The sequence below is a fragment of the Globicephala melas genome, chromosome 2, assembly GCF_963455315.2.
Source record: "Globicephala melas chromosome 2, mGloMel1.2, whole genome shotgun sequence".
In the NCBI taxonomy this organism is placed as follows: domain Eukaryota; kingdom Metazoa; phylum Chordata; class Mammalia; order Artiodactyla; family Delphinidae; genus Globicephala; species Globicephala melas.
This window is the reverse complement of record NC_083315.2, coordinates 175,365,767-175,586,475: the sequence shown is the minus strand read 5'-3', so window position 1 is coordinate 175,586,475 and position 220,709 is coordinate 175,365,767. Positions and strand designations below refer to the sequence as shown.

At 44.5% G+C, this 220,709-nt stretch overlaps 4 protein-coding genes and 1 non-coding gene across 16 annotated transcripts; 1 reads left to right on the top strand and 4 right to left on the bottom strand.

Annotated features, from left to right (window-relative positions):
* Positions 1–4,106: 4,106 nt before the first annotated feature.
* On the bottom strand, positions 4,107–5,094 carry LOC138842575 (proline-rich protein HaeIII subfamily 1-like). Its single transcript, XM_070045045.1, has 2 exons — positions 4,751–5,094; positions 4,107–4,584 (listed from the first exon to the last, which is right to left on the bottom strand). Exons 1-2 carry the CDS (start codon positions 5,092–5,094, stop codon positions 4,107–4,109), a joined length of 822 nt encoding a protein of 273 aa, XP_069901146.1.
* CKB (creatine kinase B) lies at positions 4,638–8,128 on the top strand. Its single transcript, XM_030883265.2, has 8 exons — positions 4,638–4,780; positions 5,081–5,285; positions 5,490–5,644; positions 5,718–5,850; positions 6,194–6,365; positions 7,108–7,231; positions 7,457–7,646; positions 7,738–8,128. The coding sequence occupies exons 2-8, from the start codon at positions 5,093–5,095 to the stop codon at positions 7,914–7,916; spliced, it is 1,146 nt and encodes a 381-aa protein (XP_030739125.1). The 5' UTR covers positions 4,638–4,780; positions 5,081–5,092; the 3' UTR covers positions 7,917–8,128.
* Positions 8,129–26,401: 18,273 nt separating this feature from the next.
* MARK3 (microtubule affinity regulating kinase 3) lies at positions 26,402–134,505 on the bottom strand. Of its 10 annotated transcripts, none has more exons than XM_060295322.2 (19): positions 133,850–134,505; positions 113,402–113,593; positions 95,031–95,084; positions 67,720–67,768; positions 65,707–65,772; positions 60,947–61,017; positions 56,808–56,864; positions 54,021–54,257; positions 53,742–53,861; positions 53,411–53,510; positions 52,981–53,093; positions 52,266–52,419; positions 46,347–46,564; positions 43,287–43,390; positions 36,914–37,075; positions 35,954–36,211; positions 31,845–31,871; positions 30,519–30,563; positions 26,402–27,357 (listed from the first exon to the last, which is right to left on the bottom strand). In XM_060295322.2, the coding sequence occupies exons 1-19, from the start codon at positions 133,898–133,900 to the stop codon at positions 27,012–27,014; spliced, it is 2,424 nt and encodes an 807-aa protein (XP_060151305.1). In that variant the 5' UTR covers positions 133,901–134,505; the 3' UTR covers positions 26,402–27,011. The 10 variants fall into 10 exon arrangements, with proteins under 10 accessions (XP_060151305.1, XP_060151306.1, XP_030739144.1 ...); XM_060295323.2 differs by having other exon boundaries at positions 52,266–52,371; XM_030883284.3 differs by lacking the exon at positions 31,845–31,871.
* Positions 134,506–163,055: 28,550 nt separating this feature from the next.
* Positions 163,056–171,546, bottom strand: EIF5 (eukaryotic translation initiation factor 5). Of its 3 annotated transcripts, XM_030883285.3 has the most exons (12): positions 171,345–171,546; positions 170,999–171,210; positions 169,639–169,918; positions 169,447–169,528; positions 168,982–169,154; positions 168,609–168,720; positions 167,427–167,575; positions 167,013–167,171; positions 166,500–166,661; positions 166,009–166,173; positions 165,571–165,705; positions 163,056–165,162 (listed from the first exon to the last, which is right to left on the bottom strand). In XM_030883285.3, exons 3-12 carry the CDS (start codon positions 169,708–169,710, stop codon positions 165,073–165,075), a joined length of 1,299 nt encoding a protein of 432 aa, XP_030739145.1. In that variant the 5' UTR covers positions 169,711–169,918; positions 170,999–171,210; positions 171,345–171,546; the 3' UTR covers positions 163,056–165,072. The 3 variants fall into 3 exon arrangements, with proteins under 3 accessions (XP_030739145.1, XP_060151303.1, XP_060151304.1); XM_060295320.2 differs by lacking the exons at positions 170,999–171,210; positions 171,345–171,546 and adding an exon at positions 170,506–170,655; XM_060295321.2 differs by lacking the exons at positions 170,999–171,210; positions 171,345–171,546 and adding an exon at positions 170,067–170,443.
* Positions 167,949–168,072, bottom strand: LOC115867398 (small nucleolar RNA SNORA28). Its single transcript, XR_004045108.1, has one exon. It is a non-coding gene; the product is annotated as a small nucleolar RNA SNORA28 (small nucleolar RNA).
* Positions 171,547–220,709: the final 49,163 nt, after the last annotated feature.

Sequence of the window (220,709 nt, the reverse complement as noted above, 5' to 3'; positions counted from 1 at the left end):
CCCAGAAGGCTTTGGCTAGGGTCAACCAGAGGAGCAGGAGATGGTGGCCTGGAAGGGTCTGCAGAAGTGGCCTTAGCCCAGGCCTTGCCTCTTCTTGGCCTGCCTCCTCTTCAGGGGCACAGTCTCCGGAGTGCAGGAGCTGCTTCAAGGAGGGAGGGGGTCCTGTGTCCCTTCCTGGAACCCAAGGTGCAATGAGCACTGGGTGAACTGTGCTCCCTTTGGGGTCGGTCAGTGAGGACAGGGCCAGTGGCCTGAGCAGGGGACAGGGGGAGGGGCAGCTGGAGGACGGGGGCAGAAAAGGGAAGCAGCAGCTCTGCTCTGTCTCGGCAGAGCTGATTCAGAACCGGTTCCTCTGGCGAGTGTGTGCGGGGGAGGGGGACAGGGGACATGGACTATTTTCCTCCAGCACACAGGTCCCTGTGGGCCAGGGCTTATCCTGTTAGCCTGGGGGACTGGAGAGGGATAGAGACCCCAGCCCACCCAGCCACCCTGAGGCCTGAGCCCTAACCCAGGGTCAGCTAGCAATGACTCTAGGCCACACTTACCAGGCCCAGGCTGCTCCATCCTGGGCAAATGGGAGTAGCCAGGCCCTTCAGAGCCAGTCCCTTCCCAGAGCCCTGCCAACCTGTGAGGCACTCTGAACTCTCCCTCCTCTGGGGCCAGGACTGGCGAGGGTGTCTGTGGACCACAGTGCCCATGATGGAGACCCAGGTGCCTAGCTTCAGCCCCTCCATGCCCCTGCCCTGACTGGGCCTGGGTCTTGGAGCCCCAGAGGATGAAGGTGAGGGGCCTTTGGTGGCCTCCCATTCTCTGTGGGTTCTTGTCCCTGTGGGGCCAGTGCTCTGGCCACCAGCTGCCTGTGTGGCTGTATCACTGTCCCCTTGCCTCTTGCTCTGGACACCGAGACAACCCAGCTCCATCCACGGCTCACCAACCTTTGTTCCAGGTGACTTTGCACCAGCCTGAATCACCCCCTAATTGCTCTCCTGGGAGATCTCAACTTTCCACTTATCATGGGGGTTCCTTTTCCCCAGGCTTGCAGCTGCTCAGCGGCTGAGTGCCTACTAAGAGCCTAAATTAGGACTCCCAACTTCCCACTCGCCTCTCTGTGACTGGCTGGCCAGCTCCTCCATTGCCCCCTCCTCCAAGCAGCCTTCCCAGGGCTGTCCATCTGAGCCTGCCCCACCAGCCTAAGTCCTCAAGCACCAACTGATTAGCCAGGTCAGGTGGGTACTTTGCCCAGGGCAGAGTTTATATATTATATATTGGGGACCCCCCTAAAAAGAACTGATACTGTATGAGCCCAGCTAAGTGTCATCACATTGAGTCTTCCCCACAATCCTGTGAGAGAGGGACCACCACCTTACAGATGGGGAAACTGAGCCTCAGGGAGGTCAAGTAACTTGCGTAAGATCACACAGCCAACGTGGCCAAAGTGGGATTGGGATTTAAAGCCAGTAAACTTGGCTTCAGAGAACTAGTGGCAGATTTGAAGAAAGCTGGAAACTGGCAGGAAGTAGGCCCTGGAGGAAAGGGAGACCCTGAGGATGCCCACAGGGGGAGGCTGCTCTGCTCTCATCTCAGGCAGGGATCAGGTGACCCAAGGTCTCCTCTTCCCTGACCAGCTCAGTCTCCTGCGCCAGCATGCTCTGTGACCACAAGGCAGCCCCCGCTCCTTTTCTGATCCTAACTAACTTCCCCTTTGGGTTTTGCGGAGCTCAGGGACAGGGCACCAGGAGGAAGCAATGCCCACCCTGGCTGCACCCTGAGCACAGACTCTGAGGATGGCCTCGCGTCCCCTGCTTGGATCCTGGCCCTGCCCTCCTACCTGGCTCACCTCCACCTGCCCAGCTCTGTGCCTGCCCTGCTGAGCAGGGTCATGTTCTGGGGATGAAAGGCCAGGGACTCCTTTGAGGCTCCCCACCCCCTCCAGGGCCAGGTGGTTAATGTATAACCAGGTGCGATTTCCAAGAAACCTGGACCATAAATGGGTCTGGTGATGTCACCCAGCTTCTTGCCCGGACGCGGCCAGACCGGCTCCTGTGGGCCCTAAGGAGAGTGGAGGGTCCACAGACGAGGCCAAGTGTAGCTGGGGGCAGTGTTCTTCCTGCTGAGGTGGAGGCCCCCTTCCTGCTCCCCTGCTTGAGACCACCCAGGCTCCCAAGCGGCTCCTGCCTGGTGGGGAGCCTTACCCTGACTTTTGGGTCTAAAGGCCTCAAAGGCCTCTCCCCACTTCCCCCATCACAGCTGCTGACCATGTGCACCATCAGACTGAGTCCAGCCCAGGCTTGGCCAGCCGGGGGTCCTCAGGGTGGGCCCCAGTTCAGGTTAGCACAGGGCCCATCACTCCAGGACCGCTGAGGGACTGCCAGACCTCCAACCCGGTCCCCCATCACGCACCTTCTGATCTTCCCTTTGCTCATCTGCAAAGATGAGGACAAAACACTCATCTCCAAAGGCTGAGGATTGCTGGAGCCCCAGGCAGGAGCATCCCTAGGGCCTGACCCTGAGCAAGACCCCAAGCCTTTGGACTTCACCTCTCCAGTGTGGACCTTGCTTGTGGAGAGAAAGGGGAGCAGGGGTCCTTTCCTGCCCCCATTCTCCCAAGTTGGTCAGGCCCTTGGTGGCCTGAGGGTAGGGTAGGGGGGCCTTCTGGGAAGCTGCAGAGGCTACAAAGAGGAAGCCCTGAGTACCACCCCTCCACCCGCTGGGGTCTGAAAGCCAAATAGGCCTCCAGGAGCAGCAGCTCTGTTTCTAGAAACAGAAACGTGAGCCCATCAGGCCTTTGGGGTGGAGACTTGGGAAAGGCAGCTGCAGATATTTCTAAAATTAGGGGAAGGGGCTGCAGGGGGCACAGAACGCAGGAATTTCAGGCTTAAGGGACACCTGCTGTCTGGCCAGTCCAGACCCATTTGCCTTTTTGCCTTGGCTTGTTTCATGGGTCTAAAAAATGCTGACTGCGAGCAGGTCAAAACACGCCAAGGTGAGCAAGAGAAGAGGCAGGAGTCTCTCTGCAGTAACGTCGGGGGACAGAGCACAGAGGCAGAGGCAAAGGGACCTGCTCGCCCTTTGCTCCAGTGCCCATTCCTCAGAGGCACCAGATACGCTGGAATGCCCGCTCTGCCCCAGCCTCTGCAGGACCCATCTCCTCCCATCTCTGGATGATATTTTGTTCACTTAGCTGCTTGCTCACAGCCAGTCTTCCCGCAGCAGCAGCAGTGTTCACCTTGCTGCCCACAGAGCACACTGTGCAGTCCTGGAGGGATTTTGTTAAATATACACATAGATAAGGCTCTTCCCCCTTCCTTGCTTCATTCACAAAGCAAAGTATGATGGACATCAACCACACAAGCTCCAATTCACGCTTTTTAATAGCTGTATAATATTCCACACTGGGGAGATGCCTTCCCTACCCCCGGCCAGTCCCCAAGTGATGGGCATCGAGTTATATCCGGGTTTGTTTGTGTTTGTTTCTCCTACTACACATCTCTTGGTCTATCTGCAAAGAGAAATGAGACTGGACTCCTAGAAGAGAGTCCATTCTCTCTTATAGAGAGAATGAGACTCTATAGGCTTGACTCCTAGAAGTGTGATTGCTGGGTCATGGAGGATGAACATTTTAAATTTTAATAGATACTGCCAAATTACTTTCCTAAAAAGATGTAGCAATTCACAGTTGCAGGCAGCGTGTGCATGCCTGTCTCCCCACATTCCAACCCACAGCCAACACTGGCTGGTATCAATCTTCTTTTTTTGCCAGTCTGGTTGTGCTGGGGCTAGTGGAAGGCATAGTCGTTATTTTAACTTACGTGATTCTGATTTTTAGTGTCTTTTTTTTTCTTTTTTTTTTAAATCTCACATGTGCTTACTGTTTGTTAGCATTTCCTCCAGTCTTTGCCAAAAGTCTCTGAGGACTGCCTTTGGGGGTGGGGTGGGGAGGTGAACCTGTCCCCTGCAGAGAGGGCACAGGCCTGGGGTCTGGGGACTCTGAGACTGTGCACTCCCCAGCAGAGCCAGAGTATTTCCGCATCAACCAGGAGGGGCTGGGCCCGGGGGTCTCTGGCTCAGACGCCCAAAAGCCCGGAGACTTGCCCAAGGTCAAGGCATCAAGGGTGCCGCCGGGCTGGGCCGCAGCCAGGCTGCGCCTCCGGAGCGCCTTCGCTCTGCACCAAGACCGCCCGGGAGATGCCTGCGGGCACCTTGGAGAAGGTCGGCGGCTCGGGGCCAGCTCGGACGGGGCAGGAGAAGGAGGGGCGGCGGGGGTTTGGCAGTACCTGCTGTGGAAGCCCTGGACGCCCTCGCCTGGCCCCTCGCCGCGACCACCGCGGGGACTGGCAAGACGAGGGAGGGCAGGAGCCATGGTGCAGACAAGCCCGAGCGTCCTCAAGTGCCTGGTGGCCCTCCTGCCTCGGTTTCCCGCTAGGAGGCAGGCGGGGGGGTGGGGGTGGGGATCCAGAATGTCCAAGGGCCTGAGGTTCCGGCTTCGGGATCCTGGGCGGGCGTGGGGTAGGGTAGGCGGGCTGCGCGGGGTTCCGGCGAGGGGATAGTCGGGGTGGGCTGCCTGGGGCGGGGGGCTCTGGGGGGCTGCGGGCGGCGGACAAAGCGACGTCACAATCCCGTAGCGCGGCCCAATGGAATGAATGGGCTATAAATAGCGGCCAATGGGAGGCCCGCGTCGCGCCCCTTAAGAGCCGCGGGAGCGCGGAGCGGCCGCTGTTCGCCTGCGCCGCGCCCTGAGCTGCCGACCGACCGAGAACCCCCGCCCCCGCCCGGCTGCTCAGTGAGTGGGCCCGAGGGCGGGGGTGTGGGGGTGGGTCGTGGGGCACCGGGGCAGGGGCGCTGCGCATGGAGGGGGCTCGGGGGCCGCGGCGTCGCGCGCTCCCGGCACGCAGGGGCCCGCCGCCTGGAGCGGGCGCCAGGCCGGGGGTCCTGGGCGATGTGGTAGCCCCCTGCGCGCAGTGCCGACCCCGCTGACCTTGGCCGCGCCCCGGGCGACCGGTGCCCGGGTCCCTGGGTGGTTAGCTGGTCCCCAGGAGGCCCGGAGCCTCGGGTGCCCGCTGACCCCCGCGTCTCCCCGCAGCCCGCCGCCGCCATGCCCTTCTCCAACAGCCACAACACGCTGAAGCTGCGCTTCCCGGCCGAGGACGAGTACCCCGACCTCAGTGGCCACAACAATCACATGGCCAAGGTACTGACCCCCGAGCTGTACGCCGAGCTGCGCGCTAAGAGCACGCCGAGCGGCTTCACGCTGGACGACGTCATCCAGACTGGCGTGGACAACCCAGGTACGCGCACACCAGTCCCGGGGTCAGGGTGCCAGCGCCGTATCCGCGGGACAACCCGCGGCTAGGGCCCAGAGCCCCCCCCATGCCAGTCCCCCTCGGGCCAAAGTCCGGGCGCCCTCTTCCCGCGCACAGCCGCGGGGTCCTCGGCGGCTCGCTGAGGCCTGGCAGTGACGTCACTGTCCCCACTCCGCGGCCCCCCTACAGGCCACCCCTATATTATGACCGTGGGCTGCGTGGCTGGCGACGAGGAGTCGTACGACGTGTTCAAGGAGCTCTTTGACCCCATCATTGAGGATCGGCACGGCGGCTATAAGCCCACAGACGAGCACAAGACCGACCTCAACCCCGACAACCTGCAGGTGCCGGGCGGCCCGGGGCGGCGGGTCGGCCTGGGGAGGGGTCTCCCGGAGCTCACCTCTGCTTGGCCCCCAGGGCGGCGACGACCTGGACCCCAACTACGTGCTGAGCTCGCGGGTGCGCACGGGCCGCAGCATCCGCGGCTTCTGCCTCCCCCCGCACTGCAGCCGCGGGGAGCGCCGCGCCATCGAGAAGCTTGCCATCGAAGGTAAGGGTCGGGCGGCCAGGCCCCGGTCCCGGTCCCGGTCCCGGCCCCTGCCGGCTTGTTTACTAGTCACCCGAGCCGCCGCCGACGCCGCGCTCTTATCTGCGCTCTGGCTCCGGTTTCCCGGAGGGACCGAGGCCCAGCCCCGCGCTTACAGCGTCCTGGGGCCCGGCGAGGGTCGGCTTGGGCCGGGTCACCGGCTCGGCCCGCCGTCCAGACCGGGAGGACTGGACTCCAGCCAAGCCGAGCGGGCATGGGGAGGTGGGGCGGATCCGTGTCGCTAGGGGTGGTGGCGGTGTGGGACAGGAGCCCACCCGTTTGTCCTCCTGAGCGCGCCCCTCCGCAGCCTTGTCGAGCCTGGACGGTGACCTGGCGGGGAGGTACTATGCGCTCAAAAGCATGACCGAAGCGGAACAGCAGCAGCTCATCGACGACCACTTCCTTTTCGATAAGCCTGTGTCGCCCCTGCTGCTGGCCTCAGGCATGGCCCGCGACTGGCCGGATGCCCGCGGCATCTGGTGCGTACTCCCCAACCCCCCTCCCGCGGGTCCCCACTCCCCCACTTCGTCCTCTCCCTGGCGAGGCCGAGGAGGAAGAGGGAGGGGCCGCGCTCCTGGGATGGGTTTGGTGCCACCCAGGCCTCCTTGCAGGTGACCTCACCTCGAAAGTAAGTGAAGGACCCCAGCTAGTAGAGGCCTCAGCCTCTCAGGATCTTAGAGGTGGGGGGAGCAGTCGTGTTGGCTTTCCTCCTCCACCCCCCTCTGGGGAGCTGGAGCTTCTTGTTTTCTCTCCTTTCCCACCCGCTTCCCCGCGGGGAGTCAGTCAGGTGCTGGGTGACGCAGACGCTTCCTCGAGTGGGCGGTGGGGGAGGAGGGCTTACAAGCTCCTGTTCACACTGTGCGTGTATCCTGGGGCTTCCGCGCCCAGCTACAGCGCATCCCCCTGTAGGGGGGCTGTGCTGGCTGCCTCTGCCCCTTATCCCCTTGGTGGGGACCACACAGTACCTGATGGGCAAGCTGGGGAAGCAGCTCAGGCCTCTCTTTCTGTCCCCTCTCTGAGCTGTCCTGGCCTCCCTCCGTGCCCCCAGGCTGTTGACGGGGCTGGAGTCCGGGCAGCGGCCCCCACTCCTGGGTACAGCTGGGATGAGCACCCCAGGGACCTGGGAAGTGCCTCTGCTCTGGGGACCCCCTAGAGTTTTTTTTCTGGATGTGCCCTGAGACCACAGTCCAGGGAGGAGGCTTGACTGTGCCCCTCCCCCAGGCACAATGACAATAAGACCTTCCTGGTGTGGATCAATGAGGAGGACCACCTGCGGGTCATCTCCATGCAGAAGGGAGGCAAGATGAAGGAGGTGTTCACCCGCTTCTGCAATGGCCTCACCCAGGTCAGGCCTGGCCCCCGCCACCTGGGCTGGCACAGTGGGGGCTGGGTGCCAGGGAGGGGGCAGGGCCAGGCCCCCCGGTTCAGGCAGAGATGTAGGTGCCCCATTAACCTCCTGGGGAGTCCAGGTCTCAGTTGCCTCAGGGTCCTGCCGGGGGGCTCCCGGGTCTCAGCTGGTCCCCTGGGGCATGTCTCAGCCAGGCCTCCCCTCTCACACCTCCACCTCCAGATTGAAACGCTCTTCAAGTCTAAGAACTACGAATTCATGTGGAACCCTCACCTGGGCTACATCCTCACCTGCCCGTCTAACCTGGGCACAGGGCTGCGGGCAGGGGTGCACATCAAGTTGCCCCACCTGGGCAAGCACGAGAAGTTCCCGGAGGTGCTCAAGCGGCTGCGGCTTCAGAAGCGAGGCACAGGTGAGTGGGGTGGGGCGCCTGCAGGCACCCCTCTCTGCCGGAGCAGCCCACCCTCCCCCACCCAGGCCTGCTGACCTAGCTGTCTCCCCAGGCGGTGTGGACACGGCTGCCGTGGGCGGGATCTTCGACGTCTCCAACGCAGACCGCTTGGGCTTCTCGGAGGTGGAGCTGGTGCAGATGGTGGTGGACGGCGTGAAGCTGCTCATTGAGATGGAGCAGCGGCTGGAGCAGGGCAAGGCCATCGATGACCTTGTGCCTGCCCAGAAGTGAAGCCCTGGCCTGCATCTGCCGCCATCTCCAGCCCTGCTGCTTCCTAACTTATTGTCCGGGCAGTGCCCACCATGCACCCCTGAGGCTCGCCATTTAGCGGCTGAGCCCTTAGCCTTGCTGTAGAGACTTCTGTCGCCCTTGGTAGAGTTAACTTCTGTGATGGCTGAGATGTTGCTGATGCTGAAATAAACTAGGGTTTTGGCCTGCCCCAAGTCTGAGTTGTGCCTCCCCTTTCCAGGGGCAGCCCAGGGCTCAGCAGCCAGGCTCTGAGGCCTGAGTCTTGGGTCTGCCCTTTGTGCTTCACTGTAAGCTGGGACAGTAAGTAATCAGGAGGCAGGCACCCTGCTGTACCCACCTAGTCCTGTTCCCTGAGCCTCTCCGACATCCTGTCTACTTGGCTTCCCTGCAGGCCTGGGGTGGGCTGGTGGGGGAGGGACAAGAAGGGGGAGGAGCTCCAGGGTGGCAGAGCCCCAGCCTGAGCATCCAAAGGATTTTGGGCCCTGGGGCGTGGAGCCTGGCACTTTGCTGAGCCCCATCCTGTAGCCTGGGGGAGCTGTGGACGCTGGGGGGAGGGCAGGAGCCCAGAAACTTGATACCTTTTCCCCCCAAACCCTCTTCCTCTTCTTGCAGGCAGCTGCTCCCTCGCCCACCCCAACACCTACTCCAGCTCCTAAATAATGTCTCTCCTCCCCTTCCTTCCCTCCCAGCCTCCCATTAGGCTGAACTGTCCCCTCGCCCACTCCTAGCCTAGCCCTCCAGCCCCTTCCAGGAAGCCCCAGGGCCCCGTCAGTCCCCCTCCTCCCTGCAGCCTCCTCTCCAGAACCCTCAGGTGCCCCAGTCCCTGGGCCCCCCATGGCAGGCCCCCAACCAGAGGGTCCCCAAGCAGGAGGGAGGTTGGGGCTGTTTGGGACATGGCTTTCTGGTCTGTTTTCCAGCCACCTCCTGGCTGCTGCTGTCCCCATCTGGTCTCACTCGGGGGTCCCCACCATGGGTGGGCACCCTAGGTGGGACGGGTGAGCCAGCCGGGGTCCTGGGCCAGTCTTCCTTCGCCAGCTCCTCAGCTCTGCGGACAGTCTGTGCTGCCCCCTGCTGGCCAGGGCCGCCTCTGTCCTTCCTTTCCGCAACCCCATCGGGGTCTGCGATGCCCAGCTCCCCATGCATCAGCCACACAGTCCTCCTGAGGTTATCCTGCACCTGGGAGAAGCCAGGCATGGCCTCCACGCCCTGGACTGGGCAGTCTTGCCCACTAAGGATTGGGGGCGCTCACGTCCCAGGGGCAGCTTGTCAACCCGGACCCCGAGGCCCGGGACAAGCAGGTTGGTGGGGCGGCAGTGGAGGAGGAGGTGCGCCCTGGCATCTGCCTCGGTGGCCAGGCTTGGTCTGAGGGGCCCATCCAGGCAGTGTCCAGGCTGGGGAGGGCTCTCAGGAGCCTTTGCCAGGGAAGGGGGCATGGGCCCAGAGGTTGGGTGAGTGAACACCTGGATAGGCTGGGCATAAGAGGGGGCAGGCCCCCAGGTGCAGAAGACTGGCAGAGAAGGGGTCTCTGCACCCACTCTTGGGGTCCCTGACTGGCCTGGGGGCCAGAGGCCAGTTCTGGGCTGGCCCTGTTGCCATGAAGTTCCAGGTCAGGGGCACACACCAGGCAGGGGGCCCCTTTTCTCAGCTTCCTCCTCCAGCCACTGTCCCCCTCCCGCCAGTGTGGGCTGGGCCAGGCCATACAGTGCTTCGTAGAGTCTGGAGACGCAGGGTAAAAAGGGCTGTGACGGGCACAGGAGGTGTGCCCCTCCTGTGAAGGCGTCGCCCTGCAGAGAGGGGAGGCTGAGGGCAGCTCAGGAGAGAGCGGGAACAGTGGGAGGCCTCCCCCAGCTGGTCCAGGGGCTGCCCAGTCCGGCTGTGTCGCTACCATCCGAGGGGTCAGCAGGGTTCCTGGCCTGTCTGCCTGCGCCCACCCCGGGGCCCTTGCCCGTGCTCCCTCCAGCTGAAGGACCTCCTGCTTGCTCAGGCCCCCTCACCACCGCCTGGACTGAGCCCGGGGGCGCAGGCTCAGGAATGACTGTCCCGAAGCCACCCTCCCGTGTGCACGGGTACCTGAGGTCCCTGGTCAGGCAGGCATGTCACTTCCTGATAAAGAGAACAGTCCAGCACTTCCCTTTCACCACCTGCGCAGGCCTCTCAGGGCTTGGCGCAGGGAAGCCAACTCCCTCTGAGAGGCCTAAGCCTCGCCCTCTTGCCCTCGCCTGCAGCTGGGGTGGGGCACACACAGCACCTGGGCTCTCGGAAACCTGGTCGATCGAGCAGGGCGGGCACAGCTCCCTGGGACCCTGGGGGGAAGCGTCTTCCACAGGCTCAGAGCTACGCCATCTCAAACCCACTGCTGCTTCCCTAGGCCGCTCGTTTTCCTCTCCACCGTTTTCCCTTTGCCTCACTTTTACTTCTCACTTTCTCATTTATTTTACCTGGCTGTCCTGAATGCACGCTTGTAAGCTGTAAGCTGCATTAATTCTTTTTTAGGACAAGACAGAGCTGACTATACACTCAGCAAGGGCACCTCTGCTCAGCAGTCCATGGACCCTTCAGCCACAATCCCTACAACCTCTCCCCCTTTCCTCTGGATTCAAGAGACCTCTAAACAGGGTGGTTTTAATTTTCCTGAAACCACGGTCAAACACGGAAGGTCTAAGAAATGCCCCACCACATGACGATACACACTATTTGCTCCGATCAGCACCAGTGAGAGCATCACACCTGTGTCGCAGCCAGGGCCCAGCCGGCTGGCGGGAGGATGGGGGGCGGTCCCTGGGTACTGCCGGGCGCTCAGCACTATCACCAGCCTCCAACCTCTAGATGCCAGCAGTATCACCCACCCCGACTGCCACAATGGAAAGAAAATGTCTCTAGGCATTGCCAAATGTCCCCGGGAGGGGGGGGGGCAAATTGGCCCTCAGCTGCTTCGAGAACCATTGCCCTACAGAGATAACGAAGAGATGCAGTCACTTAGAACAGGGAACAGCTGGTCAGGCCTCCAACAATAAAGGGTTGTTAAAAAACCAGGCCACCTCCCTCCCTCGACGTGGCGCCGCGCGGGCCTCGACAGCAACGTGGAGAGCTCAGTGAGACGGTGACATGATTAGAAAAAGCAGAAGTGTAAAAGCAGGTTATAAAACAGCTTGTACTCTTGGGATCCCACACAGAACACGTATGGAAAAATCCTGAACAACAGTAGTCAGCTGTGGGTGGTGGGGTAACAGGTGATTTCCTTCTTTATACTTTATTTTCCAAATTTTCTACAGCGAACACATATTACTTATATAAATAGCTGAAACAAATTCTTTTTTTGAGTGGTTTAAAAAAAAACACTCTAATGTGTCCCAGTTGGTGGGAGACCACTGAGGGCTGCAGGGCTTCACCGCCACCACCCCCATTTGCTCTGGGTGAGCCTCTCCCCAGCCCTGGGGTGGAAACTGAACTGGCTCAGGCGTCAGCACCAGTGAACCCACCCAGTTCCAAGTCCTGGGCTCTTTTCACTGCTCTGACTTCTCAGAACATCTTAGACCTCCAGTGTGCAGGACCTGCTGCTCTTATCGGTAGCTGAACTGGTGGCAGTTGCCTGGAAGGTCCTTCATCCCGCATTTCTACTTGGAGCTGCGTGGTGCCTCTACACCAAAGCCCCATAAAGCACCCTTGGGGGCACGCATGTACTCACTTCACAGGTAACAAAGAAAACGATCTTTTCATTGGCAAGAAGTCATCTTGCTGCCTGTGAGGTTTCCAATGAACAGGGGACAGAATTTCAGCTTGGAGAAGCAAGGCTTTTCGACCCTGCTGAGGGTTGAGGCTTTTCACGTGTTAACTGGATGACAAAAATCCCAGTTCCCAAGTCTGGCTAGAGGCTTTCTGCAGGGATCCATTCCCAGCATCTGGACTCTCTCTACCTTTCTCCCCAAATCTGTGAAGATGTTCTGCTTGGTTTCAGAAGTTCTAACTTTCACACCTTTCCCAGAGTTGGGGTCTTGTCAAAATCTAAGGCTCAACCTAAATAATTAAGCTTAACACCCAGAAAAGTTAGGAGTACTCCTTCCAGCCCCTCCTGCTGCCGATAAATCTCTGTGCACTCTCCCCTTCTGCCTTCGTAGCAAAACCCTGGCTTTGAGCCTGGCGTGCAACTGCCCAGCTAGAGGAGCACATTTCCAAGACGCTCTTGCAGCATCCATGGCTGCAGGGAAAATGCTTCAGAGGCCCACCTCAGACAAGGGGCACCCAAGCCCGGCGGGTGGAACACCCTCGAGTGTTTAACCTGGTGCACACGTGTGACAGCCAGTATCACTCCTGACCTGGCAATGGGGACTGGGGCGGGGTCCTGCCTGGCTACACACTCATCCCACTGCAATGTCAGGCCTGGCTTGGTGCCTGCTGGTCCAGGAATTTAGTTGGAACTGAGACCAATGCTCTAGAAACAGCCTGGCTTTGGGCCCCTCCCAGCCAGCATGCACTCAGTCAGGATGGGACACACGTGACCAGAGACTGACGGCAGTGGCACCAACACCCCCAGACTTGTTCCCATCTGCCATCTCGGTCCAACCCGGGGCTCCCTTCTGCACGTCTGCACTCTGCCTGCTATGCACCTTGCTAGTCCCACTCAGTATTCTCCTTATTTCAACCCCTTCGTCGACTGATACCAAGTTGGGCATCATGCTCCCTCTTAAGGGTCACATCTCTTGGGGAGCCCAGACACCCCTGAGCGGAAGTGTGGGAGAGCACTTCTCTTGTGGGGTTCACAGGCGGACTTTGCCAATCCCTGAGCAGAGGTAGTGGGCGAGCACGTTTCTCAGCGGGCTTACAAATCTCTCTTAGGAAGTGTCGTGGCCGCACACCTTCCCTCCTATCCTGGATTCCTCTTATATCCTCCTCTCCTGACTTCTTGGACTGTCTATTGGTCCTTGAGCCTCCTTCGAGGCCCCTGGCTCTATTTGTTTCTCTTTCTTTTGTTTCAGTGATAAAGTTAATCTGTTTAGTTGGCTCAGGGCCTAGGTCTTCTCCCTCCATCTCTGAAGGATTGAGGCCCTGGGACTCTTGTTCCTTTCCTTGACTAATCCAAGGGGCATCCTCAGGCTAACCAACCTGGCAAATTTCAGGTTGGCTGGTGGCTCTCAGGGACCCCACTGTTGACACTGGGAGAATGCCAGGACAAATGACTACCATCTGGCCAGGATCAATCAGACCCCCGTCATGTCAAGACATCCCAATAAGAAATGGGGGCAACTACAAGCATCCCGAAGGACTCTCTGCTAGGATGCACATTAGCTAATTGGGGAAAACTTAGGACGGTTTAAGAAAAAAAGAAATTAATTTTCTTTTGCAATACTGCATGGCCCCAGTACGAACTAGGGGACCAAGAGATCTGGCAAAAAAAATTGGGTCATTAAATTATAATCCATCTTGCAACTGGACTTATTTTGCAAAAGGAAAGGGGCTTCCCTGGTGGCGCAGTGGTTAAGAATCTGCCTGCTAGTGCAGAGAACACAGGGAAGATTCCACATGCTGCGGAGCAACTAAGCCCGTGCGCCACAACTACTGAGCCTGTGCTCTAGAGCCTGCAAGCCGCAAGTACTGAAGCCCGTGCGCCTAGAGCCCGAGCTCCGCAACAAGACAAGCCACTGCAATGAGAAGCCCGCGCACTGCAACGAAGAGTAGCCCCCGCTCACCACAACTAGAGAAAAGCCCGCACGCAGCAACGAAGACCCAACACAGCCAAAAATAATAAATAAAATAAAAATTTATTAAAAAAAAAAAAAAGAAAGGTAACTGGAGGGGAAGTCCCATCCATCCAAATGTCCATGACCCTATTCCATAATCCAGGCCTAAAGAACTGCCGTGTGTGCCTGGCTCACACCCCTTTCCAAGTGCCTTCTTCCCCCACAGGAGCCCGATGTTTTAGATGACCCCTTATGAGTCCATTTCCCTGGGGTCCACAACCAGGAACTCCTACCTCCCCCAATTCTGAGGGGCCACAGTCCTCCAGGCCATTTACCCCTACTGCCCCGTCTGGGGAGCTGGAGACCCCAGACCCCCATAAATCAGCTCATGGATTTGGCGTTTGGAATATTTAACAATACAGATAGGGTTGAGATAAAAAGGATTCAAGGATAACAGCAAAAAGCACAGTTACTGGCAGAGGCCCTAACCCCTGCACCATCTCAGGGTTTCCCACCCTTGCAAAGACCCATGGTGAGGACAAGATCCAGGAAGCCTAGATCAGAGCCACTGTCTCACTGAGAAAGGATCTGTTTTAAGTGTGGATAACAGGGCCACTGGAAGAACGAATGCTCCCTGTATGGGAAAAGTCCACCAGGACCCTGCACAATAGATCAAGAGGGCCACTGGAAGCGGACTGCCCCCAGTCCTGAAGGGGACTCGGGGCTCTCAAACCAATGATGGCTGAGAGGACCAAAGACTGACAGGGCCGGGGACCCAGGACCCTTCCCAACTCCCCAGTGACACATGGTCACTTCCCTGGAGGAGCTTTGGGTAACCCTTGACGTGGCAGGTAGGAAAGGTATTTTCTTATTAGATATGGAGACTGCCTACTCTGTGCTGATTTCCCTGGACCCCTGTCCTCCTAATCCTCTAAGGTAACGGGGATTGATGGAAAGCCCCTAACCAAGTGCTGCCCATGCCTGAGTGCCCCATTCCCTTGTTGGGAAATGGACTTGCTCACTAAATTCCAGGCATCCACCAAGAAAAACAATTACTCTTGGCCAGGGGAGCATGCTTCAGTCCCAAGTGAGAGGAGGTCTCCATTCCACCCCATCTAAGTTTTAAAACTATGGGCTGTTAAACTGGTTCACAGTGCTAGAACTAAAGGGTGCTTTCTTTTGCATTCCCCCGCTCCCAGACTCCCAATATCACTTTTCCTTTGAGTGGGCAAATCCGGACACTGTAATGCCATGAATGCCTCCACTGTGTGTGTTTATAAAATTCAAGCCGAGGGTGCGTACAGAATAGGAATGGAATGAGTGAAAAAATTGGGCTAAAAATCGTCCAGCTATCTGTAACAATGGGATCACGTGAGGTTACAGGAAAGCCTCCTCAAAGGCCGGACTGAGGGCCATAATTTAAAAATTTCTTAAACCCAGGGAGGATCCCCCAAATTGTGTGTAAATAGATTACCAAAATGTGAGGCCACTGGTCTGACTAAACTAATCATACCTGATAGGAATTTGGGGGGAGGGCTTCTCCCCTAAGCTAAATAAGGAAAAGTAAAACATTCCAACATAGGTGAATGGGTGTATCAGTCCTTCAGTATCACTGAGGTAGCCACCCAATTCTTTAAAAGAGCAAACAAAAAAGTGTCCTTGTCTTACAAATCAAGTCTTTACAGGAACAGAGGTGTGGCTCCAAAAATGATCCAAAGCCCATCAATCCTTTAACCACTCCCCAAACCTTCCCTATTTATCTTAAGAGTTTTGTAAGTATTAAACAAAGGGGAAACCTAGGAGGAACTTGCCTATGCCTGTGAGATGCAAATGTCCTACCAGCAACTCTTGTCTCTGCCATCTTTTTTTTTTAAGGAGTTTTTTTTTTTTTTTTTGCGGTACGCGGGCCTCCCACTGTTGTGGCCTCTCCCGTTGCGGAGTACAGGCTCGGGACACGCAGGCTCAGCGGTCATGGCTCACGGGCCCAGCCGCTCCGCGGCATGTGGGATCTTCCCGGACCGGGGCACGAACCCGTGTCCCCTGCATTGGCAGGCGGACTCTCAACCACTGCGCCACCAGGGAAACCCCAAGGAGTTTTTGATGTAGACCATTTTTAAAGTCTTTATTGAATTTGTTACGATATCGCTTCTGTTTCTTATGTTTTCATGTTTTGGCCGCAAGGCATATGGGATCCTAGCTCCCCGACCAGGGATCGAACCCACACCCGCTGCGTTGGAAGGCAAAGTCATAACCACTGGACCACCAGGGAAGTCCCTCTGCCATCTTTTTAAAATGCAAATTTTGAAAAGGGGCATAAATAATTTGGAACTTGCCAAGGACAAATAAAAATCTTAAACACCTTCCATAAATATTAGTAGAAAGGGTTTAGCCATCTAGATAAGTGAGCTTGATTTGTTCCATCTGCCAGAAACCCAATTTTAATCCAACCTCTTCTGTAGACTGATGGATTTTACATTGCTGTACCTGACTCATGGCTGAAATTTTGGAATGGGAACTACGAGTTTGTGTGTTCATTTGTATCTATATGTGTGTTGTAGATGTATGGTATTGCCAAAAATTAATTCATAAAAGAGCTCTATTGAATTGACTTAAAGAATATTAAGCATATATATAAATGCTCAGAAATAGAAAATAATCTGGCCAGAATGAATTTCAGGTTCATGTCATCTGGAAAATATTTAGTACTCAACTGATATCTGGTATTGAAGGTGGCTTAAGCTTGTTGGTTTAATATAGACATGTCTTTGGTGTCATCAATGTTAAGTATAATACTTCTGTTGAACCTAGGTTTACTAGACCTTCCATCTATTGCAAATTTGTCAGCAAGAAAAATAACTCAATGTGGAAAAAACAAAATTTAAGTTATGTGTTTTCAGTAAAAGGTGTGAGGAATGAAAAGAATACTGAAAAGTTATGCACGATCAGGGTTTTCTAAGATTGGATTGAATTTAGTTGGGTAAATGGATGTTGTTGGGAGTAAGCTAAGGTAAGACTTGGATTTGGTTTTTCTTTCTGTTAAGAGAACAAAGTTTTCTTGGAATGTTGTTTTTGGTAACAGATTGTCTTTCAGTGATCTGTATTTGTTTTTGAGATCTCTTGTAACTTTGGTTAAGAAATTAGTATTGTCTCACAGAGACCGATGATCTTGCTTGATCAAGTGTTTTAATTAAAACTTTTTGACAAACTTCCCAAGTTCCAATTTTAGTCGAAGCTCTTCTGACCTTCAGCTAGCTTTGGGCGGCTTTAGAGGGCTCCTGAGGCATCGCGGAGAGAAATATTTAACTAGGATTCGTTATTTTATTTTCAAAAAAATATTGATTGATTTGGCTGCGTCGGGTCTTAGTTGAGGTACGTGGGATCTTTCGTTGTAGCGCAGGCTTCTTTCTAGTTGTGTTGGGTGGGTTCCAGGGTGCACAGGCTCAGTAGGTGCGATGCGCAGGCTTAGTTGCCCCGCGGCATGTGGGATCTTAGTTCCCGACCAGGGATCGAGCCCACGTCCCTTGCGTTGGAAGGCAGATTCTTAACCGCTGGATTACCAGGGAAGTCCCAAACTAGTATTATTTAGTATGCTAAATTACATAGAAAGCATTATCGCACGAGCCATAAAGCTACTTAAAAATATACTGTATGGATGAATGTTATTAATATAGACATTCTAAAAATTGTATAAAGTTTCTAAAATTTGGGTATGTCCTGGTATAAGGCTATAGAGTTCTAGTTGTTACCTTAAAATGTTATGTCACAACAATAACCAAGCTTCTTTATCAATTACACTGTAATCAGATGTTTAACTATGCCTTTTAAGTCTTTTGTTGTTGCTGTTGTTAATATTTATTTATTTATTTGGTTGAGCCGGGTCTTTGTTGTGTCAGGTGGGCTCCTTAGTTGCGGCATGTGTGTGGGATGTAGTTCCCTGACCAGGGATCGAACGTGGGCCCCCTGCACTGGGAGCACGGAGTCTTAACCACTGTGTCACCAGGGAAGTCCCTCCTTTTAAGTCTTTTGTCGTTTATAGACAGTTATTGTACTCTGATGCTGTTACAGAAGTGCTTCATCTTCAAAAAGATTCACAGAAAGGCTGGGGAAGCAGTTACAACAGTTCCACATCAAGATGATGGCTATGCGAGGATTCCAGCCCATACCAACTCAAAGCAAGAAGCTTCCCCCTGTCCCCCCACCCCTGGGACCCCCTAGATCAGGCATCTAGAGATTTTTACTCCCTGACAGGCAGGGTCAATGACCCTACTCAGCCCTGAAGCAGCTACAGAAGGCAAACCATTGCCCCTCTGCTTCCCATAAGATTATGGGAGTAAAATCTCTGAGGGGGGAATGAGACAGGAAGGGGGCCAGACACAACCTTTAAAAGAATGACACAGCCCAAGGACACGACGTAAACCGATTAGAACCAAATTGCTCCAAGATGGCGGAAGAGTCAATTTCCACTAGACCCTGAGCTTCAGTATACACTCACTGAAACACATCAGGAAGGTAAATGACACACCTACAGGTGCCATGACAGTTCCATAGAGGTAAAAAAGTGGGCAGTGGCCCAATTCCTGGAAATCCCCATCCCCTCCTAAAATAGCTGGAATACTCCTCCCACTCGTTGACCTGTGAAATTACCCACCACTATAAAAACAGATGGCCCGGTACCCTGGTGCCTCTTTCACCTTTCGAGATGGCCCACACTCTATCTATGGAGTACTTATCTCCCTGAATAAACCTCTCCTCTCTTTTAAACAAACAAGCACAGCCAGGAAGGACCTCAGCCCTCACCCGTCCTTCTCCTTCTCCTTGTCCCCTTCGTGCAATGGTTTCACTGTGAATCTCCAGGGAACACTGGCTGTGGGGTCAGGCTTTGGGTTTTTCCCCATTCATCCCACCTCACCCAAACTGGGCTGCTCCTGTTTCTGGTACGTGTGGTCTGTGTTAATATCGATACATGCCCAGGTTACTACAGAAGTACACCATTTAGCAAATAAACAAAACTATCAAATTTTCACTGGAGTGAAAAGTCTAGTTTTGTCAATACTTTTGACCCACCAACTGCCCAACACATCAAGTAGCGTTACAATTTCAAAAAAAAATAAAGGTGCTCCGTATTCATCCATACTTGAAATCGTCGACTCTGCTTGACAGGGGCCACCTGGGCTGTGCACCGGCAGTCACGGTACCAGTGCCTGTCTTGGAGAGGCGATGCTGTGAGCAGAGGTCGGGGCCAGAGGTCCCGCCTCCTCCTCCTTCCTCGAGACCAGAAAGGAGGATCCAGATGCTGATGGCTTTCTTCTATTCCCCAGCATCAAAGACATAGGATAACATGCCTTTGCTTTTCCAGCCCCGTTCCAGTGTTTTGGTTCAATTCATTAATGCTGTGATACTGGGAAACTCAACCCAGCAAAACGTGCCCTACACACCGAGCGAGGTCAAGACAAGAGGATGTCCTGCACAGCCTTTCAGGGTAACAGGAACTCCCACCCTCTACCCACAGGCTAAGTCGGTATGTGACAAGCCATGAGACAAGCCCATGCCAAGCCTCCAGAGCTCAAAGAAGGAGTGGAGAGGACCAGAGACACAAAGAGAAGACAGGTAGGCTGAGGGTGAGAACACTGAAGACTGGGGGCAGCAGGTGACAGCTGAGCTGGGTGCTGAAGGACAAGCAGAGACTGGCCTGGGGACCCGAGCCAAGGGGGGACCAGCAGAGCAGCCCCCAGGCTGCACAGTGCATTCAGGGAATGGGGTGCGTCTGGGGCTGGAGGAGCAGCCCATAGCTCTGGTGTTGGGACATGGCTCTCAGGGGCACCCTCTACCAAAGGACTCCTGCTGCCACGCTAAGGAACACGACCGCATATGCTCCTACCTCCCAGCTTATCTCCATGCAGAACACGCCGGCTTTGAGAAAGTATTCACACCTCCCCACGCCTGCTGGCAGCTCCCTCCTGAGAGAGGAAGGGCAAGTCAGTGCAGACCTCGCTCTGGAAAGAGCTGGTGAGCCAGGTGCCCCACACTAGGATGCTTCCTCTCTGGTCCCCGGGACCTGGCTTCCCAGGGCAGCAGGGTCTCATTTGGTCTGGCAGAACTCTCCCCCGAAGCCTGCCACGTCACTGCCTAAGGAAGTGTTGGCCCTAAGTCCCCTTAACAGAACAGAGGTGCATTGTCTGAGACGTGCTTTATTGGGATGGCGACAAGAAAGCCTGTCCAGGAGCACGCCAGGCCCACCGCTGCCCTTACACGTCCCGAGCTGGAGATGGGATGGGCCCTGCGTGCCTGCCTTTGTACACGCTACGCCCTCCTCTTCCACTGAGCAGACTTGGGGGGCTTCAGGCCATACCTGTCATCTCTACGTGCCTCCTCCACCCAGACTGGGCTTCCTGCTCGGCCCCGAGCCCTGGTGTTCCTTCATGCAGCGCTGGCCATACCAGGTTTCAAGGCTGTGTCTGTGTACCTCTTCCTGTGAGAACGTGCTTCTAGAGGACACAGGTTTTGCCTTATTTTTTGGATCCCCAGAGCTCAGCACAGGGCCCTCCAGAGTAGCTGTCCCACCTTAAACCCCCCCCAAGTATGAATGTCAATGAAGGAATATATGAACATAAAAACAATGATAGAAAGTCTTCACATCTTGTCCTGAAACATCTGAAAAGAACTGGGGCAGTTTAACTTAGAGAAGCAAAATTCAGGGAGGGAATACAATTTTTATCTTCAAATACTTGAGCCTTGACTAGTTAAAGGCTAGTCAAGGAGAGTAGGAGAGACTCCCAGAGTGGTGCAGGAAGCTGCTGTGCATCCGGAAAATGCAGAACCAGCCCGAACTCCTCGCAGCCCTCTGGCACTGGAGGCGCCCAGCAGAAACCAGAGAAGTTCCTGATGAGCAACTGCAGACTTCCCTTCTGCGTGAGGGACGATTCTGGCTTAAAATAACACTCAGAGATGGCTTAAGTGGGTGGGATGTAGAGGGAGCAGGAACGTACAAATGGCACAGGGGAAGAGACGCGGTATGATCGGTCGTCTCTTTTCTTGGTGACACCCCCAGGAAGGCCTCTACTTATCACCATAACTAGAAACCACAAGAATGAATATCCAGGGAGCTGGGAGAGGATGTGAGAACCTCAGAATGTGCAACCACTCAGTCCCATCACACAAACCACCACAAAAAAACAAATCAGCAAGGCGACCAAACCAACGCCGATGGCATCAGAAGTGCCCGACACAGCCCCCAGTCTCCCCTGCCCCCACCCCGAGAGATCCAGGTCGTCTTGGCAAGCGTGGTCTGGCCTCCACCCCAAGGTGACCCTGCTCTGTGGGAGGCTCCTGCTCATGACAAAGCAGTCAGAGCGGGGGCCACTGTTAACACACAAGCGAATCTGACGGACCACCTGACTGAACACAGCTCACATGCACTGCCGACCCTCAGGTCGCTACTCTTTCAGCAGTCTGAAATCCAAACGCTACACTGACCGAGCGATTCTCTGTCGCGTGGGACAGAGTACGGCGCTAAGCCAAGCACTTCAACTTGCAGTTTCACATCTGATGGCAAATGTCAGGCGATGCGGGGCCTCCTCCTCTACGTCCCCGGGAACTTGTACGGTCTGAGCCCCACTTGAGCTGAATGACACCATGTGGGCATCTGTTATCCAGGCAGCTGGGTGAAGAGAATATTGCACCAGTCACCTGGACTGTGGGCTCCATTCTCATCCCACCTCTGGGTCTCGTCTGTAAAACAGGAGAGGCTCGGAGAGCTGCTGGACACCAAGTAGGATGGGCCTTGTACAGACCAAACATGGCTTCCCACAGCTGCTGCCCGTTTCAGCCTGGGCCGTGGGGGAGAGGCAGCTACAGGGGAGACTCACGAACAGCCGTCTCGCGCTTTCCAGATCTCTCCTGCGTGCGCTCCATCATCACCCTGATCGTCATGGCTCAATGAATACTTACTTTGTGCTGTGTTACCAGGCACTCCTCTAGGTACTTGGGTTACATGAAAAAAAAAGGGCTTACATTCTAATAAGGGCAGGAGATGAGAGACAGAATAAATCTGTAAATGACGCTGAGGGTCAGGGCGGCCGGAGCAGCAGGCCTGGAGAGGCCAGGGCAGGCCTCGGTGGAGGCGGCGCCGTCGGCTTCCTGTCTGCACGCTCACACCGGGCCTGCTGCTTCTCCCTGTCCTCTGGGGACACTGGCAAAGGCTTGGGGCCAGGAAGGTGGTGGCACAGGCCTGTCAACTTTCCTAACAGCGGGTTCTGAGCCCAGAACTCTACGCTTTAGACACGGGGGGAATGTCCTTACGAAGTCTATGCTGGCAGGGCAGTGTCCCCTCCTGAGAGCCAGAGTGTGCTGCTCAAGGACTTCTGCGCCTTGGGCAAGCCGGGAAGAAAGAGAAGAGGACTGGCTGGTGTTCTTCTTTAAAAAGACCTGTGCCTGTGTGCGCTGCTGTCTTCCAGACACCTGCCAGGCGCCCTGCTCTGTACTGGCCGTCTGGTGGACCCTGCCAACAACCCAGAGTGAGATACTCTTACGACATGCTGACTTTCTGAGGAGGAAACCTGAGGTTCAGAAGCTGGAATCTGGACACCAGGCTGCCCAGGTCAAGGGCGTACATCTCTAGGCCACGCTGCCCAGTTCACTTTTAAACAGGGCTCTGAGTCTGTCTGGAGGGAATCCCGAGGTCCTGCTTCGGAATCCGCCCTGCCCCGGCCTTCCTGGCCGCGCAGACCCTGCTGCAGCAATTAGCAGGGACAGGCTCAGCGCCCCCGCTGTGGCCAGGGGCTCCCCTACTGGCAGAGGACTTTCTTATTTTGAGTTCACAAAGGCCTCCTCGCAATGCCCACCCTGCTATCTGTTCTGGGCCCTAAAGCCACCCCTGAGAGTCTGGCCCAAACACAAAGGAAGGTCTCAGACTCTCCCACCACAACCCATTTTCCACACACATCACATCTCCTCCTCACCAGGTGAGCTCCCTTCCCTGGGGACATAAGTCTGGCCCAGATGTCCTGCTTGTGTTTTTTTTTTTTCCTGCCGTTGCCACACAGCTTGTGAGATCTTGGTTCCCCAACCAGGGATTGACCGGGTCCTCGGCAGTGAGAGTGTGGAGTCCTAACTAACCACTGGACCGCCAGGGAAGTCCCACTTTCTGACTTCTGAGGGTTGTGATGCTGCTCTGTCACATATCCCCCAATCTCACCAGTGGCTGGGCAGCCACACTGGGATGCCACCGCACCACGCAGCGAGCACTGCTTGTGAGGAAGCGTCACCTCTGGCTGGGTTCTGGTCTCTCCACGTGGCAAACCAAGACCAACTCACGAAGCTGCTGGATTCTGGCCTCCTCGATGACTGGCAAGGACACCCGGGGTCTGCGCTCGGGAACAGTCACACCTGGACTCACCTGTGCACTGTCAGGACACCTGCAAGGCATGTCACCCTCTTTACATCGCTCCCTTCAAAAGCAACCATTTCCCTCCCCATTCAAAAGTGGCTGCTGAGCTGTCTAAAGGATCCCACGGCAAATTAGTAATAAAAAACAAAAAACAGCCCCAACAACAAAAACCAAAAAATGCAAAGTTTGGACCCTCTGATCCAAGCCCTCCCTCATTTCTGCTGCCGCTCTTGCCTGGGCCAGACCAGAAGACACAGCACTTCACAGACACGCCTCCCACGTCCCTGTGACTCCCTGGTGCTGCTCACGGAAGCCGCAATTGCTCCGTGGATCCCACGGTCACCAGGCTTCACTCACTGAGCAAGAACTGCTGGGAGAGGGTATTCTAAGGACAGTTTCCATGGCAACGGTAACTCGTTCATACCGCACACGGAGGGAGATTTTTCTTTTAAACATCATCGTTCTCTAGACTTTTGGAGAAACATATGCTGTGGAAGTGATCACAGTTGTGCTTCTGAAAGTTAGTCATGTTTCTTAACAGTTTTCTGCACGGGTCTTCACTTTTAGAAACGGAAGGACAGCCTGAGAACAAGGCACGTCATTAAGAAACGTTGTCTTGGTTCCTTTGATCTGCCTGATCTAGATGAAAGTCGACCTAACTGGAAGATAAGCCTTATATTCAAGAGTAAGACAACACTCTGATTGTCAGGTAAATAAAACCAGTAGTACTGCCTCGCCAGGTACCTTACCTCACTTCTGAGGGATTCCAGGGAAGTAAATGAGGAAAAAAGTGTGGCTTTGTCTCAAGTAATCAAAGCACTCTAGAATATTCCCTTTCAAAATTCACCATACGGGACTTCCCTGGTGGTCCAGTGGTTAAGAATCTGCCTTCCAATGCAGGGAACGTGGGTTCGATCCCTGGTTGAGGAACTAAGATCCCACATGCCATGGGGCAACTAAGCCCACGTGCCACAACTACTGAGCCCGTGAGCTCTGAAGCCCGCGGGCCACACTAGAGAGCCCGCGCTCTGGAGCATGTGTGCAGCTAGAGAGCCCGTGTGCCACAACTACTGAGCCTGTGTGGTTTGAAGCCCGCGTGCCGCAAGTGGAGAGAAGCCCACGTGCTGCAAAGAGCCTGTGTGCTGCAACAAAAGATCCCGCGTGCTGCAGCTAAGACCCAACGCAGCCAAATAAAGAAAGTAAAAAAAAATTCACTGTATGAAGAATAAAAATGCCATATCCTGAGGACGTAGTATCTCAAGGAAGGATGTGGGCCCCTCAGTAATGGATGAGATCTCAAGTTTTAACCTCAGTAAAGGTAACACTACCTATGCTGCCACTAAACTCAAACCTTCATCAAGAGTCTTTTACGTACAACCAGTTCAGATGACTTCTGCAGATGAATACCGGTACTACAAACACACACAATTTCTCATTGGATCAGTAACTATTAAGATGCAGATATGGCTTATGACAAATAAGCAATCAAAAATAATATGAACATTTGTGTCTGTATAAAGAGTGGCCATTTCATTAGGGCACGTGGTAAACTAATTTCTCCTAAAGGAGTTTAACTTCTAGTATTCCATTTGTCCTTGAAAACCATTTAAAACATGTCCAAGGCAACAGGATCAGAAGAAACTCGGCTGCAGCCACACCTTTGCTTGGCAGAGCTCCGCTTCACCCCCGCAGCTCCTGCAGGGCCATCTTGCACAGGAAGCCCTGCACACTGTGCTCTCGGAAAAGTGCATGCTGAAAGGGGATGGGTCTGGAGGAGAAAGGAGAATGCCTCAAGTGAAAAAATGAGGGGACTTGTTTTTTTTCCCCGTAATCACAAAGGTTTGAAAGTACCAGTAAGGTGAAAATGACCGGCTCTATTGTTAGGTCAAAGGGCACTGACCCCTCCATCCTTCCCTGACCCTGGCTGGGGACCACAGGCCTGGCGCTCCTCCCACCACAAGGCTCTCCCGCCAGGCCCACCTCTTCTCCCCGGCCTCCCCAGGCACTGTCTCTGGGGCTCAGCACTGGTCCTCTCCTCTGCTCTGATGAGCTTCTCTCACTTGCCGAGGGTTCCTGGGGTCTCTCTCCCCAGTCTCCACCTATGTGTAAAGGTACCTCAAACTCGATGTGTCCAAACCTGTTCTCCCACCCCCAAACTTTCCCACAACCTGTCCTGTTTCGTGGGCAGCAACCCTCTCCTTTCTGCTGCTCCGGCCGAAAACCAGGACAGTCATCCTTGGCTTCTTCTCACTCACCCATTTCTAATCCAGGAGTAAACGCAGTTGACTCTTATTTCAAAACATACCCAGAATCCAACCAGTCTCACCAGGGCAGCATCACCTCTTACCTAATTAGGGCCGACAGCCTCCAAATGGTGTTTCTGGCTTCTCCTCACGCCCTGGGATGAATTTGCAACACAGCTGCCAGAACACGGGTTTGAAAGCCTGAGGCCACTCTTCTTCTTCTGTTTGAACCCCCCAGCTGCTCCCATCTCAGAGTAAAAACACATCTGCATCACCTCTGTGGCCCAGTTGGCACCCTGACCAAATGCCCTCCACTCTGCTCCAGCTCGCTGCTGCGCTCCGGCCTCGGCCAGATACTCTTCTGGGAGACGTGCGCGGATGCCTCCCTCGCAGCCAGGCCGCTGCTCAAGCACCCCATCCCCACCCGAGCCCCAGGACCTCTGGAATGCCTGACCCTGCCCTGTGACGTTTTTCATGCCATTTACCACTTTGTTCCATACTAGATACTGTACTATTGTTTACTGACTGCTCTCCTATTAGGACATATGCTTTAAGAGGCTAAGGATGTATCCCAAATACCCAAAACAGTGCTCTGCCCGTGGCAGACAGTAAGTATTTGTGACTGAGTGACCAGACTTTCATCCTTGGACCACCACCGACAAACCCAGAACCCAAACAGCACACCAATTAATGTGATAATATCCCCGTGAGATTAAAGCATCAAACTGACTGATGAGTTTATTACCCTCTTTATGTAACCATGTAGGTGTTGGGAAACGGCTGTGAGTCTAATTCATGTACTGAATCACAAAGAACAAGAGAGGAAAATTACATACTTCATGGAGAACAAACCCAGAACTGCCAAGGCCTGGCGTTTCTCCACACGGGGGCGCGCAGGGGCTCCCGAGGCTGAGGCTGACGGCCACTCCCGACTCCCATCCTGCTCAGGTCACCAGGGAGGCCATCTTCTCCCTTCATTGCCTTTGGGGAAAAAAGATGCTAGAAATCACAAAATGTTGGGATCCACGCTAAGGAAAAAGTGGCCCGGCCTTCGCACACTTTCCATTTGCTTTTGTTCAACTTGGTGGTGGAGGCAAAAACACATACTTTTAAGTCACTGCCTTAATCTGAATCTTAAATACAGTATTAGGAGACAATGCAAGATTTTACTCAGAAAAAGTGAATTTTTAATTATCTTGTGAATCTACTTAGAAAAACACACACAAGCAATGTTCACAACTATAAATTTAAACCTTTTGCACTAAAAAAAAAACACGAAACAACAAACACAAAACCACAGGCATGAACTGTAAACCTGCATTAATTACCAACTAGTCTTAAAGTTAATTCTTAGTAGTAATTCAGTATTTTCCTCCTTGGCAATTTTAATGTTTTAGCACCAAATAATCTCCCACAGAGGTACTCGTAACAACTCTGGTTGCCAGTGTAAGGAGATGCTTCCGTAGCACTACTTCACACACACACCGTCCACTCTCACACCCGCACAGACAGGAGGCACGTGGAGATGGATGTCACACGCTGACTTTCAGGGCAATGGAAATAAGACAGAGGGCACACGTGTCACACGTCTTTAATGTAGTGCATTCGTAGAAAAAAGGCCAGCTTTCGCTCCCAGGCGTGCTCTCGTCCTTATATTTTAATATCATGATTTAGAAGATGCAGACGTTATTGCCTAAATATTATTCTATACATTTCCATCAGTGTTCAGGAAAACACTTTAAGATGCTACTTAATTTACACCATAATTACTGGGTTACAGCTTTAGCTCATTGGCAATTTTGGAAGCGATATTTTTGAAAGCTATGGACGTCCCTGATATCCGCTTAAACCGGACCCCGTTCAGAGACAGTCTTGGCAGCTTGCACACTTCCATCTCCCACTGCACGAGGCTCTCCGCGTGCCCGTCGCCGTGGACACAGAAGAGTAAGAAGCGCTCTCTCTGCTCGTAGTCACAGTTATTGGCGTCCAGCACTTTGCGGATTTCCCGCATCATGTCATTGGGATCCATGGAACTAGTGGTTTTCATGCTCCAGGTAAAGCGCAGGGAACGAGGTTTTGCTTCTTTGTTTTCCTCCTTTTGCTCAGCAGATACGTTGCGACTGAAAGGCACAGTGCAGGTTTATTCTTAATTGCACAGGAAAACTCACCTTTTCTACTCTACCCAGCTCATGACCAACGTCTTCAATACAGCATAATAAATGCCTTCCACGTTTTTCCCGCATAGGCTCATGGCTGGTAGACTGTTCCTTTGCTAAGAAGTACTCACCTATTTCTCCACAACCCCCTTCCCATCCCAATCATAAGCCACAATGTAAAAAATCTACCTGGCCGAAAAATCTCCACCAGTCATCCGGTGAAAATTAAGAAAGTAATTTGTTAAACAGAACCCTTGGGAGGAGGCAAAGTGGAGAGCGAACTGAGCACGTCTCCAGAGCCCAGCCCCTGTCATCCAGGCTGGCTGCCGGCGGCAAGGTGCCGGCAGGGCCCTTCACAGGCCAGCTCAGGGAGGCGGCGGCAGCAGCCCAGCCACCAGGTCTGCTCGGCCTGGCTGCTTCTCCTACCACAATTTTAAAAGATTCAATTCATCATAACCTCCACTGTAACTGTTACTCAGGATAACCAGTGACTCAACACAGTTGAAAATCGCTCTCCTGGCAAACGGCCCCAGATGCTAGGTACAGCTAGGTAAGAGAGTGGGCCATTCTCTCAGTCCCCTACCACCACCTTAGCATTCTTCCTTTTACTGTGCTAATTTAAACTTCCAACTTCACAGTTAAAAAGAATTCTTAGATGACACTACCTTACTACTGAAATAGGAAAATGAAACGTTGAGGCTTACTTGCTGCTGAGCACTGAAATGACCAATTTGAATGTAAACTGTACAGATTCACAAGGTGCAGGCTGTGGTCCCAGGCACGGCTCTCTCAGGAACTCCAAGAGGCACCTACCATCTCACTGCTCTGCGGTATTTAATCATTACTGCCACAAGCCGTTACTGACATTCTCAATTAGGAGGGTGAATACCTAACACGCTTGTGCATTAAAAACTCACAGTGTATGTATGTTCAATACACTCAGTCCTATGGCAAATTCACCAGAGCTGAGAGTGGACCGTAGGGTTTACTGTGTATGTAACTCTCCCTGTCAGCCACCTGCTAACAGAATATTCAGTTTGGTTCACACCTACCAAAACTGTTTGAAAGCTTCCTAAGTATAAAATGCTGCTAAATACTAAATAGGTTACAAAAAAAAGCAAAAGCTCTCTAAGCTGGGGTCAGGGGGGGGAAAACTAAAACACAAGGAAACAGCAATAGCACAGGTAAGGCACGGGCTGTCAGCTAGAGTCCCAGAGAGGTGGAGCCCGCCTGACAGGGAGGACCGCAAGAGAGGGGAGGAGTGGAGCAGAGGGAAAGGCGGGGTAGACGACGCGGGGCGGGGCGGGCAATGGCATCTGAGAAGAGCTACGAAGACACCATGGGATTTCAACATGACGGAGGCGGGAGAAAGTCTGTGTCTAGGGCAGAGGAAATCTCTTAAGTGAAGGCAAGGAGGTATGGAAAGCACAGAATGTGTTGAGGGCAAATTCGAAGGTACCCACGGACTGGAGCTGAGGGCACAGTCTCACCCCCCCCAGACGGCCGCTGGCATTTACTGAGCCCTTGATCCTCAGCACACCAGGAGGTGGGTTCTGTTAGTCCCTCCCAACTATGGCTGGGGAGACAAACTCAGGGCAGCTAGACTTGCTCAAGGGCAGGCGGGGGGATGCTGCCTGACTCTCACCCTGAACTTCTGCCTCAACTGAGGGATTTGTGCGTGGGGGAAACTGGGGCTGCTGAGGCCACACAGGGCCTCGTATGGACATGGTCGGCCAGGCGATGGGGCCACTGCAGGTTTTCATTCAGGGTAGTCACGATCAGAGCTGTGTTTTAGAAAGACCAGGAAGAGAGGAAATGGGCTAACAAGGACCTGAAACAGCATGGTGGCGACTGGCATAAAAAAGGGCACAAGTGGAAGAAATCTAGAGTCCTGAACCCATCTGGTGACTCCCCCTGCCGCCAGATCCATGCAATGACAGGTACAGAAAATTTAAACGCAAAACACTCAACTACATAATCATTCTTTTGTTTTTGGCCGCACTGCACGGCTTGTGGGATCTTAGTTCCCCGATCAGGGGCTGAACCTGGGACCTAGTGAAAGCACAGAGTCCTAACCACTTAATTCCCTACATAATCATTCTTAAAGAAAAAAAAAAAAGACATCTAATTTGAAATATGAAAATTCTCCTAGGGAATTTCCTAGAGGTCCAGTGCTTAGGACTTGGAGCTTTCACTGCCAGGGCCAGGGTACAATCCCTGGTCTGGGAACTAAGATCCCACAAGCCACATGGCGCAGCCAAAAAAGAAAAAAAAAAATTCTCCTAAATATTCTGCTTTCACTCCTTGAGACTCGAACTATGCCAGGAGTTCTCACCAGGTCGACAATGCTCCAGACTCCCAGACCTCACCTCAGGTCAGGAGAGCTCAGGCAGGAGGAATGTGTCTTTTTTTTAAATTACAAAAGGAAATTTATTTCAAAAGCATAAGGGAACACTTACATTTGAACAAGGGGATATACAGGTGTCTCGCAAAAGAAAACTAACCCATGGCATGAAGTTTTTCGTTCAAATTTTTGAAGCAGAAATAACCTAAGTTGTGCACTGCTGCCTTAGGAAAGGGCAGGGGAACAATGAGGCGGGAAAGGAAGGCACACAGTCAACTTAATATCAAACGTTAGGAAGTAAAGTCACTTCTGCTCAGCTTTGAGTTTACAAACATTAAAAAGAAAAAGAGGAAAAATCACACTTAATGTTCAAATTTATATAACTGTAGTTCCAAAACAGCATCTATACTTGAAATGGCTTTAGGCCACTGGCTGATCTGCCGCTGAGGTCCAGGCTACCTGGTCACAGTTTTCAAATGGCAATTCCACGTTCCTATGCCTAGGAATGCGTATTTTAACACCCAAACACCAGTGAGAACCCAGGTGGGGCTGGGACCCGAGGCTCCCACCAGCAGGTGGCTGCAGCACTCCAGCGCCCTCACGTGGCTGCCAGGTGCCGGCGGCAGCAGCAATGCTTCCTGACCACATACTGCTGGTGGCACTAAGCAATTCCACTTGGAGCAGGGACAGATGCAGAACGTTCAGAAAAGGGGTGTTGCCTCTGCCGCAGAAATGAGGTAAATACCTATAAAATATTTTAAGTAAAAATCGTTTCCCTCACCTTGAGCCCTCATATCTCCCGTTCCTCTCATATTCAGTTGGAAGCCTCAATGAATAGAATGCAGAAGCACAGAGAAGTGGGAAAGAGAAAAGATATCTTACAACCAGTACACGACCAACCCAAATATAAACACAGACATTATAAAATGAACAAATCCAAAGCACTTTTTGGTCACCAGCTGAGCTTATTAAAACTCCTACTCTTGTAGGTGTGACTCTGCCAGAGGCCACCGCCATGAGTTCATGAAGGCCGTGCAGGAGGCTGGCTACACACCTGCTTCACATACACACAGGTATTCCTGCCCAGCTCTGGAATCTGCGCACACTCACGGCCTTCAACTGGAGGTATTCTTTTTAATCACTACCCAAAGTATAGTGGGTTTCCAATTAAATAATCATGGAGTGGAGTTTCCCACAGAAAGAAAGCACTCTTCCCACGGTTTCTGATAAAGAGCTCACGTGAACAAAGACTCTCCACGACCCACTGGTGGCCTCCACGTAAAACCCATAACCTGGCCCGCTGGTGAGCTGAGAGCAGCAGGCACGATGTGGCTGCAGTGGCAGCTTTTCCCTCAAGGGTGTGTGCATCCCGAGACAGTGAGCGACGCTTCTGGTCTTTTGAGTGTCATCATCAAAAAACTATCTACCTAGGAAGAATAACATTTACTACAGTGCTTTAAGTAAAAATGAGACATACTTTCTTCAGAGGTTGGTGGAAAGTGCCTTTTAGATACAATACTATTCACTCTTCAACTCTTGGAAAATATTAAAATATTTCTGCTATACAGTTGCCCACGTCTTAATTTCTGAAAAACCCCAACAAATGAGGTTGTAGGTGTGAATTTTACATTTATTTCCAGTATCAGGATATTAGCTGATTTATCTGTCATTTTAAAGCCTTTTGCTAATGCAATCCTTCATGAAATAAAAAACGACAGCTAACACAATTACCACTTACCGTTTGCATGCTTGAGGCTAATCATGAATTGCACATTGTTACTGAACATCTCATTCTTCAAACAGAAGCATGCTAAGTGTTATTAGTATGAAGACAGAATTATTTGGATGCTAAATAATTCTACCAAAGGAAGAAAATGCACAGAGCATGCGTAGGCCTCTTGTTACATGGGTGCCACAGTCCCTTTAAAAATGCCTGACAGAGTTAATCTCTTTCTTTCCAGCTTCCTTTCAAAGAAGTATTTAGTTCTCAGCAGAAAGTTTAGTGTTTAAGGAAAAAAAACAAGGCTAGAAAGCCAAACCTGATGTTAATTGCAGGAGCCATTTCAGGGTGAGGATTGAAAAAAAAATGTGTATATATAAATCCTACCTTTTGATAAACCTGAATGACATGTTTCTAAAAGAAATTAAGCCAAAAAAAAAAAAATTAACAAAAATGAGTTGCACAAGTTAAATAGTCAATTACAGATAGAACAAAAAACAGCAAGTAAAACAGGGCTCCTCTCCTGTCCAATGAACAATGAAACAGCGACATTTGATGAAAAAGTAAAATTATCACAAATAATTGAGTATGTGATCTTTTAAACAGAAATATAAAAAATCTGTACTTGTAAGAAAAAATTTAGCAGTAAATATTGACATTAACTATAATTAAATGTTTTAAGGTTCTTCAGATGGGTATACCTTAAGATAATAAAATTCAGCATTTTGTGTTAAAGTCATTTGCAATGTACTAGAAATAAAATAACATTCCTCAACTTTCTTCAGAATATCTTATGAACAAAAAATCACCTTATACAGAAACATTAAAAATTTCATTATAAAAATATTTATCCATGAAGAGAATCATTACTTACTTCAGGAAGATGATTTAGACATTAACAGAATGTCTGTTACAGTGGTTTCGTATAAATCACTTTTTAAGAAAAAAAGTCATTGGAGGTTAGGTTTTTTTCCCTTCCAGTTTTGATATAACTGACATACAGCACTGTAATAAGTTATTGGGAGTTTAAAATGAAGTAGACTTTTTAGAGCTTTAGATATCAAAGTGAATGAAAATTAAATGACCAGACAACAGTGGGGGGTTCATTTTTATGTTTTATGTAATAAACGGAAAGAGCTGTATTTAAAAGAAGTAACTCTGCTCATTAAAAAAAAATTTAAGGAGATGCTTGGGTTGTGCTGAACAGAATTTGACAAAAGAAATTTCAAACTGGCTCAGGCTTGTATGATCACGCAATAAGCATTCCTGGGTGAGTGTGAGCTGGGCTTGTCAAGCTATTTCTAAATCTCAGTTCTGAGACAGAGCACAGGAGGCACTCAAATGTATTTGAGGACTGACTGAATTAATAACTTCCTTCGTTGTTTTTTTCCTAATTTGGGATGACTTTTGCATTGCTTCAGATACCTACCAATTTTAAAAGTATCTAACTACTGGAGATAATCGCCCACCACTCCATAATCAGATCAAAAGTAGTATACAGCAGGATTACACACAGTAAGGAAAGATCATGCATGTGAAAACTGATTAAAAGGCCTTTAAAACGTATTTTCATTTCCGAATTTTCTACCTGAGAAAAGTCAAGGGGACTGCTCAGGTACCATAGGACTGATTTTCTTAACTTTTCCTCCCTTAAATCCCTTGAGGTATAAAGAGGAGGAAGCTGCAGGATTAAGGCTCTCACACTCCGCCCGGGACCACGTGGATGGCTCCCAGGAGCACAGAGGCACCTGCGCTTGTGCCCGGGCTGTCCTGCCTGCAGAGTATGGGTGACTCTGAGTGCCCTGAGCCCACAGCTCTCTAAAGCTCTCACAACATCCAGGGCACAGCCAGGAGCAGAGGGCGAGTTTTCTGATGCCAGTCCCACCACGTCACAGCAGGTCTCCTTGCGGCATCTACGTGCCAACACCTGAGCCTTTCCTGCACTAGAACTTTAACCCTCACAATTATTGTTAGGAGAGGGTAAGAAGCTGATGCTGCGGCAGCAAGGACTCTGTTTTTAAGAATGAACTGACTACAACTGAAGTACAGCACCAAGGGAGGCCACAGGTCTCAGTCTGCAAACTAACAGAAGACTTTCTGTAAAAATTTTGGGGTGGAAATTATAAAATCAGATGAGCCCCTCTAGAATATTTTTAACAAGAAGCCTCAGCCTTCAATTTCAATTCAAATACATGAAATAAACTTAATTCTAAAATGTGGGAAAAGGACTCACGTCTGTAACCGTGCTTTACCGTTTTCTGCCAGGGACACTACACAGTGGGTTCACGGCTCTTCTGGAGCCACGGATCTGACTCAGCACTCTTCTGCTGTAGGATCTTGAACATGTGCCTTAATCTCTCTGAACCTTGCCTCCAGTTTCTTCTATGAAACTGGGACAATGTCTATTCCATGGGGGTAGATTATGGAGATTAAATGAGTATGTGAGAGAGAATGCATGTGTGTGCATACACACATACTTATTTATGTATATAAAATGAGTATTCCTGGGCTTCCCTGGTGGTGCAGTGGTTGAGAGTCCGCCTGCCAATGCAGGGGACACGGGTTCGTGCCCCGGTCCGGGAAGATCCCACATGCCGCGGAGCGGCTAGGCCCGTGGGCTATGGCCGCTGAGCCGGCGTGTCCAGAGCCTGTGCTCCGCGGTGGGAGAGGCCACAGCAGTAAGAGGCCCGCGTACCACAAAAAAAAAAAAAAAGAGTATTCCTATATCTATAAATCTACAGACATCTCTTTAGCTTAGCACACAGGAAGCATTCAGTATACTGTGGCTGATGTTATTTTTGTCAATGATAGTATTAAGATGACCCCCAAAAACCCACGAAGGAGGCAAACAAATAAATTCAAGGATTTTAATGATGTGCAAGGCTTTATTTAAAGAGCCCATTACTGACCAATGTGTAAGGACACAAAGCTGACTGTCCTGTGACTGGAGCTTAGACAGACCTGACTGCCACACATCCCTTCTGTTCTCGGGGACCAGAGGGCAAAGGATCAGTTGACATTAAGCAGCCTAGGCTCCGAGGAAGGAGCTAAGGCACAGGGAGGCTGGGGACAGCACCTGGGATGACCCTGAAAGGAAGCAACGCATTATTTTGGGGGTCATCAGACTCTTCTTGGGTTGAACTCATTGTCTCTCTTGCTGGCCACAAATGGGTGCCCCAAATCTGGCAAGGCCCTTCAGACCATTCTGCTCTTCTGCCCAGCCTGGAATGGGATGTCTCAGCAAAGGGGCTCAGAGAATAATAGGGTAGACCAGAAACTCTGGACTCCTCTGACCTCTAGTCAATGCTAGTGGATATCAGAAGTCCTCCCTAATCTGGTATTTGACATCCTGACAATGAACAGATCATCTGGGGAAAGACAGTTTAATGTGACTTGTCTAAGTTTTAGATGACTGATTTAAAATAAAATTACTGGGGGAGACTGAAAAGTGGTATTTAGCTTACAGGTTAAATCAAGAAGACGGCACATAACAGATCAGTAGGCTAACGGGCCACAGAGAGTCAGAGAAGAGAGGAGGAGGGCATGTATCATTTTAGACTCTGGGAAGAGCCCACTGTTGTTCTGTGAAGAAGACACAAGTGATGAACCAGAGGGTCTGTAACAGGCAAAACCTGCAGGACACCTCGGACAGACTAATCCACAGAGAGGCTTAAGTTCAAAGAATTTCCTCTGGGTGTCCTGGAACTGCAAGGGCTCTCAGGTTTCCTGGGTGTGGTCCTGGCTAAAGGTGCCTTTGCTTATAATGCAGAGTGGTATCTTTTCTTTTTCCTCTTATAGTAGCCAATGTTTCTAGGCTTTGCAACCTCTAGACGAAGATTCTGGAAATAAAGTTAAAAGTACCTCAAGGGACCTTTAGAGATTTCCCAAGGCCCCAACTGACAGTCTACTGGACATACAAAAGATTTTATACATGACCAGATACTAGCTTCTTCCTAAGAATAAGGCAAGGATTTTATCTCCAAAACTATTCAATATAGAATGTTACCTTGTTCTCATTACAACTCAGGCCAACAGAGAGAACAATTTCAAGATTGAAGCTCTAAGAAACTTAGTGCTCCTCAACGACACTGGAATGCAACGAGAGAAGAGGAAATGTCTCTCTCCTCCGTGTCTAGGGACGCTTACACCATACACGTCTTCCTCGGTGGCTACTAATGGGGCGCCAGCCCCCGAACTACACTGGATCTGGGCTTTCGCTAAACTGAAGTGCACATGCCATGTAGAGAGATGTGAGAGTAAAAGGAAAAGTAATTAAACAACAACCACCTCCCAAGTGCTAGATAACTTTTAGTGTTGTGAAAGGACTCTGAGCTCTATAATTCCTCTTCTGAAAGGTTTTGAAAGTACAGCATTAGAAAAATGTGCGCTAAAGACAAACTGAAAAGCATCTGGGCAGCGGCTTCACACGAGGGAGACGGCACTTCTCCCTTTGCCCTTGTGTTTGCTCCAACCAACAGCACCACCTAGGCACTTACCTCCTCGTGAGTTTGGAAGTTAATTTACTAAAAAGATTAGTGGAGCCTCGGCTTCGAGTCTGCGACAATGGTGTGGCTTCATGGGACAGGCTGGGTGAAGCAGGCGGGCCGTTATACGTGGCAGTGCGCCGCTCCCGGGGCTGGCCGTGGAAAGTGCTACGACTGGCAGTGCCTCTTGGGAAGCGGGTTCGATCTGGGGTGGTGGCGCTGCTAATACTGTGTGTTGAAGCAACTGGAGCTCTCTGGTCAGGAATAGTGCTTTGAGATCAGAAAATGACAGATTCTTAGATCTCTGTTCACAAAACCCTGGCTTTGTAGCAAACATGGCACACAAACATTTACGATCACAATATACCTTTGATATAGAGTGGAGAAAACCAGTTATATAAATCCAGATCCAAGGGGTATTTTATAGGACTTAGGAGCAAAAGGTAAGTTAAATGGCAAAGGGTACCAAAGGAATAGTACATAATCAAACAAAACCTCATGGAGTTTAAGGGAACAGTACACACATATTTTCAAGGACAAGATTAATGCAGGGAAATTCTAGAACAAAGAACAGCTAACTCAAGCTTTTTTTCCTTTGCTTCCCTCTCAAATTGCTTACATGCAGAGAAACTTGCCAATACAAAAGAAAGAAAGGCTATGCAGGTGAAACTGAAGAATAGGCAACTAAAAAGTTTTGGAAGCACAAAAATGGCATAAGTACTGTAAAATTCCACATGCTGAAAGCAACTTGGAAAGAAGGGGGAATTTCTTACACCCTTTGTAGTATGCAAAGGCATGAAGACACAAAGATGACCAGGGACACCATGAGACAGGATGTGCTTAACTAAAACCACACACAGGAAGGACACTTTGTAGACAACTGGGACAAAATCTTGGACTATAAAATCCACAGCACAAAATTAAGAAGCAGTGGGTACACATTAGTTTCACAAGGAATGTGCATTTTCTTACATAGCCTTGAAGTTATCTCCTTCACTGTCTATTGGAGGTAACATCATCTTGGGGCGCCCAGAGCCTGACATGGACATCGACTTGTGATGTCGCAGCCGACAGGTGGAAGATGTCTTACAAACAGAGGCAGGGCTAGCTGCGTAAGCGAACATTTCCATCAGGCTGGGAGGGGGTTTGGGTTCAGGCAGAGGCAGAAACAACAGTATGATGGACTAGTGACAAAAAGAGCAACTCTTGTTCAAAGCATATAACCTTCCTCCCCAAACCATCTCGTCTTTGTCAAGGAACAAAAATCTCTTAAACCTGTTTTGGGGATTCTGGAGCAACTGCTCATCTGTATCTGCTTTTTTTAAAACAGCAATTTAAAAAGTTTATTAGCTTTAAAGAAAAGAAAATAACATCATACATGTTTGAATATTTACGTGAGAGGGACGATCTCTTCCGAGCTATGTATAAAATTAAGCCTACCCTAAAAGAGATGCCTCCATTCATATCAAAGTGAATCTATAACATGAGCCCACTATGCTCTTGACCTGTTCCCAAAGCACACTGTCATATTTTAAAGGGACTAGTAACATCACAGGTACAGCAGTAACTAGTTCTATTTATCGAAGTATCCTATGTTGTTTAGATATCCTATGTTGTTTGTATTTATCAAAGTATCCTATGTTGGGCTTCCCTAGTGGCGCTAGTGGTTAGGAATCCGCCTGCCAATGCAGAGGACACGGGTTCGAGCCCTGGTCCAGGAAGATCCCACATGCCGCGGAGCAACTAAGCCCGTGCGTCACAACTACTGAGCCTGTGCTCTAGAGCCCGCAAGCCACAACTACTGAGCCCCCGCGCCACAAACTACTGAAGCTCAAGCGCCTAGAGCCCGTGCTCTGCAACAAGAGAAGGCACCACAGTGAGAAGCCCGCGCACTGCACAAAGAGTAGCCCCTGCTCGCTGCAACTAGAGAAAGCCCGTGCGCAGCAATGAAGACCCAATGCAGCCAAAAATAAAATAAATTTATTTTAAAAAAGTATCCTGTTAAAACCTTCCTACTCAAAGGACTTTCACTTCTTTATAAACAACACTCTGAATTCCTAAGGGGTCAACAGAGCCCCATTTTTCAAGGTGGGAAAACTAATAAGAGCGAATTAACTGTTTATAGACAGAAAAAGAGTAACGAGTGGCTGCATGTCTGCAGTTCCACCTGGCACAGACAGCTATGGGACACAACTACCTAAGGGAGTTTCCCCATCCTTAATTCCAGCTCAGTCATCATGTCCTTGGAATTTCAAAGGGGCAGTTTCTTTCCTTTAAAAGATAATCAGGGATTTAGAATTTTGACCATACTCTTTCAGTGACTTTCTACAGAAATCCTTTCAAAGCCTGAAACCTAGAAACATCAGGTTCTTTCCCTCATGCCCCACATCCAGAGCAACTGGGACATCTTGTTGGTGTCAACTTCCTAACAGCACTTCAATGAGCCCGGGCCTCCCCACCTCTACTCTGAGGGTCTTCGTGCAGCGCTTCACCTCTCCCACAGGCCCAATCCTAAGTCATCTGTCTTTACTGGTCTCCAATTTCACACTTTCCAATCTGTCCACCATACAGCTGTGAACTTTCTAAAGCGCAAGCCTGACCTTGTCACTCATCTGCTTTTAACCATGCAAAAGCACACTGCGTCTTCAGGATAAAGTCCAAACTCCGCTGGCATCCAAGTAGCATCCTCAGGTGCCCACAGCTCGGCCCCTGCCACCTCTCCAGGCTTGACCTTTCACTGTTACCTCCCGGGACTAGACTTTCGGGCCCACCTGATGATGTGCAGTCGCTTGGTCGTGCATCAAAGAACTTTTGCAGGAGCTATTCTCCGTGTCTGGAGAGCTGGCATCTTTCTATTTTCATCAAAATCCAACCCAGAGGTCATCCCCTCCGCGAAGTCTCCACCGGTGCCCTCTCCCATCAGGAGTGACTCATTCCGCTCTATGTATTCAGTGCGGGCACCTGCTGCCGCACACCACACTGTACCGCAGTGACTCCTGTCTGCTCATGCGCCCTGGAAGCACGGCCTGCAATCTCATCGTGTCCCCGGGGTCTCCTAACTGAAAAGGTACATTAATGAAATGAGCCACTGGAATTCTAACAGTCCCAATATGAAGGAGACAGGTCTTTGTAATAAACTGCTCAAGAAGATCTGCTTGTCCCTGCGTTTGTTTGACAATCCTGCCCTCCCACTTGGGAGAGTGGCTTATAAAGATTAAACAGAGATTCACTTTTGTGTTTTTCACAGTCCTTTCCTTTGGCAAAAACACCTGAATTCTGTTTTGGTAGAAATAGGTTTTTGGTCTCTCGATGTCGTTGACTCCACCCCAGACTTTCCCAGCTACCCTGGCCAGTGACAGATTAAGAGATGGGCACATGGCCAGAGCCAGACCAACAGGGCCCCAGAAGACAGCCCCAGGGCTTCTGCTTGAGCAGAGCTGAGTGTGGGAAGATGTCAGGGCGGATGCTGCTGAGCCCATCAAGGAACTCCTGCAGAAGAAGCAGAACTATGAGATGAACCCTCACTCTATCCCTGGATTTTTTTAGTTATAGGAATTCATAGATGCCCTTTTTAATTTAAACTTGTTTGGACTGGGTTTCTGTCACCTGCAACACAGAGAGTCCTAAGTGATTCAACTATCTGAAGAAATGCTTTGTTGTTTCCAATATGCACGTACAGACATACATACACATAGATACATATAATTTTACTTTAATAAGTTACAGATAAATACAACTGTCTTTTGTGCTCTATTACCTGTTCCGAGCAGGTCAAGAGTCGTCAAACACACTTTATGCCCCTGCCCAGCTGCTGATGTTCTCTTGCCCAAACTAGGAGCTAAGATCAATAGATGCATTAAAAAAAAAAAAGCAAGGGAAGAAGAGGAGGCAGGGGTTATTTGGCATCTTCCCTGGAGAATATAAATGGTCCCAAAGACTCTGGATAAGGAAATGGCTTTCCTTATCCAGAGCAGGGAGATGCTCAGTCTATCCCCTGTGAGGCCATTGCTCCCTGGCTGGACACTGAAGGCAAGACTGTGTGGACAGACACTTTACAACAAAAAACTGACCCCTCCTTAGAGTCAGAGACCTTCTTAAAAAGGAAGTGTAAATTGATATATTAAAAACTATTAAATTTTTACAAAATCTTAAAGGCAATTAAATGAATTATTTCTTTAGAAATTTAATCATGTCACATTACGAGTTCCACAAAGCAAGCAACAAAACAGATGTGTTTTTTTTGACTTCTAAAGTAGGCCTAGCACCTCAATTTAGGAAACAGTAAACTCAATAAATGTTTGCCGAATGTCAAGTCTGTACAAACTCACAAAAATTCTATTTACAACATACAATCCCAACATCACAATGGGCTGCATCAAACTGGACAAAATTTCTCCCCCAGAAAAGTGGCACAAATGATGGTTATAGTTCATAGACCACCCCACAAGAATCTACATAAACAAAACAGTAACTGCGTTATATTTTTAGTAGTTCTGGGTACAAGGAAAAATCATTTTTTAAACCTTAACTTACAGAAATAGTATGATTTCTTAAAATTCAAATTGTGTGAAGTTCCTGTTAATCTTCTGGTTTTATATCTATGCCTGATAATTTTTTAAAATTCTAATCTACTTACTGTTATTAAAGGAAAGGTATTTTCAATTTGTTTGATATGACATCTATCCTATATCAGAACATTCTGATATGAAATTGGTTGCTGACTCAAAGCATACTCAGTGATTGGGCAAAAGCAAAATTAAAAATATAACCCAAAGATACCTGTGTTAAATGTGATAAAACCTTCTTTGCTCATTTAGTTTTCATTAGCCACAATCATTCTCTTGTTGGAATTCTGTAAAAACACTCTCATGTATAAGAAAAAAGTCCAACATATTGAAGGCTAAAATGGGAATTAATGTCCTTCTTTCAGAAGTTAACATAGATCCAGGCATCCTGTACCTTACTAGTATTGTAGTCAAGGAATAAGATATATACGGGAGAGGAAAAAGCAACAATCTGCCAAAGAAGTCATCTGCACACAGAGAAGGCTCAGTGCATAATTTATGACTCAAGCATCTATTTTAAGGGTGAGAAAGTTGTCACATTTAATGCCTTCCTTAACTGGAAGTAAAAAATATGACCACCAGTTTGGCACTCAAACCTCCAATATTTTCCCACAATTTTTCAATTCATTTGTAAGACAGAAAAAGAAAATCCAGATATTATGAAAATCATGGGCCCCGCTTGTGTGGTTGGAGGCACTGTCTGACTGAAGATAAAGACAACACTTTCAGCAAAGCATTTAAAGAGCTGATGCTAACAGATGCCATAAGGCCCAGGCTGGTATAAGGAGGAGGCAGCCCCACTGAGGAAGGCGTCTGCAGGTAGAACACAGACAGGTAATGACTCCAAAGAAATCAGAGTATTCCTAAAACTATTTCCAAAGAGTGAACTGAATAACTGTAGGGAAGGAGAATTAGAGGAGTAGATGCACACACAGAAACACAAATCAAGGGAGCAGACCTAGATCTTGGTCTTAATAGCCTTTTAAATAAAAGTCTGACTCTGTACCTCAGACAATTGTATATTCTAAAGTTCAAAAGGAATGTGATAGAATAATTCAACAATTTAGAAGAATCTGTAAAAAGAAAGGTCATGAAACAACATTTTTCTAGTTCTATAGACTAATATCCATAACATATTAGAAACTTTTGGGAACTCCCTGGCAGTCCAGTGGTTCGGACTCAGCACTTTCACTGTGGGGAACCCAGGTTCAATCCCTGGTCAGGGAACTAAGATTCCATGAGGCCAAAAAAAAAAAAAAGAAGAAAGAAATTTCTAAGTCTTCTACTGATATCTCCTATTCAATCCCTTCAAACTAGAAGAAATTTGATAGATTTGACAAAGTAACTGTAAGAAAAGAAAATTTACCAAAGAATAGACCACTATTAAAAAATAAATATACCAATCACTAATTTATAAGCTATCTAGCCCAGTTGCTCTACTCAAATTATTAATAGTTCTTAATCATAGGAAAAAGACAATGTTAAAACAAGCACACACATAGGAATCAGAATATCAGGATGTAAATATTTCTAAAAATTCACTGAAAAATGAATGTAATCTCACATAGTAAGCTTTTACCTTCATGTCAATTCAAACATAAGTGGTCTGTGGAAGAGGGGAATGATAAAATAGTCTGGTTTTAAGGGTGAAAGAGGTTAGGTTAGGCTTAGGTTGTTACAGAAGTTACTGATCAAACATTTCATTTGACTGATGAGATCTAAAGGAAACAGAAATCTTATAATGCAATTTCAGAAAGTAAATGTCAGAAAAAGAGGAAAAACAATTTTGATGCTACACATGAGAATGTGATATGACCAAGCAATGTTCAGAGAGGCCAGGGGACAATGATAGATGATGTGAATTTATTTTATGGATTTCTACTCCAGAACTTTATCTGCTCACTTTGACCTCACCTCACCATTTTGAATTTAGTTTTATACTACTTTTCCAAGAAGAAAGAAGGAAAATCATGCCCATTTGGGAAATTTGTTCTATATACAATATATTTCACTACTCTACCAATCCAACTCCCCCCACCCACTTTTCCCTCTGCCCAAACTTAGCTCTACTCCATGGTTTCTGGATGTACTTAATCCCACTTTTCTGACTCTATTTCTTATTTTGAAACCCCAAGAAAATTGTTTGCATGATCTAACTCCTTACTGATATATTACTTTGTTAGTATTTTAAATCATGCTTATCCAATGTATGACTGCCTCTCTACCAGATTAAAATCATTCAGAAGATTGCACTCTCCATTTCTCTGGGATACTCAGTGTGTCTCTTTTAAGGTGAAGACTGTGTTACTACTTGTCCGCCATGCTCCTCTGACACACTGCTGACCTATGACTGAAGGCTCACCCGCCCCATCAGGTGCTCCACATCTTCCTGAGGTGTGGCTCCCCGTCTCAGGTCCTCATCCTTCCCCCTTCCAGCCCTGGTTCACGTTATTCATGTGCACAAAATAATCTCCATCTCCCTGTTCATAATTCTACAATTAAACCATAGCTTACCATCTACTTCCTCTGGGAAAGCTCCCTGCTTTAACTCAACCCTTCCAATCATCATACGCAGCTGGCCAGGAGGATAAGCTCTGGACAATGAGAGGAATTTGGAATTCTAGGATCTCACTAAAACTCTGCGTTCAAATTTAACTTACCATTAGCGAATACTTACCACTAGTATTTGAATTTTGATTATAAAAACTGAGAAGCAAATATCATTCTTCCATTTCTCTTGGGAAAAACAAATTTTCTTGCAAACAGGTAAAATTTCATACCTGTTTTCTTTGCCATTATGAATTACTGAATGTCTATCAGCTGTAGTTCTTTCACTGCAAACATAAGTATTCCGCCGCGTCATTCCACCAGATGCTGTATTACTCTATTAAAAAAAAGGGCATTTTGGTCTTAAACTATTTAGTAAGTATAGTACAATAGGAAAAAAACCCCACCTAATTTAAATAAATGTGAATACTCTTTAAATAAACCTACACTAAAATATCAACAGTACTGGCCACTAGATCAGAGAAGAGGATGAAGGCAGCAGCCTCCACCCTCCTTCCTAGCCTCCAATGTTTCTGCAATAATGAAAGATGGCTATGGTAAAGTGACTCTGAAAAGCTGGCTATAATAATCTACAGAGTAATAACTCATGGATTATTTAAAACAAAGCAGACAGAGAGATCCACTATTTTTAAAAGGTAATACTTTCAAAGTAAAAAATTAAAAAGCAAGGATTATAAATATAAGGTAAATATACAAATAAAATAAAAAATAAAAAAATAAAAAGATAAAAATTAGGGTTAAAACTGTAAAACTATTAGAAAAAAATGGGTATATCTACATGACCTTGGATTTGACGAGAGATTCAGATAAGACACACACACAAAAATATGAGTAACAAAAAGAAAAAAATAAACTGGACTTTATCAAAATTAGAAACTTTTGTGCATCAAAGAACACTATCAAAGATGTGAAAAGAGAACCTACAGAATAGGAGAAAATATTTGCAAATCCTATATTTGGTAAAGGTTTAATATCCAGAATATATAACGAACCCTTACAACTCAACCACAAGATGACAAACAACCCAATTTAAAAATGGGCAAAGGACTTGAATAGACATTTTTCCAAAGAAGGCATACAAATGGCCAATAAACACATGAAAAGATGCTGAACATCACTGGTCATTTAGGAAACGCAAATCAAAACCACAATGAGGTACCACTTCACACACACCAGGATAGCTATAATTAAAAAAAACAGAAAATAACAAGTATTGGCAAGGATGTGGAGAAACAGAGACTCAAATACGGCAGGTGCGGTACACAAACTTGTACACAAATGCTTACAGCAACATTATTTATAATAACCAAAAGACAGGAACAATCTAAATGTCCATGAACGAATAAGAAGGTAAACAAACTGTGGCATATAAAAAGGAATGAGTTCACCCAACAACTTGGATGAACCATGAAAATATTACGGTGAGTGAAAGAAGGCAGACACAAGAGGCTTGTATAAGTCCATTTATATGAAATCTCCAGAATAGGCAAACCTACTGGGAGAGAAAGCAGATTACTGGATGCCAGGGGCTGGGGAAGAGAGGATTGGAGAGAGTGATTACTTAATGAGCACAGGGCGTTCGGAAGTGTTTCAGAACTAGAGAGAGGTAGAGGCTGCACAACACTGTGAATGTACTACATGCCACTGAATAGTATGCTTCAAATGGCTAATTATATGTCATGTGAATTTCACATCAATTTGTAAAAAGCTAATACTTTCAAAATTAAAAAGCAAGGAATAAAAGTCACAGGTAGAAACTTTTATCAGATAACAATTTTAAAACAAAGATAAAAGCAGCCACCTTTAATACAACATGAGCAGATCATGTATAGGGAAGCAGAAGACAAGTGGGAGAAAATTATAACAACATACTTCTTTCCTTTATAAATAATCATATATGAGTGGCTAATAATGCTTGCGATATACTTTCAAAAGGGGGGTGGTGCAGATGAATAGAGTGAAGGAATGGAAGTTATGAAGGCAGGGAACAAAGTCTTTTTCTTCTTCTGGTAACTGTCAACAAAAATTGGAGGCTGCATTTAAATTGCAGGGCTATGGAATGACGATCCAATTTTACTGCATTAGGAAGCCAAATAAAAAACCTTTCCACACAGCGTTTACTCTGATAAAGCACAATGTCAAAGGATGGAACACACAAAACCTTCTGGGTTCCTTTCTAAGCCTCTCCCCAAGAAATGGCCAAAGGGAGCAGCACAGATTCCGTGTGGGATCCTCAGTTTGGGGTTTCTTTAGGGTAGAGGAAAGGCTTTGTCACCGCTAACTTGTAGGGAAAAATGTGGTTACAGAATATCCTTAAAATTGTTCATTCTCTGAAAATTCTTTTTAAAAGTACTTCTTGAGTCTTCCGGTTATAAAGTAAGCAAGCCCTGGGGGTGCAACGTGCAGCATGGTGGCCCTAGTGAACAACACTGTCGTGCACGTTGGGAGTTCACATCGCAAGAAAAGGATTCCGTCACTGTGTATGGTGACGGGTGTTAATTAGACTTAGAGATCATTTCACAATAAATACGAACATCAAATCATGAAAAAAATTACTTTTGGAGTGCTAAGAATAATAATCACTATGTTAGGTCAGAGAGAACACATTTCAATTCACAAAGAAGTTGTTGAAACTGAATAGATTCAATTTAACAAATACTACCTACTTCCTAGGGAGATTTTGTTCAGGGCAGGGACTAAGAGACGGATTCGGTTTAGCAGTATAACTTCAGACAATTACCTAACTTTTCTTCAATTACTTCACCTTAACATTTAGCTAAGACATGAAAAAGCACTCAGCATGGTCCCTGGCACATGGTAAGGACTCAGTCAACACTCTGTATCAATAGAGCCCTTTGAGATGCAGGGCAAACACCAAATCCCTGGCAGTCAGAGCTCACAGTGCCCTGTACAGACTCCATCAGGTTGCTGTTTGCCATCACCTGTCTGCACTGTCCCCATTTGGTTTTATTCATTTCCTCTGTTAGATTATGACGTCTTTCCATATCTCAGCACCTGATACAGTCTGAAGTTTAGCAGATGTTTATGGAGTAACTGAAAACAGCCCTTGACATAAAGGATCTGATCACTCATCCAGTGGGATACGGCTCAACAAGAAATACGTGCAACAGAGCAGGTGATCCTTACAGGCTGACACTGTGCCTGGTGGCCCCGCGGGTAGGGCTTTGTAGGCAGATGAACACACAGGAGCACAATGTCTTATCATTTCAATCCTACAACCCTAGCCTGCCCTACAGTCCAACAATACTTACACCAGGGACGGTGGAGCTCTTCTTGCGTTCAGGAATATCTGCCTTGTTGGGATTACTTGCACTCCCAAGCATGGGACTGGCTGGGGCAACTCCCTTTCCTCCAGCAGCACTGCCGCCTGGTTTCCGGGAGGGAACTCCATCTTCTCTGAGGTCGCCGTCTGCAGTGCTGGTCTGACTCCTTTTTGGATACGCCACAACTGAAGGAATAGCTGGTCCAGCTAAAATACAGAGTTCACTTTTAAAAAGTCAGAATATAGTTTTATGTTTTATCCTGTGAAAATGAACACTTTATAAGATGACCCAAGATTTCTATTCATCTAAGAGAATATAAGACAGTAAAAATCTTCTAAGATGCTTCCCATTCATGTATAATGTCTTCCCTATGCAATGAATTCAATTTTATTTTATTTTTTTTAAATTACCTAACCACTTTAAAAATATATATATATTTATTTTTGGCTGTGTTGACTCTTCATTGCTGCACGTGGGCTTTCTCTAGTTGTGGCGAGCAGGGGCTGCTCTTCGTTGCGGTGTGTGGGCTTCTCATTGCGGTGGCTTGTCTTGTTGTGCAGCACGGCCTCTAGGTGCACGGACTTCAGTAGTTGTGGCTCACGAGCTCTGGAGCGCAGGCTCAGTACTTGTGCCGCATGGGCTTAGTTGCTCTGTGGCATGTGGGATCTTCCCAAACCCGTGTCCCCTGCATTGGCAGGCAGATTCTTTTTTGTTGTTTTTTATTCCTTTTTGCAGGCAGATTCTTAACTACTGTACCACCAGGGAAGTCCTGAATTCAATATTAAAATTTCACTTATTAGTCCCTAACATTCTACGTTTTTTTTTTTTTTTTTTGCGGTACGCGGGCCTCTCACCGTTGTGGCCTCTCCCGCCGCAGAGCACAGGCTCCGGACGCGCAGGCTCAGCGGCCATGGCTCACGCGCCCAGCCGCTTCGCGGCATGTGGGATCTTCCCGGACCAGGGCACGAACCCGAGTCCCTTGCATCGGCAGGCGGACTCTCAACCACTGCGCCACCAGGGAAGCCCCATTCTACGTTTTTAAAGTTGTTTTTTTTTTTTTTTAACTAATAAGCTTATATAGTTGTCTTTCTGAAACATGTTTACGGGGTGTTGCTGGACAGATAAATAATCAAACTAACTTGATGCATACACATCATGCAGAATGAACTGGTTCACCTGGTATCTATACATCTGAGTGAATTTCATCCTTTTTGTATAAGAGATGCCGTCACCTTTTGGAAAAGAACAGTACAGATTTACAGGCTCTTTCTTTTGAAGTTTTATCTTGCATCTTTTTTAAAGCACTCATAATCTTCTAGGTAAACAGGAATTTGAGTAGACAAGGAGAGGCAGTATGAGCAAAAGAAAGCATGTTTCTCATGGAAGTGACAGGGAGGACATGGGTGGATGTTCCCGGTCAGACCCCCTCCCAGGGGGAGGATGCCTAGGGACACCCAGGTGGGCAATTAACTGATGTCCTGCAGTAAATCACCTAGAGACTCTGATGACACAGGAGATTCAGAGTTCAAAGAATTATGGAAATGAACGAGATAACTAGTATATTCATTATATATGACGTCCAGTGGTAATCTTAAGGAACAGCACCAAATGCTAATCATTTATGGTAGAAAAGCCTTTATATTTTAGGTCTATTAAAAAATGGATGGGAGGGGGAAGAGGGAAGGGGAGGGAGGGACTGGGAGCTTGGGGTTAGTAGATGCAAACTATTACATATAGAATGGATAAACAACCAGGTCTCATTGTATAGTACAGGGAATTATATTCAATATCCTGAGATAAACCATAATGGAAAAGAATATGAAGACGAATGTATATATGTGTATAACTGAGTCACTCTATTGTATAGTAGAAATTAAGACAACACTGTAAATCAACTATACTTCAACAGAAAAATAAATTATTAAAAAAAAATGGATGGGGTGGGGTACAGAAAAGCTACTTCTAGGACAAAAATCCAAATGGTAAATCTAGGGAATTCCCTGGTGGTCCAGTGGTTAGGACCCTGTGCCTTCACTGCTGAGGGCCCAGGTTCGATCCCTGGTTGGGGAGCTAAGATCCCACAAGCTGCGTGGTGTGGTAAATAAATAAATAATGGTAATTCTATTTGGAACTGAATTAAAAGTAAACAAAGATTTGATTTATGGGAGAACAATCAAGTTCTCAGTTTGGCAATTTTAACATATAAAACAAAGAATCAACCAAGTACAGGGTGATACTACCCTTAATACTTCTTTCCTCTCAATATCATGATACATCTAATGACATTCTGAATCTTTAGGGTTACTACCAATTTGTTCTGAAACATTTATTATTGCTACTTAGAAAATTAAAAGATTTTTTTTCATTTTAGGATCTGAGACTGTGCATGGAACAGCTACTGATGCAAGCCGCTGGCCTCACTCATTCAGACTGCTCCTGTCTTACTTGCACTGTGTGTTATGTGCGTGTGCATTCAGCTCTCCACATTTTAATCACACGTGCAGATTCACGCGATCACCACCAGTCAAGACGAAGAACAGTTCTATCTCAAGGACCTTGTGGGCGACCCTAACACAGCCACAGCCACCTATCTTCCACCTCAAGTCCCTTCCCTAAATCCTGGCAACCGCCAATCTGTTCTCATCTGTGTAATTCCGTCATTTCAAGAATGTTATGTGAATGGAGTCAATGTAACCTTTTGAGATTGTCTCCCCCCACTCAGCATAATTCCCTTGAGATCCATCCAAATTGTTGTATTTATCAATAATTTGTTCCTTTTTTTTTTTTTTTTTTTTTGCGGTACGCAGGCCTCTCACGGCTGTGGCCTCTCCCGTTGCGGAGCACAGGCTCCCGGACGCGCAGGCTCAGCGGCCATGGCTCATGGGCCCAGCCACTCCGCGGCATGTGGGATCTTCCCGGACCGGGGCACGAACCCGCGTCCCCTGCATCGGCAGGCGGACTCTCAACCACTGCGCCACCAGGGAAGCCCAATTTATTCCTTTTTATTGCTGAGTAGTGCTCCGTAGTGTGGATATATCATGCAAAAATGTGATTTTTCTTCTTTTTTTACTTTTGGGCCACACCGCACAGCTTGCAGGATCTTAGTTCCCTGACCAGGGAGTGAACCCGGGCCACGACAGTGAAAGTGCCTAGAGTCCTAATTAACCACTGGACCGCCGGGGAATTCCCCAAAATATGATTTTTTAAAAAATAATTTTTATTTAATTAATTAATTTATATATTTTGTATTTTATTTTAGGCTGCGTTGGGTCTTAGTTGTGGCTCGTGGGATCTTCGTTACAGCATGCAGGATCTTTTGTTGCGGCGTGCGGGCTCCAGAGCACGTTGGCACGCAGGCACAAGCGCACTCTTGTTGAGGCACGTGGGCTCAGTTGTTGTAGCATGCGGGCTTAGCTGCCCTGCAGCATGTGGGATCTTAGTTCCCAGACCAGGGATCAAACCCGAGTCCCCTGCACTGGAAGGCAGATTCTTTACTGCTGGACCACCAGGGAAGTCCCAGTTTCTTTTTTTTATATTTACACCTTTATTCCAATTGGAATCCAACCTTGTAGAAGATGTGAGAAATGGATGCAAATTTATTTTTTTTCCTGATCACTACCAACCTCCCCAATACCAGTGACTGGTTAACAGAACAGTGATCCTTCACTTTCTTTTCTTTTTCTTTTCTTAAATAAAAGAACCCCTTGAAAATCTGATGAAGATCACCCTTCCTAGAAAAAAATGTACATACATACAGGGGGGTTCATACATGGGACCGAAATTAAGAAACACAAATAAAAATTAAGTTACGATTTTACAGAAGCAGGCAGATATAAATCATTGGCATCCAGAGGGAGGGAACAAGAGGAGAGAGGAGATGGGGTGGGAGGGCAAGCTAAGAGTTGGTCTGTCTACAGGCTTGCCTGCCTTCACTTGGTACCAAGTGGATGTGCTTTACTAGATTTCATTATTTGGAACCTATCTCATTTTCAGCACTTAAATGAACAGTGCCAGAGGCATAATCAAATCTTTTTTTTTTGCTGACCACTATCTTCATCCCCAAAGAATGTGGAATTGGGTCAGTGATTTTCTATATACAGAATATCTGGAAATGTTCTTTTGTGAACTTCTTTTTAATATCAGAGGCTCCAAGAAAGAAGGATGATTATTATTATAAAAGCACTACTATAAGAGGTAATGGGCGGGTTAGTGGACACAGCCATAGGACCAGGGGCCAGGAATCCTGGGTCTGTCTCAGGCGTTCCCACTTCTATTTAACCTCAGAAGACCTGGTGAGCTCTCTTGCCCTATTTCCTTATTGCTAATATGGGGGTTTGGTGACCTCTTTTTAGCTCTAAAATTTTCTGAGCTGGGGAAAGGGACATGAGAAAACTCCACCACCAGGTTTCTTCCAGGATCTAGGAACAATTTCCTTTAAACTGGTTGATTTAGAGCAACACGTAGGCATTTTGCTAATTGCTCTGCAGTACACAGAAAACCCCTCCTTGTAAGCAACTAGTATGAACACGAGAGACAGAGACCCAGATCAACACTTGGTTTACAAATGCCACCTGCACAAATCCTGGCATCAGACAGGTTCTGAGCTCTCAGTTACACCCTAGAAAATAGCAGACATACAGACAGTTTACTGACAGGGTCAGTACAATGTGCTGCTTTGGCCCAAACCACATAGAGAGGCAGCAGCAGCAGGGAGAGAAATGGAAACCAAAGTGTCATCACTTTTGGTACAAAACCAAAGCTACAGACACCTGGAATACTCTGTGCAATTCTAAGTGCCACATCTCAAGGTGAAAGAACGGAGGTGGACAAAGTCCAGAGAAGGGAAATGAACTGAACAAAGCGATGAATGGGTGTTCCATGTGAGGATGTATTTTTAAAAGTTAAGACCAGGCCAACATAAATTCGGTTCCTGCATGCTGGAATTAGAGGAAATAATAATATGTGAATAAACACACACCTACTAGAGTCTCTGGATTCCAACAAATGGGGCTGGCTTGAAGGTAGAATAACTGTCAAGTTTGGTAAGCATATCCTTTAGAGTCTTAAGTCTCATGAAATATTCACTTCTATGGTGAAAACTTTTAAGAGTGAGGGTGGTTAGACACAGCAACAGCTAGAGTGTGGCTGAGAAAGACACATGTCAAAAATTTAAACCAATTAAGGCAAAACTGGGATACTATACATTTTCCAGGGCTGTGCTGTCCCATGTGGTAGCCACTGGCTGCACAGGGCTTTATAAATTTAACTGAGACAAAACTGAAAATCGTTTCCACAGTTCAAGTGCTCAACAGTCACATGTGGCTCAGGCTTCTACCCAGCCAGGCCTTACCCAATAAAAGCCTACTGAGGGACTTCCCCGGTGGCACAGTGGTTAAGAATCCGCCTGCCAATGCAGGGGACATGGTTTCCATCCCTGGTCCGGAAAGATCCCACATGCTGCGGAGCAACTAAACCCGTGTGCCATAACTACTGAGCCTGTGCCCTACAGCCTGCGAGCCACAACTACAGAAGCTCGTGCTCCTAGAGCCCGTGCTCCGCAACAAAGAGAAGCCACCGCAATGAGAAGCCCGTGCACCGCAATGAAGAGCAGCCCCCACTCAATGCAACTAGACAAAGCCCGCGTGCAACAACGAAGACCCAACGCAGCCATAAATAAATAAATTAAAAAAAAAAAAAAAAAAAAAGCTTACTGAGTGTACCAAGGAGATCAGAGCCTTGAGATAAATACGCCAGAACCTGCAGGACTGCTTTGAAAGACATGTCAAGAAGGGAAAGCAAGCAAATCCAACCCCAGTAGTCCATATGCAAAAGGATGCTTCCCAGTGTTAGGAGGCCTCTTGGTTAACGGGAGACTGAGAGAACACACTGGAATGGTCCAAAACTTACCGTGGTCACTGTACCGCCTCTGCTTCTGGCTTGAAGAAACACTTCTCTGGACTTTGTGGTGAGGAGACTGGCCAGTACTGTTGTTGAGGTCACTGCTTGGCCTAACCTTAGCAAGTGAAAGATTGCTGCTAGAACTGGAATCACTAGCATCCAGCTAAGAGAAAATGAGAAAAACAGAGCAAACCACAACACGAGCCCAAATGGTTTATTATGAAACTAAACTTACAATACACAAACCTCTCATAAGTAGTTCACTGAGAGAGAAGAATCAGTGTACAAAAATGACAACCCTACCGCAATGGGAGAGGCCACAACAGTGAGAGGCCCGCGTACCGCAAAAAAAAAGAAAAAAGACAACCCTAAACTCAGGCAAAAGTATTTTTCTGACTGCTGGAAAAACTCACACAAGGATAAATATTTATGTTCTTCTTTCCAGGCTTTTTCAAAAAACTTAAAACGGTCTATTTATTTCATCTGATACTTTACATTATTTAAAAACTACTAATGACTATAGGTTAACCTAACGGAAGCCAAATTATTAAAGGTTATCTTAAAGTTAAAACAGCATCTCATAATAGTCATAGGACTTAGATTAGTTATTTGAAGGTAAATTTAAAAATATTATCAAATGTTATACACACTAAAAAAAACTAAGTTTACATGAGCTAATAATTCACAAAAAGGATATTGTAGGTTTTTATCTGATTATTCTTACCTCTGAAGATTTTCTCCCCAACAACAAGTATGTAGCTGTGATTTCATCATATTTCATCTTACTAAGAGATTCTTGAATTTCGTCTTGTGAATATCCCATTCCCACCATAATATCTAAAAGAAGGGTATAATATAGTTTATGTGTTTCGTTTGGTTAAGAAATCATTATGTTACAGGGTAAAATAATTTCCTTTATTTGACCCAAAAGATCACACATTTTCTAACATAAACGGGCAGTTGGCTTATTTCTGAGTTACTGAGTGCTATTACAGGAAATTGCAGATAAGTTCCTAAATATGACAAAACATATAAGCTGATTCATGTAACTTATACTTAACTTCCCATTATCCCCATTTTAGGCATACACATATGAATCAAAACAGAAATATGCTACTTGTACACACACCAACATGCAGGCACAGAATAATTACCTATTCTTTTCTGGTCTGAGATGTCCAGTTCTGGTTCAACAAATGGTTTTAGTTCATCTTCCTCATGCCCTGCATTGATCCACCTGTCCTTCATGATTTGCTGAAAGGTGAACTGTTCATTAGCAGCATAAAATGAAACGTTCTGATAATCACAATACTTAGGAAAGTTTATTTTCAACATTTCATCGATTATGGCTCAAAGGGTAACTTTTAAAAAATGTCTCAATGTTACCCCAGGATAGTATTCAATACGTCATACAAACCAAGCAAAGTTCTAAAAATACTTTAAAGACGCTCCAAAGTTGTTCCTTATTTCCACTTATGAGATTACCTCTAGAGTGCCTCGTTTTATTGGATTTAGCACCAGGAAACGTTTGAGAAGGTTTTCACAGTCTGTGGACATGTAGAAAGGGATTCTGTATTTCCCTCTTAATACTCTCTCTCTCAGTTCCTTTGGGGAGGCAGAGAGGAAAGAAAACTAGTGAGTCAACTTTTAGGTTAAAAAAGAACTCAAAGAACCCCACTGCAACAACATTAACACATTAACTCTTATCATTTTATAAAGTCCTTTTAGCTTTCTGAAGAACGTGGATGCAACCACTTCTTATACCTTTAGGTTCTGTCCATCAAAGGGGAGTGACCCGCTGACTAGAGTGTAAAGAATGACGCCGAGGCTCCACACGTCCACTTCCGGCCCGTCGTATTTCTTGCCCTGGAAGAGCTCTGGGGCTGCATACGGAGGACTGCCACAAAACGTATCCAGTTTACTGCCAACAGTAAATTCATTGCTAAAACCAAAGTCAGCTATTTTAATGTTCATATCAGCATCTAACAATAGATTTTCAGCCTAGAGGGAAAACACCAAGACAAAAATGAAATTTAACCAAAATATAATCAGAACTGTGATAGAATCAGGCATTTCACAAAAGCTTTTTGTAATGATGTAAAGTTAATATATCCTAATGAATAAGAAAACATTCTTTCTAGAGAAAAAAAATAGGAGCTAAATCAGAATTCCTCATTTTTCAGCATTAATAACCAGTAACAGATATGAGGTGTAGTCATCCCTCAGTCTTCTTAGGGGACTGGTTCTAGGACCCCCTGTGGATACCATAATCCATCATCATACAAAACAGTATAGTACAGCCAGCCCTCCTTAGCCACAGATGCAGAACCCGGGGATATGGAGGCCCGACTGTAAAGACTGATTCTAGCACTAATTATGCAGCAAATGTCCACGATCAATAAAATCTTTAAAGAGCTTTTTAAGAATAAGGGGCTTTTAAAAAATAGATACTTGCTTTAGGTGGAGAGCCACATTTCATAAACACTGCTAAGTAAGCTGCATAACGGCTATCATTGAGGAGGGAGCATCCAAAACTTCATTCAAGATAGAGATCACAGTCTTTTCCACTTGTTTCAACAAACATTTACCACGTGGCTATTACACACCAGGTGTTATATTAGTGTCTGGATATATAGACAGACAGGGTCCTGCCCTCAAAAAGCTGACAATTTAGAAAAATAAGCAGCTACACTCTTGGCCCTAACTGCTGTGACAGAGAAGTGGGGAGTCATGGGCCCAGCACTGAAAGGTATGGTACGGCTTCCTAGAGGGGGTGAAACTAAAACCACTGCCTGGAAGATTAGTTGACAGTAGTGGGTGTGTTAACCGGAGGCATTTCAAGCAGAATAAACAGTGTGAAAACCCTGCTGAGACAGAACACGTTTTCCTCAAGAAACTGAAAGGCAGTGTGTGGTAGAGAGATGCAGAGAGACACAGCTGGGGATGTGGCCATGTCTGAATTACAAAGGGCCAGCCAAGTGACTTGTAGTCAAGAAGTTTGGGTTTGTAACCTAAGGGCAACAGGAAGCCACTGAAAAAGTCATTCAAGCGGGAAACGACAATCCGTGGGCCTCTCACTGTTGTGGCCTCTCCCGTCGCGGAGCACAGGCTCCGGACGCGCAGGCTCAGCGGCCATGGCTCACGGGCCCAGCCGCTCCGCGGCATGTGGCATCTTCCTGGACCGGGGCACGAACCCGCGTCCCCTACATCGGCAGGCGGACTCTCAACCACTGAGCCACCAGGGAAGCCCAGGAAATGACAATCTTATTTGTGTTTTTAAAGGACCATTCTGGTTACAATGTAGGAAACAGACATGGAAGAAAGAGGCAAAATTGGAAGCAGGGAAGACCAGGCAAGAGGCTAGTGTAGTAATCAGGTACGAGATATGCTGGTGGTCTGGACTAGGAGAGTGTGAGTGGGGACAGAAAAGAGTGAGCTCAAGTGATACTCAGGAAACAGCAGCAAAAAGACCTGGGGTCTGAGTGGACGGCAGAGTAAAGGAGAGAGAGGCACCTGAAGGACAGTCACCACAATGAGAAATAAAAATTCAAGTTTAGGAAGGAAGAGTTTAGGTGTTGAACTTGCTGAACCCGAGCTACCTGAGGGATGCTGACGTGAAGGTGTCCTTTTGTCAGCTGGACACTAAATCCTAGCAGAGAGCTCTGGCTGCAGGAATGGATCTGGGGGTCATCAACATATAGGTGGCCACTGCAGCTACTGGAGTGGATGTGAATGCAGCAAGGGTGGGTGAACAGAGAACAAGCAAACTGATAACAGTTATGTGAGGGGAGAGAATAAGTAAATATCAAGTTAAGAGAGAATCTAAACAATGTTTAGAGAAATACAGCTGTGAAGGTGAAGAGGAAAAAAAGGGTGTACCAGGAAGGGGGATCGGGGTGGGGAGGTTTTTTGGTAAAAGAGGGTATAAACTTGAGCATGTTTTTATACATGCTGCTAGTGACACGCCAGCAGAGAGAGAGAGGGCAGATGAAGAAGGGAGAGATGGGAGGAAACAGAGTGAAGCACCCCCTGGAGGGACACAGGACCCAGAACACAGAGGGAGGGACAGCAGAGGCACCCCGCTGTCCTGTAACAAGAGGGAAATCCTGAAAGGTTAAGGGTGGATGCAGGTGCAGCTGGGAAAGGAGTCTCCGCCTGGTGTTTCTATTTTCTCTGTGAAATAGGAAACCTTACCCTATGCCAGGAGTGTGGGCAGAGGTGGAGAACCGTGAAGTAGGTCTCATTTAAATAACGCTGCTGTTAACAGGAGAGAATGCTGACTAGAAAAACAGAAAAGGATGCCAGGCAGCACTGAGGACACTGTCCAGGTGAGAGCGTGCATTTCTGGAGGCCCCCATCTGTTTGGTGGTAGGATGATTTTTCTCCAGAGACCAACTATGAGCTGCCTTAACTGAAATGTAAAATATATCTTAGGATTTTTTTTTTTAATTTAATAACACAGTCTAATCTATGCCTCCTTTGTGTCATGAGCACTGGGAGAACTGAGCACACACAAGGAAAGTGTACAACAGTAAGGGCATTATGACTCACCTTGAGGTCTCTGTGGACGATCCGCTTTTGGTGGCAGTACTGGACTGCAGACACTATCTGGACAGGAGAGATGCAAGGTTATTAGTCATCGCTGGTGCAGACTACTCAGTGAGCACTCACTTCAATGTCTGTGTGGATCTCTAAATATAATTTTCTCATGCTGTGGACTTTTCAATTTGGAGAGATTGAGAGTGAGTGCAAGAAGAGCTAAGTGAGGCTGTTCTTCTGTTCTTTCTAATTTTAACTAGAAAGTCTCTTCTTGAGCCCTGCCCCGAATCAGAAGGCTCTGGTGCAACTTCTGCATGCCCACGTTGTCAACTCAAAACCAAGCCGGCAGTTACGGACTATCCGCGCTGGGTGTTTATCCAGGTTGGTTCTCCCCAGCCAGTCCCTACAACACTCTCTTCCTTTTGGCTAATGCAGGTTCAAGAACAGCAAAAATGACTTCACTTCTCTGAGGACCAGTTTCCTCTTCCTTAAAATGGAAGGATGAATGTTGTAGTGTATGTGAACTACAAACTATGGAAACTATTATGTGCTTTATCAGTAAGAATCCCTCCTACTCTCAGCAAATGATATGCTTTCATTTAGTCAACTTTTGATTACTCCTGGGATTAGCGCTGTTATTATTATTTTTTTGGCTGCGCTGTGCAGCTTGTGGGATCTTAGTTCCCCAAGCAGGGACTGAATCTGGGCCCTCGGCAGTGAAAGTGCAGAGTCCCAAACACTGGACTGCCAGGGAATTCCCTGATTGGCACTGTTAAGTAACTGCTCTACTGAAATTTCACACTTACTAGCAATTTTTAAGTCTCCTTGTCTAATTATAAAACTTTTATATCCTTATTATAAAAACTTTAGGAAATACAGAAAAGTACATACAAGAATATGCTTTTATAACCAGCAAATAGAGATGACATCTGTTATTCTGGTGTATTCGCCTCTAGTCTCTACTTTGGTATTACATATGTGTATTTAAATATATATGATTACACATCTACAAAACTGGTGTTATAATGAAAATACTGCTTGTTTCTCCAAATCATCATCAACTTTGTTGTAAGCAACATGCATGTAACTGCACTGGACACAAAAACTCAGAGAGGGCTGTTCTATTGGTTGCCATTTTGGTTCAGAATAAGCAGCAAGGATAAGCTGGGCTGGGGTTAGGGTGGGAATGATGCCAAAATCAAGGCTTCACTAAGCAGCTTCATACTTTATGAAGTGCATATGCAGAAGACCAGCCCACTCATAATCAACTAAAGGTACACAGATGCCAATGCCAAAATATCAGTTTTAAGAGCATCTGTTAACAATTACGCCGTTCTATATTGTCAGCATGAAAATTGGGGAAGTGAAATAGCGATAGATTTGTTTCCCTCAAAGTAACAGGTTTATTGCCTAGGAAGGACATAGGTAAATTTTATCTTACTTCTGCCTGATCAAATTTTCCCTGTTCCCCCCAACCCAGCCCCCATACTGAGATTTCTCTCATAGGTTATTTTCAAATTCTGCTTCCGAACCAGATTTGACAATGTCCTACCCTTTCTCAAAGAGCATTTCTCTTCTTTTACCTCCAAACAGCTCAAAGCTAACCTGATGCCACAATAACCTGAAAGTACTCAACTTTCAATTATTGCTTTTTTGCTTTCTGCTTTTAAGGTAAAAGCAGTTATTTCCAAAGAAGGCTGACAACCCAGATGTTTCCCAGGTGAAATAATGCACGCCTAATTCACTTCCAGCAACACATGAAATAACAGAGGCAGCAAGACCAGCAACCCACCCAGAAAGAGCTGAGGAAAGAAGACGGAGCCAGGAATCTCTTCTCTCTCTTTGAAAAGAATGAGAGCTCAGCCAGCATAAATTAAAACAGCATAAACAGTAACAAGGATGAGAGTGGGGAAGGAAATTGGAAGAGGGAAAGCCATCTGCTGATGAATATGGAAAGGAGGGCCTATTTTTGACAGAAAACAGATCAAGCATAGTGTACTCTTGTGTGTGGCATACCTTTCTCTTTGTAATAAATAGGAAAACTTTTTATTTCATCAAATAACGACATAAACTTTCGGAAGGCATGGCAATTAGAAACAGAGAAAAGTGGAAGCACCAATATGCCTGATCCTTCCAGGTTTAGTAAGTAGACTTAAGGAAATACTATGGCAGGAGAAAAGATTACATTAATTGTAAGCACTGTAAATCAAGCCAGCAATTGTACAAGTACATAAACTCTCTTTCCTGGACCAACTAACAGGTCCCTCAAATAATGCTTCAGAATTTCTGCAGGAAATTAAGAAGATGTGTGATAAATGTCCAAGTATCCCTCACAAGTCAGACCCCCACCTGGGGGATGGGCGGAGATGGAAGAAGAGAGGACAGGTCTAAGCACTGAACTGCTTCCCTGGAGAAAGTCCAGGCTCAAACCTGCTGCTGCCGGCTGGCAAGGGCCTTTTCCTCACAGTCAATAAATCATATTTGCATAAACATTTGCAAGTCAGATAGCTTCATCCGAGTGGGAAGGAATTTCAGTTTTATGAAGCAAAAAAATCTTGACTTTTAGGTGGCCAATTTATAAAAATTAAGAGTACAGTTATGGAAAGGGCCAAACAGACTTGTTTTGTAATAAAGAGAAATTTGAGCTTCCTTCCGTAGACCACAGGATAAAATGATATCAGAACTGGAAAGGATTTCAGAATTAATCAAGTATAATTTCCTCTTTTTATAGCTAGAAAAACTGAGGATCAGAGAATTTAAATGATGGCCAAAGTCAATTTCAACTTTGATATTTAACAGGCTTTAATTCAAAGTACCACTGGTACTTTTAAATCAAATTAAATTTAAGCAACAGCAAAAGTTAAGAAATTTATTTGTAAGTCCTTAACTGTAAACACTAGACTAAGCAAATCAAAAGAGGCAACTGTTAAGAGAAATCTTGAAAATTGGTTAAACTTGCCTTTCTAAATACTGTGAAACCCTTAAAGACTCCTATCTGTACTTCTACCTTAACAACCTTAAATGTTAATAAAACAAACATTTAAAGGTTCTGAGAGAAATGAGGCTATACTGCCATTTAAATACAGAACTTAAAACTATGGGAGGACAGCGTTAATTTAGAAGAAATAAAGTACCTGCTCCTTCCTTTATCTAAATAAGGGGTGGGTAAATTATGGTCTGTAGGCTCAATCTGGCCCACCACTTGTTTTTGCAAATAAAGTATCATTGGGACACAATCATATGAGTGTATTTATTCACATATTGTCTAAGCTGCTTCTGTGCTACTACAGCAGAGTTAAATAGCTGCAACAGACTGTATGGCCTACAAAGCCTAAAATATTTACTATCTGGCACTTTACAGAAAGAGTTTGCTGATTCCTAATCTAAGTAAGACCACATCATAATGATTAAGAATTTTAGACCTGTCTCTGACTCAGTGGTAGGTTTCCTACTTGCCAGTCATCAAATTTTGGGCAAATTATTTAGTCTTCCTGTGCCTCAGTTTCCTTATCTTTAGCAAATGGGCATAATACTCTTTACTCACAAGGCTGCTCCAAGATTTACATTAATGTAGGTAAAACACTTATCCCAATATTTAGCAGGTAATGATCAATCAATAAATAGTAATTGTTATTAGAGAGTTAAGTCACCTTTACGCTTAAAACCTATTTATTAAAATGAGTGTCTCTTTAAGGCCATGTGGTAAAGCAAGCAAAAAGGTAAGCCATTAATTCACAGGTTAAGTTCTGTTTGGTTTTGGCTTATATAAGACAAAACTAATAATGAATTGTGCCACTTCTTGCTAAAACTTGGGGATGGTTTTCTTTAATGCAATCTCAAGTGTTTGCAAGGCTCTTGTTTTTTAAGGCTCAACTGTCAAAAAACTAAGGCTAAGAGTGGGACTAAAAAAACCCACAAGAGTGGGACTAAAATTTCAATTACAAAGCTAGAACTAGAACCCATGGTTGCCTCTAGCACAGTGCCTTAGGCATGAAAGCACTTAATAAATTTTTGTTGTGTTGAACTGAATGGCCAAACCCTGATCCATTCTATGGGCCTTATGACATTTATAGAGACAAACACTTGTTTGCTTTAGGGTTTAAGCAAGAAAACATATTAAATCAATAAATTAAAGGTGCAGCAATCCATACCTGTCTAAATTTAGCTCTTGCTTCTTTTTCCTTCATTCTTCCATGTGCAACCAAATAGTCAAAGACTTCACCTATAATTGAGAGAAATAAAAAAGTAAGCAGAAGTCCTACTTCTGAGCATTAACTTTCCCATAAACTGAAAATGTTTCACTTTTAGCGATGCTCTAATTTTAATTTTTTAAATTTTATTTATTTATTTTGCGGTACGCAGGCCTCTCACTGTTGTGGCCTCTCCTGCTGGAGAGGCCAGAGCACAGGCTCCGGACGCGCAGGCTCAGCAACCACAGCTCACGGGCCCAGCCGCTCCACGGCATGTGGGATCTTCCCAGACCGGGGCATGAACCCGTGTCCCCTGCATCGGCAGGCGGACTCTCAACCACTGAGCCACCAGGGAAGCCCGCTCTAATTTTAATTTTTAAAATATAGGTATGAAGATAAACAGAAATATGTGGAATCTGAACTAACTTAGCCTTAACGATAGGCAAAGTTTATAGATAAAATCTTTTAAGCTAAAGATAAGCCTTAACATTAAATTCTCATGTTTAAATTATAAAACTTTTATTTTAAAGGTTATGTTTCCAGTATGCTTTAATAAAAACTTGGCAATGAAAAGTGAAAGTTAAAATGGTTAAGTGATTTGTGTTAAAAGATGTCTTCACTATAGGACCATGACAAAAAAGCATTTCCTGAATATACTCATTCATTCAACAAATAATTATTGAGTGTCTACTAACTGCTGAGAACCGTTCTAGGCTCTGGGGAAACATAGCAGTGAACAAAGCAAAGTCCTTTTCCTCATGGAGTTTACACTCTAGGAGGGGGTAGACAGATAATAAACAAATGAATATACAGTATAGAAGATGATAAAAAGTACTGTGGAGAAAAGTCAGGGGAAAGAAACAGGAAGTGTGTTTGTGTGTGTAAGCATTGTGCTGACTACTGTGAGGGAGTGGACACTAGTTATCTGGGAGAAAGATTCTAGACAGAGACAAGAGCAAGGAGGCCACGAGGCTGGAGAAGCGTGAACAAGGGAAAAGGGAGGTAGTGAACGAGCACAGAGATGATAGGAGAAGCGAGAACAAGAAGAGTCCTGTGGGTGCTGTTCTAAGTGAGAGGAGAAGCAGAGGAGCATATGAAATGACTGGCTTCTGGCTGCTAGAGGGAGAAGAGGGTTAGGGCTGAGGAAGGGACCGGGAAACCGAGTGGGACGAGCGCAATATTCAGGACAAGAGAGAGGGTGGCCGGGCCTAGAGTGGGAAATGGCAGTGGTGCTGACAAGTGCGGAGATTCAGGACACAGTGCAAAGGAAAAGCCAATAGAACTCACTGGTGGACGTCTAGGTGGTAGTTTACACAGTATTAATTCCTCAGGGAAGAGAAGTGACATTTCAAGGAACCTATCAGTACTGCCAACTGCTTATCAATTTGGAGTAAAGAAACACCTCTGAAATCAACAAAGAGTACTAATTTAGCAAACTGGATATAAAATGTGTTTGGGAAAAAAATCACATTTACTTCATACAAATAAAGAATATTTCCATCAGCTTAGTGACAACAGTTAACTAAAATATTTTGATACTTAAAAAACGCTTAGTTTCAGGACTTAAATATTGTTGAGGAAAAGGTTATTCTGAACTGTACATTAATATCTCTGACTTAAACTTTTAGCCCTAACTTTGAATAAATTTTAAAATAATAAATGGGTATAAATATTTTCAAGTTATCACTGACTGCCTAATGATCTTTTAAAAGGAATTACCTATTGTTAATTTACACTACACAATTCATTTAACTGTGATGAATTATAAAATTAAATGTCAGCTCAGTAAAATGTCAGTATTTTCTATGAGAATGACCTTTCTATTTGCAGAATAATATACTATATCAAAACAAGTGGTTAAAAAGTGAAAACAAAGATGCGTGCATAACATATGGAACAGTTTTGACTTTTTAGAAAAACGTAATGGATTAAACCCAGTAGTTGTAGAGTCACACAGATAAAGTCAAAGTCTGTCAATATAATTTGAAGATATTTTAAAATTCAAATGCAATATAAACCTGTTAAGAGATTTTGGAACCATACACTCACAGTCACTAAGTTATAAACCAGAAATACAACCCAGATCTCTTATTTTTCCCCTTATTAAAAATGCATTTAACACTCAGATTAAGCAGCTGAATTGAAAACCTCTCAAGGCTATTATTTATTAGGAGAAAAAATTGCAAACAGTGGCTCTCCCTGCCCAGGTCACGGCCCATGTGGTTGATGAAAGGACACTGGACAGGACAGTTCAGAAAGCCGTTGGTTTTAGTTCAGGTCCTGCCACTATAACCAGTGATGAAACCACTGGCATAGAAAAACCATTCAGAGCTTTAGCTTCATCTGTAAAAATTAGGCAATTGCCCTGGATGACTTCTAAGATTCCTTCCAATTCTAAAATTCCATGATTGTACCAAATTGAAAAATACGAGGCTGGAGAGGAGTAGGTAACCATTTTTTAAAAAATTTTATTTATTTATTTAGGCTGCGTAGGGTCTTAGTTGCGGCATGCGGGCTTCTTGGTTGTGGCATGCAGACTCTTAGTTGTGGCATGTGAACTCTCAGCTGCGGCATGCATGTGGGATCTAGTTCCCCGACCAGGGATGGAACCTGGGCCCCCTGCATTGGGAGCACGGAGTCTTACCCACTGGACCACCAGGGAAGTCCCTAGGTAGCCAATTTAATGAAACGTTTGTTGTTCAAAATGGCAAACGTATCAACAATAAAACAGCTGCCCTGGAGATGGTGCTTTGTTGAGCTGATTAAAACAAATGGCCCAAGCCAATAAACCACCACCACCACCAATCAGTGCTGTTATAATGCTGAGCGACGGCACCGAGCCCTCAAAGGAGGGCTGTGCTCCCATGCCCAGTAAGAAGCTCAGAGACATGTAACTTATGAGGTCACACTGCCAATGACAGGCACTGGCTGGATCGACTCCATGTCTGTCTTTTCTGGAGTCCATCCTCATCCTGGATGGACACTTCTCAGATTCTCAGATGTTTCTGACTTCTCCTACACAGAGCAATCTCTAGGACCTGGTACCTAAAAGAGATGGGAACGGAAAGCCGTGACTGACTGACCAATCAGTAGAGGCTATATGGTGTCGGAAGGCTGGGCTCCAGGCCTGGCAACATGACCACAGTGAGATTTCCCAGCCTCCAATTCCTCAAGGGTAAAAGCCCATCGCTCACTGCTTGGCCACATCACCGAGGCATTGTGAAAGTCAAAGGAGACCAGGTAAGAGAAAAAAGCACTTGTACACTGCAGTGGCTACACAGATGAAAAGATTATGAACCGTAAGATGAGTAGATAGCATTCAAACTCCGTATAGACTTATGGTTCTACAATTAACCTTCAGCTCTTCCTACTGCTCAACTGCGAAAATCCCAACTAAATTCTCAAACCACACATTTAAAAGATGAAGCACACAACTAATTATGAATTAGAAGTATGAAAAAGTGGTGCCAGGGGTGTGCCTGCTCTGCCCACAACAGGTTTACAATCTTTTATTTAATGGTTAACTCACCACAGTGAGGCTGAGATTCAACTTTCTGTCTCCAGGTTCTGCATCCTGGATCAAAGTGCTAACAAAACAAAACTCTACTATAATCAAAACAATTTAATCTATACTGTAGAGTTAAATAGAGTATGTCTCCAGTAGTTTATAATTTCATTAATTCAGTTCAATTCTTATTTGCTGAGTATCTGCTATGTGCCAGGCACTATGCTAGAGACAGGGAACATACAAAGACAAACAAGAAAGCTTCTGCCTTTCACAAACAATGAAAACTCACACACAGTCCAAAAACTACAAGCATAGCCCAACAATAACCCTAAAATAAAAATCTTTGTAAAAGATAACAGCGATATACATTCATTTCATAAAACTGTCTACATGTATACAACCTTATAGGCAAATAATTACCAGTCCTTAATCTTTATTTTAGGGAAGTCTAACCATAAACACGGTGAACACCATTTCTGGCCTTGGGAAATGACGGACACCAATGACAAAAATCTGATAAAGACATCCATCCAACATGCAGTACACATTTATTTCAAATAGGCTAATGCACTGACAGTTTTGAAAATTCAAGTACTGGAACAAACAAAATGTGCTATATACACACAATGGAATATTATTCAACCTTGATAAGGAAAGAAATTCTGACACAGGCTACTAAATGGATGAACCTTAAGGACATTACGCTAAGTGAAACAGGAAGTCACAAAAGGACAAATATTGTATGATCCCACTCATATGAGGTCCCTAGAGTAGTCAAATTCATACAGAAAGAAAGCAGAATGGTGGTTGCCAGGGGCTGGGTGGAGGGAGGATGGGGAGTTACTGTTTAATAGAGACAGAGTTTCATTTTGGGAAAATGAAAAAGTTCTGAAGATGGATGATAATGGTTAACAATGTGAATGTACTTAATGCCACAGAACTATACACTTGAAATGGTTAAAACAGTAAATTTTATGTTATACCATAATAAAAAAAATCCAAGTATTTGCTTATTATCAATCAATGATGCTAATAATGAAACACTTAATAGCAACCAACAGAACTGCTAGGAATCAGCCTTCCTGATTCTCATTCTAGTGTATTATGATTCTGAATGTTAAGTGAAACTTTAACGATTATCCGTGTGGGCTGTGTGGTTGTGTATTCTTCTAAAAGGGAAGAAAGAAAGAAAAACAATTTATAAATTTCTTACCTCCACTGGCATACTCCATGATTAGGTAGAGTGTTTTGTCAGTTTCAATGACTTCGAATAACTTCACTAGGGGAGGGGAGAAGATACAGGAGAAAAAGAAACAAATGTCCATATGCACAGTACTATGTACATATAAACTATAACTACAAAAAGTAACTTTTTCCTGTTAAAGATTTTAATAGCTGGCCCTCTAAAAAAATTCTTTTAGGAAAATTTATAATATATTACAACAGCAGAAAAGATTTTATAAAAACATGGAATTCCATAAAAATAAACATAGTTTCTGGGTGCTCAAACGGTGTAACTTCAGGATGCACTCAGCAGTCTAGTGAAGTGTATCTGCTCTCATTTCATCCTCCTGTATTACGTCTATATCTGTTCTATTCCTAAAAGTGCAAGTCCATTCACTTGTCATTATGGCTTTAAGGATACATATAATTCCACTTGAGACTTCTATTGCTTGGGAAACATCACAATTCTCAGAGAACAAGGTCCTTTTGTTTCTTTTCTTTTTCTTAAAGATGTATTTTATTTTATTTATTTATTTATTTATTTTGGCTGTGCCATGCAGGATCTTAGCTCCCCGACCAGGGATCCAACCTGAGCCCCTGGCAGTGAGAGTGTGGAGTCCTAACCACTGGACTGCCAGGGAATGTCTAAGGAGGTTCCTTTGTTTCTATTCTAAAGCCAGAGATGGCAAAGTAGAAGGGATTATACTATAAATAATTGAAAAGAACTTTTTAAAAAGAATTATTTTCAATGGGTCAGTGTGACTACTATAGCAGTCTCTTGTTACAGATACAAATAATATTTCTATTGCTGCTAATCCATAAGACCATAACAAATCAATCAGAAATACAAAACTTTTAAATGAAACGGAAGTTGCTCTCTCAAGCTATCAAGTCACTGTCTCCTGTGTCTACTTTGGTAATACATACTTTACAATTAGATTTAGCAACAAAGGGAGCAGGGAGGGAGAATGCTAATCTCTTATACTGTGGGTTATTTTCTGATGCTTTAACACAGAGTATTAGATCAAATAAAGTACCTTACACAGTATTGGATGTGTTTGTTGAACTGGTGAATAAAAGTATCAGATCATTTTTAAGATGATATATGTTCAGGCTGTTAAGAAAAATTATTTAAAGAAATTTAAGGCATATATGCTGGTAAACCATCAACATATAAATAACAGCTTTCTAAAATTCCAATGCAAGGGGAATTCCCTGGCAGTCCAGTGGTTAGGACTCCTAGCTTCCACTGCAGGGGGCTGGGGTTCGATCCCTGGTCAGGGAACTAAGATCCTACAAACCACGTGGCCCGGCCAAAAAAAAATAAAATAAATAAAATAAAATAAAATAAAATTCCAATGCAAATACTGGCTCTTTTGCGTAAACTATTTTAATCCAATGGGAATTTAAATTTTTTAGAAATTTACATTTTCAAAGATGTCATTTAGTAGTAAGTATAGAGAACTCTAATCAGGGTACAACGTAAGTAATTAAAAAACAAAACAAAAAGGTTTAAGTTAGCTAGTTCTTGGCAGTATTTTTTTGGCGGGAAGTTGGAATTTGAAATCCAGAGTTGGCTAGCTAGTTCCCTATTGCTTTAAAAATATGATTCAATATACCAGTATTTTCTTAGGAACACAGCTAGAGCAGAAAGTTTTACACCTTTGAAAATCGTAACTCTAACTTACTATAATTCCCTCTTCTCTATCTATAAATTAAGTACAATTATGACATTTTCTAATATATTAAAAATTAGAAAATTATAATCTGATTACATATGTTTCTACTGAATTAAAGCTTTACATTAATCTTTTAACCTATCTTAGTAATTTCAAAAAGTTAACAAAAATGATCAATATATATATACATATATATTCTAAAAGTGTACCTGGGCTGGGAGAAGGGAAGAAATCTCCTGTCACTCCTGGAATTATGTTTAGCTTTATGACATACTTTCAAGAATGCATTTAGACCCAAAAGTATTTAAGAAAGCAGAAAGTACCTATGTTTGGATGATTTAAAATCTTCATTATTCTTACTTCTCTGAAGAGCTAAAAAACAAACACACACACAATTCCCCCAATACAGGTTATTAAACATTATATATATTTAATGAAGATATATTTATATTCCATGGTTGCAATATAAATTTTCTCTTAGGTAATTGATTCACTGATAATGTTTAGTAGTCCACATCTAAGAAATGGAAATCCAGGGTAATTATGAAGTAGTTTTGTTACCTAATACTAAATACTTTAATTTTACCTTACGAAAAAAGCAGAGGTCCCAGAAGAGGATGATATTTTGCTATTGTGAATTATACTCTGAATTATATTTTGCTACCTTGAACACAGAAATCAGATTTAAACAGGAATAGTTTGTGATTAGACTTAGTGTGATTCAGTAACTACCTAGGGGTTCTAATTCTGCAAATCAAAACTTGTATAGTCACAATGAACTGCATCATGATAATTCCAAGTAATTCTATAAGAAGATTTTGAATAAAACCACTTCAAGCTGACTACCCATCACACAGAATAAGGGGAAATAGTAAATTGTTGCACAAACACCTGCTGTGAGTTCAGAGGCAGGTCACAGCATTAGGGCCTGGGCTAATATGAGATTTCAGAAAATAACAGAATTTTACAGGTCATCTTATACAACCCTCCTGCAAACAAATGAAAACCAGAAAAAGAGAGGAAAAGATCTTCCAAGGTCCTACTATCTTTCCATGGGGAATATGGCCAGAACTAGTCTCCCAGCACCCAGTATACTATACAGCCTACAGGAGGCAAGGCTGGAACGTGGTTTGGGAAACGAGCAGCCGCTGGCTATAGAAAAAGGAAGTTGGGGCTCTCCCTGCGTTTGTCCTTGTCCACCAGGTCTGATCTAGAACTGAATCAGCAGCTAACAGCTGAAAGGCATGGTATCTGACCTATAGACAGCTCAGAGCTTAAAAACATGTAATCAAGATGAAGAGCCTTCCTGTCTAGAATACTGGATCATCCCTAAAGGCAGGAGCACTTTTATCTCCAACATAAATACTTCCTATTGCTGTTGTGGTCATTCCCACATTTTCTGTTCTGAGATGAGAAGACAGCCTCCCTGACAACCATTCAGGCTTGAGTTCTTTCTTAATTTCCCTCTGTCAAGCTAACACAGGAATCTCGTTTTTCCAATCCATCATAGTTGGACTTGTAGCTATAATTTGAACCTCCCAGTTATTTCTACAAATGCTAAATTAGAAGAGCTCCAAGTTGGATATCATACTAACACAGCTTAGGACACTGCACTTAGAATGAAACCCTGACCACGGCCATGGCAGCCTCTGCCTACCCTCCAACCTCAGCTCCAGCCACCGTGATTTCTCTCAGATATTAGAACATACTAAGCTCTTTCCTTCCTTAGAGTCTTTTTTCCTTTTCATCCTTCAAGACTCAGGCAGATTCTCTAAAAACCTCATCTAAGTAGGTCTCCTTTGTTTTACATCATAGCAATTTTTACTTCCTTCCTAGACTGTCTTTCAAGTTGTGATAATACATTTCTGTTTACCAGTTCACTGTTGTGTTTGTCCTCATCCACAGTGAGCACGTCTGTTTCCCTTCACTACTGCATCCTTGAAACCAAGCCTGGCCCACAACAGGAACTCATTTGTTTGACAAATGCCTGCAGGAAAGTACTAACTACCAAGAAGTGTGGTCTGAGCCAGGCTCCTTAGCATTCTAATGACCACACTGCTTTGAAATCCTGAGCAGCAGAATGCCTATTACAGGGTTGTCGTAGTTCTGCTGGCGAGAGAGGTCAAATGAAAGCGATTGTTTTTTTAAATCCCTACTAGCAGTGCAGCACTAAAACATCAGAGCTAAAGTGATTAGAACCAAAGAGCATGAAAAAAAAATGTAATACTATAGGGATTCAAGGGAGGGAGAGTTCACTTATGCCTGGGGTAGTGGGCACCATGGAGGTAACTGGATTTATGCAGTTGAAAATGGGCTATGTGTGCTCCATATATGTGAGCAAAGACAGGGAGGTGCAACCAAGTAAGACTATTTAAAGAGACCAACCCATCACAGATCACTTCCTTGCATGTTGTGAGCACACTGAGCACCTCAATGGACAGGCCCAGATGGCAAGGAAATGAGGACTCATACCCACAGCTGGTGAGGAACTGCAGGCCCTAGACAAGAGCCAGGGGAGAGGGCCTTTTCGAAGTGGATACACCAGCCCCAATCAAATCTTTGGATGCTGCATCTGTGGCTCTCACCCAAAATCTCTTGAGAGCACCTGAGCCAAAACCATCCAATGAAGTCACTCCCAAACACATGACTCACAGAAACTGTGAGATGACACATGGTTCTAAGTTGCTAAGTTTTGGAGTAATCTTTAGAGAGTAGTAGTACACTACCGGTAAACACACTAAAGTTTGAAACCCCCTGAGTTACATACAGCAGAGGTCACACCAAGGGCTGCGTTGTGAAAACAGAGGAAAGGTGAGTGGCACCAGATAGAAGGATGAATAGTACAAGCTTACGCTGTAGAAAGAATAGCCAAAGGTTCCCTAGCAGGGTAGTGTCAGGGTATTACCAAAATAACTTTACATATCTGCCTCTATCAGAATTATACATCAGGTAGAAATGAGTTCATAAACTCTATACCAAGTTAATCAAAGGTGGTGGGGAGAGGAAGCTAATAGTGATCAAGTGTCACCTCTGTCTGAAGCTCAGCACCAGATGCTTCACGTCTATGATCCTCTCTGACTTAATTTTCACAACTCTGTCAGGTGACTACGGTCATCTCCAATGTACAGGAGAGGAGGACTAAGAAAGTTAAGAAACTCGATCAGGTTCTCTCAGCTAACACGTGCCGGAGTCCAGAGTCTGAGGTGTCTGACTCCAGAATCCACACTCATCTCACGAGTCCAAGCAGCCACCTTTGAAATGTACAAGTAAAACAACCGACAGATTACAAGCTGGCAATACAGAGAACCCAGAGCAACAGGTGGGTACTGGCACAGAATTGTTTTAAAAGTTGACAATTTGCATATATGGTTAAAATGCCAGAGATTTCATTTATTTGTATCAACTGTGAACCTGATGGCTGAAGATAAATTTGGATATAAATAATGTATTGAAAAGAAAACATGAACTTTAAGCAAAGTCCCTACTAGGATTGTACAACATATTTTTAAGTTTTGCTACTATAAAAGGACATTTAAATAAGACGTTCACCTATTTCTACTATCTTATTTCTCTACATTCCCTTTCAACCTTATGCAGATGCTAGTTGTAAAAAATAAAATAACACAGAAATGTGTAAAGTGAAAGAGTTCTCTCCTCATCGACTAATCTCCACCCTCTACACATCTTCCCATTTTTATGTCCTTTAGGAACTGGTAGACAGGAGAACAAACATCTCTAAAGGCAAAGACGTGGACCCTGGTGACGAGAACACTAAACACACTAAGCCCACAGTACTACAGAGTAAAGAAATGTCCCCAAAGCCTGTACTGAGGATGTACAGGAATTATCCTTGGGAAAAAACAATTTTACCAATTGATATAAAAATAAAATGAGCATATAAGAGACAGCATAGGGTAGGGTGAGATGTTATCATAGTCATCAAACTGTGATCTAAATCATCATGACCAAAGTGTTCAGACTTGCTTCTCCAGATATATAGGTATGAGACAGAACGAACAGGCCAAAGGTTGAGAGCCTGTGCTTTTCATGGCAGCTGAGTGACATGCTGGATGACAACTCATGTATTGTAAATAATGGACAGGAATATAATCGCCAACCTCTTCTTTACTAGGAAAGAGGTGAACTGTAAATCAAGATTGTGAGTAATTATTAGCTGCCTTGGATGAAGAGAAGGAGATACAGGTAAGAAGCATTCAGGGGGTAAGGGAGAGGGAGGCAGAGTTGAAGCTGACACCCAAGTTCGTGAATCTGGGTGCCACTCTGAGACAGAAGACTCAAGCTGCAGCGAGGAGGGTGAGCCTGGCTTTGGACATGCCACGTGAGGGGCAGTTAAGTGAGGATACTGAAAGCATAGCATGGTACTTGGTGTTTGGGTCTGAAGCTCAGGAAAGAAATCTGGGCTAGAGATAAATTCTGTAGAATTATTAGCATAGGGATAGTATCCTTGGAAGGAAATGACACCGCCTAACTGTAAAATGAAAAAAACAGAATCATCAAGAAGCAAGCATTTCAGAGAAGAGAGCTGAGGCCCACAGTGGAGACTCGAAAGAGGCAGCCAGAGTGACAGAATGAAATCCAGACACTAGACTCTAATGCCTACCACAGACAAACCTCTGTTTGTAACCAGCTTCCCAGACCCTGGAATGTGTCTGGGGCACTTCATGAAGGGAAGAGAGAAGGATGATGTACCTGCTGTTTCCTCATTATGGCCCTTTGTCTCACTTACCACACTGATCACAGCACCTCTGCTGAACAAAAGAACAAATCAAAGACCCTCTCAGACAAAACTGAGGGAGAGAGCCTGGCAAAAGCCCAGAGTTTGTGGAGAAGGAACTGTCAAAATGCTCTGATGTGAAAAAGAAAGAAAAAAAATGTCTTTGCTTCTCTATAAACAGAATACCTCTAGAAGGACAAATAGAAACTGATGCCACTGGTGGTCCCAGGGCAGGGACCTGGATGGATGGACGTCAAGGGGTAAAGACTTTGCCTTCTATACTTTTATCTGTCCTTTGAACTCTGAATCACAACTGTAGTATCTATCTCCTCTCCTCCAAGTAATTTGAATTTTAAGAAGAAGATGGAGAATGAACAAAGAAAAGTGTTTTTTGACAAAAGGGGAATTCCCGAAAAAGAAAACTGCTGTATTCTGAGGACTGTTAACAAGAAGAGAGTTTACTATTCCTTTTCATAGTCTGGGCCAAGGCTGCTGATGGGTGAAAGGCAGACAAGGCTTCCAGGGAATATCTTTAAAGTCCAGCAAATATGACAGCCAGCAGAGTAAGGCAAAACTTAAGGAGCTTAAAGAGAGTTTAGTTACTCTCAGAACCACCCTAACATTAAAATAAACAACAGAATAGGAAAGTTAACAAATAACAGAGAAGATAAAGAGCACTATTAAAGACCATTTGTTTAACACTAGGCAAAGGCAGTGACCTATCTCCTACCCAGGAAGAGCTGTCTATAGATGGGGGGAGATATATATGTGTGGGTGTACTACAGTGTAATTAACCAGAATTTTACTGATATCATGTAGGTTATCCCTAACTTTTTGCTGTTGTAACATTACAATGAGCATCCTTGTATATATACATCCTCATACACTTATGCAAATATATTGGCAGAGTAGATTGGGGGGCCAAAGGGCATACATGCTTTTAAAATTTTGTTAGTGCTATATTACTCTCTAAATATATATTAATTTAAACTATGTCAGCAATAACAGAGTTCCTGATTCTCTACACTCTTGCCAACAATATGTATTATCAGTTTTTTGCAAATCTGGTGAAAAAATGTTATCTTTTCGGATGTTAAACATTTTTTACTTGAATATTGACTATCTGTCCTACTAATTGCCTGAGTGTATCTTTTGACTATTTTCTATTAGGTTATATACTCCTGTTTCTCCTCGATTTGCAAGACCTTTTATATAGTATGGAAATAAGACTTTTGTCTGCCATAGCAGAAAATGTTGGGTCCTTACTCAAATTCATCCTCTTTCCTTTGCTGACTTTCATAAGCAATCCTTCCAACTTTTTAAGCTATTTCATCTATTGTTTACTGCATATTTCTAAAATGCCAGATTATATTGCTTCCTTGATTTTCCATTTTAGACACTGTCTTGTGACTCCCACTTTGGATTTAACTTTTGTAAACCCTTCCAAACACAGACTTATGCTTCCCCTCTCCATCCTCTTCATGAGGTTCTATTACAGTTTTGGCTAAATAAATATTATGTTTAATTTTTATTGCTAAAAGCAGTACATATAGTTTTAAAAGTTGAACTGTGTAATGTAATATATCTCTCCACCCTCAACCCTTGTTCATAATGTCAAGCACTTTCAACTCAGGTATTTGCTGCCTTACTTTCTGTTTTTTTAATATATATATATATTTTTTTGACATGGACCATTTTAAAGTCTTTATTGAATTTGTTACAATATTGCTTCTGTTTCATGTTTTGGTTTATTGACCACAAGGCATGTGGGATCTTAGCTCCCCGACCAGGGATCGAACACACACCCCCCCCTGCATTGCAAGGCAAAGTCTTAACCACTGGACCGCCAGGGAAGTCCCTGCTACCTTACTTCTGAATAGCATGCTTGTGCTGTTATTCTATGATTTCTTAGCCCCTCCCCCTGATATTAGCTATTTTCTTAGTATTGGCAGTGAAGATTTAGCTCTCTTACACCCTGTCCCCCACCCCACATCCCTTCCCACCTTCCTCCTGATCAGTTACCATAATATTTGGCTAAAGTATTCAGTTTACATTATATAAATATTCTTTATAGCCACACTAGGAATGCATTTCCATTTTTTATTTATCAAAAATGTTTCTGATTTCCTTTGAGCTAATGACTGTCTCGGTTATTTTGTTCACTTAGGTTTTCTATGTATCTCTCACTTTACTAATTCATCCTTAAACTTTGTAACAGAAGTGTATATCTCCTCTCAAATACTTGCAAATAGTCACGTTTTCTTTCTTTCCCCCCCTGGAAATATCCATATTCTGGAAGCCTCTGTCCTGCTCTCAAGGCCTGCTATGTTGGATTTCCTGTTCTAGACCCTATGCTCTTCTCTTTTTTAGTACTGTCCCCCGTTGTGGTGAAATATCCCACCAATAGCTCCTGAGGAAGGATAAGTGTATGATTAAAACCTTGCAAGAATGTTCTGATTCTTTCTTCACATTTGATTGACATTTTGGCTGGGTAAAGAATTCTAGGTCAGGACTTCCCTGGTGGCACAGTGGTTAAGAATCCACCTGCCAACGCAGCGGACATGGGTTCGAGCCCTGGTCCGGGAAGATCCCACACGCCACGGAGCAACCAAGCCCATGCGCCACAACTACTGAGCCTTTACTCTAGAGCTTGCAAGCCACAACTACTGAGCCCACATGCCACAACTACTGAAGCCCATGCGCCTAGAGCCTGTGCTCTGCAACAAGAGAAACCACTGCAATGAGAAGCCAGCGCACCGCAACGAAGAGTAGCCTCCGCTCACCGCAAGCAGAGAAAGCCTGCACACAGCAACGAAGATCCCAAAGCAGCCAAAATTAAACAAACAAACAAACAAAAAAAGAATTCTAGGTCATAATTGTTTTCTCTCAGAAATGCGCCCCCCCGTTTTAATGAGATATAATTGACATAGAATACTGTGTAAGTCTAAGGTTGTACAATGTGATGATCTGATACACATATATATTGTGAAATCTTTACCACAGTAAAGTTAGCTAACACATCCCTCACCTCACATAATTACCATTTTGTTGTTGTTTTCGTTGTGGTGAGAACATTTAAGGTCCACTCTCACAGCAACTTTCAAGTACTTGCTAACTATAGTCACCACGCTGTACAACAGATCCCTGGAACTTTCCATCTTGTAACTGGAAGTTTGTACCCTTTGACCAACAGCTCCCCATTTCCCTCAACACCCCCATCCCCTGGCAACCACCATCTACTCTCTGTTTTTATAAGTTCAATTTTTTTTAAAGATTCCACATATAACTGATATCACAGAGTATTTATCTGATTTAACTTAGCATAATGCCCTCAAGGTCCATCCATGTTGTCACAAAGAGCAGGATTTCCATTTTTACAGCTGAATAATATTCCTATTATTATAGGTTAGAATATATAATAATAATACTCCTCACACTTTCTTTACCCATTCATCTGTCAATGAACGCTAGGTTGTTTTCCTAGCTTGGCTATTAAGAGTATACAATGCAACGAACATGGGATCTCAGATATCTCTCTGAGATAGTAACTGCATTTCCTGTGGATATACACCCAGAAGTGAAACTGCTGAATCATATGGTAGCTCTAATTTTAGTTTTTTGAGAAACTTCCATACTGTTTTCCAAAGTAGTTGTACCAATCTACATTCCTACCAACAGTACACAAGGTTTCCCATTTCTCTACACCTCTGTCAGCATTCATCTCTTGTCTTTTTGATAACAACCATTCTAACAGGTTGATTTGCACTCCCTTGATGGCTAGTGATGTTGAACACCTTTTCATGCACTTGTCGGCTATCTGAATGTCTTCGTTGGAAAAATGTCTATTCAGATCCTTTGTTGCTTTTTAAATTGGATTATTTGGGGTTTTATTTGCTACTGGTTGTAGGGGTTCCTTTTCTCCCACTTCGTAGGCTGCCTTTTCATTTTGTTGACTGTTGTTTGTTTTTTGTTTGCTGTGAAGTTTTTTGTAGTCCCACTTTTTTGGCTTGTGATTTTGGTGTCATATTAAAAAAAAAAGTCATTGCTAAGAACAATGTCAAGGAGCTCTTTCCCACTGTTTTCTTCCACGAGCTTTATGGTTTCATATCTTCCATTTAAATCCTTAATCCATGAGTTAGTTTTTGTGCATGGTATAAGACAGGGGTCCAGTTTCATTCTTTTACACATGAATATCCAGTTCTCTCAGAATTTTAAAGGCCTCGATCCATTTCCTTCCAGCTTACAGTGGTGTGGAATGGTATGATGACATTCTGCTACAATTCTTTGTGACCTATTTTTTCCTCTTCCTTCTCTTTAATTTTGATGTATTTAAATTTTAATATACCACAGATTCAGTCTCTGTGGTACATTAGCATTCAGTCCAGATATATTGTGGGTCTTTTGTCGTTTACTGCATTGGGCACTGAGCCTTTCAATCTGGAAATTCAGGTCCTACAGTTCTGGGAAATCACCTTCTGTTAGTCTTTGATAATCTCCCCTCCTATCCCCAGTTCTTTTTACAACACCTCTTTACCAGAAACTAGACCTCCTAGATAGGCACCTCAAGTTCACATGGTATCTTTCTTAATTTTCATCTCTATGAACTTCTGTAATACTTTCTGAGAGCTTTCCTTGACTTTATTTTCCAACCCCTTTATTGAATTTCTTTCCAATACTATAAATTACCCTCTCCCCAACAGTCCTTTCTCAATGCACCATGTTCTTCTTTCATGAATATAATGGTCATTATTGCATTCTGTCTCCCTCTTTTTAAAATCTTTGAAAACATAATTAAAGTGTTGTTGTTTTTTAAAGTAGCTGAGTTTCCTCTTCCAGTGTTCCTTTCTCTTTCTTATTCTTGTTTGTTTTAGTTTCAGGTTATCCTCAAATATCTGGAGATTCTTGGCTGTCCTCCCATATTTAAGAGAGGCACCAAAATACTGGACTAAATGTTATATATATAAAAGCTGGACCATAGGATGACCGGGCAAAGATTAAGTAGAGTCACTGAAAGACAATAATGTCTCTAACTATATTTTCATTTAACTCAATTTTCCTGGAGAAGAATCCTCCAATCTCCTTTTCAGGCAACACATGAAGGGCTAGAGAGTTCTGGGAGGCAAGCAAGGAGAGGGAAGACAGAGTATCTCACCACTCAGTGGGCCCGTTTTTAGTATGGGGTCCCCAAGTCTAGATGCTCTTCAATTCCGCCTCTTCAGAAAATAAACTGCCCAATTTCTACTGGGGCAGAGAAGGGCGGGTTGCCTGGAGGTGATATGAGGCCCAGTGACACATTTTAAGCCAATCCTGTTTCCACTTCTACATGTACCTCCACCCACAAAAGGAGCTAACAGAACTCATCCTTAAACTTTCTGAATTCTGTGGCATGAGTCAGCATGATTTTTGCTGGCACCAGCCTACCTATTCCCACCCCTAAGTGCTCCCCTTACGGATTGGTTTCAGTTCACTATGATTTGCTAAGTCTACTACATGAAAAAATATATATAATAGTGTACACACACACACACACAACTATTCATCCATCTGCTTTCCATCTGGCAAACTAGGTTTAATTCTTTGTCTGCCAGTCTTCTCTATTTTTGACACTCCTTTTTAATTCCTTTACTACTATTTAGCGAGTGGGAGGAAGGAGCAAAGATAAATGTACTAATGTTTAACTGGAAGTCCTATATGCTAATACTTTAATTCTGAATTTTTGAATGGATGTTGTAAGTGAGATGGAACTATAGTTTTCTTCCCTGTTTCTAATACATTTTGATAGCCATGTATGTGAATTCCAGAGAAGAATTTGGAAGCTTCCCTTCAAGATCTATTCACTGAAGGTTTCAAAGAAGCCAATCATGAAATTCTGCATATGGCAATCTGAGGTGGCAGCTGGCCTTTTTACCACTATTCAATTTCTTCTGTAGTTACTGATGCATTTAAATTCTTTTGTAGAGTTAATTTTGATAAGTTACGTTTTCCTAGAAAATTATCCATTTTTTAGGTGTTCTAGTTTATTTGCACAAAAGGTTCTCTCATAATAATTTTAATTCTTCTCTATCTGGTCCTTTCCCTGCCCCTCATTTCATACTCATACTTTGTGTTGTCTCTCCCTATCCCCTGGATTAAGTAACTAGTGGTTTATCTATTTTACTGCGTCCCTTCTCATCCCCTTCTCAAAAAAAAAAAGCTCTAGATCATTTTGATTGTTTTTCCAATTCACTAATTTCTGCCCTTTATAAGTTCCTTACATTATTCTTCGTTCCTGAGATTTATTTTGTTCCCTTCTCTAACTTATTAGTTGAATATTTAATGTATTGTCATTTTTTGTTTAATAATGTGTTTAAGGTTTCAAATTTACTTGAACACCAAAAGCAGTATTCTATAGGTTCGGATACACAGTGTTACCTTCTAGATACACTGCAATTTTGGTTTGCATTTTCTCTTTGACCCCATGAATTCAAAGAGTGTTTTCAAGTCCCACATGCTTGTACTTTTTGTTTGTTTCTATTTTTATTGGTTTCTATTTTTATTGCTTGTTCAGAAAGATCTGGAAAGATCTCTTAGTCAGGCTTATTAATCATATTAACTGTTTATAGCTGTGTAAGTTATGCATTGCCCAACAGTGAGGAAATCACTTACGCTACAATCATCATAGATTTGACTGGCACAGAGCTGTAATGTATCCTAAGAAAGGGATGCTTTTAAAAAAAAAAGCACAAATGTGTGGGATTTCCCTGGCAGTCCAGTGGTTAAGACTCCGTGCTTGCACTGCAGGGGGCACGGGTTTGGTCCCTGGTCAGGGAACTAAGATCCAGCATGCCACATGGTGTGGCCAAAAATAAAATAAAAAATAAATTAATTAAATTAAAAATGCGCAATTTGTAATATGGGCTAGTGGAGGGGTTCTATATTAAGATCTGTATCTTTTTTTCCTCTACTTAATGTGTCATACATAGCCTGAGAGAAGATAAATCTATTTTGTCACTCTTGTGCTTCTATAAATTTAGCTCAGATTTTTCCTGTCATATATTTTGGGATTCTGTTTATCATTTGCCATTCCACTATTTTTAAAATAAATTTATTTATTTATGGCCGCGTTGGGTTTTTGTTGCCACGCGCAGGCTTTCTCTAGTTGCGGCGAGCAGGGTCTACTCTTCATTGCAGTGTGCAGGTTTTTCATTGCGGTGGCTTCTCCAGTTGCAGAGCACGGGCTCTAGGCGCACAGGCTTCAGTAGTTGTGGCTCGTGGGCTCTAGAGTGCAGGTTCAGTAGTTGTGGCTCACAGGCTTAGCTGCTCCGCGGCATGTGGGATCTTCCCGGACCAGGGCTCGAACTGGTGTCCCCTGTGTTGGCAGGCAGATTCTTAACCAATGCGCCACAAGGGAAGCCCTGCCATTCTACTACTGAAAATAAAAATTTTAAATGAAAATAAATTTAAAAACCTGCCTTTAAAATAGCAATTGTGAAGTGAACCAGAATAACCACTTTGGAAGAACACAGTATGTGTGTGTAGAGAGGTACGGAAACTCTGTATTGCAGAAGAGTGGGGAAAGGAGAGACAAGGCAATAAGTTGTAACACGTATGAAAAAACATAATTGGATTGCTACTTCACAATATGCACAACTTCAAGGTGGATTAAAGATTATAAACCTTTGAGACAACAGAGAAAAATATCTTTATGGCCCCAGGCAGGGAAGAATTTCTTAAAGAACACAGAAAAGGGGCTTCCCTGGTGGCGCAGTGGTTGAGAGTCCGCCTGCCGATGCAGGGGACATGGGTTCGTGCCCCGGTCCGGGTAGATCCCACATGCCGTGGAGCGGCTGGGCCCGTGAGCCATGGCCGCTGAGCCTGCGCGTCCGGAGCCTGTGCTCCACAACAGGAGAGGCCACAGCAGTGAGAGACCCGCGTACCGCAAAAAAAAAAAAAAAAAAAAAAAAGAACACAGAAAATGTACAAACCATATAAGAAAAGAATGACAATTCAGGTGTGTTAAAATTAAGAAATTCTGCTGTTCATCAAAAGACAACATCCAGAGAATGAAAAGATATACCATCAAACAGAAGAAGATATCTGCCACATGTCAGTATCCAGAATACATAATCTCTAAAATGATTAAGAAAAAATCCACTAGAAACTGAAAAGGCTTGAACAGGCAATTCACAGAAGAAACAAAAGCCAATAAAAATATGAATGATGTAATACTCATCAGCAATCATGGGAATATAAATGAAAACCACAATGACATAGTTTTATATCCATCAGATAGTCAAGAACTGAAAAATCAGACAAAATCAAATTTTGACGAGGATGTAACATTACTTGAACTGTCTTATATGCTACCGGTGGGAATATAAATTAACACAACTGCTTTGGATGAATGAGGATGTACAAACCCTGTGAACCAATAAGTCTACTACTGGACACATATCCTTAAGAAACATAAACAACTTCACCAGGACACATACGAACAATCCATAGCAGTGTCTGTGATACAAATAGCTATAAGCAATCCAAATGTCTCTGAATCAGACAGAAAATGGATAAAATAAATCATGAAATATTCACATAATAGGATACTATATAACCATGAAAATAAGCATAGCAGTGAAAGTAAATTACATCTAAATACATCAACATGGAACACAATTTGGGCAAAATAAAGCAAACAGGAGAAGGACACAAATAACATGATTCCATTTATATAATATTTAAAATCTTCACACTATATTGATGAGGGACCCATATGTGGTAAAATTATAAAAACAATCAATAGAAAGTAGTAACACAGGGACCTCCCTGGTGGCACAGTGGTTAAGAATCCGCCTGCCAATGCAAGGGACATGGGTTTGACTCCTGGTCAGGGAAGATCCCATATGTCGTGGATCAACTAAGCCCGTGCGCCACAACTATTGAGCCTACGCTCTAGAGTGTGCGAGCCACAACTACTGAGCCCACGTGCTGCAACTACCGAAGCCCACATGACTAAAGCCCGTGCTCCGTAGCAAGAGAAGCCACTGCAATGAGAATCCTGTGCACTGCAACGAAGAGTAGCCCTCGCTTGCTGCAACCAGAAAAAGCCCACATGCAGCAATGAAGACTCAATGCCAGCAAGATAAGGAAATAAATTAATATACAAAAATAAATTAATTTTAAAAAGAAAGAAAATAGTAACACAAAATTTTTGTTAGTGGTTACCTTGTAAGGTGGGAAACAAAGAAGGAGGTCACGTTGGGGAAGGTTACAACGTGACTGATTTAAAGTATTGTTGCTGATCCATTTCTTGAATCAAATACCCTAAACATATGTATATGGCAAATATGTAACATTCTTCTGTATGTAAAGCATTTCATTCATTCATTCATTCATTTTTGGCTGCATTGGGTCTTCACTGCTGAGCGCAGGCTTTCTCTAGTTGCAGTGAGCGGGGGCTACTCTTCGTTGTGGTGTGTGGGCTTCTCGTTGCAGTGGCTTCTCTTGTCACGGAGCATGGGCTCTAGGTGCATGGGCTTTAGTAGCTGTGGCACGTGGGCTCAGTAGTTGTGGCTCATGGGCTCTAGAGCAAGCACAGGCTCAGTAGTTGTGGCGCATGGGCTTAGTTGCTCCATGGCATGTGGGATCTTCCGGGACCAGGGCTTGAACCCATGTCCCCTGCATTGGCAGGCGGATTCTTAACCACTGCGCCACCAGGGAAACCCAATGTGCATTTTTATGATCAAGTATTTCAAAGACAAAGAAATTTTCCTACCACCTCAAAACCTAAGGTTCTGGTGGTCAAGATTCCTGGAATTAGGGCAATATGAGAAAAATATTAATTTAGTATTAAAATACATTTGGTACTTATAAAATAATGAACAGATATTATTGGGTATCTACCACATGCAAGGTGAAGGAGCTTCAGTAAGCTCCTTTGTATGCTTCCCATATGGAAGGTGCTGGGCCTGATTCCTTCCAAGGGGACATGTTGGGAAAAGGCTATGTGAAGTTAGGGCTTTAAGTTCTAATGTTAGTTCAGTCAGTGTGTCAGTTAGTGCACAGTCATTAAGAATTTGAACTCTGGAGCCCACTATCTGTCCCCACCTGGGGATCTACCATTGACTGACTGAATCTAGGTGGCTTGATCTCTCTGGGCCTCTGGTACCCCCAGGGATAAAGGAACCTGACATGTTGTTGAGATCTTGGAACAGTGCGTGGCACACAATAAGCAACATACGGCTGTGATTCTGGTTGTTGTCGCTAGGATTCTTTCCCAAAGGTCTAGTTTTTGCCCAACTTTCAATTTTCCACAAATGGGTCCATGCTAGGCTCTAAGTTTAACCCATTTAAAATACCTGGTTCTTGGGACTTCCCTGGTGGTCCAGGGGTTAAGAATCCATCTCCCAATGCAGGGGATGTGGGTTTGATCCTTGGTCGGGGAACTAAGATCCCACATGCCACGGGACAACTAAGCCCAAGTGCCACAACTACTGAGCTGGTGCGCTCTGGAGCCCGCACACCACAACTAGTGAGAGGCCCACGCGCTGCAACAAAGAGCCTGCACGCCACAACGAAAGATCCTGCATGCTGTTGAGGAAGATCTGTGTGCCGCAACTGAGAACCGATACAGCAAAATAAAATAAAATAAAATAGTTGGTTCTTCAGTGGCTTTTCTAAAATAGCACAATGAACAATTGGTACAATTAAAAATAAATTCTAATATTCTCAATTCACAATCTGTACTCTAAATTTGCTGCCAAAGTGAAAATGTCTGGCAATAAATTAAAAATTTCCCCATAAAGCAGCAGCAACACTGAAGCTATATTTTCTTACACTCCTATTACTATTTTTGAAATGTAACAATATACATATATTTTTATTCTCAATATTTTAAACATGTAAAATGAAGAGGGTTTGACTTAGATTTCATTTACCATATCCTGTTTGTAAAAGTTTACCTAATTCATTACACTGATCTGAATGCAGATGCTGGATTGAAATTAATAGTCAGGACTCTAGGTATTTTTTAATATCCTCTTTGATTCCTTCAGTGATCCACTGGTCTAGTGATCCATATTGTTTAGCCTCCACGTGTTTGTGTTTTTCACAGCTTTTTTTCTTGTGGTTGATTTCTACTCTCACAGTGTTGTGGTCAGAAAAGACAATTGATATGACTTACAGTTTCTTAAGTTTGCCAAGGCTTGTTTTGTGGCCTAGCATGTGATCTATCCTGGAGAATGTTCCATGTATACTTGATGAAAATGTGTATTCTGCTGCTTTCAGATGGAGTGCGCTAAAGAATCAATATTGTTAAAATGTCCATACTAACCAAGGCAATCTACAGATTCAATGCAATCTCTATTAAAATACCAATGGCATTTTTCACAGAACTAGAACAAATAATTTTAAAATTTGTATGGAAACACAAAAGACCCCATATAACCAAAACAATCTTGAGAAAGAAGAACAGAGATGGAGCAATCATACTCCCTGACTTCAGACTAAACTACAAAGCTACAGTAGTCAACACAGTATGGTACTGGCACAAAAAGAGACACATAGATAAATGGAACAAGATACAGAGCCCAGAAACAAACCCCCACACTTATGATCAATTAACGTATGACAAGGGGGGGCAAGAATATACAATGAAGCAAAGACAGTCCCTTCAGTAAGTGGTGTTGCGAAAACTGGACAGCTACATGTAAAAGAATGAAATTAGAACATTCTCTAACACTATATACAAAAATAAACTCAAAATGGATTAAAGACCTAAATGTAAGACTGGATACTATAAAACTCCTGGAGAAAAATATAGGCAGAACACTCTTTGACATAAATTGCAGCAATATTTTTTTGGATCCATCTCCTAAAGTAAAGGAAATGAAAGCAAAAATAAACAAATGGGACCTAATTAAACTTAAAAGCTTTTGCACAGCAAAGGCAACCACTGACAAAATGAAAAGGCAACCTACTGAATGGGAGAAAATATTTTCAAATGATATGAATGATAAGGAATTAGTATCCAACATATATGAAAGAAGCAGACTCCCAGGTACAGAGAAGAAGCCAGCGGTTACCAGTGGGGAGAGGGAAGTGGGGAGGGGCAATATAGGGTAGGGGAGTAAGAGATACAAACTATTAGGTAATAAGCTGCAAGGATATACTGTACAACACAGGGGACATAACCAATATTTTATAATAACTATAAATGGAGTATAACCTTTCAAAATTGTGAATCACCACCATATTGTACACCTGCAACTTATATAATATTGTACAACAACTATACTTCAATTTTAAAAAATTTACAAAAAAGGATTCTAACAACTACTTTTGTTAATGGCCTGAGCTGTTTAGTCTCCTACAAGTCAATATGGAAAGAGGAAGGTATTAAGAAAGGAAAAGATCAACAGCGCTCATCAATGAAAAAGATCCCAACAATGATTTGTGCTTCACCAGATGGGTACGGAGAAGGAAAGAAGTCCAGAAATTGGGTCAGGAAGCGTTTGAGAGGGGGGGAGATATCTGGCAGCTGTAGTGGCAGCAGTCTATAAGACTTAAAACACTGGAGGAGGGGGTCATCTTTAAAACAGGTTACCTTTAGAAAGAGAATAGAAATTAAGGGTTTTTTTTTAACTACACAGATGATTCTACTGCACAACAAGGGTTAAAAAAGACTGCCCTAAGGAGGCTGAAGCAAAAGTACCCCAGATAACTCAGTGGCGGTAACAGTAAGAGTACATTACATTGTAGACCATAAGAAAAGCATGAGCGGGTTCTCTCTGCTTCCAAATATACAGTTCCCTGGCTTGTCCCACAACTGAGATTCCCTGGGATGCCAAAAAAAGGTCACTGCTATTACAGAGCTCTAACCATTAACAGTGGCTCCAAAATAAACACCAACTTTAAAAAGAAACCAGACTTGAGTGGGTGTAAGTAAAATTTCTCACAAAGACCCCGATAAAAGGAACCTATAGTCAACAATACTTTGATAATCATTCAGCAATCTGCTGTATATACTTTTTTTTTTTGGCCACAGTGCACGGCTATGTCGGATCTTAGTTCCCCGACCAGGGATCGAACCCGTGCCCCCTGCAGAGGAAGTGTGGAATCCTAACCACTGGACCTCCAGGGAATTCCCGCATTTTGCACATACTTGAATTTATGCACATACTTAAATTTAAAATCATTCTTTTTTTTTCCTTAGTAATTTTGATTAATTTTTTTTTAACACAGGGATTTCTGTTTCTCTCTTACTAAAAGTCTGGATTTGAGAATGGTGCTTGAATATTACTCAAATATTGCTTGATGAGTCAGCAGAACCAACTAAAGGGTGGATTCTCCAATGAGGTGCCTTGTCCCTACCTTGTGGGATATTTTAATTGGATGAAAACATCCTTGTCCAATGTATACAGCACCAAACTAGAAGTGATAGCTAATACAAAAGACTCATTTTTCAAAAATACACTAAAAGGACTGGAATTATGGTAGGAAACCATTTAAATGGTCTTCAGCAAGAATGAAATAAATTCAGTTAAGAAAAAAATCAATTACTGATGTGGAATAAACTAGCCCTGTGTTGAGGGCAAGTCCTGTAGCTGGCCCAAGAGGCTGAGTATTTACTCTGGAGAAGGGACCAAGAAGACCCAAGATAGTTGGTTATGTTGGATTGGTAGGGGTTATTTTTGTGGACTGGTAGATTTAACCTCCAAAGCTCCAAATGAAAGAACAGAGAACAGTACTGTACATGTTTCTAGAAGACAGATGCTAGTGTAAACTATGAAAGAAAAAAACCTGTTTAGGGACTTCCCTGGTGGCGCAGTTGTTAAGAACCCGCCTGCCAATGCAGGGGACACAGGTTCGATCCCTGGTCCGGGAGGATCCCACATGCTGCGGGCAACTAAGCCCGTGCACCACAACTACTGAGCCTGCGCTCTAGAGCCCGTGCTCCGCAACAAGAGAAGCCATCGCAGTGAGAAGCCCGCGCACCACAATGAAAAATAGTCCCTGCTCACCACAACTAGAGAAAGCCTGCGTGCAGCAATGAAGACCCAACACAGCCATAAATAAATTAATTAAGAAAAAAACCCTGTATAATAACTAGAGTCGTCCAACACTGGAGCAAGATGGCATAGGAAGCAGTGTGCCTCCACCCCTATACATGTTTAAAGCTGGCTAACCAGCTATCATAGACACATATTTTAAAAAATCAATTATTTCACTACATTCACACATTTGTTTTTAACTAATGGTTCCAGTTTAAGAAAAAGAGATTACTGTTTAAATTGCCTATGTCACAGTATGGTGACAATTAAAGTTTCTGCCACCGAGAAGACTGAATATTTCTAAAATAACAAAATCTTAGTCAGAAGAACCCAGGGGAAAGTTAGGGAATTACTGAAAAGTTTATTACACAGAGATGATTGTTCCTTAAAGGGCCGGGGCATTCAAGGCTCCCAGTTTGGCCTGATGTAACCGCCAGCTCAGGGCCTTGCACTGCCCTGCATACTCGCAGGCCTCGGCAGCCCACCGCTGCTGCAGTTGCTGCTCCTCAAGCTGTGTGTGCAATCCTCCCACGAACACTTAGTGAGGACCTCCATGTCAACGCTGCAAGGAGGACTGCAAAGGTCTTTCCATTCTTTATTACTTGGTAAAAAACATTTAGATCCTAAAGGTCTAAGTAAACTTTTACTGCAAACCACATGGTGAAGTTCACCCAGAGTCTGTTGTACTTATCTGACTCTTCTTATCACAACGCTTGGTTCAGGAGAACAAGAATGTTTCTTAAACGGATTACTAAGAGGGCACCCCTACTTTTCACTTGAAATCTACACATTCCTCGCATACTATCTCCTCACCCTGTGTTTTTGTTTTTTAAATTTATTTATTTATTTTTGGCTGCATTGGGTCTTCGTTGTTGCGCATGCGGGCTTTCTCTAGTTGCAGTGAGCAGGGGCTACTCTTCATTGCGGTGCACGGGCTTCTCACGGCAGTGGCTTCTCTTGTTGCAGAGCATGGGCTCTAGGCATGCAGGCTTTAGTAGTTAGTTGTGGCATGCAGGCTCAGTAGTTGTGGCTCGCGGGCTCTAGAGCGCAGGCTCAGTAGTTGTGGCGCACAGGCTTAGTTGCTCCGCAGCCTGTGGGATCTTCCCAGACCAGGGCTTGAACCCATGGTCCCCTGCATTGACAGGCGGATTCTTAACCACTGTGCCACCAGGGAAGTCCCCACCCTGTGTTTTAAAATGTAGGTTCTATTATTATTCAGGTATGGTGAGCCAAGAGATCAGGAGAAGAGTGCCATTAAAATGATGGTCTGTTACTTATAGTTCCCAAAAGAAGGGGGCACACAGTGCCATGCAGGGCCATGTGAGGAAGCACCAGGATGGGTTAGAAGGCCGACGGAGCAAGGGGAAAGCATGGGGAAGAGTTTTTATTCTGGTTTCCACAGGAAAGGTAAGTCCAGGCAGGGTAAGCAGGCTGAGGACTGGTTCATTGGGATAATTTCAGCAGGTTCTTGAGTATAAGTACGGTCTCTAGGTGTCCGATACCAGCTCTGCAATGATTAGGGCAGAGAAATATTGCCTCTTGGAGTTTAAGAGCCAGATAGGGGAGATGGTTCAGAGTATGGGCTCTGTACTGGTTAGTTTGCATCTGAACAGTGTACTCACAGGGGAGTTGCTTACTATTTCCAGGAACTAGCTAGCCCTGGGGAGTAGTCTATCTCAGGTCAGCAAGGTCCCAGATGCCAGAGCATCAAGAATACAAAAAATAAGAAAATACAGTCAATACATCTTGCTTTATTTTTCTTCATGGCACTGACATGACATTATATATCTGTTTATTGCTGCTCTCCCACTATGATATCAATTCCATGAAAGTAGGAACTTCATTCATTTGGTTCAATGTTGTACCCTCAGTGCTCTGAACAGTGCCTGGCACACAGCAGGTATTTACTAATAAGTGTTTGTTAAGTGAAGGAGTGAATAAGCAAATTTGCATAAAAATATGACTTATGCAAAGTTTGGAAGGGGAGGTGGGGTACAAGGCCTACTTCTCTTTCGTACTTGAAATATTGGGTTTGCCAAAAGGTTTGCTTGGTTTTTTCTGTAAGATGGCTCTAGTAGCACTTAGTTGTCTTTAACTTCATTTGAAACAATTTTGTTAGATTGTGTGTGACAGCTGTCATATAAGAGTGCATTTAAAAAAAAGGCTCAACAAAATTAGTGAATTTTTGTGTAGCCATTTTAATATTGAAGATGGAAGAAAAAAACATTTTCGGCATATTATGCTTTATTATTTCAAGAAAGGTGAAAACGCAATTGAAATGCAAAAACAGATCTGCTCAGTGTATGGAGAAGGTGCTGTGACTGAACGTGTCAAAAGTGGTGTGTGAAGGTTCGTGCTGGAGATTTCTCGCTGGACGATGCTCCACGGTCGGGTAGACCAGTTGAAGTTGACAGTGATCAAATTGAGACACTGAGAACAACCAACGTTATACCACGCGGGAGATGGCTGACATACTCAAAATACCCAAATCAAGCTATGAAAATCATTTGCACCAGCTTGGTTATGTTCATCGCTTTGATGTATGGGTTCCATGTAAGTAAAGCGAAAAAGACGTTCTTGACCGTATTTCCTCATGCGATTCTCTACTGAAACATAATGAAAACGTTCCGTTTTTAAAACAAATTGTGACAGGCGATGAAAAGTGTATACTGTACAATAATGTGGAACAGAAGAGAGCGTGGGGCAAGCGAAATGAACCACCACCAACCACACCAAAGGCCGGTCTTCATCCTAAAAAGGTGATGTTCTGTATATGGTGGGATTGGAAGGGAGTCCTCTATCACGAGTTCCTTCAGGAAAACCCAACGATTAATTCCAACGAGTACTGCTTCCAATTAGACTAACTGAAGGCAGCACTTGACAAAAAGCGTTCAGAATTAGTCAACAGAGAACGCATAATCTTCCATCAGGATAACACAAGACCGCATGTTCCTCTGATGACCAGGCAAAAACTGTTACCGCTTGGCTGGAAGCTCTGATTCATCCGCCGTGTTCACCAGACGTTGCAACTTCGGATTTCCATTTATTTCGGTCTTTACAAAATTCTCTTAAGGGAAAAAATGTCAATTCCCTGGGAGACTATAAAGGCACCTGGAACAGTTCTTTGCTCAAAAAGAGAAAAAGTTTTGGGAAGATGGAACTATGAAGTTGCCTGAAAAATGGCAGAAGGTAGTGGAACAAAAGGGTGAATACATTTTTCAATAAAGTTCTTCGCGAAAATGAAAAATGTGTCTTTTATTTTTACTTTAAAACTGAAGGCACTTTTCGGCCAACCCAATATTTCCTCAACCTTGAAACTATTTACTGACTTCTTCATAGCTACTACAAAGAAAGCCTCAGGTTAGTTCCCATCTCAGTTAGGGAAATTTAATTACAGGAGGGGGCCATAATGAAGTGGAAATAGTCCATGCTTTGGAGTCAGGCTAAGATTTACATCTTTGCTCCATCACTTACGAACTGGAGAGTCTGACTATACCAACTTCTCAGACTCTGTCTCCTCAATGGAAAATCAAGATGGTAGTAATACTCACCTAACAGAGTATGAAGGTGAAAAGATATCTATCAGACTAGCTACTGTGAGAACGCCTATATGTGTAAGAACATGGGAAGCATATGCTCTAGTATCTAATGACAATGAATTCCTATCCAACTAATATACCTGGGACATTGCTTACAGCAAATGCTCTATGGTCTAAACTGTGGTAAACATGTTTTCATTTAGAGTTCATTAATGCTCGACTCAATGATGACTACACCTATCATAAAATGACTGCCCAAGCAGCTATCACTTATTAGTCAGGGGACGTTGGGCAGATTACTTTATCTCCCTGGCCTCTCTTTCCTGAATAACAGAACTTACTTCATGAAGCTGTCCCACAATGTGATATTTGGAGATGGAGCATTTGGGAATTAAGTTGGTTTAGATGAGGTCATGAGGGTGGGTCCTTATGATGGGATTAAGTACCCTTATAAGTAGAGACATCAAACAGCATGCTCATGTACCTTCCCCCTACTTTGCTATGAAGACACAGTGAGACGGCAGCCCTCTGTAAGCCAAAGAGAGAGCTTGCACCAGAACCCGACCATGCTGGCAACCCTGATTTTGGACTTCCCAGCCTCTACAACTGTGTGAAATAAATGTCTGTTGTTTAAGACACCCAGTCTACAGAATTTTGTTATAGTGGCTCGAGCAAACTAATACAGTACTCCATATATACTAAATGCGCAAATATTAGCCGTGATCAGAAGTAGTCTACTGCAAATAAGTCCTATGAGACCTAAGCCAGAACCTACCATTCAATCCTTAAGCTTTACTTATTTCCTGTGAGGGTAAAATTTAAAAAACAAACAAAAAATATCTCCTGGGAAAAGAATCTTAAAAAAAAAAGGAGTGGATATATGTATATGTATAACTGATTCACTCTGCTGTACACCTGAAACTAACAACATTGTAAATCAACTACACGCCAATAAAAGTTAAAAAAAAAAAATCTCCCACTCTCCCTCAAAACCAATATTCAGCAGGACACACAATAATAGCAAACACTCGGTCCTTACCATGTGCTAGGAACTACACTCAGCTCTTCTAAGGGCTTTTATTTTATTATTATTTTTTAACATCTTTATTGGAGTATAATTGCTTTACAATGGTGTGTTAGTTTCTGCTTTATAACAAAGGGAATCAGCTATACATAAACATATATCCCCATATCTTCTCCCTCTTGCGTCTCCCTCCCACCCTCCCTATCCCACCCTTCTAGGTGGTCACAAAGCACTAAGCTGATCTCCCTGTGCTAAGGGCTTTTAAATGTTAACTTATTTAATTCTCACCACAGCCCTAGAGGTACTGTTATTATTTCCATTTTACAAACAGGGAAACTAAGATCCAGGAAGGTGACTTGTCACACAGCTAGGCTGGGTTGAAGTCGAGATTTGAATCCATGTAGGCTGGCTTAACTGTGTTCCTAACCATTATTCTATAATCCCTCTTTACATTAACACACTACTCCAAGATGAGAAAAGAAAATAACTTTAGATGGGTTACACTTAGTGTACTTGCATGTCTTTTTTTTTTCTTTTATAAATTTATTTATTTTTGGCTGCGTTGGGTCTTCGTTGCTTCACGTGGGCTTCTCACTGCGGTGGCTTCTCTTGTTGCAGAGCACAGGCTCTAGGCACGCGGGCTTCAGTAGTTGTGGCTCGCTGGCTTCAGCAGTTGTGACTCGCAGGCTCTAGAGCGCAGGCTCAGTAGTTGTGCCACACGGGCTTGGTTGCTCCGCGGCACGTGGGATCTTCCCGGACCAGGGATCAAACCCATGTCCCCTGCACTGGCAGGCAGGTTCTTAACCACTGGGCAACCAGGGAAGCCCTACTTGCATGTCTTAATAAATTCATAACTTGCTTCTTAATGACAAACTTGAATTTAATAAAACAAGATTATCTGTAACCAAATCAAAGCTAAAAATGGGGCTTCCCTGGTGGCGCAGTGGTTGAGAGTCCGCCTGCCGATGCACGGGACAAGCGTTCGTGCCCCGGTCCGGGAAGATCCCACATGCCACGGAGCGGTTGGGCCCGTGAGCCATGGCCGCTGAGCCTGAGCGTCTGGAGCCTGTGCTCCGCAACGGGAGACACCACAACAGTGAGAGGTCCGTGTACCCCCCACCCCCCCAAAAAAAAAAAAAAAAAAAAAAGCTGAAAGTGACTTTGTAAAACCAGGAGGAAGACTAACATTTTTTTTCACTCCTGTTGTTTTCAAAATCATTAAAGGTACACAACATTACAGAGTTCTTTAACGGCTGACCTAAAAGACATTTATGGACAGAAAATGTCTCAGGGATAGTACTCAGAAATTGAGATGTACAAAAACAATGGAGAAAAATATATCTTACTAGAATCTAACATTTATTCACTCAGTGGCTGGAAAAATTAAAAGGAAAAGTGAAGAACCTGTCAGTGAAAATAACATCAGTTTACTAATATGCAGTCAACTCAGGTTTGCTTAAATGCGTTTATCAGATGTACATGATTCAATGTGTAAGCCAGAATACTGTGAACATTTTGAAATGACACTATTTTAAACACCTGTGTTCAAACACTGCCTGAATGAGCCAGTCCACATTTTTTTTGGTAGTGGCAGTACAAAAAGATCGCATATTGTTGATGGCAGAATGTTGTTAGCTCCTAAGGCCATACACCAAGTTCCAGAGTTTAAAATCACAATATACAGAGATTTGAGTGAGCAGGTGTGATACAACTGTGAGTGGTGCTGAGGAAGAAAACAAGCTGCAAGCACCACTATTACAAGGGCAAAAGATGCCAGGTATACACCACTCTGCTGCCACCTTTCCATGGAAAGGGAACTCAGCGAAAAAGAATGTGAAGGAAGTATTTATAGAATGCTTCTAATTTATAAGAACACAAACACATGATTTATGATTTAAAACAATGCCCTACAAACTGAAAACATTACACTTATCAAATTATTTAACTTGGACGGATCTGCCTTTAGTATAAATTTTTTGTGGATGGTTCATACTTGAGCTATACCAAACAAATCTTAAAAGTCTTATTATTTATATGCCAAAATTAATGCTGATAAAAATCTGCATCACACCATCAAGCTAAACAGACAGCCTACCAGGTACTAAATTGGTAATGATGTGACAAACAGTAATTTGGAATAATAACAAAAAAGAACAGTGGTAATTAAAAACTATGACCAAAAATAATGAAAAAAAGCAAGCAAGAAAAATCACAACCGACTCAAGACAATACTATGATAAAATTCTTCCTAGAAAACTGCTAGAATTCCAGTTATCTGCAAGTACACATGAATAGTGGAAGATCTGTAACATTCGAATACTGAATTAGAATCCTTAGCAAACTTCTCTACATGCTAATTTTAGTTCTGAGTACCAAGTTTTAGTAACCTCTAACTTATTAATTACTACCAAGTCCTTAGATATATGAAGAAATGAGTTTAAGGAAATGGATACAATTTCATGTTCAGAACAAAGGACTGGAAATTTTGGATCCTTCCAGGGCCACCCTGAGAACCCTTAAGGCCCACTATGCCCTGCAGAGCCACTTGTTTAAATAACATTTTCAGTGCAAGATAAAATCTGTCTCCCTCTCCACCTTAATCCCACACACACACAGTTTCAAAATTATGATGATATAAATAGAAAATAACCAACAGAACTAGAACTACATTAGAAATGTAGATAGGGCATGATTACCCTTAAAATGTCTTACGTACTGCTTTGCAGTTTATGAAACTCTTTGATATGTATTATTTCATTAATATAATCCATCATGAGAAGATTAAATCTCCATTTAATTAGTTATTTTTATTATTATTTTCAACTGAAGTATAGTTGACATACAATATTATGTTAGTTTCAGGTGTACAACACAGTGATGTGACAATCAAATACATTATGAAATCATCACCATGATAACTCCAATAACCATCTGTCACCATACAAAATTATTACAGCATTACTGACTACATTCCTTATGCTGTATATTATATCCCCATGACTTGTTTACTTTATAACTAAAAGTTTATATCTGTTAATCCCCTTTACCTATTTCACTCAGCTCCCCTCTGGCAACCAACAGTTTCGCTCTCTGTAAGCCTGTTTCTGTTTTATTTTGTTTGTCTATTTGTTTTATTTTTTAGATTCCACATATAAATGAGATCATATGGTACCTGTCTTTCTGTCTGACTTATTTCACTTAGTGAAATTATCTTCATTTTAAAAGATGAGAAGCCCAACGTCCAGAAAGTTAAGTGACCTGCTCAAGGTCAAGTTACACATTCAGCTAAGTGGCAGAGGACTTCCTGTTCTTTTTTTTTTTTTTGCGGTACGCGGGCCTCTCACTGCCGTGGCCTCTCCCGCCGTGGAGCACAGGCTCTGGACGCGCAGGCCCAGCGGCCATGGCCCACGGGCGCAGCCGCTCTGCGGCATGTGGGATCCTCCTGGACCGGGGCACGAACCCACGTCCCCTGCATCGGCAGGCGGACTCCCAACCACTGCGCCACCAGGGAAGCCTGACTTCCTGTTCTTATTTCTAGGTCTCTGTATCCCCCAGCTACCATAGGCCAAGTCTAGAAATCAAATGAAGTATGTAAAAAGGCTCTGCAAAACCAAAAGGGACTAAAAGGATCTTATTTTGAAGATCATTAATCATTCACTGATGCACCAGTGAAATACCTATGACCAGGCCCTACCTGAGCAATTAAATCTCCCTATGGGCCACAGTCATCAGGATTTTGAAAAGAGGCCCAGGTGATTTTAACATGCACCAGGTTGAGAACTCCTGATCTACATTAGATAATACAAATGGCAATAGCTCATTAACAAACATGTTTTCAACTATCAATTTAGTTTTACTTTTATATTTTCCTTTTATATCAATTAATCATCACTCCTTGATTAGACATATTGTGGTAGCTTAAGAAAGCCAAAGTGCTGACTTTAGAGATCTCAGTATTAGCTGTAAGAAAGATGTGTAACTCTGCTTAAGACTAATTACATGAAACTATGTTGTTCTGTCTTTTTTATAACTCTATTCTAGTCAATATTTAGAATATTCAAAGTACAGCCTTCAGTTTGTGCTATTAAGAACATTTAAAAATCATTATCTTCAACTGAAGGAAAAAAATACAACAATACTACATTTAAACCATATTAAATTTAAGTTGCATTCATTTGAGGAAGAGGAAGCTTTACTGTGTACTAAATACAATAAATAAAAATAATAGTAGAGGTAATTAATGGACAAATTAGATGACAATTAGCACTGAAAATCATTAAAAAAAAACTGGATACTGGACCAATCTTACCTTTTGTAGACTTGTTGGATTCAACTGAGTTTTGTCAATTATTTTTATTGCGACCTAGAAAAAAATTAATATTTATGGATTTTAAGAATTTGGTCATTATAGACTAATTAGTAATAGTTTTGTAAATGCCCAGACATGTAGCATTGTTAAATAGCAAGCAAGTAAACAAACCTCAGAAACCTAAAACTCAACCAGTTACAATTATATTTTACACTTTGTAAATATTTTATAATTGACAAGAGGGGCTTCATGCAAATAAGGGTATTTTATAACATGTTACATTTAAGTTACCTATAGACACAGGGAAAATAAGTCTCCCAGAAACCACCTCCTAACCCCTCCCAAAAGGGGAGAGAGATTATACAATGAAAACAATTCTAAAAATATGGCAATGTAGCAAATCTATTCATTATTTTCTGACACTTTAATTTTATCTGACTCTGGGATACAAGGGCAGGAACTATAGCTTTTATAGGTTTATACAGCCCAAAATGCTTTCTAGAGTGTCCAGCACAAAGTGGGAGCTGGTTAATTGAGTAAATATACGAACAAATAAGTTGGTGTTGAATCTGAAAACTTTAAAAACATCTTATTTCAATAAAAAAGCTCTTTAGAGAAGAGGAAGAGGCACTAGCTCTTCGAGAAGGAAAAGGCACTCTTAGAGAAGGAAAAGGCCCTAGCTTCAGATCAATCAACAAGCTAACCAAATGAGTATGTACAGAGGCAACAAATGGGTCCCCTAGTAGTCTTTGTTCAAAAAGGAGTGAGGCAGTCTAAAAATAAGCCACTAAGACATAGGAAGAAAGAGCTACAGCTTCTAATTATATGCACTTATCTTAAAAAAAAGAAAAAAAATTAAGTTGTACTAACCCTGCACCGACATCCTCACCTAGCCAGTCTGTCTTTTCTTGCTTAAAAATGAACTACGTGCACTGTGGTAACCTAAATGGGAGGGAAGTCCAAAAGGGAGGGGATATCTGTATGTGTATGGCTGATTCATTTTGTTGTGCAGTGGAGGCTAACACAACATTGTAAAGCAACCATACTCCAATAAAAATTAATTAAAAGTGAACTACGGCTAACCAGAACTAGGAACTATGGATATCGAGAAGGGGGGATGGGGTGATGACAGGGGACGGAAGGAAACGTAAGTGAAGACAGAGGCTTTGCCATGAATTAGGGAACATAATTAACCCAGCTTTGCACCTGAGGTCCAGAACAACAAATGGTCTCACCCCATGTCAATGAGGCTGTGTTCCTACTATATGTCCCTCAGAACACAGATCCAATAAGAAGCACCACAGAAGAAAGGGACTATAGTCAAAATCTGGGGAAAGTGTTCAAAGATTCTTTGTCAACGGTTCTAGAACTTTTTGGTCCCCTTTATATTCTTAAAGATTATGCTGGACTTCCCTGGTGGCGCAGTGGTTAAGAATCCACCTGCCAATGCAGGGGACATGGGTTCGACACTGGTCTGGGAAGATCCCACATGACACAGAGCAACTAAGCCCGTGAGCCACAACTACTGGGCCTGTGCTCTAGAGCCCACAAGCCACAACTACTGAGCCCACGTGTCACAACTACTGAAGCCTGTGTGCCTAGAGCTCGTGCTCCGTAACAAGAGAAGCCACCGCAGTGAGAAGCCCGCGCACCACAACAAAGAGTAGCGCCTGCTTGCCACAACTAGAGAAAGCCCGTGCGCAGCAATGAAGACCCAACGTAGCCAAAAATAAATAAATAAAATAATCAAAAAAAATTTTTTTTAAAGAAAAATAAATTAAAAATAAGTGCTGGGGCTCCCCTGGTGGTGCAGTGGCTGAGAGTCCGCCTGCCGATGCAGGGGACACGGGTTCGTGTCCCGGTCCAGGAAGATCCCACATGCCGCGGAGCGGCTGGGCCCGTGAGCCGTGGCCACTGGGCCTGTGCGTCCAGAGCCTGTGCTCCGCGGTGTGGGAGGCCACAACAGTGAGAGGCCCGCGTACCGCAAAAAAAACAAAAACCAAAAAATAACTGCTGAACAACTCATTTCAACATAATAATATTCAACAAATGGGGCTGGGGCGGGGCGGGGGATTCCCTGGTGGTGCAGTGCTTAAGAATCTGCCTGCCAATGCAGGGGACACGGGTTTGAGCCCTGGTCCGGGAAGATCCCACATGCCGCGGAGCAACTAAGTCGGTGAACCACAACTACTGAGCCTGCGCGCCACAACTACTGAAGCCCACGCGCCTAGAGCCCGTGCTCCGCGACAAAAGAAGCCACTGCAGTGAGAAGCCTGCGCACTGCAACAAACAGTAGCCACTGCTCGCCACAACTAGAGAAAGCCCACACACAGCAACAAAGACGCAACACAGCCAAAAATAATAAATAAAATTAAAAAATTAAAAAACAGATGGTGCTGGGGAAATGATATCCACATGCAAAAGAATGAAGTTATCAGACTCTTAACCTAACATCAAATACAAAAATTAGCTCAGCGTGGATCAAAGACCTAAATCTACGACCTATAAAACTATCAAATTCTTAGAAGAAAACATAGGGCAAAGCTTCATGACATTTCAAATTTTATGCATCAAAAGACGTTATCAACAGAGTAAAAAGGCAACCCACAGAATGGGAAATAATATTTGCAAATTACATATGTGATAAGGGATTAATATCCAGAATATACAGAGAACTCTGAAAACTCAACAAAAACCTGATTTAAAAATGGGCAAAGGGGCTTCCCTGGTGGCGCAGTGGTTGAGAGTCTGCCTGCCGATGCAGGGGACACAGGTTCGTGCCCCGGTCCGGGAAGATCCCACATGCCGCGGAGCAGCTGGGCCTGTGAGCCATGGCCGCTGAGCCTGCGCGTCCGGAGCCTGTGCTCCTCAACGGGAGAGGCCACAACAGTGAGAAGCCCGCGTACAGCAAAAAAAAAAAAAAAAAAAAAAAAAAAAAGGGCAAAGGACTTGAGATGTTTCTCCAGAGAAGATATACAAATGGTCAATAAGCACATAAAAAAGACGCTCAACATCCCTCATCATTAGAAAAATGCAAATCAAAACTAGGAAACACCACTCCACACCCAACTGGATGGCTTACTGCCAAAAACCCCCAGAAAATAATAAGCCTTTGTGAGGATGTGGAGAAACTGGAACCCTTGTGCACTGTTGGTAGGATTGTATAAAATGGTACAGCCACTGTTTAAAAAAAAAAAAAAAAGTACAGATTTCCTCAAAAAATTAAAAATAGAATTACCAGATGATCCAGCAGTTCCACTTCCGGTATGTACCCAGAACTGAAAGCAAGGATGGATGGACGGATAGATTGATTGACTGATTGATTTTTGGCTGTGCTGGGTCTTCGTTGCTGTACCGCAGGCCTTCTCTAGTTGTGGTGACTGGGGGCTACTCTTCGTTGCGGTGCGTGGGCTTCTCACAGCGGTGGCTTCTCTTGTGGTGGAGCACAGGCTCTAGGCGTGCAGGCTTCAGTAGTTGTGGCATGCGGGCTCAGTAGTTGTGGCTCGCAGGCTCTAGAGCACAGGCTCAGTAGTTGTGGCCCATGGGCTTAGTTGCTCCACGGCATGTGGGATCTTCCCCTACCAGGGCTCAAACCCGTGTCCCCCCCTGCACTGGCAGGTGGATTCTTAACCACTGCGCCACCAGGTAAGCCCGAAAGCGAGGATTTAAAAAGCTATTTGTGCACCCATGTTCATAGCAGCATTATGTATAGTAGCTAAGATGTGGAAGCAACTCAAGAGATCATCAAGGGGGACTTCCCTGGAGGTCCAGTGGTTAGGACTCCACACTTCCACTGCAGAGGGCACAGGTTCAATCTCTGGTCAGGGAACTAATATCCCACAAGCCACGTAGCATGGCCAAATAAAAAAGTTCATCAAGGGATTAATGGAAAAGCTTAATGAGGCACATCCATAAGATGGAATATTATTCAGTCTTATAAAGGAAGGAAATTCTGGCACCTGCTACAACATGGATGAACCTTGAGGACACTATGCTAAGTGAAATAAAACAGTCACAAAAATACAAATACTGCATGCTTCCACTCTTATGAGGTCCCTAGAGTATTCAAAAGCATGGCGACAGAAAGGAGAATGGTGGTGGCTGGGGGGGGGGAGGGGGAATTTAATGGGTGTAGAGTTTCAGTTTTATAAGATGTAGAGTTCTAGAGATGAATGGTGGTGATGGCTGCACAGCATTATGGATGTATTTAATACCACTGAAATATACACTTTAAAACAGTTAAGATAATACATTTTATATGCATTTTATCACCATAAAAAAATTGGGAAAAAGTCTATTAGTGTTAATATAAATAACATTTTAATGAAATTCTCAAATGTCCTCCTGTAGTCAATCTGTTATGATATCACATGTCACATACTTCTGGAAAATTCTACTGTACGCTCGTGAGAAAGAATGGAAGAAGCAAATAATGTCTTAAATAGTATTACCAAAACAGTTTTGATTTTGCAGACGCCCTAAAATGGTCTCAGAAAACCTCCAGGGGTCCACATCCCTACTTCAAGAACTGCTGCACTATTCATATTAAAGCTTTTTTTTTTTTTTTAACTGATTAACTTGGTTTAAAGCCTCCATCTGCCCATGCCATTTGATTACTTCCTATGAACCTATTAACCTCCTAAGGAGCTAAAGAAAGGGAAAGACTGCAGCAAGGCATCCAGTGAGTCTGACCCTGAAGTACAAGGAACCCATCACCCCTTCACCCCTGACTGGGGTAGGCAAAAAATCAGAATTGGTGGGGGAGGGAGAGTTAATGAGTGTGTGTGCTTGCAAAAAGCAAAGTCAAAATTCTGATTCTATATTTGGAAAATATAAGTCTTGATGGAAACTACAGTAAATAAATCTAAAGGAAATACTGGCTGCTGGAATATGCAAACAATGACCACCTTGTGCATAACTCAATGGGGAGAAGACATCCTGTTATAGCCCTAGAGCACTACCTGTACACAAGGAGCATTCAATAAACGCTTACTGGGGTGATCTGAGGCCTTGAATACTCGCATTAGTAACCACACACACATCAGAGATGGAGATAGAACAGTGAAGAAACAGGGTTTCTGGTGTTTTAACAAATACCAATGTGTGTTTTTTTGTTTTTTTGTGTTTTTTTGCGGTACGCAGGCCTCTCACTGCTGTGGCCTCTCCCGTTGCAGAGCACAGGCTCTGGACGCGCAGGCTCAGCGGCCATGGCTCACGGGCCCAGCTGCTCCGCGGCATGTGGGATCTTCCCGGACCAGGGCACGAAGCCGTGTCCCCTGCATCGGCAGGCGGACTCTCAACCACTGCGCCACCTGGGAAGCCCACCAATGTGGCTTTAAAATTCCATTATTTTAAAGCTGAGGGAACTCCCTGGCAGTCCAGTGGTTAGGACTCTGCATTTCCACTGAACGGTACACAGGTTCGATTCCTGGTCGGGGAACTAAGATCCTGCAAGCTGTGTGGCGCAGCCAAAAAAGAAAAAAATAATTTAAAGTTGAATGAATGAATTTTCTTCAAACTTTACTTTCATATGTAATTTTATGTGGTATACTTGGATCTCCAAAAGATCCAAGGGATTTCCATCTCCCAAAGGGATTTCCGAAGAAACCCCTTCAATAACACTGTTCTGGCCACAATTCTGTTTTCTTCCTCATTCTCATGGCCAAATCCATCAAAAATGCTGCCTTTCCAGCTCCTCTTTCCTCTGATCTTCTGAGACTTTGTTTCTATTCTCATGACAGGCCCCTTGATCACTAGTTTCTTCCGGTTCTGCTCAATATCCACCTTCTAAAGATTCTATTCTGATTTTGTTATTATATATTTTCATTTTCAAGTACTGCTGTTCAAAAAGTATCTAAAGCAAAAACAGAAAAAAAAATGTGTTGCATTCAGCTAAATCAAACTGTAGAAGAGAGTCATTTTATCAAAAGCAAGTGTCCTCAGAGTGAAACATTATCATTTAACATGCTGTGTGTATGTGTGTCAATGAAAACTGAGGGGGAAGCTCCTAATCCCCTCTTCCTTCCAGTTCCCTTGCTGGGATGACTCAACTACCAAAATAACCTTGGCCCAGAGCTGGAGCCTGGAGAAGAGCTCAGACCTCGAGGTCACCAAAAGAGGAGGCAACTGTGGGGCATCACTTAGGTGCCTCAGAAAGATGCAGACTGGAGAGAAGACCACTGACTCATTCCCAAGGTTGTGGAGGGGGTGTGTGTGTGTGTGTGCGCGCGTGCGCGTAGGTGTGTGTGCGCATGCATGCGTGCACGGCAAAAGCCAAGGGAATTCACTAGGCAAGGAAACAGGAGTGTCCCTGGCACTTGTGTAAAGTTCTGGGAAATTCCATTTATTCACTCTGACGCCTAAAGCAAAGTGGAAAATTACAAAATAGGGATAAAGAGAGCTCACACATGAGAAGGGCTTCCCCCGCCCCCCGCCCAACATTCCTCAAATCAAGAGTCCAACAAACCTGCAGCAAATACTCACTGGAGGAAAAATCCGTATCTTCCACTTCCTGTCAATTAACCACTGGTCAAAAGATCCACCCTGCTCCTGACTGGTGTTAAAGCATCTACAACCACCAGCATCTACAAGAGCAGGCAGAAAAAGATCCCAGGTCCTTTAAGAGGACACAATAATCCAGAAGAATGGTATATTAGTCAGCTCAGGCTGTCAAAACAAAAAATACCACAGACTGGGCAGCTTAAAGAGCAGAAATTTATTTTCTCACAGTTGGAAGCTGGAAGTCAGAGGTCGGGGTGCCAGCATGGGCAGTTCCTCTTGGCTTGCAGATGACCACCTTCTCACTGTGTCCTTACAAGTGGAAGAAAGCAAGCAAGCTCTCTGGTGTCTCTTTTTATAAGGACACTAATCCTATCAGATCGGGGCCTACCCTTATGACCTAGTTTAACCTAATTATTTCCACAAAGGCCCTACCTCCAAACAGGCTTTAACATCTAAATTCTAGGGGACACAATTCAGTCTACAGCAACGGAGAACAAGCCTATCAACTATAACAGCTCCCTACAAAATAAAACTTCAAATCAAAACCTAACAATACAAACAAAATGGGTGAATGGCACAAGCACAGGGTGGAGTAAAAGAGGCACACACAAAATAATAAATACTGTATGATTTCCATTGTAAAATTTTAAGAGAAAAAAACAGAATATGGTGTTTTAGAAGTCAGGATAGTGGTTATCTTGGGGAGGAAGGCCAGTGAAATGATTAGAAGGAGGTACAAAGGAGGACTTCTGGGGTTCAAGTCATGGTATATTTTTGCCCTGGGTCATGGTTAAGCAAATGTTTACACTTTTTCTGGATGTGTGCTATATATCAATAAGGAGTTAATTTTTAAAAGTCAGTGATGACTTTAAAAAATTATAGTGAAGTCAATAGATAATGATGCCTAAAACTGAAAAAATAATTAAGAATAAAACATGCTATTAAAATATATGAAAGTAAAACATAAAGAATCAGTTTGAAAGACTGAAAGTGGCCATCTTAGGAGATTAGGAAATTGTGGGAGGGGGCAGGGAACACATTAAAAAAAAAAGCCTTGACTCTTTAAACTGTATAATATATAATTAACTTGAATAAAAATAACAATGAAAAGCTCCTTCATACCCATAATGAGGACATTCAGTTAAAGATGGCATACTAATCACATGCATTCTCTCTTCTTCCACCTGACAGTCCAATTAAACAATAAAGACAAAATGACAAAGAATGGCAAAGAGAATGGGAGAGGTGGCATCAGCAGACAAGTGACTTTAAATAATTTCTGGGGGACAAAAATCAGAGGCATCCAGAGCAGGGCACACACAAGCCTAGAGTATGCTCTAAGAAGGGTACAATCCAGGAAAAACTTAGTAATGACCAGAGAAAATAACTCAGTGCCTTGAATACGGAAGGTCCCAGCAAAAGGCCAACTTTCCTCCCAGCCACCGTGAAGCCAAGCCAGGCACCGGAGCAGCACCTTCCACACACCTCATGTAGAGAGCTCTCAACGTGCTTCGTATTTCTCTGCTCTTAAAAACGTTTTCAAGAATCAGACATCTGAGGAAAGCCCATACTCTTTTCTAATACCCCTTCCCATACATCTGTTGTTAGGGGAAAACACCAGTAACAATTAACCCTCCTCCTTCAGAAAAAAAAGGACAGTTGATTCACGTTATTCACGGTAATTACATTCTATGAAGTCACTCTGAACACTGAACTAGTGAATGCTGAACCACTGTTCCTAGGGGGAAGGAGTTAAGACTCCTGTGAGCCCCTGGTCATAACATTTTCATCAACTGATCAATACATAATCTTGTTTTATGTGTGTTTCTGTTTAAGGATACCTCATTTACTATACATTATTGATTCATTAACACTGAACAGCACTATCTAACTCATGCCTGAATGAAGTTTACCTAACAAACGTATTTTCTCTGTAAGGCACGTCAAAGCCTTGCACTTAGGAACACTGGCTAATACCTCAGCCCTACAGTTGGGGGCCATTTTAAACAATAAAATCACCAACAAAATGCACAAAGATGTGGAAAATGTGTACTAAATAACCACAAAAAGGGCATCTGTTTATAGTACGAAGGCTGAAAGGCAGAGTGTCACCTCGTTGGGCCTCAGCTGGGGAAACGCACAGTAAGCAATTCAAACTTTTTACTGCTCTGTGCGTGTCTGAAAAAGACTGCAAAAGCACAGCGAGTACTGATTTTTGGGATTACAAATAATTTGTAGTATGTGAATTTGCAAGTATGGAATTTGTGAATAATGGGATTGACTGTATCTGTTCCGAAGATGGATAGTGATGGTTGCAAACACTGCAAATGTACTTAATGCCACTGAGCTGCACTTAAAAACGGCTACAATGGTAAATGTTATGCATATTTTACCACAATAAAAAAAAAGTGTCACAACTATGTAATTAAGTGATTTTTAATTTGTGGGAACTGGGTTTATGTGAATACTCCACAATGAACCATGATGATCATCTTTACCATTTTCAGCTGTATCTGTTATCAGACTTATACTAAGGCTATCTTTACCGTCCTGCTTGCTCACTTCCAAAACAAATAGTTATTGAGTATTTAGAGGCCAAGGATAAATGAGGTTCAAGACTGAATCTTTTTCCCTCTGGCCTCTCTCTGGTTTCTCCTCTAGTGTAGGAGAGAGGACACAGACTGACAATAAAAGCATACAGCCACAAGAGCACAATAACAAGCTGAGAAGACAACAGTGGGAAAGCTATTTCAATAACTTTCTGAAAGAGAGAGAAGAGACAACAGAGGAAAGGACACTATAACCAGAAACAGTGTGATTTCCCCAGCATGACTTGGAAAGGGCTCTAGACTTGGAGGTCCCAGGGGACCAAAGGCGACAGGGGAGCTGCTGGGCTAATTCCAAAGTCAAAAGTCTGTATAAAGAATGCTGCTGCTCCCCAACCAAACCAATGACCACCGGTTCTTAAGGGACTGTAAACTTACTCTGCGGAGAAGACAAACGAGGCTCTGGACTCAAGGTCAACAGGCCCAGGAGAGGGCAGGAGTGAGGCATGGAGATGAAAAGGGGCGGGGGGGGGGGCGGAGATTAAGTGTCAGACTGCCGCTGAGGGGTGGGACCATGGCTCCTCTCGGGCAGAACAGAAGATTCTTAACCTAGAGAACAGAATGGTCCCAGAGAAGAGATCTAAAGACAAAGATATCTGGGTACTCCAATAAAAGCACTGGATGACTCCCAAAGGAAAGTTCTGTGGTCAAACATATCCTATACATGCAAACCAGCTTCTGATCAGCTTCTTAGGGTTCCACCTTAAACAGACACAGACAACCAAGGGTTACCAGATTCCAAAGAAAGTCTCTGTATGAAAGACAGACACCAAGAAAGAATCCCAGAGAAAAGAGAAACAATGTAGGGAGCAAAAAATCTACTTAAAAAAAAAAAAAAAAAAAGAAGAAAGCTTTTACTATCCTCAGAGAGTTAACAGAAGAAACAGTATTGATACCAGAACTGGATACTACAAAGACAAATATCAGAAAAGGAAAGAGCTAGGAGGAGGACACATGCAGGGACTCAAACAAATTTAACAGAAAGATTGGAAGATAAAGTTAAAGACATCACTCAGAAAGTAAAATAGAAACAGAGACAGAAAACCAAGACAGATAGATAGATAGATAGATAAATAAGTAAATAAAATAAATAATCAAGGTTCTTGGGAATTCCCTGGCAGTCCAGTGGTTAGGACTCGGCACTTTCACTGCTAGGGCCCAGGTTCAATCCCTAGTCAGGAACTAGGATGCTGTAAACCACATGACACAACCAAAAAAAAAAAAAAGGAATTCTAGAATGACGATTTTTAAATAATAAAATGAGACAATTCTCCAGAACTGAAAGATAAGAATGTTTATATTGAAAGGGTTCAATGAGCACCAGGAACAAAGAATGAAGACCAACTCCTTGGCACTTCACTGTGAAATTTCTCAACAGCATGGATAAATGAGAAGAGTCTAAAAAGCTGCTAGAAAGGTGGAGGGAAAAGCCATTTACACTGTTTTACTCTAGACTTTGTAACTACCAATATCGGAAAACCCACTATGATCTTAATCTTGAGTTTCCCACTCTCTAACCACCTCCTCCTAACTTTCCCACCCACCCACTCTAGAATCCCAGTAACTATCTGAACTCACCGGGATCCACAGCCATTGATCCCACCACCTTCTTATGGTCTGCCTTCTCCCTCAAGTACTTACTTCCTACTTAAATCTATTGTCTTTAATTGAAATCACTCCCTTGGGTATTCCAAATCAATGCCCTTGGTCTGTTTCCATTTCACTACTTACTATAATAAAATCCCAACCATCTACAAATGCTATGCCTGTGTCTGGTTAACTGAATGTTGCTGGACAGTAAATTACATCCAGGCTGTCTATTCTCGATTTAAATCCATGATCAGTAACCTCAGGGAAGTGTTAAGGCTGCCTGGTAATTCTACTATATTTCTCAGTCCATTCACTCTCCTACTAACCTGTTAATTACTGTAACTTTCTCAGATCTCTAATATCTCCTATCTCCTTGACAGTCACATTCTTAGTTGGTAATCTTGCTTTCTATTTTACTGAAAAAAGAGCTGCAATGAGAAGAAAACTTCTCAAGCTCCCACCCTCATATAGAACCACTCACCTGCAGAATATTGGCATAGTACCCTCTACTTTCCTCCTACTTCTAAGGACTGTCCACGTTATCCAAAGACAACACCTCTACCACCCCCTCTCACCCATTCCAGCACGTCTCCTCAAAGCACCATTTTCACCCTTTCCCTTAAATTATTCCCATTAGCAGACAAACATGTTGGTATTTTGCCCATCTTTTTTTTTTTTTTTTTTTTTTTTGCGGTACGTGGGCCTCTCAGTGTTGCGGCCCCTCCCGTTACGGAGCACAGGCTCCGGACACGCAGGCTCAGCAGCCATGGCTCACGGGCCCAGCCGCTCCGCAGCATGTGGGATCTTCCCGGACCGGGGCACGAACCCGTGTCCCCTGCATCGGCAGGCGGACTCTCAACCACTGCTCCACCAGGGAAGCCCTTGCCCATCTTTTAAAAAATATCTTGGCCTGACATCTCCCTGTAGCCACTACCCCATTCATCTGTGCCGTGAAAGCGCTATCTTGCTGTTTTTAACCTCTACCCACCTATTCTCTCTTGAACTAATATGTTACATCATATGCATCGGTACTGCAAGGTATTTGAAAGATATGTTGGATCAATTTGCAGAAAATACATAGAACCATGAGAAAGTTGAAAAAAAAACCCCACAAAAGTTGAGGCAACTATTAATTCTAGAAAAAATAAAAAATTATATAAGAAAATAAATTATTGTGGTCCAACACTGAACAACATTTACATAGCTTGATTAAGTTAAAAAAATCTAACTTTAACCAAATATATCATTGCAATAGAAAGGCTGAGGAAAGGAAAGTAGATGTGGAAGTGAATCATAAGAAAGCTATATCCATCTTCCATAAGGGGAAAGTCAGTGATGTCTACAATTATAAATCAGGAGATAACCAAAAGACTATCAGAAAAAAGAGCCTAGAAAATTGAAAGTAGGAGCCTTTGATTAATGGTACTGAATGATAAAGAGGAGGCAAAGAAAGTCTGATTTCAGTTACAAGCTTTTTAGTATTATTTGACTTTTTAAGCTATACGCATGTATTACTTTGGAAAATAATTTTTTAAGGCAGTAAAAAAACAGTCTCAATTAAGTACCAAATGACAGATACAAGTGAGTTCTTCTGTAGTTCATGTTAGGGGAGAGATCCCTAGGGGCCTATGAAAATAACTATGGGGAAAAATGAACTTGAAAGAAAAACTTGACTTGAAAGAAAACTGTAATATTAAAACAAACAATTATTTCAAAAACCAAAATAATCTTCAGCTGTGAAAAGCTAGCCAAAACCAAGACAGAAGATGGAACTAACATCCCCAAATCCCAAATATGGGATAGCTGCTTCTATGACAATAGGTAGCATTTTCATCAAAGAGTTAAATCAGATGAATTTTATGACTGGTGCCTGTATTTTTAAATATATATAAAATAAGGATTTTGGTGTTTTTCTGGTCTAAAAATTAAGAACCATCCTAGAGAGACAGGTCTCATCTACAGTGGACTTCTACCACAATCATTCTATTTAAAGACTTGATTAGAAACTGTTCACTAGATGTAAGACGTTCTCTTGGTTATAATTCATTAATCTAATTTGTCTGTTCACAGGAGTTCCCTGGCGGTCCAGTGGTTAGGATGCGGCACTCTCACTGCCAAGGGCCTGGATTCAATCCCTGGACGGGGAACTAAGATCCCAAAAAGTCATGCGGTGCGCATCCCACCCCCCACAAAACAGACAAATAAAACAGAAAAAACCCACAAAAACTAATTTGTCTGTGCAGTAAAAATGCCATTCTTCCATCACATAAATTTTCATGAGTATCTTTTATGTTCACAATGTCCTTGTGATGTAAGTGCATGATATAGATTATCCCCACTCTCTTCTTTCAGGGAATTCTTTCCACTATATAATTCTACTACATTGCTAGTCTTATCCTCATGACAGCAATTAAAACTGTCTCTTTAACATATAGTAACTCTTTATCTCCTACTGAGTCAGAATGAATTAAGTCTCTGAATCACCAACACCACTTGCTGGTGCACTCTGGGTTTCCTTTAGTGCTCTTACTACCTCAATAGGAAAGATACATCACATTCCCATAAAAGGGCAAGAGAATGCTGATGGAAAAACTTTAGTTTCTAGTGGGCTGAGAACAGTACCAAGTGATAAAAATAATAACTAGACTAGAGTTTTAAGTTTCTTTAGGAATATTATACTATAATAAACCTGTAATAAAACCAACTTTCTAGAAAAACTTCAGTTTTTTACCATATGACCCAGCAATCCCACTCCTGGGTTATCTTAGAGAAATAAAATTTTATGTTCACACAGAAACCTGTACAGGAAAGTTTATAGCAGTTCTATTCATAATTGCCAAACATGAAAACAACTCAAATGTCCTTTAGTGTAGGAGTGGATACAAACTGTGGTCCAGTCACATAATGGAATACTACTCAGCAATAAAAAAGAACACACTGGGCTTCCCTGGTGGCGCAGTGGTTGAGAGTCCGCCTGCCGAAGCAGGGGACACGGGTTCCTGCTCCGGTCCAGGAAGATCCCACGTGCTGCGGAGCGGCTGGGCCTGTGGGCCATGGCCGCTGGGCCTGCGCTCCGCAGTAGGAGAGGCCGCGACAGTGAGAGGCCCGCGTACCGCAAAAAAAAAAAAAAAAGAACTAAGAATACTATATGCAACAAACTGGATCAATCTCAAAGGCATTAGAGAAGATATACTGTATGATCTCATTTACTTAACAGACTTGAAACAAACAAAATTATGAGGATGAAGAATAGACAGGTGGTTGTAGGAGGTTATGATGGGGGAGGGAGCAACCATAAAGGGACCACAAGGGAATTTTCTGAGGTAATGGGACTGTTCTGTATCTTGATTACGGTACTGGTAACATCAATCTATAAATGTGTTAAAATTCATAGAACTGTACATCAAAATAAAAAATGATGTATAATTTAAAAAATAACATCAACTTGCTTAATTCTGATATCCAAAATGAGAGTAAGTTCAAAAGGTGCTCAGATACAAGATGTTATGCAAATTTGGTAGCCTCATATATTCACAAACCCCATTCACAACAGCAACAAAAATTATAAAACACTTTGGAATGAACATAACAAGAACTATGCAAAATCCAGATGAAGAAAATTATGAACCTTAAAAACAAAATCGAGACACACTTCATAAGCCTGGATAGAAACACTTGGTATCATTAAAACAGCAAATTGCCTCCCAAATCAGTTTATAAATTCAATTAATTTCATCAAAATTAATCCAATCAAAATTCCAGTAAGGCTGTTTTTAGAACATGGCAACCTATTTCTAAAATTCATCTGACTGGGTGTTCCCTGGGGGTCCAGTGGTTACCACTCAGCACTGTCACTGCCATGGCCTGGGTTCAATCCCTGGTCGGTGAAGTATGATCCCGCAAGCTGTATGGTGCCACCAAAATAATGAAATGGAATGAAATGAAATGAAATAAAATTCATCTGACAGAGTAAACTGCAAAAAAGAGCAATGAAATTTTTAAAAAATAAGAATAATCAGCAGGGGACTTAACCTACTCCAAAAAAATCAAAACGTACAATCCAAAGGTGCAGTAATAAAAACACCATGATATGGGTACAAAACTAAATAAATGAAATCAGAGAAACAAAAGGGAATTTAAATAAACGGGGGGGAGAGAACAGATGATCTGGGACAAGCAGTAATGCACATAGGGGAAAAAAAATTAGAGCCCTACACCTCATACTAATCCCCCAAAACACATACCAAATGAATTAAACATTCAGATGCCAGCCACAGGAGTATTTGAAGAAAAAACAGAATCAATTTAAAAAATCCTGGAAGTAAACCTTTCTCACCAAGACATGAAACCCAGACAGATCAGACTGATGTCTGAAACACATAAAATGTTTAAATCGCTAAAATTTTAAAAGAGAAAAAGAAAAATGGATAAAGGATATACAACAGGAAACTTATTTTAAAAAGAAAATGACACAAATATACGAAAATATCATCAATCTAAGTAGTTATCAGGAAAAAGCAATCTTTTTTTAAAAATAGATTTATTGCTCATCTGATAGACAAAAATTATCTACAATGTTAGTAACGGTGTAGAAAAATGGGCACTCTCTCATTCCGGTAGGGCTAACAAAACAGTAAAACGTTCTCTCAAAACCAATTTAGCAGTACCTATTACAGTATCAAATATTCATCCCCTCTGACCCAGGACCTCCACACTTCTAGGAATTTATCCTACAGAAACACTCTTAACGAGAGCACAGAAAGTTATGTTAAAGAATGTTCACTGCAGATATTTGTAATAGCAAAAAAATCAGAAACCACCCAATGCCCACCAACGGGGGTGAACTACGGCACCAGCACACACTGGAAGATGACGTTCCATTAAACATAATGTCAGATCTATGAGCACTAAGATCCAGACGTGATCAAGTATGTTGCTAAGAAAAATTACCATTAAGTCCCATGAGTCCCTTTTTGTTAAAATAAACAAAAAGTTACTGTGTATATAAAAAACTGTGGTAATCTACACCAAACTGCTGAAAATGATCCTCTTTGAGGAGAGAAAGTTTAAGGAATTTTATTTTCTACATAACGAATTTCTATAATGTTTACATTTTATATGATTCTGGTTAAGACCTACAATAGGGGGAAAAATTGTTTATTTCAAATTTTTTAAAAAGTGTTTTAATTTACGCACTATCTAGTCAGATTCAAGCCATTTCTGGAGAGAGAACCTACTAGATATAAACATGGTAAGCCACACTCCAGCACACATGTTATGTAAAAGGGGAGAGGGTCTGTCTGTCCCACTCCTCTTTTAACCCACCATCTCTACCTATGGAAGGAAACTGGCCAAGCAACCACTCGAGATTGGTGGGGGAAATAAACTCAGAGGTTTTGTTCCTTATTTCAAAAATTTTTGATCAAGGGCAGCAAAGAAACCTGCACCCATTCATGCTATTTACTGATTCCAAAAGCAGTCCAGGCATCTCTACAACCAGGAGTCTTAACCAGGGAACTGTCACTAAAATTGAGATGAAATGTGAAGAGGCAAATTTTTAGTTACAGTCTTTACTTTAGTAAAGTCTTTAGTAAGTCTTTACTCTAGTTAGCAAAGACCAATGCTCCCCAACCTTCTTCAGGTCCCAGCACACACAGAAAATCAGAATATTTGTAGGGCAAATTGTAGCAAACCCAGGGTGGGTCCTGCTCCAGCAGCCCTCAGCATGGTGGGCTGCAGGCATCAGTACCATGGCACATCGGTAATACCACCTTGGCACACATATCAGGAGGCTTTGGTACATGGGAAGCATTTCTTTATAAAGCTTCCTTCAAAAGTAACATGAAATTCATTCAATAAATATTTATTAAGTACCTAATATGTGCCAAGCATGATAAAGTACTGATGTCTACCCTATAGACTAGAGGGGGAAGACAGGTTAATAAGCAATTCCAACATAATTGTAATTGTAATAGTAAAACATAATTGTTTATGTAATTTTAATAGTAAAACATGCTATCTAAGGAAAGTATCAGGATTTTTAACATGAATCCCATGCCTGGGGAAAGGGAGTCTGTCAATGACTACTTTCCAGAAGAAGTGACTCCTGTACAAAAGGGTGAAGTGTATTTTAGGCAAAGGAATTGCAGGTACAAAGATCCAAATGCAATAAACTATGTCAAAAAGAAAAAGGCAGAACGGTTCTCTACTGCATAAGTAGAATGTGAGGAGGGAGTTAGTTTAGTAGCAGTTTCGTAAAAAAATATTTATTTATTAATTATTATTATTTTTGGCTGTGTTGGGTCTTAGTTGCTGCACTAAGACCTTTCTCTAGTTGTGGCAAGCAGAGGCTACTCTTCGTTGCAGTGAGTGGGCTTCTCATTGTGGTGGCTTCTCTTGTTGCAGAGCACGGGCTCTAGGCGCCCAGGCTTCAGTGGTTGTGGCACGTGGGCTCAGCAGTTGTGGCTCGCGGGCTCTAGAGCGCAGGCTCAGTAGCTGTGGAGCACGGGCTTAGTTGCTCCGTGGCATGTGGGGTCTTCCCGGACCTGGGATCAAACCCGTGTCCCCTTGCATTGGCAGGCGGATTCTTAAACACTGCACCACCAGGGAAGTCCCTATTAATTATTTTATTATCTATTTATTTTGGCTGTGCCAGGTCTTAGGTGAAGCAGGCAGGATCTTCACTGCAGCATGTGGGATCCTTTAGTTGCATCATGCGGACTCTTAGTCGCGGCATGCATGCAGGATCTAGTTCCCCGACCAGGGACTGAACCCAGGCCCCCTGCACTGGGAGAGTGGAGCCTTACCCACTGGACCACCAGGGAAGTCCCTAGTAGCAGTTTTTTGTTTTTAATTAACTTATTTTTATTATTTTTAAATTTTTGGCTGTGTTGGGTCTTCGTTGCTGTGCGTGGGCTTTATCTAGTTGCAGTGAGCGGGGGCTACTCTTCATTGTGGTGTGCAGGCCTCTGATTGCGGTGGCTTCTCTTGCTGCTGAGCACCGGCTCTAGGCACATGGGCTTCAGTACTTGTGGCCCGTGGGCTCCACAGAGCAGGCTCAGTAGTTGTGGCCCACGGGCTTGGTTGCTCTGCAGCATGTGGTATCTCCCCGAACCAGGAATCGAACCCGTTTCCCCTGCATTGGCAGGCATATTCTCAACCACTGGACCATCAGGAAAGTCCCCCTAGTAGCAGTTTTAATGGAAGCGTTTTTAATAAATACGGCATGTGGTTGAGTAGAAAGCCAATATCACAAAAATTAGGAAAGCATGTGCCTTCCTGCACAATAACCTATCAAACATAAGCTATGAGAAAAATATTTGGGGAGATGAAGAAACTTCTTGAGGATAAGTCTATAAAAACAGACAACACTATTGATTTTTTCAAGCACCATGAGCTTATAATGTTAAAAATTTTTACTGTGGTGGTACACATTTACCACTGAAAAAGAACACTACCTCTTTTTAAATGCAGAAGATTATTCAAACTCAATATAATCTTTATAACATTTAAAGAAATGAGAAAGCAAAAGAACTCCCACATAATTAATACATAAGCTTCTTGTTCTTAAAAAAATGTTTAATTAGCCCAAATATATACATTCTTTTTCTTTCTCTCACATGGAACTAAACAGAGCAAGTGTACTAACAGAAATCAAGCATAATTTGTATTTACCTCTCTGCCTGTAAGGATGTGTCTTGCCAATTTCACTTTTGCAAAATTCCCCTTGCCGATTGTTTTCAACAGTCTGTAGTTTCCAATGTGAGGTTGTTCATCTGCACAGGAAGCTACAGAGTTTCTACATCGTGCTCCAGAGCGCCCAGTGCGAGAGGTAACTTCTTGCCGCCCGTCTCCATGTGACGTGTGCTACAATAAAACATACAACAAACATTAGGAAATGAGAGACCCACGGTACTTGACAAGTTTTAAGAGCCTCTAGTTGAAGAAACAAAACATCACTGCTTTAATTTTAATCCCAATACATGTGGCACTTCAAAGGGATTTGCCCACCTGATATAAAGTTGTGAGGAAAACAAGAAAATGCTAAGAGAAATACCAAGTGTTGAAATTCAACTGGGTGTTCAGAAAGAAAGGAGATATTCTCTGTATGTGGCTGTAACATAAAATAAGATAAACAGGACTGCCTTACAGTCGTAAAGAGCTTAACGTTTCCATTGTAAAACAACTATACTCCAATAAAAATTTTTAAAAAAAGAACTTGACTTTTTCATATGCTATTAAATGTACCAGCATATATTATCTTTAACACACCCTGTGATGCAGGCAGAACAGCTAATATCACCATTCACCAGATGAGGATACCCTGAGATTTATTCACTGCCACATCACTAGTGAGAAATTCAAAGAGAAACTAGATTCCCAACTTCTTTCTAAACTATGCTGCTAACAATAATTTAAAACAATGTGTTTAAAGACACAGCCAGACTCTGTAGTCCCTGACAAATGTTTGTTGAAGAGATGAATACAGTACTCAATATACTCCATAAAGGTAAAACAAATCATATATGCCTCTGACCATATTAAATATAAAGGTACGAGAGATACAAATGCCTGATGTGTACAATTCTGTACGTAGAAGCAGCCAGCTGCCTAGTGCTTCCTCTTTCCCCTAGTGCCCAAAGGATGCCATGCCCCACTGCCTACTTTTCATGGCTGCTAACTCCTTCCTGCTCAAGGAAGGCCTCTCACTCTCACGACACTCTACAAAGACACTTTCAACCTCTTTCATTCTTTTCTCTTTTCCAACTTTTTGTCCAGGAAAATGTCCCTTGTTTCTCATGCTCTCTCTCTCTCTACCTATAGGTCAAAACAAGCCTGATTCTAGGTGATAAACCTAAGAAACTACACTTTGTAACACACTCATATCAAGGAAAACAGAAAAACAAGTATTTTACAGTAAAAGCGTAAGAATTTGTGCCATCAACTTAAGTCCTCAAAAGATGTCCTTTTCAGAATGCCCACGTTAATTTCTATCTACTTTTTCATATTCCTCTAAGTAAATCTCTGTCCCTCATGTACCAGGTTTTGGGATAGGTTCTCTTCTGTTTTATTCAATTATCACATAATACTGCATTGCAAACAACAATTTCTATGTTTTTTACTGTAAATGTATATTTTAGGTTAAACAGACTTTTACAAACTGGTCACAAATCTAAACAACTCTGTTCCTATAACAAAAAGATTCTAATTTCCAAATTACAAAACAGCCTATTATAGGGTCTCCCCTGGTGGTTCAGTGGTTACAAATCCGCCTGCCAATGTGGGGGACACAGGTTCGAGCCCTGGTCCAGGAAGATCCCACATGCCGCGGAGCAACTATGCCCGTGTGCCACAACTACTGAGCCTGCGCTCTAGACCCCGCGAGCCACAACTACTGAGCCTGCGTGCCACAACTACTGAAGGCCATGTGCCTAGAGCCTGTGCTCCACAACAAGAGAAGCCACCGCAACGAGAAGCCCGCATGCCACAACAAAGAACAGCCTCCACTCGCTGCAACTAGAGAAAGCCCGTGCACAGCAACAAAGACCCAATGCAGTCAAAAATAAATAAAATAAATAAAATTTTAAAAATAGCCTATTATAAACGAGGACTTGATTAAAGAAAAAACTAAAATAACAACTAAGTTATTACACTAAGGCTTTACGCAAAATAGGTGTATTGTAATGCAAATTTTTATAGATCTGCTGGAGTACAGTTTTTAAAAAATTTTGATAACCATTATGTTTATTTCCAAACTAGATGTAAGTTTCATAAAAACAGGGACAGTAATTTATTGTTCCTTAGATCTTAGCAGTTGGCATATAACAGGTACTTAATAAGTATTGGAATGACTAAATAAATGATATCAAAATACTGATCACTGTAACATTCACATGGTTAAATTACGGGAAATTTTTATCTCCCAAATTTCTTTCTTCTATTCATTCATTCAAATATTTATCAAATGATAATGTATAATAGATTTTTAAAAATAAATTTATTAATTTTATTTATTTATTTTTATTTTTGGCTGTACTGGGTCTTTGTTGCTGCACGCGGGCTTTTCTCTGGTTGCAGCGAGTGGCGGCTACTCTTCATTGTGCTGCACAGGCTTCTCAATGCAGTGGCTTCTCTTGTTGCGGAGCACAGGCTTTAGGCGCGTGGGCTTCAGTAGTTGTGGCACACAGACTCAGTAGTTGTGGCACACAGGCTTAGTCGCTCTGCAGCGTATGGGATCTTCCCGGACCAGGGCTTGACCCCATGTCCCCTGCACTGGCAGGCAGATTCTTAACCACTGCACCACCAGGGAAGCCCTGTATAACAGATGCTATATAAATATGAGCTGGGCACTTGTTTTGAGTGTTAGAAAGCAGTGCATAAAACAAAGTCCCTGTTCCTATGAGGTATATGTCAAGTGGTTCTACTATTTACGCAATGAAAATATAGTTTTAAAAATTACACTGCTATCCAAAATTTTGGTCAGAAAAGCTCTTTAAATGCAAACATACACTTTCTAATTTATATGTTTTATAAATTCAGCCCTTCATGTATTAAGTTTTATAGAGTAAGGTACAGTTAAACAGACAAAATATTAACTTTTATGCAAATCAACTGTCTTCTGCATGTAAAATAGAAATATCAGAAACTTAAAATTCATAGTCATCTAGTTTATACCTTTGCATACTCTCCGATCTACTTATAATAAAAACTAACTCCTTCTATATGTGGCTGTAACATAAAATAAGATAAACAGGACTGCCTTACAGTCGTAAAGAGCTTAATGTTTCCATTGTAAAACAACTATACTCCAATAAGAATTTTAAAAAAAAGAACTTGACTTTTTCATATGCTATTAAATGTACCAGCATATATTATCTTTAACACACCCTGTGATGCAGGCAGAACAGCTAATATCACCATTCACCAGATGAGGATACACTACATCCACTAGCATGTAACCTGCAGGAGAACACAGAGATCTTTGCCTGTTTTGTTCCTTATCAGATATTCCCAGAAATTGGAACAGTGCCTGGCACATAGTAGCTGTGCAATACATTGTTGCTGAATGAATGTTAAATGAATTCAAGGCCCTCTGTGATGTAATCCATGCCTCCTCTCCCGCTACATCATCCACTATTCTTTAGCATGATCCTCCCTCAGTTTGAGTGCCCTTTCTTCTCTTCAAACCTAAGAAAATCCTACTCATTCCCTTATGTTTGAGTCATCTGTCACCATCTTTATGAAGCCTTCCATGACTCTCCCTGCATTCCACCAGAATTTCTTTTCCTTTGGGCTCTGGATGTACTCTGCTTGTATCTATCTCTATTTGGCTACTTTGTTGTAGACAATTATCCACCACAATACACTGACTTCCCAGAGAAACTCACACCCCTCACTTGAGGTTCCCAAATAGCCATGTGCCTAAGATTGGTCAATGAGATATGAGTGAAAGTGACATGTCATTTCCATGCTGAAGCATTTACTGCCAGGGCTTGACTCCAGCCCTGTGGTCTTCTCTCCTGAACCCAGAACACTGTCCAAAGATGGAGGGTCACAGGACCAAATGGCCTGGAAATGGAGATCACTCTTCATGGAGTCAATGAAGTTGACAGTTTTTTTAAACTGTGTTAAGACACTAAGATTTTGGTCATGTATGTTACCTCAGCATAACCTAGCCTAACCTAATACACCCTTATGCAAATAAATAATCATAATACAAACCCAAAAGAAACCCGTACTTCCTCTTAAGAGTGTAAACTCATATAACAGATTGAAATATCTGATGTTTGTTAAATTCCAATAGTTACTGAACTTAGTATATTTAGTTTGATACATAAAGTCCTGAAATTTTAAAATCTAATGTGTTTAACTAAAAAATTCTCTCAGGGCTTCCCTGGTGGCGCAGTGGTTGGGAGTCCGCCTGCCGATGCGGGAGATGCGGGTTTGTGCCCCAGTCCGGGAGGATCCCACGTGCCGCGGAGCGGCTACACCCGCGGGCCATGGCCGCTGCGCCTGCGCATCCGGAGCCTATGCTCCGCAGCAGGAGGGGCCGCAGCAGTGAGAGGCCCGCGTACTGCAAAAAAAAAAAAAAAAAAAGATAAAAAAAATTTCTCTCAAACAGAAGCAAATTAAATTGCCTTTTCTTGGCCTTCATTTTATTTTTCCCATGCATCCATCAGTGGCCCTAAAGAAGAAAAAATTTCCTAGCATTTTAACAAATAATTTTGAATTCTTGTACTATTAGCCAATTACTTCATGCTTGAATTTTTTTTCTCCCTAAGGTTACAATAAACCGAGGACCAAAAAAAAAAAAAAAAAAAAAGTTACATAATAGTAGCCACTTTTTGTGGCAGCACTAAACACACAACAGGCACTCAGAGCTGTTTAATCTCAAAGATTAAAGGAGTCCAGGGACTTTCCTGGTGATGCAGTGGTTAAAAATCCACCTGACAATGCAGGGGACACAGGTGTGAGCCCTGGTCCAGGAAGATCCCACATGCCGCGGAGCAACTAAGCCCGCATGCCACAACTACTGAAGCCGCGCGCCTAGAGTCCGTGCTCCGTAATAAGAGAAGCCACCGCAATGAGAAGGCTGTGCACTGCAACAAAGAGTAGCCCCTGCTCGCCGCAACTAGAGTAACCCTGCACACAACAACAAAGACCCAAGGCAGCCAAAAAAAAAAAAAAAGAAAAAAAGATTAAAGGAGTCCTGATCCTTCTCCTTCTCAAGGAATTGACCTGAACCACTTTATCCACCATGAAAACTAGAATATGGGCAGTGCTACTAAAAATTAGGCAGAATCAAGTCAAAGAGAGAACACTGTTAACAAATCCATAAAGTGTTCATTTTCAAACTAAAACTTCCGTTTAATGCAACACATTTAAGTTGCCAGGTAATATTAAGGAATGGGGCAAATACTGTAGGTATCTACTCAATATCCATTCCTCCCTTCTTCATTTCTAAGAGAAGCCAGATGTGTATTTGGGGAGGCAATATGGCCAGTGAAACTCCTGTTTTCCCAAATTTCCTTGGTAGCTGGAGGTAGCACATGGCTTAGTTCTGGTCAGTTCTCATTAGGGAAAGTCTACTGGGGGGGTCCTCGGAAAACTTTTTGTTTCTCATAAAGGGAGACAGGTACACTAGCACAGCCCCTTCCTCCCTTCTCCTGCCTTGAATGCAACGGTAACAACTAGAGCTATATAAGTTACCCTGTAGCCGTTAAGGTCTCAAATGTGAGAGAAAAGACAAAAATATTTTTAAAAACCACCAGCTCCACTATTACTGAACTGCTGAACCAAAGCTAGAAGCTGTCCAGACTTCTTTTGTGAGAAAAATAAACCCTTATTTGGTTAAGCCATCGTATAAGGTTTAGTTACTTTCAGCCAAAGCACTACTAAACTGTTACAGGGGCCATATCAATACTAATATAAGAGGCAGTAAGAAAAGTGAATGGGGAATGCACTCCATTTTATGTTATACATATTAGTTCTTCTTTAAAAATGTGTCTATATATTTGTGTGTGTGTATATATATATATAAATATATATATATAAAGCAGAAACTAACACACCACTGTGAAGCAATTATACTCCAATAAAGATGTTAAAAAAAAGTGTCTATATAAGAAAGAGCCATAGAACTACAAAAAGGCATCACCTCACACCGGTCAGAATGGGCATCATCAAAAAATCTACAAACAGTAAATGCTGGAGAGGGTGTGGAGAAAGGGAACCCTCTTGCATGGTTGGTGGGAATGTAAATTGGTACAGCCACTATGGAGAACAGTATGGAGGTTCCCTAGAAAACTAAAAACAGAGCTACTATATGATCCAGCAATCCTAATCCTGTGCGTATATCCGGAGAAAACCACAATTCAGAAAGATTCCTGTACCCCAATGTTCACTGCATAGCTGTTTACAATAGCCAGAACATGGAAGCAACCTAAATTGACGGAGGAATGGATAAAGAAGATGTGGTATATATATACCACATAGGACTTCCCTGGTGGTGCAGTGGTCAAGAATCCGCCTGCCAATGCAAGGGACACGGGTTCTACCCCTGGTCCAGGAAGATCCCACATGCCACGGAGCAGTTAAGTCCATGCGCCACAACTACTGAGCCTGTGCTCTAGAGCCCACGAGCCACAACTACTGAGCCCATGCACCGCAACTATTGAAGGCTGTGCGCCTAGAACCTGTGCTCTGCAACTGCAATGAGAAGCCCGCGCACCGCAACAAAGAGTAGCCCTCGCTTGCCACAACTAGAGAAAGCCCGCACACAGCAATGAAGACCCAATGCAGCCAAAAATAAATAAATAAAATAGATAAATTAAAAAAAAAAAAAAAACTCAGAGAGAAAAAAGTGTCGTTATCTGTAGATGATATGATCTAACTGCAAACCAAAAGAATTGGAAATACCACTAGAACTCAAGAGAGAGCTTGGCAAGGTGCAAGATCAACCTATAACTACAGTTCCTTACACCAGTAGTAACCTACCACAAAATTTAACTAAAAATAAGTATTCATCATAGCAATAAAAACTAAAAAGTAGGTAGAAAGTAACTTATTTAAGAATATATAAGAACTCTGGAGAAAGCTTTAAATTTTTAATAAAAGACATAAAAGGTCCTCTGAATAAAGGGGAATTCTATATTCTTAGATAGATATTATACAATCTACCCAAATTAATCAATAAGTTCAATGCAATATGAATTAAAATTTCCAGCCAGTAATTTATGAGTAATCTTAAACTTACTCTAAAGTGTACATGGACGAATATTTCATGGCTGCCAGGTCAGCCTTGAAAAAGAAGTTAAAAAAAAAAGTTCAGATATGAAAAGTGATCAAGGTTAAAACCAGTAACAAGATGTATCTCTTTCATTGCACCCTCTAAAAGCATGCACTGAGAGGGACACAACATCTTTTCTGTGGCATTCTTGCCAAAAATATATAACCTTAATCTAATTTTGAGAAAACATTAGACAAACTTAAATTGTGGGATCTTTGATTGGAACTTAGAACAGAAAAAGAACGCTGGAGAAAAACTGGTGACAATTCAAATTAGTTCTGCAGTCATCGTTAACGGTATCAAACCAATGTTAACTTTCTGGTTTTCATAACTGCACCATGGTTATCTAAGTGTTAACATCAGGGGAACCTGAGTGAAAAGTATACATGAACTCTGTACTAATCTTGCAATTTTAAGTCTAAAATTATTTAAAAATAACAAGTTCAACAGACAGATACATATAAAGGTACGTAGATTACATATATTACAAAGCCACGGTAATTTTTTAAAGAAAAGAAAACCTGTAGGGTATCGGCACAACAGAAAAACAGACCAATGCAACAAAATACAAAGCTAAAAGACATGAATGTATGGGAACACAAGATACAATGAAAGCAGTCCTATAAACCAGTGGGGAAAGGATGGACCACTGAATGGATAGCAGTGGGAAAACTGGTTCACGGTATCAGTCTACAGAGAAAAATAAAACTAGATCCCTACCTAAGTCCACACACAAAAGGCAGCCTCCCTTTTAATCTAGAGGGATTAAAAAATCTACATGTGAAAAGTAAAATGATAAAGGGTTAATGTGAAATGTGAGAGAATATATCCTTGTGAGCCAGGCATTTAAGCAAAACTTCAAAAGCACAAACATAAGGCAAACGTTGGTTACACCAAAATTAAGAATTTCTGTCCAATAAGGGTCTTATAGAAAGATGACAGAAGATACATGCAATGTCTAAAACCTACATCAGATTAATATCTAGAAAATCAAGGAACACCTAAGAATCTACAAGAAAGAAACAACAACCAAATAGAAAAAGGGACAAAGGAAAAGCAGCAATTTACAGAAGGCCCCCAGAGCCAAGGAATATATAGACATACTAAAAACCATAGAGAAATGCAAGTTAATAATGAAGCAGCACATTAAACTACTTTAGTAGGCTGGAAAAAAAAATTAGAAAGCTGGACAATTCTAAATGTTGGAGGAACCAAGGAGACAAAAACCCCTGTGCACTACTGGCGGGAGGGTGGGCTGATAGAGCCATCCAGAAGAGCAACCTGGCACTATCTGACATTTCCTGTGACCCAAGAGGTCCACTCCTAGCTACACATCCCCAAGAAATTCTTACACAGCTCCACAAGGGGACATGTATGAAGATATTCATTGCTGCATTGCATGGGGGGAGGGGGGAGGCGGCAGGTAGTCTACCCCAGAAAGTAGGTAAAATGTGGTAGGACTCATACCACAGAGTGCTATGCAGCAGTTAGAAGCAACAGATTCGATGCATAGATGAGACTATGCAATATTTACACAAAGTACAAAACATACACTTCTAAGAACACATACATGTACACGCATGACAATATATTAAAATGTTAGAACAGTAACTGTTGGAAGGATAAGGAAAATGACATATAGGGATTAACAGGAACAAATAAGCAAGAGAACAGCCTCACACTGTTCAGATCAAAGATACGACTTTTGCAGCTGAGTTTATGAAAACGTTTCCAAAAATATGAATAATAGGAAAGGGGAACTATTATTGTTCATATGCTTAAATTCAAATTGGTTTCACTTGTAATAAAACACTTATTACTGGCATAGCAAGTGAACTATCATAGTAATGAAATAAACTGAAAAATAATTTACTTGACCAATCCTCAGAAGAATAAGGCACAAATAAATTGTGGCTAAAGAAAACTTTGACTTGATAGCTTTTGACCAGTTAATTATATGCTAAGCACTTACTAAGTAGCAGGCACTATAATGGGATAAAAGAAATAGAAAAGTATGGTGTCAAACTTTTAACACTCATAATCTAGCTGGGGAGCTAACACGGGGAACAGTAACTGAAACAAGGGGCAATCTCCGCCCCATGAGAAAATCAGAGCGTGAATACTCCAAGCTCCATCCAATAGATTTGTGAGCTATGCATGAAATTTGCAGTTTTCTAGTAGCAACATTAAAAAAACATAAAAAGGGCTTCCCTGGTGGTGCACTGGTTAAGAATCCACCTGCCGGACTTCCCTGGTGGCGCAGTGGTTGAGAGTCCGCCTGCCAATGCAGGGGGCACGGGTTTGTGCCCCGGTCTGGGAAGATCCCACATGCCGCGGAGCGGCTGGGCCTGTGAGCCATGGCCGCTGAGCCTGCGCTCCGCAACGGGAGAGGCACAACAGTGAGAAGCTCGGATACCGCCAAAAAAAAAAAAAAAAAGAATCCGCCTGCCAATGCAGGGGACACGGGTTCGAGCCCTGGTCCGGGAAGATCCCACATGCTGCGGAGCAACTAAGCCTGTGTGCCACAACTACTGAGTCTGCACTCTAGAGCCCACGAGCCACAACTACTGAAGCCCATGCGCCTAGAGCCCATGCTCTGCAACAAGAGAAGCCACCGCAATGAGAAGCCCGCGCCCCGCAACAAAGAGTAGCTCCTGCTTGCCACAACTAGAGGAAAGCTCGCGCGCAGCAATGAAGACCCAACGTAGCCAAAAATAAAATAAAAAATAACATAAATTTAAAAAAAAACATGAAAATAGGTTAATTTTGATAATAGTTTATTTAACCCAATATATTCCCAAATGTTTCAACACATAAAAAGAGTAAGATTTACATTCCTTTTTTCATACTGTCTTTGAAATCTAGTATATATTTTATACTCACAAGACATCTTAATTCAGACTAGCCACATTTCAAGTGCTCAGTAGCCACGTGTGCTGGACAATGCAGCTCTAAGCACTCAGAGGGTATGATCACATTTGGGCGAGATGAAGGAAAAAAAGGGATGGAGACTTTGATGGACAAGTAGTAGAGTTCTAATGAAAGATGAAGGCCATTTCAAGCCAGGCACCAGCACAAGGAAAGCTTAAAAAGCTTGGGGGATTGGGGGGGGGGGAGACGGGGAACCTCCCTTAACCTTCAAGTCTAGCCAGTTTCACCTCTCACAACTCTTTCATATGCCACTAACACTGAAAAACAAAATGGCTTTAGTTCCTTGACATCATGATTGCTGGCAATTTCTTACCTTTATGTTCTTGACTAGGCTGGTACTTCTCTGTCTTGCATCCCCTTGCTTAGCTTAGTTAATTCCTACACTAAAGTACTTGACAATGAGCTCCTTGAGGGTAAGAATTATCTAATCTCTGTATTCTTAGTACACAGGACCTGGCAACCAGCAGCTGTGAAACTGCTAGATGAAGAGACAGCCAAGGAGAATTGTTTGGCTGTAGTGTTAAGTTTATATAGGTGAACAGTTAAAAAAAAAAAGACAGAGAAGTGGGTCAAGAACTTTGAATACTAAACCAAAGAGTTTAGATTATCCAGTTTTCTAGAATAACACTACAAAAGCTATCTCAAGAGGGAATTAACATTTGAAGAACCCCCATTATATGGAGTAGACTGGGCCAAGCACTTTATACTTGTTAGTTTCTTCAATCACAACAACCCTGAATAGATGGTGTTATTCTCTTTTGTTAAATAAAAAAGATGTAATATACAGCATGGTGACCATAGTTAGTAATACTGTATTATATATTTGAAAGTTGCTAAGAGAGATTTTTTAATTCTCATGAACAGAAAAAAAAAAAGCCTGTAATTATATGTGGAGATGGATGTTAGCTGTTAACTAGACTTATTGTGGTGATCATTTCACAAAATATACAAATATCAAATCATTATGTTGCACACCTGAAACTAATACAATGTTATATGTTGATTATATCAATTAAAGTTTTTAATTATTAAAATTTTTTAAATGAAGCACAGACAAGTAATTAACTTGCCCATAGTTAAGTGACTTGTATTTGAAGACCGGTTTCAAACACAAACCTGTAACTCCAAATCCCAATTTCTCTTATGTTTTGTTGCTCCTACTTTTTGGCTCCTCATCTGGTCCACTATTCCTCAGAAGTGTCTTCAGAATCTCTCCCTCAACCACAGCCCTAGGCTCCCACTTTATCCCTCACTTCTAAGCCCAGACTCTTTCCATCAAGCCTCCCTTTAAGAAAGCTATCTGAGGTTTTAAGAAAGGAGAAAGAAGATGAATTCATTGGAACTACTGAGGGAAGAGGCTGAAGATACAGGACACTAGAAATGAGAGAAATGACAACATAGAGATGAGAGATGAAAAGACCAGTAAACAAACCACTAATGATGGCTAACATTTAGCTATTACTTATTATGAATCAGGCACCATTCTAAATGCTTTACACATATTGTCTCATTTAATCACTAATTCGAGCAATATTTATTTACTCTTCATCTGTAATAAATGACCAGCATGTTCTAGGTATTTGAAATAGTATTAATAAACAAAACAAACATTCCTGCTCTCAGGGAGCTTTCAGTACACCAGAGAAAACTGACAAAATACAATAAACATAAGAAATATGCAAATTATATAATATGTTAAAGGTAACAATGCAATGGAAAAAAAAACCAGATCAGGATTAGGGAGGTTGGGAGGGCCACAGATGGTCAGAGTAAGACTCACTGAGCTGATGTTTGAAAAGAGGAGAAGGTGAGACAGTTAGCCATGTGGATATCTGGAAGAAAAGTGTTCAAAGAGAAGAGCCAATGTCAAGGCACTGAGGTTGGAGTGTCCCTGGTGTGTTCAAAGAACAGCAAGAAGACACCTGGGTCTATGAATGTAGTGGGTGCGGAGAGGTAGGAGATGAGGACAAAGAGGTAAGGGAGGCCACAGCATGGAAGACCTTATTCTTATAACAGTCCTATGAGGTCATTACTACTACCAATCCCACTTTATAGATGAGGTAACTGGGGCATGAAGAAGTTAAATAACTTGTCCAAGGTCACACAAAAAATGCTAGGTCAGATTATAAACCCAAAGAGTTACTATTATAGTGGTTGGAAAACATGAGCCCAAAGCCTTTGACATACCTCCCATTACAGGGAAAGGTCTATGTCCCTTCCACTTGAATCTGGGTGCCCATGACTGCTCTAACGTTTTAAGAATAAATGGCAGAAGTGATACTATGTGACTTCTGAGGCAAGGTCATAAAAGGCAGGCAGCTTCTGTCTTGTTTGCTGAAACACCGAGCCACCTCATGTGTCCGATCACACTGGAGTCTCCATGCTGGAGAGGCCCATGTAGCCACTCTGGCCAAGTCCCAGCTGAGCTCAGCCTTTTAACAATACCTGCCAAGGTGCCAGATATGTGAGTGAAGAAGCGGTCTTAGGATGTGGATCTTCCAGCCCAGCTACTCAAATCCCCCAGCCTTTCGTTATTCCCCCAAACTGAAGTCCCAGCCATAAACCATTCCCATCTGAATTCCTCACACAAAATCTGTGAGTATAGTGAAACACTTGTTGTTTTACACTACTAAGTTGTGGACTGGCTAGTTCCACAGCAGTAATAAGTAGGACAGCTATACAATAAGCAGGATATAAATGTTAAGCACCTGGCCTAAATTAACAGAAATGGAAAAAGCAACTAGAATACATTACCATTGTATGTAGAAGGTTCTTTATCATTGAATATCCTTAATGTCTAGAAGGCAACCTTCTTTTAAGAAAAGAAAATATAAGTTCCTTTAATCCATTCCACTAGTAAAGCTAACACGTGCCTATGAATACCAAGGCAGGCCTAGGGTAGGCAAGGGCTACACAAGGGAAGGAAGACAAGGAAAGAGGTGGAGCCAGTACGTGAACAGAATGCCATCAAAAACACCTCAAGTACCTTGAACAACAAAAGCTGCTTGCCCAGCTTAGATTATTCTTCTGGACAAAGAATGGCAAGGCTAAGGGCAAAAGGCTGTGCTAGGAAATGGTTCTAGGTCTGCTCCTCTCCAGGACCCTCATACTAGTCTGCTACTGTACTCAATGAAGTCATAAAGGTACTGACTACAGAAAGAATGGGGTTATATAAAATTCTGGAATAAAACCTTTGGTTCAGCTTACTTGAACTTCATGTTAAATTCTTCCAATACAGATTTTCATGTAAAATGTCCATAATACAAACCCCACAATATTTCAACTCCACCTCCAAGCAACACCTAACTATTAGCATGAAATACAAACAAAACATCTCAAGCTTTATTCAAGCTTCAACTCTGAACATCAAGATCCCAGGTAACCCACAGAAACAATGCCTTATCTAGTCTGCATAAGACTGTATAAGACTAACCATGGCCAAGCAGCTCAGGTGACTAAAGTGCAGTGCTAAAGAACTCTAGCTTGAAGAAAAAGTTGGACTCCCCCCAAAAACGTCATCTTCTTGCAGTGCCAACTTCTGCCCTCTCAATTACTGTTCAGGCAGGTGCATGTGGGTCAGCACAAACCCCTTATTACTACTTGCAGACCAACTCCAAGCACATTCTTTAAATTCCTACGTAAGACAACATTAAAGCTGGGAGATTGCCAGGGAAGAGATTTGTTTTCTCCTTGTTTATTTTGAAAGTTTAAAATGGATGTGAGACAAGTGAATTTCTGCTTCAGTCCTCCCAGTGGTGATCAGAAGCGGCTGTACTCCCTGACTCTTACTTCCAGCTTGGAAACAAATTCCAGGGATAAAATTTGGCTATGGGGACTTCCCCGGTGGTCCAGTGGCTAAGACTCTGTGCTCCCAACGCAGGGGGCTCGGGTTCAATCCCTGGTCAGGGAACTAGATCCCACATGTCGCAACTAAAAGATTCCGCATGCCGCAACTAAGACCCGGCACAGACGAAAAAAAAAAAATTGGCTACGTTTTAGAATCCAGAACAATCCTCTCTGAAATTAAAGATAACAGGGACTATTAGGACTTCCCTGGTGGCTCAGTGGTTAAGAATCCGCCTGCCAACGCAGGGGACACGGGTTGAAGCCCTGGTCGAGGAAGATCCCACATGCTGCAGAGCAACTAAGCCCGTGCACCACAACTACTGAGCCTGCGCTCTAGAGCCTGTGAGGCACAACTACTGAGCCCACGAGCCCCAGCTACTGAAGCCCGCGCGCCTAGAGCCCATGCTCCGCGACAAGAGAAGCCACAGCAATGAGAAGCCCGCACACCACAACCAAGAGTAGCCCCAGCTCACGGCAACTAGAGAAAGCCCACGCGCAGCAACAAAGACCCAACGCAGGCAAAAAAGAAAGAAAGAAAAAAAAAAGGTAACCGGGACTATTAATTTATATTAAACTGTTTATGAGTCGTTTATAAGTAATTACAATATAAATACTCATGCACTACACAATCAAAACGACCAATATTCTACTCATGGAAAATTTCCACCTTTATCTAATTTACATAAAAAAGAAATGAAAACAACTCTGTAATTGAATAAGACCTTTTCCCAAACACTTTGACCCAATAAAAAATATTCTTCAGAAATCAACTTTTTTTTAAGAAACGCCCAAACACCTTGATTCAATAGGTAGTTGTGCTTGGAAGTTAGGAAGATTAAATGAAATCATATTACTTATTTTTTTAAAGATTTTTTTGATGTGGACCATTTTTAAAGTCTTTATTGAGTTTATTACAATATTGTTTCTGTTTTATGTTTTGGTTTTTTGGCACGAGGCATGTGGGATCTTAGCTCCCCGACCAGGGATCGAACCCACACCCCCACCTGCATTGGAAGGCGAAGTCTTAACTGCTGGACCGCCAGGGAAGTCCCCATATTACATATTTTAAATGAAATATTATATAAAGTACTTAGTATTGTTGCCTGATATTATAGTTAGTGATCAAAAATAGTAACTATTTTTATTCTCCATAACCACACTTCCCTACAAAGAACCAACTTTAAAAACTCAAGGAGGGCTTCCCTGGTGGCACAGTGGTTAAGAATCCGCCTGCCAATGCAGGGGACACAGGTTCGAACCCTGGTCCGGGAAGACCCCACATGCTGCGGAGCAACTAAGCCCGTGCACCACAACTACTGAGCCTGCGCTCTAGAGGCTGCGAGCCACAACTACTGAGCCCTCACGCTACAACTACTGAAGCCTGTGCGCCTAGAGCCCATGCTCCGCAACAAGAGAAGCCACCGCAACGAGAAGCCCGCGCACCACAACAAAGAGTAGCCCCTGCTTGCCGCAACTAGAGAAAGCCTGCGCGCAGCAAGACCCAATGCAGTCACACACACACAAAAAACCTCAAAGAAACTGAAAATGTTATTGAAACCATTGAAATCTCTTTTCTTTAGTCATAATACAATCTAAAGGAGCACTGTTTAGTCAGCAAGTCTTCACTGAATACTAAGATAGCAATTCTTTAAAGTGTGGTTCCTGGATCTGCAGCATCAACATCACCTGGTAACTTGTTAGAAATGTAAACTCTAGGGCCCCGAAGGTAGAATCAAGGTCTGGGGGTGAGGCCCAGCAATCAGTGCTTTCATAAGCCCTCCAGGTGACTGTGGTGTTTGTTCCAGTTTGAGAGTTTACAGACTAGTTTCACAGAGCTCAGGGTGCTTTGTTCTGCAGGGACTAGGAAGTCCTAAGGCAGGGGAGTGATATGGTTCCTAGGTATATCCTCTACAGCGCCTAGCACAGTGTCATACACATAGCAGGCAGTCAGATCTTAACAGGTTAACAGTTTCATACAACCAACAGCTGGCTAGACAATAACACCATCAGTTTATTTATTTCACAGAGATAAGGAATTCTGATGACTGTCTGCATTAACTAATAATAAGTAAGTACATGGTGTGCACACACACCAGGAGCTGCTAAATTGGCAAAGCCCTCCAGGACCTCTGGTACCTTTGGCAAATAACCCAGGCTTACTTACAAAATGTCATATGCTTTGAAATGTAAGTGAAAAATACATTTCTAATTTTGCCAGTACACAAACAGGATTTGTCCATGACCTCTATACAAGTCAACTGTAGAACATAAGCTAAAATGCAAACTTTTTTGTTGCCTTTAAAAAAAAGCATCCTGGGGGACTTCCCTGATGGTCCAGTGGTAGATAATCCACCTTGCAATGCAGGGAACGCAGGTCGGGAAACTAGGATCCCACATGCGGTGGGGCAGCTGGGCCCCGCACCACAACTACTGAGTTCGCGCACCTCAACAAGAGAGCCCGCGTGCGGCAAACTACAGAGCCCAAGTGCCCTGGAGCCCGAGCAACAAAACTGGAGAAGAGAAAACCCGCACACCACAACTACAAAGAAGCCCGCCCACCACAACGAAGAGCCCACGCACCACAAGGAAAGATCCTGCATGCCGCAACTAAGACCCAACTCAGCCAAAAAAAAAAAAAAGCATCTTGAGGACTTCCCTGGTGGTCCACTGGCTAAGGCTCCGCACTTCCAATGCCCGGGTTCAATCCCTGGTCAGGGAACTAGATCCCACATGCATGCCGCAACTAAGACCCGGTGCAACTAAATATATATTTTATTTAAAAAAAGACTTATCTGTGAAGTATTTAAAAAATAAATTTAAAAAAGCATCTTGTTTCACATATTAGCCATCTATAATATATGGAAGCAAGATTTATTCTAATTTGAACAAAGTGTTTTTTAAAAAAAGACAACTGAGGAAACAAGCACTGATTGGATATTTGATATTAAAAAATTATGATAAAGGATTAAGGTTACATTTTTTAAAGAAGGTTTCTCTCTTCTAAAAGCTTTGGAGATGAAATGATATGATGTACTGAGCTTGCTTCTTGGGGAGAGAACAAATAAAAGAAGTCTGGTCATTAAGCTGTTGAGTACATGGTGGGGGCTAACTAGATACCAGGGTTTCCCAACCCTGGCACTCTTGACATTTTGGGCCAAATATTTCTTTGTTGAGGGGCCAGGGGGCACTGTCCTATGTACTGTAAAATGTTTAGCTGTATTTCTGGTCAGTAGCAACGCTCTTCAGTTGTGACAACCAACAATGTCTCCAGACATTGTCAAATGTCCACTGGGGGGGGGGGGGCGTGGCAAAATTGTCCCCAGTTGAGAACCATTGATAAATACTTATTAAATTCTCTTTATTTGTTTGAAATTTTCCATAGCAAAACATTTTTAGAAGTCTAATTTTAATTATACTCTGTGTATTGGTACAACTACATCTCCCTAGTTGAATAATTAGTACATAGCTTTTGAGAAACAGTCTGCTACACAAAAAAGCAGAGAGGATTGAGATGGAGACCTGAGGTCTAGTACAGGCTCTGCTGCTAAACAGTGAGTAGTCACAAGCAGCTCCTGTCATCTCTCTGAGCCTCAACATCCTCATTAGGTCTGACTGTTTGACTAGTCCTTCTGAGTTTTAAAATGATTTGATAACAGTTTTATCTTTTTTTTTTTTTTTTTTTTTTTTGCGGTACGCGGGCCTCTCACTGTTGTGGCCTCTCCCGTTCCGGAGCACAGGCTCCGGACGCGCAGGCCCAGCAGCCATGGCTCACGGGCCCAGCCGCTCCGCGGCATGTGGGATCTTCCCGGACCGGGGCACGAACCTGTGTCCCCTGCATCGGCAGGCGTACTCTCAACCACTGCGCCACCAGGGAAGCCCCAGTTTATCTTTTTATACACCTATCAGCTAATGGTGAATACTCACATCTGGAAATCAAACAACTGAAAATAGAGTAGTGTACTAGCATGAAGATAATATTCTTCTTGCAAATTATCTGCCTTTTATTATTCCTGATCTATAAGCAAAATTCTTACCACAATTATATTTACTTAAAATTTAAATAAGATTCCTAGGGTAAGCAAAATGGAGAGTCTTTTTACAAAATATAAAGACAAAGCTATTTGTCATATCAGCCAAAATGTCCATCAACTGGTGAATGGATTTAAAAAAACCGGTACATCCAAACAATGAGTTCATTACTACTCAGCAATAAAAAGGAGTGAACTACTGATACACACACAAACATGAATAAATCTCAAAAGCATTATGCCAAGTGAAAGATGCTACACACAAGATTACATGCTCTCTGACTCCATTTAAAAACGTTCTAGAAAAGGTAAAACTATAGAGACAGATAACCGATCAGTAGTTGCCAGGGGCTGGGGGAAGGGAGAGGGGATTGACTGTAAAGAGACACAAGGGACCTTCTTAGGCAATGGAAACATCCTCTAACTTGGCCGTGATAGTGATTATGTGACTATACATTTGTCAAAACTCATCAAACTGTACACTTAAAAAGAGGGAATGTTCTATCTCAATACACCCAACTTTAACAAAAGAGATGCCCAACAGACTGAGAACTCCCATTCATTCTTGAACCCTCATCACTCGATTGGCAGGAAGTCTAACACTTAGCAGTTCAGTAGTGGTAGGTAAATAATATGGTATATGCCAGACGTGTAACACTGGCACAAGGGCACCACACTGTAAAAGATACACAACTACTTCCAGAACATGTCGATGCCGGAGTTAAAAACAGGGCATGGTGAACTAATGCAATGATGTGCTACAAACCTCTATTTTAGCACTGTCAAAAATTCAATTTTAAATACATTCCATGAGAATAAAGGCATACTCCATACCCTACATTGTTTTTAAAGTTAGTAATTCCTAACGACACAAAAAGATTACACCATAATTCAACAAATTCAACAGAGAACAAGGTAAAGACCCATTTGGTGTAAATCCTTCATTATAACAAACCTGCTATGATTGTTTCTGGCTTCAGTTTATTCAGTAAGTATGGAGCTCCTGCTCTGGTTCAATGTAAGATTTTGCAATGGAAGTCAATGATCAAAGCTAATCAACTCACTTTTTTGCTTGCTCCGCCCGACAGGGTAGTCAAAGAACAACAAAATGATGAAGTAAGAATTAGGTTCTTCAAAGGGTCTATGAGAAAATAAGTTCACTGAGTCACCCAGTCTAGATTTTCTACTACTTTTTGTGTAACTTTCTAATCCACCTCAGGTAAAGGAACACACACCACGTACTTACCAGGTTGAAGAGCATTAGATACCACACCTTAACATACTGGAGGGATGCCTCAGACCAAGGTTTACATAAACAGATTAAATCATCTGACAGCTATCCAGCAAACAAGTGGCATTCTGAAGATTAAAATGAAGGCATTTGATACCACTAGGCCACAAGGTCTCAGGACGTAATTGAAAGCATGAAAACAGGCAGAGCCAGGAAGCTTTTCCTAAGTGATAGCATTTTCTTGCCAGGAATTACCTCATAACACTTAAAATAAAAGGCCAGTGAAGTTTCTTTACGAGTTATTTTTTAGATATTTTTGTTTTTAACAGAAGACAACTCACAGGTAGCTTGGAACAGTCCTGAAGCCAGTGCTAGAGAAGAGTTCAGAATGCACTTGGACAGAGTCAACATTTCTCCAGTGGAATTTCTACTACAAGTTGTCAGGCCCTAAAACTGCTTGCTGTTCCTGGCCTTCTGAAAAGGTTTCCGTGAACAAAATCAAAGGTTCCTTTTACAGAATCACAGAATGTGAGTGCCAGAATGGACCTAAGAGCTCATCTAAGCCAACTTCTTTTGGGGAAGGGGGAAAGTTAAGCCCAGAGTGGGTGGCCCTCCGCTAGGCAGTGGGTGGCAGGGCTGCTTGACTACACATCCTCCTCTGAAATGTGCTTAACCAGCTCCTTCAAAACAGATTCGTAAGGAAACGGGGCTACTCCTCGACAAAGTCTTAGCTCTCTCCAAGAACTTCTGAACAGCTTCGGAGTTGCATCGAAGGGGGCCGAGAAGATTCCTCAGTGCGCACCTAGTTTTAGTGACTGTCACTTAGTTTAGTGACTGTCACTAAATTTAGTTCGAGACAACTTAAAGAACGAGGCATGACGGACAGTCCACTCGATCCAATCAATTGCGTTTAATCAACACCACAAACGTGTTTTTAACCCGACAGCCTCTCATGAGATGCCTACCTAATTTAAAAGGTGAATTTAGTGGAAATAAGCCCTGTACACTGCGGGGACCCGACACACGCTCGGAGAGACCACCGCGCGGCCACCGGCCGGCCACGCTGCAGCCCTCAGGGTTCGCTACGAAGCGAGCCCCGGCGTAATCGCGGATGCACTTCCCCGGCCCGCGCGCTCGGGAAACGGGCCGCCGAGGCCGCCTCCCGGGGCCCATGGCCGTCCACCGGGCCCAGAGCGCCGCGGCCTGGGGACCCGTTGGCGGCGAGGCGAGGGCTGCGGCCGCGCTCCCGGGGACGGCGCGCGCAGACCTGGCCCGGGGCAGTCGCCTAGGTTACTCACGTTCTCAGTGTCCCGTTCATTCACCGTCGGCAGCGGGGTCCTAGTGGACATTTTACTTCACTTCACTTCTGCACAACGCGAGGGTGAAACAAATCAGCGCGGTCCCGGGGGCCGGAGAAGCGGCGTCGAGGGCCCGGCGGTTCCGGAGCGGCGCCGCTGCAGGGCGGCTCCCCTCCCCCACGGCCGTCTAGATCCCGGGTCGGGCCCGGGCCGTCCCCCGGCGGGTCGCGGGGCTCATGCTCCCCCGGCCCCGGCGGCCGCGCCGAGGAGCCCCGCGGGCGGCGGTGGCGGGGCCGGGCCGGCGGCGGCGGGCTGCGGGTCGGCCCACTGGCGTCCCCGCGCCTCCGGGCGCCCCGCGGGCCCGGACCCCCTCGCCTCCTCCTCCGCCCCCGCCCGTCGCGCCGCGGATTTCAGCGCCGGAGCCTCCACACAGCGCCGCCGGCGGCCCCTGAAGAAGAGGAGGATGTGGAGGAGGTGGAGTGCAAGACAGGTCCCCGCGGGCTGCGGGCGCCGACCATGGATGGGGCTGCGGAGGCGGCGCCTGCACCCGGCTGTTCTTCTCCCTCCGGCTCGCTTTCCGCCTCAGCCTCCGCCCAGTGGCCACCGACACCGCCGCCCCCAGCACCTCCGAGCCTCACGGACCCAAGATGGCCGCCCCTCGGCTTCCTTTGCTGCCTCCGGATGCCGGAAGTGACGGCACCGCCGCCTCCCGGAGTCCAGCCAATTAGCGCGGCCCGAGGAAGCTGGCCCGGCTGCTGTTGCTAGGGGTGACTCGGCCTGGTCTAGAGCCGAGGGGGCGGCGCCCGAGGCTGGGCAGGGCTGGCGGGTCCCGGCGGGCAGCGGGGGCGGCGGGTTCCCAGCGTCCAGAGCACGCGGCACCCGTGAAAGAGCCGGCAAACGGCCCTGGGCGGCGGCCTGAGCTTGACTGCTGGATTGATACTTATATTGTTGATCGAGGGCCTGCTGTATGCAAAAGCTGAGGTAGCGTCCCTCAAAAGCTGGGACCGCGCTGCCCCAAATCGAGATATAACAGCAATTATAGGGCCGGGGCTGTGGGGAGGAGCCGAGTTCCTGCATCGTTAACGGTGACCCGGGAGCCGAGGACTCAAATCACCCTTCCTGCCTCCGGCTCTGAGCAGCCGGGGCTGGGCTCAGCATCCCGAAGGCGGCAGACGCGTCCTGCCCTCAAGGAGCTCGCGGTCAGGAGGGAGATGGACCCGGACCCAGCTAAAAGCCTTTCGTAAGGAAGAGCGCTAGAAGGTGGCGGGGAGCCCTAGAAGCCTCCTGGGATCACCGCCTAAATGCCTGTAGGGGATTTATAACCAGACTTCAAACCCCGGGTCGGATGCTCAGATGCTCAGTGGACGGATGCTCCACCTTGGGGCGGAGCTCGGTGGACGCTTGCAGACTGGGACGTTGGAAATGGAACCTCCCCTAGAAGACTTCCTTGCTCTGGAGCCTCTGAATGTCTCCCGAGGACCTGCCTAGAGCCGAGCCAGCGTTGGATGGAATGCTTTGGTGCAGGGTTCTGAGGAGGAAGAGCGGAATGGTCTGGAGTAACATGAACTGTTACTGAGAGTCTACCTTGTGGGTACATTACATGTTACCTCATTTAAGCCTCAGAGTAACCCTGTAAGATGGACAGACACACCTTGTGATCCCAAGTCTAAACAGGTTACAGTGACTTGACCAAAGTACCCAAGTTGGTTAGCCGCAAAGCTGGGATTTGAACCTATATCCTAAAACTTTCGTAACAGATAAGCCCTTGTAGTGGGTATGTCTTGCTTTTCTTTTTCTATTTTTAATGTTTTCTCTTTTGGTCCCCCAGGATGTGACTCCTCTTGCTATGTCTGGGACATTTCCTGCTCTGTGAGACATATACGTCTTTAAACACCAGAATCATTCCCATGTGAGGACTAAGATGCAGTCAGGGCTTGCATCTCTCCCTCTCAGGAAAGTGTTCACTGGGCCAAGGACAGCCCTGTTTAAAATGTCCTTCTCTTTCTCCCTCTTTGGCCAAGCAGAGATGGTTGAATTCTTGTTAGTTAAATGTGTGTTTCACACAGTTCAAGTGAAATGTGGGTGAGCACAAGATTGTGGGAGTCCCTGAAGGGACACTTAGCCCAACTTGGGGAGTTGGGTCAAGGAAGCTTCCTGGAAGAGTGGTGGTTATGCTGAGTCTAGAAGCATGAGTCGAGTTAGCTAGGTGAGGATGGGTGGAAAGGGATGCCAAGCAGGATGGCCTGTACAGATGAGGAACAACATGGTGGGTTTAGGTCAATGTCGAGAGGTGAGAGGTGAGACTGGAGGGGTAGGCAGGGGCCAGGCCAGGTTTAGACACAGCATGGCACTCCTGATGACAGGAATGTCAACTAGGTCAGCTGGGAAAACACGCAGAGGACCCACAAAAGGGTTTCAGCCTTGGGCAGGAGCTGAGAGAAAGGGTTTGGATGATTCAGAACATTCCACATTGGCCAGAGAAGTGGCTGGGGGTGAGGTTTCCACCTTGATGCTTTTTTCACTGAAGCCACACATTAAATAATGAGTCAGTGAATGCCAAGAGGTAGGAAGTGAAACTGACAGTACTTAACTCAAGATGCTTCTGGTTTTCATAAAGGCTAGAATTAAAGAAACACTTTGAACTTTTCATAGCGCTTATGTCAAATGATATCATGGTACCATAAGGAGCTGGAAATGGGAGATAAGGCGTACATGTTATGTGAAAACTGGAGAGGAGGAGGAGGAGAAAAAAGAAAAGAAAAGAAAAAACAACACATTATTCTGTCTGAAGGACCCTCTGTAGCCTGAAATATGTACTTCTGTGGATCTATGGTCTGGAAGGAATGGAAGCACAGGATCTGGAAGTATTCCTGGAATCCCTTCTTCTGTCCTTTTTCATATTCCTGTTTCCTATCATCATATTAAAATAGGTTCTGTTTCAGCCTCCTTAAACTGAAAAGACATAACTAAATATACCAAGTTGTGTATGTGCTTAGGTAGTGCCTACTTTCATGTCAAGGAGGAAGGTCATCCTGAGAGGTAAGAAACTGAAGATAATCTAGTCCTACCCTTGCTGCTTTAGGACAAAAGAGAAACTGAGCCTCAAAGAGGTGAAGTGACTTGTCTGAAGTTGACAGCTGGTTAGCAGCAGAGCCAGAATGGGGCCCAGATTTCAGAAGCCCCAGACCTATGTCCTTGCTCCACAGCTACTATGGGCATGTGGTGGGGAGATCTGTTTAGCACCCACCCCATCCCAGCACCAGAAAGAACGAGTAACTGCACTAGTCCTGAGATTGCTCTCCTCTGGACTTCTTATGCAAGAAAAATAAGTCCCCATTTGTTTAAGCCATGAGAGTTTAGGCTGTCTGTTACTTGCAGCCCAGTGCATTCCTAACCAAGACTATCATGTCAAGTGGTCAGATCTCCTGACCCCTGGGCCTGTGTTCTCTGCACCACATCTAGTTTGGACAGAGGTGGAGAGGCCTGCTTCTGCCTGACCATCACACCACAGCATTCACAAGCACAACTCCCCTTTGAGAAGGTGTGGGAACTGCTGGGATCCAGGATCCATTCCTCAGCATGTGTGTGCATGTGTGTGTTGTTGTTGTGTAATTGATAGGGAGCAGAGAGCTGAGCACTGAGAATAAATAAAGCCAAGAAGAGAAGGGGTATGATAATTGTGGGACATCTGGGGGTCATCATGCCTGGAGGCAGGGACAGGTGTGCCCCCAAATAGGCCACAGATGCTTAGAGGCTGCCACCCAGGGAAATATAAAGTCCATTCCAGACTCCACCCTCCCCAGCTTCCCCAAGCTGCTCCCCAACATACCGGGGGTCAGAGCAGACATGCTGCTATTCTTTTAATTCACTGCTCTGGTCTCCTTCACCCCATTGGGGCCATTGTTTTCCTCTGTGAGGGCCAGCAGGCAGTTTAGGAATTCTCACATCCAAGACTTGTCCCTGCTGTTCTGCCTGGGATGGTCTAGTTGAATCTTCCCTATTGTTACAAGGCCCTGTCATCTTACTTCTTCTATGGGACCTTCTCAGGCTAGCTCCCAGTGAACATTCCCCCACTCCCAGAATCCTTGATTTTTGCTGCCTGAGGTCATAGTACGTTTACTGAGTTCCATTTTGAGTACATTTACTGTGCTCCAGCTCTATTGGCAATGCACCAGGCACCTATGGTAAGACCACTAACTGCACCAGCCCGGTGAGGGAGGTGTCAGCCAGTGCTCAGAGAGAGGCTGTAACTTGTCCCACGTCGGCACAGTTCACAGAACAGCCATGATCGGACTCCAAACCTGTGCTCTTCCCTCCAGTTGTCTAGTGGTGATTGGTTCCTTTTGTTCTGGGTAAGTGGAGGGCATTCTAGTCCGTTTGCTTAGCTCTGAGGAGGGCCCAGTTTGAAACCCAGCATAGATCTGTCAGGGATTTTCCACCCTTCTCTCTTCCACAGTACTGTATCTTTTCAGGATAATTGTGGATGGACTGTTTCTGAGATGGATCACAGACTTCCCAGCCTTCCTAAACACACTATTCTGAAATTTTCAGCTTTTATGAATGACTCATAGTCCTTTTATCAGTTCCCATGATGCACTGCAATATTGGGATGGCCTTGGGGGATGTGGGGATAGAAAGGGCCATCTGCCCGGGCACTTAGCAGCCCCAGGCTATTGAAATGTTCTATTCTCTCATTTGTTGGAGATTATAGATCCAGATCTAGGTACACAAGGACACGTATATGACCTTCTGTTGGGTATCATTCCTATATCCTGACAGTGGAGCTCTCTGTGCAGGCCCTTTCCTCCGTCCACTCGGCTCTGAGCTGGGAAAACCCACTGTTTAGAACTATCCAAAGGTCTATGGAGGCAACAGAGGTGGTAGGAAAGCAAGGGCTCTGGAGTTTCAACCCTGGGTTTCAACCCTGGCTATGACCCTGAATGCTAGGTGACCTTGGCAAATCACTTCATGTGTTTGAGGCTCAATTTCTTTTTTTGAAATAATTAATTAATTTGGCTGCGCTGGGTCTTAGTTGCAGCATGTGGGATCTTCCTTGCGGCATGTGGAATCTAGTTCCCTGAGCGGGGATTGAACCCTGGCCCCCTGCATTGGGAGCACAGAGTCTTAGCCACTGGACCACCAGGGAAGTCCTAAGGCTCAATTTCTTAATCAGTCAAATGGGAATATTAGAACCTTCCACCCCTGGTTGCTGTGGGGCTCCATGGAGATAATGCCCAGAGAATAGCCAGCATGTATGTGCTGATTTCACCCTCCCACCGCAGAGAGGACCCTCCTTCCCGGGCAGCTGCACTTCTCAGTTCTCCCCTGGATGAGCACAGGACTTGGAATCTGTAGACATAGGTCAAGGTTTACCAGGCCACACATGGCTGCGCGTCAGAGTGTCACTCCTCCTCCCATCCAGTTTCACCTAGCTCACTGGGCACTGAGCTCGTTATAGGAGGTAATGGGTACAAACGAGCTTGGTAAGGGGTGCTGCAATACAAAAGGGGTTGGTGTTTGTATTATTGCCTCTATTTTGTAGACAGGAACATGGAAACTCAGGAAGGGCAGGAGGCGTGCTCAAGCTGCCCAGGGCAGAAAGCAATGCCCTCAGATTCCACTCTGGTGGCTCTGACACCATGCTGGCGGCAAAGACAGATGGGCAACAAAAGAATGAAGGAGAAAAAGGATGAGTGGGTAAATAAAACCTGCTCTCTCCTGGAGCATCGTATCTGCCCCTTCCTTTAGGGTTGTCCTATTAAAGTAAACATCCCCCCAAAATACAAATCTCCCAAATACAAATCATAACTTTTAAGTCTAAGCTCTGTCAGAGGAAAGAATATTTCTTCCATTATATAGGTTCCTGCCCAACCCTTGGAGCCACGGGACCCCCACAAAAAGCCGTGTTAGCCCTTAAGGGTGGCCCTCTATCCTTCCCCACTCTCTTTCCTGTGTTCCTTTCTTCCACGGCGTTAGGTGAGCACCTGCCTTATGCAAAGCAGTGGTTTAAGCACTGGGGATATAGCTGTGAACAGAAAAAGTTAAAGTTCTTAAGCGTCACTTACAGGATACATGTAAAAGAACTCAAAAATAATATAATTTCAAGACAATAACTAATAAAAAATTTAATCAGGGTAAAGTGATAGAAACTAGCTCTTTGTTTAAATATTTATTTATTTATTTTTGGCTGTGTCGGGTCTTAGTTGCAGCACACGGGCTCTTTCGTTGCGTTGCGTGGGCTCTGTAGTTGCGGCACTCAGGCTCTCTAGTTGTGGCATGCGGGCTTAGTTGCCCCGTGGCATGTGGGATCTTAGTTTCCCGACCAGGGATCGAAGCTGCACCCCCTGCAGTGGAAGCATGGAGTCCTAACCACTGGAACACCAGGGCGTTCCCTAGCTCTTTTGTTTTAATTCAAATTTTATTCAGTTTTTTTCTTTTGGTAATAGATGCACATGGTGCAACATTTAAAAGTTGCAAAGGAACATACAGTTACAAAAAAGCTCCCCTCCACCCTATAACAATTTCTGTTTTTGAAAATATCAAGAAGGTGAAAATACAAACCTCAAATTGAGAGAAGATGTAACTGATAAAGGATTCATATCCATACTCCGTAAAGAATGTCTACAATTGGGGCTTCCCTGGTGGCACAGTGGTTAAGAATCCGCCTGCCAACGCAGGGGACACGGCTTCGAGCCCTGGTCCGGGAAGATCGCACATGCCGCGGAGCAACTAAGCCCGTGCGCCACAACTACTGAGCCCGCGCTCTAGAGCCCACGAGCCACAACTACTGAAGCCCGTGTGCCTAGAGCCAATGCTCCGCAACAAGAGAAGCCACCGCAATGAGAAGCCCGCTAACTGCAACGAAGAGTAACCCCTGCTCGCCACAAGTAGAGAATGCCCGCGCACAGAAACGAAGACCCAATGCAGCCAAAAATAAAGAAAGAAAGACTTAAAAAAAAAAAAAAGAATGTCTACAATTTAGTAAGATAAATAACATAATATGAATATGGAAGAGACATAAAGGCGGGGGAAGGCATAAAAGCAGGCACTTCACAGTGGTCGATAAATGTAAGAACAAATGCTGAAACTGATTTGTTAATGCAAATGCAAACCAAGACCATAATGAGTTACCATGAAACAGCCACCAGAAACAGTCAGACAAAAGCAAGTGTTGCTGGGTATGTGGAGCAAAAGGCACTCCAAGACGCTGCTGGGAGGAGTGGAAATTGATAAAAAAGGCCAGAGCAGAAAATTATGAGAGGCAACACATACACCACACAGAGGACCAACAAAGCCAAAAATTGGTTCCTTGGCAAAAATGAATACAATTGACATCTTGGGAAACAATCTGGCATCAGTGAGTACGCTTGAAGTTGTGTATCCCCTGCAACCCAGCGATACCATCCACAGTATTTACCCTAAAGAACCTTCTGACCATGTGCACAGGGGACATGCATAAAAATATTACCACATTGCCATTTGTAATAGGAAAACCCTAGAAACAACCTAGTTGTCCACTATCTGTGTGAATAAAGAATATAGCACGTTCACACCAAGAAACAGTATACAGCAGAGAGAACTTTATTGCAACTATGCAGAGCGACGTGAATGAATGACAGTTCTTGAGTACAAAAACAGTTCATATAGACTATACAAAGCATGATTCCACTTATGCAAACTGCAGAAACAAAAACATGTAAAACCCACATGTTGTTTAAGGATGCAAACATAGGGGGTAAAACAATTGAAAAGAACGTTAAGGGGGGATAAGCCCCCCAAATCAGGGTAGCGGTACAGTGCTTACCTTTAGGGGAAGAAGAGGGAAACGAGAAGCTAGTACAGGAGCGTTTGTGTGTCACAGCTCCTGACCAGTGCTTGAGATGTACCTGCCAGTGAAAAAAAGTAACTTATTGATGTGAAATTCACAGAACATAAAATTAACAATTTTCAAGTGAACAATTCAGGGGCATTTAGTACACTGGCAAGGCTGTGCAAGCACCATGCCTGTCTAGTTCCAAAACATCTCCATCACCCCAAAATAACACCCACACCCTGTTAAGCAGTTTCTCTCACCCCCTCCCCCCAACCCCTGACAGCCACCAATCTGTTCTGTCTCTGGATTTGTCTATTCTGGATATTTCAGATATCAATGGAACCAGACATAAGTTGATCCTCTGTGTCTTGCCTCTTTCATTAAGGACAATGTTTTCAAGGTTCATCCACATTGTGGTATGTATCAGTACTTCCTTCTTTTTCGTGGCTGAATGGTAGTCCGTTGTACAGATAGACCCCATTGTGTTTATCCGTTCATCCATTCATAGCCATTTGGCTACTTTCTGGCTACTGTGAATAGGGCTGCAATGGCCATGTGTACCCACATACCCGCGTGAGTACCCGTTTTCAATTCTTTTAGGTATACATCTAGGAGGGGAATTGCAGTTCTATTCAGTTTTTATTAAAAAATAAAAATCATGAACAAATGTTGGCCAAAAAGAAAATAAAATGACCCTCCGGCGGGTGTGGAGGGGCTGAGAGGGAAGCTGCAGGCCTGGTGAGGAAACTCCTGCACAGCCAGGAGTGAAGAGGGAGCTGGGGCCAGGGCGGTCGTGCCGGGTCAGATTTGGGAGAGCTTATCCCTGTCAGGACTGCAGGACTTGCTGATGGACTGGATGCTTGGGGAGACAGAAAAAGAGGGACTGAGGCTGGCTCCCAGTAGCATTTCCTGAGATGGGGGAGACGTGGTTGAGGGAGGGGCGCTGGGGGATGGCAACAGAAATAAATCCGGTTCAGTTTTGGACACGTTACTTCTAAGATCGCTGTCAGACATCAAATGCAATAACCCGGGACCTATTTTGTGTCATAATTTCCATCTAATAAAAATGGAGTGTGGGGAAGAAAGACATAATACCTCCTGCAACATTATTATTATTGTAACTACGTTTTGGTTGGTTGGTTGGTTGGTTGGTTTTTTCTCGGGATCTTAGTTCCCGGACCAGGAACTGAACCCGGGCCCCAGGCAGTGAAAGCACCGAGTCCTAACCACTGGATCGCCAGGGAATTTGTTATTATTGTAACTACATTTATTCAGGAATATAAACTCAGTAGGAGGCATGACTATAAATCTGTTTTTCTCTGCTCCCTGTTTTCAGCAGAGTACTGTTGAATTCCTAACTTTCTGGACATTTTCAGTTGTTGAAAGTCTGGCCCAGTTTAAAGCTGCCAGATCGAACTCGTTGTAAGGGTGGGATTCACCCCACCCCATGCGGCTGGTGAGCCACCAGAGGAGGAAGGGGGTGGCCCCTGGTCTTGGCACACCTCCTCCCCTTTCTGGGTTGGAGCTCCTTGGGGCAGTAGGGGAAGGGCAAATACGGGGGTGAGCTGTGTCTGCCCCAGAGGATACTGAGGGTCAGAGAAGCAGCAACAACCCACCCACCAGCCTGCACCGTACACCTGTTTAATGCCTCATGGCTGGGAGACCCCACAGATAGCCCTGGGCCCTATGCAGGGCCACCTTTTTCTTCTACTTCCCTGCATATCTGGGGAGTCTGGGCTTAAATCCTTCTGGCCCCCTCAAACCTTCCTTGGACCCTCCCTGGATCCTCGGCCCCTCTTTCCTCTGTACCCTCTCCCTCCCTACAGACCCTTCCCCTCAGGCACCAACCGATGCCTTTCTCCATGTTCTAAAACAGGGGACCCTTGGGACTTCCCTGGTGGTCCAGTGGTTAAGACTCCACGCTCCCAATGCAGGGGGTCTCAGTTCGATCCCTGGTTAGGGAACTAGATCCTGCATACCTCAACTAAGAGCCCACATGCCGCAACTAAAGATCCCGCATGCCACAATGAAGATCCCACAGGCGGCAAAAAATATTTTTAAAATAAAATAAAACAGGGGACCCTTGTTTGTTCCCTGCCCCCAGTCTTTGGTTCCCTTCTCTTGCATTGTTGCTGAGGTCAGACTGTCCCCACCATCTCCACACAAGGCCCCAGTGACTCCCAGGTTGCCCCCTCCTACAGGTATTCCCAACCTCACCCTCCATCAACTGTCTGTGGTATATGGGAAGGCCCATCAACCTGCCTGCCTTCCCTCTTATCTTCCTGGCCTCTCCTGCAGCGAATGAATTCCCATTTTACAGACGAGAAAACTGATACTCCTAAAGGTTAAGCAGTTTGCCGAGCTCCCCCAGCTGGTAAACGCTGATACCAGAACTCGACTCCATCTGTGCCCCGGAGTCTGCGTGGGACCTGGGGAGTGTCTGAGCTCACTTGGAGGTGGGTCTCCTGCCCCAGATTACACCCCAGCAGCAGCCAGCCCTGGGCTCCAGTGGACTTTTACAGACTTAAGGATCTGGGGCCCCTGAATTTGGGCAGTGAGAAAATGAAAATGAAATTGAGTGATGAGTAGTTGACTTATTCATCAGAGCTCAGAGGAAGGAGCCTGAGTTTGCTCACGTGGTTAACCCCTCAGCAGACCAGGAGGAAGCAGAAGCCAGGGACTCACCAGGGACTCGCCAGGGACTCGCCAGTGAGAGGTGCTGGAGAGATGGCAGCTCTTCCACCTCTGACCTCCCAGGGGCTGCCTGGGGCCTGCCAGACCTGGGCTCACTCTGGTGCGGGAAGGGGCATCAGCTGGGTCTGGACAGGAGAAAACCCCAGCGGCCCACATCCACCGAGCAGGACAGTGGATTCCCCTGGGGACCAGCGCGCAGCACCCACAGCATCTCCACAGTGCCCCACACGGCATCCTCCCTGGTCTCCCTGGTCTCGGCATGTCAGTTTCCTACGACCACAGACAGTGGCTTGAAACAACATGCCTTTATTCTCTTACAGGTCTGGAGGCCAGAAGACCCAAATCAAGGTGTTGGTAGGGCCACGCTCCCTCTGGGGGCTTTAGGGGAGAATCTCTTCCTGGCCTCTTCCAGCTTCTGGTGGCTGCTGGCTCCTTGCCTTGTGGATACATCACTTCAGTCTCTAGCCACAGTGCCATCTCCTCTTCTCTCTGTGTGTCTAACGTCCCACTGCTTTTCTCTTAAAAGGACACTTGTCACAGCTGAGGCCATGCTAAACTAGGGAGCCCTCAGACAGTCCACAACTGACTGCAGGTGCATGAGTGGACGGACTCAGCTGAGATCAACTAGACCCACCTAGATTAGCAGAGGGACCCAGCTTACCTACGCATCCCTGAGCTAAATAAATGCTTATTATTTGTTTATTTATTTTAACGTTTTTTATATCTGTGTGATTTGAATCTTTAGTATCTTTATTTCCTTTGTTTCTCTCTTTGTTTCTTTCTTTCTTTCCCTCCCCCCTTCCCTCCCTCCCTTCCTTCCTTCCTTCTTTCTTTCCTTCTTTCTTTTTTGGCTGTGTCGGGTCTTAGTTGCAGCACGCAGGATCTTCGTTGAGGCACAGGGGATTTTTCGTTGTGGTGCGCGGGCTTCTCTCTAGTTGCAGCATGCGGGTTTTCTCTCTCTGTAGTTGTGGCACAGGCTCCAGGGCGCGTAGGCGCTGTAGTTTGCGGCGCGTGGGCTCTCTCGTTGTGGCGTGGGAGCTCAGTAGTTGTGGCGCGCGGGCTTAGTTGACACCTCCCTGCATCCCCTGCATTGGCAGGTGGATTCTTAACCACTGCACCACCAGGAAAGACCAGGACCTGACATTTTGAGGGCCAGTACTAAGCTTACTGTACTCGGGCTTAGTGGGACTAACTAACTTGCCCAAGGTCACCAACTTGAAGTGACAAAATGACCAAGAAAGTGTGGCTAAAATATGCAGTTTATATTGACTATTTTTGTGGTTTTGAAAGAAAGGAAGGTAATTCTTCACTTGCTGGTAATGGATTTAACTTCGTCTTGAAGTCAGTGCACGAGGGCATAATTAATGCTTGACTGACCTTTCCGTCCCTCATTATGGATTCGATGTGGGAAGCTGACAGAGAGTAGCTGTCACGAGACGAAGTTCACCCCACCCTTGCACCTGACTGGTGAGGGGCCCTGCCTGAGACCCTTCCTGCCCTCCCTCACTTCTGTTTCCCCATCTGCTGATCACAGCGATTCTGATGGTTCATCATATTCCTCAGCACATGTCAGCTGGGAAAGCAGTTGTCACTATTGCATTTGGAAAATATTTGCCGTCAGTATGATTCCAGGTCAAAAACAAGGGCAGAATTGAAGGAGTGAAACCCTCAAAGGTCTAGCATTTCATCTTGATAACTCCCTGACTTCACACGGACAGCTCAGGAGCTGGGTATGGCTAGGCAGCTTGGAGCCCGCCAAGCTGTTAGACAAAATTCTGTTCCGGCTCGTGCGACCTCAGACATGAGCTGTCCAGGGCTGGGCTTCTGAGTCAGCCCTGAGTCCCACCTACACGCCCTCCCTGTGGGACCACCAGACTCAAAGCCTCCTTTCACAAAGAGGGCAGAAGCACGGATGACTCGGAGTGTGTAACGTGTCCAAGCTCAGATGAATAATAGATGTGCTTGAATATTAATAAGTAGGAACGGGTTTCTGCGGCCAGGGAAGCCCAAAAAGAGATTCTGTTAAAGTAAACTCTTGAGTCTAGACCTAAGGCAGGCAAACAAACATACAGACAACAACAAAACCCCAAACTTCCTAAAACTCCCCTAAACACAGAAACCTACACACACTTACATACACAGGGATAATTTATAGTTCAAAGAAATCAAGAGAAAACAGTAGCATTGAATGATTATGAAAATTTTACACATCAAAACTTGTGGGATACAACAAAAGAGGCATTTAGAGAGAAAATTATAGCTTTACATGCTTAAATAAGAAAAGAGGAAGAGCTAAAAATTAATGAGCTATGTGTTAATATTACGTAGTTAGAAAAATAACACAGTATACCCAAAGAAAGTAAAACGATCATAATGAAAAGCAGAAATTACTGAAATAGAGAACAAAGGTAAAATGAAATTGACAAAACCAAGAAATAGTTCTTTGAAAAAACTAGGAAAAAAGGCAAAACTCTAGCCTGGTTAACTAAGAATAAAGGAGAGAAAGCATGAATAGCACATTAGAAAATATAAAGGAGGATATGACCAGGAGTGTTGCACGGATTAAAAAATTAAGGGACTACTGGGACCTCCCTGGTGGTCCAGTGATAAGACTCTACGCTTGCAATGCAGGGGGCCCAGGTTCCATCCCTGGTCAGGGAACTAGATTTCGCATGCATGCCGCAACTGAGTCCACATGCTGTAACTAAAAATCCTGCATGCCACAGCAAAGATCCCATGTGCTGCAAATAAGACCCGGCACAGCCTAAAAAAAAAAATAAATAAATACTAAAAAAAATTAAGGGCACACCGCAACGAAGAGTAGCCCCCACTCACCGCAATTAGAGAAAAGCCAGCGCACAGCAACAAAGACCCAACTCAGCCAAAAATAAATAAATAGGTAGATAAATAAATAAATTTATTAAAAAAAATTAAGGGACCACTATCAACAAATTGTGTCAATAATTCTAAAGCTTATATGAAAGAAATTAATTGCTAGAAAACTAAAACATCATCACTACTGAAGAAGAAAGAGAAAATGAATAGCTCTATAACTATTAAAGAAATTGAAGCAAGCCCGAACAGTTTTACAGGTAAGTTGTACCAAACGGTCAAAAGAGCACATTATTTCAGCTTTATATACATTATTTCAGACAAGAAAAAGAAAGACTGAAAATCTATAACCTAAGCAAGCATCTCAAGAAGCTTTAAAAGAAACAGTGAACTAAACTCAAAGAAAGTAGAAGAAAGGAAATAACACAGAGGAGAAAACAAACAATAGAAAGAATGAATGAAGCTACAAGTCTCAGCTCTGGGGATACTGAACACGGTAAAAGAGAGTAGCACAGATAACAACGTCAAGAGTAAAAATAGAAGACATTATTAGAGCTCCTTCAAACATTAAAGTGTCAATAAGAGGGTATTACGAACTTTATAACAATACATTTATTTATTTATTTATGTTACAATCTTTATTTGTTTATATATTTTAAAATAAGTTTATTTATTTTTGGCTACGTTGGGTTCTCCTTGCTGCACGCGGGCTTTCTCTAGTTGCCACGAGTGGGGGCTACTCTTCATTGCGGTGTCAGGCTTCTCACTGTGGTGGCTTCTCTTGTTGCAGAGCACGGGCTCTAGGCGCTCGGGCTTCAGTAGTTGTGGCGCACGGGCTTAGTTGCTCCACAGCATGTGGGATCTTCCCAGACCAGGGCTTGAACCCGTGTCCCCTGCATTGGCAGGCGGATTCTTAACCGCTGCGCCACCAGGGATGTCCCTAAAACAATACATTTAGAAATGTAGATACTATGGACAAATTTCTAGAAAAATACACCTTACCAAACTGCGTGAGAATAAAGAGAGAATCTAAATAGTCCTATAACCAACAAAGAAATTAAACTTGCACCTCAAAACCTTCCCACAAAGAAAATTCTAGGCCCTGATGACGTTACTAGGTGTCCTATCAACTTTTCTTTGTTTTTTGGACACACCACACGGCTTGTGGGGTCTTAGTTCCCCGACCAGGGATGGAATCCAGGCCCTCAGCAGCAAGAGCACGGAGTCCTAACCACTTGCCTGCCATGGAATTCCCTGTCCTACCAAACTTTTGAAAAGAAGTAACACTAATCTCACACAAACTCTTCCAAAGAAAAGAAAGAGAGGATACTGTACAGCAGAAATTAACACAACGTTGTAAATCAACTGTACTTGAGTAAAATCATTTTTTTTAAAAAAGAAAGGAGACACTCACAAGTTTGTTTTAGTTGGACATTGTAGCCTTTTTCCTAAATCTGACGAGGACATTATGAGAAAAGAGAATTACATGCCAATGTTACATTGTTTAGGAACATGGATAAAAGAAATTCTAAATAAAATATTAATAAGCCAAGTCCAGTGATTATTGAAAACATAGTATGTCACAACCAAGTTGGGTTTATTCTAGGAAGGCAAGTTTGGATTAACATTAAAAAATCAGTCAATGTAATTCACCAAAATAGTAGAATAAAGGAGAAAAAAAATCATATGAACATTCCAATACATGCAGAAAAACATTGTTTAAATATCCCTAGCAAACTAGGAATAGATTGGGACTTCCTTGATCTGTTAAAAATATCTAAACAGAAACTAACACACCATTGTAAAGCAATTATACTCCAATAAAGATGTTAAAAATAAAATAAGCTAAAAAAAATATCGAAACAAAGATCTGCAGTAAACATCATCATCCCTAATGTTGAAATATTCCCAGCTTTACCCTTGTCGTCAAGAAAACACAAGGGCTGCTTTAACTCAAGATTGCATTGGAGCTCCTAGTAAGTGCAGGAAGAATAGAGAAAAAAGATAAAAGGATTGGAAAGGGACAAATAAAACTGTCGTTATTTGCAGATGACAGAATATGTACATAGAAAATCTAAAATAATACGTGGGTAAATTATTAGAATTAATAAATGACTTTAGTAAGGCTGCTGGATATAAGATCAAAATATAGGGGCTTCCCTGATGGTGCAGTGGTTAAGAATCCACCTGCCAATGCAGGGGATATGGATTCGAGCCCTGGTCCGGGAAGATCCTATGTGCCGCGGAGCAACTAAGCCCATGCACCGCAACTACTGAGTCTGTGCTCTAGAGCCCACGAGCCACAACTACTGAGCCCACGTGCCACAACTACTGAAACCCATGTACCTAGAGCCCTTGCTCTGCAACAAACAAGAGAAGCCACTGCCACGAGAAGCCTGCGCACCACAATGAAGAGTAGCCCCCGCTCGCCGCAACTAGAGAAAGCTTGCGTGCAGCAACGAAAACCCAACGTAGCCAAAAATAAATAAATAAAATAATTAATAAAAAAAGATCAAAATATGAAAAGAAATTGTATTTCTATAAAGTAGTCACAAAGAGCTAGAGAATGAATTTTTGTGAAAAGATATACTATTATATAGGGACTTCCCTGGTGGTCCAGTGGTAAAGAATCCGCCTTCCAATGCAGGGGACACGGGTTTGATCTCTGGTCAGGGAACTAAGATCCCACATGCCATGGCGCAACTAAGGCCGTGCGCCACAACTACTGAGCTCGCATGCCTCAACTAGAGAGAGAAAAAACCTGCACACCACAACTAAAGCCCACGTGCCACAACAAAGAGCCCGTGCTGCAACTAAGCCCCCATGCAGCCAAAAATAAGTAAATAAAAAATAAATAGATATACTATTACATAAAGGGTACACAAGGCATCTGCATAGAAAATGAGAGAATGGAGAGAAATTAAAGAATATCTAAATAAAAGGTGGAATAGTACTATTTCTACATATCAGAAGACTCATTATTATAAGCACATTAACTCTTGGATGAAATTAACCTACACATTCAGTGCCATCTCAAAAAACATGCCAGAAAGGTTGTGTGTATGTGTGTGTGTGTGTGTACGTGTGTATGTAACTTGGCAAGCTGATTCTAAATTTATATGGAAATGCAAAGGACCACGAATATCCAAAACGCTTTTAGGTCAGAAGAGCAGGGTAGGAGGATGGCGTCACTGGGGATCAAGGCTTATCATAAGGTCTGGTAATTGAGGCACTCTGGTATTAGTGTATAAATACAAAAATACTTCAGTGGAATAGCAAAGAAAACTCAGCAGCTGACCAACACATAAATGGACACCTGATTTACAACAAAGTGGGGATTGTAGAGTGGTGGGGGAAGAACAGTCTTTTAAGTAAATGGTTCTGAACAAGTGGATATTCCCATATGAGAAAAACAAAACGAAACACGTGATTCCGCCTTCACACCATACACAAAAATTAATTGTAGGTCTAAATATGAGACAAGATATAGTTTGTAGAATACAATATAGATATTATAATATCTTCAGCAATTTCAGGTAGGGAAGACTGATACATTTGATTACAGTAAAATTAAGAATTTCTGTTCACTAAAATATATCATTCAAGGAGTAAACAAACAAAATCAAGCAAATACCTTTGAGAAAATATTTGTAACACATATAACTGACAAAGGCTCATATTCAGAATATATAAAGAACTTCTACAAATCCTTAAGAAATAGCCAAACAACCCAGTAGAAAAATAGGCAAAAGACTTGAAAAGGCACCTCACAAATAGGCTGGCAAATGGGCAGTAAACATACATAAAGATACTTAATTTGGGACTTCCCTGGTGGCGCAGTGGTTAAGAATCTGCCTGCCATTTCAGGGGACAAGGGTTCGAGCCCTGGTTCAGGAAGATCTCTCATGCCACGGAGCAACTAAGCCCGTGCGCCACAACTACTGAGCCCATGTGCCACAACTACTGAAGCCCACGTGCCTAGAGCCCGTGCTCCGCAACGAGAAGCCACCACAATGAGAAGCCCGCACACTGCAACGAAGAGTAGCCCTCGCTTGCCGCAACTAGAGAAAGCTCACGTGCAGCAATGAAGACCCAATGCAACCATAAACAAATAAAATTGTTTATTAAAAAAAAGATAATTTTGTCAGCAATCAGGAAAATACAAGTTAAATCCAATTTACATTAAAATATCAAGAAAGGAAAAGACGTGCTACAAACTTGGAGAAGATATTTTCATGCACATTATCAACAAAAAGATTAGATCTTGAATACATAAGGAATTCCTGTAAGGCACTAAGAAAAGCAAACAGTACAGTGCAAAATAATAATCCACTGTATGTGTATACCATATTTTATTGATCCATTCATCAGTTGATGGGTATTTGGATTGTTTCCACTTTTTGACTCATGAATAATACTGCTATAATATTCATGGACAAGGTTTTGTGCGAACATGTTTTCATTTCTCTCGAGTTTATACCTGAGCGGAACTGCTAGATCATATGGTAACTCTATATTTTGAGGAACTGCAAGCCTATTTTCCAAAGTTGCTGGACCATTTTACATTCCCACCAGCAGTCTATGTGCGTGAGAGTTCCAATATCTCTACATCCTCACCAACATTTGTTATCTGTCTTTTTTATTATAGCCATCTGCATTTGTGTCCCGGGACTGCCATAACAAATTACCACAAAGTTGGTGGTTTAAAACAACAGACATTTATTTTTTCGCAGTTCTAAAGGCCAGAAGTTTGAAATCAAGGTGTCAGCAGGGCTGTGCTTTCTCTGAAGTTTCTAGTGGAGGTTCTGTTCCTTGTCTCCTCCAGCTTCTGGTGGCTGTTGACATTCCTAGGCTTGTGGCTGCATCATTCCAATCTTTGTTTCTGTCCTTACATATCCTTCTCTTTTGTGTGTGTCTCTCTCAAAACTCCCTGTCTCTTTCTCATAAGAATACATGTGATTGCATTTACTGTCAGCTCGAATAATGCAGGGTAAGCTTTCCCTCTCAAGGGAGAGCTTAATCACATCTTTTGCCACATAAGATGGCATTTACAGGTTACAGGGATTTGATACGGCTATCTTTTGAAATGCCATTTTCTTATCTAGCACGCCATCCTAGTGGGTGTGACGTTGTATCTTATTGTGGTTTCAATTTGAATTTTCCTGATGGCTAATCGTGCTGAGCATCTTTTCATGTGTTTATTAGCCACTTGTACATTTTCTTTGGAGAAATGTCTATAGAGATCCTTTGCCCAATTTTTAATTGGGATATTTGTCTTTGTGATTTATAAACTGGGTTATTTAATTTTATATAAGAGTTCTTTATATAGCAGTGACATCAGGGAAGATGATGGAGTAGGAAGTGCCAGGAATCTGTCTTCCCACCCAGACAACAATTGTACTGGCAGAATTTGACTGAAGTTAACTATTTTGGGACTCTGGAGTCTACAGGAAAGCTTTCAGTTTCCAGGGAGGGCTTAGATGGTAAGCCCTGGTTAATTCCAGGCATAATATCTCTTAGCATACATGGTAGCAGGTACCCATTCCCCAGTCCCCTCAGCCCGACAGCAGGAAGCTGTGCCCATGTTGCTGGAATGGCTTATGGGAGCCAGGGTAGGTAAGTAAAAAGGACCCAGTTCTCTGAATATCAGGGGTCTGTGTACTGATTGCTGATTGCTTCTTCTGATCACAGACGTGCAGATAGAGGCAGGCAGTCATCATTATAGTCATATTATAGCCACTGGCTGAAGTGGCTTCCAGAGAATCTAAAGAGACAGAGTCTGTTGTCCCCCACCCCCTTTTGTTTTTCCCTTTTCTCCTTTTGAAAGCCAGACAATTAAGAAAGGGAACGTTTTATTTTTTTGTGTTGTTTTTTGGCTGTGCCCCACACCTTATGGGATACTAGTTCCCTGACCAGGGATTGAACCCAGGCCCTCGGCAGTGAAAGTGCTGAGTCCTAACCACTGGACCACCAGGGAATTCCTAAGGATGGGGACATTTGAAAGCAACCACATATACAGGGGAATCTAGAAAGTCACTGCACATGCCCAGGAAAAGACATAGTCTCAGAAAAAACCTGAGAAGAGCTTAAGCTTGTACCTCAGGCTGATACCCAGCACAGAGACACCCTACAACAATTATTTAAAAAGAAAAAGAGAAAAAAAAAAAAAAAAAGGAAAGAAGGAGGGAAAGAAGGAAGGAAGGAAACTCTGGGGAAGGGGGGGGGGTGTCTGATTTTGAGAGTTACCGCATTACAAAACTCAAACATCTGGTTTTCAACAAAAATAACAAATCATAAGACATATAAAGATACAGAAAATCTGGCCCATTCAAAGGAAAATATAAACTGACAGAAACTTTGTCTAAGAAAGAGCACGTGGTGGAGTTTCTAGAAAAGACTTCAAAACAATTGTCTTAAAAATATTCAAAGAGATAAAGGAAGACAAGGACAGAATCAAGAAAATAATACTACTTGAACAAAAGGAAAATATCAATAAAGAGACAAAGCATAAAAAGGAACCAAAAGGAAATTTTGTATATGAAAAGTACAATAACTGAAATGAAGAATTCACTAGAGGATTTCAAAAGTGAATTTCAGCAGGCAGCAGAAAGAATCAGCACCCCTGAAGATATGAAAATGGAAATTATTGAGTCTGAGGAACAAAAAGAAAAAGATTGGAGAAGAGTAAATGGAGCCTAAGGGACCAAAATATGCATCATGGGTGTCTCAGAAGGAAAAAAAGAGAGAAAAGGGGGCAGAGGGATTAATTGAAGAAATAATGGCTGAAAACTTCTCAACTTTGATGACAGACATGATTGGAAACACTCAAGAAGACCCTCACCAAGACATATTATTTTCAAAATTTCCAAACACAAACACAAAAAGAATCTTGAAAGCAGCAAGAGAAGCAAGTCATCACATATAGGAATGCCCACTAAGATTTCTCATCAGAAACCTCAGAAGCCAGAAGGCAGTGGGTTGATATATCCAAAGTGATGAAAGAAAAAAAAAACACACACTGTCAATGGAGAATCCTGTATCTGGGAAAATTATCCTTCAAAAATGAGGGTGAGGACTTCCCTGGCAGTTCAGTGGTTAAGACTCTGTGCTTCCAATGCAGGGGGCGTGGGTTTGATCTCTGATTGGGGAACAAAGATCCCACATGCTGTGAGGCAAAAAAAAAAAAAAAATAGAGGGCGGAATTAAGATATTCCTAGATAAACAAAAGCTGAAAGAGTTCATCACCACTAGATCAGCCTTCCAAGAAATGTTAAAGGAAGTCCTTCTGGCTGAAATGAAAGGACACTAGACAGTACCTCATAACCATATGAAGAAATAAAGATCTCTGGTAAAGGTAAATGCACAGGCAATTATAAAAACATGTAGTACTGTTAGAATTTTGGTTTGTAACTCCACTTTTTATCTTCCATGTGATTTTAAAAGCTAATGCATAAACAACTGTTAACCTGTTTTTGGACACACAATGCATAAAGATATAATTTCTAACAGCAGTAATGAAAGGGGTGGTAAAAAAGCTTCATAGGAGTAGAGGATGCTATTGAAATTAAAATGGTATAAATTTGAATGAGTTTTTTAACTTTGGGATGCAACCTAAATATCCCTAATTGTTTTGGGTAGTACTGACTTTTTTTGTGTGTGTGTGTGGTACGCGGGCTTCTGTTGTGGCCTCTCCCGTTGAGGAGCACAGGCTCTGGACGCGCAGGCCCAGCGGCCATGGCTCACGGGCTCAGCCGCTCCGCGGCATGTGGGATCTTCCTGGACCAGGGCACGAACCCATGTCCCCTGCATCGGCAGGTGGACTCTCAACCACTGCGCCACCAGGGAAGCCCAAGTACTGACATTTTAACAACATTCAGTCTTCCAATCCATGAACATGGGATGTGTTTCCATTTATTCGTGTATTCTTTAATTACTTTCAGCAATGCTTTGTAGTTTTCATTGTACAAGTCTTTCATCTCTTTGGTTAATTCCTAAGTTTGTTTGTTTTTTTTGATGATACTGTAAATGGAATTGTTCTTTATTTCCTTTTCGGATTGTTCATTGTTAGTGCATAGAAATGCAACAGATTTTTGTGCTTTGCCTTTGTAGTCTGCTACTTTGCTGAATTCATTTATTAGTTCTAATAGTTTTTTTGTTTTGTTAAAAAAATTATTTATTTATTTTTGGCTGTGTTGGGTCTTTGTTGCTGTTTGCGGGCTTTCTCTAGCTGAGGCGAGCAGGGGCTACTCTTCATTGCAGTGCGCAGGCTTCTCATTTCAGTGTCTTGTTGCAGTTGCAGAGCATGGGCTCTAGGTGTGTGGGCTTCAGTAGTTGTGGCATATGGGCTCAGTAGTTGTGGTTCACGGGCTCTAGAGCACAGGCTCAGTAGTTGTGGCACACGGGCTTAGTTGCTCCACAGCATGTGGGATCTTCCTCTACTAGGGCTTGACCCCATGTCCCCTGCATTGGCAGGCAGATTCTTAACCACTGCGCCACCAGGGAAGCCCTTTTGGTTTGTTTTAGTTTTTTGTTTTTTTTCTGTGGAATTCTTACGGTTTTCTACATGTAAGATCAGATCATCTGCACAGAGATAGTTTTACTTCTTCCTTTCTTATTTGGATACTTTTCTTTTTCTTACCTAAATGCTCTGGCTAGAACTTCCAGTATTATGATGAATAGAAGTGTTGAAAGCAGACTTCCTTGCCTTGTTCATGATCTTTGAGGAAAACCTTTCCGTCTTTCACCATTGAGTATGATGTTCCCTGTGAGCTTTTCATTTACAGCTTTTATTATGTTGAGGTAGTTTCCTTCTATTCCAAGTTGTTTGCATGTTTTTATCATGAAAAAGTGTTAAATTTTGTCAAATGCTTTTTCTGCATTAGTCAAGATGTACCATGTAGATTTTCCCTTCATTCTGTTAATATCGTATATTACACTGACCAATTTTTGTGTTGATGCATCATTTCATTCCAGGAAGAAATCTCACCTAGGCCTGACGTATAATCCTTTCAATATGTTTCTAACTTAGTTTGTTAGTACTTTATTGGGGACTTCTGCTTCAATGTACATAAGGGATAGTTTTCTTGTAGTGTCTTTGTCTGCCTTTGGTATCAGGGTTATGGTGGCCTCATAGAATGAGTTAGGTAGTGTTCCCTCTTCAATATTTTTGGAAAAGTTTGAGAAGGATTGTATTATTTAAATATTTGGTAGTTAACCAGTAAAGCCATCAGGTCTGTGGCTTTTATTGTCTGGAAATTTTATATTTCTGATTCAATCTCCTTACTAGTCATACTAGCTTTTATTTCTTGGTGATTTAGTCTTGGCAGGGTTTGTGTTTCTAGGAATGTCCATTTCATCTAGGTTATCCAATTTGTTGGTGTACAGTTGTGCATACTGCACTTATGACCCTTTTTATTTCTATGGACTCAAAAGTAATCTCCCCATTTTCATTTCTGATTTTAGTAATTTGAGACTTTTTTTTCTTCTTATTCCATCCAGCTAAAAGTCTGTCAGTTTTGTTGATCTTTTCAAAGAACCAACTTTTGGCTTCATTTATTTTTTCTATTATTTTCCTATTCTCTATTTTGTTTATCTTTGCTCTAGTCTTTGTTATTTCCTCCCTTCCACTAGCTTTTAGTTACTTTTTATAGTCCCTTAAATTGTTAGGTTGTTTTTTTTTTTAACATAAGCATGTATAGCTATAAATTTCCTTCTTAGCATTGCTTTTACTATGTCTCTTAAGTTTTGGTATGATGTGTGTGGTTTATTTATTTTGGCCACGCCACGTGGCATGCAGGATCTTAGCTCCCCAACTAGGGACCGAACCCACGCCCCCCTGCAGTGAAAGCGCAGAACCCTAACCATTAGACCACCAGGGAATTCCTGTTTTTTAAAATTATTATTCATCTCTAAGCATTTTCTAATTTCCCTTGATTTCTTCTTTGATCCATAATTTGTGTAAGAGCATTTTGCTTAATTTCTACAAGTTGTGCCTCCTAATTTTACTTCTGTTGTTGATTTCTAACTTCATTCCATTGTGATCAGAGAAGATACTTTGTATGATTATCTTTTTATTTTTGCGGTTCACGGGCCTCTCACTATTGTGGCCTCTCCCATCGCGGAGCACAGGCTCCGGACGCGCAGGCTCAGCGGCCATAGCTCACGGGCCCAGCCGCTCTGCGGCATGTGGGATCTTCCCGGACCGGGGCACGAACCCATGTCCCCTGCATCGGCAGGCGGACTCTCAACCACTGCGCCAGCAGGGAAGCCCTGTATGATACCTTTTAAAATACAGTAAGACTTCATTTGTGTCCTAACATATGGTTTATTGGGGAAAATGTTCCATGTGCACTTGAGAAAAATGTGCACAGCTGTTGCTGGGCAGGGTGTTATGTGTGTGCTATACCTCTTGGTTTATTGTATTAAGTCCTCGACTTCCTCCCTTACCTTCCGTCTGGCTGTTTTGCCCATTACTGGGGTATTAAAATCTCCAACTGCTACAGCAGAGCCATCTATTCCTCCTTTCAATTCTGCCAGGTCTTCCTTCATATATTTTGCTGGTCTGTTATTAGGTGTGTAAATATTTATAATTGTTATTATCTTCTTGATGGATTTAAACTTTTATTAACATATTGTCTTTGTCTCTCGTAAACTCTTTTGAGTTAAACTCTATTTTGTCTGATATTAGTATAGCCACCTCTATCTCTACTGGTTACTATTTGCATGGAATATCTTTTTCCATCTTTTCACTTTCTATTTATGTTTGAATCTCAAGTGAGTCTCCTGTAGACAGCTTGTTGTTGGGTCATGTGTTTTTATCCATTCTGCCAATTTCTGTCTTTTGATTGGGCAGTTTAATCCATTTACATTTAAAATATTACTGGCAAGTAGGGACTTCCATCATTGTGCTGTTTCTTTCTGTATGCCTCATAGCTTTTTGTCTTTCATTTCCCGCATTACTGTTGTCTTTCGCATTTAGTGGATTTTTTTTTTGAGGTTAAATGCTTTCATTCTTTTCTCATTTCCATTTTTTTTTAAATTTATTTTTTGGCCGCATGGTGTGGCATGTGGGATCCTAGTTTCCCGACCAGGGATCGAATCAGTACCCCCTGCGTTGGAAGCATGGAGTCTCAACCACTGGAATGCCAGGGAAGTCCTCATCTCCTTTTGTATATATTCTAGAGCTGTTTTCTTTGTAGTCATCACGGGCACTACATTTAACATCCTAAAGATATAACACTCTGATTTGAATTTATACACTCTCCACTAACATAAGCTCCTTTACAGCTCTATCCCTACCCGTATCTGTTGATGTCACAGAATTACATCTTTATACAGTGCAGTGCCCCAAAAGATAACACAAAACTATAATACTAGCTCTTAGATTGTTTTTAATGTATTACTCTCTTAAATCACGTAGAAAACTGAGTTACAAACCACTGTTACAATAATATTAGCTTTTATAATTTTCCATGTATTTACCTTTATTGAGATCTTTATTTTTTCTTATGGCTTTGAGTTATTGTCTAGTGTTCATTTCACCCTGCAGGAGTCCCTTGAACATTTCTTGCAGGACCTCCAAGGTTTCTGATGAGAAACCTGCTATGCTATCGGGGCACTGTATGTTATGAGTTGCTTCTCTTGATGATTTCAAGTTCTCTTTACCTTTCGAAAGTTTGATTATGTGTCTGTGGTGGATCTCTTTGTTTATTTTACTTGGAGCTTGAAGCCTCTTGGATATTCATGAAGCTTCATTCATTTACTTTGGGACATTTTCAGCCATTATTTCTTCAAATATTCTCCCTGCCCTTTTCTCTCCCTCTCTCTCTCCTTCTGAGACTCCCACAATGTATATGTTGTTCCTCTTCATGGTGTTCCACAGGTCACTCAGGTTGTTCATTTTTCTTCAATCTGTTTTTCTTGTTCTTCCCTTGTCCTATCTTTAAGTTCACCGATTCTTCTGTGTGCTCAAAGGCTGCCTTTGAATCCCTCTAGTGAATTTTTCATTTCAGTTACTGTACTTTTCAATTCCATAATTTTTGTTTTTCTAGGTTTTCTCTTTATTGACATTTACATTTTGTTCAGACATCATCTTCTTGACTTTCTCCACATCCTTAGTTCCTTGATGTCCCTTGTGTCATCTATAGCCTGGTAACCACAGTCTGATTTTTCTTTCACACAAAATGCTCCTCTTGAGTCCGCATCTGGCTCCACCAGTTGGGTCTCCCTGTGGCCCAGAGGATACTATTTAACTCAGGAACTCGTCCACTCTGCATCCTCCCAGGAAACCTTCACTAACAGCCTTTCACACATATTCTAACCACAACTGCGCAAGGCCACCCCTTTATCAGGTAACCCCCAGTAGCTTCCTGAAGGCAAACTGTGCCTCCCCTGTTAGACCCTAAGATCTCTTCAGCAGGGCCCACGTCCTGTCCTCTTGCCTCCCACACAGGGTAACTGAAGTGCTGGGCACTCACAGTAGAGCAGAGTCCACTTGCTGTTTGACTGCCTGGTTATACAAGGAGGCTGCTGCGCCGATGTCCTTTACACAGAAAATAGGTTCCAGTGAAAACACCCTGTCCTGGATGTTTCCAAGTGCCAGTTTCCCTTGCTCCAATCACAAATCCCTATTGGGAGGTAGCCTTTGGCAGCCATGTTTCAAATCCCTTGTAACGCTCTGCACCCCCTGTGCCCCTCCCTCACCTTTGGCCACATTTGACTGGAGCTGCCACTGGAGCTCATGGTGCTGGAAGTGAAAAAAAATCAACCTGATAGAAACGCTGCAAGACCAGTGTGAGCCTATCAGACATGCCTTCTTAGGAATCTCAACTAGGAAGTCTGGAGAACTGAGCATTAACCAGCAGGAACAGAAGCTTGATGGTCACAGGGGGCCATGAGAACACCCAAGTCATGAAGAGGTTCCGTGTAGCTTTACAGGGCCAGAAAGTTCACGAGTAGTGGACGGAGAACTAGAGAAACCCAGAGAGAAGTAGACATGTGGGCAAGCGCCCTGGAGGAATGTTCTTTCTTGCCCAGGGACCTGGAGTCCTAGTTGGTACAATCTGTGTCCACAAGGCTGGACCTGCTGGTGTCTCTTGGGTCCTTGCAAGACCAGGTTTGTGCACTGGGGCTCCCAATGATTCCATCATAACGTGAATCCTTGGGAAACCGTTCCCAACAGACTCCATGAGTTATTTGTCACCAAAAGAACTTTATCACATAAGACCTGTGATCACATTTGAGAATGCTTTTCTTTGCTCTTTGAGGAATCCAACCCTGCAACTACAGAGGGGCTGTTCCTAGCTTGAAAGTCATAACAGAAAAACCCTGCATTCACTCAGGCCCTGAACCTCCTGGAATCCCCTCCAGGGTGCTGACCTAACCCCAGACGGGAGATCTTGGTCTGCAGGGAAGGTTCCAGCACTCCTGGGTGCTCAGATTCTGCTGCCTGTGGGAGGGATTTGGGCTTGTTAATCCTTCCAATCTGACATTGTGCCCTCAGGACAGCCAGGGGACCCTGACATTCCCAGGCCAAAGTGCATCCTTGTCTGACCAGTCCACCCTCATGGCAGCTGCTGGCTTTGTCAGCCATGGGATTAATAGCCCTCCTCGATTCCCACAGTGGCTCAGCATTCCTGGCAGCAGGATACAAATGTAATTCCATTCCTGCAGCTTGTGAAGACTCGGTTCTCCAGGGTTCAGTTTGTAGGTAAGTACTGCCACCTCCTCCAGCCTCATACCACACACTGCACTCAACTAAAGGGAGTAGTTTCTACTTTCCAGACATGCTCCCCTACTTCTTCCTCCGGGGTAAATTCCTGCTTCTCCTTTGAAATGCTACCTCTTCTCTTAAGACATTCCTCAAAGTCCCCAATTGTTTCCTCCCTCCTCCGAAGTTCCACCCCTCTGTCCTGTGTCTGCTTTGGTCTGCGAGCTCCTTTAAGGTGGGGCAAGGCTGAAGCAAGCGAGAGATGCGGGCCAGGGGTACAGATGCGGTGCATGAGGTTGGCACCCTGCCTCAGATTCTGTCTGGAGCTTCACCCAAGTCAAGCCTGGACCCTGAGAGCTGCTACCTGACCCTCCCTCCAACAACCACCCTAAGGACCAAAAAGTTACTCCTTATCCTTGCCCTAGGTGCTTCCCAGTTTACAGGACCTGAGAACTGTAGGGTGGGACAAGGTGGAAGCTTACACAGCAAAAGCCATGGGGTCTGGGCTGTATGCGGGTGTGCTGTGGAACCTTCAACCAGTCTCCTCCTCCTCAGGACTTGTTCCTTCCTTGTGAAGTACATGTTACCTAATGTTTATGTCACCGACCTCACTGGGTACTTTGGAAGGATTCCTTCCCTGGATGTTACAGGACCACTGGGACCAGACTCAACCCAGCCTCATACACTGGCCCTGCACCTGTCAATCCTTATCTCAGGCTGGGCTGGCTTCTGGTTCATGCTGCTATTTACATTATGTTATGGGCCCCAGGTGGGGCCATGGCCTGCCCTCAGCCTCTGCTCTAGACTGGTCTGAACATCACTGCACATTAAGGGCTGCTTGAGGCAAAAACTGTTAACACCCTGAAACTGCTCCAGCCAAAAATAACAGCGCTTTCAACTACCCACTGCTCTCAATCTGCTGTAACCCGTTCTGAATGTCTGCAGGTACCGGCATGAGCTCTTCTTCCCTTTTGTCTCTCTTCCACACAGGGCAGTTTTCCCTAGCTGCCCCACCCAGGCATTACCTCTCCTGCTTGCTGTATTCTAATTGCTGTACACAGGCATTACCATCCCCATTAAACACAGAAAGATGGGCTTCTAGTTTTACAGAGGGCCTGCCAAAACCTAGATGACTCCAGAGCCCAGGTGAATATGCCCCATAAACTCAGAACGCATAACCGAATACTAGTCATTGAGAACAATGTACGAGTCCTGGTTTGGGTTCTGAGGAAAGAACCTCTCCGTGTTATTTCCATATGCTAGTACATAGGAATGGTTCAATTTTCTGGCTGTGAAGAACTAGCAATCTTTCTGAAGACCTTTGTTGGGCTAGGGCTGGAATATAGAACCCTGAGGCAGGTGGCCACAATGCCTGAGCTCCCAACCTCCTACAAAGGCTCAAAGGACAAATTCTGGAGACTGTGCACAGGTCAGACACAACAACTTTGGCAAGTCTTATGGAGTGTCATTCTTGGAGGAGAAAGATCTATACAGAGTACTGGGGACAGAGAAGATATAAACATGACTGTCCATTCAGGAAAGACAGGACACAAACCACATGATAGTTGGAGAGGGCAGAGATTCAAGTGCACTACTGTTCCTGGTACCGAGAGCGCTTTGAAGCTTTGGAGTGGTCAGATAGGCTGGAATCTGAAAAACCATCAAAACTGACAATACAGGGGTTGGGCAAAATTTTTGCATTTTAGGGTTACTCTTAATACTGGCCTGTGAAGCTGTAGCAATTCATTAGATGAACACCCATTCTCTCTCAAACCTTTAGGAGCCCAAATAGTACCTTTCAAGTTCATTAACCTCATAACTTTAGCAACATTCCTTTCTTAACTAAGGCTAAATGCTACAGCCAGTTATTTAACTATATACCAGACCCACCTCAAGTCCCTCATCAACACCCAGGCAAGATTTTAAGAAACCAGATGAAAGCAGACCTTTTTGGTTTGTAATCAACTTGAGTTACAGAATAAGAACACGAGATCTAAGGAAAGCCACTGTAATGAGCAACATCTGTTTTTGAGTAGGGGGCAACTGCAGAAGGAAACATCCAACACAAATCTGAAGCAACAGCTACAAAAAAGGGGAGATTTCAATGCTTCAATTTTAAAAACAAAAATTTAGGTTAATATTAAAGCAAAGACAAAAAATAATTTTAACGTTGTTTTAATCACGTAACATAGCTGTTTCAAACAGGAAGTTTTAAGACAGTTGAATACAGCAAAGTGAAAGATCACTCTATTAGGATAGCTGCTATGAATAAACTCCTTACTCTGTGGATGTGAATTCCACTGAAAGTTTGGCACTAGACTGAAGAGTGGTCTAAGCCAAAATTTTCTCTTTAGTGTTTAGAAGCCTTGTAAGTTTTCCTTCAGATTTAAGGGGGTGGGGGAGGAAGAAAAAGGGGAAGAGAACCCTCTATAACAGAACCTCATTAGCTTGATAATGGGTATGCTGAATGCAACTTGATCTCCCCAGAACAATTCCAGATAATGGCAAAAATTTAAAACCTAGGTGAGACATGAATTTGCAAAAACCTCTTCTCTTTGGTGCGACAAAGCACATCCCCCTCCAGGTAGGTATATGGCTCTCCTTCAACCTCACCAAAATCTATCAAGAAAGGCAGCTGGAGACCAATTTGTACCTCTCCAGTAAGACTGCCAGGGTTTAATTTCTTAAAATACCAAGCTAACAAGGTTTTATTATACCAAATGTTCATATAATTTCAATGTGAAAACAACTTACATACATTTGTTAAGGTCTCATTGTAATCTGAGATGGATCACAAACGAAGAGGTGAATGATACAAGCCAGTGCTCTCCACGCATTTTGATTCCCAGTGTACTTTTTGTGTAAATTTGCATCCTCAAGATGATTTCTCAGATGTAGTCATGAGCCCTTCTATCAAGTGAGTTTACATCAGCAAATTGGGCAAGCAAATCACAAGAAGTTATTTCCAAACCTAAAGCCCAGGATGGGCTGGGTCAGGCCCTAGTCACCTGCTTTCAGTTGCCATTGTCACAGACTTCCTGGGTATCTCACACTATTCATTGTGAAAATAAAAAACACCCCAAGTCTTACACCAAAATATAGGCTCTTAGAAGTATGCTTTTAGTTTTTAAAAATAAGACATTTTGGGGGGTGGGGGGAATCTGAGATACAGTTAACACTTGTTTTGGCAAGATAGCAACAAAAACCAATAAAATATAAGCTATGCATCCAAATGCAGAAGTCATCAAAGAACCAGTTTATCAGGGGAAAAATCCACACTGAACAAAAGATACACTATGTCTAAATATTTTGAAATTGTAATTTGAATCAAGAGTAAAATTGATTGAAAAATTTTGCTCAGTTTTTGCTAGAGATTAAGTGTACCTTTTCCTGCTTCCCCCAAATAAAATGGTAGAGCTTACTTATCACTCCCCAAAGTTTCAGTTTTCTCTCAATATAAAGCAAGAGCTACATACACATAATAAAATGTTTATGTTAATGTAGTAATTCCCCTGGCTCATCCAACGTGCAATGCACATGACTTCAAAGACTACAATTTGGGGCAAGCATAGAAAAAATGAAAAAAATACACAATTCAAGTTTCAAAACCTGTTCTTAAAATTATTTAGAGGACACCCAGGTCATTTTAACATCTCAGTAAGTTAAAGGTGTTGCACTGTCATTTGATTATCAGTCCACCTTGGCATGGGAAGAATGTACATTACCAGATGCCAATCTGCGGGACTAGAAGTAAGACTTGAAAGTACTAAGAGGCTCCAATAACCCTATCAGATTAGATGATGGTGCAGCATTTTTTAAAGGAGCCAATTATTTCAGCTTACTTAAGTCATTCAGAGCCAAAAATCTGAAGAACGACCAAAATCAAATCTTTATTTTTATAACTGTATAAATGTGACCCAAATGTGTCCACCACTAAATTTTCAAAAAGAAACATGCTGTAAATAAGCAAACTACATCTGCTCACTGATATGTGTATGGACTCCCTAGATGTCTTGTTGGGTTTAAATACAGACCACTCACAGCAATACATTTTTAGTAGAAAGTGTAGCATGACGTTAAGCCATTTTAGCTTTTGCACATACACGTTGCACTTCTGGCTGATGATGCAGAAAGATTCTCAGCATTACACTGTTAAGCTGGGCTGCACCCACCCCTTTAAATGGCATCAATATCAATGTCATCGTCCTTGTTGTCAGACTTTACAGCTTCAACTTTCGGTACACTGGCAGTCTTTGAATACACCACCTGATAAAATGAAGATTTTTGATTGTAAACCTTTATCCCAGTAAACCCTTGTAAAATAAAACCACTAAGAAGTCAATGGTCAACAAAGGACAAAAACTACCTAGAGAAAGCCATTATTCTTCATGAAAATTTGTGTGTATGTAAAAAGTAAGTTAACCCTCCGCAACCTAACAGTACCTTATTTTTATGAACGATCAACCCTATACTTACGTTAAATAAACTCTCCCTTTGGAAATTCAGACAATGTTTATTTGGAATCAATGCCTGGGGGTAGGAGAGATTTCCAGCACCTTTTCTATTAATGTGATTACTTTCCAAATTAAGAGGCTGTATTACCCAATACTGGCATTTTATAATTCTCAAACACCCACCACTAACACTGTATTTAACGATTTCCCCAGCGTTTACCTCAATGTTCTCATCTTCATCATCATCTTCACCACCGGAAGATTCTTCCTCTGCTTCCTTCAACCATTTTATAAAAGGTTCCGCTTTGACACGAATCTCTTTGGCAAGTTCTTTTGAGACATATTTCTTAGAGGCCTAAAAAGTGTTCAGTATAATTTTCTTAGTTCAAGGAATTTAAAATAATGCGAGTCATTTATATAATTGCCCAAATACATCTCTTTGACGGGACTGGGCCACATCCTAATCTTGACCCCTCAGCAGAATAAATGTATTCAGCACAAGGTTTTCTAGAAACCTTACTAGAAAGCTACCATGATGAGAATCACCCTACAGGTTATACCAGTCAAGCATGTACAGACTAGGTATTAGTAGTTAACTACTTCTTCCAAAAAAGCCCCAATACTTCTAATCTTAAAGAGCCATTTAAATATTCCCCACCTTTTCTGACCAGCTAATGATGACTTCTTCCTCCAAAAGGTCTGCATCATACATCTCCTTCAAGATATGTGGAATCTTGGAGATGAGCTGAGCTTGATGCATTGCTACCACACACTCCAAGCCATGAAGAAGGTACCGTTGAGCTTTTTTGTTGTTGTGACAAAACTGCAAATAAATATCTCAGCATTAACAAGCTTTCTTAGATGTTTTAAGCTGACAATTCTAATATATGTTCTAACCTTATTGCCTTAGAAATTGTTCTTTGAAGCCATGGCCCTACAGCAGTCATTCAGAGAGATCAATGCTTAAAGATCTCTAATTTACTTTACGTATAAGGGACTACATGCACCAATTTCCAGGTACTCCCATTCCTGTTAAGGTAGGTCAATTATCTCCATTTTCAGGATGACAGTACAAATAAACGAGGTTAAATCAGTATTTCCAAGGTCACACAGCTGTAAAATCTTATGAATCTAGAATGATTCGCTTACTCGTAAGAAATGGCGCCTGTATTTCTTAATTTGCTCTCTAATTTTCTCATTAAAAAGAACTTCAGTCAAAACAAGAGGGCCCATGGCTTTTACATCCAGTCTTTCTGCTTCAGCTACAATTTCTTTGTCAGATGAGTCAATAACACCCTCTTCTTTCTTTTTCTGCAAATAAAAGGAAGCAATTCAGTGAGATGGAAGCACATTTTGCTCTAGAGATACCATAGTCCCTGCTCTTACGAACTCTTCCCCTACCTAATTCAAGAAGGTTCTAGGACTTCTAAATAATACACACCTGCCGAAAACAATGCCTGGAACCACCCTCAAAAAAATTTCGGAATAGAAGTAAAGGTGAGACTTGTATTTGAGTATTTCAAAAGGAAGCATGGAAAAAACACAACAAACTACCTGCCAAGTACCCAGCTTAAAGTAATATCTAACAAAGCTCAGGGATGGGTAGAAGCTGATTTAGTATGATCACGAAATGTTTAACTGTTCTTGAAGCAAGCATTTCACCTTAACAAAATCAAACAGGATATTGACACGCTCTTCAACAGTCCTTTCTAAATCATCACTGAGGGTTAAAACTTTCGCGTGGTCACTGATTTCGTCCATTCTTCGCCTTTGAGCTTCCTCTGTTGTATCCTCCCCCCAATCATCATCTTCCTCTTCTTCCTGTTTTTAAAAACAAAACTGCTTGGCCAAAAAAAACGACCTTATAGGTAATAAAAAGAAATCCCAGATTTCTAGTCAACAACATCAACTTCCCACTAAACTTGTGTTCACATTAGTTTAGTCAACGAATAGCACCTGGAACCCAATATACTGATGTATTGTTCACTGAAGAGCAGTTCATTTCTGCTCACCTCAACCGAAGGTCACACTGTACACAATTTTAGTGCCCACCACACCCATCAACCTTGCACTGACCACAGCATGCGGAGGACTGATTTCACTGGGTGGTGGTGGTGGTGGTGGTGGTGGTGTCTCACTGCTGGACATGGAACCATTTTCCTTGTCTTTGCCCTTTCTATTTTTCTTTTCCTTCTCTTTCTTTCCTGTACCACTGTCACTATTCTCTACAGGGACAAAAAGGAAATAAAGTTTAGTACCGTAACTTATATTACACCTCATCGCCCATCGTGAACATTTAAAATCTTGCCCTTTTGCTTTGAAACCCTCCCCTCAGAAAACCACACACAGAATGCTACCTATAATTCTAAATGAATTCACAAATCAATTTCATCCACTATATTTCACAGGTAAGCAACTCAAGCTGAGAATGGAATGTCCCTACCTATCAGTGGTATTAACTATTGGGTAAAATTAAGACTGAATGGTAATACCTCAGAAGACCAGGTAATTAAAGTGGCACTCACGACCCTCTCCTTCCATCCGTCATGAACTTAAATAAAGGTATTTCTTAACCGCACTTTAGTCAACAGCTAGAACACTGTTTAAGCCTATATAACGGCTCGTCTCATGGAAAAGAGAACACCGGAATAGGTTAGACTTTCTTGCTATAGCAAGCTCAAATTGTGTCAGAGTTTTGATCATCTGCCACAGAGTGTTGCTTGCATGCTCTAAAACCACTTTAGCTTAATGAGCAAAGACCCACATTTACAAAAGTTTTCCAGAAGTCGATCCTTTACTAAGATCCCATTACAATTTGCTTTACAGTATGTCATACACACTGAGACAGGTCTTGAAAATCGAGAATGTGGTACAGTTTAATTGGCAGCCTGTACTTCACCTTTAACAATACATAAAACAGTACATTTAACAAAAAAGTTCAAAATTCAGTAAAATATGGCACAATGACTAGAGATTTCTTAAACAGTTGACCTTTGGACAACACAGGTTTAAACCGCACAGGTCCATTTACATGGAGTTTTTTTTTCCTCAATAAATACACACTACAGTTTCACACCATCCATGGTTGGTTGAACCTTGGATGTATAAGGCTGACCCTATTGTTATACGCAAATTTTCACTTGTGCAGGTATTCAAAGGTCAACCTCACTCCAGTTTTACAGCAGTAAAGAAACTTCCATTGTTTCCATCTATCAGGTGCTTTATGCCGAGATTTTAGCAGTTATCATAAGCACTTACCAGGTGGGTTTTTGAGAATGAATGTGCAGAGTTTATGATGTGTGTCAAGCATGCCTCGATAGCCACAGGCTTTACAAGAATTACCTATTGTTTGTTTCTTTGGATTGACATGCTGCCAAAAAAGCAAAAATAAGTTATGTCAACCATAATATATGATGAAAATTCTGTGAGGAACAAAATATGAAAAGATCTAACCATCAAGAGGCATCTAAGACACAAGTCTAATATCAAAATAATTTTTTTTAACATGAAATCAGTATGAAAATACCTGCAAAATTTGACGTCCGCTCTGCCTTCCCGGGAACATAATTTGCTGACATCACAGAAACAGATAGTTTTTTCTTTTACTGACAAAAACCTCAAAGGCACTCACCAGATCCGTTTCAGGATTCTCACACTCAGGACAAAGAACAAATTTTTTAATGAATCCATCCAACATGTCTTGCAGCTTATTCGCCTCATGAGATCCATTGACAATGTAACGGTCATTCTTAACATCAAACTGGGTCTGTGCTCCCAGTTCACAACCAAAATATTTGGTGGGATCTATTTGGGGGAAGAAAATCTGTTCATTACAGTTAACTAAATTGATCTTTGGCTGCTCACCCTCATTTATACAAATATCACTCTGTATTTTTAAGTTGCTAGGTTCAAAAATGTGTTGCCCAGACAGTTTATACTAGTAACAACTAACACACCAATGCGTTTTAAGCCCAAATTTCCACTCGACCCAGAAGTTAACCAACATACAATTCAGGCAAGATTTTGCGGACCAAAAATTATCACGTTTGTGTCAATAAAATGCCTCTTTAGACTTCTTTCAAGAGGCATTACTTACACGTTGGAGGCCGATTAAGCGCTTTGGCTACGTCAACCATGTTGACTATAACTGTCTTGATTCCATTTCCTTTGCCCTCAACCTAAAGGAAGTAAGAAGTTTAATTTTGCGCGTCTACCCCGGGAGAAGCAATCTTCAATAATCTATGAAAGAAAACTTAGGACTTGCTACTAAAATGAAGATGAACGTTACCTTGGCAATCAGACGGGGCATCTTGTAGCGATAGAACTGGTCTGACACGCTGCGGTTGACGTTGACAGACATTTTGGCTTATTAGTGGCTTTATCAATAAGATGAAGAGATCTTTGATTGCAACTTTTTGGTATCCTCTGTCTGGAGAAGAAGGGATGACATAAACGACTGCAAGAGTTCTCGGTCTCTGACATGAAAAATTTTTCGCCACTGAGGCTGTAAGCTTCTTGCTTGTATGCTATGTTTCCCCAATACAGGTACCAATGGCTGCGCAACAGCTCTGAAAGAGAGGAGAAAGAACAAACAAATCCCCCACGTTTAACGCGATCCCTGCATTAAGACACCTCCCTGTCCTTTCCGTTTAATCACACCTAAGGCTCCAACGTTAAAAGCATCTGTGCTACGCAAAAACCAGTTCTCAGACTCACGTAACACGGGACACCTGCAGCAACATAAAAGGCCTCCATTTGGACGCAGATGTGATTCTGGGAGCCACCAGACTAAAACGACAACCAACTACGGCGCTTCAGCTGCTCTGGGTTTTTATCCCACCAGTCACCACGTCAACGGTCGGCTTCGGCCGAGGAGCCGTGCTTTAACGACCGCCGAGGAACGAACACAGACAGGCGTCTCCTCTCCCCAACCCAGTCCGCATTGTCAACAAACTTGTGATACATCCCTCGACGACGAAAGTCTGTACAACTGTTCTTCACGCTCAAGTTGCGCCTTCGGCAGCCAGGGCTTACTCCAGAGCCACCCGTCCCCAACTACACCCACGGAACCCGGCCTCGCGGGACGCCGCGGAGCGTGCGCGGACGCCCGGCCCCGACCGTGACCCCCTGTCCCTTCCTCTCTACGCACACGCACCCGCAACCTTCGCTCCCGTCCCCGCGCCCGTCGTTCCCTCCAGGGCTGTCAGGGATGAGCCGGAGGCCCCCGCGAGGCGGGAGCGGCGGAGGCGCAACGTCGCCAGCTCCTCCGGCGCCCGCGGCAGCCCCGCCATGTGCGCCGCCCGGCGGGGGAAGCGAAACCGGCCGAGGGCCGCCGGCCCGGCCGCCCCCGCCCCGCCGCGGCGATGACTCAGGAATGCAGCAATTAGGCCTGAGTCAGCCCCGGGCGGCGGCGGGCCCGCGCGGCGCGCTCCCGCGAGGCCGGGGTGGGGTACAGGTGGGGGTGGGGTACAGGCGTGGGCGGGGGGCGGTGTGAGCACAGGAGGGGACGCGGCGCCCGGCCCCGCCGCCCGCCCGCCTAAACTGCGCCACACACGCGCGCTCACACACTCAAGCGCGCGCGCGCGCGGGTCACGCGGCGCGCCGCCATCTTGTGCGGCCGCCATCTCCCCGCCGGCCCGCCGACTCACCGTTTTCGTCAAATAAAGACATAAACCCAACGCTGCTCGCCCGGGACTGGGATGAAGTGAGGCGCGCGCGAACCCGAGTCCGAGGAGCGGCGGTGGAGGCGGCGGAGGCAGCGCAGCGAGCAGCGGCCGGGCCAGGCGCCGCCGAGCAGCGGGGAGGGGCTGTCCCAGCGACGTCCGGGGTCCACACCCTTCAGCGCCCGGGGCCTGGCGACCTGGCGCGGAGAGAAGGCGCAGTGAGCCGCGGGCGTCGGGGAGCCTTCCCCGCCAGCCAGCGGCCCGCGGAGGTCGAGGGTGCGGGGAGAACGGGGGACCGGGCCTGGGGCTTCCGCCCCTCCACCGGACTCACCTCTGGAATGTTCTCGCTGTGACTGAACAACGCCGCCGCCGCGCTCAAGCTACCCTCGGCCCCAGCGCCCGCCCCCCGCGCCAGGCCGCACAGCCCATTGGCTGGCCGTCCACCCGAGCTCGCTCGTCATTGGCCAGCATTTCGCGTCAGTCGCGTCTTTCCCCGCCCCTTCTGCTTCCTGAGGCTCCGCTCGCCGCCTCGGCCCGCCTCCAGCCCTGCAACCCGGCTTCCTTCTCTCGCTTTCCCCTCCCCCGCTTTTCCCAGAGGCCTTCGCGGGCTCGCGAGAGTGGGCGGGCCGCGGCGGGGAAGCTCTGTCGCTGTCTCGCGCTTTGTCGGTTTGGGCGCTCGAGGAAGATGGCGGTTGTCCCCCCTCCCCCGCTTGTTTGGCAGCGGCGTTGCGGCTCCCGAGGCCGCGTTCCCGCACGAGTTCCCGCTCCGGGCGGGGGAACTCTCGGGGGTTTCTCTCTGCCCCTTCTGTTCCTTGGGGACGCCCGTCGTCGAGTCTTGAGAAAGAAGTTGCTTTTCCTCCCCACTCCCCTAGGCCTGGGCAGAGGGCGAAGGTTGGAGGGCCTGGGTGTTTCGTCCCAGGTGCCGCCTTTTATCCTCCGAAGCTCAGGTGTGCGTGGCCGCGGCGATCGTGACTCAACCGCCCGCCTCGCTCCCTCCGCGGCGCCCAGCCTGCAAGCCTAGTTTGGCTGGTCGCTCACGTCCACCCGTTTTCTAAAGAGGAAAACACCAAATTAGTTCGTAACTCCGGGGCCTCCTGAACCGATCCTGGGGCTGGGGGGAGGGGGGGTCCTCCATGTTCTCGTGCTCCACCGTCACTTTGCTGAAAATAAGCCTCACATCAGGTTACCGTTTGTGGAATCCTCCTCTCCAGTGTTTACGAATTGACCTCCTTGCCCGGCAAAGGAAAGCCGAAAACAGGTGTTCCTAACGATGTTCCAGTGTATTCGCTGGAAAACGATTACTATTTACAAAGAGCCTCTCACATTTTAGTTCTGTTCATATGATTACAGAAACTCGCCAATTCTTTCAGATACTTAATATTTTGTGTAAAATTTCGGTTGCGACTGTAAAAATGCACTGAGTCCACTCTGAAATGTGAAAACATACTTGACTCTAGAGCAAGAGCCAAATAACTGAGCGGTTGCAGCAGTGTCCTGGGCGGCAGTGTGGTTTCCCGGATCTGGATGAAATAGCAATGTTACTGAGGACAGGGTGAGGTGGATAAGGGGCTGACCTTTGTTTAACAACATTCGAATTTGCAAGGTTAGAATTGAAAGATGTTTTGATTTTTATCAAAGTTGAAGATTACTCTGACATGGTTTTATAAGCTTTGTAAGCCACTTAAAAATTGACAGTGTCGGTTTCCCTGGTGGCACCGTGGTTAAGAATCCACCTGCCAATGCAGGGGACACGGGTTCGAGCCCTGGTCCGGGAAGGTCCCACATGCCGCGGAGCAACTAAGCCCGTGCGCCACAACTACTGAGCCTGCGCCCTAGGGCCCGTGCTCCGCAACAAGAGAAGCCACCGCAATGAGAAGCCCGGGCACTGCAACGAAGAGAAACCCCCGTTCCCCGCAACTAGAGAAAGCCTGCATGCAGCAACGAAGACCCAAGGCAGTCAAAAATTAATTAATTAAAAAAAATTGACAGTGTCAGTGGGGAGAATTAATCAAAGGGATGATCCAGAATTGAGAGAAGTGATTTGTTCATTGCTGCAGGGGCTTCTGTTGTAATCACACAGTGTATACGTTGGTGTGTAATCGTTAAACCAAATGCATAATGCTTTATGGGTACCCGGGTTCCCGTCAGACAAACTAGAAAGATCCCAAATGCGCTTCTCTGGTTCTCCCTGGGGCTTGACTTAGCAGTACTGAAACTGAGTTTTTGCATGGCTGCAGACAAATGACATTATTTTAGAAACTTGAAAATGTGGACATGAAACTACCTGAGGTTAGAGGCCTGCTTCCACAGAAAAGTTTTTTTTTAACAACTAAATACAAAGTGATCACTTTTTTGTGTAATGTTTGATGGCCCCATATTTAATTTCATTAAAGAAGCTTGTACTAATTTTAACTTTAATTTTTAGTATGTGTACCATTCATTGTGTCTAATCACGGACAACGTTTAAAAACAACTCAAACATAACCATTTGTTGAATGCTTCTCGTAACCTAGGATTTTCGAGGTCCTTTGAATACACTATCTTATTTACTTCTTTGACCCATGAGGAATTTTTATTCCCATTTTACAGATGAGCAAATTGAGGCTTACCGGAAAAAAGCAACTTGCCGAAGATCATACACTAGTAAGTGGTAGATCTAGAATTTAAACCCAGATCTGTCTGATCCCAAAGTCTGTTCCCTTAACCATTGTATGACACAGCCTCTCCAGATGAATATAACCATAAATAAAACTAGGCAATTTGCATGTGTAATCCCATTTAATTCTTTAACAATTATGTGAGGGAGTGTTGTTATGCCCATCTTACAGGTGAGGAAAGAGACTCAGGAAGGTTAAGTAATTTTCCCAGTCACCTGTCTAGTAAATAGTTGACCGCGTTTGAACACTAGCTTGACGCCAAGCTCATTGCACAATTGCACCTCCCATTTCTGGGTCTCCACCACCTTTGGCTGCGTTTTTCCCCCAACCAGGTGCTCACAGTTTGCTAAATAATGGGTACTTGGTGCTTATGAAATCCTTGTCAAATGAGTGCCCGAATTAATGCATTTCAGGCAATGTCCTGGACGGCAGATATGAATAGCTATCGAAAAAGTAAGTTATTAAATTGGCTTTACGATTGTTTAGTTACGGGTGTCTGTGAGTCTCTTTAGCATGAATTAGCCCCCGTAAGCAAGATCAAGTCTGTGTGGACTGAGAACCTTGTGCTTCTGAGCTGAGGGCCACTGAGGGGACCAAGGCATTGCCCTCTGTGATGGGCCTCCCTCTATGACATCCCTCTCTCAGCTCTCTCTGACCTCTAGCATACTTCTTTTTTTTTTTTTTTTTTTTTTTTGCTGTACGCGGGCCTCTCACTGTCGTGGCCTCTCCCGTTGCGGAGCACAGGCTCTGGACGCGCAGGCTCAGCAGCCATGGCTCACGGGCCCAGCCGCTCCGTGGCATGTGGGATCTTCCCGGACCGGGGCACGAACCCCTGTCCCCTGCATCGGCAGGCGGACTCTCAACCACTGCGCCACCAGGGAAGCCCTCTAGCATACTTTTAAAGCTGTGTGCTATTAGTTAAGCTCCTGTCTCCCCTACTTGAGGATGGGCTACAGGGGATATGCCCCGTTCTCTTTCTAGCACAAGCCTGTAAGTGTACGCATAGGCAGACATTTGAAGCTGCTGGAAGGGAACCGAAGGTTATCTGGTGAGTACAGAGGTGGTGAAGGGTGTTGGCTGTGTTGAGGACTAGTGTCCTAAACCATGGTAATCTAATGCACCATATCAGTAAACATTTCTGAATTGCTAGGCAGCGAGGATATAGGCTCTGCCTACATCACAGGCCCTGCCCAGGGAGACCATGTGTCAACAAGCGGTGGCTAATATCTTCCTGGTGGACACCCGAGTGAAGCTTGTCCCGCTCCGTGGAATTGCTGGCCCTCTGGGCTGGGGTCTCCCTGCCTTTGTGCCTGGCACCACCCCCACCCCGAACCTCTGGCATTCATGGTGCTTCTTTGTAGTTGCCACTTCACTTGTCCATCTTCCTCATTAGGGTAACTAACTGGCAGACAGGAAACTTTTCCTTGAGGAGAACCAAGGCATTTGAACTTTGGCTGAGGACCAGGGACCTTCAGTTGCAAAGGGGACAGATGCCTCTGAGGAGAAGAGGTATCCAGGCGAGGTGTCACTGGGGACAGATGTGACATCTTCTGCCTCCCAAGTATATAACTCTGACCAGCGTCTCTCATGTGTCATTCCTTGAAAGAGAGAAAAAAGTGCGAAGTGGTATCAATTCAGTAGATGATGGAAAAACGTGGGTGACTCGGAGAGCAGGCCCTGCTCTGGAACTGGTTGTGTCCTGGTCACACAACACCTCAGGATGGGACAGTGACCACACTGGTGGCTTCTGGCTCGCCGCAGGTCCTTTCTTTAGGGAAGCAAGGTGGGTGCATGCTGAGCTGGACCCTCACATGCATGACTCTAGTGGCAGTGGGCTGTTGTGGCCCTACGAGGCGTGTGCGCCCAGAGGGCTGGAAGGGGCCCAGGAGTGCCCTGCAGCTGGCTCTCCCGCTGAGACCCTGGGTTCCCGCTCTGATTCCTGACAGCCATTTGCAAACCTTTGTGAGAGAACATCTTAACGTGTTCCCATCTCTGCCACACACTGTCCTCTTTAGCTGGGAGTCTGGCACAGTGCCAGCCAGTTAGCTCACTGAGTGCGGATGGGCCGTGGCCTAGGCCTTGTGATCAAGCACTGGACCCACGCCCCAAGGAAGCACATTCTCGGCTGAGTCAGCTGCCACTTTGGGTAGACTTGCCATCTACGTCTAGTTTTTGTTTTGTTTGTTTTTTGGGTTTTTTTGGCCACACCCTGTGGCATGTGGGATCTTAGTTCTGGGACAGGGATCGAACCCGTGCCCGTTGCAGTGGAAGCACAGAGTCTTAACTACTGGACCGCCAGGGAAGTCCCTAGGTCTAGCTTTTGACAGCAAATATGCATGATTACCTCTGGGCTCTGTGTTTCTTACAGGAGGCCTATCCTGCTCCTCTGTGTATGGCCTGGCTTTCCTAAGCCAGTGGTTCTCAAATGTGGGTGAGCATTAGAATCCCGGGAGAGCTTAGAAAAACATAGATTGCTGGGCCCTTCCCAGACTGGGATTCAGTAGGTCTGGGTGGGCCCAGAATTTAGATTCCTATCAGATTCCCAGGGGCTGCAGGTGCTATTTGTTCCAGGAAACAAATACGGTCCCCTTTGCCGTAAAGCCAGGGGACCATGTGACTTCGGAGTCCAGGGACCTCTTTTCCCCTCACCAGAGTCTCAGTAGCTTTCTTTTGAGATAGTCCACATGCAGTCTGGCAGGCTGTCTGTGAATTAAAATAAGTAAAGAAGAACAAAATTAATGCCCCATGACTGCATTGCAGCAGTGGTCACTAGGCCTAATGGTGAAGCTGTGGGACTGGCTGTCGGGAGACTCTGCGTTATACTGACCACGCCCATTAGAATTATGATAATGGTCCCAATGACATAGCATTGCTGCCGGAGCCCTGTCACCCGAGTTCTCTTATAGGCGTCCTGACACCTCAGGGGGGTGGTAAGTATGCGTGTTACCCCCTCCTCTGGTGGTTGGATAGAGTGAGCCTTGGAGAGAAGATTTACCCCAGGGTTGGGGTCAGGTGTCCTCACTCCCAGTTTTAGGGCCTTTCCCACATTGTAGGGACTACTTATCCTGCTTGGTGTATCCAGATTCTAGCAGTTTGCTTCTCCTCTTTTAGTCGGATTTCAGTGGCTCCAGTGCTCTTCTTCAGACACTTCAGCGAGGAGGTGGGATCTGAGGGCTGAGGATACATTTTCCTTTCGCCACTCATTTTCTTTTTTCTTTTTACTATATTAAAAATTTTAATTCTGTTCCGTAAAAGTCACCATACACAAAATAAAGAAAAACAATGGACTGTTACACACACATAATAACACACACACACAGTCTAAAGAGATAGGAAAGGATTAGTATTCAAAATATACAAAGAATCTTCTACAAATCAATAAGAAAAAGCCAAACAACCAAATTAAAAAATGGACAGAGAATACTAACAGTAGGTTTACAAGAGAAGAAATCTAAATGGCTGATAAAAATAGGAGAAAATATTCAGTCTTACTAAAATGGAGTGTCCACTTTGCCCAACTATCAACAGAATTTTAAACTCTGGCTTTGTCAGGTGTTGACCAGATCATGGAAAAGTACAAACTATTATAAGACATCAATAAGTGTATAAATCTACTGAATGACATTGGAAATTATGCTAGCAATGACTACCTGTAATCCAGAAATTCCATTTCTAGGTATATATTCCAGAAATATGACAAATGTACAGAACAAAAAGTTCATTGTGGGACTTCCCTGGTGGTCCAGTGTTTAAGAATCTGCCTTCCGATGCAGGGGATGCGGGTTTGATCCCTGGTCGGGGAACTAAGGTCCCACATGCTGCGGGGCAACTAAACCTGTGTGCCACAACTACTGAGCACGTGAGCCACAACTTGAGAGCCTGCATGCCGCAACTACAGAACCCACGTGCTCTGGAGCCTGCGCACCACAAATAGAGAGAAGCCCGAGCGCCACAACGAAAGATCCTGTGTGCAGCAACGAAGATCTCATGTGCTGCAACTAAGACCCGACACAGCCAAAAATAAAATAAATAAATAAATATTTTTTAAAAAGTTCATTGCCTCATTGTTTCTAAAACTAAAAATGGGATTTCCCTGGTGACACAGTTGTTAAGAATCTGCCTGCCAATGCAGGGGACACAGGCTCGAGCCCTGGTCCAGGAAGATCCCACATGCCATGGAGCAACTAAGCCTGTGTGCCACAACTGCTGAAGCCCGTGCCACCTAGAGCCTGTGCTCTGCAACAAGCGAAGTCACCGCAATGAGGGGCCTGTGCACCACAGCGAAGAGTAGACCCCGCTCGCCACAACTAGAGAAAGCCTGTGTGCAGCAACGAAGACCCAATGCAGCCAAAAATAACTAACTAAATAAATAAAACAAAACTAAAAATGAATTTCTAATCTAAAATATCCATCAATACAGTATGAGCTAATTAAATTGATGTATATGTATGTATTGAAGTACTACATGGCAGTTAAAAGAATTTACATGATATGAGTATGCCTAAATCTCTCAAAAACATAATGTGGAATAAAAAACAAAATGCATATATATATATATGCAAAACATTATGTAATAAATACATAATGTCTAATTTAAATATAACACACGTGTGTGAAGAATAAACATAACACCCATGATTGAGGCTGCCTTTGAGATTAAGGAAGAATATAACAATGTCATTACATATTAAAAAATTGGGCTTCCCTGGTGGCGCAGTGGTTGAGAGTCCACCTGTCGATGTAGGGGACACGGGTTCGTGCCCCAGTCCGGGAAGATCCCACATGCCACGGAGCGGCTGGGCCCGTGAGCCATGGCCGCTGAGCCTGCGCATCCGGAGCCTGTTCTCCGCAATGGGAGAGGCTAGGACAGTGAGAGGCCCGCGTACCGCAAAAAAAAAAAAAAAAAAAAAAAAGATTCAACTGAATATTGTCTTTGTTCTTTCATGAGTAATATAAAAGATCTGGAGCAAAGACAACAGGATATTGAAATATGTTAACTCTACATGGGGATACATTGATATTTAATGTATCATTCTCTATAGCTTTGAATATTTTAAAAATATTTGATTCTATTGTGCAAGTACTTATTAGGTACCAGCTGTATACTCAGTGCAGGGCTAAGTAAAGAAAAAATAAGAAAAAGAAAGAAAAGAAATTTTCACATATTGAGGTATGAGAAGTCATTCTGGCTTATACCTGAGTTAATTTGAATTGTATGCTGAGTAGAACAGCCTGTCTGTGGCATATCAAACATACACTATATATCTGCTTTAATTATTAAAGAAAAGTGTACACTGACCAGAAGTAATGAATGTCCATGTTAAAAATAAAGATGAAATGCCTCTCTTCCCTGGACGCCAATGCTGGTCCACTTGTGATTATAACTCCCTCCCCAGGTGCCAAGGCCATGCTGACTCACTGTGTACGTGCTGATCTGGTCTTTTTTGAAAGCTGGAAGGAATGTATCCCTGACTTGTATGACGTTCTTTGTTCTGACAGGACATAAAGCTGTGCTGAAAACCATGCTTCTCCAGAGCAGTTTGTCAGAATAATCTGGGAAGCTGGCTTCTGAGCTGTGGTCCTCCGTTTGGCTCAGATGAAACTCTTTTCTATGCCTCCGGTTGTTTATTGGTTATTTTTGTCGATGTTACTTGGCATAGTCAGCAGGATATCAGAAAAATGCACCTGAGGTCACCTGGAGTCTACTTTGGACCAGCACTTGGTACCATTCATGGTCCCTTGAGCCCCTGCATCTTCACAGCACCCTTTAAGTGATTTGGTGAGTTTTTCCTGATATCTGGACCTCCTTGTATTTTTTGTTTGTTTGTTTTGGTCACACCATGCGGCATGTGGGATCTAGTTACCCGACCAGGGATCGAACTGTGCCCCCTGCAGTGGACGTGCCCAGTCTTAACCACTGGACCATCAGGGAAGTCCCCTGGACCTCCTTGTATTAAGTGATGGTCCACAACTTTTTTTTTTCTAATTAATTTTTATTGGAGTATGGTTGCTTTACAATGTTGTGTTAGCCTCTACTGCACATCTCGGAGTCTTAAGGGGGTACCAGGACATCTCCTACATGAAGAAAACCTAGAGGGAATTTCTAGGCAAGGGATCTAGAGGAAATTTCCATACAGGAAGGCCTGGAAGGAATTTTGGAGTGAAGTGTGTTGGCTGACTTTTTTTTTTTAATGTGGCTTAAAACTGGAAATTTAAATTTAATTTTAGACTTGCACTTTATAATAAAATGAATCTAAAAGAAAGGGGGAAATTGTGTTTCTAAAGCCTATCAGCTCCCAGAAAGGGAGCCACCCACTGGAACTCCAGCTGGCTTCCACAATTGGTATGGAACCAATACTTTCAAGTACTTTTCTAACCCTAAAATGGCCAGGAGGAAACTTTTTTTTTTTTTTTTTTTTTTGCGGTACGCGGGCCTCTCACTGTTGTGGCCTCTCCAGTTGCGGAGCACAGGCTCCAGACGCGCAGGCTCAGTGGCCATGGCTCACAGGCCCAGCCGCTCCGCGGCATGTGGGATCTTCCCGGACCGGGTCACGAACCCGTGTCCTCTGCATCGGCAGGCGGACTCCCAACCACTTCGCCACCAGGGAAGCCCAGGAGGAAACTTTTTTGACATTCCAAAACAGATTTTTATATGCACAATTAAAGAAAGCTAGCTTGATAAAACATCTTTTCAAAATTCTAACCCTGAGAGAAAATAAGTACTCCTAGGAGAAAGCTTAAAGTTATAACTCCCATCATGTCCTTGAAATGCAAACACAGCCCACGCTGCCTGAGACTACAGCCTTGGCTCAATTAGTAGAAGCCAAAATCAAAGGGGGGAAGAAAAGGAGGGGGAAAACCTTTTAAAATTCAAGCAGGATGGTCGGGACTTCCCTAGTGGTACAGTGGCTAAGACTCTGCCCTCCCAATGCAGGGGGCCTGGGTTCGATCCCTGCTTGCAGAACTAGACCCCGCATGCATGCAGCAACTTAGAGTCCGCATGCTGCAAATAAGTCCACATGCCGCAACTAAAGATCCTGCATGCCACAACTAAAAACATGCCACAACGAAGATCCCATATGCTGCAACTAAGATCTGGTGCAGCTGAAATAAGTCAGACAGAGAAAGACAAATATCATATGTTGCCATTTATATGTGGAATCTAAAAAAAGATACAAATGAACTTATATACAAAACAGAAACAGACTCACAGACATAGAAAACAAACTTATGGTTACCAAAGGGCGAAATGGGGGAGGGATAAGTTAGGAGTTTGGGATTAGCAGATACAAATTACTATATATAAAGCAGATAAACAACAAGGTCCTACTGTATAGCACAGGGAACTATATTCCATATTTTGTAATAAACTATAATGGAAAAGAATCTGAAAAAGAATATATGCTATATCTATACCTATATACCTATATCTCTATCTATGTATCTATTTATCCCTATATCTATGTAGTTCTGTATCTATCTATCTTTGAATCACTTTGCTGTACACCAGAAACTAACACAATGTTGTAAATCAACAATACCTCAATTTAAAAAAAGTAAGCACTTAAAAATCAAATATTTCTAAATGTAGAAAAAACTAATCCAAATGCTTAAAGGATGATGTGATCTAGGATTACTCTTGAATAAAGGGAAACAAGTTTAAGTTGTTGGTTTGATTAATACAGACATGGTTTTAGGGTCATCAACATTAAATGTAATACTTTTATTGTACCTAGGTTTACTAAAAGTCAGTAAGTTCATGTTGTCTCTGTTACAAAATTTGTCAGCAAGAAAATTAACTTGGTATGATGATATTTTCACAAGTAATGAAGTAGAGATAAATGGGATAAAAGTATTAGGTGAACTCTTAAAGAATGGTTATGTTTGATAGTATGCATACCTAAAAACAGTTTCTCCAGATTTTAGGTAATTTGAAACTCTAGAGTTTTGTTCAATTGAGATAAATGATGGGAATTCATTGAAAATCCAGATCATTTCCAATTAAGGTAAAAATACTGAAACATTCACTGCTAAACATGTCTAAATTTACCTACTTTGTCTTCTGTTTTTTTAAATTAATTAATTAATTAATTAGGCTGCATCAGGTCTTAGTTGCGGCACATGGACTCTCCGTTGCAGCGCGAGGGATCTCTAAGCGTGGCACGTGGGCTCTAGAGCGCGCAGGCTTAGTTGCCCCACGGCATGTGGGATCTTAATTCCCCAACCAGGGATCAAACCTGCGTCCCCTGCATTGGAAGGAGGATTCTTAACCAGTGGACCACCAGGGAAGTCCCCACTTTGTCTTCTTATGAGAGAAAAAACTGAAGATATTTGGGCTTATTAGACACATGTCTTGTACCACATTAGAAAGAGAAATTATGCTATGAGGAAAAGGTGTGTTTTTAAAGGTTATGAAATATGTTCTTAAGTTTGCTAATCAGGAAATACTGATATGACAGAGTAATATCTTGATTCACTAGAGATTAAATTTTTTAAGGGTTAAAAATGATAATATATGTAATTAAAGATACTAAAATAATAAAGTAAGAATTTCAGGTATAAAAAAGTAGGCTATATATTGTTAGTGATAGAAGATATAAAAATGTAAATATCTTTGTTTAGAGAAAAAAAGGAGAATAATTTTTTCCTACAGCTGGTTGTTTCTGGATGGAGAAAAAAAGGGGGGGGACAAGCGAATATTGATACAGACAATGATGGAAGGTTATGGAAAAGGAAACTTGAGAAAAGAGTTTTGTACATGGTCAGAATTGATTAAGATTAGATTGAATTTAATTAGATAAATAAAATTTGTTATTAAAAGTACGCTGAAGCAAGACTGGATTTGGTTTTCTCTCTCTGTTAAGAGAACAAAGTTTTCTTGGAATGCTGCTTTTGATAACAGGTTATATGAATTTCTTTGCCTTTAAGTGATCTGTATTTGATTTTGAATTTTTTTGTCACTTTGGTTAAGTAAATAAGTATTGTTTCACAGTGACCTATGATCCTGTTTGACCAAGTGTTTTGAAACTTTTTGATATTTTTGACAAACTTTCAAAGTATCAAATTCTAATTAAAGTTCTTTTGACCTCCAGCTAACTTTGAGATGCTTCAGAGGACCCCTGAGGCATCTCAGAAAAATATTTAACTAGGATTATTTGGTAGATTAAATTATGTGGGAAGCATTGTCAAATAAGAGATGACATTAAGCCTTCTTTATGTTATATCTATATAAGTATACGTATTATAAGTATTCCAGAAATTATATGAAATTCCTGGAAATCTTATATGTCCTGACATAAAATGTTATCTGTCATCAGAATTGAGGCTCCCACTGAAGGGACTGAACCCAAGTATTAGGGAAATGCCCTAGCTGTCTTTCACACCATGGCAACAACAGCAGAATCTGTAAAGATCATGGCACATGTAGATAAAGTCCGTTCTGCTTCTACAAAAAGTTAACCCCTCATTGTCAGGCCTTTGCCATCCTGATGTGCTTTTAACATGGCAACAGTCTGCTCCTAAATCAGAAATTAAATGGGTAAACGATAGCTATGAATTAAATAGTTGGGGCTATGGGAAACCCAAGACGGCCACCTGGCTCTTCCCGGCTCCCTGGAAAACACTATTTTTTGTTTGGTGGGTTAAAGCCTTCCCTTGCTGCAAGGCTGATACCCTCCAATGACAAACTGTTAGAAAAATGTGCTTTTCCACTTGGGGTACACTTTCCACAATCTCCAGTGATCAAGGCACCCACGTCACTGGGCGAATCATGCAAGCCTTAACCAAAACCTCACAAACTTCTTGAAATTTTCACCGTCACTATCACCCTCAACCATCAGGCAAGGTCAACAGAACTGATGGAAAAATTGGACTCAAGCAGAACAAAAAATAATTACATAGAATTGAATGAACTGATCAACATGACTATGACTTTTATGACGTTTTATCTGAAATGTTGCTGGCTTTTCATCTTTATTTTCCAGATACGGGAATCTTTCCCTTTAAGCTAATTATGACTTACATCAGTTCGATAAATTACACATTTGTAAACAGATTTGAAGCATTTATCTTTTCTCTCTACCTGATCCCTCCAGAATTTATAAACTCTTAGGTTCCCAGTGGCCTTTCCAGGTGAATAGGGAAGGTCACCTCCTGGCAGATATAAGAACCTCAAGACAGGGCTTCCCTGGTGGCACAGTGGTTAAGAATCCGCCTGCCAATGCAAGGGACACGGGTTCGAGCCCTGGTCCGGGAAGACCCCACATGCTGCTGAGCAACTAAGCCTGTGTGCCACAACTACTGAGCTCTTGTGCCACAACTACTGAAGCCTGCACACCTAGAGCTTATGCTCTGCAACAAGAGAAGCCACCACAATGAGAAGCCTGCACAACGCAATGAAAAGTAGCCCCCGCTCTCATTGCAACTAGAGAAAGTCCACACTCAGCAATGAAGACACAACACAACCAAAAATAAATAAATTAAATAAATAAAAAATTTTAAAAAGCTTATAAAAAAGAACCTCAAGATATTTTGGAACTTGAGAAGAGAGGGACCCACCTAAATCTGTAGGTATTGCAGGTGGAATCTAATGGCAAATCCTTAGCATGACTTTCCTGGCCTTGTGAGACCTTTTAAAAGTTCAATCTGTGGGGCTTCCCTGACAGTCCAGTGGTTAAGACTCCATACTTTCACTGAGGGGGACACGGGTTTGATCCCTGGCTGGGGAACTAAGATCCTGCAAGTAAGCTGTGTGGTGTGGCCAAAAAAAAAGCTCAATCTGAGATCAATTATGAAAAGTTCCAACAAAGCCAAATTTAAAAGAGTCTATATAATCAATTACACTTATGTAAATAACCAGGCAAAGTGTATTGAAACCAGACTAAACAAATTAGTCTTAATTTGACTCTATTTGGTAAAAAAAAGGATAATTTAGAGAGAAAAAATTATGTTTCAATAATATATCTTTACAGGTATTGAGGTTTTATATATGCTGAGGTTTTATATATACTACCTACTGAGGTTTTGTATTTAAGTGAATTTTAAAGTGGATATTCTAAACTTGTTTCTGAAGCTGATTGCGGTAACCTATCCTTGGATGAAGATCAGATGCCCCATGACCTGCACCCGGGAGATTATGCAGACTGGAAAATACATCATTTAAAGGACTCTTTCTCCAACTTAGATGGTAGGACCCTTCTCAGATACTCTTAAGTAACACATGCACAATAAAACTGAGGGGAATTGACTCAAATTTATACCTTCTACTTAAGAAGGGCCTCTGCACTAGACTTGGTCTATAGAAAGGACTGCTGATCAAAAACCCATGACTACATTCTATTGCTTCTAGTAATGACTTACAAGAAATTCCCATTGGCAATGCTGATCTAACTTGGCTTACAGATGGGTCCTACTTAAAATATGAACGAGGACATAACTGAGCTGTATACGCAGTAACATCCACAGTGGACGTAATTGAAAGCTCACATTTACCAGAAATTAACTCGGCACAATCAGCCAAATTAATTGCCTTAACTTGAGCTTGTCAAGTAGCTAAAGACCAGATAGCAAATATTTGTACTGATGGTCGTTGTGCCTTTGGAGTGGCGCACGACTCTGGGATGTTATGGCAACAATGAGGTTTTTAACCTCTTCAAGACAGCCTATAAAAAATGGAAAGCAGGGCTTCCCTGATTGTGCAGTGGTTGAGAGTCTGCCTGCAAATGCAGGGGACACGGGTTCAAGCCCTGGTTTGGGAAGATCCCGCGTGCCGCGGAGCAACTAAGCCCGTGCACCACAGCTACTGAGCCTGCACGTCTGGAGCCTGTGCTCCGCAACAAGAGAAGGCCGCAACAGTGAGAGGCCCGCGCACCGCGATGATGAGTGGCCCCCGCTCGCCGCAACTAGAGAAAGCCCTCGCACAGAAACGAAGACCCAACACAGCCAAAAATAAATAAATAAATAAATTTAAAAAAAATGGAAAACAGATTGCAGAGTTATTAAATGCTATACAATTACCAAAAGAGTTAGCAATTATTAAAACACCAGAACATTCCAAATCTAAGACTATGGATGCTAAAGGAAATCAGCTTGCCGATGATGTCACAAAGCAAGCAGCTCTAAATAATCATTCTGTCCAGTCTCGAGAATGTCCACTGCTCTCTGTTAACCCTGCCAGCTCAATGAAGGATTTCCTTCTACAGGCTCAAGAAATTGCCGCTGAAGAAGAGAAACAGATATAGCAATAAAAAGGGGGAATTTTCAACCCCGTCACACAAATATGGCTTGGACCTGATAAGAAACCTATAGCACCTGCTGGAGCCCCGTTGTCATTGCTCCAGCATATACATTCTTTAACTCACTGGGCACCTGAGAAAATGATTCTATGGGGAAAACAGTACGTTTGGAAACTTTCTCCCATAATGGTTCCTAATGTATATGCTCGCTGTAATATATGTCCTAAATATAATCCTGGAAAGTCATTTCGTGGGTCACAAGGCCACTTTCCCCTTCCCAAGGGACCCTTTGAGACACGGCAATTGGATTTTGTCCAGATGCCACCCTCTCAAGGAAATTAACAGAGCTTGGTAATGATCTGCATGTTTTCACACTGGGTTGAAGCTTTTCCATGCAGGAGAGCAATGGCTTTAACAGTAGGTAAATTGTTATTAGAAAAGACAATTCCTCTTTGGGGAATTCCTTCTGAATTACACAGTGACTGAGGAACTCATTTTACTGGACAAATAATTAAATCTGTTTGTGACATTTAACCAATAATGTGGCATTTTCACTATGCTTATCATCCCTAATCTTCAGGATTGGTAGAAAGGACTAATGGTGCTATCAAAATGCAACTGGGAAAATGTTCAGCAGCATTTCATCTCTCACGGCCAAAAGCTCTTCTTCTAGTGCTTCTCAACCTTAGATCTATGCCTTTTGGTAAACACTGGCTGGTCCTTTTGAAATAACAGGATGGCCTATGTGACTAGATGAGGGAATTATGAACCAACCTCACTCCAAGGAGATATATTACATTACAGTATTGTCAAATTCTTATTAAAACACTTAAGGAAAATGAAAAATTAGTAGCTAACTTCTTTCACAGTGAGATCCTGGGAGATGAAGACCTTAAGGATCATGGATTACAACCTGCAGATTTTGTTTATTGGAAAAGACATAAAAGATTCATTGCAGCCACATTAAAAAGGACCTTACCAGGTATTATTAACTAGTCCATGTGCTACCACAGTAGAAGGCACAGATTCGGGGATTCACATCTCTCATTTTAAAAAGGCCTCTCTAAAAGGGAACCCTCCTGGGGACTTCCCTGGTGATCCAGTTGTAAAGAATCCACCTTCCAGTGCAGGGGACGAGGGTTCAATCTCTGGTTGGGGAACTAAGATCCTGCATGCCTTAGGGCAACTAAGCCTGCGTGCCACAAGTACAGAGCCCTCGCGCCCTGAAGCCCATGCGCCACAACTAGAGAGAGAGGGGAAAAAAAACCCCACAAAAAACTGACACACCACAACTAGAGAGAAGCCTGTGTGCCAAAACGAAGATCCCACTTGTCGCAACTAAGACTTGACACAGCCAAAAAGTATATTTATATAATAATACTAATTAATAATAATAATAAAGGGAACCCTCCTACACTGTTGGTGGGAATGTAAATTGGTGCAACCACTATAGAAAACAGTATGAAGTTTCCTTAAAAACCTGAAAACAGAGTTGTCATATGATCCAGCAATTCCACTCCTGGGTATATATGCGGACAAAATTCTATTTCAAAAAGACACATGCACCCCTATGTTCATAGCAGCACTATTTACAATAGCCAAGACATGAAAGCAACCTGAATATCCATGGACAGATGAATGGATAAAGAAGATGTGGTACATATATATATATGTACACTGGAATCTTACTCAGCCATAAGAAATGAAATAATGCCATTTGCAGCAACATGGATGGACCTAGAGATTATCATATTAAGTGAAGTAAGTCAGAAAGAGAAAGACAAATGTCATACGATATCACTTATATGTGGAATCGAAAATATGACAAACGTGAACTTATTTACAAAACAGAAGCAGACTCACAGGCATGGAGAAGACTTGTGGTTGTCAAGGGAGAGGGGGATGGGGGAAGGTTGGATTGGGAGTTTGGGGTTAGCAGATGCAAACAATTATACATAGGATGAATGAGCAACAAGGTCCTACTGTGTAGCACAGGGAACTATATTCAATATCCTGTAATAAACCATAATGGAAAAGAGTATGAAAAATAAAAATATATATATATGTATAACTGAATCACTTTGCTGTACACCAGAAACTAAAACAACATTGTAAATCAACTATACTTCAATTTAAAAAAAAACGAAATTTGTACTTACACACACACACAAAAGCCCTCTCCACCTGAATGGACTTTGTCCCCTATTTCTGACACTTGGCTTCAACTAACTGATATCAGATGGCACCCTCACCAGGATGAGAAGAAGATGACAGCAGTGGTAGACAGCTGACCCAAGAATCTGGGCCAGACCTGTAAGACCCATCGACTAGTTTAATTGAACTATTTACCAAATATTTGTCTCCCTATCAAAACTGAAAGTTATTGTTCTACTTCTAGCTATACTTTTGCCCCAGTATTCATGATGGAAAGAAAATTCTTTAGTAAAGTTTTCATCAAGTATAGCTACTGGGATAATCCCCTCATAATATCTATCACTGACTTTTCAGATGTTCCTAATGTTACCACTCACCCAGACCAACCTCCCTCTGACCTAATCTTTCAGGTTCAGATTCCTCAACATATTAATATGTCCATCCCTTCTCTGATACTATCCTCTGTTCTTAGAGACTGGACACAATTTACCCCAGGATGCCCTCATTCTGTTCCTTATTTAATTGAAAAATGTCTTTAAAAAAAGAGAAGAATGTCTTAAAGAGAAAAAGGTGAGTAAATTGTGCCAGCAGTGCCCTTATATCAAATACTTAGTTGACTTTGGAAAGCCTACAAGAGAAGGGATCCATAGTTTAAAGTTGTGTTGACAAAACTCCCAAATCATGAGGCTGTCAATGAGAGCACTCTGGGAGGGACCACTTGTGCTCCCCCAGGTTTTGTCTTCATATGTGGTATTGGAACTGACCTACCTTCCCAAGGATGGGTTCATAAATGTCTTAATAGCTGACAAATAGAAGGTTTATGTTTATTAGGACATTATGTTACTTCATTGTCTATACATCAGGAAATAGATGAATCTCCTTTGTCTCTTCATTACAGAAGCAAGAGATCCATGTTAGCAAGATACCAAGATATCTGGTGGCACAATCCTTTGGTTCCTAATGCAGGAATATATGTAAACAAAGAGATGATTAGAAATCTATCAGCTACCATTCATCAAATAGCTGAAGAGACTGCAAAAAACACTGCAGCACAACAGACATCCCTAAATTCCTTAGCCAAAGTTGTGTTAGATAACAGGGTTGCCTTAGATGTCCTACTGGCTAAACAAGGAGGTGTTTCTGCTATTGCTCATACTACTTGTTGTAATTATACCAATACCACTGGAGAAGTTGAGACGTGCCTAGAAATAACTTCCCCAAAGGCAAGGTGGTTACAAGATGTAAGAAAAACTGACCCTTTAAGTGACCTGTTTAATTGGCACCCTTCAGGAATAAGCTATCTTTTTCACTCTGCTTTACAAATGATTATTATTTTCATAATATATGTTACCATTCTTTTCCTAACTGTCAGCTACTAATGACATGTATCACTGCTTGCTTTAAGTCTACTGCTAAAGGCACATGTAGGGACTTCCCTAGTTGTTCAGTGGTTAAGACTTCACCTTCCAGTGCAGGGGGTGTTGGTTCGATCCCTGGTCGGGGAGCTGAGATCCCATGTGCCTCATGGCCAAAAAAGCAAAATATAAAGCAGAAACAATATTGTAACAAATTCAATAAAGACTTTAAAAAGTCTTTTTTGGTCCACATTAAAAAATATTAAAGAAAAATAAATAAAAGCACATGTACTATGTTTGTGTGACAATTCGATATGGTTGATAATATGTATAGCTTATAAAATTCTTCCCGTGTCAATATATGGCTCTGTTTTTATCCATTACACTCAATCACACCCCCCCAGTGAGGATAACTAGGCATCTCTATTCCTGTAAAAAAATAAATAAATAAAAATAAAGGAAAGAAGTAGACCTAGGACCAAGGGACATGATAGACCCAGGGCAGGCAGCAACCACCCTGGCATTGAGGGAAATTTTTTTTTTTTGCGGTACGCAGGCCTCTCACTGCTGTGGTCTCTCCCGTTGCGGAGCACAGGCTCTGGACACGCAGGCTCAGCGGCCATGGCTCACGGGTCCAGCCGCTCCACAGCATGTGGGATCGTCCCGGACCGGGGCACGAACCCATGTCCCATGCATTGGCAGGTGGACTCTCAACCACTGCGCCACCGGGGAAGCCCAGGGACAAATATTTTGATCATCAGTGCTTTCTATTGAAAGATTTACAATCAAAATGGGAGAAACGATAAAAGAGAATTTTACATTTTGAGACACGGGGAAGTCATTCTGGCTTATACACGAGTTAACTTGAATTTTATGCTGACTAGAACAGCCTATTTGTGGCCTATCAAACATACTTCTTCATCTGCTTTAGTTATTAAAGAAAAGCGTGCATTGACCAGAAGTAAAGAACGTCCATGTTAAGAACAAAGATTAACTGCCTCCCTTTCTGGAACACCAGTGCTTGTACTCTTTCAGTGATAAGACTCCCTCCCCAGGTGCCAAGACCATACTGACTCACTGGGTATGTGCTGATCTGTTTTTCTGAAACCTTGAAGGAAGATATATTTGACTTGTTTGATGTTATTTGTTCTGACAACACATAAAACTATGCTGAAAACCATGCTTCTCTGGAGCAGTTTCTCAGAGTAATCTGGGAAACTGCCTTCTGGGCTATAGTCCTCAGTTTGGCTCAAATAAACCTCTTTTTTAATACCTATTTTAGGTTGCTTATTGATTATTTTTGTTGACAATAGGAAGAAGGAAGGAAGGAAGAAAGGAAGGACACACTTATCTTTAGGTCCCTGTCTGTTCCTAAAAGTTTTGCGAGGCTATGAACGATGCCTATCTTATGCCACTGATTTTCATCAGGCAACCACTGTGCTTCCTGACCAAGGCTGATTCAGACATGAGAGATGCAGATGGGCTTCTGGAGATGCTGTATCTTCTCGTACACTTGTTCTGTTTGTGAACTGACACCTAAGAACTTGGGAGATTTCACCTAAAAATCCAGATTTCTGGTTCTTTGGAAAGTTGGAAGCCCTGGCATGCTGGAACATATTCCCATGTGGCAGGTTTTCCAGGAAGAAAGTCTCTGCCATTCAGAGCCTAAGATGGGCTGTGAGTGTTCATGGATGAGAGCCACTGTCCCCTCCCCCATCCAGGTGTGCATGTGTACCTATACCTGTCCTGTTACTCCCATTGCTTGCCTCACCTCTGTTGGTCTTCACTCATCTATTCATTTATTCATCCATTCAACCAATATATATCAAATGCCCTCTATGTGACAACTCTAGGGAATTTAAACATTTAAGACATTGCAGTAGTTTCCTAGGGCTGCTGTAACAAAGCATCACAAACTGCTTGGCTTAAACAGCAGAGGTTTAATCTCTCATAGTTCTGGAGGCCAGAGGTGTTGGCAGGGCCATGCCCTCTCTCCTAGCTTCTGGTGGTGTCCAGCAGCCCTTGGCATTCCTGGGCTGGCAGCTGCATCACTCCAGTCTCCGCCTCCATCACGTGACTTTCTTCCCTCTGAGTGTCTCTGTCTTCACATGGTATTTCCTCTCTATGTGTGCCTGTCTCTGTGTCTCCTCTCTTCTTAGGACAGCAGATGTAACGGATTAAGGGCTCACCCTACTCCTCAATTCAGTATGAACTCATCTTAACTATTACATCTGAAAAACAGTAACTCCAAATAAAGCCTCATTCACCTTGTTCAGGGTTAGGACTTCAACATCTCTTTTGAGGGGATGCAATTCAACTCACTACAGACATTAAAAAAAAAACCCTCAAACATTCCAAAATTTACAACATGGCCCTTGCTCATCACCCACTTGGGGAGACAAGACTCCTAAAAATTCAGCAAAGCACCCCAGTGACAATTGAACCTTTCTGGAGCATGTACAGTGAGATGGCTCCGTGGTCTCAGTGTTTCAGACACACTGATGCATCTAATCCTCAGACAGTCCTCCGAGGTAGATTGTGCTGTGACTCTACGCTGTAGATGAGGAAGTTGAGGCACGGAGAGGTTACACTGTGTGGTCAAGGTCACCAAGGGAGCAGAGCTCATGCGTGGAAACAGAACAGCGAGTTCCAGTGGGCGGGTGAAGCTCAGCAAGCTGCTTTCCCTCCCCCATCAGGCTTTTCCCCTTGTGATACAGACATCAGACAGTTTGAAGCTAGCCTTTCTCTCGGCCACCATCATGAAACTTAGTACTTATCTCATTTACAGTCCCCCTGTGAGGTGAAGCAGGCTGCCCTGCTGCTCTGTGGACTTCCCAGGGCAATTGCAGGGGCTGTGTGTATGATGTATAAAAGACCTGATTATTTTCTTGACCCAGAGAGTGATGTTTCTACACTTATATTTAAACAAGATTTAGTCCATATTTAGTGTCAATTTCCTGTGTCTCTGTTGCATTCTCTCGTAGATGGAAGAATCATTCAGAAACTATAACAGCACGCTCTAAATAGCCTTTATTTTGTGGTACTGATCTATCTAAGTACATATAGTTAGTACTGGATGGGACTTTTGCAATGCAGAGTTCTGAACGAAAGAATTGATTCATTTTGAGTTTCCTTAAATTAGGTGAGAGATTTTTTCCTCTGGTGATCAACTCCCACATTCAATATTCCCAGCATGACATTTTGTACTGTTATACTTGGTAAGTAGGCTTAGCTATTCTGAGCTTTATGTGAAAGGAGCCTGTGCTCAGAGTTCCTTTTTTAGTTTAGTTCATAAAGGCTGCTTGTATGTTTGGGTATTTCATGCAGAAAGAAGTCTTTCGGGCTAGGCCTTTACATTCCATACTCTCTTGCTAGGTATTTACAAAGTTCATGGCTATTTTTAACACACACTTTTGCTACCTTAAAACCACAGTCAGAATTTAAAGCCATGACTGGCCTATTTCACTTAACATAATGTCTTCAAGTTTCATCCATTATGCTAAGTGAAATAAGCCCGTCATAAAAGGACAAATACTGTATAAGTCCACTTACATTAGGTCCCTAGAGTAGGCAGATTCATGGAGACAGAAAGTAGAAGGGTGGTTGCCAGGGGCTGAGGGGAAGGAGTAGTAGAGAGTTAGTGTCTAATAAGGGACAGAATTCATTGCAGCACTATTTACAATAGCCAGGACATGGAAGCAACCTAAGTGTCCATCAACAGATGAATAGATAAAGAAGATGTGGCACATATATACAATGGAATATTACTCAGTCATAAAAAGAAATGAAACTGAGTTCTTTGTAGTGAGGTGGATGGACCTAGAGACTGTCATACAGAGTGAAGTAAGTCAGAAGGAGAAAAACAAATACCGTATGTTAACACATATACATGGAATCTAAAAACAAAAATGGTTCTGATGAACCTAGGGGAAGGACAGGAAAAAAGACACAGACGTAGAGGATGGACTTGAGGACATGGGGAGGGGGAAGGGTAAGCTGGAACGAAGTGAGAGAGTAACATTGACATATACACACTACCAAATGTAAAATAGATAGCTAGTGGGAAGCAGCCGCGTAGCACAGGGAGATCAGCTCCCATAGCACAGGAAGATCAGCTCGGTGCTTTGCAACCGCCTAGAGGCGGGCAATAGGAGGGTGGGAGGGAGATGCAAGAGGGTGGGGATATGGGGATATACGTATGCATATAGCTGATTCACTTTGTTATACAGCAGAAACTAGCACAACACCGTAAAGCAGTTATACTCCAATAAAGATGTTAAAAGTAAATAAATAAAAAATAAATAAATAAAAGGGACAGAATTTCAGTTTGGGAAGATGAAAAAGTCCTGGAGATGGATGATGGCGATGGCTACACACAATGTATATTACTTAATGCCACTGAATGATACACTTAAAGGTGGGTAAAATGGTACCTTTTATGTTATGTATATTTTACCACAATAAGAAAAAAGCCCTACAGTAACCTAAGCCACTCTAAATATATATAATATATGTATAACATATCTAAATATATACAAAATATTTTAAAACTCCCATTCCTGCAACTAAATATGACATACATTGTAAATATTATTAACAATCACACATAGAGTTTTATAGAGTTTGTTAACTGTTTTGTGTTTTTCTACTTTTCTTTTTTTTTTTTGCGGTACGCGGACCTCTCACTGTTGTGGCCTCTCCCGTTGCGGAGCACAGGCTCCGGACGCGCAGGCCCAGCGGCCATGGCTCACGGGCCCAGTCGCTCCGTGGCATGTGGGATCTTCCCGGACCAGGCCACGAACCTGTGTCCCCTGCATCAGCAGGCGGACTCTCAACCACTACGCCACCAGGGAAGCCCTTTCTACATTTTTTAAGTTAAAAACTTCCTTAGCAAATACAAATAATTTTAGCTCTCTGACTTACTGACTCTGTGACTTAGTGCAAGTCTTTTTAGCATTTCGTGCTGTTATTATCCTGTAAACTAGGAGTGCTAAGTCTACAGGGCTACCAAGGGGGGGTGGAGATTTAAAGACATGAAATTTACTCTGCAACACAAGTAGAAACCAAAGTAAACTGAGATCACCCCTCAGTAGGGTTTAAGGTGTAATGGAATCAAGAGTAATTCTGGAAATTTCTCAGTCCCATAGAGCAAGAGTTGTAAACCTAAATCTTTCAAGGGCCTGGCAGGTGATAGCATAGTGTGAAGTTGGCAATAAGGAACGGCAGGTCCTGTGGCAAACTGGAGATCTCTTGTATAAAGGCATTCACACTCAATTAAAAAAACAAAACAGGGGCTTCCCTGGTGGTGCAGTGGTTAAGAATCTGCCTGCCAACGCAGGGGACACGGATTCAAGCCTTGGTCTGGGAAGATCCCACATGCTGCAGAGCAACTAAGCCCGTGAGCCACAACTACTGAGCCTGTGTCCCACAACTACTGAAGCCCGCACACCTAGAGCCCGTGCTCTGCAGCAAGAGAAGCCACCGCAATCAGAAGCCCACACACTGCAATGAAGAGTAGCCCCTGCTCGCCGCAACTAGAGAAAGCCCACATGCAGCAACAAAGACCCAACGCAGCCAAAAATAAATAAATTAAATAAATAAATTTTTAAAAAAGAAATATTAAAAAAAAAAAAAAAAGAATCCACCTGCCAATGCAGGGGACACTGGTTCGATCCCTGGTCTGGGAAGATCCCACATGCTGCAAAGCAACTAAGCCCGTGCACCACAACTACTGAGCCCCCGTGCTGCAACTACTGAGTCCACGCGCCTACAGCCCATGCTCCGCAACAAGAGAAGCCACCGCAATGAGAATCTCGTGCACTGCAACAGAGTAACCCCCGCTCCCGCTGAAACTAGAGAAAGCCCGCACACAGCAACGAAGACCCAATGCAGCCAAAAATAAATACATTAATTAAAAGATTATTAAACAAAAACAAAAGAAAACAAAATAGGACTAAAAACTTCATGCAGACAAAACAAAACATGAAGGGGTTGTGTCTAGCCTGTGGGCCACCAGTTTGCAATTTCTGCTTTGGAGTGAGAGACTCTTTAGACCTGGGAGGACATGGGAGGCCTTTTGGTCCCAACACTTAATTTTTCAGAAGAGGAAATCATGACTGAAGATATGGAATGTTTTAGAAAGAACTGCTCCAGAATCTACTTCTTAGATAATCATTTCAGGCTTCTTCCTCACTGCTAGCTAGAAACTTTTTTTTTTCCCAGATAATGTGTCGTTCCAAGTTTGAATTCAAATCTTTATTTTAACATAGGTAAATGTATTTAATTTCATCTTACTGCCCAGATCAAGTCAGCCCCTAGTATTTTTCTATTTTAATAACAGCTACCACTTCCCAACAAAATCCAACGCTCAAGTGTCAGCAGCAATTTTGGTGTGCTTTCTATATGCCTACTAGCCTTTTAAAATTGCAATTATTTGTATTCAGTTCTTCGGATTAAAATGCCAAAGGAATTCATTGGTGGACGTTTTCATGTCTCTGATTCTGCTGGCCGCCTGTGAGATTTAACATGTCTAGAGAAAGATAGATTTTTCTCTGGCTCTCAGGTTATTAACATCTGCTGTGAGAATTTAGATTATTTTTAGAAAACTCTGAACCAGGGGCATGAGCTGGCAGACCTAGAATGAATATGGCCCCTGCACCTGTGTCGTGTTTGGCTACCATGTTTTGGGAGGAGGGGAATGAAATGCCTTAGGTCATCGTGTGCTCTGGGGAGTCTGGCATGCTCCCCACTCTCCCACTAAGGACTCTTTCACACATGCACTGCCCCTCCCTGGCCCCTGAAGGCAGGTGAGGTTGCGATCTGTCTCACTCAAGGGAGATCACAGTGCAGTACTGTCAAACTGAGATTCTCCAGGAGAAGTGTTCAGAGGTCAAGAGTGTCATCTGACCTTGCCTGGACAGCCTCACGTGTGGTCATTGGATTTGGCCTGTTGGACAGGGTACAGATCAATTCACCTGCTCTGCCTCTGGCCATGTTCAGGAGTGCCATGTGGCCTTCAGCCAGAACATTGGAAGCCGTGCTCTCATGGAAGGGGTGAGCCCTGAGGAGCTGCAAAGGACGCCCCCTATTTAGGAATGGAATTTAAAACCACTGCGGTCCAGGGCAGGCCAGTCAGCATTTATGGAAACATCCCCATGGTCAGGGCCTGTGGGGTCCATCGACATGAATAATCTTCATAAAACAGTGGCCCACATCTATTCAGCTCCTGCAGGTTCTGAGCAAGGTTCTTTTCGAGGGTTAGAAGTCAGAATCCACAGCACTAACAGAGCTTTGGCTGCGAGGGGAACTCCGGGGACCAACTTTTCCCAATTTGTTCAGGACTTTCCCAGTTTTCCCACTGAAAGTCCCTCATCCTGGGAACCCTCGGTCCCAGGCAACCTCAACAGTTAGTCACCCTGGGGAGGGGCACACATTTTATCTAAATTACTTGGTACAATATAAAGTGGAATAAAAAAAAGTGGGCCAAAAGAACGATCAAGTTCACTAGGACATGTTGGTCACACGGCAGGTGGCGGCCAGGAGTAAAAGCAATGTAGACGGGTGAGAAGAGCGTTTGTTTAAATGTTTACTTTTTATCACTTAGATCCGTTTTAGGCTCACAGTAAATTGAGCAGGAAGTACAGAGAAGTCCCCTATGCCCCTCCCCCACACAAGCCTCCCCCCCCTCCCCCCTCCCCCCGTGCTCACCCCCATGAAGTGGGACATTTGTTCCAGTCGATGAAACTCCACTGACACATCATTAGCACCCAAAGTCCATAGTTGACTTTGGGGTTCACTCTTGGTGGACATTCTACACACAAGAGCATCTCAAAGAAAATGAAAGGAAGTAGAACAGATCACTCGTCTCATTACACGCACGCGTGCACGTGCCGCGCTGTCAAGTAAGACTCTTCCCTAACTGGGTCGTGGTGACAGACGGTCGAGATACTCTGCTTGGAGTTGAAGGGCCAAGGGCACATCAGGCTGGGGAGAACCTGGAAGGGCTCTCTGGGGTAGGGAGGACATCCAAGAGAAGCAGGGACTGAAGAGACAGCCAGGAACCCGGAGGGAGGACGGCAGGACGGGTGGGCGGGTGGAGGGCTGGGCGTCACGGGGCCTCGGAAGGCTGGGAGGGTTTGGGTTTGACCCCTGCTCTGCGGCTCACTGATGTGTGACCCCAGCGCCCACGGAACCCCTCGGGCCTCTGCTTCTCAGCAGTGAGAAGAGGGTAGTCATGGTACCCCCCGCGTGGGCTGGGTTAGGAGTCAGGTGGCGCAGTGCCTGGAGTGTGGGCACTAATACACCCACTGTTATGGTCAGGCTTCGTTAAGGAAGATTTGTGGGGCAGCCACCCCAGAACCGCGGGGGGAAGGCAGAGATGGCGTCTGACCACGTGGCTGGCGGGTGTGCGGTGCGGGGGGGATGCCCAGGGCCCAAAGGGCTGTCCTGGAGGCCATTTTTTCATGTTCTGCTTCAAGGGGTAGAGCCCTCGGTATCACTGTGTTCATTGTATTGACTTGTTCGTGGCATGGAGGTTTGACCTCGGGGCAGGGGCAGGCTGGGCGCTGTAAACTTTTGGGGCTCCGTGGAGGCTCCTGCAGGACCCCGGGCCTCCCACTAAGGAACTCCTGGCTCTTTCTCTTGCCCAGCTGGAATTCCCCAGGGTGGTCCCAGTACAGGTCAGGATGCCTTCAGGAGTCAGCCTCCGCCCTTGGCCACTTTCTCTTTCAAACAAAGGGACCTCGTGATGCCGCTTCCTGGCTGGTCGAGCTTGGTCACCTCGGATGGAGCCTGTGCTCCTGAATTCAGGGTCCCGGCTGCCCCTGGACTGGCTTGGGCGCCGCATCTTCTTCCAGTGACACCATGTGCCTTCTCTCTGCCCTGACGTCCCACCTTGCTCTTGCCATGCCCCTCCTGGAGAACGCCCGCGTCCCCCCCTCCCCCTTGATGAGCCCTAGTTTGGGGGCCTGTTTATAGACTGTTTTGGCCTGTTTAGGGAGCCCCACATCTGCCTGGTAGCTTCCTGCTGTTCTTTTGGGAAACACCATTGGCAATGACCCTCCCGGCCTGAACAACAGAATTTGCTGCTTTGAGAGACCTAGGCTTTGAAACAAAAAGATCTGTTTATCATGCTTCATCCTCCCAAGGGCTAGCAGGGGACCAAGGGAAGCACAGCTCCATTTGTGCCCTCAGCAGGTCCCTCTGACCCTCTTTTGGATACTCTGTTGCTCTCCAGACAGACGCTTGGTGACTGGATGCTACAATTGACGTCTGCGCGGCTGTGGCACCCAGAGCAGTGTCCTGCCGCACCGGCTACTGAGTGCTGAGTATCAGGCTCAGTGGTGAGACCCCATCGCCTTAGGGAATGGCACGTGGTAACACTTCCTACTCACACAGCTGTGAAAAAGTCATCCCCAGCTGCTTTTCCCCTCAGGAAAGCGTCAGGCAGGGGCAACGGGCCAAGACAGCGTCTGATGCTAATTTTCAAGGATATCCTCTAGCGGCTTTGGTCTCCCATTAATCCTGCAACACGTCTTGAGTGCCTCCCCCGTGCATGCGGTGCCAGACCCCGTGCCTCCACGAAAACCGACGATCTATGTATGATGCGACGTGACGACTGGTAAATCATGAATACTTTGCCTTCGGAGAAGCAGTGTGCCTTGTGGGCCAGGGTGGGCAGGAAAGGAGTGCCAGCAGTGGAGGGAGAAGGAGGGCTGTTGGCATCTGTCTCCGAGTGGTGAAGAGCAGCAGGAAATGTGCGGAGGTGGAGGTGTGAAAGCAGGGACTGCATTTAGAACGCATGTGAGTAGCCCCGGCCAGCGGCAGGCATGTCTTAGAGTGTGTTGGGAAGGAAGGTGCGGCCACTGGCTAAGAGAGACGTGTGTGCTGTGTTGTAGCCACTGCTTCTGATTAAGTAATTGATATTTATCGGCCACCTCCTAAGTGCAGGCCGTGTACTAGGCCCCCAGGATAGAGTGATGACCTGGATGTCTGTGGTCCTTGCTCTCGGGGTATGGACAGATTAGCACATGGACGGATGTAAACAAGAGGCCAGTGTGAGCCTGATGAGTTAGCGAAAAGGGGAGTCCAGAGCGCTGGCTTGGGAAGCAGTTACACGAAGCCCCAAATTCTGAGCAGGAAAGGGCCAGATGAACAGAGTGGGGGACTTTCCAGGCAGAAGGAACAGCTGGTGTAAAGGCTCAGAATGAAGGAGGAGGACACGGGCTCCTGGGAGAGGAAGAAGTGGTGTGTCACCCCTGAAGTGTGACTGCAGGTGTGCGCCTGAAACCAGTGGAGGGGAGGGCTCTCGCAGGCTCCGAGCAGAGCTGTGGCCCAGGGGAGCAGTGTCCTGTGCAGGGACATGTGGAGGGGGCCACAGCAGTGACAAGAGGAAACAGGCCTTAGTCAGGGCGTGGCAAGGGGGCAGGAGGGTGGACACGGGGAAGGCACGGGGTGCGGGGTGACCGTTCCCCCGGTGTCTGGCTCTGGGAAATCCTGGCAAACCGGCCGCTGTCCCCACCCCCAGGACCTGTGGTCTGTGAGGGACTCTGAAGCCGCCTTGGACCTTGTGTAGGGCAGGCAGAAGACAGGCAGGTCCATGGCAGCCCATGACAGGTTTTTATGAGGGGCCCCTGTGTGCATTCTTTCTTTACAGGTTGCAAACCTCTCTTTCTATATATATTGTACATTGGGGTCCAGACCTTTTAACTCCTTGCTGCTTTTTTGTCAATATCTGAAGGATCCGTATTTGAAGGATGTGTTGAAATCTCTCCCTAAGATGCTGGCTCCGTCCGTTTCTCTCTGAAGTTCTCCCAGCCTTCACTTCAGAGATCTTGAGGCTGTGCTATCAGGTACACACTTGTTTAAAATCACTTTACTGTCTTGGTGATTTGAAACTTTTTTCCATTATTTAATGACCATCCCTATTCCTAGTAGAACTTCATCTTGAAGTCTATTTCATCTGATATTAACACCTGCTCTTTGGTTAGTATTTGCCTGATGTGTTGACCTCCACCTTTCATTTTCAATCTTTGTGTGCCCTTAGGTTTTATGTGTCTTCGGCAAACAGCATTTATCTTGGTGTTTTTAAAGACCGGTTGTCAGTGCCTGTCCTTTTTTTTTTTTTTAATATTTGTTCATTTATTTCTTTATTTGGCTGCATTGGGTCTTTGTTGCGGCACAACAAAGATCCGATGTTGCAGATCTTCATTGCGGGATCTTTGCTGTGGTTTGCAGGCTCTCTCCAGTTGTGGCGCACAGGTTTTCTCTTCTCTAGTTGTGGCCCAGGCTCCGGAGTCCGTGGGCTCTGTAGCTGCTGTACGAGGGCTCTCTAGTTGAGGCACGCGAGCTCAGTAGTTGTGGCGCACGGGCTTAGTTGCCCCGTGGCATGTGGGATCTTCGTTTCCCCGCCAGGGATCTAACCCACCTTTCCTATTTTTGAAGGCGGATTCTTTACCACTGGACCACCAGGGAAGTCCCTGTGCCTGTCCTTCTGATTGATAGGTTTAGTCAATTTTTTATTACTGTAATTATTGATATATTGGGGCCAGTTTCTACCATTTTAATCAGTTTGATCAGTTTTTCTGTATTCTTTTTTTTAAAAAATATTTATTTATTTATTTATTTTGGCTATGCTGGGTCTTAGTTGTGGCATGTGGTATCTTTGCTGCCACATGCGAACTCTTAGTTGCGGCATGTGGGATCTAGTTCCCCGACCAGGGATCGAACCTAGACCTTCTGCGTTGGAAGCATGGAGTCTCACGCACTGGACCACCGGGGAAGTCCCTTTCTGTACTCTTTTTAGTCCTTTCGGCTTTTTGGAATTGATGTCTGTGTGCTGCCCTAAACAGACAAGGACAGACCAGCTACTCACATCCTTCACATCCTTCGGTCTCCCCCAAACCTTGATTCCTCTCAAATTCATCACGACTGCCTTTTACTTTTGCATTGCTGTAAGTATATGTTTTCCCATATTTATTGGAATAGTCTTGGCTATTTGTTCTTTGTGCTCTAGGTGCGCGGGCTTCAGTAGTTGTGGCACACAGGCTCAGTAGTTGTGGCTCGTGGGCTCTAGAGCGCAGGCTCAGTAGCTGTGGCACACGGGCTTAGTTGCTCCGCAGCATGTGGGACCTTCCTGGACCAGGGCTCGAACCCGTGTCCCCTGTATTGGCAGGTGGATTCTTAACCACTGTGCCACCAGGGAAGTCTTTGGGTGTGGGCCTTTGACCCTCTCTGAGTCTTCAATGTCAGGTCTTTCATTTATTTTTCTAAATAATTTATCTCCCTTACTCTTTCAGATATTTACCTCTGTCTCCTTTTGGATCTCCCCTATTCCAGTGTTAGCAGTTCTGTGTGTACCCACCACTTCTCTTCCTATTCCTATTCCTTCTTCCTCCTGGGAACTTTCCTGCATCTGATCTTACCATCGGCTGATTTGCTCCTCAGCTGTACCTGGTCTGCTCTTCATTCCATTTATTTTGTTCTTAATTTCAACTCTGTTTTTCATACCTAATCTCTGCTTGGCTCTTTATTTATTTATTTTTTTGGGGTACGCGGGCCTCTCACTGCTGTGGCCTCTCCCGTTGCGGAGCACAGGCTCCGGACGTGCAGGCTCAGCAGCCATGGCTCACGGGCCCAGCCGCTCCGCGGCATGTGGGATCTTCCCAGACCGGGGCACGAACCCGTGTCCCCTGCATCGGCAGGCGGACTCTCAACCACTGCGCCACCAGGGAAGCCCTGCTTGGCTCTTTAAAAACATGTTTTCCAATTATTATTTTGCATTGCTAATCTCTCCCTTTATCTCATTTGCTAAGTGTAGTAACTAATTTCAAACTCTAGATCCATCTTTCCTAATTTGTTTTTGGTAGAATCTGTAGCCCAGGCTGTGGGTTTCCTTTAGAAAAGTCGTGTTCTTCAAGTGTCTGGATGCCTTTCTCTTTGTGCTCAATTTCCCCTGGGGGGTATCAGATACTCTGCCAGGCTTCCCATAGTGGGGAGAGGCCAGTGGGCTTGGCGGGTGGGTGGATGAACCCCGGATGGAGCGCCCCGGGCATGAGAAACCCTGGAACAACTTGGTGGGTCAGGGTGTGCAGCCGACAGGCCTAAGACTGTAATTCCCAGCCCTGGGTCTTTTGTGGGGGAGGTGCAGGTGGAGTGGGGGTGACGGTGGGGAGGCTGCAGAAGGACCGCTGGGGATCTGTTCGTCCCCCTCAGTTTTTCTTAGTGTGTCACATACTCAGGGCTCCTGCTGGCCCTGATTTCACTCTTGAGGCTCCCGGAGTGGCTGTGAGAGTGAGGCCAGCCAGGCCCTGGTAGCCTCCAGGCAATGCAGGGAGAAGCAGGCACAAAATTCCCTCAGCTCCTGTTCCATTTTATTCTCCAGTGGTCCTGTGCCGTGTGCCTGAGGCCAAGGTCACCACCCACCTGATCAAAAGAGCATCCAGTACTTTCTACCAGCTCACTCATTCTCTTCCTGTACATCTGATACTCTGCAAGTGTGACCAGCAGCATTGGCCTCACTGGGGAGTTTTTTAGAAGCACAGAATTTCAGGCCTCACCTTGGACCTGTGGAATCAGATTCTGCATCTTTTTAAAAGCAGCTTTCTTGAGGTGTAACTGACATACAATAAACTGTACATATTTAAGTGTACGGTTTGATAAGTTTTGACATATCCTATGGCTGTGAAACCATCACCATGATCAAGACAGTGAAAAGCTTCATTATTCCCAAAGTCCGGTTTCTGTCACTAAAGATTAGTTTGTACTTTCCAGGGTTTTTTTTTTTTAATAGATCTTTATTGGAGTATAACTGCTTCACAATACTGTGTTAGTTTCTATTGCACAACAAAGCGAGTCTGCCATGTGCATACACGTCCCCATATCCCCTCCCTGTCGAGCCTCCCTCCCACCCTCCCTATCCCACCCCTCTGGGTCATCGCAGAGCACCGAGCCCATCTCCCTGTGCTGTGCTGCTGCTTCCCACCAGCCAACTATTTTCATTCGGTAGCGTATATATGTCGATGCTACTCTTACTTCGTCCCAGCTTCCCCCTCCCACCCCATGTCCTCAAGTCCCTTCTCTATGTCTACCTCTTTATCCCTGCCCTGCAGCTAGGTTCATCAGTGCCGTTTTTTTTTTGTTTGTTTTAGATTCCATATATATGCGTTAGCATCCGGTATTGGTTTTTCTCTTTCTGACTTACTTCACTCTGTAGGACAGACTCTAGGTCCATCCACCTCATTACAGTTTCCAGGGTTTTGCCTGGCTTCTTCCACTGGGAATAGTTACTTTGAGATTCATCCGTGCTGTGCGTATCCATGGTTCATTCCTCTCGTTGCTGAGCTGCATTCCATTGCCTGGATATACCACAGTTCATCCATTCACCCATGGGTGGACATTTGGGTTGTTTACAGGTTTTGGCTATTACACATAAAGCTGCTATGAATCTTAGTGTACAGATCTTTGTGTGGACATGTATTTCCTTTTCTCCTGGGTAGTTAACTAGGAGTGGAGTGTCTGGATTGTGTGGTAGGTGTATGCTTGACTTTTAAAGGAACTCACAGGATGTTTTCCAAGGTGGTTGAACCATTTTACATTCTCATGAGCAACGTGTGAGAGTTCCAGTTCCTCCACATCCTTGTCAACGCTTGGCTTTTTTACCTAATTAAGTCATATGGACCCTGCTCGGGCCCTAGCCCAGCCAAGGCCCTCTGTCTTGGTGGGAAAAGGCTCTTTTTCCATTTGGGTTTGCATAGCTAAATAATGAAACGCAAGTTGAGATCGATGCAGCACAAGCTTTATTCAGTGGCCAAAGAATGGAGAAGCGGGAACTTAGTTCACAGATCAAGTTCTCACCCACGTGGCGAGAAGGATTTGATTTTTTTTTTTTTTTTTTTTTTGCGGTACGCGGGCCTCTCACTGTTGTGGCCTCTCCCGTTGCAGAGCACAGGCTCCGGACGCGCAGGTTCAGCGGCCATGGCTCACGGGCCCAGCCGCTCCACGGCATGTGGGATCTTCCCAGACCGGGGCACGAACCCGCGTCCCCTGCATCAGCAGGCGGACTCTCAACCACTGCGCCACCAGGGAAGCCCCAAGGGATTTGATTTTAAAGAGTAAAGACAAGGGGAGGAGCAGTGAGGCTAATGTTGGGGAGGCAGATGCATCAGTCTACGGGGAAAGGGCAGGGCTTTCTGAGGGAGTGGGGGGCCACTGTCTTTTTATCCTTTTTTTGTCCTTAATATCCAGTCATGACTGCAGATTGGTGTGTCATTTAATACGCTAATGTAGTAAAATCAGCATATAATGAGACTGAGGGTCTGCTGGAGGTCAGAGTCATCACCATCTTAGTCCCACCTGGTTCCATCTGGTTTTTGTTTGTCTCCCCCCATAGTTTCCTTTCTTATCTCTAGACCTTGTGACTTAAAGGTTTACTTTAACTCCTGCTAAAGGTAGGGGTTTGTGGGTTTTGAGCAAGGGCCTGGAGCATCTCTGACAACAAACTCCCTCCTTTCCTTGTTACTGCTCCTCATTCTTTTCTTTTCTTTTCTTTTTTTAGTATTTATTTATTTGGCTGTGACGGGTCTTAGTTGTGGCACGCGGGATCTTCGTTGTGGCATGTGGGATCTAGTTCCCTGACCAGGGATCGAACCCGGGCCCCCTGCATTGGGAGCATGGAGTCTTAACCACTGGACCACCAGGGAAGTCCCATTACTCCTCATTCTTGAGGGGAGCTGAAGGGTGAAGGTCTATCTTCCGAGGCTGCTTCCTGCTGAACATGGGCACAGTTTTTCCCTGGATTAGAGGAGCAGAACTGTTGCCTGACAAGCCTAAAATATGTCTGTTGTCAGGCTGCAGTCGCAGATGCTCACACCCTTGTGTTAGTATCATCGGAAGTTTGATGGCTTCAAGCCGTTTACTATCGAAGTTGACAAGGCAGTTAAGGAGGTAAGGCCCAAAGATGAGCAGGAAGACGATAGCAATTAGTGGGCTGAGAAATGGAAAACACCAGGTTCAGCTGGGGAGGCTCTATGTGACCATATCCCAGATGGAGCTTGGGTCTGGACCTTGTGTGTTATATCTGTGTAACCACTGAGCTTGCTCACGTATCTCTTTTGTGTTTGCAGAGTTACTGACATACGTGCAGCAGGTTTTATTAATAACTGCAAAAACTCCCCCTTGCTCAGCCAGGCCATAGTGAAAGGCTAGCCTACTGTTGAGAACATTTGCTAGTGAGTCCAGAGAAGTACGGAGTCCTTGTAAGTCATCCCCTGTAGTTTTGGATAATTCCTCAAGGGCCATGTGAGACTTTGTAAAGTGATTTCATGGTATGGGAGGCCTCCCCAGGGGGCTGCCAGTCTGAGAGCGATCCCTGCTCCTGCCAGAACGAGTCCTATTGCCCTTCAATCTCGGGGTTGGGTGATATTATGAAGGGTTATACCGAGGTCCTGAGAACTTAGCCGGCCTAGTGTGCACTGTCCCCAATTGGGCGTTATCTAAACAAGGATAGGCTAGAGCCTACCCCGGAGAAGGGAAGGGGGAGTTAGGGTTGTTCTCATGGGCAATTGGTTTACTCTTGGGCCAAAAAGCAACAGGTACCCAGGGGGAGCGCATGCCTGGCGCACTTCTGAGGAACTGAATCACCTTCATAAGAGGCTAGCCCGAGAGGCGGTGCCTTTGCAGTGTGGGGAAAGAGACCCACCTGCATAGTAGCGGTCACTGGGGGATTCTTGACCAGTGGCTTTTCCCCAGGCCTCAGGAGGGCCATACACTAAATGTCAGACAACCGGCATCTTCCCTCCCCAATAAGTACATCTCCTGTCTTGTCCCTGTGTGTATCCATCGAGTCGGTACAGAGGGCACCAATGGGTGAGATTTCCATAGGAGTCAATCCCGGGGCACTTAAACTGTGGGGTAATGGAGGAAGCAGTGATCAGAGTCCAGAGCAGCCCAGGGTGTTACTGCAAGTCCCCCGCTTTGGTAGGGGCTGTTCATAGGGGCAGTGGCAGCGAGGCTGGTTAGAACGATGACACTTTAGACTGAATGCTTTTGTATTCATTAGAGACGTTAATGTAGGGGGCGAGGTCCAAGCTGGGAAGCTGTCTTAGGGATGGGGTGTGAACTTCAAGAGGAGTAGGTTTAGCAGACCTGTCAGCCAAGGTGAGAGTGAGGTGGTCATTCTGAGGGGTAGAATGTAATACCTTTAATCCACAGGTGTCACTTTGGGGGTGGGGGTGACTGGGATAGATGTTGTCCATGGGCTATAATTCTCGAGAAATTTACTATTGCATTGAATTCCCATTCTGCGCGGACAGTTGTAGGAGATAGGGCAGAGAGTGTTAAAAAGAACAGATAATATAACCACTCGTCCTGCTTCCAGCAATAGTATTCCCTATACCCAACATGGAAAGAGGAGACGTTTGCCAGGGGAGGGGCTTTGGCGGAACAGCAGAAGCTAAGTAAGACAACAGCAATGACAAGGCCAGCTAAGTCTGTCCACCACGTTACGTACCCACTGGTAAGTTCATCCTTTTGAAGAGTAACTTAAGGGCTAGGACAGGTTCACAGGTGTGTTGAATGGGTGGCTCAGTAACTTCTTCCTCAGGCGTAGGTGTCGTCTTCTCTCTGGGATGGTGGGTCCACAGGGCTGTGCCCTGTAATTGTCAGGCAGAATGAATGGTCAAGATTACTAAGAAAGGTCCTGTCCACTTGGGGTCTAACTGGTCTTATGGATTTCCAGCCTCCTAAGTTTTCAAACAAACCCAATCCCCAGGGGAGAAAGGATGTAAAACCTTGTCAGAAGGGGAAGGCAATTCCTGAGTCCCATAGACATGTAAAGCTTTGACTATTTCCCCTCTCTGTAAGGTATATGTCAGTCGGTCCATAGCCCTAAGGTTGGCTTTGTAGCCAGGTCCTTCGGGAATGGGCCTCGCCTGCATGAGCTCATATGGACTTAAACAGAGCTTTCCTTTAGGGGCTATTCGCATTCTCAAAAGTGCTATTTAGGGGCTATTCGCATTCTCAAAAGTGCTATGGGGAGAAGGTAGATCCAGGGTTGATGAGTCTCTTGACGTAGTTCGGCTACGTTTCTTTTGAGAGTTTGATTTGTTCCTTCTAATTTTCCTGAGGTTTGTGGTCTCTAAGCCTGGAGTGTAAACTCCATGTAATTCCTAGGGCTCCAGAGACTCCCTTAGTAATTTGGGAAACAAAGGCAGGTCCATTGTCACGTTGAATGCATTTAGGGATTAATCCCTGGAGCAGGGCCTTAGAGACTTCCAAGGCAGTTTTAGTTGGGAACGCCTCCATCCAGCTGGAGAAAGTATCAGTTAAAACCAGCAAATATCTAAAATTTCCTTGTGCCTGGGGAGTTGCTGTAAAATCAACTTACCAATATTGACCTGGATATGTTCGTTTATAGGGGTTAGGGGTCACTCCCTTGACCTTTGGGGGGTGAGTGTTGGGGGTATTCTGGAGGCAGATAGGTCAAGCTTCAACCACCTGTTTAAGGAGAGTCCAGAAACTGAGGGTAGTCATGGACTTGATGAGCCATTGATACAGGGCCTCCTGCCCATAATGTGCGCTCTGGTGAGCTTCCGGGATGGCCTACCGTGCAATGGCCGATGGGAGGATCAGTTGCCCATGACCGTTAACCATGCACCCCAGGTGTCTCCTTTCTCCTGGGGTGCGTGCAGGAGTATAGGAGTCAGGGTCCGGGGGAGCTAGCAGGAGTGGCGTCTGGAGTCTATCCTGTATGCTTTTGACGGCCTCTGCAGCTTCTAGCAGCCGCTCCATTTCCCACGGGCATGTAGGATTGAACAGGCACGTTAAGAGTCAGTGTAGATATTGGCAACGTTTCCTTTCCCCAGCTCTAATGCTCCAGGCAACTAATCCAGCCCTCTGAGCGGAACAGCCAGAGGGCGAAGCTTTATCTTCCGCTGCTCCCATCAGCGAACCATCCCAGCTCTGCATTCTCTACAGCGGAGCTCTTCCGGTCGGGCCTGCTGGAGTAAACCTGTTCCATAACTTCCTCACCATCGTGAGTTAATTTTGGACCAGTGTGGGGTAGCAAGGAGGCAGGGTTAAGGACATTACAGGGCATCGGATCCACAGACGGTGGTCTAGAAGCATGGCTTGGACTTGGAGGGTTCGACCAGGGGATAACCAATCTGCCCCCCTTTCCTTTAAGAGGCGTCGGAAGTGGTGCGGGGTCCAGATGGTCAGGAGCTGCCCACGGGTTAATTTGTCAGCCTCTGTGAGGAGCTGAGGAGTAGCAGGAAAGCCCCCGTAAGCACGGGAGCCATTCTTTAGCGGTTTGGTCCATCTGCTTAGAACAATAAGCTACCACCTGGGTCCGAGGTCCCGTTTTTTGTGAAGCCCCCCTAGGGCAGTTTCTCCTCTCTCAAGTACATATAGATGGGTGAGGCAGCTCAGGTCGGGTGAAGCTAATGCGGGGGCTCCCATGAGATGGCTTTTCAGTTCCAGGAATGCCTGGTCCCAGCTGGGGGTCCACTCAAAAGGGTCAAGGTCCTTCCCTTTTAATTGTTCATACAAGGGCTTAGCAATTAAGCTAAAGTTGGGAATCCATGTGCAGCAGGACCCAGCCATCCCCAGGAAATGCTGGAGCTGTTTCCTCGTACCGGGAGGTGCTGCTGCAGGAAGCAGAGTGGGGCACGAGAGGATGGCCACATCCCAGGTCTCAGGCGAGTCCCTGGGATGGGCTGCCAAGTGTGGGTTCTTGGCTTCACGCAGGAAAGAATTCAAGAGCTGAGACAGGAGATAGATGGGCTCCAGCCTAGACATGTACAATGGCCTCCTGTTCACCCTTCCTGGGGCGAGAAGAGATGGGCTGCAGCCCTGACGCTCACTACCAGCCCCCCATCCACACTTCCTGAGGCGAGAGACAAATGGGCTCCGGGCTATGTATTTACAACTGGACTCCTGTCTGCATCTCGAGATCTGCACTTCGATACGAGGAACAGCAGGAATAGGGTAGATAACCGGACATTGGACACTTTTATGGCCGGGACAGAGAGCGGCTAAACCCTGTTAGAAGGTGAAGAGGTCATACATTTCCCATCCTCGTGGCAAGGGAGACACTACACATGCACAAAAGGCTTCCCAGGGTCAAAAAGGCAGAGGAAGCCAGACCATAGTGAGTCTTGCTATCTTCCTCCCAGAAGCCTTTGGGATAAAATCTATCTTGCCTGAGGGGTGCATGCGCACACAGGGGAGGGTCCTGAGACAGATTAGCCACGGGGTCAAAACAATACAATTGGCCAGGAAGAAGACAAAGACGTGGAAGACTGCCCCCTTATGAAGGATTTAAACTTCCCAGTGGTGCTGTCACGACTCTTTCGCTGAGTTTGCCTGTGTGTCTTTCCACATGTACTCTGCTTTTCTAATAAACACTTATATTTCCTTCTATACCTTCTGTCTCCTTATCAGAGTCCTCCTTTCAAGGTAGACAAAGGACTGGAGGCTTAGGTTCTAGCCTCTGACCCCGTGGGCCAGCATTTAAGATCCTGGTTTCCAGCCAGGTGACCTGGGTTTGATTCCCCGTCAGGGAACAAAGGTCTTGTTTCCAGTCGCTGCTTACTGCAAGCTAACACACACTGCTGCGTGCATCTGAAATCAGAGTGAGCCATAGTAAAGTGAACGCAGGTTTATTCAAGGAGATACACGCTCCACAGACAGAGTGTGGGCCATCTCAGAAGGTGAGAGGCGCCAGGGTATGGGGTGGTCAGTTTTTATAAGAGTGGGTAATTTCATAGCCTAATGAGTGGGAGGGTTTTTCCAACTCTTTGGGGGAAGGGGGTGGGGATTTCCAGGAATGGGGCACTGCCCACTCTTTGGCCTTTTATGGTCATCATTGGAACGATGGTCATGGCACCTGTGGGTGTGTCGTTTAGCGTGCTGATGTGTTACAAGGAGCGTATACTGAGGCTCAAGGTCTAGCGGAAGTCAGTCGTCCACTATCTTGGACCTAGTTAGTTCCAACCAGTTCATGTCGTGTCCTTAACAGCTATGTCACTCTTTAAAGGTTGTGCCCTGCTCCCTTCCTGTCTTAGTGCCATCCAGCAAATCACTTCTTTCCTCCTCTTAGATAGTGCCCTGTGCCCCTTTCCTACTATAAATCCTAAGTATTTTACCTGCTGGAGGGAGATCCGGGCTTTCTCCTTTGAAACTTTATATCTTCTCTCAGCCAGGTGATTTAAGGCGTTAACGGTGTCATGGTCAGAAAGCTCTTTGGTGGGGCTGGTCATCAGAATGTCATCCACATATTGAAGTGTGGTTCCCTGTTCTAGCTCAAGGTCACCAAGATCCTCAGCTAAAACCTTTCCAAAAAGGGTGGGGGAGTTTTTCAATCCCTGTGGCAGAACCTCCAGTACAATTATTTCCTTGCGCTGTTGGGATCCTGCCATTCAAATGCAAAAATGTATTGAGATTCTGAGGCTAGGGGTACCCCAAACAAGGCTAAATCCAACACTGAGTACCAGATCCTCTCAGTTTATGGTGGAAAGCAAGGTGTGAGGGTCAGGCACCATCGGGTGAATCTCCTCAGTAGCTTCATCTACAGCCCGAGGTCCTGAACTAGCAGGTACGTCCCATTTGGTTTTTGTACCAGCAGAATAAGGGTGTTGCAAGGGGACTGGCAGGGTCTAAGGAGCCCTTGCTTGAGTAGGTTTTCGATTATAGGCTTAACACCTGCTAGGGCTTCCTTGCACGAGGGGCATTGCTTTTTATATAGGGGATTGTAGCCAGGTTGCAGCTTGACTATGACCAGTGGTGGCCTCCTGGCTCTGCCCACGGGGCCCGTACTAAGGGATTAACGCCCTCAAGGTTAATTGGGACATTATTCTCTGGAGAGGGCGGTAGCACTAGGACTGCAGAATGGAAGGGAGTCTTACGTATTTCAGTGGTAAGGTTTTTGTCTCTGAGATAAATTGTATCTCCCAATTCCTGCTAGGGGAAATGGGCATTCTGAGAGAGAGTGAGATAAGAAAGAGTGAGGTAACATTCTCCCTTCCAAATTGCACCCAAGGGGCTCTAAATAAAGTCATGCTCCTGGGGCTTCCCTCCACTCCCATTATCCTAAATGTATCTTCAGTCATTCTGTCTGGTTGGGTGTTCAAGACCGAGTAGGTGGCCCCTGTGTCGACTAGAAAGTCAACCTTTTTATCCCCTGTGGTCAGGGTCGGCTGAGGCTTCTCCAAGGAGCCCCTGGGCTCTTTCAGTCCTCCTCTTCTTTCATGTGTGTGACCAGCAAGTATGCGCCAAGAGACGGCAGTCCACTTAGCTTCCTTCTTGGGTGTTTGGGGCATTCCGCCCGCCCTCCAGTGGCCCTGCTCCAGGCGGTGTGCACACTGATTGGCTGTGAGCCCTTCTCTCCACCGTGGGTGTGGTCTTCGAAATCCAGGATGACTCACGATGTTACAGGGTCCCTAGTAGGGGGAGAGGGGGATGGCTCTCAACCCTGGGAGGCAGACTGACCCTGAATCGCTAAAGCTAGAATACTGGCAGCCCGTTCAGTTCATCTATCTTCCTTTGCATCCACCTCCAGATCCTGGTTTTGAACACCCAGAATGCTGGTGAAAGCCGATGGGGCAAGGGGTCCCTGGAGAAAGAGAACCAGGCATGGCTTTCTTGACACAAGAGAAGTCATTTTTGACATAAGCCATTTCGGGATCTAGGCCTGGCCACAGTGCTTGCCCTCGAGCAGGTCTCAGTAATCAGTGATCTTAAGGGAAGTGAGGGAATGCAGGAACACAGGAAGAGCAGCTAAGAAACAATAGCTCAATGTTAAAGCAGAGTCCTGGTTCTTCCTCCACGGATTTACATAACAATCTGATAAAGTCTTTTTTAAAAAAATATTTTATTTATTTATTTCTTTGTTTATTTAGCTGCTCCGGGTCTTGGTTGCAACACTTGGGATATTCGTTGTGGCATGTGGGATCTTTTAGTTGTGGCATGAAGGATCTTTTAGTCGTGGCATGCGGGATCTAGTTCCCCGATCATGGATCAAACCCGGGCCCCCTGCACTGGGAGCGCGGAGTCTTCGCCACTGGACCACCAGGGAATTCCTGAACTTTGCCCCAATTCTATGTTGAATTCTCTGCTCCAGTTTTGCTGTTCAGGAAGACACTGCTTTGGGAGAGATCCCTGGTGCTCTCCTTACTTGCTGCAAGTGATAAATCCTCCCTTCTCCCAATCTTTGCCTTGGCTGTGTCTTTTGGCTCGACACCCCCAAGAGGCGAATCCAGCTATCGGGTAACACTGACTCCACTAGCCGGGAACTGGGTGTGAGGGGCCCTGTCTCCAACTTCTGTAATTTTCTCCTAATGTCTGGGGTGCTCTGGGAAATGAAATGGGACTTCAGAATGGCCTGCCCTTCACTGACCTCAGTTCACATTTGTACACACCCAGAGGCATTCATTTAGGCACCCAAGAAAGGCCGAGGCGGGCTTCCCTGGTGGCGCAGTGGTTGAGAGTCCGCCTGCCAATGCAGGGGACATGGGTTCGTGCCCCGGTCCAGGAGGATCCCACATGCCGTGGAGCGGCTGGGCCCATGAGCCATGGCCGCTGAGCCTGCGCGTCCGGGGCCTGTACTCCGCAATGGGAGAGGCCACAACAGTGAGAGGCCCGCGTACCACAAAAAAAAAAAAAGAAAGGCCGAGGGATTTTCCTTCAGTGCCTGGTTGATTTCCTCCACCCTACTCCAATTTATGGGCTTCCTCCCTGCCGAGTCAGTGTCCTTAATAATCAAATCCCTGGGCTTCCCTGGTGGAGCAGTGGTTAAGAATCCGCCTGCCAATGCAGGGGACACAGGTTCGGGCCCTGGTCTGGGAAGATCCCACATGCCACGGAGCAACTAAGCCTGTGCGCCACAACTATTGAGCCCACGTGCCATAACTACTGAAGCCCACATACCTAGAGCCCGTGCACCGCAACAAAGACCCACGCAGTCAAAAATAAAGTAAATAATAATAAAAAAAGAATCAAAGCCCTGAAATGTGTGAGGTGCTGCCAACTGTTTTCCTCTTGATGGTCCAACCCAGGGTCCTATTGGGAATAGCTTGGATTCAAGGCTGGTGTACAGTGTGCCCTGCATTATTTTGATTAATTAACTCCCTCCCTCACATTAGGTATAATCATTGGCTTTTCTTCCCCAGAGAATAAAATGTTTCAGAGGGTTTGGACATCCACCCAAGTGGGGAAATGGGTATGGAATATTCCCTGGACTAAATTAAGAACTCCCTTGGGATCTTCCCTCAAACCCTTGAATTGATCCTTCCAGCGACATAGATCTGAGGAAGAGGAGGGTACATACATGGTGGTCAGTCCACTTGCTCCACTGGGGACCTCCTGAAGGAGGAATAGCTTATTGATTCCAGAGGTCTTGTACTGAACCACACCGTGAGCTGGTGTTGGACTAGTCTCCAAGGGAGGACTGAGAGATGGAGGTGGGAGAATCGGGGGGGAGGGTACCCACCAATTTTTCAGTTGAACCTCTAGAGCTGGTGGGGTTTTTTGTTTTGTTTTGGTTTTGGCCACACTGCATGGCTTGCGGGATCTTAGTTACCCTGACCAGGGATTGAACCCGAACCCTTGGCAGCGAAAGTGCAGCGTCCTAACTGCTGGACCGCCAGGGAATTCCCCCAAAATGGTATTATAATTTAGAGAGCCATTAGTTGGACAGTTCTCTCCATACACCAGTTTATATTGGGGTCATGTGGTATTGCAAAAGAAAATAAGCTGTTTCTTTGTTAGCAGGTGGTACTTGAAGAATTTCCAATGATGAAGGATGTACTGTAGCAGTGATTTTGCTTGGATAGGGGCTTGGTTACCCATACTGGGGATTCCTTATTTCTAATCTGTTTTCAACTCTCCAATAGCCTCCTCCTAGGCTTGGTAGCAGTGCAGATCCCATAAGATCTGGCCCACACCAACTGGTCTAGGAGCTCTGACTGAAATCTGAACGAATTTTTGCAGTGGCTGGAAGGGGAGATGCTGTCTAAGAGGGTCTTGGTTATGAGGTCCCCTCTTAGACATCTTAGATGTTCCTGGACCCTCTGTGGGACTAGAGAAGACACCCGATGTAGGTGGGTGCTTTCAGTGAGCAGTTCCTGGATAGGGTGAGGGGGGAGTGGGAAATAAATGCTTTCTAATCAAATAAATTGCCCAGAGACCCTCTCCGGCAGTCAAGGAGGCTTGTTCAAAAAGGGCTTAGCCTTGCTTGGTTAGAGGTAATTGGGAAGGGAGGCGGAATGCCCACTTGGTATACATCCAATTTTTTATACTCTCAGCTACTGGGACCCAAGGACCTTGAGTGACTTTGGGGTTCCTCTTCTTCCTTCTCCAGCCAGGCAAACTGATTGCTCTGAAATCTGGCAAAAAGAAGATTTTTTAAAGGTTCGTGTTTCAGAGGAGGGACCCCTAAGGATTTGTGATGGAGAGTGGTGGGGAGATACCTACCCGACAGAGACGTGTACCCTGCCCCAGGATGGCAAACTGGGGCAAGACCAAGAAACACAAAAGATGTGCTCTTGGATTTTTGACTGTACCTTAGAGGTCGGGACGCTGCAAGGGTTGGGGCTATGAGTGCTTTACAGTGTGCCTACTTACGTGGACATTTGCTTCCGGTCAGCAGCATGCCTAGTGTTCATCTACCCTGGTCTGTGACCAACTTATCCTTTCAAGGGAGTCTTGCAGTGGCAAGCACCTTAGTGGCCTTTAAGTGCTCGACCCGTGCCCACAGTTGCGGCGAGGATTTCCAAGAGCACTAGGACAGACAAGACCACATAGAACAGAGATTGAAGCTTCACTCGTATCAAGAACAGAGACTAGGGCTTATGTCATACCCACAGAACAAAGAGACGTTCTTACCTTGCAGTGGCCTCCAGAGGGCTTCCCATTCTGTCCAATCCTCTTGCTGGGAACCAGTGCAACTAGATAGCCAACTGTTCAATCTCACCCCACCTACCAGAGGATTGGCTCAATTCAGACAACCAACTGCCTAGTCCAGTCCTCTAGACAGAGGTCTGGTTCCAACCAGACAACCAGGATACTTTCCCTTAACCAGCAACCCTTACAACCAACCTCAATTTTATTGGCCAAAGGGGGATCAGCGCCCCCTGTATTGGGCGTCCCCTGGACATTACCCCAATCTATAGGAAGTGTCCTTGCTGTAGAGATGCTGGGCTGGTTGCGGGGAGCTCTTTACCTGGGGATCGCTCCACTTGACCCTTGGCTGCTTTTTGATCTCAGGCTGAATTCAGTAGCTCTCACTGGCCCAGAGGTCAAGAATTGGGTCAGGGACTTTCCTGGTGGCACAGTGGTTAAGAATCCGCCTGCCAATGCAGGGGACACAGGTTCGAGCCCTTGCCCAGGAAGATCCCACATGCCCCAGAGCAGCTAAGCCCATGTGGCACAACTGCTGAGCCTGCACTCTAGAGCCTGCGAGCCACAGCTACTTAGCCCACGTGTCACAACTACTGAAGCCCACGTGCCTAGAGCCCGTGCTCCGCAACAAGAGAAGCTACCGCGATGAGAAGCCCGCGCACCACAACGAAGAGTAGCCCCCGCTCGCCGCAACTAGAGAAAGCCTGTGCGCAGCAACAGACCCGATGCAACCAAAAATAAATAAATTTATTAAAAAAAAAAAAGAATTGGGTCAAACCGCCCAGTTATTTAGCTGACTTTGTTAACCCTAAGTCAGCAAGCAAGCCCTGAGTCACCAGACAGAATGGCGGATCCAAGGCCACCACCGTCCTACTGCAGTTGCCAAAATTTGTTACAGAAATTAAGTCATATGGACCCTGCTTGGCTCTAGCCCAGTTGAGACCCTCTGTCTTGGTGGGAAAAGGTTCTTTTTCTGTTCACATCTTTTTGGGTTCATGTAGCCAAATAATGAAACTGAAGCTGAGATGGAAACAGCACAAGCTCTATTCAGTGGCCAAAGAACGGAGAAGCAGGAACTTAGTTCACAGATCAACTTCTCACCCACGTGGTGAGAGGGATTTGATTTTAAAGAGTAAAGACAAAGGGAGGAGTAGTAAGGCTAATGTTGGGGAGGCAGATGCGTTAGTCTGGGGGGGGGAGGGGAAGGGCAGGGCTTTCTGAGGCAGTGGGGGGCCACTGTCTTTTCATCCTTTTTTGGTCTTTAACTTCCAGTCATGGCTGCCATAGATGTGTCACTTAATACGCTAATGCAGTAAAATCAGCATATAATGAGACTGAGGGTCTGTTGGAGGTCAGATTCATCGCCATCTTGGTTCTAGCTGGTTCCATCTGTTTTTTTTTTTTTTTTTGGTCTCTCCCTGTAGTTTCCTTTCTTATCTCCGGACAGTGTGACTTGAAGACTTATGTTAACTCCTGCTAACGGTGGGTGCTGGTGGGTTTTGAGCAAAGACCTGGCACAGCTCTGGCAATAAAATGGTCCATCTTTTTAATTCCAGCCATTCTAATAAGTGTCTAGTAGTACGTCATTGTGGCCTTAATTTGCATTTCCTTAATGACTAACGATGTTGTGCATCTTTTTATATGCTTATTTGCCGTTTGTGTGTCTTCTTTGGTGAAGTGTCAGTTCAAATCTGTTGGCCATTTTAAAAACTGTGGTGTTAAAAAAAATAAATAAAATAAAAATTGTGGTGTTCATCTTCTGAGTTTCAAGAGTTCTTTATATATTTTGGATACAATTCATTTTATTTTATTTTGTCTTACTTTTGTTTTGTCCCTTTCAGGACTTGGCTTATTCTTTCACAGTGAGAACCTGAGTCTCTTTTCTGCTCTGGAAACTTTTATTATTTCTTTCTTTCCCCTTTATTTTCTCCTTTTGAAAAATCCTAGGAGATGACAGTTTAAAGTCTATTAGCTTTTCTTTCCTCTGCTACATCGTCTCCGTGTTGAATGCAGGTACCCTTCCTGGTTCCTGGGGCTTCGCTAGCGAGCAAAACGGATAACCAGCCCGCCCTCGTTCTCACCGCGAGGCAGAGTGAGTGATGCAGTAAATTGTTTCTTCTGTGACAAGGTGATCCTTGCCAAGGAGGAAACTGGAGCAGGGCAAGGAGGAGGGGAGGCTGCGCCAGGAGCAGGGTGGTCAGGGCCCATCTAACCCAAAGGAGGGGAGGCATCTAGGGAGAGCTTCTGGTGGAGGGACCAGCAGTGCAAAGTCATGGGGGGCCAGTCTGGCGGGGGCAGAGGGAGAGACGGGGGCGTAGACGATGTCTGGTCAGAGAGGAGAAGGGCCAGGCCATGGGTTGGGGTCAGTCCAGTCGCTGCATGGAGGACAGACCGTGGGGTTGGGGGGTTAGCTATGGAAGGGGTGGGGTGTGACAGCTGATCTCTGTGTCAATCTGGGTCTTCTGAGAAGCAACGGGACTAAACATCTTGATGTGGGAACTATCTGTGGGAGGGAAAGTCAGGAGAGGGGGCAGTCATACAGGTCTGACCCAGAGGGAAGGAGGGAAGGCTGGCGGCAACCGAAGGACCTGTAGCCTAGGAAAGGTCCAGCCTGGCCATCAGAGGAGCCCTAGCTCCTAGAAATGGGCCTGCTTTTGTAGCCTTGCTGCACTAGATTCCTGGCTGGGAGCGGCCCTGGGAAGCATGAATTTCAGAGCTCAGCAGCTGGGACCCTGGGCTGGTTTCTGTTTTTGGATCTGGGGGGTCTTCAGGTCCACACTCCCTTGCCCATGATTGGCCTGGACTGGGCCCCTCACCCCCACCTCTGTGATCCCAGATGCAAAGGTCAAGGAGGACAGTGGCCCTAACCAACACGTTTATCACCGGTTCCTGCCAGCTGCCTGATGTCTGCGTCCTTTGCTTAGGGGGTCAAGTCCCTATCTGATGGGTATTGGGGTTAAAATGGAATGTGATTCTATCGCTACCATGGAGGTCCCAGAGGAGAGAGAATGGAAAATCAGGTCACGAGATCTAGGAAAGAATGTAGGTTAATTAAAGTTTAAAACACAGATCTCTCTGCAGCGGTTCTGTGATTCAGCATGGAGCTTGGGGAGAGAGGCCCAAGGCACACGAACCATTAGAGGGTCCAGCCTGGGGGCCTCAGCCTCCGTATGGTGCCAGCACCATTGTCCCCACTGGGGAGAGCGCCCGAGTTTGCTTTTAAGCAGCATTTAAATTCATCCCTGTATATCCTGGACTGCCTGGGAAACGTCCTAATTCAAGCTGAGAATCTGGGTCAGCTGCTTATAAGAACAGTATTTGCTGAACGAAGTTGGCAGCCCAGACAGCAGGTGACCTCTTGGGGGGCAAGAGGAGGTGGAAGGGGGAGGGATGTGGCCGTGAGCTCACTCGTTTGACATCTGCCCTGTGCTGCGCTGCTAGTTTTATTCTCCAGGTGTTGATCTGAGTGTTGAGCCTGCCAGGTACCACCTGGAAACATGGTACAGCAGGGCTCCCGGAAAGGCTTCCCTGTAGACAGAGGCATGGTGGGAGCCGCAGGTAGCTGTAGCACAGGTGACTTAGCATTTGTGGCCTGGCCAACACACATGCACACACACACACACACACACAGAGAGAGAGAGGGAGAGCGAGCGAGGAAGGGAGAGAGAGAGATGCCGCAGGGTTTGCTTGGGCCAGGCTGGGGTTTCTTTGCAGCGGTTCTGGGTGAGGCGAGCGTCTGTGCTTCCTTCCTCTGGGCTCCTGCCCTCATGGTCCCGCCTGGGCTTGAGCTCTGCTCTGGGCTGGGCTGTAGACACGTCTACCAGACTCTGAGGGGTCCCGGGACCGTGTCTCCGTCTCTTTTAAGCTCCAACATCCATGTTATGGACTGAACTGTGTCCACCCCAGATTGGTAGGTTGAAGTCCTAACCCCAGTATCTCAGAATGTGGCTGCATTTGGAGATGGGTCTTGACAGATGTAGTCAAGTTAAGAAGTCACTGACCCATCAGGGCAGGTCCTGATCCAGTATGACTGGTGTCCTTATAAGAAGAGATGAGGGAATTCCCTGGAGGTCCAGTGGTTAGGACTCGGAGATTTCACTGCCCGGGGCCAGGTTTGATCCCTGGTCAGGGAACTAAGGTCCTGTAAGCCATGCGCACAGCCAAAAAAAGAAGAGGAGGAGATGAGGAACCAGATACACGGAGGGATGATCACATGAGGACACGGGGAGAAGACGGCCGTCTGTAAGGTGAGGAAAGAGGCCTCAGGAGAAGCCAGCCTTGCCGACACCTTGATCTGGCACCTTCCAACCTCCAAGACTGTGAGAAACTAAGACCCCCTGTCTGTGGTATTTTACGGCAGTCCCAGGAAACAGTGTCTGGTGTATTTGGGTAACTTAACATTTGTGGGATAAGTGAAGGTGGGAACAATCATTTTTCTCAAATGAAATATAGTTAAGGTACAATGTTATGTTAGTGTCAGGTGTGCTAATGATTTGACCTTTGCACACATTATGAAATGCCCACCAGGATGTCCGGTAGCCATCTGTCCCCACACAGAGTTATGAGAATATTACTGACCATATTCCTTATGCTGTATATTACAGCCCCGTGACTGGAGGTTTGTACCTCTTAATCCCCTTCTCCCTCCACCCCCCAGCAACCATCCATTTGTTCTCAGTACCTATGAGTCTGTTTTCGTAAGGTGGGAACCATCTTTGGTAAAATCCTTCTGTTATTCTGTAGAGGAGGCAGGTGAGGCCCTGGGGAAAACTGCTCACCCGCGGCTGAACTTGACGTTCTGGCTGGAGCTGAAGTCCCAGGCCTTGTGTCGCAGGCTCCTTCCACCCAAGATTTCTTTCTTCCCGGGCAAGGAAAAGAGGGGCTCTGGTCCTTGCTTTCCACATTTCCTACCGACTTCAGGGCAGGGGGCCTGCTCAGTATCCAGAAGGGGAGGCTGCACCAGGTCTTCCTCCCAGATAGGCTGCCGGGGGGTGGGGGTGTGTGTGTGCCACACCTGGGCCTGGTCCTCTGAGCTCAGAGCCGTCTCTCCTGGCGTTGGCTCCAAAGGCCCAGTGCTGACACCTGCGTGCGCCGGGTAATAATGGAAGTGTGTTTCCTTCCGTGGGTCACGGTCAAAAGTGACAAGCTTGCAGAGGGGCTCTGCCTTGGACTCCATCTGTGTGTGTGTTGTCCCCCACCTCCTTAAGGCGGAGAACTTTCCAGCAGTTCTCTAGGATGAGCAAAGTCAGGAGGGCATTGGGAAGACTCACATGTCTGTAAGGTCTCTGAGTCTCGAGCTGTCACCACCCCTCTCTTAGTTTAATGCTGTTGACATTTAAGGAGTTGTCCTGAAGTGTGTCCCACACTTTGAACCTGACGGCTCACTTGCTCGGGGGGCCGTGGA

Excerpts from the sequence above, each read along its gene's own strand:
- CKB (XM_030883265.2), top strand. The coding sequence starts at position 5,093 with ATGCCCTTCTCCAACAGCCACAACACGCTGAAGCTGCGCTTCCCGGCC. Across the intron at positions 5,286-5,489 it reads GACTGGCGTGGACAACCCAG|GCCACCCCTATATTATGACC; the intron begins GTACGCGCACAC and ends GCCCCCCTACAG. Across the intron at positions 7,232-7,456 it reads TCTGCAATGGCCTCACCCAG|ATTGAAACGCTCTTCAAGTC; the intron begins GTCAGGCCTGGC and ends CTCCACCTCCAG.
- LOC138842575 (XM_070045045.1), bottom strand. The coding sequence starts at position 5,094 with ATGGCGGCGGCGGGCTGCGGGGAGACGCGGGGGTCAGCGGGCACCCGA. Across the intron at positions 4,585-4,750 it reads GGCGGGGGCGGGGGTTCTCG|CCCCCCAGAGCCCCCCGCCC; the intron begins GTCGGTCGGCAG and ends CGCCGCCCGCAG.
- MARK3 (XM_060295322.2), bottom strand. The coding sequence starts at position 133,900 with ATGTCCACTAGGACCCCGCTGCCGACGGTGAATGAACGGGACACTGAG. Across the intron at positions 113,594-133,849 it reads ATGAACGGGACACTGAGAAC|CACACGTCACATGGAGACGG; the intron begins GTGAGTAACCTA and ends GTTTTATTGTAG. Across the intron at positions 30,564-31,844 it reads TCATTCAGGTTTATCAAAAG|GCTTCCAACTGAATATGAGA; the intron begins GTAGGATTTATA and ends CTATTCATTGAG.
- EIF5 (XM_030883285.3), bottom strand. The coding sequence starts at position 169,710 with ATGTCTGTCAACGTCAACCGCAGCGTGTCAGACCAGTTCTATCGCTAC. Across the intron at positions 169,529-169,638 it reads TGCCCCGTCTGATTGCCAAG|GTTGAGGGCAAAGGAAATGG; the intron begins GTAACGTTCATC and ends TACTTCCTTTAG. Across the intron at positions 168,721-168,981 it reads AGAATCCTGAAACGGATCTG|CATGTCAATCCAAAGAAACA; the intron begins GTGAGTGCCTTT and ends CTTTTTTGGCAG.